This window comes from Callorhinchus milii, unplaced genomic scaffold (genome assembly GCF_018977255.1).
Source record: "Callorhinchus milii isolate IMCB2004 unplaced genomic scaffold, IMCB_Cmil_1.0 Scaffold4, whole genome shotgun sequence".
NCBI lineage: Eukaryota > Metazoa > Chordata > Chondrichthyes > Chimaeriformes > Callorhinchidae > Callorhinchus > Callorhinchus milii.
In genome coordinates, this window is record NW_024704745.1 from 20,667,731 (window position 1) to 20,956,088 (window position 288,358).

The window sequence follows — 288,358 nt, forward strand, 5'->3', positions numbered from 1 at the left end:
CTTGAGGCAGGCTTTAAAAGTGGGGAGGGAGGGGGTGAAAGCTGAGAGGGAGGGGGTGATTCAGAAACTTTTATATTTTGAATGTGTCATGACATTCAGAAAGTTATTACCAGCTAATAATTGTAGTTTTAAAGTAAATACACAACACATTTTTTCAACTAACTTTCTTACAGCAACTTTGAAAATCTGAGAGTTTTGAAAATCTCCCAATTTTGCCCGAACGTCCTTGAAAATACAATAGTCAAAAAATTCCACTCATGTTTCCCGGCATATCTTCAATTGGAAAAAATACTCTGTGACAAAAGCAATTCATGTCACAATTCATGCCTGGAACTAATAGTGACCGGGTAGGCATATTGCATATACTTTGTACTTCAGATTGGCGTGAATGCCTGGAATCACTTCATTGATGGGAAGGGTCATATGTTCTATACAGTGGTTTGTCTCCTTTCTGACTTGCTGGCATGTCTAGAGTTAAAGTGGCAGCTCTGAAGTAGCCACCCTCCAAGGGAATGTGAGTCATGTTTACCTATATAAGGAAACCTGTCAGACTGAGGCCAGCTTTGTTCATTTAACTAAGAGACATATACACACACACCCTGAAGAGTGGGAGTGAGCTGTAGGCTGGACAGAGCACAACTTCCTTAACAAGAGTTCCTGGAGTTCCCTTAATGCTGCGAGGACCACTGCAAGGCTGCAGAAGAGAGCAAGAAAGGAAGGCACACTATCCAAACCACCAGTTTAGCATTATTAGATTCCGGGGAACTACAGCATCTGACAAAATGGAGCGTCAGGTAAACTAGTTTGTGGGCAGCTGGCCAGGTTGAACTTACACTTAGAGTTCAAAAAGAGGTTGAAGACTCCGATTTCCTGTCTTTTCTCTTCCAATAATGCAAACCTTTGTTATATCTTTCCTTCTCCTTTATTCACTGTTGTTCACATTGTGTGTTATTTGAGGTGAAACCATTTGCTCTGCCAGACCATCTGAGGCTGTGTCTTGCGGGCTATCGAGTTGTAAATAAATGCCTGAGCTTGTAATTCTTAGCTTTGTTGCACAGCACTTTTGTAATTGTTGACAAATCCCAGATGCACGGGATAGCTCTTGGAAGATAAAGGAAAGAAAGCAGAGTTATTCTATCTGAGGCATAATCTCAGTAGTAAAGGGAGGGATGCTATCTTCAGGCTGTGAAGTGATCACTAATGGGAATGTGTTGATTCAAGGGAAAGGCACCTTGTCTGGACAGGTTCTCTTCTGCGTATTAGCAGACAGGTTTCGTGTCTCCATGCAATGGGGTTTTATGCAATTTGTGTGATCTGTTGACATTTAGTTTCCCATAATCTTAACTTGTTCGCAACCAAACTTCAGTTGAACCATTAATGATGTTTCCCGGTCCCGTGCATTCTAATACAAAGTGTTTCTCCCCAATCCATTGATAGGCAGAATGTGAAACCGTAAAAGCTAAAGTAAAAACTGAAGCATGCAAAGTCCTTGCAATTACAAATATATTTAGTGAAGGAAATAAGGAATGCTGACCTTTGAGAGTATCTGTTTTGCCCTGAAGGCCCTTTCTGGTTTTGTTCTGTTTGATTTTAATGATATAATAAAACCCATGAATGTGCTTTAAGGTAATTACGAATATGTGGATTGCACACTTTCCTTTGAAAGCTGTTGTCCTTCTTGAAAATGACCTAGTTATCTTTGCTCGTTTTGCCTTCTCTACGTCTGGCAGAATACTGGTAGCATAATGACAAACAGCTTTGAGTGGTTGCAAGGTGCAAAGGGTCATTTTCATGGTCAACCACGTTTGAACGGTCTGTTACTGAACTTAGCGCCTAATGCCTTGGCAGGAGACCTGATGAAAAGATGACTCATGCTTAAAAGATTAAAATTAAAATGACATCCTTAAAAGACTATTTCATTGTTATTTTAAGAAGAAAAGTGCCAAAATATTGTGCTGTAGTTTACAGGGCATGGGAAATCCATCCCAAATCGATGCTCCTGATTGACCAACCACATAAAACTGCTATATTTTATCTTCCCCTTCACACACGCACACACACTGGCTTCCCCCCTACACCAAGTTACTTATGATTGTAGCACTACAAATATCACAGTATTATTTGATTCAAATGTCAACTGTCTCTGTGAGCTGCTTACTGATTGTCATCTTGTAGACACTGCAAATGTAACTGTTTGGATAGCTCGAACATTAAATCATTCTTAATTCTTATTCTTAAATCAAAGGGAGTCAGACTACTTTCAAATTACACTGTCCTTCCAATCTCTGAGCTTTGCCGTGTGATGTTTCACTGAGCTGCGTGAATATGTGATGTGAAGCATTACAATTGTGATTTCTTTAACACAATTGTTATTACTGTGGGTACTGGCAATTGGGCTTTAGATCAAATTTCTCCATTCTCGCAAATCAGAGCTTTTTCTCCACCTTGGCAGAGAAGCCACGTTTTGAAAAGCTGATTAAAGGGAATGTCGGGTTAGAATTTATTCATTTGAATGAGACCAATCTTGCTAAAGTTATGACCGATTTTTAAAACAAATGATTCCCTGAGATTGCCCCCCTCACATGGCAGTGAGATATTGTGTGTATAGTCATGCTTCACAAGTCAGTGCTGCATTCAAACTGTAATTCATACGACTGGAACAACAAGTTCAATAACTAAATGTGCAGAAATCTGCCAGGGTGCATATCATACACAAACATTATTTACAGTAGGCTCCACTTCAAGTCAACTCTGATAGTTGTTGATGACAAATGAACAGTGTAATAGCAGACTATGCCACCGAGTGGCAGAGTGCTGCTTTGTGTCTACAATTCCCTGTGTAGTGAGGGTTGAACATTCTGAGCATTGACTATTACCAACCTCTGCCTAATACTTTCCAGGATTAGATGAGAAGAGTGTGTCCCTCAAGGGATAGAATGTGCATTCCTTTCAGGCACAGGGAAAGTCTAGGGTATATGTGGAACTATGAGTAGTTTGGTTGTTGATTCAAATTCTCTGAAGTATGCTAATGGGTTTCCACATGTATTTAAGACACCAAAATAAATCTCATCAGAGCAAAAGCCCAAATAGACAATAGAGACCATATGAAAGGATGACTCACCTTCCCACTTCACAACTGTTCTTTTACAACTTTTGGGTAAAGCAGGTTTCTCACTTGTCAGAAGGGAACGGGCATTAATCTGATTCTTTTGGTGATAGTTCTGTTTTTTTAGGCCATTCTTGTCTCCGGTGTTGTGTTCAGAGCCTGCAGGTGAGAGGCCAGGCATTCCCCCAGGGCTCTGCCAGTGCTGTTCCTCAATACAGTCGTGAGAAACAATATAAGGATGTTGTCTAACAACTTTGTGCTGCTGTACCGACAAACACTACCAGCCAACAGAAAAACAAACCCTCAAAGACATGAAAATGAAAGCCAAAGGAGGAGGTTTTCTGACACATCTCTCTTGATCCCACTGCACTACTGCTCAGAATTACTGGCAGGATTACAGCTGAGTGCTCAAATTCCAAAGAAGTTCATCTGCAGTCTAAACGCATCCATATGTTCTTAACACACTGGGCAGGAGCATAAGAACAGGAGGAGGCCATTCAGCTCATCGAGGCAGTTCCACCAAAGGAGATCTTTTAATCCCATTTCCCTGCCTTTTCACTTTATTCCCCAAATATCCTTGCTTCCTGCATTTGAAATGCCACTCAGATGTCCCAAAGTGCTTCAAAGGATTTAATGTTAAGTGGAGTGAGTGTTTTTTTGTAGCCCATGCAGCAGCCCAATTTCACACAGCAATGTCCCATAAACAACCATCAAATCAATGACCAATTTTTATTTGTGGGATTGCAAGCTAATATATATTAAGTATATATTTATAAGCATATAGTTAGCTCTATTTTGAACATAATTTGGACAGTACCATACCATCTATGTTTCTAGACAACTATTATGTTGCCTTGTCATTCCTTGCTTTGATTAAAAGTTCATTGCATTATTGCCAAGCGGCAAACTGATACTGTTGAAATGTCTATTTGTACTTATAACGTTTGTTATAAGTTTTAAGTTTATCTGTATTACACCTTTTAAAAAAAGCCTTGAAATGTTCCCAAAAGTGATCAGTTTGGAGCACGCCTTGCAAAGACTGTGCTCCAAGGGTTAACAATTACCTTGTACTGCACATTGGATTTTTCGTGGTCTTGTGCCATGCGAGCAAACTCTCTTTGAAGCTACAAAAATTACGAACACAGGTCAGAAGTTAACAGATTAAAACAGGATACCCAATTATATTACATAATGTGTAAAAATAATTGAACAGTGCTTGGCACAATATGTTATGTCAAATTTTAAGTGTTTCACAGCAATTTGCCTTTTTGAATAGCTCGGTCCTTCCTGTACTTTAAAACAGAGGCAGAGTACCTCCAGAACACACAACAAGCAAACACAATCTCAGACTGACCTTTTCCTATAAACTAAAGTCCATCAAAGTGCTTTGATGCTGAAACCATACGTGAACATTTTCAAGCTGGGCATTCTTTGCCATACACACTTACTTGAACAAAGTTGTAATTACAGCTTGTGTAAAATGTTTGTAGTTTTCCTGTTAACTCCAACTACTCTGGTCAATGTTAAATTTAAATAATTGTCCTTGCATTTGATGTTGGGCCATGTTGTCGAAATGTCTAAAGCACTTTACAGGATTTGCTGTAATTGTGTAATTTTGTTGGAAAACGCAGTAGCCAATTTGTGCACAGCGTCCTATGAAGAGAAAGACCAATTTGATCCGGAGGATCATTTGGCTAGGACTCTGGGAGAAACTCCTTTCTCTTTTCAAAAAGTGTTGGAGGATCTTTCATGTCCAAATAAACAGCACAGAGTAAAGGACAATATCTCTGATATGTAATCTCTCTCCCCCCCACCCACCCAACTCTGAGTTGGAGTGTCAAGCTGTACCTCGAATTCAAAGCTTGAACCCACAACCCTCTGACTCAAAGGTGAGCTGTCAATTCCTACATGAGTAACACTCGTAAGAACCCATCTTGCACAACAAAGAAACAAAGAGACTGATTAATGAGACCACAATAATCCTGATTGAATCACAGTTCATATTTTATTTTATTATAACTATTAAGTATTTGAAAGGATCCAGATGTGTCCAAACAGCAAGTACTGTTGATTTTTTTATTTTAAAAAAACAAGGCGAACAAACAGCTGTCTAAAATGAACAGATGTGACACACAAAGGACGGACTAATTTCTTATTGGTGACCATTTCCAGGCCCCTGTCATTTCTTTAAATCTGGATAGGTTTATGGCAGCTGATACAACAGTCCAGACATCCTGCTGTTCAACTTTCAACAACCCTATGTGCTGTTAAACACTGATTCGATTTATACCATACGTGATAGTAACATTTCCATTAAAAGCTTTTTTTATGTGAAAGCTTTTCATATTTTACCAGGATGACGTTACATGAGATTTTTGTTATTTTTTCCTTCAAAGATTTCAACTGGAGGCGAATGTTGAAACATAAATATTTGGAACCCAACTAAACAATACCTGATTTATATTGAATATATTGGAAATCCACTTTGATTCTTGTAATTTTTTTATGTTGAGGATATTACCTTTTGAATTACATGCACCTACCCCACTCCCATTTAGCTCTCAACCTGTGCCACCTGCCTCTAAAAGACTGGGATGGCAATTACAAAGCAGCACCATGGAGGATGAGGTGAGGCCTCTATACTCTTCAGTTTGTCAATTCTCCCTCTTTAGGAATTCGAAGCAGAGGTGAGGTGCTTCTCAGCAATACGTGGCTATGATAAGGGATCGGCCCTTACCTCTTCCCCAAACACTCTGTTTTCCAGTACATGACTGCCCTACCTTATTGAACCAGATGACGTTTAATGTAAGGCATAAGCTAAGCTTGATGAAGTAGCAAGTCAGCCTGCTCGAAAGAGATAAATCATATCCCACAGCTATTCATAATGTATCCTCTATAATTATATGGTCTAGCCTTTTGATTCCCTTGTGATTCTGCTTTGGAATTGCTGAATAGTTCTCCCATTGTAGTCTCTTGTGTATTATGTGACAGTATTAATCAACAATGGTGGCATCGTATTAGTCTCACACACTCTTCAATCTGTATTATTACAGGCCTATTTCCAGCTCCCATTAACATTGCTTTCATTTAGTTGAGGCTCTATTTTTGTAGCTGTACGTTTAAGTTGATATCTTAAAGGCAATTATTTTATTGATGTTTAATGTTACAATATCTGCTTCGTATTTCTGTTATTTTTGGAACCAAATTAGGGTTTTCAATTTTTAATTATACCCTGTTAAAATTCTGCAAGATCACAAAATGTGTAGTGGGTATTTATTTGTGTAATCCTGATAGAACACTACAATAACCTACAGAAATAAGGAGGAAAGAGAGCTTGCATTTGAAATTTAAAATATTTCCTGACTGTGCGGTCTCAACAGTAAACTTGAGTTTAATCTCCAAGCTTTCTTTCTTAGGTAAATAATGTTCCCATTCACTGATTCTCCCAAAGGGAGCCTGTGGCATCTCGGTGCAGACACATACCCCAAGCCATTGAGGGGTCTCCAGTCACCTCTTTCTGGTGCAGGAGACTTTCAATGACAATTAGAAGCAAAACCCTGGTTGATTTTCTTCTGTACCAAGGAAGTCAGTGCATGTGACTTTGTCGTACTGTTTTACACATACTCTGTGATCTTGACTGGGCAAATGAGATTTAGATCCCACGAAGAACATAAGTCTTGACCACCCATTTGAGGCTATTGTGTTTTTAGCATATACTGGAGAATGAAGCCAAATTGGAGTGATTCTAGACAGGGAACTGTGTCTCTCTCCACTGGTTTGCAAAATTTGCTAATCTGGATGCTGAAAGTTTATAATGGAGATTCCCATTTTTTATTTTTAAACTCATTCGGCTGTTGACTGTAAATTTATCAACGATCAGAGAATCAGACCATTGAGTATTACTTTCATATTTTATGTAAACAGTAAGTCTGCAGTACAGTATATTGTCTGTCTTGCACCAAATGGCTTTTGCATGCAAAAGCTCTTATTTAATGAATACGGTCCACTGTGGTCTTGTGATCTGCAGTCAAGTAACTTGCATTTCGCCAGTAAGGTCTAATAAATATTGTTGTTATGGCAGTAATCAGCGACCAGGCCTCCAGAATTTATTTAAGGAAACAGATTATAATAAATTACATTAGAATTTCTCTTTAAAATTATAAAGAACTTGCCTCAAGAAAAACAGCTCAGTCTTCTTCTGGTAACTACATTAAGTGTATGATGCACAGTGGATGTTGAATGTAAAATGTGAAATGGAATGTAACATTAGGAAAAATAATATGCATCAATATAAAATTTGATTGAACATTGAGTTAACGTATTGTCAGCGGTTGCAAGGGCTATTGCTATGTTTGGGTGTACAGATAAATAATCTAGTCGCATTTACTGTATTTTTACAACAACAACAACATGCATTTATATAGAGCCCTTCATTCAGGTTAGGTCTCTGAGTGATTAACTCTAAGGTAACATAGCAACACACAGCTCTCTTGGGTGTGGAAGGGAAGAAAAATCATCTAAGATTACAACTCTGGTTTGGTGTTTACTTATTCCTGCTGCAGTGTGCAACCATCGGGTGAGGAGAGGACACCACTTGGCTGTTCGGCTCCTTACATACCATGCCAACAAACATCCTCTCCAAAAAATGAATAGCAGGACTGCTACTGTTGGGAAGGACACAGATGAAGAGAAAAAAACAATCTCACAAATTTCCAAATGTATGTAGAGTAATATGTATGGAAAGTGTTAGTTAATTCATTGCTCATTGTGCCAAAACAATGAGGCAATAATAAACAGGCAAATATATTACAAATCCTGTAGCTCAGTGGTTAGAGCACTCGCTTTGCAAGCGAGAGACCTGAGTTCAATTCCAGGCAGGGCGAAACCTTGGGCAAGTTTCCTTACTCCACACGCCTAATAATAATCCCTCCAAAAAAAAACAAAAAACAATAATAAATTGGTCATTTTCAATCCATGACTGTTTGTGGGACATTGCTGTGCGCAATTGGCTGCCGCGTTTCGCCCACAAATATACAGTCAATTCACTTTACAGTATATTCTGTGAAGCGCTTTGGGACGTCCTCCCGACGTGAAAAGCGCTATATCAAATGCAAGGATTATTATTATTATTATAAATCACTTGAGTTCAGATCCCCAGATGTCATTCTCAAACTGTACAGTACTCTCATCAGACTGCACCTAACTTACTACACAAAGTTATGGTGTCCGTGACATAATAGAGCTGCCTAGCTCCGAGAGGCAGTACAGAACAGACCAACAAGGAAAATCTCCAGTAAGAGGAATAAACTCTATTAACTCTAATAATTAACTCTAATCACCAGCCCACCTCAGCGGGCTAACCATGGCACGCTGAACACTCCTGTCCGCTCTGAGTCTCAACGTGCGCACATTGGCTGCCGCAATTGACCCGAACTGTTTCCCCAAGATGTTCCCGACCCCTTCCCTCCACCATCGTCGATAAAGCCATCTCGGACCACCACTTCATCTCCCTCAACACCTCTGTACCCCTTCCCAACCCTCCACCATTACATACCGTCCATGGAAAAAAATTTCCTCCCTCTCCCTTTCCACTGCCCTGGAGTCATCTGAACTCCTACACCTCTGGCCCTCACTGACTGATCTCCCCTCCTCACTCTCCTTTCACCACAACTCTATCTCCTCCATTCTGGACTCCCTTGCCCCCCTCACCTCCTGAACTGCCTCATACTCCCATAAATCCCCCTGATACACCAGCCGTCTCCGTTCCCTCAAGGCACAAGTGTGAGCTGCCGAACGCGCCTGGACCAAATCCAAACTAACGGTCCATCAGCAGATTTGGCTTCACCACACCAAGATCTACCGCTGCACTCTTGCCTCCGCCAAATCCTCCTCCTACTCCAAGGTCATCTTGGAGGCAAAGGACAACCCCCAGCTTCTCTTTTCCACCACTAACTGTCTCCTCTGTCCACCTTCCCATGCCTCGCCTCCACCTTCTGGCTTCCCTCCTGTCCGATGTCATCAACCTCTCCCTGTCCACTGGTTCAGTTCCCACCTCCCTAAAAACGGCTGTCATCACCCCCATCCTGAAAAAACCTTCCCTGGATCCATCCCTCCTCTCCAGCTACCGCCCCATCTCTAACCTCCCATTCCTCTCCAAGGTCCTGGAATGAGTCGTCGCGTCCCAGCTCCACTCCTTTCTCTCTCACCATTCCCTCTTTGAACCACTCCAATTCGGCTTCCACGCTGCCCACAGCACGGAAACAGCCCTGGACAAAGTGACTAATGACACTCTGAACATCTGTGATCAGGGCTCCCTCTGCCTTCTTGTCTTCCTCGACCTCTCTGCCGCCTTCGACACTGTTGACCACTCCATCCTCATACATCGCCTCTCCGCTTTACTCAATCTTCACGGTTCTGCCCTTGCCCTTGCCTTGCCTATCTCTCTCACCATCTCCACTTTGTTGCCTCTAACGGTTTCTCCTCCAGCCCCTGCACTGTCACATCTGGCGTCCCCCAGGGCTCTGTCCTTGGCCCTCTCCTCTTTAATATCTACATGCTCCCCCTTGGTGACATCATCCGCAGACATGGGGTCAACTTCCACATGTATGTGGATGACACCCAACTCTATATTTCTGCCTCCACCTTCAACTCCAGGACCACTGCTTTCCTGACAGACTCCCTGTCGTACATCAAGTCCTGGATGATGGCAAATTTCCTAAATTTCCTGAGGCTCTCCTGATTGGCTCGCGCCAGCGCCTCTGCACCTCAGGCTCTGGCAGCATCAATCTCCATGGTTGCACACTACAACTCACCAAGCCAGTCAGCAACCCAGGTGTCTTGTTTGACCCTCAACTGTCTTTTCTCCCCCACATTCAAGCCATGACCCGCTCTGCCTTCCCTCACCTCCATAACATCGCGCGACTCTGCCACTACCTCACCCCTCAGGCCACTGAAACTCTTGTTCATGCCTTCATCACCTCCAGGCTCGACTATGCAAATGCCCTGCTTGTCGGCCTTCCCAACTCCTCCCTCCACAGGCTGCAGATAATCCAGAACTCTGCAGCCCGTGTCCTCTCCCGCACCAAACTCCACGACCTCATCTCCCCCACTCTCGCCTGACTCTGCTGGCTCCCTATCCTTCAGAGGATTCAGTTCAAGATCCTGGTCCTCACATACAAAGCCCTCCATGGCCTCGCCCCACCTTACCTCTGCGACCTCCTAATCCCCTACCAACCCGCCCGTTTCCTCCGCTCAGCCGGCTCCGACCTGCTCCATGTCCCCCGACCCACCCTCCCCATCATTGTCAGAAGAGCCTTCAGCCACTCTGCCCCCAACCTCTGGAATTCCATTCCCAGTCACTCCGCCTCGCCCCCTCCATAGCCTCCTTCAAGTCCCGCCTTAAGACCCTCCTCTTCAACCATGCGTCAGGTCTGAAATTCTGTACTCTGTCCAGCACCTTGAGACATCCTCCCAACATGAAAGGCGCTATACAAATGTAATCTTGTTGTTGATTAGAAAATCCAGGGCTCTTCAGTCTTGAAAAGAGAAATCTCAGAGCACCTTAGTAGGGGTATGTAAATGACACAGGTTTTGGGTTGCCAAGGGCAATTTCAAGACAGATACTGCAAAACATTTCTTTACCCAGAGGGTGATTAATGACTTGAATAGTTTGTGAGGAGAGGTTGGGTTGAGGCCAGAATGCCAAACTCAATAATAAAACAGTTTGATGCTATGATGGGATGTGTTATTATTCTGATGATGACGATTGTAGAAAGGGTAATCTGAAAGGATGAGATCAAATGGGGCGAAAGGCCCAGTTTATCCAAACCAGTCTTGTGATATGCTGGAGTGATTTCAATCTCATCTTGGGTTTTAGTTTATGGCCATAAACTTTAGCTCCAAGATTTATGATGTCATTTAAAACCAGTATCCAAATGTATTGCCTAGTAACATTGCGACTATCATTCTAACTAATACTTTTCACTCCTTCCCCCCAATATTTTTGTTGGATTCTCGTTTGGATAATTTTGCGTGAAATTATATGAGCGGGGAAAAAAACACAATTTTTTTTAGCTTGACTGCACCTGAATAGACAAACACAATCCTTAGTGTTTGCTTAAAAATAAAGCGCTGCAGGCCAAGAGTTGGATACTCTGGAGAGTATTCCAGAGCTTAGTAGTATAGTGGCGGAAAGTGCGGCCTCCAATGATGGGGCAGAGGGTGCGAGGGAAGAGCAGGAGGCCGGTGCCAGTCAAGCAGAGGCGCTGGGTGGTGGATTGAGTAGTGAGGAGGTTGGAGAGGTAGGGAGGTGCCAGAGAGTGAAGGGATTTGAACACGAGTGTGAGGATCTTGAAGTTGATCCTTTCGGTGATGAGGAGCCAGTGGAGCCTGGCCAGAACTGATGAGATGTGGGTACAGAGTTTGGTCCGGGTCAACAACAACAAATTACATTTGTATAGCGCCTTTCATGTCGGGAGGATTTTAAAAAAAGTACAGCTGGGTTTAGGGGGTTAAGGGAGGGGAGGGGAAGGGGGGTGGCCGATGGCATGGTCGAAGAGGTGGGTCTTGAGGCGGGACTTGAAGGAGGGTAAGGAGGGGGCGAGGCGGAGTGACTGGGGGATTTCCAGAGGTTGGGGGCAGAGTGGCTGAAGGCTCTCTCGCCAATGGTGGGGCGGGTGGGTCGGGGGACGTGGAGCAGGCCAGAGCTGGCTGAGCGGAGGGAACGGGTAGGTTGGTAGGGGGTTAGTGTGTGGGCGGCAGAGTTTTGAATGAGCTGGATCTTTTGAATAGTGGAGCTGGGGAGACGAGGAATGCGCTTGTGTAATCCTGGAGGGAGATGAAAAACGCATGCATGAGGGTTTTGTCTGCATTTGGGGTAAGGTAGGATCGGAGATGGGCAATGTGGCGGAGGTGGAAGAAGGTGGTCCTGGTCAGGGACCAGATGTGGATGAGGAAGGACAGCTTAGATTACACACTGGTTCGGTGAGCGTGAGGGAGAGCCCAGGGAGGTTGAGGAGTTCAGATTCGCAGGAATGAAGACATTGACGGGATCCAAGGAGTACGGCTTCTGTCTTGTCCACATTCAACTGCAGGAAGTTTGCACTCATCCAGGCCTTCATGTCTGCGAGACAAGCTGATGGAACATTGGTACTGGAGAAGGCAAAGTAAATTTGTCATCCGCTTACATGTGGAAGTTTACCCCGTGTCTGCGGATGACATCGCCCAGAGGGAGCACGTAATGAGGAAAAAAAGAGGGCCAAGCATGGAGCCCTGGGGTGCCACACAGGTGACCAGGCTGGGGTGGGAGGAGAAACCATTTGCCGAGATGAAATGGAGGTAGTTGGTTAAGTAGGATGTGAACCATGCGAATGCAGTCCCACGAAGGTAGATGAGGGAGGATAGGCGGTGGAGGAGGATGGTGTGGTCGACTCTATCGATTGTGGCAGGGAGATCCAGAGGTTCAAGGTGGCAGAGGGAGCCTTGGTCACAGATAGAGAGGACGTCGTTTCTGACTTTGTCATTACTGTACTATGATTGATGGTAGTTGGACATTTTCAAATCAATCAATCAGCTAATTAAATTTTGAATTTACATCTTAAAAATGGACAGCCACAAGATTTGTTTCTATAAAAAAGTAACATTTTCTCAAATATTAATTTGTAACCAAAATGACACACACTTCTGGCATTTCTCTCTTTAGCTGCAAGCAAAAAATGTTGGCCAAACGTAATTTTTTCATGAAGACAAGGCCTTTAATGCCAGCACGATTTGAATAAAATGGCCCTAGTCGATTGCTATGATTTAGATGGTAAAATAAAAACGAGGATTGAAAGCAAATTTTCTAAGAGCAGATAAAGGTAGCTGAATGATATTTTAGGAGTATTGAGCTAATGTATTTGCTCTGTCAGAACTCCTCTGAATTTACGTGTTAAGCCAGAAAACCTGCATTCTCCCTGTGGTGTAACTGATTTTGGCTATCGATCGCCTGGGTGTGACCCCAGTAGATGCATTTTTTCCTGACTAAAACCAGCTGTGCTGTTAGGTTGCCGTGGGGAGGGGAAAAAAGGAATCGAATATCTCGTGCTCTGCACTGCCAGGATAACTGGTTGTAAATGTACTGTTGAGAAAATGAGTTTTGCTAAAAAAAATTGCGTCTGTCCATTGTTAAGATATAAATTGAAAACTTAATTTGCTGATTAATTGAATTGAAAATGTCCAACTGCTGTCAATCAGAGTACAGTAACAAACCTGAAATATGAGAACAAACTATGAGGGATAGTTCGTGCCAAAGTTAGCAGCCTGATACGTAGCTGTTTTCTGGACACATGTTCCAGAGTGCTGCTGAGACTGTCACTGGGCTTGAATTTGCCAAGATTATAAAGTATTCCTCCTTTGGATGAGAAATTCATCTGCCTGTTCAGGTGGACGTTAAAGATCCCACAGCACTATTTGAAAAGAGAAGGGAGTTTCTCCCTGTGTCCTGACCAACAAATTCCCCAAATAAAATTGGTCACTCAACTCCAGGGCTGTTTGTGGAATATTGCCATGTGCAAGATGACTGCTGGGTTTCGCCCTTAAAATACATAGTCAATCCATTTTACTGTATAACTTGCGAAGCGCTTTGAGACGTCTCCACGAATGATAAGGTACTATATCAAATGCAAGTATTATTATTATATATCAACAGCAAAGGTTTCAACCCTACAAAGGTTTTCACCATTATAATGACATCAATTTCGCTCTCATAAAAATGTACTGAGTGCTTCCACAAATGCTCAGTTGGTAAAGCCATTGCTAGAGTGGAACTGAACCATACTGACCCGGAAGGTCATTGTGTTGAGTTAGCTGATCAGGTGCTATTGTCTTCTATGCATGTGGATAGGGAGGCAAAATTTAGTCAAGGTCCCATCTTCTGTTGAAATCCAGTGACCCCTGGAAAATATGTGTGTGAGTAAATGTGGGCTTGCCATAGCTAAATAGCCTGCCGACTTTCGCTGTTTACACTCACCCATAAAGAATGGCCAATTGGCGACTGGTGCTTGTGGAACCGTTCCTCATTGTAAATCTGTGCCTTCAGGCCAGGAGGAAGGAGAAATAGAAAAAGGATGTGATGTGTTGGCATTATTTGCATTGCAAAGACATAGTTTGTATTACAGTAGTACACGGTTCAGATGTGTCAGATGTGTCCTCTGACATAGGGGCTCTCCTTGGTCCCCTCTTCTTCAGTATCTTTCTTTAAATGCATGAAATCAACCAACCTCAGGAAGTCTAATTAGCTTAATACAACTTGGCATGATATAGGGCTTTTCACGTCTTTAGATGTCTCAAAGCGTTCACAGAATATGTTGTAAAGTGAATTGACTGTACATTTGTGGGAAATGTCCCACAAACAGTCGTGAATTGAAAATGAACAATTTATTATTGTTTGTTTGGAGGGATATTATTAGGCGTGTGGAGTCCTGCCTGGAATTGAACAGTGTCTGCTTGCAAGCGAGTGCTTCCACTGGCTAGGCCAAAATTCAAGTTTCCTTCTGCTATTGTTCCTCCCCATATAAATTGTTCATTTTCAATTCACGATTATTTTTGGCACTCTTGGAATTCTCCTTTTGCCCATTGTAATAATTACTTTAAACTGAGCAGGAAGCGCTTTGGACATTTAGAAGACGTGAAAGCTATTAGACTTCCTCATGCAAGGATTATTATTATTATTATCTATGCACTCCCTCTTGGTGAATTCATCCGCAGACATGGGTCAACTTCCACATGTATGCGGATGACATCCAACTCTATCTCTCTGCCTCCACCTTTGACTCCAGGGCCACTGCTGTCCTGACAGAATGTCTGTCAGACATCAAGTCCTGGATGAGAGCTAACTTTCTAAAGTTGAACATCAACAAGACCGAGGCTCTCCTGATTGGCTCTCGTCAACAACTCCACACCACAGGCACTAACAGCATCACCATCCGAAGATACACACTCCACCTCGCAGAGCCAGTCCAAAGACAAGCCAGTGTCTTGTTTGACCCTCAACTGTCCTTTCTACCCCACATCCATTCCCTAACTGCTCTGCCTTCCCCCACCTCCACCACATGGCCCGGCTCCACCACTGTCTCACACCACTGTCCGCCAAGACCCTCATGCATGCATTCGTAACATACAGGCTCGACTACACAAACTCCCTGCTTGTCGGCCTCCCCAACTCCTCCCTCCAGAGGCTGCAGATCATCCAGAACTTTGTGGAGTCCTGTAGCTCAGTGGTCAGAGCACTCGCTTTGCAAGCGAGAGACCTGAGTTCAATTCCAGGCAGGGCGAAACCTTGGGCAAGTTTCCTTACTCCACATGCCTAATAATAATCCCTCCAAAAACCAAAAACAATAATAAATTGGTCATTTTCAATCTACGACTGTTTGTGGGACATTGCTGTGCGCAATTGGCTGCCGCGTTCGCCCTCAAATATACAGTCAATTCACTTTACAGTATATTCTGTGAAGCGCTTTGGGACGTCCTCTCGACGTGAAAAGCGCTATATCAAATGCAAGGATTATTATTATTATTATTATAACTCTGCAGCCCGTGTCTTCTCCCGCACTAGGCTCTGTGACCCTATCACCCCCATCCGCGCCCGACTCCACTGGCTTCCCATCACACAGAGGATACAGTTCAAGACCCTGGTCCTCACTTTTAAAGCCTTCCATGGCCTTGCTCCCCACTACCTCTGCGATCTCCTGACCCCTACCAACCTGCCTGCTCACTCCGCTCAGCGGGCTCCGGCCTACTTTATGTGCCCTGCCTCGTCCGCTCCACCATTGGCGGGCAGGCCTTCGCCTACCCTGATCCCACCCCCTGGAACTCCATCCCGCATTCCCTCTACCTCACCCCCTCTCTTGCCTCCTTCAACACTTGTCTCAAGACCCTCCTCTACGACCGTGCCTTCGGGCACCCTCCTTTCCTCTCCTGCCCTCCACCTCCCCAATCACGACCCCGAGCTTAGGTCCGAAACACTGATTGTCCAGCGCCTTGGGATACCTCCCGAACGACGCTATACAAATGTAATTTTGTTTGTTTGTTTGTTGTAATTCTGCTAATCGCATCTCCGTGATGACTCCAGGAAGATTATTAGTCCAGGCTTTTCTTCCTCCCACAGAGTGGCAGTGATTCCCATTGAAAGGGGCATTTCACAATTCTGAAGTGCCTGACAAAACTTGCTGTTTTTATACACAGACGTTGAGCAACGTTATGTGATGGCAATTATTTTTGCCACCAGCATTTTTTTTAATTTGTAGAAAAATCAAAATTCAGCAACAGCTCATTAAAATATTTGCAAATCTTAGCCGAGATTCTTTTTTGGCAGAAATGTTAGACCAGGGATAAAGTGCAACAGGAAAGCAGAATCAGCTCTTAATTTAATTTAAAGAGGCACTCCCCTCAAAGAAAGTGTTTATTATTGGAGGAGTCAGAAGAGTCCAGTGTAATTTTCATTGCATGGCGTCCCATTATAATGATGTGTTTCCACATGATCCTGTGCTGCTGGGAAGAGGACAAGAAGGACAGTTATGCAGAGAAGCAAGCCAGTGTTGAATACCATTCGTTAAAAACTCTCCGATTTTGCTGAATTATTTTGGGTGTGTGTCTTCCGAGTGAGATGTTAGACCTCATTCAAGGCTGCCCGATTCCAAGTTCAGGTTAAAGATCCCGTGACATTGTTCACTAAAAAGAGAAAGGAGTTTCTCCCGGTGTAAAGCACTTTTTAAAGAAGACCGAGTGAGACTGGAAAAGAGATCTTGAGGCAAGCAGTAACATTACTGGCATCTCACCATCTGATAACAACAACAACTACTACCATTTATATAGTGCTCCTCACGTGGGATAGTGTTCCAGAGCGATCATGATAAAGTTCCTCATGAGGCAAGCGAGCTTTCCAGCAGGGAATCTCCTGTACCTTACACTGACTTCTTAATCCTCAGCTCTAACCAGAAATCGATCGCCTTATAGAAGAGGTTTCTCAAGTCAAAGTGACATTTGTGGGTTCCTCTGTTGAAACAGCAGTTTACATTGTAAAGAGGTTTTCCTGGCAACGAGGCACCAGTAATGCTACCACTTTCTTGAGAAGTGTTTTCTCAACCAAACATTGTCTATTCGACATCCTGTGGGGTATGCTCGTGTCTGGTACGGTGTTTAGGCTGACACAGCACCAATTGGAGCAGGTCAAATTACACATTAGCAAAGCTCAGCTTGGTTGTGGTTTGCAAAATGCAGTCAGTTTGTGGCACGCTGCTACATTCTGCAGAACCTTCTGCAGGACAAATCCCAATTTGCAATCACGAAGGCATCCATTCATCTGCCTATTCTGAAACTAACTCTGTCTCTTGTCTGCAACTATTTCCAATGTGGTACCAAAAGGTTTCACTTAATCGAAGTCCACATAAGTTTCCCCAAGGCTTTTACCAGAATAGATGTAAAACTGCTGCTGAGATCCAGCTGCAGAACAAAACAGCTATTGTCCTACACGAGGTTGCCAAAATAATCAGACTTGTAAGATGAGAGTCACAATAGGGTCCAAACAAGCATAAAATACAAAATGCACCAGAGCCACTGAAGAGCTCTTGTTAAATATGTCAATTCTGATATTTTTTTATCAGAAATTTTAGTTTCCTGAAGAAAATCACTTAATTAATAATCATTGACTTGCAATCCACAGAGGATATTCCACAGATACCACAAGAATGAAGTTTGAATGGTTTATAAACATCAGGAGATCCTGTGATGTAATTATTGACTTCAAAATACTTATTTCTTATCCTTTTCAAAATACAACTTCATTTCAAAAATAGGCAGGCTGGTGTATAGAATGAAGATAGTATAATCATAATAATATATCAACCATGGAATAAGTAAACCAATTTTATTTGGGCAATTGTTGGCTAGGACACCAGCAGAAACTCTCTTCTCTTTTTGGATAGTGCCGTGCTCTTTGTTTAATCTCAAAGAAGAGACCTCGTTTTAACGTTTCATCCAAACGATTGGCATCTCCCACCATGCAACACCCCCACCACTTCCTTGGAGTGTTAGCATAGACTATATGAGTGGTTCAAGTCCACCCCAAAGTAGGACTTCAACCACAACTTTCTTACTCTGACATGAATGCGACCAACTGAGCCAGGCTGACATGATGTTCCTGAGAGGATAATAAAGTGGTCCCCAAGACTTTTTTAATTAAGAATTTTCGCCCACAAAAAACACGTAAACACTGTGAAGAGCTTTGAGATGTCTCGAAGATGTGATAAGACGCTATATCAAATGCAAGGATTAATATTATTTATTTTAATGAGGTTTAGCTCTGATATCTGCTTGGTTGAACAGCCTATCAAATTCGCTGTCAGGGTCTCGCACGTGAAGGAGCACACTTGAATGAGATACCAGAGATCCATAGAACAGACCTTAGCATGAGTTAGCAGCTTCAGAAGAAAAGGGAGAAAAACTGTGTGCAGAAATATGAGATAGAAGCTGAAGACATTTAATGTCAAGATTTACAGCATATTGCTGCTTCCATGGTAAAAAGAGAGTTTCCCTGAGGCCTCACTGGTTATGCTCCACATGGCTGAGTAACTTGCCAGCACTCTTTGCCTGAATTCCCACACACAGAATGTCATTTATTTGGGTGAGGTACAATCTAGTGCCAGTGGATCAGTTCCCAGGTCTGAGTCACCACTTCTGAAAAAGGAGGAAGAAACATATGTATTGAGACATTCTGGCATTTCGCTCTTAATCCAAACCATGTCCTACTTAATGATAGCAAATCAACAATTATCCTTGACCCAGGTTTCCACAGACAGTGTAGCAGTCATCAGCCCTTACTTTCAATAATACACTTCCACTTATCATACATTGCAAGGCATAACAAACAGTGAAAAACATTTTTTGGCGATCATTGGAGTGAAAATTGTGATGTGTTAATTGAAACCTACAGTGTTAAATAACACATGTTGAAGAAAGTGACCTTATGATAGTCAATACACCAACTAGTTCCTGAATGTGCAGGAGATGGACTCCACCATTCCCTCTTTGTATATTAGGTTCCCTGCTTACATTGAACTTTGTTAAACCGGACGTTTCACCCAATGTGAAAGGTGCTAAACAAATTTGTTGTTGTTGTTGTTAGCCTCATACCACCTTATTTGTTATCTTCCTTGAACATCCTTCTTAAAAACCCTCCTCTTTGACTGTGCCATCTTGCTTGGTGTGTTTTGCCATCTGTGTGAAGCACTTTAAGATGTTCAGGAAGGCTCTACATTAGTGCAAGTTATTGTTTAATTAAACTGTCGCTAGCTGAAAGACCGATGATGGCTTAACATAACATAACATGTAGGAGCAGGAGTAGGCCATTTGGCCCTTCGAGCCTGCCCCGCCATTCAATCATGGCTGATCTTTTAATCTAAATCCAGCTAATAACCTAACCCTGCCTTATCCCCATATCCCTTAATCCCTTTTTGCAATAAGAAATATATCTATCTCAGTCTTGAATATGTTCAAGGATTGAGCGTCAACAGCCCTTTGGGGTAAATAATAATAATAATCCTTGCATTTGATATAGCGCTTTTCACATCAGGAGGACGTCCTAAAGCGCTTCACAGAACACACTGTAAAGTGAATTGACTCTATATTTGTGGGCGAACGCAGCAGCCAATTGCGCACAGCAATGTCCCACAAACAGTCGTAGATTGAAAATGACCAATTTATTATTGTTTTTTTGTTTTGGAGGGATTATTATTAGGCGTGTGGAGTAAGGAAACTTGCCCAAGGTTTCGCCCTGACTGGAATTGAGCTCAGGTCTCTTGCTTGCAAAGCGAGTGCTCTAACCATTGAGCTACAGGACTCCACAAAAGCTAGTTCCATACATTCACCACCCTTTGAGTGAAGAATTTCTTCCTCAACTCAGTGCGAAAGGGCTGGCCTCTGATTTTAAGGTTGTGAACCCTGGTTTTAGTTTCTCCAACCAGGGGAAACAATCTCCCACTATCTACTCTATCATGCACTTTGATGATTTTATAGGTTTCTATAAGATCCCCTCTAATTCTTCTATATTCTAGAGAATATAGGCCCAAATTGGTCAGCCTATCCTCATAACTCATCCCCTTCATCCCTGGTACTAACCTAGTAAATCTACGCTGCACCCCCTCCAAGGCAAGTACATCCTTCCTTAAATAAGGAGACCAAAACTGCACACAGTATTCCAGGTGTGGTCTCACCAGGGCCCTATACAGTTGCAGCAAGACTTCCCTACTCTTATACTCTAATCCTTTCACAATGAATGTTAACATACCGTTCGCCTTCCTAATTGTTTGCTGCACCTGCAGACTAACTTTCTGTGATTGGTGTACAAGGACACCCAAGTCCCTCTGGACGCTAACACATTCCAATCTCTCCCCTTTTAAAAAATAACCCGCTCTACTGTTTTTGCTACCTAGGTGGATGACTTCGCACTTCCCTACATTATACTTCATCTGCCACCTACCTGCCCAATCACCTAACCTATCTATGTCTCGCTGCATTTTTTTAATGTCGTCCTCTGTGTTGACACTTCCTCCTAGTTTTGTGTCATCCGCAAATTCAGATATATTAACTTCGATGTCCTCATCTAGATCGTTGATGTAGATGGTGAATAGCTGAGGCCCAAGGACTGATCCTTGTGGCACTCCACTAGTCACAACCCGCCAATCTGAAAAGGACCCGTTTATCCCTACTATTTATTTCCTACCCGTTAACCATTCCCCAATCCACATTAATATGCTCCCCCCAATTCCATGGGCCCTTATATTTTGGACTAACCTTTTATGCGGCACCTTATCGAATGCCTTCTGGAAGTCCAAATAGACCACATCCACTAATTCACACTTATCTAGTTTACCCGAAAAGTAAACTTTTCCGCTTCTGGGAGCAGGAGTGGAATAAAGAATTTGGCCAATTCCAGTACATTCAGGAACTAGTTAATATGCTAATTATCAATGGGTTGCTTTTTTTTCAATGTAATGTTATTTAGCGCCAATGGTGTTAACACATCACACATTGCAATTTTCACCTCCTGATCTCTTAACAACAACAAGATTACATTTGTATAGCGCCTTTCACGTCGGGAGGACATCCCAAGGTGCTGGACAGTGTACAGCATTTCAGACCTGAGCTGGGGTCAGGGAGGAGAAGGGAGGGGAGGGGAATGGCATGGTTGAAGAGGAGGGTTTTGAGGCGGAACTTGAAGGAGTCTAAGGAGGGGGTGAGGCGGAGTGATTGGGGATGGAGTTCCAGAGGTTGGGGGCAGAGTGGCTGAAGGCTCTCCCGCAAATGGTGGGGCAGGTGGGTCGGGGGACGTGGAGCAGGCTGGAGCCGGCTGAGCGGAGGGAGCGGATGGGTTAGTAGGGGGTTAGGAGGTCACAGAGATAGGGTGGGGCGAGACCATTGAAGGCTTTGTAGGTGAGGACCAGCATTTTGAACTGGATCCTCTGAAGGATAGGGAGCCAATGGAGTCGGACGACAATGGGGAAGATGGGGTCATGGAGTTTGGTGCGGGAGAGGACACGGGCTGCAGAGTTCTGGATTATCTGCAGCCTGTGGAGGGAGGAGTTGGGAAGGCCGACAAGCAGGGCGTTTGCATAATCGAGCCTGGAGGTGATGAAGGCATGAACAAGAGTTTCAGTGGCCTGAGGGGTGAGTTAGTTGTGGAGTCGGGCGATGATAAGGAGATGAGGGAAGGCAGAGGTTCATGGCTTGGAGGTGTGGAAGAAAAGACAGTTAAGAGTCGAACAAGACACCTAGGTTCCTGACTGGCTTGGTGAGTTGTAGTGTGTAACCATGGAGGTTGATGCTGCCAGAGCCTGAGGATCTGAAGCGCTGACGCGAGTCAATCAGGAGAGCCTCAGTTTTATTCACATTCAACTGTAGGAAATTTGCTCTTATCCAGGACTTGATGTCCGACAGGCAGTCTGTCAGGACAGCAGTGGTCCTGGAATTGAGAGTGGACGCAGAAAGATAGAATTGGGTGTCATCCGCATACATATGGAAGTTAAAACCTACTAGCACAGTTTAGTACAACTTCAAAGTTGTTTGCTGTTCAAAAGCCATAACATATGATTTAGTACTTGTAATTAGAGCAGGTATGTGTGGGCAAGAAAGAATTTAAACTGTACCACTTGTAATACTTTGAAAAGTTTTTTTCTTTATCTGTATTTATAACTAGACAGTGACCAGGTTAATGGGAGGAAGTCTTCAACAGGCATTGAGTAAGGATAACTTTATTTTGAGAGCATTGTCTCTCAGCTCGCCTGTACAGAAACCACAGGAGGGAAATCAATTGAGAAATACTCTTAATGAAGGGAAGGTGAATACTTCAGGCTCCTGTTCTTAAACTTACAGCAGAATGTCTGGCTCAGATCAAGTGCTTCCAGGTACAAGTATTTCAGCCACAAATACACAGTCACTACACTTTACAGTATATCCTGTGAAGCACTTTGAGACATCTCATTGACGTTATAAGGTGTTAAATCGAATGCAAGAATTATTATTATCACACTTGGATCTGGAGATGTTAAACCAAGGTCCCGTTTCACAAGAACACAAGATTGGTCGGGATGAAGAAGAGCGTTGGCCCATTGGAACTCATTCCTCCACAGCACCCACCCTACTTCATCAAGCTGCTTTTTAAATGAATCTAGTGAATCCTGTTTCCAGGTAATTATATAAAAGAAGAGCATTGCCCTGTCAATATTCCTTCCTCAAAAAACACATTTATATTTATTTCAATGCTGTTTATGGGTCACTGATAACACTGCCACGTTTGCCTATATAATTGCAGTCACAGCACTTCAGGAAGTAATTCATTGTGTCAAGCACTTTAAGATGTTTTGACATGATAAAATCCACTTTATCAAATCAAGGATTGCTATTGTTTTCATAACGGTGCTACAATAACCACTCCTTGGATCTTATTACTGTACTCCTAAACATTTTCGATCTTATCCTGTATATTTGTAATGAAATTGGAGGCAGTAAACTGACCATCTTACTGTAAACATCAAGCCGAATGCTAGTTATTAGACATGAGATGAGATTATATTACATTTCAGATTAAAGTTTACAAAACGTAACCCTTTGGAAAGATGAGAGTTTATTACAATAAAATGCGGTGGGCATTTCACTTGAGACTAGTGAAACCAGGCTTCCTGTGTATAATCCTATTTCTGATTGTTGAATATATACAATTTACAAAATAAAACAGATTGAATGTATCACATTGATATTCCCCTGATCATTTTAAATGTAATTGGATGTGATCCTGAAAGAAAATGCTGATCAGGAGTTGTAGACAAACTCATCTGAATCTACAGCAGTGATTATGAGAAGTTAAGAAGCTTAGCCTTCCCCAAATTTTATTTTTTAAAAAGTGGTACCTTTAAAATGATAACAAATATTTTAATTGCATCGCTCAAAAGTGGGCATGATCCATGTCAGGGTCAGACAGCGCAGGACCCTATCCTGGGTGTCGCCACAAGCACCAGGTTGAAGCAGTGAATTCCTGAAGGATGCCTCTGTATGCTGACGTTTTCTTTCCACGCTAGAAGTAATCATGTCACACTGCCCATATTCTGCTCTGTTTCAATTGACAATCACAACAAAGTCCCAAACCTTTTTGAGGCTAACTTTGAAAGACTTTGGGACATTAGACTCCTATCCACCCCACCATTGGCGGGCAGGTTTTCAGCCAATCTGTTGCTGTTCTTTGGAACTTCAATCCGCAGTCCTTCCACCTGACTTTCTCCCTCACCCTGTTCAAGGCTCTTCTCAAAATGGAACCTTTTGACCATTTTTTAATCATCTTTACCCTCACCCCCCCCTTCGGCTCTCACCCCAGCTCGGTAGATACCCACTTGATGTGAAAAGCACTATATAAATGTAAATTGTATTGTATTTTAACTTCAGTTGATTATTAGTCCCTATTTTGCAAACAATCTTAATGCTGTTTGTTCCTGGGTTAGTGATGTTGGGAGAAATGTTAAATGCGAAATCAGTGTTTTCTTCAAACATTATGTCTATTTACTTCTGTCTACAATTTTGCTAAAACTTGAAAATGATGGAATTTGGGCCCCAGTGATCCCTAACCCTGATGTCGGAAGAATTCCTCCTGCTGCACCTGGGGATTCCTTACATTCAAAGTAGCCATCCCCATGGTCATCATTAGATTTAAGTGCCTTAATTTCAGTTTCTGGCCTGGGCCCAGCCCATACTTCTACTCCTGAGACTAAGGTAAAATGACTTGTTTTCTACATGTTGGGGTGGAAAAAAATAATGATTTGCAATGGGAGACACAGTAACTAATGTTGATTAATGGTAACCAAGATTTGCCCGAGTCACTTTACATCTGACTCGGGCAAATCTTGCTATCGACAGGGCATGGATGCATTGAAGATTTTGCCCAGTTTGCTTGCCCTGATTGTTTTGGGCAAAATGTAAGCTCATGCCTTGAGTTTCATTATTGTCATTGGATCTTAGATTAGTCATTAGGTGAAGAGTTGTAAGTACATGATATTGTACATAAAAAATATGGAAAAGGGATGAATAACCACAAGGAAAGGGCAGCTGAAGGCAACATTAGAATTTAAACTTAACGTTCAAAATTAATGTTAGGAAAGCATTTCCCAAAGAATTCACTGTGCTGAGAAGATAAAGGAGGATCTATTTCATTTTTCTGGTGAATCGTATGTTTACCTTTGAGAAGGAATGATTTCTCATTTCAACCACCAGCTCAATAATACTAATCCTTGCATTTGAAATAGAGCCTTATTACGTCTTCGAGATATCTCAAAGAGCTTCACAGCTTCACAGAATATACTGTGAAGTGAATTGTCTGTATATTTTGTGGACGAAATGTAGTAGTCAATTCCCCTCCACAAGGCCCTCCCAGGTCATGTACAACTCTATTAGTTATACAGTTGACTCATTTGGCAGTATGCTCACCTCTGAATCAGAGACTCGTGGGTTCAATCTCTGTTGCGACCTGAACTCATTGTCTAGGATGCTGCTGTAGTGCAGTACTGAGAAGAGAGCACTGCTTTGTTGGCCTTGACATTCTTCGGATGAGTCACTAAACTGAGGTTCAGCCTGTCTGTTCTTCAGGTGCATGCAAACAATCCCACAACATTGTTTGAAAAGGGTAAATTTCTACTGATTACCTTGCCAAGAATCCACCAGATTAATCCATCACTTACCACATGGCTGTCTGTAGGATTGTGCTGATGAAAATGCCTGCCACATTTGCCTACAAAAAGTTGCTCCACTTGACAGTAATTACTTGTGAAGTGCTTTAAGTCATTCTGACATGATAAGACATGATAAAAATGCAAGTACTTTTTTCTCGAGTAAAACTCAACTCTGACCCAACAAATATATCAGGCCCATATCTTAGAAGAGCACCTCCCTCTGCAATACTGATATTATCCACACCAGCCATCCTGTGACTGTGAGCCTGTGTCAATTACAAACGATTGAGACCTACCCAAACTTATTTCCCATTACAGAAAAGGTTACAGCCAGCGGAAAGGGCTCAACATTCCTTCAGTCTGAGTTAGGTTTCAGCCAGGTTGCCGAGGTGAAATGTCAGTGCACAAAGGCACTCACCGTCCACTTACCATTTTATATTGAAACGGCCTTGCCCTGACAAAATAATATTAATAACAATCCTTGCATTTGATATATCACCTTCTTAAGTCATCGAGATGACTCAAAGCACTTCACAGAATATACTGTAAAGTGAATTGACTGTATTTTGTGGGTGAAACATAGCAGCCAATTGTACACAGCAGTGTCCCACAAAGAGTTGTGGATTGAGTGACCAATTATTTTTATATATTTATTTTTGAAGGGATTGTTACCTCTGGAAAGCAATCCACCAATTGACTAAAAAACAGGTTCCTACTTAATGTTAGGTAAACTGAGGCATTTGGAGTAAGGTAACTTGCCTAAGGTTTTGCCCTGCCTGAGAATCGAACCCAGGTCCTCTTGCTTGCGAGACGAGTGCTCTAACCAATACCCTACAGGACTCTGCATATCATTTGCATTATGAAAGAGGTGGGAGGCTGAATAGTAAATTTATATGTATTCACTGGCAGCTTGGTTTTGCCATCTATTGTTTGTCCCTGATGTCAGTAACGTTGGATAAGCAATTCTAATAGCTGTGGCTTGACCAAACGCAGTTCATTCTTCTACCCTATTGTTCAGAAACAAGTTTCTCTCTGACTGATATAAAAGCGAACAAAACAGCAATTGTTCCACGCCTAACAAGTGATAAAAGATATATTTATAACAGGTGCATGATTCAGAATGGGTGGAATATATATTACTGTAGTCTTGGCAGTTGGATTTCATTGATCAATTTTCAGCCTTTTTTTGTCTGAAGAATAGAATTAGAGGTCAACAGTTCGGGCACTGGTCTCTTGGGAAGAGGGATATATTAATGAAAAAAATTCCTACTGAGAATCTCACTGATTTAAGGTGGTGCTTTGAGTAGTTACAGCACATATGTTGGATACACGAGGCTTAATCAGGGAGGAACAGCTGGATTCCATTCTCACGAGAAGTGTGCATGGCAGGTTAGGGTTTTGTATGAGATTATGGAACGTCATAAGGACCGGGGGGAAACCCACATACATTAAGTTTATCAATTTCCATATTGATTTCAAGCTAATGCTTCATGAAACTATGGGAACACATCATCAAATCTCAGATTTTGGATGTGTATTCTAACCCTGAGGTCTGTGAGGATGTTGGGAGACAATCCCTCTCAAAAGGGGGTAAGGCAAGGTTGTCCATATCACTCACCTTATTCAATGTATTCATCAATGATGTATTGGATAGCATCAAGAGGGACAGACTTGGTGCATCTGTTCCAAGCCTTTGCATAATTACTGAGAATGAAGGGGAAGTGAGTTTTTACTGGCCTATTTTGTTAGTGTTTTATCTCTCTGCTGAAGACCTTTCTTTTTGACTGCACCTTTGGTCTCCTTCCCACCCTCCCCCTGGCTCGGTCCGGGATCCTAAACTGTAAAGCGCTCTGAGACGCCGTCCGGCGTGGAGGGAGCTATATAAATCCAAGTTGTTGTTGAGTAAATCAAAGAGAGAGAAAAAGTTGCAGGTTTAAGACAGAATTTCTAAAACTCTGCTATTTGCTCAGTGCTTTCAGGTGTTTAGGAATAGCAAAATATCCTAAAGGGTGTACGTTAGTCCATTGGCCCCAAAATACAGCTACGTTTGCTATGGTCCAGGCTTCTCTCAATGAAGTCAGTGTCAAAAGGCTCAGTGATCATTTGGGAGGAAGTGTGCTAAAAGTGTGGGGGAGGGAGCCTGAGAAACTGCATGAAAAGGAACACTATTCTACAGATAGTGGGGAGGCAGCTCAAAGTCCAGTCTGGAGAAAAAAGTAGATTTTTCCATAAAGAAATTGCAATATTTATTTTGCTAATCTGCTCTGTCTTTGAAGCAGATACAGTTGATTTTTTGTGTAGATTAAGCTTGATTCAGTGCAAGGCCAATGTTTAGCATCTCATATGTATTTTAACTGTATGTTTTCGTTTAATTTACATGGTGGAAATTAAAACTTCTATTATCATAACAGGTGAATCCCCTAGAAAAAAATGGTGTAAAAACTCTTCTGCCTATTACGTGGAATTGTAATCTATCAATGCTTATGTCACAAAGGGATGTAATGGCCTCTATCTACCATATGATCATGTGTTGCAGCTCAAAACACTTGGAACCTAGATTTGAGTCAGGTAATCCTTATCCTCTCAACCCTTGCTTCCACAATTTACCATACATTGTATCCCTTATAAAGCTTACATTCTTATAACTCACTCCCAGATAGCTAATATTTATTTTTCAGTTCTTTTAAGTTTCCTCCTACTTGCATGTAACGCTCCCCGTCTGAGTCTGTAGACAGAAATTTTATTCCAAGCCCTTTGCCAATGTTACTCTTCAACTTGACACGAAGGGAGGAAATGTGTTACATGATCTCTTCCTACTTTGAGTCAGTGATTGCCATTGTGATTGAGAGCTCACCCAATGTGGGGGCCTTTGTGCCTCTCAAAGAGCTGTACTTATTTTGTGGTAATAGTAACTATCTTGTGGAATGTTTTCCTGCCTCTTCAGGATGATCCCATTAAGGTAATTTTAACACATTTCTGTTCACTGTACGGGTGGTGAAATTCCTTTTGCCACTAAGTGTGCATTCAGAACGGGATTTTCCCAATGCAAACGTGCAACATCAAAGTTGCTAGCCTCCATAGAAAAATTCCTTTTGTTCTGAAATGTCACTAATTTCATCACAGTTCATCCCTAGAGGTGTGGGAGGAAAAATACTTATGATCTAATACTCCCCCAAAATTTCAAATATCTCTCATTTTGATGGTAAAATGCAGCTTTCTTAAGTGAAGTATTGTACCATTGTATCAGGTATCCGAATCAGGACAACCCCTTTGAATAGTCATTGTTTCTGTCTTCCCCTGCCCATGATGGTCTTAAATGTATATCTCTCAGTGAAACAATGTAAGAGTACAACTGAAATGTCCAATGCCAGTCAGTATTGTAACCTTCCAAATTCACTTCAGAACAGAGGGGTTCTGTGATGACTTAATGGATAAATAGGACCACCCAGGTTCAGCTAACTCAGTATACATCCCAATGTATGCTGAGTTAGCTGATCTTCGTCCAAATTATTAGAATCACCCATGGCACCTTTGAACGAGGGAGAAGAGAAATCAGCCAGGATTCTGCTCTAGATGCCTGAAATGTCGTGGAGTCCTGTAGCTCAGTGGTTAGAGCACTCGCTCTGCAAGCGAGAGACCTGAGTTCAATTCCAGGCAGGGTGAAACCTTGGGCAACTTTCCTTACTCCACACAGAGCCTAATAATAATCCCTCCAAAAAACCCAAAACAATAATAAATTGGTCATTTTCAATCTGTTTGTGGGACATTGCTGTGCGCAATTGGCTGCCGCGTTCGCCCACAAATATACAGTCAATTCACTTTACAATGTGTTCTGTGAAGCGCTTTGGGACGTCCTCCCGACGTGAAAAGCGCTATATCAAATGCAAGGATTATTATTATTATTATTATTTCTCATGATCTTAACCTAAAACTCAAGGCCTCAAAAATTAACATTGGACACAATTTTGTAAAGTGTTTTAATTCGGTCTTAATTTGGAAGCTGTTTTTCTGTAGTTCTAATGATGATGATGATAATAATAATACATTTGGCATAGCGCCTTTCAGGTCGGGAGGACATCTCAAATTGTTTCACAGGATATACTGTAACATGGAATGACTGTTTTTGTGGGAATGGCCTTGGTCTTTTGTAGGCATAAACTAAGACCATGAGAAATGTTGGGGCCTCTGATCATGATCTAATGATCCCAGCTACAAGGAGCATACATGTTGATGTTTGGTGAATGCATGGTTGCACTTGGTGGTCACGTTGCCACACTCGAATGCAGTGCTGACACTCACTGTGCAGGTTCATGCCTGAAGATCGGCCGCTAGAGTGAGGTACCTAAGGGCATCTATGGAATGGTACGTATCAGTGCCTTCAGGAGAAGAAGAAGACAGGAAGGCAGAAAATTGGCAAACAAGTTTTAACTAAAATACAATAATAGGATTCCGAAAAGACGCTGCAGCAAGGTTCATACTTACACACACTATTAAGAGGATGTTTTCTAGTATTTTGGTACTTTTACTTTCAGTACATGAAAATAGAATGCATTTAGGTTGCACGGAGGACTCTTGTAGAATAATTTATCCAGCTTCATTGTCCCTATGGTTTATATTTACTGCACGTCCCTGGGAGAGTAGAGGGGATTGAGAAAGTATCCAGGCACAAACTATTCATTGTCGCTCCCTCTGTATGTGTGACTGAATGGCTATTTATTCTGTGTGTATGTAGATGGCTGGGCAATGTAGACAGGCTCCCTATAGCTGGAGTTAGCATGGAGATGGGTTCATGTATAGGGTTTTGTTAGTGTTTTTTAATGCAAAGATAAAAGTTGTATTGTGTGATTATTCTCATGGAATTACAGTATATTTTGTATATGTATAAAATAACTGACGTGTTGTATTGTATTCTTGGGCTGAATAGTGAGAAACACTGACGTAATGTTGTTACAGTGCCTACTTGTTAAAGGATTTCTGATCAGATAGAAATGCAGGTTTCTGTCGTTCTGTGCTGTACTGTTTTTCTGCAGCTCCTCAAATGCTCAACAGATAAACATAATTTCTGTTTGCAGTTCAGGAATCCTAAGCAACTTGTTTATTAATCCAAGTAGCTTGGGAGACTGCAGATGCTTCCAAGACTAATTGTAAAAGAAAATCATAAACACATGGAGCGTAAACTCTCCGACTGCAATATTCCCCTACGAAAACAACCAATTGCTGGAGGATCATTGCGGAAAGAGACAATATTGTGACTTAATTAGATTACAGGTATGTGCTTGTTTAATGTCCTTTCTGTTCAAAAAGCAAGGAAATGTCAGTTTTGTGACTGATTAGGAAGCATTATTAATTATTGTTTGTCTGTGCCGATATCAGGAGGAGAGAGATGACTCTGCAAAGGTATTTCAGATGCAGTTCTCCTGATGCACACTCTGCATGTCAGAAGTCTGTGGGTTCTCTTTATAGCAGGAGAGGTACAAGATTAGGACAGAAACAGTGTTGGTTGAATGCTTGGATGGGAAGGGAGGTGGGGTAGGGGCTGATGCAGCTTAACTCTACTGTAAGCATCACGAAAGGTGAAAGTATGGTGAGAATTATTCCAAATTGACAGTCCATGACCATTTAAAGATGGTGCAGTGAAATACTTCAAAGCTCAATCTCACTCCTTTGTCGGCCCCAGTGCAATTCAGCAAAGCTTCCTGTAAGTTCTGCTTGCCTGTCATTTTGATGCTAATTGTCATCTGAATTTGTTATAGATCCTTTTGAATTCTACCTCTTTTGTGTACGTTTCTTTTGCAGAATACTGCTTGAAAGTAGGGGTTCAACGAATGACAACAGGGGCAAATAGCACCATTTAGTGCAAGTACAACAAAGGTTAATGCTTAAAGTATGTTTGTGCAAGTAAATAAGTAACTGAAACTTCACAACTTTTATGAGGCTTGCGGTCTTGGCAAGTTAGTAATATATTCTTAATAGACAAGTAGTTAACCTGGTGATAATGTTATAGATTTTGAATGGGTAATATTATTCTATATCTGGTAATGATACTGCAGTATACATGATGGTTTACTTTAAGTAAGTAAAGTGGGTTAATTATGTATCTAAACTGGATTGTGTTTTGGTTCTCTGACAGACAAAGGGTTAATATTGGTATTGTGAAGCAGAGGACAGCCCTGCAAGCCATACCACCCACAACCAGCCACCAGACACTTCATAAAGACTTGTTTATCATTCATAATGGGTCAGGAAATTGAAGTTTGATAAGGCAACATAAAGAGACAGATATCTCAATCAGGCAGTTATTCTCATATCCTCACTACATTTCAATGTGACCAAGCCTGCTTTACTATTAGATCTTAATTCTACTATTCATTCAACCAGTACACGGCTTTTTGTCTCACAATGTCCAGAAGTCAGTCGCTGGACTAAATTGGAGAATTCTCCATTGATACTGCCAGAGGGGTTGTTGATCCCTCATAACAGTGATCAAATTGGTGCTGACAATCTTCTGTCAGGATTGCAGTGTTTTGCTGTTATGAACGTATTGATTAATTAATCCACCTGAACTGAGTCTTCTATCTATGTATATATTCCATGCCTCCATTATAATAAGTAAAACTCACATACGTCGTATCAGTCGAGAGCATAACATTTAATATGACAATGCAAAGTCCTAAATGCTTAACCAGTTCTCCTTTTACTAAATGAGTTATCTGACACAGTTTTTACTACTTTTACTGTAGCCTGATTAACATATCCACTGGGGTGGAGGATAATTCCTCTAATCTCACTGGATATTTGCTCAATTCAAACTTAAACCCTCTCATTTGGAAGTGCTTGGCCTCTATTGGCAGCTGTCCAAAGTGGAATAGATTGGAATCAGGAGTTCACTGTGTGCGTGCAGAGCCATGTTTCGTCACTAAGCACTAGGTGGTGAAACATGGATATGGAGATTTTATTCAGCAACACGTTGTGATTGTGTATGGTATTTCAGAATGATCAAATAACATGCTGCCACAGCATTAAGCATTAAGAATCTGTGATATTACACCTAGCACCTCCCAGGCCTTCTCCCCCTTACAATCAGGGATACTGCCAGTTGCTGATCTTGCAGTGGTTATCGCTAGGTAGTGTTGAAGAAATAGGATAACTCAATCTTTTTGAATTTGAGTGGAAATGCATTAACTGCAATTACCTTTGAACTGCTTTCAGGTATTTTGTTGTATTTGGGTGCTATAAGCATGCAAGTTCTTTCTTTCGAAGGCAACAAATCTCTCTATGCCCATTATGTCTGTCCTCAGAATAGGATGCAATTTACCATCTCAGTCATGAGCAGCAAGGCTTGAATATGGCCCTGAGCAGGAAGACATTTCAAAGTAGACATAACGAACAAGGAAGCTACAGATAAGTGCGTAATGAAGAGATATATGGTCAATATGTCTGAATTATGGCCTTCTGATCATTCACCTAATCTGTTCAACTAGTATTGAACCCTCAGCTGAGTTCTATTTCAGAGTACAAAGAGCCACTCGGTTAGAATTCAAATTGAGGAAGAATTTTGCCCATCCTGGCCAAAACAGCAGCTTAATGATTAATTATACCCTTTAATTTAATAATTTGACGAACCTCCTCATCACGTCATCAAGGCATCTCAAAGTGCTTTACAGAATTTTACTGGATAAACCCTCTGGGTAAACCTCAAATAAGAATGATTTCCAAAAAAGATCCTTTCAAGTTTTATTCTGATCTGTTGCCCAGCATTGGTGCTCTGTGGACATGGTGGTTATCAGTAGCAGTAGCCCAATCAGAAGAGTTGAGAGATCATCATAACAGAATATCTGCCTCTAAAGCACTGATTTGCAGCTGCCATTTACATTCAGTGCATTTGTAACACAGTAGCTTGGACACCGTGTGCATAATAGTGCACATACCTGTAATCTAATCCATGATACAGGTATTTCCAAACCGGATTTGTTGCGTTAATAGAATTTTTATGGAAATAGTATTTTCTGAAGTCTCTTTGCATCTAGCTTCAGTTAGCACCCTTGGACGATATTCCATGGATTATCTCCACGTGCAGCAGCTGCCCCACTGGACTCACAAGCATAATGTAACAGGAAACATTACCTTTCCCCCAGCAATTGTTATAAGATGATATCATTATGTATAAATGCAGACAGATGTGACTTTAATTCAGTAAATATAAAGGCAAAAAGCATTTAGTTTGACAAGAACCATGTCTAATCAACAGCTGATGCAGGTTACTAGGAAGGATTGTAAAAGCCAGGACACTTGACTTTTAAGCAGCTTGACGCTGCAAAGAGAAGTTAGAGTGGGTAATCTGGAAAGGAAGAACAAAGTGGGCATAACAGCCTTCTTCATCTGTACCTCCCATGTGATTTCTTAGGCAATATTTTGAGAAATCAATCACAATGACAGAGACAATAATAAATTTCTGAAGTATTTTTGAAGCATTACTTTGTTTAGAAATATTGCTTCCTTTTCTTCTATATCCTCACCCCCCTTGGCTGCCACATGCAGCTCGAGTGCTCATCCAGCATTATCAAATGCTTTGAGATGTCCTCTTGACGTCAACAACAACAAGATTACATTTGTATAGCGCCTTTCACGTTGGGAGGACGTCCCAAGGCGTTGGACAGTTTACAGCATATCAGACCTGAGCTGGGGTCAGTGGGGTAGAAGGGAGGGAAGGGGGAGTGGCTGATGGCATGGTCTTGAGGCGGGGATGAAGCAGAGTGATTGGGGGATGGAATTCTTAGATGTTGGGGGCAGAGTGGCTGAAGGCTCTCCTGCCAATGATGGGGCGGGTGGGTTGGGGGACGTGGAGCAGGCCAGAGCCAGCTGAGCGGAGGGAGCGGGTGGGTTGGTAGGGGGTTAGGAGGTCGCAGAGGTAGGGTGGGGCGAGGCCATTGCGGACTTTGTAGGTGAGGACCAGGATCTTGAACTGGATCCTCTGAAGGATAGGGAGCCAATGGAGTCGGGCGAGAATGGGGGAGATGGGGGTCACGTGAAAGGTGCTATGTAAGTGTATTGTGTTGTATATGCACCTTCCAACATCCAACAGGTCCAAATTACACAGCGGACAGTAATCGTATGCAGCAATTTCCCACAACTTCCTCTCAAAGATTTTGCCATCAAATGTACTTGCTTGAAAGAAAGGTTCACCAGGCTAGGAAACAGAATCGAGTGTAACGATACTATTGGTGACATTGCAAGTTAATACCAAACATAAAATCAAACATTCAAAATCCTGTATTTCAGAATGTTACTTTGCAGTTGATGTCTGTTCAGCGAACACTGGCATTCTTCTTGTTGCCCACCCACCCTATCTGCCCCATCATCATTGGGCAGGCTTTTAGCCTTTCTGCCCCTGCTCTCTGGAACTCCAACCTGGAATTCATCTGACTTCTCTCACTCCTCTCCTTCAAGGCACATCTCAAAACGTACCTCTTTGACCGTGCTTTCCCACCCCCACCCCTCTCGATTTCCACCCCCAGCTCGGATGCCCACACAGCATTGTCAAGAAAACCAATGTGAAAGACACAATACAAGTATAAATTGTGTTGCAATTATATTGTTATAAAAATGTTTTTCTGTCGCAACGTAGTGGGTGGCATTATTGGTGAATTTCCAGAACATGTCTAAACCAAGTCTCCCTGAAAACGCCTTACTCGGCCTGGAATCATCCTGTCCTAATTCATTTGGAAGCTAGCTTTGAGTCAGTCAGTTTAAAACAGACTGAACAGATATAGCAGATGGTACAGATGGCAATATCTCTTTTCGTGTTTCACAATTTATTGTTTTTTAAAGGATAATGCAAACGAAAAACACTAAGATGCCCATAGCTCTTGACATATGGCACCATGACAATATAAATACTTTACTGTGATTTCACTCATATAAATGGTATATTTTTAAACAATTAAACCCATGAAGTGGTTTGCCATCTCTTTGGGGGTTAAGAAAATATATTTTTCTCTGTTTCTGCCTCTCTATAAAGCATATTGAAAGCTCTGTTCAGTAATAATTGCTGACAGCCGAGGTTAATTAAAGGAATCAAAACGCAAAATACAATTTGTGTTGCTAATTATAGGAATGCTATGCAGTATATTAAATATATGCATATAGTAACAGCATATAATAAACGTGAATTGTTTTATTGGAAAAAATCAGTTTGGAGGTAAAATAATGGGTTATGCAAACGGCCACATTTTGGCGAGGGGAATCAAAGGATAATGAAATTAAGTGATTTATGCAAATTATATTCAATTGAAAGTTTGGAGACCAGTACAATTAAGTATGATAGTTTTAGCCGGTTAAGCGTCAGCTGCTATACCAATCCTAAACAAACTTAATGATAGATATTATAGGAACTCCCATGTATAGCTTCTTTAAGTTGTGTGTACTGTATATTTGTGCTTTGCACATAAGAACATTTATTGAAAGCAATTTCAGCATTTGGCAATTTAGAATAAATGTATTGTATGCTGATATAGGAGTGATGGTAAACCTAGCATTCTATAAATGTTGGGATTTTCCCAGCAATTGCCATCTTGAACCACAGTGATAAACAAATGGATAGTTATTGAATCGGAAATCGATTGACACCAACCAGATCTTGTTCTATAACAGAACAATTAGGATATTGGTGGATATTTAAGAGGAAAATAAATTATCGATTTATATAGATTATTTTTTTTAAAAAACTATCTATTACATAAGGTTACAGAACCAGCCCAACTTGATACATATTCCATTCATAATCAAGGAAAAAGGAATTTATTTGACACCTCCTCGGTGCCAGTTTAACGGCAAACTGGATTAAACTCAACCAAGGTTGATATTTCATTTTTGGTATAATGTTAAATGCACCATTATTAAACACAACCAAATGTTAATTTAATTTGGAAAATCTAGCCTCAAGTCCATCCAAATCCCAAATAAGATCTGTGTATCTTGAATGAATCGGTCAAAGTTTCATTAACAGAACTGTTATTTTATAGCTAGCTTCATTAAAGCATCTTGCGTATTCATATTAGTTCTTAGACTTGAGCTGGTTGTGTTTCATGACCCCTGTTCATGGTTGAGGGGAGCAAAGAGCCCAGTCTCCATGAGGGCCCTTGAGAACTAAGAGTCTGGTTGTAGTCAATTAATTTCAATTGAATGTAAAAATACTGTACTCACTTTGGAATTTCCCTGCAGTGAATATATTAGTGAAATCAATTTAAAAACATGTTAATTAAAATGAGTAAAATACTGAAGTGTTCACAAATCTTATGAACTTTTAAAGGAAGGTAGCAGATTATAATAATATAATAATCCTTGCATTTGATATAGCTCTTTTCGCGTCTTCTAGACGTCTTAAAGAGCTTCACAGAATATACTGTGAAGTGAATTGACTGTATATTTGTGGGTGAAAAGCAGCAGCCAATTGCACACAGCAGTGTCCCACAAACTGTTGTGGATTGAGTGACCAAATTATTATTACTATTATTATTATTTTCTTGAGAGATTATTATCAGGCATGTTGAGTAAGGAAACTTGCCTAAGGTTTTGCCCTGCTGGGAATCAAATCCAGGTCTCTCACTTACTGAACTACAGGACTCCTGACCACTGAACTACAAGACTTCGGATTGCATCTGCATTTAATGCCAATCCAAAAATTAGGCACAGCAACTCTAAGTTTCAATCACCCCACCTATTGCCTCTGATACATTCCCAGATCTTGTTGTCTCCTGGAGGTTTGTATCTTAACTTCTTTACCCATCCTCTGGATGCAACGTTAAACAGAAGTCTCATCTATCTGTTCAGGTGAATATTGAAGATCACATGACATTATTCAAAAAGGCGAGTGTTTCTCTCGGTGTCCTGGCCAAAAATCCCCTAAATAAAATTGGTCATTCATTTAATTGCTGTTTGTGGAACATTGCTGTGTCTGCAAATTGGCTGCAGCATTTGCCTACAAAATATAGTCAGTACACTTTTTCAGTATATTCTGTAAAGCACTTTGAGATGTGCTCTTGTTGTAAATTGTGCTATATTGGTGCAAGGATTGTTGTTAATAATGTAGCTATTGATATATTCTTCAATAGTGTTCCCAAACAGATATTTATCCAGTTGTATACAAGACCTGAGCTCATTGTCGAGGTTAATTCTCCAGCACAATCCTGGGGGAATGTTGCAATGTCAGTGATGCAGGGTCAGATATTATACTGGACATCTAACCTGCACCACTACAGATGAGATATCAAACCAAGATCTCCTCTCTCTGTTCTTCAGGTGGATATTTAAAGGTTTCATGACACTATTCAAAAATGAAAATAGTTTATTTCAATACTCTAACCAAAATGCTTCAAATTAATTGTTCGTTCTGCTCGTGCTATTTATATATTCTTGTTGTGTGCAAAATAGTGTTTGCCTACCTAAATAATCACAACATTTGCTAATAATTATTGTAATGTACATTGAGATGTTTTAACAGAAGGCACTATACAAATCCAAGTTCTTTCTTTGTAATTTACTTACTTATGACTTGTGGTCAAATTCCTTCAAGAGGCAACTCACACCCACACCACTTAATAGGTAGTAGAAATGCCCTTGAGGAGGTAAACAGAAGTATGAGTGACTCAATTATACAATGTTTAAGCTAAATACAGTAGAATGCAGACATAAACAATGCACACTGTTACTGAGAGGATTGTTGCTGAGTTCTCATTCTGAGGTACCAGCTGATTAGCTGGTCTTTGACCTTCTTGCAGAGTATTTAGACTGTGTTGAGGAGACCACCAAAGTTGTGATTCTTGAGTCAGCTAAATTGCCCAGTGTAGGCCAAGCATATATAATCCAGGTAGTAGCAAAATGGATCATAGCAGTTTGGAAGGGCTTAATGTGATTTCATTCTAATGGTCTTCATATCCAATCAGGGCCGTTATCACAATACACGTTCAACCTAAATGCTAATAACTGCGGTTATTCTAATTGATCATTTCAAAAGATGACACGTCTCTCTTAGACATTTTTAAGACTCATTGTCAAAATTATCACTTGAAAGTCAACAATGCTTAGCATTTATTCTGCAGTCAGATTTATTTCTATTGTAGTGCTCTTTCACAATGGACAACATTGAGATTTCTTCTGCTCTGTTCACTATGTGCGAATCTTTTGATTTCCCATTTTAACCGCGCATTAAAGACTGACAATATGCAGTCAATAACCCCCGTTTGACATTACAGCATAAGAATCCACAGTGGATCCATGACACAGTGATTAAATGAGATGCCTTAGGGAATCCAAGTAGAGATAAGTTGCTGAAAGTACATTAAATTGATCTGCGAGAATTCTGCGACTGGTAGCATTTCCCGTGAGTTGATGTGAAGTCAACAGTTTCCTTATTAAGGAATCGTATTTGAATCGTGGAGTCCTGTAGCTCAGTGGTTAGAGCACTCGCTTTGCAAGTGAGAGACCTGAGTTCAATTCCAGGCAGGGCGAAACCTTGGGCAAGTTTCCTTACTCCACACAGAGCCTAATAATAATCCCTCCAAAAAACCAAAAACAATAATTAAATTGGTCATTTTCAATCTACGACTGTTTGTGGGACATTGCTGTGCGCAATTGGCTGCCGCGTTCGCCCACAAATATACAGTCAATTCACTTTACAGTGTGTTCTGTGAAGCGCTTTGGGACGTCCTCCTGACGTGAAAAGCGCTATATCAAATGCAAGGATTATTATTATTATATTGATATTGCCAGAAATGCTTTCAAAGTCAACACATTGTAGTGACTGAGTTGTTTTCATAGAGGTCTGTTCCAAGGAACAGTTTATCTGAAGTGATATTGCATGTGATGTATCAGTGGTTACTAAAGTAATAGCATATAATATGTTTTTAACAGCACAGAGTGCTTGCAACGCTATAACCTAATCTACAAGATCAGGTGACATTGTAAACCATTTTCCCTATTTCTATCTTGATTCAATTGGTCCCTTGTAATAACTCCCAAGTGTCCACTCTTCTCTATTTAATTTAAGATTAAAATAATAATATTGATGCTGTATTAACAACAACAAAATTACATTTATAGAGCGTCTTTCACATTGGGAGGACGTCGCAAAGCGCTGAACAGTTAGGTGTCAGGGCCCGAGCATGGGGGAGGGGTGGTGTAGGGGTGAGGAAGGTGGAGATGTAGGAGGGAGACCAAAGGCATGGTCGAAGAGAAGAGTCTTGAGACCGGACTTGAAGGAGGAAAGGGAGGAAGCGAGATGACGAGACTGTGGGATGGAGTTCCAGAGTGTGGGGACAGAGAGGCTGAAAGCCTGGCCACCGATGGTAGGGCGGGTTGGGCGGGAGACTTGGAGCAGGCCGGAGCCCGATGAACGGAGGTAGTGGGCAGGCTCATAGGGAGTCAGCAGGTCAGAGAGGTAGGAGGGGGCCAAGGCCATGGATGGCCTTAAAGGTGAGGTCGAGGATCTTGAACTCGATTCTCTAGGGGATGGGGAGCCAGTGGAGTCGGGTGAGGGTGGGAGTGATAGGGTCATGGAGCCTGGTGTGTGAAAGTACACGAGCTGCAGAGTTTTGGATGATCTGCAGCTTGTGAATGGAAGAGTTGGGAAGGCCGATGAGGAGGGAGTTCCCGTAATCAAACCTTGATATGACGAATGCATGGGTTACGGTTTCGGCAGCCTGAGGGGTGAGGCAGTGGTGGAGTCTGGCAGTGTTGCGGAGGTGGTGGTAGGCAGTGCTGGTCATGGAGTGGATGTGGGGGAGAAAGGACAGTTCAGGGTCAAACAGGATACCCAGGTTCCTGACTGGCTTAGTGAGGTTGAGTGTGCAGCCGTGGAGGCTGATGCGGCCAGCACCTGAGGTGCGGAGGCGCTGGCGCGAGCCAATCAGGAGACCCTCGATCTTGCTGACGTTGAGTTGGAGAAAGTTGGTACTCGTCCAGAACTTGATGTCGGACAGGCAGTCTGTCAGAACGCCAGTACTCCTGGAGTTCAGGGTGGAAGCAGAGAGGTAGAGTTGGGTGTCATCCGCATACATGTGGAAATTTACCCTATGTTTGCGGATGACGTCACCAAGCGGGAGTATGTAGAGGGTGAAGAGGAGGGGACTGAGGACAGAGCCCTGAAATACACCACACAAGATAGTGCGGGGGCTGGAGAAGAAGCCGTTTTCCGCAATGAAGTGGAGATGTTGTGAAAGGTAGGACCTGAACCAGTCAAGGACAGAGCCTTGAAGGTTGAGGTGGGAGGAGAGGTGGTGGAGGAGGATTGAGTGGTCCACGGTGTCAAAGGCGGTGGAGAGTTTGAGGAGGACGAAGGAATTCTGGTCACACATGGTCAGGATGTCATTTGTGATCTTGACCAGAGCAGTGAAACCCAATTGGAGGGGTTCATGGTGGGAGGGAGAGGAGAGGAAAGAGCGAAGCTGGGAGGCAACGGCTCTCTCAAGGACCTTGGATAGGAAGGGGAGATTTGAAATGGGCCGGTAGCTGGATAGCTGTGATGGGTCGAGGGAAGGTTTCTTCAAGGTGGGGGTAATAGTGGCTGTTTTAAGGGGGGAAGGAACAGTGCCAGATGACAGGAAGAGGTTAATGATGTCGGTGAGTAGTGGGGCAAGGAGGTGGAGCTGGGATTTAAGGAGAGGGGTAGGGATGGGGTTCAGGGAACAGGTGGTGGATTTCAGGGAGGTTACCATGTTGAAGACAGAGGAGGGGGTAATAGGTTCAAATGTGTGAAAGGAGGGATGGATAACTGTCCGATGGGTAATTATGTGGGGTGGGGGTAGGGAGGGGTTGGAAGTTAGGAGGACAGTGGCAGCTGAGTGGATTCCCTCAATTTTAAGGAAATATTTTAATAAGAGGTCTTCAGATATTAAGTATTCACTTGCTTTAAAATAGCTTATTTTATATAATCATATTTGAATACAAATTGACAATTATAGCTCTGCATATTGTGGCTTTAAGTGATAGATAATATGGTCAAATAAAATGCTGTTAATCTTGATGTTTACAATGCTTCTGGGGAAGAAGAGCAAAATCTGATGAATGTAGCAGCACTTTATTCTTGATTGTGAAGACTGAGTTTCAGTTCAGGTTAATCTGATTTGGCTTTAAATTCTCGGAGCATCTAAAGGCTCTACTGCTGTCTGCTAAATGTAGCACACCTTTTTTATAATTTATAGCTGCTGTATCTTAATTTAATGTTCCAATATATTCCAGAAAAGCACCACAATTCTTTTGGGCTGGCTGGGAATGGATCCAAGTCTTTTTAATAGCTTTGGAGAATGTCATAAACTGCAAAGCAAAGTTTGAGTAGTTTGTGAATGTCACTCAAACCTCAAGCAAGCATGTGCTGTCAGTATATGCAGTCTTCGACTCTAGTGTACTAGTGATTTTCTCCATTTTAGTTATGCTCTTGCAGATGTATCGTCTATTATTGCTTTTTCATTACATCCCCTGAATTTTAACATGTGACAGGAAGACTGGTGAGGGAGATTGTTTGCAAGATTATGATTCTAGGCCAGATAGGTAATAGACTGACTGAAAGAATGTTTTACCTATAAATAATATGTGTGATATAAATAGATCTGTACATGATGATAGTGTAAGTAGCTTAATAGTTAGAATGAGAAAGCTCAAATGTTTTGGTCCTGCCTAAGAATAATTGGGAAATGATTGCTTTTAATCTTCCAAAATACAAGATATGTAACCCTAGTGTAATAAATCCATCACTGAAGATAGAAACATAAAAAATAACCTAGAAATTGTTGAAAATCCACAGAAGTCAATTATCGCCTGAAAGAGAATAATAGATTAACATTTCAAGCATGACCCTTCATCACAACTGAATGTTTGCCTTTTAAGTCTAAGGATTGATTTCACTTCACAGAAGGGGGTTTTGCAAATCATTTCTTTTAGCTTGTTTGATGCAAAGCACAGAGGTTAAATTTGCATTGAAGATTATTGGAGATCATTTGAGTTTACTAGCTCCAGTGAAGTTTGCTATCTACAGTTATAACTGGTTTTCCCACGCTTAACTTGGAATGGAAATTTCACTGGATCTACCAGACAATCAAGATGACAGATACTTTGTCATACGTTTTTATGGTGAAAGTGACACATTGTCCAAAATTCCGCCGAGACTTAACCTGTAAAATCATTTGGTCTCAAAATTTAAGATTGCACTGAATTATGAAAACTCGTACATTCAGTTTATATTTGGAATCTTTTTTAAGAACTGTGGTAAAATAGCTTCCAAATGAAGAATGAATTCCATCTATATATAATAATAAATAAATAATCCTTGCATTTGATTTAGCGCCTTATCACATTTTCTAGACGCCTCAAAGCGCTTCACAGAATTTACTGTAAAGTGAATTGACTGTATATTTTATGGGTGAAACGTGGCAGCCAATTGCAACAGGAATGTCCCACAAGCAGTTGTAGGTTGAGTGATCAAATTATTATTATTTTAATTTTTTTGGAATGGATTATTATGCCTGGAAAAGCGATCCGCCAATCGACTAACAACTGAGTTCCTACTTACCGCTAGGCAAACAGGCATGTGGAGTAAGGAAATTTGCCCAACGTTTTGCCCTGCCCAGGAATCGAACCCTTGTACTCTCGCATGCGAGATGAGTGCTCTAACCATGAAGCTACAAAACATCACACTTTAACATCCAAACTGTCTGTTTAGATGCATGTTAAAGATCCCTTAGCTCTATTCAAAAGAGAATCCAGATTGTCATTCACATCATGGCTGTGCTTGGGACTTTGCTGGCGAAAATTGTTGCTGTATTTGCCACAAACACATTACCACACTTCCTGGTAATTAGCTGTGAAATGCTTTGAGGCTTTTCATGTGTAGGAAGGGATCAATCACATTAACAGCAGCATACTCCTTCCAGATAGAACCTTCTTCCAAGGCTTACAGTGTGTATCTGGCTGTGGTCTGAGAAGGGTGGCAAGCACTCATACACTTTACCTCTAGCTGCGTTGCTTGTCTTGCTGCCTGGGGAAAGTTGCTGTTAATGGCTATCCATCCAGTGAGAGATCAAACCCACTCATTATTAGCTGACTGATGAATAACATATGACTTTTCTCCTTGAGGGAGAGGCATGCAAGTCCCGGCAATACCTACACATAAAGGGTGGTCCTAGGTGGACAGACAATGGTGAATGTTTCAGTGCCTCCAAACGTAATGTGTGCTTTGGGATCCCCAATGTCTTTACTTGTTCTAATCCACTACTGAGCTCTCCAGGGTAGTGGGGTATGTGCTACACTGGGGAGGGAATGTGCTAATTATTGCAAGAAAAACATTTTGAAATGTCACGCGTTTCCGTGAGATCGCAATAGCTGTAACAGGAGAATCTTAAAAAAACAAGGGGTTTCTCTGTATGTTAAACTGCTGGCTGACTATAAATGAAACTACAACACCAACAAACAATAAAATGACATTTGGATAGCGCCTTTTACGTCAAGAGGACATCCCAAGGTGCTGGACAATCAGTGTTTCGTACCCGAGCTGGGGTTTGGGATCGGTGAGGGTGGAGGGCAGGGGTGGAGGGTGATTGAAAGCATGCTTGAAGAGGAGGGTCTTGAGATGGGTCTTGAAGGAGGCAAGGGAGGAGGTAAGGTGGAGGGATTGTGGGATGGAGTTGCAGAGGATGGGGGCAGAGTGGCTGAAGGCTCACCCCCAATGGTGGGGTGGGCAAGGTGAAGCAGACTGGAGCCTGCTGAGCGGAGAGATCAGGCAGGTTGATATGGGGTTAGGAGGACACAGAGGTAGGGGGTAGCAAGGCCATGGAGGGTTTTGAAGGTGAGGACCAGGATCTTGAACTGTATCCTCTATGTGATGGGAAGCCAGTAGAGTCGGTCAAGGATGGGGGTGATAGGGTTACAGAGCCTGGTGTCAGAAAAGACACGGGATGCAGAGTTCTGGATAATCTGCAGCCAATGTTTGGGAGACCGACAAGTAGGGAGTCTGCAGAGTCAAGCCTTGATGTTATGAATGTGTGTATGAGGGTTTCGGTGGCCTGCGGTGTGAGACATTGGCGGAGCCAGGCGATGTTGCGGAGGTGGGGGACAGCAGAGCGGTTAATGGCACGGATGTGGCATAGAAAGGATAGTTGAGGGTCAGGGTTCCAGACTGGCTCAGTGAGGTGGAGTGTGAAGAAACATTCAACTGAAGAAAGTTAGTTCGCGTCCAGGACTTGATGTCTGACAGACATTCTTTCAGGACAGCAGTGGTCCTGGAGTGAAGGGTGGAGGCAGAGAGATGGAGTTTGGTGTCATCTGCAAACAAGTTGACCCTGTGTCTGCCGATGATGTCACCAAGAGGGAGCATATAGATATTGAAGAGGAGGGGACCAAGAACAGAGCCCTGAGGAACGCCGCACAAGACAGTGTGGGGGCTAGAGGAAACACTGTTTGTGGAGATGGTGTGAGAGGTAGGATCTGAACCATTCAAGGACAGTATCATGAAGGTTGAGGTGAGAGCAGAGGTGGTGGAAGAGGATAGCGTGGTCAATGGTATCAAAGGCAGCAGAGAGATCAAGGAGGATGAGGAGGCACTGGGAGCCCTGTTCGCAGATGGAGAAAATGTCATTTGTCACTTTGACCAAAGCTGTGTCTGTGCTGTGGGCAGCATGGACACCCGATTGGAGGGGTTCGTGAAGGAAGTGGTGAGAGAGGAAGTAGCGAAGCTGGGAAGCAATGACTCATTCCAGGACCTTGGAAAGAAAAGAGAGGTTGGAGATGGGGAGGTAGTTTGAGAACAGGGAGGGTTTTTTGAGGATAGGGATGAGGACGGCCATTTTAAAGGTGTGGGAATGGTGCGAGTGGACAGGGAGAGGGGCAAGGAGGTGGAGCTTTGAGTTAAGGAGAGGGGTAGGGATGGGGTCGAGGGAGCAGGTGGTCGGTTTCATGTTGGTTATAGTGGTGGTGAGAGGGGAGTGGGAGACAGGTTCGAAGGTGTGGAGGAAAGAATGGGTAGGGGCCAGGGTGTGAGGGAGAGATGGTGAGGGGGATAATAGATGGAATGGCAGAGGCAGCTGAGCAGATCTCCTGGAGTTTGGTTTCGAGGAAGTCCAGCATTGCCTCGCAGTTGGCATTGGAGGAGAGGATAGGCGAGGCATGAGAGGGTGGGCGGAGAAGATGGTTGGTGATGGAGAAGAGGAGCCTGGGGTTGTCCTTGGCCTCCAAGATTGTCTTGGAGTAGAATGACGATTTAGCTGAGGCAAGGATGGAGCTGTAAGATTTGATAAGGTCTAGCCAGATCTGCCGATGGACCGTTAAGTTGGATTTGAGCCAGGTGCGCTCAGCAGCATGCAACGGTGTCTTAAGGGAGTGGAGGTGGCTGGTGTACCATACAAACTAGTGAGTATTAAAGTTTTGCTTCAAAATTCAAAATGATTTCACATGCAAAAATTGCATTGTTATCATATATGTGGGTAGATACATAATTATCAACCTGTTTTGCAGTATTGGGAGTTAAATGTGCATTTAGCTATTAGCCCAACCTACATGTAGATCCCATTAACCTGTAAAAAAAATCTTCGATTTTGATTAATGTAAAACAATTTTACAATTAACTTTTCAGAGTCTAGTTGAGGGATTCATTCTATGTTGAGATAAACCCTAATATGACAAACTCCTCTTCTGCTTCCTATGATTTTGCAGCAAAGATTGACTGTAAATGTCACTTGTTGTGAGCTATTGGCTTTTTTAATTCTCTGCCTGTTCTCATTCGAGGGGAAGGGAAGATGTATTATTGGAAATGGTTATTGAAACAAAAATGTTTTTTCCTTTGAACTCTAAATGAATAATACAGATGTTCCATCTAAATGAATTGTGGAAGTGTTGCAGGTTTCTTCCTGCTGCTTCCAGACAGGATTATGCTTTGACATGCATTGGCTGGGATCCATCATCAGCGGAAATCATTGAGTTCTCCCTAACCTTAGGATGAATGATTGGCCGTTTCTCAAGCAAGGCCAGAATTCTCTTGGAATTTCCAGGATTGTCCCACAATTCTTGGTCTGAAGCCACAACATTCCCAGCATCTCAGTGATCATGAACATAGCTTTTTTTTTCAATAATGCTGGTTTTGTTAAAGATGGTATCTCCAAATTAAATCTCTGAAGTCATCTACACTGCTACTAAAATATTCTTCAGTTGCTGAAGTGATCTTCAGGTTAATATATTTGCAATTATGTCTTCCATCTTCTGACTGACAAGTTAATGCTAACTAAACAAAATAAGTTCCACATTTCAAATGGAGGCATGGGTGAGCCTGAAAAAACACTCCATGTTATTTATGGAGGGTAATTAACAATCAGAACAGGAAGGGTATTTGAGGGCAGAACACTGGACTCATTTAAGAAGCAGATTGATGTTGGAAAAATAGGTGCGTGTTCTGCAAGGATCAGATGAAATGAGATGGGAATGACCTTCTTAATCTGAACTTCTCTTGTAGTTGTCAGTATTTAGTCATTCACCCTTTCCCCAAACCCCAGCACATTTGTACATTGAGTATCTCAAGGCAATGAATGAATGAATCAACACCCAGTTGGACTTTCTACCTCCCCAAGCAGCTTGTACTACCTTTGTGATGGAGCGACGGCATAGAATTTCAGTCATAAAATGCAGAATGCACCAACAATCTTATGACCCAGAGGCTAGAGTGCCATCAAGTGAGCTAAGCTGATATGAGTTATCCGGCAGCGACTCGCAGACTTGCCTAGATACAGTTGATAGACTCTTTCACCAATCATTCTCATTGCTCTCTGAGTTAGACTGCACATTCAGTATTAATAATAATAATAATCCTTAATCCTAATTTGATATAGCGCCTTATCACTTTTTGAGACGTCTCAAAGCGCTTTGTAGAATATACTGTAAAGTGAAATGACTATATTTTGTGGGCAAAATTCAGCAGCCAATTATGCACAGCAGTGTCCCATAAACAGTCAATTATGTCTTCCATCTTCTGACTGACAAGTTAATGCTGAATAAACAAAATACATTCCACATTTCAAATGGAGGAACGGTTGATTGACCAAATTATTTTAAAATTTATTTTGAAGGAATTATTATCCCCGGAAAAGCGATCCGCCAATCAACTGACAACCGGGTTCCTAGGAGGCTTGTGGAGTAAGGAAACTTGCCCAATGTTTCGACCTGCCGGGAATCGAACCCAGGTCCTCTCGCTTGCAATGCGAGTGCTCTAATCACTGAGCTACAGGACTCCATTATTCAGTATTGCTGAATTTTGAACAGACTACAAGGAAAAAGGTTAAGATTGCCTTGACTTGTCTTGTTTAGGATGGACAGAAGAAACATTCATGCTAGAAGACCATGCTGGATCCAAATCCAGGCCCTAGAGATGAGGGATGGTAGTAGAACCTTCCCTAATTGAAAATATATATATATTAAAAATTAGTACTTTTTAAAAATAGTAGAATACACGTGTGGAACTTTCAATAATTTGATTGAAAAATTCTTAAGCATGTTGATGGGTTTCCATGTGTGTTGGACAACTGGCTGATCAAAAAACAAAATGGAATATCACTGCATGTGAGCTTGAGTATAGTTTACTAATGAATTTCATGTTACTAGGTTAATCCAATGGAGATACAGTACTTACTATTCCTCGCCTGGTCCAGATATATTCTTAACATAATCAGAAACTGCTCTAAGTGAAACAATCTGTTCACTAGTCCACTGTGTTTATCTAAAAGCTCTCCTTACTAAGCAGCTGGAATGAAAACCAATGTTTGAATGTTACTTCTGTCATTACGTTGATTGTTACACTGCCTTACTCGATTCAGTCTGTTTCCCTTGTACTCCCTCTGCACAGAATTGACCCAAATGCAATTTTCATGCTATCCACAAAGCATTCCTTGTAATTTATTCCATACTCACGTAGGATATGAATGCTGAATTAATGGTGGTTTCACAGCGGGTCACATCAGCCTCATATCCTGCAAGTGTCAAGGGTCGGGAACAGAATTACTGTGTGTGTGTGTGTTAGTTATCAATAAAACATTTTCTTATTATAAGTATATCCCATTAGTGGAAAACAAAAATATTTGTAATTTGATGTCCAGACCTTGTCGGCATTTTCCATTTGTATATCTTTTTTGATTAATTTGTTCATTAAAAAAATCCATTTTTATTTTACTCTCGTTGATATTGACAGGAATGTGACTGACCTTGCACTGCAAGCGGTTAAGCTAGATAGTTCCATTATGCCAGGTGTGACGCTGCTGTAAGCTATCATCTTTTAAATTCATGATTGATAAGATTAGTGAACAAATGGATCAGCCACTGGAAGACACCAAGGGAAACACCACAGCTAATCCTTCAGCTAAAAAGCTGTTGACTTTTAGCTCATTTCGATTAATGAAGCATGAAAATTATGCTTCATTGAAATCTTAATAGGGTGTGCAGTAAAACTCAACAAGCTACTGAACGACCCAAATTAATGGCATGACTGTTGACACATGAATCCTGAGTTGCTGAATATGGACACTGCCTATTGAACATCATTATGTATTGAAGATTGGTTTTTTTTTCAAGTACTTGGATATGTTTCAGGAATTTGTTTCCCCTACTATGCTCACTATTAAGAATCTACAGAACACTGAGCTAGTCAAGATTGTCTTGAATGCCCTGCATGGCTTTCTCAACAGATAATCTATAGGAATTTTAATGAATACTCTGGTCAACAGTATCACCCATGGTAGACGATAGACAAGTCTTTGTTCTGAATAAATCATAAAAGATCCCATTGCAAAATCCAAAAAGAGAAGGAAACTTCTCCCCATGTTCTGGCCAACAATCCTCCAGAAAAAAATGATCATTCACTTCACGGTTGTTCATGCAACATTGCTGTGTGCAACCTACACTTTACAGTAAACTCTGTGAAACTCTTATGTACTCCTAACTTGAAAGGTACTATACCAAATGTAAATATGCAAATGCAATATAACTGATGAAGGTAAGCAGATAGTTATACCAGTAGTGCTAAGATTTATTTAATGGATTATCTGATGAAATGAATATTAGTGAGGACAAAATAACAAATATATTTTAATGAACCAGTTAATGTAAATCGAAAAGGTATAATAATGGAGAGTTCTGACAAGGTCAGAACTAATCACAAATATGTATGTGTTGTAAATATGATGACTATAACAAAGAAAAACTTTCACTGCAGATACCTAACACACAATAACAAGCAGACAGTGGATTTAGTAGATTGCCCCAAACATCAAATGATCTATATTAAATAAATCTTATCATTATTTTTGTGACCCTTTACTGTCCAGCACCTTGGGGCACTGTCCTGATGTGAAGAACACGATAAATGCAATTTGTTGTTGTTGTGACATCATTTTATTAAAAAAAATAATCTCTGTTAATCCCTGGTGCTAATTGTCACATTCAAGGCAAGCATCTAATTATGATAGACAAAATGTAAGTAATTGTGGAACCCTGTAGTACTGTGTTTGGAGCACTCGCCTTGCAAGCGAGAGGACCCTGGTTCGATTCCCTGGTAGGGCGAAACCTGAGGCAAGTTTCTTTACTCCACATGCCTCTGTTTACCTAGCAGTAAACAGGAAACTGGTTGTTAGTCAATCTCTTTATGGAGGTAATAATCTCTTTTAAAAAAAATAATAATTTGGTCACTCAATCCACAACTGTTGTGGGATACTGCTGTGCACAATTGGCTGCCACATTTCTCTCACAAAATATATGGTCAGTTCACATTGCAGTGTATTCTCTGAAATGCTTTGAGACATCTCAACGATGTGATAAGGTGCTATATCAAATGATTATAATTCAAAGCACACAGAATTTCACACTTTGAAGAATCATAAACATAATTTTCTGCTCTATTATTCAAAACTGATTTCATGTCATTATTCGAAAAAAGGAGTTTCTCCCAATTTGCTGTTCCTCTGAATAAATTGGCCATTTAATCCTTAGATGTTGGTCACCCCTTGCTTTGTTTTAAGATAATTAACAATTGTGCATAGGGGGAGATCAGGAGGATGTTTTGTGTGCAGAGTTGTTTGGGTGTGGAATGCCATTGTCAGGTATGGTGATGGAGGCAGATTTCATATTAGTTTTGAAGAAGGAGCTAGATAGATAGCTAAAAAGGAGTAATTTGCAGTGTATGGGGAAAAGGCAGGATTATTGAATGGATTATTATTCTCAAGGAGCTGGAGTAGGCACAACTGTTATTTCTATGCTGTGAGGTTCTATGGTTCTATTTATTAAAAGAATGTACCCAACCTAATCAGCCATCACATTTTAATGCTTGTAATGTAATCTGTTAAAGGTTTTCAATCCTGCAGCTGACTGAGCTGCAACATGCCTAGCGTTTCCAAATGTGGGTTTGGGTTCTTATACAGTAGCACAGAGACTAATAAAGTACAGTACAAACATGTTGCTTTATATGAGGGCTTTATTAAAGGAAAAACTGCACAGTGGTAACCAGTAGTGACTACATGTTAAGTAACTAACACATTACCATTATGCACTCAGGGTTATTCATGAACCGTTTGTAGAGAACTGCTGTTTGTATCTGCGCTAGCAGTCTGAAAAGAGGCCCAGAAACAAGAGCAGCAGGTCTGCGGGGTGGGGGGGGGACACAGTTGAAGGGGATGGGACAGTGCCATAAGTGGTTCTAGGGCTGTATTATGAGCATCACTATTTGCTCAATTAAATTACAGTGTTTCCAGTACCTTTCCCCCAAGATTGTGAGGAGATCACTGTGTATTGTGTAGTTGGACAATGTCGCCAGTGACAGAGTACAGCTGTCTCAAGAAAAAAGAACAGAGACGTGAACATCAGGAAATAAACCTTGTCACTTAGCTGAAGGGAGAAATTTATGCTGATCAGGATCAGTGTGACCCTGCATACTGAGCATTCACGTGAGTTTATCCTATCCAACTGGAATGAGTGTGAGAGCCAAGGATACTTCAGCTGAGATAAGACCAGATAGAAGTATGATTATAGCATAGAGGAACATAATTAAAGTATAAGCATCCTTAGCATCCTCAGCCTTACTCACATGTGTGACCCTGCATACTGAGCATTCACGTGAGTTTATCCTATCCAACTGGAATGAGTGTGAGAGCCAAGAATGCTTTAAAGTATTGTTTTTATGTTACTAGTGACCGTTGTCTTTATTCTCAGCTGGAAACTCATTTGACATCTTAGTTAGTTTATAACGCATTGGAGCTTTAAATGGAATAATTTCTGCCTTAAATAATGTTAAAAAGAAACATTTTGTTTCAATACTGAACTTTCTTTTGGACGAAGGATATGAGGTAAAGAGGTTATTTGATGTGCTCTGGCGCCCTCTCACAGAATATTGTCACCTCTTATTTAACAAGTATTCTTTATGATTCCCTTGTTAACTGAGAAAGCTTATAAAATTGGTTATGTCAAAAATCCTTCACTGCGAAACATCCCAACAGTGCTAGAAGATGAAGCACTTCTCTGGTCTGATCGTTCCAGTTCTGACGAGAGTTCACAGGTGAGATGTTAACCTGTCTTTTTCATTCAAATACAGAATGACCTGCTGTGCATTTCAAACACTTGCTGTTTTCATTTCAGATTAACAGCGTTTGAGGTATTGTTTTATCTCTGTTCCAGGAGAGATTTGGTTAACTATTACATATACTAGAACAGGACAGGAAATCTTTAGATATCAAGTTTCTCTTTAAGATGATTTTTAGTATTACATTAAAAATAATCTTTGCATTTGAAATATGTGGGTGTGATTAATACTTTCTTTGATTATATTTGATTCCTTTATAGTTAAAACAGTGGTATTTAACTGTGCCTTTTGTGAAATATTTTCATTTAGCTTCTGATTTAAAACCTGTATTGAAGCATATTTTGCAATCTGAGGCTGCCCAGAACCACACATTCCCATAAAGGCTACTTCCCAAGCTCCCGTTGACAGCTCACTCAATAATCCACCGCAGTCTACATTTTAGCGATAGTCATGAACCTTCCGGATTCAATACCCGAGCCTCATCCAGTCTGTGCTGAAATAGCTGATCCCAACCAAGGCTGGCAGTATAAGTGCTACAGGATGAAATAGCCTTTACAGTTGCAAAGATCACAAAATACACAGTCAATTTACTTAACAGTATATTCTGTGAAGCACTTTGAGATGTCTCAAAGACGTGATAAGGTGCCATATTAGAAGCAAGAATTATTATTGTTATTATCAATTTATGACATACATTAGAATGTTCTTCTTTACCAGGGTAATGACCTTAGAGTCCCATAGCGTAGTGGTTAGCATGCTCGCAAGTGAGAGGACCCCGGTTTGATTCTTGGGCGGGGCTAAACCTTAGGTAAGTTTCCTTACTTCGCATGCCTCTTTTTACCTAGCAGTAAGTAGGAATCCAATTATTAGTCGATTAGCGGATCGCTTTCCAGGGAAATAATCACTCCAAAAAAATAATAATCAGCTTGATTTTGGTATTTTTTTCAGATAATACCTGAGAGTTGAATTTTTGTTTGAGATAATGTTGCCCTGAGTAGTCTTCAAAGGCCACGAGTGCTTTCTGCAAAGTAAGCAGTTCCACAAGATATATGATATTCCCTCTTCTATTGTGACCAACAACACTGGTCTATTTGAAAATCCAGATGTGCTTCACATCCATTCAGGAAACATCCATGATAAATGCTAATTCTAGCATATCATGACAAAAAGCAGTTCCTAGCAGAGTACTGGTTCATAAAAAAAAGCCACTAATATTTGATGGTGTGGGTTCTGGTAATGGGGCCTGAGCATAACGGGAGCAATTTGAAAAGGTCTACAAGAGGCTAATAGCGGAAAAAGCCTTATATTTCTATAGCACTTATCAAAACGTCTCAAAACACTTCACGGTAATTACTGTCAAGTGTAGTAATTGTTTTTGTAGGAAAACGTGGCAGTCGTTTTTGCACAGCAATGTCCCACAAAAAGCCATGAGATTGAATGACCAGTTAGCTACTGAGACCTATAAAGGTAATTGTGGTTAGCAGGCTGAAAGCCCGAATGCAGAGGTGTAGCCTGAAACAACACCACCATCAGGAATTTGTTGCAGTAGAAAGTATATTCATCTTTTTGGGGGGAGAGGGAACATCAATGGAACTATGACACACCACATTGTCTCTTTCACTAGTCTCAAGCTCTGGCTGTCTCCCATTGAGTTAAGAAAAGAGCTGCCACTATAACTTTTCCTTTTGTTTTGACAGACATAACAAAAAGTGCTCAAACAGGTGTTAAAGGTTTGCAGAACCTACTTCGATTTCGCCAAAGAATAGTGGGCCTCTATAGAAACTTCAAGAGTGCTGGTTTAGGTTACAATCTATCCTATGTCATACTTCATTTTACAGTAATTGTTCAACTTGTGGCATTTTGCTGGTTAGGGTAGTGTTTGTATTGGGCAAATATTTGAACCCATTTTTTATAACTGGGAACGTTGTCAAGGCATTATGTTGCACTTGCAAGCAGGCCACGATTCTCTCCACATAAAACAATCCCCTGTGTTGAGGAATCTGTTCAGGTCACTCAGCATATTGATAAGATGCATTTGGGTGACCTCTAGCAGGAGCGGATTTTTCAGCTAATTTGAACCAGGCAATAGGTCAAGAAATCAAGGTCAGCCTCTGCAAACGAGTGAAAGCTTGGGCTGAAAAGCTGATTGGCATGTTCTTTGGCAGTATTTCAGTTTCTAAAGGTGTCACCTGCTATAAAGTGCAAGTATATTTGCACAGCTCAGTTACTTTAGATGCTTCAAACCCATCACTTTTGAGTTCTCATTGCTTTTAGTCAATCCCAAACTACACAGAAATCCAAGAGTCTTTCTTAGCACACATGAAAATTGCATTATAGTACATGGATACTAAATTTACATATTTGCTGAGGGCCACCCACATATTAAGCAGAACAAATGGGGAGTATTTAACAAGGGAAAAATCTCTGTAACTTCTGTTTACTTAACCAGCCCATATGTGCAGCCTGGGATTCAAGAATCTTTTAACCCCCCGATGGATGTAATGAAGACCCTTTTAGCTGACCATTCAAAGTATATTACTGTTGGAGCAGAAATAAAAAGTCTATGTTGTGAAGTAGGAATTTATACTGTGCAACTATGGAGTCCTGTAGTTCAGTGGTTACAACAACAACAACAAAAAAACTACATTTGTATAGCGCCTCAAGTCGGGAGGATGTCCCAAGGCGCTGGACAGACAGAGTTACGGACCCGAGCTCGAGGTGGGGGAGGGTGGAGGGCGGGGGAAACAGGGAGATCGAAAGCACAGTCGAAGAGGTGGGTCTTGAAGGTGGCGGGGGAGGGGGCGAGATGGAGAGACTGCGGGATGGAGTTCCAGAGGGAGGGGGCAGAGGGGTGGAAGGCCCGCCTGCCAATAGTGAGGCGAGCAAGGCGGGGGACGTGAAGCAGGCCGGAGCCCGCTGAGCGGAGGGAGCGGACAGGATGGTAGGCGGTTAGGAGGTCACAGAGGGAGAGGGGAGCAAGACCATAATAATAATAATAATAATAATAATCCTTGCATTTGATATAGCGCTTTTCACGTCAGGAGGACGTCCCAAAGCGCTTCACAGAACACACTGTAAAGTGAATTGACTGTATATTTGTGGGCGAATGCAGCAGCCAATTGCGCACAGCAATGTCCCACAAATAGTCGTAGATTGAAAATGACCAATTTATTATTGCTTTTGGTTTTGGAGGGATTATTGTTAGGCGTGTGGAGTAAGGAAACTTGCCCAAGGTTTCGCCCTGCCTGGAATTGAACTCAGGTCTCTCGCTTGCAAAGCGAGTGCTCGGGAGAGCTACAGGACTCCACGTGGCACAGATGTGGGTTAGAAAGTATAGTTGAGATAGGTTAGAGCACACGCCTCGCAAACGAGAGACGTGGGTTTGATTCCCGGCAGGGCGAATCCTTAGGCAAGTTTCCTTATTCCAACGCCTCTGTTTATTGAAGAGTAAGTAGGAACTCGGTTGTTAGTCAATTGGCAGGTCGCTTTTCTGGGGGTAATAATTCCTGCAAAAAAAATAATAAATTGGTCACCTTAATCCGCGACTGATTGAAGGACACTACTATGTGCAATTGGCTGTTGCATTTCGCCCACAAAATACACATTCAATTCATTTTACAGTATATTCTGTGAAGCGCTTTGAGACGTCTCGAAGACGTGATAAGGCCCAATATCAAATGTAAGGATTATTATTATTATCATGTGTAATAGCACCATGACTGAAGAGAAGATACTGTGGAAATCAATGAATCCACCAGGCACACAGAAAGTCATTCAACCTGGACAGAACAACTGTATTTAGAGTAGCATTTATTAAGGCAGGAATGTCTCAATGTTACTTTGTGGAGTTTACTTTTTGTTTTGAAAGCCTATTTGATTCTAAAAAAAAATTTCAAAGGAAAGCATATTCGAGTATTTATGGAATTGAATGTATGATAAGAAAACTGAAAAAAACTTTGTATAGAACAGTACATATTGCAAATAAGTTAACAGAGTGCAGTGTCATGGTTTAACTTATATCCCTTTTTAAGTAGTACCTTGGCTGTTTGAGTGGTTGAGTAATTGGAGCCAGACTGACTGGAGTTTTTGAGATCAGTTTAATAGTATGTCTGCAGTTCCTATTGAAGCATACAGAAGGAGCTAGCTTCTCTGGTATGTATGAAATAAGTTGTGGCATGATTTTTTCAGTAGAACTAATCAAATGTTCAGCAACTAGAAGATTTAAAATATGGGGTTTGGCTTCACATAAAAATGTTACATTCTACACTAGGAATGACCCATATCAATTTTTAGTCTAATCCTGCTTCTGTTTAGTAATTCAAGACAGTACTATCATTTCAGTTTGTTTAAGGGATTCTGTTTGTAAAGAAGCATTGTTTTGCATGTTTCTTATTTCTTCAATATGTCACTCAATGGCAAATAGATTTAAATGTTGTCACATACATGACTTTTAATCAGTTGTAATTAATATATTCCAGCCTCTACTTTCAGGGAGAAAATTCTGAACACTATTTTACTATGTATACCTTTTTAAATTATTTAAAGAGCTTATTAATTTAGTGCCTTGTAGTTAATTCTTTGATGAGCTTAGCAAAGTTAGTTTTCAGTTTGATATTCAGTAATATTTGGAAAAATCATGCATTTCGGATTGGCTTTAAAATAACTTTATTTTGTGCCCAAAGTTGGGGATATCAATGCAGCATAATGGAAGACTTGTTGCATTTCGTACCCTAGAACAACAACAACAAAATTAAATTTGTATAGCACCTTTCATGTCAGGAGGATGTCCCAAGGTGCTGGAGAATCAGTGTTTTGGACCCGAGCTGGGGTTCGGGATCGGGGAGGGTGGAGAATGAGGGTGATCGAAGGTACGGTCGAAGAGGAGGGTCTTGAGATTGTCTTGAAGGAGTCAAGGGAGGGGGCAAGGCAGATTGACTGAGGGGCTCGGTGGCCTGCAGCATGAGACAGTAGTAGAGCCGGGCGATGTTATGGAGGTGGGGAAGGCAGAGCAGGTCAAGGCACACATATGGGGTAGGAAGAATAGTTGAGGGTCAAACAAGATACCAAGGTTCTGGACAACAACAACTTGCATTTATATAGCGCCCCTCACACAGGGTAGCGTCCTAGAGCACATGATCAGTAGCTTCCCTAGCGTCAGTAATAAAGACTGTCAGATCAGGAACACAACAGTCAGTTGCAGAGTAAAAGATCCATTAACTGCAATATTGTAAGAGTGCACACTACTCACTGTATTAGATTGAATTCTAATTGTTTTTGAGACAATAAAAAGAGTTTATTGCTGCAAATTTGGTAAATTAGTAATAAAGGGCATAAACTAAGGATTGTCACTAGAAGAACTAAGAGAGAGTTTCGTTTTTTTTACACAGAAGGTTATTTTGCCATAAGTGGTTTAACAACATTTTGAAGGTGGCTGGATTAATATTTAAAAGAATTCATGAAAAGAGCAATGAATTGGGATTAGGACTGTAGTGAAGGAACTGGTTGCAGGGTAGGCTTGATGGGCTGAATTTTCTTAACTGTAAATTCTTGGCATCCTGTTGTTTCTCTAGCAGCGCCAATATAGTGCCAAAGTATTTGTGCTGCAGAGTTGCTTTGACTAGGAATTGAATTGATACTGTCCAAAATCCACAAGCTAAGGATGCTTACAGCTGGCAATGGGAGACTTTCATTCTGCAATTTTCAATTGGATTGATAGCCAGGGCCAAGAGTTGGAATGACAATTTGCTAACCTACCCTACAACCATGTTTCATTGTATGTTGATTTATGAAGAATATATGTCTGTAATGTTCTGAATTATAGCAAAATAATGGAGTAAAATATGATATATCAATGCTGTTATGAAACATAGGACATTTCACCCCAATAAGTGCAAAATAACATCACTATAATCAAAATACAGTCAATACACCTTACCATAAATTTCAATGCTGTGATGGGGTGCTATGGCAAATGCAAGGATTATTATTATTATGATATTATTAATAATGTTTAACCATCTCTTTCAATTTGACATAAAATGTCACCTGTGCGAGCTGCACACTGGTAGATCCCAAGGTGCTTTCATTTTTTCAATATTGGAGGCACCTATGTGTAATGTTTGGAGCATGAAGATTTCCTTTAAGTAGCGTGATATCAAGATGAAGAACATTAATGTTGTTATTAAAAAAAAGTTATTACTATTTTCCACCCACATTCAATTATGGGAAAAAGGGAATTTAAAGCATTTCAAATAATAATTTTCAAGTGGGATCATTGTCGTTTCAGGGAGGAATGTAAATTGAACACTTTGCTGTCATTTTTCCAACAGGCTGATATTTCTGTCCCAAGTTAGAAACAAAGGCAAACCTTTGCTTGCTGATTTTCAGGTGTGCTAGTGCCCCTTTTGAGAACTCAGAGGTTATGAAACAAAATGCAAATGCAAAGGAATAAACATGGGGAATAGATGTAATATCACCCTGATTGCGACACAGCAGAGGTTAGAAGTTCCCTGCCAACCTACATAGTTAATTTAAGATAGTGCCATTCAGGAGAGCTCTTCATCCATTCAGTGACCGGAATTTCCTTTTGCTATTTCGGACTAGAAGAGGGAGAAAAATTGGTGCAGAAAGTTGGCGGGAAGGAGTGGGGGAATGGATTGTTTGGATTTGTGCTTTGATATTGTGATTCTATATTGTTTGAGTAGTTGGTGACAGAACCACAGATGGGGAAATATGGTGAAGTTTTCACCCAAGAGACGTTAAAAAGCAAATAGATGGAAAGGCATTCATCTAGAAATGCTAATGGAGTTGTTGACAGGTGTAGTTAGAAAGCGCTGCCAGAAAGGCATCAGTTGTCAGGGTGGGTTCTACACTGATACTCCTGCATAGTTGAGTTATAGGGAAACCAGATGGTTTTTGCTATTGTGATAGAGTAGAAAAACTGGACCGTTTCCAACACAAAATTCCATCGAAAAAGTTATGTTTTTTAATTGTGCCTTCACACTTTATGAGGTTGATGGATCTTGGCATTGCCCTATCACTAGTTTTTTTTAGTTAAGTAAAGGTGTCAAGGGTTATGGGGCAAAGGCAGGTAATTGAAGTTAAGGTACAGATCAGCCATGATCTAATAGAATGGCGGAACAGGTTCGAGGGGCTGAATTTCCTTCTCCTGTTCCTATGTTTGACAGACGAGAGATAATCTAAACTTTTAGATGGAGTTTGGAGAAACCTGCTCCCTCCCATAGAATCATAGATTCATAGAATGTTACAGCACAGAAGGAGGCAATTTGGCCCATCGTGCCTGTCCTGGCTCTTTGGAAGAGCTCCCCAATCATTCCCATTCCCTGCTCTTTCCCATATCCTTGCAAATTTTTCCTTTACAGGTATCTATCCATGGAAGTTGTTATTGAATCTGTTTCCATCATTCTTCAGGTAGTGTACTCCAGATTGTAAGAACTCTGTGTGTAAATAAAAAAAATGTAAAAATTCTCCTCATCTCCCCCTGGTTCTTTTGCTGATTATCTTGAATCTATGTTCCCTGGTTACAGACCCACATGCCAGTGGAAACAGTTTCACCCTATCATAATTTTTAACAACAACAACAACAAGATTCCATTTATTGAGCGCCTTTCACGTCGGGAGGACGTCCCAAGGCGCTGTACAGTTGGGTCAGGACCCGAGCAAGGAGGAAATGGTCAGGGTGAGGGGAGGGAAGGGAGGGAGCGAGGAGGGGGTAGAGAGTCGAGAGGGGAGCTGAAGGCACGGTCAAAGAGAAAGGTCTTGAGACCAGCCTTGAAGGAGGAAAGGGAGGAAGCAAGGCGAAGGCACTGGGGGATAGAGTTCCAGAGCCTAGGGGCTGAGAGGCTGAAGGCCCGGCCACCGATGGTAGGGCGGTTGGGGCGGGGGATGTGGAGCAGACCGGAGCCAGAGGAACGGAGGGTACGGGCAGGTAGGTAGGGGGATAGTAGGTCGGAGAGGTAGGAGGGAGCAAGGCCGTGAATGGCCTTGTAGGTGAGGGTGAGGATCTTGAATTCGATCCTCTGGGGGATGGGGAGCCAGTGGAGGTGAGCGAGGGTGGGAGTGATGTGGTCCCGAAGCCTGGTGTGGGACAGTACACGAGCTGCAGAGTTCTGAATGACCTGCAGCTTGTGGAGGGAGGTGCCGGGAAGGCCGGCGAGGAGAGAGTTCCTCTATTACAGCTCCCCTTAACCTTCTCTGCTCTAAGGAGAACAATCCCAGTTTCTCTTGTATCTCCACATAACTGAAGTCCCTCATCTCTAATATCATTCTGGTAAATCTCCTCTGCACCTACTCCAAGGCCTTGGCATCCTTCCTAAAGAATGGTACCCAGAATTGGACACAATGCTCCAGCTGAGGCCTAACCAGTGACAATAAAGGTTTTGTACTCTATGCCTCTATTTATGAAGTCAAGGTTCCTGTGGCTCAGTGGTTAGAGCACTCGCGTTGCAAGCAAGAGACCTGGGTTCAATTCGCAGCAGGGCAAAACCTTGCAAGTTTCCTTGCCCCACATGCCTGATAATTAATAATCCCTTAAAAAGAAGAAAACAATAATAAATTGGGTCACTCAATCCATGACTGTTTGTGGGACACTGCTGTGCGCAATCAGCGGCTGTGTTTTGCCCACAAAATATATAGTCAATTCACTTTACAGTATATTCTGTGAAGCTCTTTCAGACGTCTAGAAGACATGAAAAACACTTATTATTATTATCCCATATGCTTTAACAGCTCTATCAACCTGTCCCGCCACCTTCAAGAACCTGTGTCTGTGAACCCCCAGGTCTCTTTGCTCCTGTACCCCCATTAAAACTGTACCATTTATTGTATATTGCCTCTTCTCATTCTTTCACCCAAAATGCATCACCTCAAACTTCTCTGCATCACTCTTAATCTGCCATGTGTCTACCATTTCACCAGTCTGTCTATGTCCGCCTGCAATCTGCTACTATCTTCCACACTGTTTATTATATTCCCAAGTTCTGTGTCATCTGCAAACTTTAAAATCTTGCTCTCTATATCCAAGTCCAAGTCATATATATATATATATATATATAGACTTGTTCTGCCAAGAAAAAGAATAATTCAGTGCTCTGGAAATGTGATCTTGCTGTACTGAGACATTATTATCTCACCAATACCTTGAAACTGATGGGGCTGTAATTTCCCCGAGAACAGATTTTTTTTTGCCATTGTATTGGTTTTGTTTTTTTCAAACAAAATCAATTATATTCCATGCTCATCAAAGTCAGGGCTGTCAGTTCTACTGGGAATGGGACTATTTTTCATTATGCAATCTGATACCAGCACCAGATATCCTTTGCTCAGTTTAGATGTACTAGAGAACTGCTCTTAAATAGAGCTCACAATGTGCCTTTACTTTGCTGCCAGGATATTCCCCTCTGCAGCCTTTTGACACTTCCATGCCTCACATAATTTATTTTCCTGCCTTCTATCAATCAGATTGCTCAATTAATACATATTATGGTTGAAGTACAAGCAGTTTTATTGCTGAATTATTACACATTATTGAATTACTGTCAGTTTTGTACTGCAGGTTTGGATCCAGTTAGACTACTATCCAGGTTTGTTTTGTATAGAATCATTTTCCTATTGAGAAACTGTAGTATAACAGGTTAGAGAATGAATCCATCAGTGACATGGTCAGGTACACCTAAGCGATCTATTTTCCTCCGTTTTCCCCAGTGTTTTTCTCCTGCAGGTAACGACTTGTTGAGGTACAGTTTCAGATGTGCAGACTGCAGAGACTGTATCTCACCAAAGAGGCCTTTATGATCCTAGGAAGTGGGGCCTGGTTTACGAGGTGAATGACTCTCCTCCAGGAAAGGAGGAGAAAAAATAACATTGTCAGGGAACAAATGCTTGTGAGAGAATAACAGCATCTGGTGACAGCCATTATCTTTGGCACAACAGTCCTACCCTCCTGTTGGCAAAACTCTCTGTAGTACAAATAGGTTATGTGACCAATAGAACTACATTCTGGCAGCTAGTCTGACCATAAACAAGGGAACAGAGATCAAATGCTTTATGATTGGAGAAACTGACATAAAACACATTCCATTGTTTCTCAAGGCCGAAACAGTGAAAGTTGAGATCTTAGATGTTAAGTGTAAGTGGAGTGATTTCACTGTAACTAGAGAAAGATGCATTCAATTCCAGGGCCCATGAACTGCAAGAATTACTTGGCTGTAAGTGGCTTTCTACTGTACTCCTTGTTCCCGTTCACATCTCTCAGACTCATTGCACCAATTCTGACCTGTGAGTGCTTGTGCATCATATTCCTCCCTGCAGTCGGTGATAACAAATCTATGTGTTTGGGTTTGGAGAATGAAAATTTAGAATTTGAGTGAGGCAGGCAAAATTCCAGATATGTCAGAAACATTTATCTGTGATACCCATGACCATCAAGATCTGGATTTTCTTGCAAAGCACAATCCTGGCTTGTGTTCATTTAGACGTCTGGAACCTGACCCACAGTGCAAGGTTGATCTGTGGGACCCATGTGTTTGTAGAAGATGGATTGAGATTACGTTACAATCAAATGAAAACAAGTAGTAAGAGGTTTTCTGTTTGGTGGAAACTCCAGTGTGAACTCTCTTCTTTCAGTAGAAATCCCTTTGCTGCTGATAAGAGTAGATTCATGTAAAAAAATGCATTTAACATTTGCGATATCTTTCTTTGAGTGTGCTTTTAAAAGAAAGTTTAACATTTGCTTTCCTATCCAGCATTCCCCAACCTTGCTCTCCTGAGACGTTGACGCATAATAGACTAGAGTTTTATAGCCATAAACAGTGGTACCAGCCGGGGTATTACAACTAACCTCAATTTTGTTGGGTTAGGGAAGAAATCAGCCAGGTCCCCTTAATCATTATCCAGAGGTCCCTCTGCTGGAGGGTACCTATATGTGTGGACGTTGGGTGAAGACAGGATCAACCATTATAATAGTTGGGTGGTGGGGGGAGCAGGGGCACATCCGTGGATCTATCTATTATGTGACAGCCTTATGTTCAGTTTTCAGCGCTGAAAAGATATGCTTCAGTTGAAATGAGGTATCCGACCAGGTGGGGGGATTAATTGGTTCTGCTAGTTTAATTTAACAGTACCTCGACACACACTCTAGGATCCACAATCTTCGTCTCTTGCCAAGATGTGTTTAATAATCTTTGGGATTTAGCATAACTCAGGTTACAGTTTTCACTCTATCTTGAACAACAATGGGAAGACAGTAGGTTTCGTATTTTGGAGGAAGGTGGGTAATGAGCATTCTTCATCCAAACCGTATTTTATGAGTTTATTCCTCGATGAAGAATTTCATTAGAATTCCTATGGACCCACAAGAGCTCCGCTCTACATTATGCCAGAGCAGTGTATGAGTTGGTATCGACATGTGCGTGTGGTTACCAGAAGGAGTCTCTATATGAACATTTAGGATTCTTTTTTTTTCTTTGCCAACTAGGTGCCTGATATAAACTGAAAACATTCTCCAAGCCAAAATATAGAGAATTCCACTTACTCAGGGCTTCTTTTGTCTGGTAATGGAGTCTTCATTCTCTCCTCAATGGACCAATCCTGTAAATTATGTACAGATTAATAATAGTAATAATAATAATAATTTGGTCATTCAATCTACAACCATTTGTAGGGACACTGCTGTGTGCAATTGGCTGCCGCGTTTTGCCCACAAATATACAGTCAATTCATGTCACAGTATATTCTATGAAGCGCTTTGAGATGTCTAGAAGACTTGAAAAACACTATCAAATGCAAGGATTATTATTATTATCACAAGTTGGCAAGAACCAGGATTTGGGGATCCCAGAGCGTGCTTTGAGGTACTTCTTGAGTTTAACCAGCAGCCCACAGAACCAATCCACCATCTGGTCAGACTCTTAATTTCAGCTACAGAATATTTTATTCAGTGTGTTTGGTCATTACTAGCAATAATTTCCAGGAAGCCTTGTTTTCAGCTGGGAGAGAAACAGTTCATTTGGATGTGCTTGCTGAGGCAAATGGTAAGAAAACAGCTGTATGCGGAGTGAGAGAGACCGAGCCATTGGCACAGGGAAACATTTTAATGTGGCTCAGCTGCCAGTTTGCTTAAAGTTATTTGGAGTGATCCATCACAAGGCTTCCCAAGAGAGTGTGTGGTTCTCTGTTTGTCTGTGGGCATGTTACAGATTGTATGGGGAGAATGAGTTGAATAGAAGCTTTGAAATTTGAGAATGATGCTGCAACCAGAATGCCAACAGCATTCAACACACTTGAACCCGCGGAGTGGTACTGATCAAAGGGGGCAGTGTAGAATAAGAATTGTTTAAATTGTCCTCCCAACAAACAGGAACCTTAGGAAAGCAACTGCTCACCAATCCTGATAAATTTTGACTTGATTTTTCGAGACAACCTATCATGTTTCCATCTAATAAGCAAGAGGAGGCATTTTCATGCACATACAGGTTTGAATTCCTGTTAGAGCTGAGTTAGTGCATCTGGCGCGGGGCAGAAGTAAGGGTCCTGCAATTGTTATAAAGAATCCTCATTAGCTCGGGCTTTGGCTAGTGATCACTATCCAGTAAACTCTAGAGTAGTGTGTGTGAGAGTGCGTGTGGCATTTGTTGAGGATAAAATCAGATTAGGCTGTAGTGCCCCGACTGTTGGGTAGCCTGCTAAATCTTTTGCCCACAAAATATGCAGTCAATTACTTTAAAGTATATTCTGTGAAGTGCTTTGAGAAGTCGCGAAGATGTGATAAGGCATTCTATCAAATGCAAGAATTATTTATTGTTATTACTTCCGCCTGAAGTAGTATTTCACACATGAAGAATGACAACTTGGGCAAGGTACCCTTGGAGAAATAGCCCCTTCAGGAGAAATGTGGTCAAAGGCATTCGATAGTTAGCACTGACCTTGGTGGTGGGTGGTTGTGGTGGGTAGGTGGGGGGAACCAATGGCCATATTCCCACTGATAACATCACGTATCAGATTTTTCTTCCTTGTAACTGAATATGTCATGCTAGCACAATAAGAGAACTTTTATAAAGTTGGAGATAAGGCAAATAAGATCTGACGTTAGAGTGCTCATTACTAGATCTGAATTACTAAATTAAATCAAGTATTCCCTTCCTTGCTCTGACATCCCTCATTATGAGCACAGACATTCATTAAAAAGCAATTGTGTGTATATGTTAACATGCTGCTCCAAAGTGCCATTTTAAATTAGGTTATAAAATCAAATAAATTGTTTGGTGCAGAAAAAAAATGCAGAGCAAAACGATAGTTAATTTCTCAAGCAGGATTATAAACTCAGTGGATTGATTTTTAAAAAATTGGTTTACATGGGTTTTGGTATATAAAGGATTGTAATTTCTGGGCTAGGTTGAAAAAGTCATTTTTTTTAATTGAAACCACTTAGCATGGGGATGTCAATGAGCATTGTAACAAGTTTCCAAAGGGGAAATTGCAGTACTGGGTTCAATGGCACAGCAAACATAAATAAGCAACTGTGACTGAGCATCCTCACATAGCAGTCACCTATCTGCCTGATCAAAGGAAGCCAAGAGGAACCACCATTGTCATTTCTGACTGAAACTCTGTCTCAATGTGCTTCTGGCCCCAGGTTACGCTCTAGCAATCAACACGAATTCTTATCAATGTCCTGTCTTTATTGCGTCTTTCACACTTCTGGTTAGTGTCAGGAGTGGAGTCTGAGAAGGGAGAGTTCTCAAAACAAGGGAGAGTGGGAAAAACACGAGGGTAGGCAGACTGGGACGGGGATATTTTGGAGACTCTGCTGTAGGAACTGGGAGAAAGAGAGTCAAGATCTTTCAAAGGACAGCAGTGAACAATGAGCCATGAACAAGGAAGATGTACTGCAAAATCTACCAGATCAGTGGAAAAACACTGACTGATTCAATCTTGATAATTACAAGAGTCTCGGAACTAAACAGGAACTGTGACTCAATCATGTAGCATTAATATCGTTGGCGCAGGTGCCGAGCTGAACAAAACAGTCGGGTTGAACTTGTCCACGCTCAGGACTGAGTTTGTGATAGGCTGCAAATCCAGGCAGCATTACACGGGGCACCTTTGGAGACACTTAATTATATCACCGAATGTGCTCTGCATAACACGAAGGTGGTAACTTATATTGACACCTTTTACATCGGGGGAATGTCTCAAAGCACTTTACAAGGATAAAGTGGGAGTCCAAGCTGCAAAAGAGATGGGGTGGGGGGGTAGATGGGAAAGACAGTCAAAGAGAAGATCTTTAAAGCAGCAGCCTTGAGCGCAGATTTTAACCTGTTTGTTTTTTTTATCTTTGTTGCACAACAGATGCTCATAAATTCTTCCATGTGTACTGGCTTGGAGACCTGGGTCTAAAGCAACAGTTGCTTGTTGCTGGTTACTTTTGCTCATGCTGGGTGTGTACATAGGGGTCTATTCTCCAGGTCCGCATTTTATTTATTTAAAAAAAGTTCCCAGATATGTGTATAGAACAGAACATAAACCAAAAGGAGTACTTTTAAGCAGACTTTCAGGAGCGTGACTGATCACAATCAGTGAAGGATACTTACTTTTCAGCTGCTGTTCAGATGCTCCTGCAGATGAGGGGAATCACACTTCCTGGCTGTTTTGTGTGTATAACACATAATATTGATCCTAATCCTTACTCCCTTACATGTGGGATGAATATATATATTTAACACCTTAATTGTGAGTATGAATAGTTTCACTGGAGATATGAATTAAAGCATGCCGCCTGCTATAGCATATCCTGTGAAACTCTTTGGGATATCTTCCTGATGTGGACAGGGAGAGGTTTGTGATGATCCTCACAGACATCATAAACCTCTATTTGTCCAGTGGTACTGTTCCCACCCCATCAAAAACTGCCGTCATCACTCCTATCCTTAAAAACCCTCCCTGGACTCATCTCTACAACAACAGCAACAAGATTACATTTGTATAGCGCCTTTCACGTCAGGAGGACATCCCAAGGCGCTGGACACTGTACAGCATTTCAGACCCTAGCTGGGGGGGGGGGAAGGGAGGGGAGGGGAAGGGGGATGACTAATGGCATGGTCGAAGAGGAGGGTTTTGAGGCGGGACTTGAAGGAGGCTAAGGAGGGGGCAAGGTGGAGTGAATGGGGGATGGAATTCCAGAGGTTGGGGGCAGAGGGGCTGAAGGCTCTCCCACCAATGGTGGGGCGGATGGGTCGGGGGACGTGGAGCAGGCCAGAGCCGGCTGAGCGGAGGGAGTTGGCAGGTTGGTAGTGGGTTAGGAGGTCACAGAGGTAGGGTGGGGCAAGACCATTGAGGGCTTTGTAGGTTTGAACCAGGATTTTGAACTGGATCCTCTGAAGGATAGGGAGCCAATGGAGTCGGGCGAGAATGGGGAAGATGAGGTCGTGGAGTTTGGTGCGGGAGAGGACACGGGCTGCAGAGTTCTGGATTATCTGCAGCCTGTGGAGGGAGGAGTTGGGAAGGCCGACAAGCAGGGCATTTGCATAGTCGAGCTTGGAGGTGATGAAGGCATGAACAAGAGTTTCAGTGGCCTGAGCGGTGAGGTTGTGGTGGAGTCGGGCGATGTTACGGAGGTGATGGAAGGCAGAGCGGATCATGGCTTGGATGTCGGGAAGAAGACAGTTGAGGGTCGAACAAGACACCTGGGTTGCTGACAGGCTTGGTGAGTTGTAGTGTGCAACCATGGAAGTTGATGCTGTCAGAGCCTGAGGTGCTGAGGCACTGGCGCGAGCTAATCGGGAGGGCCTCAGTCTTGTTCACATTCAACTGTAGGAAATTTGCCCTCATCCAGGACTTGATGTCCGATAGGCAGTCTGTCAGGGCAGCAGTGGTCCTGGAGTTGAGGGTGGAGGCAGAAAGGTAGAGTTGGATGTCATCTGCATACATATGGAAGTTGACCCCATATCTGCGGATGATGTCACCAAGGGGAAGCATGTAGATACGAAAGAGGAGAGGGCCAAGGACAGAGCCCTGGGGGACCCCAGAGTTGACAGTGCGGGGGCTGGAGAAAAAACCGTTAAAGGCAACAAAGTGGAGACAGTGAGAGAGATAGGATTCGATCCAGGCAAGGGCCGGTCCGTGAAGATTAAGTAAAGAGGAGAGGCGAGGTATGAGGATGGAGTGGTCGACAATGTCAAAGGCACTCTACTCCCAAACTACCGCCCCATCTCCAACCTCCCTTTCCTCTCCAAGGTCCTGGAAAGAGTTGTTGCTTCCCAGCTTCGTTTCTTCCTCTCCCACCATTCCCTTCACGAACCCCTCCAATCGGGTTTCCGTGCCGCCCACAAGGGCCAACAAGAGAAACAGCCCTGGTCAAAGTGACAAATGACATTCTGTCCATCTGCAACCAGGGCTCCCTCTGCCTCCTCGTCCTCCTTGACATCTTTGCTGCCTTCGACACTGTCGACCACTCCATCCTCATCCCCCACCTCTCCTCTCACCTCAACCTTCACGGCTCTGTCCTTGATCGGTTCAGATCGTACCTCTCACACCGCCTCCACTTCATCTCCACAACAGTTTCTCCTCTAGCCCCCGCACCATCTTGTGCAGCGTGCCTCAGGGCTCTGTCCTTGGTCTCTTCCTTTTCAATATCTATATGCTCCCTCTTGGTGACATCGTCTGCAGACATGGGGACAACTTCCACATCAACAACAACAAGATTCCATTTATAAAGCGCCTTTCACGTCAGGAGGACGTCCCAAGGCGCTGCACAGTTGGGTCATGACCCGAGCAGGGGGGAAATGGTCAGGGTGAGGGGAGGGAAGGGAGGGAGCGAGGAGGGGGAAATGGTCAGGGTAAGGGGAGGGAAGGGAGGGAGCGAGGAGGGGGAAGAGAGTCGAGAGGGGAGCTGAAGGCTCGGTCAAAGAGAAAGGTTTTGAGACCGGCCTTGAAGGAGGAAAGGGAGGAAGCAAGGCGAAGACACTGGGGGATGGAGTTCCAGAGCCTGGGGCTGAGAGGCTGAAGGCCCGACCACCGATGGTAGGGCGGTTGGGGCGGGGGATGTGGAGCAGACCGGAGCCAGAGGAACGGAGGGTACGGGCAGGTAGGTAGGGGATAGTAGGTCGGAGAGGTAGGAGGGAGCAAGGCCGTGAATGGCCTTGTAGGTGAGGATGAGGATCTTGAAATCAATCCTCTGGGGGATGGGGAGCCAGTGGAGGCGAGCGAGGGTGGGAGTGATGTGTTCCCGAAGCCTGGTGCGGGACAGTACACGAGCTGCAGAGTTCTGAATGACATGCAGCTTGTGGAGGGAGGTGGTGGGAAGGCCGGCGAGGAGAGAGTTCCCATAGTCCAGCCTTGAGGTGACAAAGGCGTGGACCAGAGTTTCAGCAGCGTGAGGGGTGAGGTAATGCCACATGTATGCGGATGACACCAAACTCTACTTCTCTGCCTCCACCCTTGACTCCAGGACCACTGTTGTCCTGACAGAATGTCTGTCAGACATCAAGTCCTGGATGAAAGCTAACTTTCTACAATTGAACATCAATAAGACTGAGTAGCTCCCATCAGCCCCTCCACACCTCAGGCACTAACACCATCCATGGTTGTACACTTCACCTTGCTAAGCCAGTCCAGAACCTTGGGGTCTTGTTTGACCCTCAAACTATCCTTTCTACACCACATGTGCACCATGACCCGCTCTGCCTTCCTCCTCTTCTGCAACATCGCCCAGCTCCGCCACTGTCTCACACCACAGGCTGCTGAAACCCTTATACACCCCTTCATTACATCGAGGCTCGACTATGCAAACTCATTGCTTGTCGGCCTCCCCATTTCCTCCCTCCATAGGCTACAGATCATCCAGAGCTCTGCAGCCCTTGTCCTGTCCCACACGAGGTTCTGTAACCCTATCACCCCCATCCTCGTCCAATTCCACTGGCTTCCCATCACACAGAGGATATAGTTCAAGATCCTGGTCCTCATCTTCAAAGCCCTCCATGGTCTTGCTCTCCCACCTAACTTTGCGACCTCCTAACCCCCTAACATCCTGCTCGCTCCCTCCGCTCAGAGCGCTGCGGCCTGCTTCATGTCCCTCACCTCACTCGCCCCACTATTGGCAGGCGGACCTTCTGCTACTCTACTCCGACCCTCTGTAACTCCATCCTGCAGTCCCTCCACCTCACCCCCTCCCTTGCCATCTTCAAGACCCACCTCAAGACCCTCCTCTTCGACCATGCTTTCGATCTCCCTGCTTCCCCCCCTGCCCTCCACCCTTCCCGATCCCAACCCCCAGCTCGGGTCTGAAACTCTGTTTGTCCAGCACTTGGGATGTCCTCCCGACGTGAAAGGCGCTATACAAATGTAATTTTGTTGTTGTTGATGTGAAAGGCTCTATACTAAATGCAAGGATTACTATTACTATCATAAATTAATATTGGGCTTTTAATTGGAATTTTTCAAACAATTAGAAGAGAAGTTCTGTAATCACAGAGGAAACTTTACGACTCCTTCATGCTATATATTTAATCCTGAAGGTAACATCTCTCAGAAAATAACTTGTTAATGCACTGCGAAATCCCTCAGCCCTGTGTTCAAGATTTGTAGCCACCCTAGAGAACATCAAATCTGACAACCACGGCTCAAAATTTGAATAAAATAGTTCATAATACAACGACTCTCCTGAAAGCAGAGTTATCTATCCCTCAGAGTGTGCTGACAGTAGGTGATCTTTGAATCCAAGTTAGGACTCGCTCACATTGAGTTATTTTTAGTTTTAGTTATAAATTGAGATGTGTTCCTTGCGTAGTTCACACGTTATTTTCATTAAAATGTTTGACTCCACCAAAGTCGAAGTGAACATTCCGCACAGTTACAGCCTCTTGGACCTTACTCAATTTTGGCTCCGCACTTCCAACTTCTGGCTCAGTTCTCAGTTTCTTGGCTTTCACTCAACTCCAGCCACAAGCTGGAATTCACCACTTGTTTCCAGCCCCAGGATTCCCATGTATCGGATTTTTTTTGTAAGTTTGACCCAAAAGTAAGGACACACTTTACTTAAGACACTTTACTGAGCATTAAAGTTTCTGAATGTTTTACCCGTCCAAATAAGCTGACTCATCATGAGGTATAACTCCACGTGTACTGTCTGCTGTGAGGTACTTGAATCTCATAAGCATCTTTCATGTGTGAGCCTAGAGTATGAGAGGCAACTTGCTCTTTTGTCTACGCAGTGAATCAGAGCTGACGCTGATCCTCCCCACCCATTCATGTCCACACATATGATGTTATACAACAACAACTTGGCTTTATGGATGTTTAAGTAGAGAAGTGTCTCAGACACACACCTTCCAGGAGGCAACACTGGAAAGCAAACAGGTACAGGAGCCTTGGATTTTTCTATTCCCTAACCTAACCAATGGATATTCAGGTCAATTGTAACTCCCTGACTATATCCCTGGGTGACAACTGCTTGCAGCAAAGATCTTTTACAATGTATCTAGATCATTTTCACATTGAGTCATGGCTTTCTCAACTGAACCTTCATGAGAGCATTGTGACAATTTGAATTATACCAGATGTAGATGATTTTGTACTTGGTTTAGTCTATCCCTTTCAAAAATAGTGATCAAATATCTTATCCAGTCCCACTGCTGTTGAACAGATCCTATTATCATTTCCATACCATTATGAGGTTAATGGGACCTTCCCTCTCAAATATGTACACACGCAGACTCCATCCATCCTGCATATAAATCTAATTGTTCTTTCCTCCCTTGGTTCATATTGTGCTTTGCAGCACCATTATCCATCTTTGCATGACCTGGAAAGGGGTGGGGGGAGAGAGGAGAATTTGTCTGTTGAAGTCAATGGTGCATGACCCGCTCTAGGGACCCTATGTACCTTAGTTCTGTAAGGAGCAGTGTTCCTTTCCCACTGGAGCACTTCATACCAGAATGACCAGCTTTATCAAGTGCGTCTCTATTTTAATTGACTGCAGACTGCCTGGTCATGCATCTCTGATTCACTCTTATCTGTAATAAATATTGCATTAGCTTAGTTATCATGCCTCTACTTGAGGGCTGTGACATTAATTTTTTTAGCAATGTTTTGCTGTTTGCAAAATGTAAGCAACCTTTTTAAATTAAAGATTGACAAACCATGAATCAACTTCATCTGAAATTCCCTCCACTGTATCACCCCACCCTAACTGCTATCTCCTGCAACCCTCCTGATCCAACCATTCTCTTCAATCTGCGAACATCAGCCTGCTTCATGTCCCCCACTCTATTCACTCCATCCTCCAACTCATCCTTCCCCATTTCCAAAGCCCACCTCAAGACTTGCCTCTTGTTTTCTGCCATCTTTTACCCACCCATCGCTCTTTGCAGCTCTCCCCACTCCCTAGCCGGGTACCCAGCCACCTGCAAAAGGGCTTTGAGATGTCCTCCCGATGTGAAAGGTGCGATATAAATGCAAATTGTATTGTGTTGAAATCAAGTCAAGGGTGAAGATTCCAAGAAACCTGATTCAAAGTGATTCTCCCACCTCTGGGTAGGGAGGTTGTGAGTTTGAACGCTACATTGGATGAGCTGACACTGCAATAGAAGACTGAGCAGTGCCATATCATTAGAGATGCCTATCCTTCGAATGAGATGGTAAACTGAGGACCTCTCTGCCTAATTTTGTGGCTCAAGACAGATTCCAGCAATCCCATTATATTATTTTGAAGAACAAAGCGTTCTCCTGGCCAATATCCTTGGCACAATATTTTTGTCCAAATTCACCACAAAGAATTCATCTCACTGCTGTTATTTTGAACGTGTTGTTGCAAATTAGCGACATGCAAAGCAAGTAGAACTATTTATTATTACACCTGAAACGTTGTTCGGCAAACTGCCTGCTTGTTGTGAGCACATGTGCTATGTGCAAGGAGTGCTGCAGATGTCACCTCCTTCACAAAATGATATCAGTGGCACTTCCTGCTCATAGTATGCATGCACAGGAAGTGATATCAGCAACACTTCTGTGCATAGTCCGTCTTCACACAAATCCCAGGAAATGACATTAGCTCTAACATGTTTTTTTTAGTGCGGGAAACCAGTTAGTCAAGCCGTTTCAACTCCATTGAGCCCAAAGCCTGGCTTGAATCTTGTCCTTTAAACAAGGCTTGTGCTTGAAGGCCCGGGCCTGCCATTGCTGGCTTACTTTATTTCTTCTGTCAATCGTATGTGAACTGTCTTTTCAGTGAGCTGTCATGGAATGACTCATGTACTATAGAGGGAAAAACTTAAGCAGAGTCCAGTGGACGTCTGTTAATTATATGAGTGAGTGCACACATCTTTGATCAAACGATCCATGAAGCGGCAGGACTTAAGTTAGGTCACAGATGCTATGGGGACAGATCTGAGAAAATCGGAAAAGTTGCAGAAAGACAGACAGCTTGTTTTGTTAACAGGAACTATAGAATTGTGCTTTGAACACGTTCAAAATCTCATTTCCTGTGAACTATTTTATAATTTTCTGACTGGCAAGGTATCCACTTGCTACCTTTTTTTAATGTATTATTCCAACAACTTAATTAATAATGAATGATTTAATTGCAAAGACACTTTTGGAGTTGGTTCAGATGTTTACATTGTAGTTGAGTGACTACCAACAGCTCTGCTGAAATGTTTTGTACATATGATTGGCAGGTAAAAAACAGTCACCATTGACTTAGCAGTGCCCCATAGGACCCTGGTTACAAGACAAGGTTCATGGCACAGTTTATGGTCAATTCTGGATTTGATTTTAGTATCAAGTCATCAAACTTGCATTCTGAAGGGCCCTGAAGGCATTTTTCTAAATTGCAACAAATGTCTTAAAATATATGAACAGAAATTCTAGAACTCAACATGTTAAAAAGGATACTTTGGGCTGGATAGGTTGAGTGGTTGGCAGAAGGAGCTGGAGCCAAGATGATAAATTTTGCTTTATAGTCTTACTGAAATTTACATTTGCTAAGTTTCTTTCCTGCAATTTAGTGTCTCAGTGTATACAAGCCTGATTTAAAATTTAGGACAGATGCCAGGAAGTATCTCTTTACACAGAGGATAATCCCATTTAACAAACTGCTTGATTCTGTAATGGAAAAACAGCAGAGTTTTTACTCTGCGATTGAGTTAAGTGCTCTGAAACACTACCCTGAATGGAGGGCACTATTTAAGTGCAAATTGTTGATGTTCTGAAAAGATGAAATGAAATAGGTCAAAGGGCTTTCTTCATCTGTACCATATTGTCCCCAAAGATACAACAAAAATGATTATGTTATATGTTTCTATTCTGTATTTCTTTGTACTTTACAATAAATGTAAACTGTCCTAAAGTTAACCATTAAAACAAGATATCTTAAAGGAATTAACTGTACAGTACTTCCTATTTATCTATCTTACAGTAAATCTGTACCTCTGAGATATCTACTTGAAAAGATTTGTAACTGTTTCTTAGGTCATTGGAAATCTGCTAGTCATCCTAAAGACATAACTCATTAGGATGTCTAAAATGTCACTATACTGCATTACTGTGCAACATTTTGCTCAAGGTCCATTGAGGAGAAAGACAGATAACATGGACTAGTTATCTATTAAAGCATGTTGGATACATGCATCTTTATTGGACTGATTATTCCTTTTCTGGGTCAGAATGAGACTTTTGCATTTCAGAAAGTGCAGTCTCTCTTTGATTGGGAGCTTTGGGTTAGCCAGGTACATTCTGTTCCCATAGCTTTTTTTAAACACCCGGCAAATTGAGGACGGGTCTCAAAACCCTCCTCTTCGACGGCGACCTTCCTACCCTTGGGACCTCCTCCCGACATGAAAGGCTCTATACAAATGTAATTTTGTATTGTATTGTTTTTATCCATTGGCTGAACTTAATGAAAGAGAACAGTTGTGCCAGTATTCGAGGAACCAACAGTCAAACCCGACACAATAAGACCAATCACCACTGAAGGCAGTTCAAGCACAACTACTGTGATGAAGTGAGGGGCAAGGGTAAACCCGCAGTCAGATATTGACAAGATGAATTTTCTGTGACATACATATAATTATGATAGGAATACAGCTTTCCTTCTTCTGTGAGGAAGACCCTGATCACTTGTTTGCTAAGTGAATTCTGTATTACTAGGTTCCCCTTTGCATGTCCTCTTTGTCAAATAGCTACATTCCATAATAACCCTTTCATTCCGTACAGCATCTTACCATGTTATCGAAACATCTCAAAGCACTTCCCAGGATTTACTGTAATGTGTAGTGACAGAGTATTTCAAGTAAACACAGCAGCCAATTTGCAAACAAAAATATACTACAAACAGCCTAGAAGTGAGTGTCTGTTTATGTCTGGAGGGTTGTTTGCCAGGACACTGGGAGCAACTCTCTTCTCTTTTTGAGTAATGTCATGGCATCTTTCTGTTTGGGGAAGTATTCAAAGGATGCTGTTTTATTTATTAATCTCTCTTATGGTTGTAAGAGTCCCTGCAGCTTTGTTTAGGTAAGGCTTTACAATAATGCTGACCACCAATAGAATAATAATAATCCTTACATTTGATATTGCACCTTTCACTTTAGGAGGGCATCTGAAAGTGCTTCACATTATAGATTATGAATTAAAGTGACTGCATTTTTCTAAGTAGTGCAGAGGTTATTATTTACAATAAAAAGGCATGGCAGAATCATTTTCCTTAAACTCGTATGAAGGATAAGAGTAACCTCCAGGGAAGAATGTCTTTTTTATTTTTTTTAAAAAAGGCCTGTGATACATGTGTGATCCCTAGGGATTGGTTATTAGCTTTATGCAACCCATCTTAAACAGGTTAGTAAGAGATAAAGCCTTTGAAGGTAAACCATTGTTTCCCTGCTTAATGCACTGCTGATTCATCACTGTGTCTAATACACCAAAGATACTATATTAAATTGAGGCTTTCTTATATATGACCTCAATTTTCATTGCTTGATTATAAGTGTCTGTGGTCACAGAATGCATTGTTGATGAGAATTCAATGGGGAGAGAAGGAGTTGGTGAAGTCAGAACCTTTATTGTCTATGTGAGGACTCATCCATCAACCTGTCACCTTAGGTTTTAATCCCGTGGCCTCTGGTAAATGAAATAACATGTCTTGACTTGAATTGGAAACTACTCGGCTTTCTCAGTCTCTGCATAGCATTGTCCGTAATGTTGTGGTTCTACCAAGAGCTCCAGTGGCATTAGGTGTTAAAACAAAGTGAGATTAAAAAACAGGAGTTTGATGTGTGGGTTACTTCATTAAATGAGGTAATTGGGGATGACAAACAGTATTGTCAGAACACTATTTTGCTTCCCAAAACAGCGCTGTTAAAGTGTATTTTGCCCCCCTCCCCCCAAGCAGATTGCCAGGTTGTGTGCCGAGTAGTTTGATTGCTACTCTCACGAACCAGATAGGCTCATGTTTTCAAAACCTCTCTGAGGACTGGTACAGTGGCCTCATTCCAACCAAAACTCAGGAGATTCCCGTCTGCTGAAATCATTTGGTGGTGCTCTCTCCCTCTCTGTCACACAAATAATCCCCAGAGAGCAAAAGAGAGAGAAAGAAAGAAAAGAGATTAGGAGGACCCAGAGACACAGTGTAATGAGAAAGAGGGACTAAACACAGAACTATAGCGTTCAGTGTCTAACAGTGTGACAGCAGATTGTTCTGTCCCTTTACTTGTGGGTTACTGGACCATCGTTCTTTGTCCTCCTCAGATTTAAAGCCGGTAAGATATTTGTCTGAAAGGTCACTTGCTGATACAAACTCCAATCACTTTTATTGTCTCAGTTCTCTGAAAGGAAATGAATTGGAGGTACAAGCAGCCTTGGTCATTGTCTCTCATTTGTTCAGCTGTGTGTGTGTGAGAGTGGTAAGCAGGGAATGTTTACTGTAAAGATGCTGCTTTTTCAGAAGGGTTACTGAGATTTCACTATCTAGAAAACATATCTTTTTATCAGGGGGTGGGGGGATAGAGAGAGAGAAATAACTTGAATATTGAAACATGAAACAGAAAGTAAATGAAGGGCTTACTTAGTGGTTTAAATGCTGAGTGTGTAGTTTGCTGGAGAAGAGACAAAAGTGGTTGTTATTATGGAAACCACAAAAGAGGAGACATTTCATTTGTGTAAAATGATTATCACTGCACTTTTAAAGGCGGTGGTTACATTTTGTGAGTTTTGGACTATTTTTGTTTTCTTTGATTTAAAACCATGATGATAATAATAATAATCCTTGCATTTGATATACCCCCTTATCATGCCGTTGAGTTGCCTCAAAGCACTTCACAGGATATATGTAAAGAGTTGTGACTGTGTATTTTGTGGGCAAATGTAATCTGGTTAAAAACAGATAATATCACATTCGAGAAGATAATGCCCTGACTAGTCATCATTTGAAACCTAAACATGTTCCACAATAACCAATAGTAGTTAACATTAAATAATTGTAATACTTTAACACTTTAATACATGCAAATAATCCATTAAATTGAATGTATTTAATACTGCACTACTGTTTTCCAAGGGTCTTTTACACAATGACTGAAATATATTTTCCAGCTATGGTGACTGTTTCTTATGTCATTGGAAAACTGCTAGTCAGCCTAAAGACATAACTCTTTAGGATGTCTAAAATGTCACTGTACTGCATTACTGTATGACACTTTGTTACAGCTCAAGGCCCAGTAAGGAGGAAGACAGATAACATGGACTAATTATCTATTGAAGCACGTTGGATATTTGCATCTTTATTGGACTGATTATTCCTTTTCTGGGTCAGAACGAGACTTTTGCATTTCAGAAAGTGCAGTCTCTCCTTGATTGGGAGCTTTGGGTTAGCCAGGCACATTCCGTTCCCCCAGCTTTTTTTAAACACCCGGCAAATTGAGGAATGTGGCAAACCAAACTGCAACAGCAGCAACATCAGCTTCTGCCCATTTCAAGGTACTTTACAGAGGGGATGTGGATCACTGAGTAAAATGGGAGGTTAGTGTGGGGGAGTAAGAGTTTATTGATATCACAGTCAAGAGCTAACTTTCTGGGAGGGTTTTAAAGGCAGTGAGATAATGCAAGGCAAAGGAATTATGAGAGAGAGTTCAAGAGACTGAGGTTCCGTGCCTGATTGTGGAGGGATGGGGAGTGGGGTGAGGCACATGCAGAAAACCTGAGTTGGAGTAGCAGACGATATAAGAGCCCTGCAGCTCGTGTCCTCTCCCGCACCAGGCTTCGTGACCCCATCACCCCCATCCTCGCCCAGCTCCAAAGGCTCCCCATCCCCCAGAGGATAGAATTAAAAATCCTTGTACTCGCCTTCAAGGCCCTCCACGGAATTGCCCCTCCTTACTTTGCGACCTGTTGACCCCACATCAACCTGTCCGTTCCCTCCACTTAGCCCGCCCCACCATTGGCGGTCGGGCCTTCAGGCTTTCTGCCCCCACCCTGTGGAACTCCATCCCACATTGCCTTTGCCCTCGTTCCCTCCCTTACCTCCTTCAAAGTGCATCTCAAAACCCTCCTCTTCAACTGAGCCTTAGGCCACCCTCCCTGCCCTCCCCGCCCTCTATCCTGCTTGATCCCAACCCCCAGCTCGGGTTCAAATCCCTGACTATCCAGCGCTTTGAGACATCCTCCCGACCTGAAAGGCACTATACCAATGTAATTTTGTATTGTTTTGTAAGACGGAGAGTTGGGCCAGCAAGAAAATGAAGGAATTTGAAGGTCAGGATGAATTCAGTCAACAATATGTGAACAGCACTGTGTGGGCAGCACAAGAGTACTGATGCACCCAAACATCACATTGTTTCAAGATGTTATTTCACCTGTTTGATTTTGTGCCATGTGGTGACAATGTGGATCTCACTGCCAGAAACTGGTTAAACTCTACCTTTCCTCCTCTACCCTCAACTCTACGACCACCGATGTCCTGACAGCCTGCCTGTCCGACATCGAGTCCTGGACGAGAGATAACTTTCTCCAGCTCAACGTCCGCAAGTCTGAGGCCCTCCTGATTGGCTCGCGTCAGCGCCTCCGCACCTCAGGCGCTGACAGCATCAGCATCCAAGGCTGCACTCTCCACCTCTCAAAGCCAGTCAGGAACCTCGGGGTTCTGTTCGACCCTGAGCTGTCCTTTCTCCCCCATATCCGCGCCACAACTGGCACCGCCTTCCATCACCTCCGGAATGTCGCCAGACTACGGCACTACCTCACCCCTCACGCTGCTGAAACTCTGGTCCACGCCTTTATCACCTCAAGGCTGGACTATGGGAACTCTCTCCTCGCCGGCCTTCCCGGCACCTCCCTCCACAAGCTGCAGGTCATTCAGAACTCTGCAGCTCGTGTACTGTCCCGCACCAGGCTTCGGGACCACATCACTCCCACCCTCGCTCGCCTCCACTGGCTCCCCGTCCCCCAGAGGATCGAATTCAAGATCCTCATCCTCACCTACAAGGCCATTCACGGCCTTGCTCCCTCCTACCTCTCCGACCTACTATCCCCCTACCTACCCGCCCGTACCCTCCGTTCCTCTGGCTCCGGTCTGCTCCATATCCCCCGCCCCAACCGCCCTACCATCGGTGGCCGGGCCTTCAGCCTCTCAGCCCCCAGGCTCTGGAACTCCATCCCCCAGTGCCTTCGCCGCTTCCTCCCTTTCCTCCTTCATGGCCGGTCTCAAGACCTTTCTCTTTGACCGTGCCTTCAGCTCCCCTCTCGACTCTCTACCCCCTCCTCGCTCCCTCCCTTCCCTCCCCTCACCCTTACCATTTCCCCCAATGCTCGGGTCCTGACCCAACTGTACAGCGCCTTGGGACGTCCTCCCGACGTGAAAGGCGCTCAATAAATGGAATCTTGTTGTTGTTGTTGTTGTTAAAGCAGAAAACATCAATGCATTTAAGAGGAAGCTCAATGCATGTATAGGGGAGAAGGGAATATACCAGTTTGGGAGGGGAAAGGGAGTAAGGATGGATAGATACCCATGTGGAGAATAAACCCAAGTATGGGCCAGTTAGGCTGAATGGTGTGTTTCTGAATATAAACTGAATATCATTTCTAATACTGATTTGTCCTATCTAATTGATAAATAAGGATAGAAAAGTGGTATGAGGAAAAGGCGTAGAATTTAGATTAATAGACCCGTTATGATTTTACAAACTGACAGAAGAGGCTCGATGGGCTGAATGGCCTTTATCTTTGACATTTAAATAACAATGAAGTGTTAACTTTGGAACATGCTACAGAATGCTAGAAAACTGTGGATTTGCTCATGGTTAGTTGTAGATTTGCTCGCTTCCAGGATTGGTCCCTAACAGTGGCCTCTGTGTTATTCTCTTATGTAAAGAAGAGAAGACATGCATACATGACTGGAACTGCTCTTTATTAATATAATAATCTTATTGAGTGATTCAGACAGCTATTACAGCCCTCAGCAATCTTAATTGTTCAAGCAATTTCCTCTTATGGGTATAAAGCATTTTTCCATGTAACATTTTACTTCCATTTGGGAACACTAAGAGAAATTCCCATTAAAACCTTGCATGAATTATTGTTGCTACAAAATGATGACAGGAATGAATTCATGGAGGATAATAGCTGTCGGGCAGTAAGTTAAGAGGCAGTAATTCAGATGCTAAGGTTTGAGCAAGAGCAAAGCTTGAATCAGTTACAAATGTCAGCAGAACTGTGAAATTGAATAATTACCTTAAATGCACCACACATTCTATTAACTTTTCTTTACAGGAGATATATATTGAGATATATATATATTGAGATATATATATATATATTGCTTAGTTTATTTTATTTTTACTATGTGGTGTCATCATGTACTATGTGTGATACGGGGATAGGGTGCCTGTCAGGGAAAAGAATGACAAGGTTAAAATATTCTACAATCTGAAAATACAGTATAAAAGCATCTTACGACATTCTGTACCTTTCCTCCAGTTCTTACTTGCCATCATCTTGGTATTGTGGAGTCCTGTAGCTCAGTGGTTAGAGCACTCGCTTTGCAAGTGAGAGACCTGAGTTCAATTCCAGGCAGGGCGAAACCTTGGGCAAGTTTCCTTACTCCACACGCCTAATAATAATCCCTCCAAAAAAAACAAAAAAACAAAAACAATAATTAAATTGGTCATTTTCAATCTACGACTGTTTGTGGGACATTGCTGTGCGCAATTGGCTGCCGCGTTCGCCCACAAATATACAGTCAATTCACTTTACAGTGTGTTCTGTGAAGCGCTTTGGGACGTCCTCCCGACGTGAAAAGCGCTATATCAAATGCAAGGATTATTATTATTATTATTATTATTGAGATTCTATTTACATAGGTTATTGGGAACGGTGTAAAGATTTGAAAGAACGGTATAAATGTCAGACTTTGGGATTGTGATTGTGATTCTTTCCCCATTTTTCAAGCAAATTTGTTACTGAATTTTGGATTGAATGGCGCAATTTCAACCTCAATGTGTGACTGTGCAAAAGTCATCACATTGCTAAGTTGATGAAAACAAATGTTTCTCAAAATTCCAAGTGAGAAATCAGAGCAGAAACGGAATATGCTGTCAATAATTTAATGTAACTTAGACCTGTAAATTGATGTGATCCTTGTGGACCTCTTAAAGCAATTCTATTGCATTATCTCTTGCTTCTCTGGGCGAAGAATTCAAGTGAAGTTCTGAAGTGTGTTTATATGAATACTGAGGGGGCCACAGCATGGCAGATTCATTTCTCTTTGGCTGGAGTAATCTACTTACACAGCAACAGAAGGCAAACCATGGGGGAGAAATTCTGCCTGGGTCTAGACTTAGANTTTTTTTGTTAAGATTTTAGAGCGTGCAAGGTTTGGATGTTTCTTGAGTTTTACTTGTGAAATAGGTTTTCAGTGGACTCCATGCCACTCATTTAGGCTCATGAGGAAATGGTTCAAATTACTGAGTAGAGAAGATTGAGAAGTAATATGCCAGAGGTGTTTAAGATAACGAAGGGGTTTCAGAGGATAAATGATGAGGGACTTTTATTCACTGCTAGATGATTTGATAGGTGATTTGAGCACAAGAGGACATGATTTTCAGATTATAATTAGAAGCGTGAAAGGGAGAAGTTAGAAAGAATGTTGCTTCCCAGAGAGTGATCAGAGTATGCCAAGTTTCAGAGCTGATCGATTAGGTCATCTAAAAGTAAAATTAGATAAATACATGCAAAAGAAGGGTATTAGGGAGGATGGGGAAAGACGAGGGAATTGGGATTAGGACAGATGGCTTCATTGGAGGAGCAAAACCAACAGTAATAGAAAGGGTCAAATGGCATCTTACTACGTCATAGATTTATAATAGACAAAGGTCAACAACTGAGACTTCAGAATATCTGTCTGTGCCCAGCTTTATTTTCTTACCCTTGGTGGTTGCTTTCCTCAGCTTGGTTCAACACCAGCACAGGAACGCTTAAGTTTTACAGAGTACTGTAGTTGATTATATCTAGAGTTACACTATTTCACTTTAATCACAGTCTCTACTGGATATTTATCCGGCTCCTTTTTAAAAACTATAACTCTGCCCTGATTACTTACTTAGTATTTTCACTGCTCAGTGTTAAGATAAGTAATGCCAACCAGGAGGACCTCCCACTTGTGTTGTTATCTGTTATCAGTAGTAGTATTAGCTAGGTAGTAATAATAATAATCCTTGCATTTGATATTGCACCTTATCACACTGTCTTATCAAACGCCTTATCAAGCAGTCTGGGAAGCTACCACGGGTGAAGGGCACTATGTAAATGGAAGTTGTTGTTGTTGTCGAGACGTCTCAAAGTGCTTCACAGAATATATTGTAAAGTGTGTATTGTATGAGCGAAACGTAGCTACTGCAATGTCCCACAAACAGCCATGGAGTGAGTGACCAATTTTTTATTCGGGGTATTGTTGGTCACGACATCAGGAGCAAACTCCCTTCTCAATTTGAATAATGCCATCTTTAACGTCCAATTGAACAGACAGACAGAACCTTGGTTTAACATCTCATCCGAATGACAGTACCTCAACAATGCAACACATCTCCATCGCTGCATTGGAGTGTCAGCTTAGATGATGTGATTCCAAGTCTCGTTGTGCGCCTTGAACTCATAACTTTATGACTCAGAGGCAAGAGTGCTACACTGAGCCAGGCTGACACTCACACTGGTTGAAGGGGAGCTACAATTGAGTTCAGCTGCCCTGGTTTAGGGAGGGGTAAAGTCAATCTGCTCTTGCACAAAGATGTTTTAGTAAGGTCAGCATCAGCTGTGACTTCTTCCATCATCCCACAGTTGACCAGTTTGATGGCACTATGTAGGCAAACACACAAAGATCACTTGACCGAGGAATAGAGGGCAGGTCAAAATAATTTCCTGCTCTTGTCATGAAGCAGAATGTAGTCCAGCAAGAGTCAGCACCACATTCTCCAACAGAGAAACTGAAACCATTTGGAGAGGAAAGCGAGAGCTAGCTCAGCTCTGTCTGTTTATTTTAAATAAATGTTAATGATCACAAAGTTTTGTTGATGGGGGGAGAAAGAGTGGAGAAGTCCAGCTGGTAAGGTAACATTTTAAAATGATGCATTATGTGTTAATGAAGGGTCACGCCACACTGTTAACATTTTCACAAGAGGGCAGTGCAGCTCTGGCAAGGGATTGAATTCTGCTCATGCTTGACAAAGTAAAACATCCATGGAATAATATTTTTTTAAAAGAAAAATCAATCACCATTGGTACTGGTGGGAATATTCTGTTTGCAAGCAGTTGGGGAAGAGATCACACTCTCATGTAAATGATATTGAAAATGTTGGAACATCCCTGAGGAAACAGTTTGAAATTCACATCACAGAATTCCTCCTTGACTAATTTATTTCATAATTAAAAACTGCTCCTCCCAGCTGGGGGCTTAGCAGGTGAACGACATGGACAGGAAAAGGGTCTGGTCCTTGTGTGGGTTACACTAGCACAATTAGAATGAATTTCAGTGCTATTGTATGTCCAATTTTTTTTCACAAAAGCCCTGCATGATGAGATGACTTGAAGGAAATGGGCAAGAACATCCACGTTACTCAGCGTTGCAAGGTTCTGTACAGCTTATGCTGCAAACTAGCTCTGACGGAGAATGACAGGCCTCAATTCTGATGATATATCCTGCAAAATGAGAAAGGATAGAGATAGAGGCACTTTTGCGCTTGCCATCAATTCTATGAAACCCAATTTAACACAAATGTTTCAATCCCATATTCACTGAATTGGCTTTCTCAATTTTATTTGTGTTTGAATGTTTTTTAATTTCTTCCCAAAAAAGGAGAAAAAAAGTGTTTACAAACCAGAAGTTTCCACAAAAGGCCTGAAACTTTCTACAATTGGTCAGATAGCAAAATACTGGCCTTCAGATGAGTTTGGGTCGCATTTGGGATTGCGATATGTTACAATGTTTTGTTTCACAAATCCTGCAATTTCAGTTGGAAACCCTAAGTCATTATAAGCGCAGCAAATTCTAATTTGTGAATAATGCATTTTTGAAGTCCAATATTTGTATCATTAGAAATTTGCTCAGTTTAGAATTTTTTTTACAGAAGTAATAATAATCTTTACATTTTATATAGCACCTTATCCCATCGTAAACATCGCAAAACACTTCACAGGATGTGTTTGTACAGGAGGCTTTTATAATCATTGTAGAACACTAAGGTTAATTTCAATTCATGGACCATGGTTCAACAATCTCATATATTAAAAAAAATGTTTCTTTGCATCTCCTGATCTCTGCTTCTCAATTCATATCTCCACCGTTCTGTCAATTTTCTCTGTGAAGCGCTTTGAGAACATCTCAAAGACATGATAAAGCACTATATCAAATGCAAGAATTATTATTAATGTTACAATTCTTGCACTTTAAATCTCCCTTTCTCTTCACTTTCCCTCTTTCTTCCTTTTCCACCATCTCCCTGTGCTTGCAAATTTTCCCATTCTACTCCTAAGGCCCCAAATTCCAAGACCTTTCTTCAATCCCGTCTTAATTTGGTAGCCATTTTTCCGCCATTCACAAAAATAGATCTGTTTCCACACTAAACTGGAATTGTAAAATATTTCTGGATTCTGCACAGTTTTAAGACAAAATGTCCTAACAGGCTAAGCCTAGGTGGAATATTATGATGTTATGCTTTGTTACTCACATCTTTATTCGTGTCTCACTTTCCAGTTAGCTTGAAATTGCACTGTCAGAGCTTAGATCACTGAACCTTCAGAGAGAAAGCTGAAAGTAAAGCAGCTCTGTGCAGGGGATGGTAAGCCGACAGGGTTAAGTGGCCCTCAGCTGGGAACCAACAACAGATGCACGGTTGGACAAATTTACATTCGATAACATAAATCAAAGGACGGAAAAACAATTGATATAGACTCAATGGGCATTTTAATGATCTGAATTTCCAGGAGGCTACAGCGATTGCCAAGTGTAAAAGCAGTTAAAACTGTATCTGTGTTAGAGAGGGAGAAAAAAGAGAGAAAAAGAGACTTTCAAATCGTTTGCCCTGGTTGATTTGACTAATTGGTTTAAGTAGCATAGTTAATTAAAATCCATAAAAGCCAACATGCACCTGAGACATGACCACAACACAATTCCCACCTACTTAACTGATCGGTTTTGTAAAACATCACATTTCTGATGACACAACAGATTCTCCTACACAATATAAAGATTTGCAGTGTGTCCTAACAGAGAGCTTGACAGAAGCAATGGGAGCACAAACAAATTGCAGGAGAATTTTGCAATGGGCAACCTTTCTGAACAAGACAGGGAAGGAAGATGTACTATGCCCCTGGGTTTCTTCACAGTCTGTGAAGAAAGCAAGCACAGGATTCCCATCTGCTGTGGCTTTCCTCACAGGAAGATAATACTTTGTGCACAGAGTCTTTGAACTAAATAACCAGAATGGGTTCTATAAAATATTAACAAGAACTTAGGAAAAATAACACAAAAGTCCATTGCTAAAGCTCACCCATAATCTTCTTATACTCAGTACGAGTCTAGCAAATTAATAATGTATAATTGGCCTTTTTCCATCTCCTCAAATGGTTACATGTTCCGTGCTGGAAGCAGCTGTTTTGCAAATAATTATCCTCTGAATAAATTGTGTGCTTTGTGACATTAAAAGGGAGTCTTTCCTTTGTATGCACAATGTTCTTCACTAAAGTGGAGTCCCGTAGTTTAGTGGTTAGAGCACTTGCCTCGCAAGTGGGAGGACCTGGGTTTGATTCCTAGCAGGGTGAAATGTTCGGCAAGTTTCATTACACCACACACCTCTGTTTATTTAGCAATAAGTAGGAACCTGTTTTTTAGTTGATTGTCAGATCACTTTTCTGTGGCCAATAATCCCTCAAAAAAATAATAAATTGGTCACTCAATCCACGATTGTTAGTGGGACACTGCTGTGCACAATCGTCTGCCGCGTTTCGCCCCCAAATATACAGTCAATTCGCTTTACGTTATATTTTGAGAAGCGTTTTGAGATGTCTAGAAGACGTTGAAAGGTGCAAAACAAATGCAAGGATTATTATTGTTATAAAGTATTTGTTTCCCTCTCCCCTCCCCCGGCCGTACACTAAGAGCAGCAGAGTAGCTAAACATCAGGGGAAGTTATCCCTCCTTCGTGTTATCTCCCCTAAAGATCATTCGCTGTGAGAAGGTAAGTGTTGATTACTGTTGAGTTCTCAATCACTTCCTACAGGTGAGGGACACACAAGGAATATATCAATGCGGGGTGGGGATAGGGTCTCCCTGATCCACATGGGTGGAAAAGTCTTGAATTAGTACGCTTTGCTCTCAGCTTCAAAGCATACAGAGCATGAGTAGTCCATGGATAACTGGAAAGAAAATAAATGAACTGATTCTTTCCCAGAAATGTATTTTTGTGTGTATCATCTGATGCTAGTTGGTGGTACTCTCACCGCTGAGTTAGAAGGTCGTGGGTTTGAGCATCATGGCGGGACTTTGAACTCACATAGTCTAAGATGACATTGCTATGCAGTGCTGGGAGTGTGTTGTATTGTTGGAGGTTCTGTTCTTCAGTGAGTCATTAAACCAAGGCCCCGTTTGCATGTTCAGCTGGATGTTGAAGATACCATGGCACTATTTGGAACGGGAAAAGGATTCCTCCCAGTATCTTGGCCAACAATCTCCCACATAAATTTGGTCATTCACCTCATGGCTGTTTGTGGGACATTGTTGTGGACAAATATTCTGCCGCATTCACCTACAAAATACATGGTCACTATACTTTCCAGTACATCCTGTGAAGTGCTTTGAAACATCCTCCAAATGTGAGAGCTATATAAAATGTAAGGATTATTTTTTATTATTTCCTCCTCCCTAAAAAAAATCTCCCCGTTTCCACTGCTTGTAATTGTTTTTCATTTTTCAATTCAAAATCACTTTAGTTAGTGACATTTTGACAAAGTGTCTGGAATTTCTCTTTAATACGTTGTAATATGCCTTGTGATGTGTTCTTCATACAGAGCAGCAACCTATTCATCTTCCGCCTGGCAGAGTTACTTGGACACTGGCCTCCCATTGTTTGCAAATGGAAGAAAAGATACACATGGGATCCTCATTACCTTGCCAGCATTTATAAAATATAAAGTGGCTAAAATGTGGGATGGGATTATAACAAGTACAAAAAAGCAGCTGTGTTGTGTCTTGAGAATTCGGATTGAACATTACCTGAGTTAAGGAGAACAATTTCTTTCCACCAGACCACTCAGAATTGAATCGCTGCCATGATTAAATTTATTGCATTGAGTAAATCCTTATTCAGTTTTGATTCTTAGCCAACTAGCACTGATTTTTAACTTAAAATATTTACTTTTAAAACATTGTTAGGCTACAACCTGGCAGAGAAGCATGAAAGCAGAACTTGTTGTGCCGATTCAATTCTGAATGGACTTGAGATAAAAATCATTTTCAGGGAGTTGGTGGTGGGGGTTCAGTTCCAAACCTGTCATTAAAGACGGGTTTTTCAAAAGACACAAAACAACTGCCTAACCCTAGTCTTGAAAATAAAACAGAAGCCAATCACAGACTCACTGAGTGCCTGCAGTTCAGATCCAGGAGCTGAGTTATTTAGTGCATGGTTGTATTGCACCACAGTCAAGATCATAGTCGAAGCACTCTGAGATCCCACCCAGCATGGAGGGCGCTATATAAATGAAAGTTCTTGTTGTTGATCAAGGCGCCTGCCACTTAAAATAACAGGCTGAGTAAAAGAAAAAAACACGGGCTCAGAATACAAAATCCTATTGTTCAAATAGAACTATGAGAATGCTTTGAATGTTAACATATTGGTGGAGCGCTGTGTCACCCCCAGAGATGTTTCGGACAAACCCATAGGAACGACGAGTAGGAGCCACTCGATAACATTGTGGAGGTCGTTGAGGTGGTCATAATCCTGATCACGTTTTGAAACCTATTCAAAAACCATGCCATTGTAAAGATCACAGGAAACTCCATCGCTGGTTTTCTTACCAGTTTGAAAGAAAGGTGCGGGAGAAGAGAACTTCATTATATAAATTGTGAAATGATGGAGTTGGGTGAAAGCAGGATGTAGGGGGTAATGTTTGCGGCATTTCATAACCTAGTGTTAAATTAACACAAAAATATCAGGTTTCCCTTGTGCCATTGTACCATTTGGGGATTTAAAAGCATCATTTCAAAATTGCAGGACAGGAAGATGAGTCAATAAGGTTGTTTTTCTGTCTCTTCAGCTGAAAATCTACCATTAACGGTAGGTGAGAGGGAGCTGTGGAGGTAAGGTTTCAAGATGGTCTGTGGAAGCTAGTGGCCTCGGGGTAGTGTAGTGAGGTGCACTTGATCAGTGGGTTAGTTTATTGTCAGTGTAATATAAAGAATCATGTTACCAGCAAGAAATAATGTGTTCCCTTTGTTCATTAACATGAGGAACGCATCATGAAATGCCGCAAGCTTCACTACAACTTCGAATAAAACCAAAAGATAGAAACTGAAACAATAATTTAAAACACTCAAGAATTGTTTTATAACAGAGATTAGAAAGAACTATTTTTCTTCAAAGATTGATAAATCTCTTGATTTATTGGCTGTTTTGGGGACATTGCTATGTGCAACTTGGCTGCTGTATTTGCTTGCAAAATATAGTCACCGCACTTTACAAGAAATCCTGTGAAGCACTTTGAGACGTCCTCGTTACCTGAAAGGTCCTATATTAAAAGCATTTATTATAAATGTTGCCTGCAAGTGAAACAAAAATATTAAGGAGATTAAAAATTAAGCTAGATCAATATTGAGTAAAAAAGGTTAGTGAAAGGATGAGCCTTGGTGGGAAAGTAACCATTTTTCATTGCGGTTTCTTATGTTTGAATTTGTTTGGTTTATATATGCTGAAGTGCATTGTGCGTGCTTTAAAATTTCTCTAATTAACTCACTTTAGTTTCTGTTGCCTGCCTCTGGCAGCTGGGAACTCTTAGAGAGATGAATTGGATTTTGGATGTTTTCCACCTGACTCTCTGCATGGTTATAAATTAGTCATGGCTGTTGACAGGGTCCGTTAATGGTCACCATTCACCCTGCTGAAGAAAACAAGAGTTACCAAGTAAACCATAGAACATAGTGAGCGAAGTGACAATATAACGGATGTTAAAAACAGAGGTCAAACCATTTGCTTCCACATTGCAATGCCTTGAAAACATTTTATGTTTTAATGCGTGTTTTCTTTTCATTCAAGGGAGCTGTAGCAGCATGCGTTTTTTTTAATAGTGATCTCCATTCTCCTGTTCCATAATGACCTGGGATTGTGTGATTTTGTCAATTTATTATTATGGGAGGAGGGGGGAATGGGGGAGAATGTAAATTGTAATTCACTCAATAAATTAAAATCAATTTTGCATGAGCACTGAGGTTCATTGACACTATGCTCCTGGCAGTAACCAGGGGTATTCCATCCGCCAGTAAAGGTCATTTTAATTGTGACCTTTGTGAGCTGCAGAGGAAACAAGTGCACAGATGCAACCATGCATCATTGAGAATTCACTGTAAAACTAAACTGAAAAGGGCAAATACTTAATTGCATTATTTCCCTGAATGAAACTACAAGTTTAATAGTCAATCAAGCATCGGTAAGCCAAAATTTGAGATGCGTGCTACAGAAATAGCAAAATATATTGAATCACTAAGTGATGTGCATGTAATACCATCCAGTCAAATGTCCCTTTATAATGTAGAACTGCTTCAGCTCCAAAGATCTCTGTAAGCCTGAAGGCTTTGATGCTGTGGACAGTGTTCTGCTTAAACCAATTCTACAATTCCACAGCACCTGCAGCAACAGAAACACAACTCTTTTGGCTTTGTTTGGAAGGAGAGGTGGTCAGTTTGGTTTCCTCCTGCACCGTCTCCCTCACCTCTGCAGAAGGATATACATATATAATTTGGAACTTTGGAGGAACTGGAAAGGAAAGCAATAACTATTGCAGGTGTGTGTGTGTGGTGTGTAAGAAAGAATGTGAGAGAGAGAGACTGAGTGCAAGAGAGAAGGGGGAGGGGAGAAATCGGGAGGGAAGGAATGGGGATTAGGACCAGAGGTGAGGAAAGGATCACCTATGAGATGAGAATCCTGTTGCCCAAGAGTACAAGGAGAGTCTCCCTGAATATGGCAGCAATTTCTACATTTTCGACAAAATTTGGCTTTATAGAGAGCGAAGAGTTATTGAATAATAAATAAATATTTGGCACAAAAGTGGAAGCATCACTTCTTGGAGGCTACGTTAGCAATAGAAGAAATGTTAAAATTTCACTCAAACATTGTGATATCATACGTCTAATACGTCTTAAAGAAATTATGATATTTTTGGTTTTCTTTGGATAATAGGATTGCATTTATCCACTGAGTCATCCCAGAGTTTTGTTCTTTCTAGGGGTGAGCAGAGTAATTGCAGACCCTTCCTTATCTCCAAGCTTAGAACTGGTTAAAACTACATTTTCTCACAAAGTATTTTGGAACATGCCCAAAGAAAGTAGGTATCTGATATTTTGACCTATTGATGAACATGCTGCAGAGGCAATCATCCAGTGAAGACAGAAGAATCTGTATCAAAGCAGCATCCTCTGATCCTAATTTGAACTTTCTGGATGTTATCAGATATCAGAGTTAATGTGAAACAGAAGCCCAACCACATTCCACCCAATTTGGGATACCATTTATCTTATTTTATGGTAATTTGAACAACAGAATCAATTTAGGGTCGAATCCCAGGAATTATTTCGTATTGGCAAGGATCTTTAAGAAGCAGGAAGAAAATAAGCCTGGTGTCATGAAAAAGGCAATTTACTGCACAGTGCTTGCTAAGTGAGGAAGACAGAAACAGTAAAGCATCCCAGAAATTAATTAAGGGGGTGATGGACTCATGGAGCTTGATGTGGGAGAGACTATGGGATGTAAATTTTAGAAGGTCCGTTGCTTGTGTGGAGGGAGAAGGTGGGGAGTCTAGCAAACCAGACCCTTGAATAATAGAGCCCAGTGATGAAAGCAGAGATGAGGATCTCAGCAGCCTGAAGGATAGGTTGTGCTGGAAATGGATGATGTTGTAGAGGTGAGAGATGGCAGAGCTGGTGAGCGCACAGATGTAGGGTTTGAAGGCTAGTTGGAGGTCAAACAAGGTTCTGCACTGTCTTCTGCACTGAGGTGGTGGATGGCACAAACATCCCTCAAGAAAATAAAGCAATAATAAATTGGTCACTTCAATCCTTGACTGTTTGTGGGACACTGCTGTGCGCAATTGGCTGCCGTGTTTCGCCCACAAATATACAGTTAATTCACTTTACAGTATATTCTGTGAAGCACTTTGAAAAGTGCTACAACAACAACTTGGATTTATATAGCGCCCTCCACGCTGGACGGCGTCTCAGAGCGCTTTACAGTAACGGATCCTGGGACCTAGCCAGGTGGAGGGGGAGGAAGGTGGCCGGTTGAAAAGAAGGTCTTCAGCAGAGTCCTGAAATTGGGAAAGGAAGGAGCGAGGTGAAGGGAGTGAGGAAGGGAGTTCCAGAGCCTCGGGGCATAGTGGCTGAAGGCACGGCCGCTGAGGGTGGAGCGGAGGACTCAGGGGACAAGGAGGAGGCCAGACCCGGAGGAACGAAGGCAACGGGTACTGTTTTGAGGAGAGAGGTCAGAGAGGTAAGGGGTGCAGAGGAGTGCAGGGACTTGAATACAAGCGTGAGGATCTTGAAATCGATTGCTATATCAAAGGCAAGGATTATTAGTATTATTTTTATGCCAGTCAATGTGGTCAGCATCTGACAGGCAGTGGGAAAGCTTCCCAGGTAGTGGTTTCAATGACAAGCTTTGGGGGATTGATTGGAAGAAATGTAATCAAGATTTTGTTTTTGGTCTGCTGGGTATCTGACACATGAGGAAAGAGGATCCACGACAAACTGAAAGTTCCATATATGCTATATATATATATATACCGTGAAATCCCCACGCATAAAAGACACACATATATATGTGTGCGTGTGTCTTTTATGCATGGGAATTTCCCTGTGTCTGGAATTGAATGCACTCTTTCTGGAAGGAGCACCTTGCTTATCCAAGTCCCAGCCTCCACATCTGTTATTTCCCTTTCAGACAGTGACAAAGCATATGTATGATCTGTGACATCGCCAGGTCCCTTACCCAGTGACATCACCACATTGTAACGCCGTTGATTTGCATGGAAGAAAACCTGGGACTGATGATTCATATAAATACATGGTTCAATGCCAAAATGAGTGCACAAAAGTGGTATGAAATTCTTCAGTTACAAACTGAAGAATTACAGATTCAAAAATTACAAAAGTTACAGCTTTTCTAATTGAGAGAACAAGTCATTACCTTTGATGTGCTTTGTAGAATTCCTGTTTATTCGGCACCTTTGGAGTTAAATGTACTAAAGTCTAGTGCAATGTTTTACTCCCCAGAAGGTATTTGTAGACAGGAAAGTGTCCCAAGCTATTGTTCCCAGACTTGCTACTCAATTAAGAAGATGTTATTACAGATAACACTAAGGTGTGAACCTGTGAATGTCTTAAGCACATACTCTTTCCTGGGCCTTTGAATTACTACTTACTTAAAAATCCAGGTGTTTTTCAATACATTGCTTTTCTCTCAACTACTGCTTCCTGAATAATAATTGGCAACATCATCTTGGAGTTTCTCTAACTTGCCCCTCCCTCCCATCTTCAAAACCTAACAGACATGTGGAAAACCATCACCGTGCTGAAAACTATTCAAATCAGACTAAGACTTCAATGTAGTCATGCCACTTAGGCATGGAAATTTCTCTTTGTCTGGCTTGAATAGAATGTACACTCTCTTTCTGGAGGGACACATCGTCCTTACCTAATTCAGGTCTAGGTCAGCAGGAGCCAAGGCTTGGGGAACACAAGAGTGTGTGTTGAGGTACTGTTGGAGTTTAACAAGCTAAAACTGCATAGCTTGCTTTTTATTACAAGCACTATCTTAAGATTGTTGCTGCTTGTCCAGCCCATCTAAGACCACCATACTGATTAGGCTTTGACTCGCGGGGTTAACAGGGCCCTTGTGGGATTAGTCACGCTCCAGTGAATGGTCTGCTCCTCCAAGACTTGCTGCCTGGCATCAGCAGTGTCTTGGAGTAATGCAGACCTACTGGCTCATGAACGAGACAACCAAGACCAATTTCGATATTCTATTGGATAATAAGTACCAGTAACTCCCAGCGAGACTCTTGGTGAATAACACAACTCAGCATGAAATGCATGAGAGCTTTGCCACCATCCTGCTGCCCACAGAACGAACATATATTGTTACCTATTAAGCGATGGCTGTGAAATTGGAAGTCCAGAGCTTCAGTGACAGCTACTCACTCTTTGCATAGCAATCAAAATAGGCACCTAGTCCTACCTATATGACAGATGTCAGATGACAAAATGGAGCAGCTGTATCCTAGCCTCAGAGTTTACTCATCAGCCATTTGATAAATATCAGACAGTGGGATCCACCAGCAATAGATGAGACTTGATCCTGAATTTGACTGTGTGAGTAGCTTAGAGTAGAGGCCATTATTCATTCATTATAGATAGGCCAATGATGGTAGGAGAGTTATTACCTCAGATCTGTTGTAAAAAAGCCAGCTGCACACACAGGCAGGAAGTTAAAAACATCTGATTGCACCTATACAAATACTGACCTCAGTCAAATTCCAACCTCTCCCCTCACTATGACATCACCTGCCCTTCTGTGTAGATGTGCGGAACGTTGAGACTATTGCAGACTGGTAATCTTGTAGATATTACAACAATATTGTGCCTCAAACCATGTCATTACACCTTTCTGTTTGTAAGCACCTGGTAAAGTGGCATCCCACTTGTTTTTGATTCCCCTTCACTTTGGAGAAGTGCAATTAGTTTGCATTATGCAAACAGCAATTAGCAGGGATCCTGTCTCTGTTCAGTGCACTAATTAATGTCATCAGTGAGGAGCAGAGAATCAATCATTCTGGAGAACACTTCAATGAGGTCCAGGATATGATGCTTCTTTTAGGCTTGGTTTATATTGTGCTTCCCTCTACACAATAAGTGATCCTATAGTGGTGCCACTTACACTTGAGTAGTCCTCCCTACCCAGCCCATTAGTAGAAAATCTCTGTGTCTTCAGGATTTCCTTCCGCGCAGGAGATAGTGCTATTAATTTTTTTCATTTGATACAGGGCCTATAACATCAGAAGTTTGCAAAGTCCTTCACAGGTATTTGTTGCAAAATGTATATTTGTAGGTGAATGTGGCAACCAATTTGCACAGAAATGTCTCACAAACAGCCATGAAGTAAATGATCAATTGATTTGGGGGTTTGTTAGCCAGGAGCACCTGGAAAGACACCCTTTTCCTTTTGAATAATGTTATGGGATTTTTAAGGTCCATTTCTAGATATATTCGGGACCTGCAATATGCAGATGCATAATGTCATGGGAACAAAGAAAAACAAGAATAGGAGGCCATTCAGTCCATTGAATTGTTTATTTGATTTAGGCAGATCTTGTAATTCCAATATCCCACCTTTTCACTTTTCTCATTGCTCTATTATCTATTACAAGAATCTCTATTTCTCCTTTAAATATTCCTATTGATTCAACCTCTACAGGATTCTGGGGAGAAGCATTCCATATGTTCACAATCTTCACTGTATGCATGAAGAAATGGTTCATAACTGTCATCATGTTCCACACCCACCCACACACAAACATCATTGAACTTGAGGCGTGATGACATTGTCCATTTGAGTACATTTGAGATTTGTTCCCATTTGCCTGCTATCTGAATAATGGCAGCAAGCAGACATCTGTGGTTTCTGAGTAGTTTGGGCTGACTATTTGACTGCCAATGGATTGCAGCCAAGCCTGATCCTGTCTGCACCCCTTGCAGCACGAGTTTCTGAATAATAATAATAATAATAATAATCCTTGCATTTGATATAGCGCTTTTCACGTCGGGAGGACGTCCCAAAGCGCTTCACAGAATATACTGTAAAGTGAATTGACTGTATATTTGTGGGCGAACGCGGCAGCCAATTGCGCACAGCAATGTCCCACAAACAGTCGTAGATTGAAAATGACCAATTTATTATTGTTTTGGGTTTTGGAGGATTATTATTAGGCGTGTGGAGTAAGGAAACTTGCCCAAGGTTTCGCCCTGCCTGGAATTGAACTCAGGTCTCTCGCTTGCAAAGCGAGTGCTCTAACCACTGAGCTACAGGACTCCACAGAATAGTTATCAGGCATGAATACCTGGGCTGATTTCCTCTCCTAGCTCAGGGACATTGAGGTTACTTATATCACCTGCCTGGTTGAGATCAACTAACTCAACACAGACCTGTGATGTTCATGTGTGCAAGGCATAATGCTGCATAAGTAGTGTACTCCCATGAACTGGAGAATGGATGAGCTTGTGATTAATGTCATGCTTCACATAAAATCAGTAAAATTACCCACTCTCTCTGGAGACACTGAGGGGCTTGTCCATAATTGTAATCCTTTTCTCACTTCATTTACAAGTCCATACGTCGAAGTTACATGCAGATAGATGTTAGATACCCTTATGTAAGTCTACTGCTCCCTCCCTCACCACACTACTTATAGATTTTACTATTTTCTATCAAATGTAGTTTAATTATCCCCAGCAATCTCCGAATATACTGAGAAGGAAATTTTCAAACTACTTCTGTTTTCTAACATGTTTGTAGTCTATATTTTAGAGATCATTTGGTATTTATGTTTAGGTATCCAGAGCAGGGAAAGCTTCTTGGGAGTCCTGTAGCTCAGTGGTTAGAGCACTCGCCTTGTAAGCAAGACATCTGGGTTCAATTCCAGGCAGGGCGAAACCTTGGGCAAGTTTCCTTACTCCACATGCCTAATAATAATCCCTCCAAAACCAAAAACAATAATAAATTGGTCATTTTCAATCTACGACTGTTTGTGGGACATTGCTGTACGCAATTGGCTGCCGAGTTTCGCCCACAAATATACAGTCAATTCACTTTACAGTCTATTCTGTAAAGCGCTTTGAGACGTCGAGAAGACGTGAAAAGCGCTATATCAAATGCAAGGATTATTATTATTATTCTATATCTAGCACAGACAGTCAGTTTTGTCACATCCAGCTCAGCCATCTGGATACGCTCAAAAATGTCCTCAGATAAAAATAACAATGTTCATTATTCTAACAAAATTAGAGCAATGCCATTGCAGTGTTTTCACAGCTACGTATCCCAGGCAATTGACTGGCATCCGTCTTAAGATCTGGAACTGTAGGAGTGAGGCAGAGCTAACATTAAGGCGAGTGTAAACTTGGTCCCTTATGATATTTTGTCCACAGACATAATATCAGTAGAAATTTCAACTGAATAGAATTCAACAATCTTTTCGAGCTAATCTCGGTTTGGGTATGGTTTGAAAAGTGTATTTCTATTCTACTTCTATTCAGAAAGGTAACAGCATTCCAGTTCTTGTAATGTAAATATATATAGAATACATGTGGACGTAATCTGCATTCATCGTTCCTTTTATCTGTCCACTATCTGATCTCCTGTGTATTTTGTTTTCGCAGGAGAGATTCATAGATAAATATTCCTCTTCACGTGGTCTTGCACAGTGCAGGATAATTCATTTTTCAGATTTTGCTTCCCAAATCAAATCCCAAACCAATCGATCTGATGGCTGTGGAAGATAATTAATAATAATCCTTGCATTTGACATAATGCCTTATCACGTCTTCAAGATGTCTCAAAGTGTTTCACAGATTATTCTGTAAAGTGAATTGACTGTATATTTTGTGGGCTAAACGCGGCAGCCAATTAATGGTTTAAGCGCCTAAAACATAGGGGCTCCAAAGCATTTGTGGAAATATCACAAGCAAAGTACAGTATCACAAGCGGTGTAAAAAGCTTCCTATTCCCATGTGCTGGATTAGCTGCAGCTCTGTCTGCAGCAGTTTGAGTGGATCTCTTCCCATTTAAATAGTTCAAATTGGCAGAGTTTAATCCTTTTCTCCCCTTTCACCTCCATTTCACTGTTGTCTCTGCCTGCAGTGCTTCATTTTGAACCTGATCTGCGATTGCAAACAGAAATTACATTTGTCCTGAGATGCCCTGCATTCTGACCTTCATTTGTTTTTGTAAATTGCCTGAATTGTGCATTTTGAATTAGCTCTGATCTAATCCAGAGCCCCCTGAAGAGTAGGTCTCAAGCTGGTGCTATTCTGGATGCAGGACATTTTAATGTGCCAGCAACGACCCACTGCAAACGAATCCTCCTCATAACAGATGACAGATTGCTCTCCTCTTGAATTATATCATAACACCTATTGCTTCCCATACACAGAAGCCCCCACCCCTGTGCAGCATCTCTTCTCTCAGTTAAACAAGTCGTGACACTCAGCATTGCTCATTTGGCAGTATCACTGCCTGAGGTAACAATATATATATTGCTTTTTACATAGGAGAATGTCTTAAAGGACTTTAAAGAGACAATATTGGAGTCCAAGCAGGGTGGGACGGGGTAAACTATGGGGCAGGGCGTAAGATGCAGGTGCCTGAAGATGCAATAAGTTTTTAGATGGGTTTTTGCAAGCAGGGAGGGTGAGTGTGAGGCAGAGAGGTTTAGGGAGAAAGTTACAGAGAGCAGGAGCAAAGTAGCTGAAAACTTTCAATGGCAGGGCAGAGAAGTTGAAGCAGGTGCGAGTTAGCAGAGTGAGGGATTGGCCAGGGGTAGAGAACAGCAGGATCTCAAAGTGGTAGCCAATACAGCCATGAAACATCCCAGATTTAATCTGTGGACTGTTCTGAGTCAGATCTCTGTTGGGGTGACAGTAAGGATGCTACAGATAACCTTAGCGTTATTGAGTTGGTGAAGAAAATAATCAGGAGGATTTCTGCCACTAATCACTTTCAATTAAAGCATCCATATGCAGCATATGGACATTGGCTGAGGACTGGGCTTGGTTCGTAATACCTTCTACAGTCAAATAAGCTGCCAACATTTGATTTCTGGGCTCACACATCAAGCATAGCTACTTAAGCGAGGGAACTATATGCCAAGCGTGAGTGAATGCCTCCAGGCAAGGAGCAGAGTAACATGGAACCACGTGTGAGCAGTAATTAAAAAATATATATTTACATGTGCAGGAGTATTTCATGTGCACAACTAAATGGACATGTAATCCAATTTGTGTGCGTACACGTTTGTAAGCACATGCACTAAAAAAGTAAATAGAAGGAAAAAAAGGCTTCACTTTTCCAGCAGTTTTGTTTGAGATCTGAGTCCAGATTTGGTCACAAAAGCGCAGCATAAAGCAGGCAATTAACTTGTTTCCTCCATTAATTGTATTGGTCTTTTTTGCTGAAAGAGTCAGATAGCAAGAAAAGACTACTTGTCTCATTTCTGTGTTCAACCAGACAAAGCAGGACTGGAATTCAACCTCAGCGCCATCATAATTAACCACACTTGAAGCATAAATGCTGAGTGTGCTGGCATTAAAGAGAAGTTACAGACTTCAGATAACTTTATATACAGAATCCTGTACAGATGGTTAGACTCCAGTAATACCCTAACCCACATTCTGGGGTCACCAAGCCTTGACTGCTGCTAACCTGGACCTAATGTTGATGGTAAACCTGGAAGCTTCTTAAAATATACGCCTGGCACAAATACATTGTATTCTTCCATCTGCCCTTCTGCCCTGTTAAAAATAAAATGCTTCTGCTTTACATGAGTAGCAACAACAACAACTTGCATTTATATAGCGCCCTTCAACCAGGATAGAGTTGTGGAGCGCTTGCAGGAAATTTGCGCTCATCCAGGCCTTGATGTCTGTCAAACAAGCTGACAGGATGTCAGTGGACTGGGAATTGCAGGTGGAGGAGGATAAGTAGATTTGGGCGTCATCCGCATACATGTGGAAGTTGACCCCATGTCTGCAGATGACATTGCTGAGAGGGAGCATGTAGATGAGAAAAAGAATGGGGCCAAGAATGGAGAATTGGGAAACCCCAGAGGTGATCAGACGGGGGCGGGAGGAGAAACCATTTACTAGATGATTAAGATTGTTGACAGGTTTGGTTCTCGATGCTACATTGGACTGTTTATACATACAGCAGTTTCTCCAGAGTCTACACAGTTGTATAGTGCCCAGCGGCCACTGGTGATGGGAGTTGACTTGTTCACACTACAGTGAGATGTCAGCACCTGTGACAGCGTCTGAACAACTTGGGACGCCAGGTAACCTTGCAGGCCGGCAGTTGTTTTTGAGATTTGAGGTTAATGTTATGGTTGCGCACCTTTTCTCTTTGGATTTGCGAGTCACAACAGCATTGCTGGACATGCAAGTGTGGGCAGACAGTCAGATTCAGCGCCCTGATCGGAACAACATTGGGGACCAGCTCACCACGGAGGTAGTGAAGGTTGCCAATTTGCCCAGCTCACTTGTGTTCTCTTGCCTACAGAGGCATTTACCATCATAAATCATCCTTCCTTCTGAGCCAACAGCACTCAAGTGAGCAGGGTAAATATGGTCCAGCTGCCAATGTGTTCTTGTCAGTGACAGTACTTCAATAAAAATACAGAATGGGATGCAACTTGGCAAAAATGAATAAGGGAGACCAGAAACGTAGACTTTTGCCACAATCACCTTCTGCATAAGATATAAGGACTTTAGCAATATTACTGGCAAGGTACCTGGAGAAAAGGTCTTCCCTGAGGTAGCCAGAGGTTGCAGTGATACAACACCACCACCTTGCCAAAATAAAACAAAACGCACAAGATGTTTTCTCCCTCTGTCCCGATTGTGTTCCCATGCTGTGGAGCGGTAGCATTGTGTCCCAATGTAAACAAGGCAAGTTTACACCGCACCCACAACTTGGGGCGATCTTTAACAAGGTAAAATTCAACCATTTAGAAACGACTTAAATCCTACTTCGTGTGATTCAACCCGAATCAGAATGCGATGGTGGTGCTGATGGTTGTGAGCTGCAATTCAGCTGAGACGTGCGTTGATCTCGTTTTCCCAGTGCTGGATTGTGTGGAATGTCGGCTTCTTTGGGAAGCCCCCTCCTGTGACCAAAGATGCAACCACTTGCTCGGAAATTGAGCCCAAGTATTGGCGCAAGAAACACCCCCAGCTCACTACATGTCATGACTGGACAACTGGTTCCGCTCGAAAGTTCAAAATTCACGTGGCTTTGCTCCAGAGTTTATCGTGATGTGCAGTTTTGACCCTTTAGGATTCAGGGTGGTGGGGTGGGGGGGTCATGTCATTTTTTTAAAAAAAACAACTACTTCCCAGCTCAAGAAAAGAGAAAAAGGGAACTGCGGGTTAGCATCTACACTCCCTCTTCAGCTCGTCTGAGCCTTTGATCTCAGCTGTGCTTTATCCTGAAATACCTATGAAAGCCTTTTCCCTGATCCCCATGTTGACAGCATCATACATGTTAACCTCCTCCCCTCGCTGCTGATTGGCGAGGCTGCTGCCACAGCAGACATCGCTCGCTGCAGTTGATCAGAGCCTTTGGATTTCAAAGAAGGGAAGCGGACAGTGATGTCCCTCTTCCTTGACTTCTTCTGATAGACCAGTAGGAAAGGTCGTAGCAATCAGTTATGGAGAGGTTCCCCAGTGGAGAGTTGAACCACCGAGTGTGAGAACTGGAGAGACTTCCAGTGGTGGTGGTGGTGGTGGTGGTGGAGTGCCATTCAGGCTGTGTGTGAATGGCTGTGGCCCCTTGTGGCTAAGTTTTGCACATTGAATGCAGACTTTTTCATGCTTTGTGGATGATGGAATTCTAAAGATGAAGCAGGTAAGAACGACTGCACTGGTGCCACAACTTTCTGTCTCTTTCTTCCAAGTGTTTTGCACTTTTTTAAAAAAAATATATATATATTTTCTGTCCCTTCCCCTTTGGCGATTGGAAAGGACTCTCTGGATGGTGAGTGAGTGAGTGAGTGAGTGCAGCAAGTGAATGAATGGGAGTCACTGGGTCTCAGGCGATGTCAGTTAATTAGTGACCAGCCATTACCCAGTAGGAAGTCTGGCAAGTTTTTTTTTTGGGGGGTGGGGGGGGTGTCGTCTGGCTTCTTTGATCACTTGTGTGGCAAATAGACACGCGGTGTTGCCCTGGAAACTCGTACTGTAGGTTGGTGGGAACTGAAAGGGATTCTCCTGAGCAGACAAAGAACAGTTTGTTAGCAGAGTTGGTTTGGAAGGATGGAAACGGTGGCAATTGCACCGATGCACAGAGCTTGCAAGGTAGTAAGGTGTGTGTGTGTGGGGGGGGGTCAATTACCTGAACTCATTCCTGACTCCCATTACAATTCATACCTTTAACTTAAGGCAGTGATGTGAGTTTCCAGATTTCTGGCTAAGGTTTTCTCCAGAGTTGCATGACTTACACCCAACCTCCACCACACACAAACACACACAAACACATTACAGATCCTGTTTGGAGAATGGATCACATTCTCATTTGAAATGAAAACGAGAAGTTTGTGTGCAAACCATAACCATAACCTCCAGTGAAAACTGGCAGTGCTATTGCCATCAGTACAACCCCCCCCACCCCAGCCCACCAGCCCACCCCCCAGCCCCAAATCCGTCCACCCCTGCAGCTTAGTGACGGTGATCCTATTCCAAACTTTTTGCAAGTTTGGATTCAGCTCCTGGAGATCTGTAGAAACTCCGAAGTCGTTGGTGCTGATCGTGACTTGCTATTGTGAGGCGTTGCTTTTTTGTTTGTTTGATGTGGACACGAGCAGTGAATGCAAACCCCAACGTGGCTCAAGTCTGTCTGGAAAGTTGGTTGCAATGCGGCTCGAGTTTCTTTGATCCGAGATAACTATTTCAGTGGAGAATCCAACTCGTGGATTGTTTGATAAGTCGGCTCCAAACATCATTCGGAAACTTAACTGACTGGTGCTGCGAAATTCAATGCGAGGGGGGGGGATGGAGGTGAATTGTGGAGGGTTGGAACTGATTCTTCCAATTGGATTTACGTTGCTGGAAGCAGATGTGTTTTTTCTCGTGCGGTGTAAAACCACTGCGTTTGAACTGTGTTACATATATGTATATATATATATATGTTTTTGTTTGGGTCGCACCTAATTGTCTCCCGTTTGGGGCTCACTCCAGTCCCCGTGCGGTCTGGTCTGTGTGTGTGTGATTCACTCCGTATCCTGCAGAGGTCAGACAGTGAGTGAATGAATGAAAGCTGTGAGTGAAGCCAAGATCTCTTCCCCTGGCTCCCAGCCTCCAGACAGCCAGGCTCACACACCACAGCACAGCACACACACACACACACACACACACACACACACAACAAGCGGCTCAGCTTATCTCTCTCTGAGTTTGTTATTGTAAGGGGCAAAGGGAAAAACTCACAGGAAGAGTTTTAGTGCCTTTGCAGATTGTTGTTTGCAACAACATGACATCTGGCTTATCACGTTGCTGCAAACTTAAAATGTGTTAAGATACCTCCCAAGTGTTTATCCACGCGCAGAAAAATGCCTTTCCTCCTACAGGGAGGGAGGTATTCCAGGCTAATGCTTAAATAAAGTTCTGGATTGGAGTATTGGTCAGCATTCACGATTGGTGGGATTCGGATCAATTCCCTTGTTTCAGATCGCTTTGACATGGGAAAGGAGGTCCTGCTGTAATATAAATGTTTATACAAATACATGCAAAGAGAAATGCCGCAAACAGGTCCTGGGGCCAGTTATCTTTCAGAGACAAGGCAACTGGTCAGGTTGCTGAGACGATTTGTGTTGCTCAGCTCTGTCTCCAGCCCCTTCAATGCCTCTTGTGTGACAGCACATCCTTTGTGATCACTGGCAGTTCTTCCCTTCACCCCATTGACCCACTGGATGCTGCCCTGCAAAAGGAGGGAGATGTCATGCCTTTTAAGGTTGTTTCGGATTCAAATGCTACGTTTTCAGGATTCCCAAATCCACCTCTGCACATGCCAAGGAGGGGGAGAATAGATATAACTTTCCAAACTTTTCAGAGCTGCTGCTGCTGCTGCTGCTGTTGCCAAGACTTGCTGTGGTGAGTCGAGGCTTTCTGCAGGGATCTTGCTATTCCATTCAGGGGCATGTGCTGGGATAGAATTCAACTCGCATTTCAATGCTCAAAACTTAGAGGTGCCAGGCAATGGGAATCACAGAGCCAAGTGCTCTCTACCCCCTCCTTTTGAATTGAATCTGGCCTACAAGTAAATACTGAGGGGCATTTGGGGCAAGCTTTGCAGAGCAACATTGGCAGTAAACAGAGACAGCCAGTACAGGATATCTTTTAGAAATCCACACAATCCTCCTGCTTTGGGCTTAAACCTTACTCACTGTGACCCCATGTCCCACATGCAGACTGCACCTTCACAACTTTTAGCAACAATTTGTGAAATCTTTTTTTTTTAAATGTTTGGGACGTCCTCCCGACATGAAAAGCGCTATATCAAATGCAAGGATTATTATTATTAAGTAGCGATCTTTCCATTCCTGCTCTCCTGCAGGTGATTTTGGGTGGGCAGGTTGTTTAACCATGCAAGGCAGGCAACACAGTCCATGTCTACACATGCAGACATTCAGAAGGGATCATAGGATAGATTACGATAAGGAAATGTTACAAGTTTCCTTAACAAGATTTCAGAAACTGATTGATTTATGCCTCCTACTGTTTAAAGAACTTCAATAATAGCATAAAGGTTTAAGATAGTTTAATACCGACCGGTGTGCTGGTGAGTTCTTTTCATCTGTATGAAAACTCAGTAGGAAGAGTGAAGAAAACAAAGCAAAATGGTTTATAGTGAAACATCAGTAATAGGAAGCAGGCACAAAGTGATCCCTCCAGCTGAGGCACCTGTGCCTTTCATGTGATTGATCAAACTGAGGATGCTCTGCGGAGGACCTCTGTAAAATGAAAATACAGTATTTCAAAACCCACAGGTCACATTGAAGCAGAAGTACACTTTCCCATTCAAATAAGCACATCTTGTTATTTAATAATTATTTTCTTCAGCATTTTATTGATACTGAAGTCTATGGTTCTTTTCAAACTCCAAATATACTAATCTACATTTTGCTCCTCACAGTGCTGACGTCCAAACTCATTGCAGCATCTCCTATTCCAATGCATTTTGTCCTAGGTCTGCCAAACTGTGGAACCTTTTACCGCTCTGTCTTCCCTTGCTTTTACAAACTACAGACGTTTTAAATTCAAGCCTTGGCTTCATCTAACCATTACCCTTGATTTATCTATATCATCTTGGCTCCTATTCTTTCCAATCCTGTGGCATTGGCCCTTTACCCAGGCTTCCCATAACTAATAAGAAAGCCCAGTTGGAAGGCTCTATATATGATGAGGTAACTCATTGTTCATTTGCCTAAGGATCCAGTTAACTTTGCAATGGTCTGTTTTAAATGCAGAAAACTGATGCTATTTTCATTTAATGAGGACCAGCATAGCAAAAATTTTTTATTAACATACATAATTACTTTAAATTGTAGCTTCAAGGACTTTGGAGACATATTTTCCATTCTGTTTTTTGTGTACAAAATAGTAAGCAAAAAAAATCCTACTGCTGACTTGCACACTACCGTACACAGACACAAGCAAATGAATGATGTGGATATGGAGCAATGATGTCCGTTTATCCTGCAGTGCGAAGCTTGGGTGGGTGCAGAAAAGCTACTGCAATTCTAAGAATTAACTCGGTCCACAGATAGTATCTCCTGTGATATTTTCAAAATAAATTCTCCACTTTCCTATGTTGGCAGAAACTGAGTCAGACGTAAAGTCCAGACTTTTCTGTTGCTTTGACATATAGATCTGAAATGGATCTATACATTTCTTGCTTGCAAAATACGTTTGGTGGCTGCTTAGACTGTAAATGCTGCTGTACTCTTGTGACAATGGAGCAAATGCCTTGTTCTCACTCTAGTTCCTGAGGGATACAATTAGCTGTTCAACTATGGAGTGAAATGAGCAATGTAAAACCTCTTCGCCTGGAGTAACATCAATATGCCTAGAATCATGGAGATTTACAGCACTGAAGAAAGCCAATGGTACCATTGTGTCTGTGCTATCTCTTTTAAGAGCAATCATTTCAGTCCCATTTAGTTGCCCTTTACACCTTCACCATTTTTACCCTTCATTTCCCGAATGCATTGATTCATACTGTTGCATGGTTCCACAAATGCTTGTCGACTTCCAGCACCTTGTACAAGTGGCCATTTGGTGAGTCAAAGCAGTGAGTGCTGACAAGCTATGTGACTGCACGGGGGTTATCAGAGCCAAGCCAGATCCTATTCTCACATCCAACAACAAATTGCATTTATATAGCGCCCTTCATGTCAAGTAGGGTCTTGGAGCACTTAACAGTGGTAAAGCCTGATGCCAAGGTGGGAGAAGGAGATGAGTGTAAGGAAGGTCTTCAGTCATGATCTGGGGAAGGAGGGAGCAAGGCTGAGGAATTGAGGGAGAGCGTTCCTAAGTTTCTAGGTCAATTGGCTGGAAGCACATCCGCTTATGGTAGATGGGACAAAGCAGGAAGCTGGAGCCAGCCAGTCGGAGGAGGTGGGTGGTGGATATGGAAGTAAGCAACAGCTATACAGGTGTACTTCCAGCAGGAATATTGGTCCTCAACAGGAACCAGCAGATTTCTATCCCAAAGACACTTTAGCACCCTTGCTGAGATCAGCTAAATAAGCACAGATTGGATCAGGTCCTTCCAGGTCTGTATGGCTTACTGTCACAGTAAGCGGTGACTCTGCATATTCAATCATCAGAGATTTTTTTTTCGAAGTTCAAGCCATGGGACATTGCTTTAGCCTTCACCTGCATTCAGGATTTGTGTACTGCATTCATGACACACAGCACTACAACTGAGATCAGGACACAAAGAGAATACTCAAGCAGCTACTTCTGAAAAGACAGCAAAGGTTAGAGTGTGAGTGGGGAGAACACAAGCAAGCAGTTTGTGGTTTGAGAACCAACAGAAGGTTCAATAACAACAACAAAATTACATTTATAAAGTGTCTTTCACGTTGGGAGGACGTCCCAATAAGAATAAACGATGAGAGCAGCAGCTGCACATTGCATTGAAAATACTATACAATTAATTATTTAGTCTGGGGTGTCTTGCCACGAGCATGGGTATGGCAAGTGCTTTTTTATAGAGAGGACAGTGTGATTGGATACTCTGATCCTGAAATGGGTGTTTCTTTAGGAACCTAGCAATTAGGAGCAGTATTAGGCCATTCCTGCCCCTTGAGCCTGCCCCGCCATTCAGTAAGATCATGGCCTATCTTCTAACCTAACTCCATCTGCCCACCTTATCCCCATATGCCTTAATCCCTCTGTTCAAGGACTGAGCATCTTTGATCCCGAGTTGGCTATAATATAATTCAATAGAATACAAAAGTACATTTGTATAGCGTCTTTCACGTTCGAAGGACGTCCCAAGGCGCCAAACAGTCAGGGATTTGGATATGTTGTACTGGATCAACATATCTCAAAAGGTCTCAAAGAAGTGAGAATATCTTGAGAAATTCTATGAGAAGTGGATGACTTGAAAAAAGAACCTGGAAGTGATGTGAAAATAAATGATTTAATTGTATTGAATGGCTTTGATAATCGTCTTAGCATAGATTAAAATATATTAGTTATTTAGTTTGAATTGTACATAAAGTAATAATTTCTGCAGGAATAGGTCATCAGCCCATCCAGTCTAATCACCCAATCACCCAGGAGATTCCTTCAATGTACAGTATCCATTTCTAAATCTAAATAGCTTTATCTGCTGACTTAACAGGAACTTGTCTAGATTCTGCCTTTGTTATTTTAATATCTCAACAGTAGATACAATTATTGTCTGGATTTGACCTTGCGAATCCATGTATATGAACCTTCAATTTTTCCCTCATTCCCCTCTTCCATTGCCACACACCAACTCTGGTTCAGAGCTTAATATTTTCATTCCAGTCTCCACTTTCCCTCACGTTGCCTCATGAGTCATGATCTCCTCCATCCCCACAAAAAACCTCCTTTGGTTTGAAGAATTTTGTGTTCTTCAAAGCATGTAGTGGCCACTATGCCCCAAAACTCTGGAACACTCTTTTTCTATCCCTCCTCCTTGCCTCTTCATTCCTCTGTTTACCTAGCAGTAAGTAGGAACCCGGTTATTAGTCAATTGGCAGATCACTTTTGCAGAGGTAATAATTCATTTTTTTAAAAATAATAATAATAAATTGGTCACTTCGTCTGATTGTTTGGGGGACACTGCTTGCGCAATTGGCTGCCACGTTTCCCCCATAAAATACAGTCAATTCACTTTACAGTAAACTCTGTGAAGCGCTTTGAGACGTATCGAAGACGTGATAAAGTGCTATATCAAATGCAAAGATTACTATTATATCCTCAGGTCGTGCCTGAAGACCTTCCTCTTTGACAGTTGTTATGGTCAACTCTACCCTCCCCACCCACACAGCTCAGGTTGTGCTCCACCACTGTCAAGCGCTCTGAGACGCTACCCTGCGTGAGGGGCACTATATAAATGCAAGTTACTGTTATAGTACACACCTGTGACTGGGGGGAGGAGGGGAGGTTACTTGCAGTGGGTGGCACAATACATGTTTAGTAACACCTTCAGGAACCTGTACTCATGTCAACAGTACCAAACAGGTTCAAGGAGCAGACAGCATTCAAACTTGCAGTCACCAAGCAATGTCTTTGTAATGTTCATGCATTGGAGCTGAACACCGTCAGCCAATGTATCTTTTGCTTGACATCATTCTCTATATCTAGCAAAGTTTTGCTTTCTAAAGACAAATTATTTTCAAATGTACTCAGACCTCTGGCTGAATACAATACTCTTCTGTTACGTCTCTCTAGCAAATGACTATCTTCTTTTGTATTTTAATGTCCCTGTGGTTTTATTGCTTGATATTGTGATGATTATGAGTGAAACATATGGAAGACATAAAACATTAATTATTGATGCCTAATCGAAAAGGTTCACATTTCAGACTGAAGCTTGTTCCAAAAACCAAAGAGGTTGAAGGACAATTTACTCACAGTAACCTCCCGAACTATAAGGTGTTATTCATGCTGTACATCAACAGGGGGACTACCAGAAATCTCTTCACAAATACGTAAAAACAGAACTGATATGCCTCTGGAGGAAGCCAGTCTTTCATTTTGGCTTGTTTCTAACTGATATCTCCATCTGTTCATGGCTACAAGGCAACATGTCTCTCAGTGTTGGCAGTCTGTGTTTTTAGAAATGCTATGGGAGACGTGCTTCCTGTGAATATGTGAAACTGAAGTAGTGTAGAAAACTATGACTATTACTTGTTTACTGGAACGTCTTGAATCTGAAGCATCCTCGATGTACTCTTTTTATGCCTGTGCTACAAATTCACTTCTGCTATGAGTTTCAAACCAAATCACAGTCATAGACCCAGGATGAAAGGAATAAAATTATTTGCCATGGCCACAAAGCAGGATATTCACCTTAACCTAATATCAACAGCCAATTCAAATCTCCTAGCAGTTATGCTTTAATCCTTTTTACTGTAAAAACTGACTGCAGCTCTCAATACAGACCAGAGGGCAAGGAAGAAAATCACATCTCAACTAAATTGATCTATACAGAATGGAAAATATAAGAAGTGCTTCCAATTGGTTTGGGTAAGACATTCCAAACTCTTGGAGGATAATGATTGAAAAGGAAGAAAGTTTGAGGTTAAAGTGTTGCATATTTTTCTGAAATCTTTCCATAAAATTGTGACTTAAATTGTGACTTGCGTTAGCCTAACCAGCTAAAACCGCATAGCTTGTCAAAATATTACTTTAATTATTATTGTATTATAATTTTTATTATTTTGCAGGGTGACACCTTAGGCAAGTTTCCTTAGTCCACCCACATGCCTCTGTTTACCTTGCAGTAAGCAGGAACCCGATTGTTAGTCGATTAGCAGATCGTTTTCCAGGGGTAATAATCCCTTCAAAAACAATAAACAAACAAATAAATAATTTGGTCACTCAACACACGACTCTTTGTGAGTAATTGGCAGCTGCGTTTTACCCACAAAATATACAGTCACTACATTTTACAATCTATCCTGTGAAACATTTTGAGATGTCTTGAAAACGAGATAAAGATCAAATGCAAGTATTATTATTTTAGTAGTTCAGCTTTCAGTAAAGCTATTGATATTTGTTTCTCTTTTCTACTGTATCATGGTGATGGGTCATTGTCAACATGCGAGACAAAAGGTTAAAAAATGGGTCAAGAGATTTCCATGGTTTCCCTGGACGTCTAAGGATTAAAGGCTAATTTTAAGTCAAAGTAAGTCAAATGTTTAGCGTGAAGCTTGTTTTCAGTGTAGTTGTAATAGAATTAAGTGATATTCAGAGAGTTAACGAAATTATTTGGTAAATTCAGCGGAAATTTGTGTACAAAATACAATCATGAAAGTTTACATTAAATCCTATGAAACTTTGAGACTTTGACGTGAAAGTCAAAGTGTTATATCAAAGTCCCTATATCAAGCATAAATGCAAGGATTAAGTGCTTCGAAGACTGATTTCTTTCATTAATGTACTAGCTTTTCTGTATATTTTCTTGGTTTCTGTGGCACAGAATCAAAGCAACTAAAGCACAGAAGGATGACATTTGGCACATCAGACTTGTAGTGAATACATTAGCCTGATTTACTTGCATATTTGCTACACAAACATTTATTGTAATGCTTTTTATTAGACTTAATTTGCTGTGTCATTAGTCTCTATTGAGTGCAAATAAATTGGGAATAAAGTGCCCGATCATAATCAAATATTACAAAGAGAATGATGTGAACTAATGTTGTAATTATGTATTGCTGGCTTAAATATGACAATGTTTGAACAGAAGTTCAAAGTGTTCATTCTGTTCATTACTTACAACTTCATCCAAACAATTAAACGTGTTGATTAGTACAATAAATCCATCATTCTGTAGTAGTGGCCTCACTAGGTTTGCATTGCATTTGCGCACTTGTTGTCCTATTTCAGACGTCCGTCTGTTCCTCCCTCCCCGCCTCCAAGGTGGGCATTTGTAATGAGAGAGTATTCTGTTTTTGAACCCCAAATGTAGCAGTTTCATTGTAACCCATATTGCAGGACAGAACTGTTTTGGAGGAATTCCCTAACTGCTTTCCCACTTTTTTTCATTCCAACTGATATCCAGCTTTAGATTGAGGATAGGTCATCAATATTCCAGTACTGTAATGGAATGTGACGGTGATTTCTGTTAGTTTTCCTTGAAGTGCCCTAAATGTTAGAGGAGGCAGCATTTTCTTCCTCTCCATTCTGTTTGATTCTTAAACCAATAAGTCAGTTGTCTGACTACAAGAAGTCCTGTTCGAAGCTCTTCCATTCAGGCAGAGACAGGAAGGACCACAGCCTGTTTTCAATATTATAGTCGCTGCTTGTTTCTCCCATTCAGCTCAGCTGATAAGGAAGATTAGAATTGGAGAATATTTGGCAACTATTTAATGTATCACAGTGGGCTGGGTGTAAAACAAGTTAATTTAAAATTAGTTCTTAATAAAAGAATCCAGACGTATTTCACACAAACTTGCAAGAACATCCCTCTGACCCAATTTACTTTGGTTAGAAATTGGTATGGTGTAGTTGACCTACCGTTTGAAGTCACGGTTTTTTAGATGTTTCTACTTCCTGCGTTACTTCCCAGTACTTGACTTTTGATTATTACTTGATAATTGTTCAGTGATTCCAAGACAGCCGTGAACTGTTCAGAATGCCAAGGTGGATACCTGATCTCAGTACAAAAAATTTCAAAAAATCCAAAAGAGGTAAATGAAATAATTCCCATGAACTTTACAGTGCACTGGGAGGAAGCTGTCTAGCTAAGCACTACTTATCCAAACCAACCTTTGTGTACAATCAGATACTTGAAAATACAGTGTCCAGTCAACTGTTTTACAGAAATGTCAGTGTTTTACTTTTTATTACAGAACTTCTCTGTATTACAATAAATCGTTGTTTCACAGACTCTAATCTGAGATCTATAGCTAGTTCATTTTATGATAGCGTCTGAGCTAAATAAAGAAATGCAAGGTAAGCGAGGCATTGCACGTATCCAAACCGAGGTGTTCCCCAATCAGTTCAGATAAATTATGTAACTTTGTTAATAATAATAATCCTTGCATTTGATATAGTGCCTTTCACATTGTTGAGTCATCTCAAAGCGTGCCACTGTATATACTATAAAGTGATTTTGATTGTGTGCTTCGTGGGTGATCTTCTTTACCCCATAGATGTGAAGATTAAACAGACGACCCCTAAAGGCCACAGATGGAGATGACTAAGATGGTCAGTTAGCACCAGGTGTATATAAAAGTCCTGTTTGGCTCTCTCTCAGTTCTAACCTATTGGTTCCTGGCAGACAGGAGATGAATCTCTTCAGGCAAAAAACCCTCCAGTAACCACTTTAAATCCAAAACAGCCCAGGAACAGTTTGAATACTCTCTGCCATGGTTTTCTGTAGTTTATATTCCCTTGGGTCATGTGTTTACAGGTATTTTTTTAAACGACTATGAGAAAGAACACATTTCTTTACTGGCTAATATTGTTTGATCTGCAGAACAAAAACAGACTGTTATGGTTGACCACTGAACTCTAACATGATGTGACATTGAGCATTGGTCCTCTATAAATCTAGTCTGTTCTCTATAGATCAATCACTATAGCTATTCATTCCTATTCAGTCTGCATGCTATTGGTTGCCTGGATTATACTTCTTGCCAACTTGTGCAGTCATCTTTTGCAGTATTTCTATTCCAAATCGCAGCAAGGTACAAGCATGAATGATGCCTGCCATCAAAAGTCAAGTCATTGCAAGAAACAGGGCAGCAGAAAATATTTCTCACAAGTTCTGTACAAAGCAATGCACACTTTTCACTGGTCAAGTCATATCACCGGGTCATAATATAACAATCCTTGCATTTGATTATTATTATCCCTGAAAAGCAGTCTGCCAATCGATTATCAACTGGGTTCCTACTTACTGCTAGGTAAACAGAGGCATGTGGAGTAAGGAAACTTGCCGAGCATTTCACCCTGCTGGGAATAGAACCCGGGTCTCTCACTTGCCGGGTGAGTGCTCTTCACCACTAAACAACAAGACTCCACTAATCAAAGTGGGCCATTCGGCCCAACAAGTCTGTGCCACTCATCATGTCATTGTAAGGGCTTAGTGGTTAGAGCACTCGCCTCACAAGAGAGAGACCTGGGAACTATTTCCGGCAAGGCCAAACGTTGGGCAAGTTTCCTTACTCCAGACACCTCTGTTTACCTAGCAGTAAGTAGGAACCCGGATGATGGTTAATTGGCAGATCACTTTTCCAGGAATATCAATTCCCCCCAAAAATCATTCAGTCCACAACTGTTTGTGGAACACTGCTGTGTGCAATTGGCTGCTGCAATTTCCCCACAAATATACAGTCAATTCACTTTACAGTATATTCTGTGAAGCGCTTTGAGATGTCTCGAAGATTTGAAAAGCCCTGTATCAAATGCAAGATTCATTATTATTATTATTCCCCACTCTCATGTACAGTACCTCTATTCCCTTCTTGATAATTTTCTTCAACCTGAAATTATTACCATACTATATGTTTGAGAGATGAATGATAATGAGTAAACTCCTACCTTGAACTGGGGAAGATGAACAATGTCCTACAGATTGCAATTCTCTTCCACTTTCTAAATAGAATTGTGCTCCAAAGTACCAATGGCAACAGGCTTGTGCAGATGGGCAGCTTGTGAACTTGTGAATGAGTAATGATGGTTTCTTTCAATCATACTCTCTCCAGCACAAGTTAACATAAGTTTAACATAGAATTGAATTCTCTTATGAATTGGGAGTTGAGGAGTCTTGCAGATAAAAATATCGAGGTGAAGGTTATGCTGTGCACATCCCACAAAAGCTATGAAGTGACTATTATATATGTATATAATGTGAATGTATATACACAGGCTAGGCTGTGAACTACCTAATGATGTGCAGTTGTAAATAAGCTTGATCAGCAATTCCCATGAGATTAAAGCAATGTTTGCATCACGATGTGCTAGATCATATAGATTAATGATACTTGAAAATGATTAGAAGTAAAACAGTTATATGATGAATAGGCTCAGAAGGCACCTGAGCCAAGTTTTCTCAACATAGCGAGCTTTGACATACACACGCATATATATATATTAAGCAAAATTAATTTTCTTCAACAACCACTTATACTACAAAAGGCTATAAGACTGTGACTGGATCTCACTTTACTGAAAAATGTATCCTTCATACCAGTTCCTGTATTCCTGCTCCTCTACTATTATTCTGGATGCCACCTCATGGATATCTTTTAAAAATATGACGCATGTTCTGACTCCAATTGTACAGCAGGAAAGACCTAAAACACATATAAGTATACAAGAATTGATAATTAAATGATCGTTCATCACTCTATGATACCTCTCAATTGATTTTTTTCACCAAATGGATGTCAGTTTTCCCTCTCACACCTTTTCACTACAAAAAATCGCACCCTGTCACTACTGTATATGAGTGTAAAATTATGGATAAGTTACAGAATGGTGAAAGATCCAGAGATAGTCAGTACCTTGGGCTCATTGAATGCAAAATCAATAATCTATTAATTTTTGTTGTGGCTTTTAATGTTGATTTTTCTTGTAAAGCTCTTAACATCTAACTGGCTGCCAGACCAGACAGTGGTGCTTTCAGATGCATTCATGCCAATGAGATGAACTTCACCCGATAGAACAATGAGAATGTCTGCAATTTCTCATGAACTGCAATTGCCAATTTTTTTTCCATCAACCAGTAAAGTGACCCTTTTGTTCAGCCCGTGCACTGTTCCTTTCAAATGTTACCACCAGTGGCTGTGATTAGAGACTCAGGTCGTGAGCTAATAGACAGCAGGTCTAAATTAAAAGTCTCATTCATGTGTTAATCACTTTACAGGACAATCATTGGGGTTGGGAGGGGTTGGAGAGGATATACCTTAATATCATTTCATTGGACATTCTTTTCATTTTACAGTTATAAAACAAATGACTTAAAAGAGTAAACTTTTAATACAAAAGAATAATTATAATTGGTGGTTTCTGGAGGCTGGCCATTTTTGAATACCAGTAACCAAGGAAACTGAGGCTGCAATTCCTGATAGCTCTGACATTCCTGTCTGTATATCATACAAGAGCGTGAAAGGATCATGATTACCTGACATGGAGACTGGAGAGGATTCAAGATAGGACTGTCACACCTAAGTAGCTGTGTTGAAGAAAAACTGGTGCAGTTCTTTTTTTAAAAAATCTGAAGTGTTTTAGGATGAATAAACATTTCTTTTAATAAAATAATCCATGACACTGGACATTCATCCCTGCAGCCTGGGTTTGAAAGCAGTCCAGATCATTGAAATGAAAGTCACCTCCGGTTGGGAAAATGCTGTGTTTTCAAGCCAGTTTCTAACATGACCTAAGAGTGACACTCGATGACTAGAATAGGAAAGTGGGCCTTTTTCCAGCACCGTCATCTATCAGCTTTTATTGTGCAAAATTCATGGAAAAAACAATAAATAATAAAACAGAATGCAGCTATCATGCCTTCATGTTAAATTTAAATCCAGTTTGAACTAGGGTTATGNTTTTTTCCTGTGTGATCTATGACCTGTTTGTGCTCTGGTATGTGGCACACCCCTTCATTAATGTCTTAGCCTTGGTAGTCGTAAAATAATGCATCACATCATGGCAACAATTTAACTTCATTTAAAAACAACTATAGTTTGGGATTCAGTAGGTCAGTATAAATTAAATTCTGCAGTAACAGAGTACTTTTCTTTCTGACTTGCCTTCATTACAAGTGACATATTCTTCATATGGAGCCTAAACCAGTGAGGCAATTCATATATGGAGAGATAAACCTGATCTTTTCTCACCTGACACTCACACACAAGCACAATTCAACAAGGGTTACTGGACAGAGATCAGGAGTGCATAAACTGGCTGATTTTCTCTTCATTATCCCAGGGGCATTGTGACCAATTGTGAAATTCCAGCTGGTAGTCAGGTTGCGATCAATTAGCTCAGCACAGACCTGGGATTGACCGCAGGTATCATAGTGTGCCACTAGGCTTATGGGAAGAACAAAATAAGGTAGTCTATCACATGCTGTTCACTAATCCTATTGAAGTTTTTTTTCTGGTTTATAATAAGAATTTCCCATTGTAAGAACCGACAGATTGGTAATTAACTTCATGGCTCTTTGTGGTTTCACATTGTGTGCAAATTGGCTGCTGCATTTACCTCCAAATGCACGGTCACTACACTTGGCAGCTCTAAGTTCCCTAAGAAGCGATTTGATTCTATAAATGCTATATCATAAGCAAGGATTATTATAAGTATTATTATAAGTGACCAACATATGTTGGACCCAGACATCCTACACACTCTCTAGGACTTACAGAGTTCCACAGCATGAGTGAAAATTACTCTTAGAATCAAATTAAGAGTGAAAATTGTATGATTCCACTCTTACCCTCTTTATTTCTCCCTTCCCACGCAGATATCTTTACAATGGCAACAAAAACAGGCAGGTGCTATTAATGAGCAATTTTATTTGACACTGATCCTCCTTCCGTGTGTAAATGAGTCTAGTCTGCAATTTGCTTATAAATATGCAGTAGCTCCACTTCAGGGTTAATCCTGTGAAGCTCTTTGAGATATCCTCCCACTGTGAAAAGGCAGTCTTGCCCATAAAATATACGGTCAATTCACTTTACAGTATATTCTGTGAAGTGATTTGAGACTTCTCGAAGTGTGATAATGCAAGGATTATTATTATTATACCAAATGCAAGGAGAAACTCTTGCCACAGTATTTTGCTGTACATTCAAACACCAGCTTATTGACAAAGTGACATCTCTAGCCTTTTCACAGATGATGAAATCTATGCTTTATTGAGGGCTTTCATGGTCCTAATGAATAAAATCATCTTATTTGTTTGGGGTGTATGACCCAAACAAAACAGTGGGACATTCTTCACATAGAGATAGCAAGGCTTAAAACTTTGGGGTTGATGCATGGAATTCTGATTTCAAGGGTACATTCATGCCTTCAAACGCCTCTCTGTGATGATGGACGTGACTTTGATAAGCGCAGGCTGAGTGCTCCAGCTAGTGAAGGAATGGAGTTGAGCTCAGGAAACGTTCTGTAATTTGTCATTCACTTATAACATCTAGCAAGAAAAAGTACACTTAGGCTGCAGTTAGGACTTGCATACTTCAGAACATTTCAGCTGTCAATTACCCACTGTCAGCAACCTCCCAACACTCACTGATAAGGCTCATTCCTACCTACCTACCAACCATTGGACAAGGTACCAGAGGCCAACCTACGCCTGAGAAATTGTACTATTGTGGAAAAGAAAAGAAATCCACTTTTTTCGGGGGGAGGGGAGCCAAAATGCTAAGGAATAAATAGTCAGTCTCCAAGAGACAAATACACCAGGAAAATATTATCTTGTCCTGGGTTGGTAGGATGGCGATTTTTACAATGATAATAGTTTATTTTATCCAGCGCCTTGGGACGTCCTCCCGATGTGAAAGGTGCTATACAAATGTAATTTTGTTGTTATTATTTTGAAAGGATTGTTTCTCCACCTTTCAGTTTTGAAAATACAACTTAAACTTCTTGCAGTTGAAGAGCTACTTTCTTGGAAAGAATTTATGTTTACAAACACTTGGATTGTGTAAGGTAAACCAGAATGTAAACATAAATAGAGTAAGCATCAGTGAGTTGAATCATTGTTGAAACATATTTTGATTTTCATCAAGTGTTAAGAGAGAAAGATTTGGAGTTAATGCTTACCACTTCTGTTCCCTGTGCTATGTTCAGGGAAGGAGGAAATGCTGAAAAGGATGTACAGAACCGAGACAATTCACTTGCGTCATTGATGTGGAACTAAGGGAAAAGTAGATCAGGATTTATGTCAGTAATAACCTTCTGTCTTGCTAAGTTGTGTATTTATAATGATGTTCAGAAGGACAGTATGTCAAAGTCTGAATGGTTCGTCAACCAATTCAATTCAAATATTCCTGTTCATATTTGTAGAAAGAATGGATCTTAAAAGGTTTAATGGTACATGTAGCAGTTTATTGCTATGTTGCATACGTTGTTGATTAAAACTGAAGGAAATTAATAATTGTCCTGTGTAGGGAGGATTAAATTAATCAGTGCTTCAATTCCTGATCCTTGCTAGATGGTGCCACATATGGACATTGAGTGGGTAATGATCGGGCTGGGCTGTGAGTTGAGTTTAAATGCACAGAAAGTAACAGTTTAACAACAAAGCTTGATGCAATGTTGCTTTTCCAGGAACTCTCTGCCTGTGACCAAACTGACCACTCCCTAAAATAAAAATCCGTATCTCATTACAAAGAGCATTTGAAGTAGCCAGCAATCACTGAGGAAACCTTGCAGCAACATTCTTTCTGTTTGTTTTCTGCCAATATTCTGCTCCTGGTTTCCTCTCTCCTGAAACTTCTAATTCCTTTTCCCATCTCTTTGAGGATTGATTCAACAGGTACCTGTCAACCTCCAGCACATCACCCAAGTGGCCATTATTTATGTGTGAACCTTGGTGGTGAGTGTTCTCGAGCTTTTCAGCTGTAGGGGACAACTGAACTTAATCTTTTTTCACCCAACTTTTAAACATATGGAGCTTCCAGCAAGGGTCTCTGACAGTGTCAGGAGCAGGAACACTCTGGCTGATTCAATCCCCCCCAAGCCAGGGTTAGTGATTCCACTTGCAGGTTCAAGCTCAGCAGTGATCCTCCACAGGTGAATAGCATAATGACTTTCATTGTTTTGGCTCGCACATGTAGCATAGGTGAGATATGTGGGGTGACTGACGTGCGTGCAGTCACCCCAGGTACTTTTGTTAAAACAAAAGGAGAGGACATTTTTGAAACAAAATCTGTATATATTGTGCATTTTGTGTGTCAGTCTGGCTCAGTCGGTAGCACTCTCGGCTCTAAGTCCCACATTGGGGCTTAGAACTCATAGAGTCTTAAATGAAACACAAATGGAATGCTGGCGGTTGTTGGAGGTGACGATCATTAGACGAAACATTAAACCGAGGCCCCTTCTGCCTGTCCAGGAGGACTTTAAAGATTCCATGACTATATCGTAAAAGGGAGTTTCTTCTGGTGTCGTGGCCAATCATAATAATAATGAACCTTGCATTTGATATAGCGCCTTATCAAGTCGTCGAGACGCCTCAAAGCGCTTCACAGAATATACTGTAAAGTGAATTGACTGTGTATTTTGTGGGTGAAATAATCCCAGGAATAAGATTGGTCATTCACTTCATGTTTGTTTGTGGAACATTGCTCATGCAAATTGGCTGCCTTATTCACCTACAAAATACACAGTGACTGCACTTTATAGTACATCCTGTGAAACATTTAGTTTAATGTCTCAACCGAAGGACAGCATCTCTGACAATGCAGTGCTTCCCAGCACTGTCATCTTAAGATCAAAGTTCAAAGTCCTGGTGTGGCATTTGAACTGATTCAGAATTGAGAATGCCACCAACTGAGCAAAACTGACACCCAATGTTCAGCAACTTGTTCTTCAGTTCCATTTCACAATGTAGAATGATTGAGTGTTTGTGCAAACAAGATTTGGAAACTGATTCATAAAATAAGCAGCGTTATGAACAACCATGTACAGATATTGAGATGTAAGCATCATCTTTAAATAAGATTTGTACCTGAAGTAGAGAATAACGGATACCTGGCAGTAATCTGTGAGTTCAGAGGTGGCAAAACTTGACAGATCACAACCATGTGAACTGCTGAGATCAAATGCACTTTTGAAAGCATTCCAGAAACTTTTACTTTTATGAAAGTTTTGATTTTAAGGGGAGGCAGACATTTATTCTGTTTTTCGCTCAACTGGGAAGGAATGCTGAGAAGCAGTGTGGATAAAAATACCAAACCCCAGTTTACTCGATGTCTTTAATGACAAATACATAGCCAGTATGCTTTAATATTGTGCTTATACATTGTACAACACTTAATTTATTATATATTCATCAGTTCGAATTGGGCACACTGCTACTTCAAGCAGTATTCACCCTGTTCTCCAGCTCAGAATACGTATCCCAGGCTTAAATTTAAAACAAAATAACCTCCAGTTGTATCACTGACTAATTTTCACAGTTCATATGTAACCTGATCACTATTACCCACTAAATACACAGTCATTACACTTAACAACAAAATCCTGGGAAGCTTTGTGAGATGTTTCTAGGACGTGATAGAATGCTATATTTCTTATTATTGTTGCACTCATTTGAAATGCTAGCAATCAAAATCCTGGATTGTAGCTGTACAAAACATCAGACCCAAACTAATATCTTGAGATTCGAATGACCGGGTCTGTTTGTGTAGGTAATCAGTTAAACAGTTTTCAGTATGCATCAGTATACCTTCTAAACTCACACCCTGACCTATGTGGAGTCCTGTAGCTCAGTGGTTGGAGCACTCGCCTTGCAAGCGAGACACCTGGGTTCAATTCCTGACAGGGCGAAACCTTGGGCAAGTTTCCTTACTCCACGCGCCTGATAATAATCCCTCCAAAACAAAACAGTAATAAATTGGTCATTTTCAATCCACGACTGTTTGTGGGACACTGCTATGTGCAATTGGCTGCCGGGTTTTGCCCACAAATATACGGTCAATTCACTTTACAGCATATTCTGTGAAGCGCTTTGAGACATCGAGAAGATGTGAATGCAAGGATTATTATTATTGTTATTATTTGGAAAATTGGGAAAACATATACTCAGTCTTCATCATGGGAACTGGCAACAAAAAAGGATTAATATGTCAGGCAATAAAACACAATTTGAACATTGTAAGGTGGAAGATCATGATGTTCCATCTGTATTCGGATGAATGCTGTTGTTTAGAGGTGAAATTTGATGGATAGATTGGACAGCCACACCTGGGCATAACACTTTCAGAAACAAATACAGCTTTCAAAAGTATCTTATCCTTTTCACTGGATATTCTCTCAAGAAATGGTAACCCCAGTGTTGACATCAGTGTTGTAAGGAAGGCACAACAGAACCGTGAGCCGTTTCTTTAGCCATAATAATCTATGATAAAATAATTTGCACTGTTGCTTTTTTTAAAAAAAAACATCTTTCGGGCAAGAGTGCTCTTGATGGGGAAAATGTACACTCCCAAGAACTAGTTTTGTTGAGAAAGCATTTAACAGGAAGTAAAGTGGAGAGCTGAGCAACAAACTAACTTTGCAGTAAAACATGGCCTGAGTTGGTCTATTTTGCCTTTATGTTTAAATCAACCAAGTGGACTGGTTCAGAACCAGGGGGACTGGGGTGGGTATTCCTCACTGCTCAGTAAGTTTCCTAACTTTTGGTGTATTGTGATTAGTTCATTTTAGTGGCAGAGGGGGTCTTCATTAAAAATGTCATGATTTCAAATAAAGATGGATCAGTTGTTTAGGAGAAGGTCCTGGGGTTCCCATTGGTTTTACTCAGCCCTTCACCTTTTGATGAATAAGTACCACGTCTAAAACATGATATCCTTGAGCTGATCTCTTCCTTTCGCTGCTTTCTTGCTTGATTTGGCCCTTCAGCATTTCTTTCATAACCTTCTTGACCAGCTCTTCATCCATAACAAGTTCATTTTTAAAATTCCTTTGTGCTTCCACTGTTTAAAATTCAGTCAATAGCTTTCAGTGAGTGAAAAATTAACTTCTCTTTGTGGGGGAAAAAAAATGAACCAGTTGCCAGACGGCAAGTAATTTGGGAAACAATCTTTTTCTGGAACGCCCGAATACATTTTATGCTCTTTCAAAGTTTATCGTTAAAAGTTGTTCACTACGAGGGGTGTTTGATGTGCCATCAATCCAGGCGACTTGTTTACATTCTTTTAGTGCACACTGAGATCCTGGCACAGGCACTTTGTATACACGAGCAACATTGATCTCTGCACTCTGCTATTTCCTGGCAGTTACAGAACTGAGCAGCGGTAAACCGTGTTTGCAAACAGGGTGAGTCCCTCAGATCCTATGTGAAATGTACCAGAATCTCCCCACAAGTGATTGAATTGCAGTTAAACTGGGATTTGTGATGAGTCATGTGCTTCCAACTATTAACCATGAAAGTGTAGAATGCACTTCATGGGACATTACTGCTTTTAACGTTTCAGATTTTGTTTGGTTTCTGCCCGGCTGTGTGTAGACCTGGAGCCCTGTTGAGATTATAGCAGCTTTCTCTGAAATGAATGAAGAAATTGTGATGGCTTTTAAAGAGGGAGTCTCACCAGCCATAACCTGCTTAGCGAATAAACCATAAGATAGATCTGGGTCAGATTTAACATTCCTTTATTTACCATTTCTCCTTTTGGACTGTCTTAGGTTTAAAAGGTGAGTGCTAGTAAAACAGGGAATGTGCTTCTGAGCCTGCTTCTGAGTGTGACTGTTGAATTACAAAAGGTAGAGAATCAATCATAATCCATGGTCCTTCAATGAACCTGTCAATTTGAAATGTGTTTCTTAATTTATTCCCTGTCAGCCTCATCACTGCTCCCTGCTTTAGCTTCACATTAGCTGTAATATAACTTCACCTGCTAAGAAAACAACTTTACAGATTTTAACCTTCACCCATCTTGAAGCTTAGGACACCCAAAAGTTACAATTATCTAATAGTTTCAAATGTTTGATTTTAAAAAGGCATACTGTTCTTGAGCTTGCCTCTTTAACTGTTTTTGTGGGTCACAACAGATAGGAATATGGCTCAGAATAATGTGAAATTTTACAACAGATTCAATGCACCATTTATCATAATAAATCAGTTCAGAAATGGGAGACATTAAGTCAGTAATTGTTGACTGGTTTCAGGTCTGACCACCCCTCCGGCTTCAGCACAAAGGTTGAGCCCAAAAATCTCCTCGCTTGTCTCATGGAGAATGGCATATTTGAGCATCTAAAAATAGGATCTAGACTTAACTGAGCCAATATCTTATAAAGCAGCACACAGCTGCTCCCTGTGAGATAGAATGTTCAGCCATTCTCTGGAACTCCATCCTGGAGTCTCTACACCTACTCCCTCCCTCACCTGGTTCAAGGTCCATCTCAACACCCACCTCTTTGATCACTTTTTTAGTCATCTTTCCATCCACGCCCCTCACGGCTCCAACACCCAGCTCTGGTGCGAAGCCAGGATTAGTAAGCACCTTGGGACATCTTCCCGACATGAAAGGCGCTATATACAAACATAATTTTGTTGTTGTTGCATATAAATGTACGTTTGTACTATAGCAGAAAGTATTTTGCCCTGTTCTTGTTCGGTGCCAATCCCATATGGTGGTTTAATACTCTTCACAAACTCCTATGGAGCAAACTAACATACTAAAGGAATTGGGAGGTTGGTCACACCCACCAGCTTGGAAATAGATCAAACTAACTGCTGTGGGGAGTTGATTATTATAATAATCACTGTATTTGAATATAGTACCATTCATGTTGGTAGGCTGTCTCAAAGTTTCAATGATTTAGTGCAGTGTGTGCCTGGTTATTTTATAGACAAATTATAAAATCTAATTAAAAATTTGCTCTGGAAGAATAAAAGTACAGTATTATGAAATTTCAGGAAGAATATCTTTTAAATAAATTAGGTTCACTGCTCCACCAATTAACTCATTAATAAGCCAAAAGGGGAAAATTAATGTGGATTTTGTGAATCCAAATGTTACAATTTGAAGGTCTTGGTATTCTTCTCCGGATGGGTTCAGGGGAATGTGAAACATAACAATGTTTTAAGGACAGATAAAACAGTAGGAATCATAGTAAGTTTACAGAACAGAAGGCTGGTTAGCCAACTGTGTCTGTTCTGGTTCCAGCTCTCCCACTGGAACTATGTAATCAAACCGCATTCCTCTCGTACACTCTAATACAGTTTCTTCATTTATCCAGTTCCCTTTTCAATGATATGATATTGGCTTCAGGAACCCTAGGACCTGGTTAGAGTTCAAGCTGAGCAAAAGTGATGTCTGAAATCGTATCATATCACAGAGTATTATTCAGAAGCACCATTACAATTGTGGGTTGTTTTACCCCCAATTTCTGCTAATAAATATTTGATTTTGTGAGTGAAGGTAATTTGACTCAAAATCTAAAATTTCACTCAAATTTCAATTTTAAAAACAAAATTTGCTGATTGTTTTGGTGTCCATGATGGTCCAAGCACATTAATAATAATAATCCTTGCATTTGATATAGCACTTTTCACGTCTTCTAGACATCTCAAAGCACTTCACAGAATAGACTGTAAAGTGAATTAACTGTATAATTGTGGGTGAAATGCGGCAGCCAATTGCGCACAGCAGTGTCCCACAAATAGTCGTGGATTGAAATGACCAATTTTTTTTGAGGGATTATTTTCAGGTGTGTGGAGTAAGGAAACTTGCCCAAGGTTTCACTCTGCCGGGAATCGAACCCAGGTCTCTCGCTTGCAAAGCGACGGCTCTAACCATGGTGAGCTATAGGACTCCTACATTCCAAAATTCTTCTCACTGCACAACTTTATGGGTCAAAACTGTCTGTAACAGCCCTTAATTATTCATCAGTTTTAAATCATTGCATTTGTAATTTGAGACTGAGTCCAGCGCCCCATGCTGCCTGTTTATTCATTTGTACAGCTTTACATGCTTGAGAAGCTATGAAAACAGCAATAGTTCCTGCTTGCACCTTACTTGCAATACAGCTGCCAGTGACACGGAACAAGAGAATAAAATTGAAGACTGCAGGGAATTTTGTAAAGTTTTATACTCCGCTAAAATCTAAGAGCCTGAGAAACTGAACAGAATGGGGCCAGATTGAGTGGTGGAATCCTAGCCTGAAAATTCCTATTCTACAGTACAAGAGTAAAACTACTGCCTCCTGGTTTAGCCTTACATTCATTCCCCAAGCGATCACACTGTTCTCTGTGCAATTGTTCTGGTGACTTGTTTCAAAAACAGTTTTTTTCTGTTATGGTAAGAACAGCAGAGATTTGCAGATTGTGATCTAAATGAGTGAGAGTAGTTGGGGGAGCTGAAGGAAACGTGTGGGTAACAGACATATATCCAGTGTTTGGATGTTTCTCTGAAACCTGACCCTAGTCACTTTCTCAATGCCTGTAATTAAAAGCAGTCCTGGCCCTTTGAGTTTTGTGAGCCAAGTAATGTGAACGGACCTTAGTCTGAACGTTGATGTCTGTGGCAGATCAACAATGCGTGACAGGGATGTTCTGATTAGTTAGTTATTGCTGGCAGCAATGTGATTTTCAATTGCCAGCCAAGCTATATTGATTTCTGTTAGGGCAGAGAACATGTCTGTACCAGTCTAACATCTGACAATCTCACCAGAGACTCCAGCAAAACAAACTGGCAAGACTCTCCCAACCTCCAGAGCATGACCTGATCTGAGGTACCTCTTAACGCCTCCTACAGTGACCCTTTCCTTGGGTTCCATCTGCATGGTGCTATCTTCCTCTCGTTACTTTCCACAGCCTCCAGGCCAAGCAACGTGGCCAGAGGGAAAGAATTAAACTGAAATACAATACAAATAGAGAATAGAGAGGAGAAAGGATAAGTGAGAAGCCAGGAGAACAATGATAAACAGAAGGGTAGGAGAGATAAATAAATGAATTGAAAGGGTGTGATAGTGAGAAAGAGAGAGAGGATGTTAAGTACTACAGTGGCTGAGCTTTGCGTATTCAGCACATACCAGATTCAACCTGAAAATGTGCTGGTGTGCATGGCATGAAATTGCACAGATGTTGGCCTTTATGGTGGTATGTTAGCGCTGGTTGTCATGGATAGATATAGACCCAACAGTGAGCACTGTGTCGTCTTGGGAAGAGATTCTATCCTGTGGGATTAATAATTGCAAAATAAATCCAGAGGCTTGTGAAGTGATAGCTCACAGATGAAAAACAGGTAATTGGGCTTTCAGGTGCTGTCCTGATTGCTGACATGCAGTTTGCTTAAGCCTGATTGTGGGAATGAGAGAAATTCTGGCTGCCTCATGTCAGAAGCATTGGAATCACAACACCGGCATCCTGGGGAGGGTTTATTACATTACACTTTAGGCCATTTCTCCCTGTTTAGTGCTTGAAACAAGAATTCCAGAGTTCTGACTGCCAGAAGTGATTGTTTCAATGCTCTGATAAAGAACTTGATCCTCAGTGTTTATTCGTTCAACTTAAGCTGAAATGAGAGACAGAAAGTGGAGATTTAGCTTGAGGGATAAAGGCAAAGCAGTGGATTACTGTGGAGTTTACCACTACCTCCCCCCCTTCCACACTCGAACGGAGGTAGTTTAGGTGGAGCTGGCTTTCCTGCAATTGTAGGGCTTTGTAAATCAGATTTTCCTGTTGGGTTTCAGTTACTGGCTTCAGTTTGTAGTGAATGGGCTCCGCTTACTCAGCTGCAAGTTTCTGCTTCTCAGTTTTGTGACGGTAACCTAGCTTGCAGATATGTCCCGGCACTTCAAATCCAAGTGGAATCCATCGGTAGGTATCAAATGGCTTTTGTGTACATAGGTTATTGTGTTGAATGCTGCAAGTTCACCATGCAGTCATGCAGTTGGTATAGCAACTAGAATACTTTATTAAACCGTGCTAAAAAATTATAGGGGTGGGCAGTAGCAGAAACAATGTTGTTATTCTGTAGAAAATGCTGTTCAAGATATCAGATTGTGTTTATTTTGTGTTACATTGTGTCTCTTAAAGTTGGGTTAGTATCTGCAGTAATTTTCCATCTCCCTAAATTTCACAAAGTCAAAGGCCAAAAAAAACCTCAGTGAAAATATTAATGAACGTAAAAAAGTTGAAGGGTTTCCTAGTTTCTTGCCTTTTATTTTGCGAGCTGGCTCATTTCTTTCTGGCAAGCAACCAGTGAGTCATGGAGACCAGAACATGTCAATGCCCCACAGAGACCATAATATAAAATAGTAATTGCAGTCAAAATACAGCCTTATTATGTTGTCAAGATATAGGAACACAGGAACAGGAGTAGCGGTTAGCCCTTCGAATCTGTTCCACCATTTAATTAGATCATGGCTCATCTGTACCTCAACTAATCCTTACAATTCCAATTTCCCGCTTTCTCCCCATATCCCTCGATACCCTGACCTACCAAAAATCTAACAACCTCATTCTTGAAGGTGTGAATGGAACCAGCATCCACGGCCTTTTGTGGGAGAGAATTCCAGATTCCTACCACCCTTTGAGTGAAAAAATGCTTCCTGATTTCACTCTTAAATGGCCTGGTTCTAATTTTAAGCCTATGCCATCATTTGAGACATCTCAAAACGTTTCACAGGATATACTGTAAAGTGATGTGACTTGTGTGTATTTTGTGGGTGAAAGCAATAGCCAATTTGCACACAGTAATGTCCCAAAAACATCCATGGAGTGAGTGACCAATTTTATCTGGGGTCTGTAAATGTCACATTTGATTCTTCACCTCTTTATTATTTTGGGATGCTTAAGTGCACATATAGTGATGGTATTAGCAGTTGAAAGATGAGGGTTTAAAAAAATCTGGCAAACTGTCAACAATGATTATCTTGCTAGGCATTCCTGCTTTGGTGAATATATTCTTTATTAAATTTGTCAATATTCCTTCATTTTCACACTTGTGATTCTTGATAGTACTAAGAGTGCTCACAATTTTTCTTAGTATTTTGTGTTCACTTCTTTGAAGGTCTAAAGTGATTCTGGGGTCTGTAATGTATGTGGCAATTTTTAGTGGGATTCCTTAATAAAGATACCAGAGAGCAATCACGTCAGTCAGCATGAGTTCCTTTCCATTCTGAGACAATCTCCTTTTGGAGCTGTGTTCCCACAGGTCAGAGTGAAGTGCATGATATGCTTCTAGTTCCAAAGTGTATCTTTGTGACTTTCAATTGATGAATCATGTTAGAAATTATCACAGTAATCAATTCATTTTAGTTTACATATTGTTGGGTGTACAATTCCACCTGGGTGTAGATTTATACTATTTATATAGCATTTTAGAATATCCAGAATTTGGCAAATTGTTGAACTCAGTCTGAACTTTGAAGTTGGTTTGCTCAGCTTTTTAAAAATATTTATAGAAAACTGGATTCAAAATTAAGGCAGTAATTACAAATTTCCCAAATTCAGGATGCTTTGAAATGCTGCATTAATAGATCACATCCAGCCTTAGGGGGAAATTCTCCCCATATCAATTTGTTGTCTGTAAATACAAATGTCTGACTGATGGATAGACTGCTGCCTGTTAACACTCCTATTAATAATAATCCTTACATTTGATATAGCGCCTTTCATGTCAGAAGGATGAATCAAACCACTTCACATGATTTGCTGCAAAGTGTAATGACTGTTTATTTTGTACCCTAATGCGGCAACCTAGTTGCGCACAGCAATGCATGATGCGAATGACCAATTTTATCGGAAGGATTGTTTGACAGGATGTGGGAGAAACCTTCTCCTTTCAAATAGTGCCATGACATCTTTAACATCCATCTGAGCAGGCAGACAGGACTTTGGTTTAACATGTCATCCAAAAGATTGTATCTCCACCGGTGATCCCTCAGCAATGTATTGGAGTGTCAGCCGAGATTATTGGTTCTGATGTGGGGCTTGATACTACAGCCTTTAAACTCAGACGTGGGACTGTTACCAACTGAGCCAGGCTGACATCTTCATTCCAGTTTTGAATGGAAGGTTAATACTTTGTAATACAGTTCTTTCCCAAGGGCTTTGTTTTTTTATCTCTTGGTCCAGATCTTGCAGAAGTCATTTGCACTTTCTTCACCTGAATGTGGAAACTGATCAAATAGACTTGTTCCTAATATGGCTGCTCTTTGCAGAGCTGGGGAAGCAATTCCAAAATGCTGCATTGTCTTGCATTACTCGTATAAAGTCATCTGTTTTCCAAAATTGTAGCTTCAAGTGGAAGTACCTAATCCTTTTGCGTTTGAGCATTATTCATTTGTGATCCTTTATAGTGAGTTATTTGACTGCGGGGAAAACATAACTGACGCTAATCCTATTCTCACTTGATGCCCACATTCTCTTATCTTCAACCTGGGGCTTCGGATTAGTGATCAGGAGGGAGAACAATGGCTTGTTTTCCCTTCTCTAATGAGAGAGAACAAATTGCATTGCTACCCTCCTGATGGAAGCAACTCAGCGCAGAATCTGCACCTTCTGCTATATATGGCTCGTCTACTCATTAGCACGATATGTCGAACCCTGTCTAGTTTGAATACTCTGTCTAGTTTGAAGCATGGTGATGGATTTCTGCATGTATCAGACACCTGGCTGACCCCAAAACAATAAAATATTTGGCTTTCTAAAATTGAAACATTCGAGAAAAATTGGAGCAAGCCAATGTTTTTAAGCATTAGAGCATAATGTGCAATGTGGGTGTCAGTTACTGAGTCATACAGTCCAGGAAAGTCGAGACTCTGATAGACTCTGCACTGTGTAAGTTATACTAGTCAGAATAGCAATACAGGCACTAAAAAAATGGCCACAGCACTCATGGGCGAGGAGAGAAATATCAGCCAGGGTTTGTGATCATTGTCTAGTGACCCTAATGATAAGTTCTATTGGACCAGAGGAGAAGATGATCAGGTGTGATTGAGATAACATCGGTGGTCACATAGCCTGATGTTACTCACTTACTTACTTACTCCCTCTCTGGGCTCACACATGAAGATTAACCACTTGGTTTAGGTACTGAACAATCATATACACCTGTGGAGCAGCTCCTGTTGGAGGGTATTTTTTTAACGAAGGCTCCTTGCTCCTTTAAGCTATTCAAGGATCAGAATCTGAAATAGGCTTTGATTTGCCTGATTTAGAAGTTCTAATGGCAGTGTATCTTCAGAAAATGTAGTTTGTTTTCATCTTGACCTTTGAAACTATTTTGCTGTCATAGTGAGTGTTGGTGTTAGTTGAACATCTCCTGCAGGGAGGATCTAAGCAAACTGTAATGTTTAAATCTATCAGTTATTGGCTGTCGTTTGTAACAGAGAGGCTGTTAATGGCTTCTGTCAGTTTGAATAAAGACACAGGATTGAGAAATAAGATACCAACACTGCATTGCCATAAATATTATGCTAGCGACAATTTACAATGCTATTGTCATTCGTTTGAACAGATGGTCTATGGATATACTGTCTAAATGGTCTTCAATAGTAAGCCTCTCCATATGGAATTTATCCCATGAGGGAGGGGACTAAATAGGAAGTGAATTGGAGCAATCTCAATCACAGGATAAATTCTGTCACTGACTTGCCATGTGTTCTATATCATAACACAGTCACTACACTGTGCAGTAAAATCATATGAAGCTATTTGAGACATCCCCTGATGGGAAAGATGTTATACCAAATGTAAGGATTATTATTACAGTGTAAAAATGTTGGTTAAAAATCTGAGTATACAACAGTTAGATTTTAATCTATGCAAAGTGCAGTGAAATGCCATCCATTTCTTAATATGAAATCTGAAAATAAATCTCTTCAGAAAGGATTTTGTCAGCTTTCTTGATAATCCCCTGAATTGGAAATGTATGGATAATCTTGATAACAATACACACTGTATCATAGTGTATTGCAATAGTTTGTTTGCTTTCTGCATTACAATAGAATTCCCCCAAAAAATACCCCATTATGACAGTTTTACAGTATATCCTGTGAAGCTCTTTGAGACATTTTTGTGATGTGAAAAGCTCTATATAAAACGTAAGAAATTGAATTTAATTATATACTATATATGTTCTTAATGGGACCATTTATAAACACATGTAAATTTGTCAAATAAAGTAAACTGTTTGGAGTTCTGCAACAAATTGGTTAGAGCACTCGCTTCACAAGCGAGAGGACCCGGGTTTGATTCCCGGGCAAGGCGAAACATCAGGCAAGGTTCCTTACACCACACGTTTGTTGTTTACTAGCAGTAAGTAGGAACCTGGTTGATTGGCAGATCGCTTTTCTGAGGGTAATAATTGCTTCAAACTTAAAAAAAAATTTGTTCACTCAATCCACGAATGTTTGTGGGACACTGCTGTGCGCAATTGGCTGCAGTGTTCCACAGAACAAAATAAACAGTCAATTAACGTTTCAGTATATTCTATGAAGCACTTTGAGATGTATATGGGACGTCCTCCTGACGTGAAAGGTGCTTTACCAATGTAATTTTGTATTGTATCAACCACATGATAAGGCGCTATATCAAATGCAAGGATTATTATTATTTTAGAAAATGAGTGCAAAGCTAAGTGCATAACATGTGAGGAGAACCATTACACCGACAGAGAAAAGATGTGTTACGCGTGGAAAATTGGGATCACATGTTCTCTTAGAGCTTCTTCTAAATTTTCCACTGGTTAATTGCCATGTGAAGTTACACATGCCGCCCTTGGTTAAATGAGCAGGCAGGTGATATGCTCCAGGCCTGCTTAGCTGTGACATGAGGCAGATAAAAGTTAGTAGCTTATGTGGAAATCCACATTGAGTTGATTAAATCATGGCATTTACTTAATGTAGTCATGGTTCAAAGTAAACCATGCAAGGTTGCATAGAAAGAGTGTAAAGCCCATTTCCAGGCATATTTAAAATCTGACTTCAAGTTAGTACATTTTACCTGGTAATGATTAGTAGGGAAGTTTGTGGCCCATGTTGTGCTTTCAGCCACTAAGCCCTGAAACCTTTGAAATCTCTCCCTCAATCCCTCTGCCTTGTTCCCTCTTTCCCTTCCTCTTTAACCGTTCTTATGATCACCTCTTCCTTTCCCCCCCACCCCAGTGTAACCTCACTCTGAGGCAATGTAACTCTGGAGCTTCAACGAGTCAGAGTAACACACTTCCTATTATCAGCAGTTACGACTTGCAACTTTGAGTCTTGTTTAGTGAACCCTGGCAGCGAATGTCACATTTTAGTCCCAAGTGAGTCGTGATAAGGCACTATACCAAATGCAAGGATTACTATTATTACATACCATATTTGTACGTGAAAATGGTGGCTCTTTGCAGTTTCAAATTTCCCTCGATAAAAGTCTTGGTGGCAGTGCTCATGACACCAAAGCACTCCACTGTAAATTAATGTCTGGTCAGAGCGATTGAGTTGTAAGAGACCTTCATTCACTGGGCTTGTTAATGACTGTAAACGTCTCACTAATGACCATTTGGGAAAGTCAGGGGTTCCTGCAGCTGAAGGGGCTCTCACAGAGCATCGGGTGTGCAGCTGTGCCTCCAAAGCTGCCTCCAGTGATGGGTAACAAGGCCCTACTACATCACAGAGCGGAGAAGTGTAACAGTTTGTGAGCATGGCTTTTGCTTCTGCTTCACTGACCTGTCGGTTCGCGGCAGATGATGGCCCTTAACATGAGCAAAGGCAGGGGAACTGTGCAGCCGACTTGGACGCTGCAGATTATATCTTCCAATTAGCCCGCAAATATATCTTAACATTTTGATTCTCAACTTGATCAAAAATCTGTTTTTTGTAGTGATGGGGTTCCAGCACCGAGACTTAATTTAAGCTGTATTTAATTTAAAGTATTTTTGATGGTCCTGGAGTGTATGTGAACTGGAAATTGCCAACTGTAAAGAATCGCTGTTAAGTGTAAGTCGGCAACCTCCCTTAGATGAGCCCCCTGTCGTCTAATCGAATGTTATGTTGTCTTTCCAGATAGCTGATCAGCTTCCCTGGATTTTGCTGACGACACAGGATTTCTTTGCCTGAAGATGGAAACACTGGAGTCGGAACTGACCTGCCCTATCTGTCTGGAGCTGTTCGAAGACCCACTGCTTCTGCCTTGCGCACACAGCCTCTGTTTCAGCTGTGCACACCGAATCCTGGTTTCCCACTGTGCATCTAATGAGTCCGTAGAATCAATCACAGCCTTCCAGTGTCCGACGTGTAGGTATGTCATCACCCTCAACCATCGTGGTCTAGAAGGGCTGAAACGCAACGTCACTCTACAGAACATTATTGATAGGTTTCAGAAGGCTTCAGTAAGTGGACCAAATTCTCCGAGTGAAAGTCGCAGAGAACGGGCCTTTGACAGTAACACCATGACGTCAACTGAGAAGGTCCAGTGTCAGTTTTGCGAGCAGGATCCACCGCGGGAAGCTGTGAAGACTTGTGTGACTTGTGAAGTCTCGTACTGTGACGAGTGTCTTAAAGCAACGCATCCCAACAAGAAGCCGTTCACCGGGCATCGGCTGATCGAGCCCATCCCGGACTCGCACCTCCGGGGCTTGATGTGTCTGGAGCACGAGAATGAGAAAGTGAATATGTACTGTGTTACAGACGAGCAGTTAATCTGTGCCCTGTGCAAGTTGGTGGGGCGGCATCGGGACCACCAAGTGGCAGCATTAGGTGATCGCTTTGAAAAAATAAAGGTAGGCTTTTATGATATTTTCACTGTATGTGTGCGTGTGTGTGTGTGCATGTGCACACGAGCGAGTGTACGGGTCCGTAAGTCCTTACAAACTGGAGCAAATAATTGCTGCGTTAAGGCCAACACAATTTTCCACATCAAAGTTGAGTTCAAGTGGAAAAGGATATTCAAAGTGATTTGGATTATGTTTAACATAGGAACCTGTTTTAATGGAAAAAAACACATCTAGTCACAGTGTCATGATTGGAGTTTTTTTTTTCAAGTGCCGCTTGATGAAGTGATTCCGTTCACTTAGTCTAATTATTCATCACAGATTAAAATAATAGCCAGTATTTTTTTTACTGAAATTCCAAGTTTTATACCAAGATATTGCATATTGCACATACAGGCTGGGAATTATTATCCTTTTTTTAAAAAGCACTGTTGCATGACTGGTTATGGTACAAATATATTCTTTGGGAGAAGGGAGTGAATATTATACGTATTGTAAATCTGTGATTTCTCAGGGATAATATTTTTATATAATCACCTCTATCTTTTCACTTTGTTTGATCTCATTTCTGTTTTTTTTTCATCAACTAATTTTTATGAAAACAAATCCACAGAAAATATGAAAATAGGAAATGCCCAAATAAAACCAACAACAACTTGCATTTATATAGAACCCCTCACGCGGGTTAGCGTCCCAGAGCACAAGAAACATCTTAATACAAAACACTGCCACACTTTATAATACCATAAGGCAATCCTTTCTTTGCTTGGCAGCCTAGTGTCACCCCTTTAACTGTAGTTTGGTGTCTTTACCACTTTAAAACAACAGAGAACATAACCTGTATATAGCTTATGTAGCATACATATACAATGTCTGTATGATATAGTGGATCCTAAAAGATTGTCTACTATTAGGCAGTTTATGAAGATGCCTGTGATCTGTTCAGGCCGGGGATCTTTTGAATCAGTAAAATCGGCTGGGAGAAGCCTGCAGTCTGCAGCCTGCAAAATGTTCAGTGCAACAGTGGTCAGAGAGAATGAGTGCATTGCTGTAACTATCAGGCATTGTCTTTTCCCCCAGTTTTTACCAACAGTCTTAATAAAAGCTCTGCTCTTTTAAAATTTAGACGGCAGCATTCTGGATTGTATGATACACATTTGATTTCCGTGTGTGGGGGTTATAATTTGATGCATGTGTAATGATAGCACAAGCTTGGTGTACTGAAGATAACAGATACCACCACGCAGCTGTGTTGGGGCAGTATCGGGGTCAATATAACATCATTAAAAAAATGAGGGAGAAAACAATTTTTTTCTTCTTTCTTTATAATTTTTATTTCGCCCTCTGCCTCCTCTCCTGAGACTGACTCGCTTGGGTAAGCGGTTTCACAGGCACCAGTGGCTATCTGGTGCCTCTTTCAAATGATCATTCTTCCTTCATGTGCGAGTCCAGACAGTGAGTCCAGACAGTACATGCCGGCAGGCTGTTTGACTGTGGAACTACAGCCAAGCCTAACCCTGTTCTCACTGGACCTGAGCGGAGAAGTACTTTCCAGGATGGGTCATTGGATCTGACCTGGGCCAATAGAAAATTGCAGAAATATTTGCCAGAAATTGTGGGGTGTTTGGCGCATTTGCGAGAAATTGCGGAGAGATTTGGTAAGTTTTGCGGAAAATTCCGGAGGGTTGATTGGCGCTGTTGAGAGACGCATTTTGTGGAATGACCTGAATCAATACTATAGGTATATATTTCCTGAACATGTAATTATGTTTAAAATACTAAAACAATTGAATTTGAATAGTACAGCACCAACCAAGAATTCGTCGCAGGAGCTCAGTTTAGGCTGCGAGACCCGGGTGAAGCTGATTTCCTGCTTGCACCGTTCCGTGATCCCAACACTCGCCGTGCATGTGCGACCGGAGTCGCTCAGCCCGCAGTAGCTGCGTCGAACTAAGAGCATGAGAGTCCCGGGGCCTAGCATACTGTGTACAGGGATTATTTGTAGCGTGTTTCTAGTGGAGGAGGGCACTTGTAGCAGATTCCACGGAAAAAGTGTGGCCGCACGTTTCTATCGGCCCAGACTACGACCAGGAGCCCACATACTTACTGATCAGCTACCCAGCCCAGGAACACCCAGTACAATTGTAGAATCCTTGCCCTGGCAGAGATTATACTCTGTGTGTTTGGATTATGAACCCAGTTATTACAGTACTTCCATAAATTAATGAGAGGGAAGGAATCTTACCCACCTTGATGGGAAACTTCTTGATCACTCATAAATTTACTGACCTCAATAAGCAAGTACAGTCTATTGTCCAGTGTTGGACATCGGTTGAGAAAATCCCATTGCTAGGTTGCGCAGCTAAGGCAGGAAATTTACCAACGATCAGAGAATCAATCGCACCTCAGTGAATTCTTCTGAACTCATTCTGTTGTGCGTGTGTTTCTCTACTGTTGCTGAAGATGTTTATAACAGTAGCTTGTTCAGTGATCAGAATTTGTACTGTGCGATTGGATCTCAGTTTTGTGCGATAGCTCTTGCTGCTTTCTTTGTACCAGTGGATTACAGATATTTCACGACACACACCGTCTGTTGTGATATTTAAAACTCACACTGACCATGGGTTCATCGACTGTACAACCACTGGTGCTGTGAGAAACCATAGGGTCCAAATATCACATCCTCAAAACAGTGGGATCCAGCAATCCTCCAATATCAATTTACACTATGATACTTCTAATATTATTCCAACACAAAATCATGTTATGAAACTGAGGACCTTAAAATAAAAGAGTGGGAGTAATGCTGCATTTGCAATTTCTTATATACGTTGACTTTAAATTTTTTTTGCCCTTAAAGGGACATTAGGGTCTAACTTGAAAATTTTTTTGTAAGTCTTTATAATGGGATTATATTTTTAGTTCTCAGTCGAAGTTAAACTCCATTTTGTGAAGGGATTAGGGAACTGTTGAGAAGCACCTGTTTGGCTGGTGGGGGATATATATATTACAGTGACAACAATTGAGTTAAAACTCGCTGTACTTCTGTGTGTGACACACGGCTCTTCTTTCCCCTTCCATTCCTTAAAACACTTTGTGAAGAGAGTAAGCTATCCTGTCAGGGCACAGTCTACACATTGTGTAATTATGTTACTATAACAAACCGGAATTGTATTTGTCACTGCAGTGAATCTTGGGTTGTTTGTACAATTGAGCTTGCACTATAAGGTGAAATTCCTAGAGCTGTTCAGTGCTCTCATTTTGGTGCTGAGCACTTACAATAGGGAAAATCAAGTAGGTTGGTATGAACTTGAACTATGAAGTTCAACGATAGCACTGATGTGTCTGAACTGACACACACACATCCACACAGCAGTGAGGCTGCTCCATGTACATGGGAACAAAGACGAAAGCAGCATATTTGCACCATTACGTTTAAATATAGGTCACCAAGCAAAGAGATATTCTGAGGTCAATCCAGGGTTACGCTCATTACAATTGCTATGACAACACATGGGATGATGGGCAGCCAAAGCCTTCTACTGAGCTTTGCAGTAATGTTGGGAAGGTGATGGATTGAATAGTACTTTTAGCTGCACTGTATTTTAGTGGAGTTTGCAACTATCACTGTTATGCCAATAAGCCTGCCACCACTTGAAAGGTTGCAATACACAGAGATAGAGCTAGGTAACGGCCTTCTTATCTTAAGCACCAAAGCTTCAAAACCATTTCACATATTTGCATCAATTGGGAGGTCAGAGAGAATCTTACCTTCTGTCTCCCAGCTGACAGCACGACAACGAATTTCTGCCATCTGAATCACTCCCTGCCTAAAGTAAGACCACCTCAGGGCTCGGTCTCCTACAAGGATTGATTTGAAGGTGGCACATTGTAAGTTGATGGCAGATTAACTGCAGAATGACCCCAGCACAACATCTCCAGCCCTAACGTTAATACATCTTCAAGCTTCATATTCTGTCAGGTGCAACAGACAAAATATGACCAGACCAGAATATGATTTCTTAGATCATAACAAGAGACCTACCATGCTGGAGGTATTGAGAGAGATACAGAACAAGAAGGGAGGAGGTTTAAAAAAAAAAGAGAAATTGGAAAGTAAAGCCAGCAAGAGAAACTGGCAGTAAGAAACTGGAAAAAATACAGGCTGATGGACACTGTTCAAGATTTAGCATTTTCATTTTCCTAGTGATCTACATATTCACAAATCTCCAGCTCCAGAAATACAAAACCAGTCGTTTTGTTATTGTTTCTTGTTTGTGTATTGCAGTTGTTTGGTGTTTGGTTTCTATACCTAGCTTATATTGTTTCCATTGGATACATTCTGCTTACAGTGCTGAAGAAAACATACAAATGGCTCACAATCAAAATTCATTTTGTTTGTACTTTTGTACTATTAGAATATATTAGAATATACAGCACAGAAACAGGCCATTTGACCCAACTGGTCTATGCTGGTGTTTATGCTCCACATGAGCCTCCTCCTGCCCTTCTTCAGCTAAGCCTTCAAGCATAACTTTATATTCTTTTCTCCCTGATGTACCTATCTAGCTTCCCCTTAAATACATCTATGCTATGGGTATTTAAATTAATTTTGATTAGTTAAGGATTTCAAAGATTTTATGCTACTTTAAACAAATCGTTAATGTGATGAGAACCACCACATTTTCACTCTTTCTCTCTCTTGATCATTTTCTCTCTGCTCTTGCTCATACTGCTTCTCTTTCACTGTATGTGTTTGCCTCCTTGCATCTGCCTCTGATTCTGTCTATCTGTCTGCATCTCCCTATCGTTATTTATGTTTCTGGCTGTCTTTCCCTGTTTCTGTTGCTCTTTCAAGTGAGTCATTTACAGTTTTACAGAATAAAGAAAGATACAAATTGCAGATGATTTGTTTCTGCATACCTATACCCTGACTGTCCATATGCTTCACTCAGACATTTGCAAAACCATTCTTAAAACAATGAGCAACTTTGAATCTAATCTATTTGAGCAAAAGTGACAGAAAACTCCACTCCCTAACATTGAACTCCCTCGATTTGAAAAACTCAAAATTACTAAAAAAAAGCCTCAAGTTTACCTCAGTTTGGCATTTTCTAAAAAGCACTGCAAGATTCAAGTTCAAATGTAAAATTCAGCTTAAAATTATACCAGACCCAGAGAATGAAGCAGAGCGTAACTGAAAAATAAATGCTGAAAGATGGCCACAAAAAGTGCTGAGCCTGAAGAAGGAGGTTATGTAATCCCCATGTCAGGACCTGGAGTTATTTTTCACCAAGTTTCCCTCTGGTGTATGTCATGCGTTACGTGGCCTATGTCACAAGAATCACAACTGCAGTTTTTCCACTAAATACCTTTTTCTATCAAGACCGCTACATAAAGATAGAATTGGTTCTGGAGCCAACCAGATATGGATGAGTTAATAGAAAAGGTAACTAAAACTTGCTTTGACCAAATGTAAGGAACAGTATTTAATTTTTTATCTTATTTACGGCATTTCTTTGGGTTTTTCGTTGGTGGAACTCAGATACCAAGATTACATCGTCTCAGATATAGATCTTTTTTGTGAACATATTGCCCTTTGGCAAATTTACTAGTTTTGTTAAGCTTTATGATGGTTTAGGTCTCAAGAGATGATTCCAGCTATATATTCTTACCGATGTCTTAAAATCTGTGACCCTTCAGGAATGAATAGCAAGTTGCAAAATGTTACTAATGCACAAAGATTATTGCATGTATCACTTAAGTGATCATTGGCAGCGCAAATGGCTGCATTATAGCACTCACCAACATAATATAATCTTGAAAATAAAACTGCAGCTGCTGAACTGCCTGATCTCTGAGATTCTGTTTCTTGGCTTTTAAGCCTTTCTTTCTTATGAGTTTAAAATGGGGTCTTATACTTTATCGCTGTGGGTTATGTGATTGGTCATTTTGTAAATCTCACAACAACAGCAGCAGCTTGTATTTATATAGTGCCCTTCACAACGATAACATTTCGGAGTGCTGCACAGTGGCAGGGTTAAGTCACCACATGAGCAGTCAAAGAGATCAATCTTCGGGTGGGATTTAAAGATAGATAAAAGTAGGGCACAATGGAATATTTGCCAACTTAAATCTGTTCCGTGCTGTATTAATACAAATCATATTTGAGATCCTATTATGTACAAGTTTCATCGAATTGCATTTGAACATTTCTATTGTATGATTGTCAAACAGAGCTTTTCAAGCATGCGTGGCTCAATGTCACACCAGAAAATCTGTTAAGGAAATGAACCATTGAAGAAACTCAAAATAACTTGCTTTACCATTGGACTCTTCCAGTGCATTAGAAATAATTAATATTTTGTTCTCAGTTCCCATTGCCAGTATTCAATTTTGAATAGATCTTCTGTAATCTGTGTGACATTAATGAGAATGTGGAGGCCAATAAAGTGGATTATTCTTACTTTTTCTGCATGAAGTATTACTGATATTTTAAAAATGTCATTGTGTTACTATAGAGGTGTTAATTTTTGGGGAGAACTCATTCATTTTTGTAATGCTTACAGCATTAGATTTTAGATTTTGATAACAGTGAATTATTTTCTGCTTTCGATGTGGTCATTAAAAGATCCCTGGGCCCTTTTTGAAAAGAGAAGAGAGTTTCTCCCAGGATCCTGGCCAACAAACCCCCAAATAAAATTGGTCACTCATTCCATGGCTGATTGTGGAACATTGCTGTGTGCAAATTGGCTGCCACAATCACCTACAAAATACATACAGTCATACCAATTTACAGTTATTTGGCTTTGAGACGTCTCAATGATGTGATAAGGCACTATATCAAATGCAAGGGTTATTCTTCTGTTACCAGGAACGCAAATAACCCATAGTTTTATTTCCTAGAAAGTAATAAGAAATAAATGTATAATTTGCAGAGACCTGTATTGAGGATGAGGGAAGCTGAACTATGTAAGGAAACTGAACTCATTATTAAAATATTTTCAATCAGACTAACAGCAATCTTGAAAAATTTAATGTTGTCTCCGGATTGTCCATGTCTACAGCTTTTTCGCAAGAGGAAAAAAGCACTTTTAAGCATTCTCCTCTCACCCAAATGTAATTTGTAAGAGATTGCTTGCATAATGTATGTATAAACTGTACATTGGAGCATTAACTTCTTGAGGGAAGTGTTGTGATAATTATAGATAGTCCCTTGTGTACAATTTTCTGTGAAAATACAAGTGCCATCTTTCATTTCCGCTTTCTTCAATTGAACTCTCAGACAGTTGTTACCTAAGAATCATTTTAAGTCTCTCTTTTGAAAGATTCTACTTTGTTGTTGCATGAAATGTGTCTCCTACAATGCACCTCAATTGAGACTCTAATTGCTACTTCATGAAAGTCAACTAACTGCCTTCAAAGTAAGAATTGTGCTGTCTTAAAGTATAGTTCAAAGCAGCAATACTGAATTTGAAAACCAAGGGTGATAAGGCAGAGGTGTTAATATTTTCTGTGTGTGTGGGTGAATATATCATTTCACACTGTCTGTGTTATGTACAAATACAGACAGTGTACAGATGTACAATCTGCATGTGTATGGGGTTAGGCGGAAGGGAGGGAGAAGAAAGGGGAAGATATCCTATTCCTGCTGAGATTAGTTTTAAAGATCCTCTCTTCTTCATTGTGAAAACTGAGACCAATATAATACAGCCCTCCCCTCCGTCTTTATATTAAGATGGAAAATCCAAAGGTTACGGTACTTTGTTCCTTCAGTCTGCCAACTGTAGGTATTTACTCTTGTGGAGGCTAACGTATTGTACAAAGGATGTAGCAAGGTAGTAAGTCCATCACTTATGTCCCTGTATCGCACTTTGTAAAGAAATAAAGCCGATCAGGTAGGACATGGGAGAGAAAGCACAGCCATGTCAGACTGGTACTGATAGAGCCTCTTCTCTACGGTTATTATATGGATTGATGGATTGATGTCTTTTGGTAAAATAAGTGTAGGTTTAAAATGTAATATTTCTTAAAGGGATTCCTTAAATAAGGAATCCGAATCCCACAAATGGCGAGTGCTGATAACTGCGAATACGTCATACCAGGCCGTGGGAAATCCACTCCCAACACAATCTGCTTCTGGAGCGGAGTTCCCACGGGTCAGCAGGATTTCTAACTGAATTGCTTAATAAGGAATCCTATTTAAAATCTCGCATATTGGTCTCCAAAATATAATTATGCGAGTTGTTAGAGATGCAATTACTACCTAGGAAATTCCAGCGTTAGAAATCTTAGCTCTTGAAATAGTGGTCATTTATACATTCATGATTTGGCCACAATACAACAAAGCAAGTCTGTACAGTGGGTCTGACTGAAGTGCCCTATACTATACTGCACCTTCTATGGATGTGACAGCAGTTGATTGTTTCCATTGTAGGCTCCTGGTCAAGCTGTGTTAATTGCTATGCTCTGCGCACAAAGCAATCCCAATTATTAGCACAATCTCTGTTTTCCCCCATCACCCGACACACAAAAGGTGCCATCACACACTAAATCCATCTGTTCCAGGGCCACCATGAATGAAATCTGGTCACTGACACATTGCAAATGTGGTGAGTGCACTGGCCCAGGAGCTGCTGTGCAGAGGCACAGTTTTGTTAAATGCATACAGCAATAATTCATTCCTGAGGCTGTGTGGAAAGATTTGCTTCATAAATAAAGATTCTCCTGCTTTGAAACACTTCCAATGATTTCTACTGTGTGTGGGGAGCCAAATGCAAACATGTAATCACCAGCCATCATTTTCTTAAAAGCAATTTCTGAGACAGGATTCTCTTTGTTTGTTTTCATGACAATTAACTGAAAACACTGAAGGGTCCGCTTCCTAAAGTTGCCAGTTTTCTTCCCACAGTTTTCACTGTGAGGCCAAAACCTAAACTAATATTACAACAATAAGGTTATGTAAATGTTGGGAGCAGCTTTGTTACTGTATCATTAACCTTACCAAGCTCAACAACCTAAAACAAAATATTTTCTTTAACAAAACCATTTAAATACATCTATTTGCTTTATATTCTTTGCCCCATTCTCTTCTCATCATTCTTTCATTGTTTCCTGCCCTGAGACATCAATGGGTTAAAAATTCCGTTCAACATTACATGCAACACGTTTGGTAGTGTCAGCCACCATTGGAATTTCTCATTAAAGTCACCAAAGGTACTACACATAATGCTGAATGGATTATTTGCCCCTGATGAGCAACTTATTCCTGATGCCTGTCCACCACATTGACCAATACTGGTTACCAAAGTGCTTCCAGGTACCATTTTCCTTCTCAACTCGTGGGAAGGCATTTAGGTTTTTCTTGATAACCTCATTCATTTGGATTTGCCTAATTCAGAACTCACCTTAAGGGAACCACGAGGAAATCTTTGGCTTGAAATTCCACTTGGTATTCGCGGCTTAGACTATCTTGCCGTTTAAAATTCAAGATCATTGTAGAATTGTGCGAAAAAATCTTAAATTTAGCCTTAATTTGAAAGCCATTTATTTAAACGGCTCCCCAACTCCTCCCGCCATAGACTGCAGATCATCCAGAACTCTACAGCCCATGTCCTCTCCGGCATTAGGCTCCGTGACCCTATCACCCCCATCCTCACCCGACTCCACTGGCTTCCCATCACACAGAGGATATAGTTCAAAATCCTGGTCCTCACCTTCAAAGCCCTCCATGGCCTTGCTTCCCCTGACATCTGCAACCTCCTAACTCCCTCCGCTCACGTCCCCTGCCTCGCCGGCCCCACCATTGGCAGGGGGCCTTCTGCCATTCTGCCCCACCCTCTGGAACTCCATCCCGTAGTACCTCCACCTCGACCCTCCCTTGCCTCTTTCAAGACTCATCTCAAGACCCTCCTCTTTGACTGTGCTTTCGATCACCCTGCTTTCCCCCCTGCCCTCCACAGTCCCCATTCTCGACCCCCAGCTTGGGTCCGAAACATTGACTGTCCAGTTCCTTGGGACATCTCCCAACATAAAATATACAATTGTGCTTTTGTTGTTGTTGTTTCAGCATCTGAAGCAACTTTGAACACTTGAGGTTTAAAACAGACATGCAATTTCTATTGTCTATGTCATCTTGGAGTTAAAAGGAAGCATAAAACAAAGTCAGGTAATTTTTGAATTGCTATGATTTGAGCATGCCATCTTTATATTGGTGTGAAAATTGTAGGGAAGCTATTACTAGTTGGTTTAATGATGGAAGTGAAAGTCCTGCCTTGTTACTCATAGAAATCATAATACCTAAAAGTACATATTTTCTCACTGAACAGTGCTGCTATTCCATTAGCATTTAAGACTTTTTAATGGATAACTTGCATGCAGGGTTTATCAAAAAGAAAAATTAGGACCTTTTACATTTAGAAACCTTATATTCTTGTGCTTCTACCTCTAACTCCTGTTCTGAACTTGGAAACCATCCAAGTTCAGAACAAATGTATAGTTTGTACTGTTGCATGTCAGGATTAATATGAATTCAAAAGCTAATTTCTGAGGGAGAAAAATTCAGCCTTTTCTGAAAGATTGGCTCTTGAAGACAAATTGAGAATTAACATCCATCCTGTCAAGTTACAGAGGAAAGCGGCAGCACTGATTATTTTTAAAAGAAAATGATGTGGGCAGTAGTTAGGGGTTAAATTCAGTACCTTCCAAAGCTACATTGACCCTTGCACCCAGCCAGTGTCTACTTCGTAAATTTAAACTCAACCTCAGGCAGTGCACACAGCGGGCTGTCTCCACCATGTAAACTGAAGGAACAGAGCTATCAACATGAAAGCACAAGTGAAGAGAGAATGGAAGAATTATTCAAACATGCCACAACCGTTGCTTTGGAGAAATCTGAAATTTAGTTCCTGACTAATACAGTGTGATAGCCAGCGAGGTTCCAACAACTGTTTTATTGATATACCCTTATGGAAAGATTGAGAAAAATATATTCATGGAGACTGAGGTTTAAACTAGAGCCTCATTCAGTGTTAGGAATTCTAAGACTTTGAAATGAAAGCCTCCAGACTTACAATCTTATATTGTATTTGGAAGAAGAGACATGAAAGTTTTATTCATATCATGTTGCAAATTTACATCAGAACCTCTCTCCGGTGCTATAATTTCAGTATGTAAACTGTTGAAGACTGCGTATCAAAATGACTCTTCTACACTTGCTTCCTCTTTTACTTTATGGGTATGTTACCCTCTCGATGCCCCAACATTTCTTCCCCTGTGCCTAGGAGGCCTGTGACTAACTACCACCAATGGAAAGTGACAGACAGCTTTGATTCAGTTGTATTGGAAATTGTCCACATATGTCGAATGCCATCCTGTCTCATGCCCCCTCCCCCCACCGTATGATCAATCTGCCCACCAATGGTGGGTGAGCTTTCAACTTCATGAATAACTTCCATACCCACTTTTAAATACCGCCTTGAGGCTTAGCTCTTCGACTGCACTTTCAGTCATCTCTCCCCCACCCCCACCCCGACAGTGACAGTTGTATGTAATGTTTTGAGATATTCTCTCAATGTGAAAGGCATTTCATAACTGTAACTAGCGTCATATTAGAAAACTCCAGAGGAAGCCAGTGGAGATAAGTTGAGTAAATGAATTAAAGATGGAATTAGATAGCTATTTGGTGAAAGAAATTAAACATTTGACAGATGGAGAGTGTATGATTTTTGTTCTTTAGGATCAGGCAGATGGAATTCAATAGATTTTTTTTCCCCCATACCTGAACATTCCTCTGGACAAGGTTGATGAAAAGCAGATTATTTGGCTTACACCATATAAGGCATCGGTTTAAAATGAAAAAGCCTTGAGCATACCTAGAGATTAGAGGATATGTGGAACAGACTCTCAACAAAGCAAATTATGCTGTTTCAATGAATTCCTCCTAAAAGAACTGGATAAGTATCTGCTTTGGAACCCTACTTCAGCATGTAAGGAATAGTGTATCTAATGCAGAACCAACACTCAGTGAATTTCCTAAACATCATCCTACTGTCTCAAGATTGTAACTTGAGAAGAGCTATAGCTGTTCAGTAGACCTCTGAATGCAAGTGGATCCTAATGTACCCTTATACAAAATTACAATACAATAGTCCAAACTGATGCTCCAAGCAGGGGTGGGAACATGTTGCATTGTCGGAGATGCCATTCTTTGGTTAAACCACGGTCCTGTCTAACTGTTCAGATGGATGTAAAAGATCCCATGGCACAATTCGAAACGAAAAAGGGAGTTTCTCCTGGTATCCTGGCCAACAAACCCTCAAATAGAAATTGGTCATTCAGTTCATGGCTGTTGGTGGGACACATTTTGGGGTGCTCTCCTGATGTGAAAGGAGCGATGCCAAATGCCAGGATTATTATTATTATGAACAACAACAACTTGCATTTATGTAGTGCCTGCCATGAGGTTAGCATCTCAGAGTGCTTAACAGTGGCGGAACTTGACGCCGAGCCAGGGAAAGAGTGAGAGGTGACTGTAGGCTCGGTCAAAGAAGAAGATCTTCAGTTATGATCTGAAGACAGGCAAGGAGGGAGCAAGTTGATATAAATGCAAGTTGTTGTTCAGGTTATCCCATTACCCACAAAGAGAGTCATTCCACTTTACCGTAGATCCTGTGAAGCAATTTGAGATGTCCTCCTGCCCTGAAAGGCACTATATCAAATATAAGGATTATCATTGTCATTATATGAAGTGCAGAATTGTGGTTTGCTTTAAGTTTTAGTTGAATAGATTAGCTACCTGGCATGTAATTAACCAGTATTTTTCTTACCACATTTTGCTTTGAGTTAATGAAGTGATTTTGCATTAATAGCACAACTCCCTTTCACAAGTGACTGCATTGGCAATGTTGGTCCACAGTAATATTTCAGTCGATACTACTATGAATTGAAAATTATAATATGTATGTAGGGCCCTGGCCTGTGAAAATAATTGTTTTGCTCCAGTAAACAACTCATTGGAAAATACAGTGCTTACAAAGTTATTTGATTTCCGAAATCTATTTGCAGAATGCGGAAAAGGCATTGTAACACAATACAATTTACATTTATATAGTGCCTTTCACATCAGGAGAACTCTTCAAAGTGCTTAACACAGCCGAATGGGCACCTGGTTGGTGGTATTTTTGCATGTCAGTAAAAAGCCATTATATTGGCAGTACTTTGTTATTACTTATTGCTAAAAGGGAAAAACAGCAGTGGAAAAGGAAGATTGACATCTTGTTTAATGCAGCCACCTCAGGGTTAATCTAGATATTTTGGTGGTTTGCTCTTTAGGGGGGGGAAAGGGAAAAGGATACAGAGAAACTTTGCAAAAAAGGACAAATATTAAACATGTTAGACATGATCTCTGGTGTGTAATTTGTCTGCAGTCTTGAGAGAAGGGATTGTCTGGATAGGCTAAATTAATGATGCTCATTTCATCCTTATGTTTTTAATTGTGGGCTGGATTGGAATGTTTTACCACAAAACTCTACCCCTGCCTGAATACTATGTAAAGGCAGAGCTGTACAACTGCCTGCCTTATAGGATGACTCAACTTGACATGTAACACTCTTGACAATGGATCAGAAAATTGTGGGTTCAAGCCGCATGTCAGGACTTTGAGCTCACAAAGTTTTGTTTTGAGTTGACATTCCGCTCAGCTGACAGAGCACTGCATTGTCAGAGGTGATGTCCTTCCAATGAAATATTAAACTGAGATCTTGTTTGCCTGTTCAGGTAAACATTAAAGATCCCTTGACACTATTTAAGAAGAGAAGGTATCCTGGCCAACAGTCAAGATCAGATAAAATTGGTCATTCACTTCAAGACTGTTTGTGGGACATTGCTGGGTGCAAATTGGCGGTCACATTTTCCTACAAATACACAGTCACTACCCTAGTTCAGAGAAGATTCTGGTTTGAGATGTTTCGGTGTGATACAGTGTTAAATCAAATGCAAGGATTATTTATCATTGTTTTATTAATAAAGAGAATTCAGTGAGGTTATTAGAGTTAGTCATTTGAAGAAACCTAGAAGACCAGACAAGGGCAATAGTTCTGCCACTTTATTTACCATTATACACAGTCACTTGTGCTGACAATGTAGCAATCAGTGGGGAAAAGCTTGTAGCTGGTTTAAACCAACTGCTTTTGGAAAATTCTGAGCCAAAATGCTTTAAAAGGGTCTTTTGTGGTTTTGCTATAAGTTAATTAAAATGTTTTTATATTCTTTAGCCCACACATTTTATTGACATTTTAGAGAAAGCTAAACTATTTTTATGCTTGATTCTTCCAAAAATTTCAAGTCTGGAACTGTAACCATTTCCTTGTGATTGCTCCAATATGTTCCGGTTGATGTGGCTCTTATTTGAAAGACTCAGCTGTCTGCTTCTTTCCTCCTGAGCAGTAACTGTATGATTGCAGAAGTACTGACTGTTAGATATCGGCAGGATTCTCAGTCCACCTCATTCCCTACTTGACTCTCTAGACTCCTAAGCAAGTAATGAGCTGTCATCCAGACAAGCAGTAGGGAAATGCATGGAAAGGCTTCAGCATCAAGAAGAATCATCACTGGGAAATTAGAATCTTTTGGGATCAATAAATGGTCAGCCCTCATTACTTTCCTGACGTGAAAGGCGCTATACAAATGTAATCTTGTTGTTGTTGTATAGTGGAATCTGCTACATGTGGCAGCAGGAATATGAGCCACTGATAGAAATGAGGATAACCACAATTGAAGCCATTCCCAGTGTCTTCATTTTTCTGCATGAGGGCTTCACTAGGGTGCATTAGTGAAATAAATAGAAGGGTTGCTTACACATGAAACGATGAAAAATTCATAGAGGCAGTGAAGCGTGTACCCATGTGCAAGTCCTTTTTCTTATGTTTTAATTGCAATTGACAACCATTGTATTTCTACGCAGTGGATTTGCGTCACATTGAAAAGGAAGGAAGAATATATTTTAACCATGTTGCAAGTTTCCTCAAAGGAAGGGAGTGTGGAAGACTGTTAGTGGCTCTTTAGGATCCAAAGAGAAATACCAATACCAACACCATTCCCGATAAGATGCAAGTGAAACATAGAAAGTGATTTGGAGTCGTGGGAACTGATTTGCAGAGTTGCAACACATCACTCAACAGCCATTTATAGACATGATGTTTTAAAGGTGACTGTAGTTCATGATCATGACTGCTGTAGAAATGATTTCGAGAGAAGCATAAATCTAAAAGTGACTAAAATCTAAAAGTTACTGTTATATCCTATTTTGTTTCATTGTAACCTTGAATCTAAATCAGAGGTGCTGCTCATTTAGTTCAAGATGGGATTGATTTTTGAGTGGGTTATCTGGAAATAATAGTACCATGGGATCTTTAATATCTCATCCGAAAGATGGCACCTCTTACAATTTAGCACTCCCCCAGCACTGTAGTAGTGTCAGGCTGGACTGTTAGTTCAAAGTCCTATGTCTCAGGGGCGAGAGCACAATCAACTGAGCTGACACCCTGTATAACATACTTATACAATACAGAATTACATTTGTAAGGCGCCCTACACATCAGGAGGATGTCCCAAGGCGCTGAATTATGACATACTGTATGAAGTACACCCAAAGGTTCATCTCGATGGTTTGGGGAATAAATTGTGCATTGTACAAGAATACAGTGGTTGAGTGATGGGACTTTCAGTGATAAGTTTTCCTGTGGCATCTCAGTAGGACTAATACAGAAAGTTTGGAAACACTATTGGACAGGTTTGATAGTAGATAGCATCCAGATATTTGTTGCATGTTTATGTCTTGAGGGACAGGTTTGCTTCAGCTTATCCATCATCCATGAGAAAATCATCTATTGCGAACAATAGAAGCATGCATCAACTCTTTCTGTTACCATGTTTCTAATTTTGAAAGAAGACAAAATACCACTTAAAATCAGCAGTCCCATCAATGTTATAAATTACAGACATGATGTTACAGCATTAGGCTGATCTATTATTTTTATCTTTGTTTTAATAAGATCCACCTTTCAAAATGGCATGTTTTACAACAGTTAAAGTGTCACCCAGGTGGTTGATGGTATATTTAGAGCAAAGCTTGTCTCAAAGCATCCTATTAAGGGGTAGGTGCCCCTTTAAGTTTTCATAGCATGAAGTTGCCAGCTTGTGCAACACTAAAAATGTTCGCGTGCATTTCTTTGGAAGTGGGCAGTTCCTTCCATTGTAGGTTCAGGAGGTTATGAAAATATCCGAATGGCATAGCTGTGGGAATTATTTCCATTCAATTGCTGAACCATGCAGGTGGGAGATGTCTCCTTCCAAGATAAAGTATCTTTCTGAGGATGTCTGTTGTGGGAATTAGTTACAAAGTAACATCCTCTCATGTTAAAAAATCTTAAAGAAACACCATCATCTTAATGGGATGCTTTGGGGAGCCTCTGTCTAAAAACAATTACAATGTGCACCATTTTTAAATATTTATATTGGGTTTTGTTATTATTAATAATAAGTTAATAATAAACCTTGCATTCGATATGGTGCCTTTCACATAGGAGAATGTCTCAAAATGCTTTGCAGTATTTATGGTAAAGTGCAGTAACTGTATTTTGGAGGCAAAATACTAAGATAAATATATCAGTACAATATCATGCCTCCAACTATATCATTATGATCAACAACAACAACTTGCATTTATATAGCGCCCTTTGCCGGGTAGCGTCTCAGGGCACTACAAAGTGGTGGAGTCTTGACAACAAACTAGAGGAGGGGGAGTGACCGTAAGCACGATCAAAAAGGAAGGTCTTTTTATTCAGGATTTGAAGGTGGGGAGGGAGGGGCAAGGCAGAGGGATTGAGGAAGTGAGTTCTAGAGTTTCGGGGCGTAGTGGCTGAAGGTACGGCCACCGATGGTGGAACGGATGGCACGAGGGACAAATAGGAGGCCGGAACCAGCTGAGCTCAGTAGGACTAATACAGAAAATGTGAGCAGCACAGTGCATGGCTCAGTGCTAGACTCTGTGGTAGGTTAAAGAGATAGCTGTTATTTCTAGGCATTCAGTCCTTATCCATTGATCTCATAATTGGAATAGTTAATTGCTTAAATTAAAGTTGCATTTTCAAATCTAAGTAAGCAGGATTACTGCTGCCATACCTCTGATATGTTTATATCCTTGCTATGTTGCCAAACATTTTTTTATGGTACCTGATGGAGAAGAAGCTTAATACACATTTCTATGAGAAAGAAAGTGACAGCAATATGCACTGCATCAGTAATCCTTGCATTTGATAAAGCACCTAAAACATAAAAATTCCCCTTCCCAGCCCACAAGCATTGAGACCATTTATAGTGCCTGTTGAACCACTTTAGCAGATAGAGGATCGAACTTTCCAGGTCTGTGAGGTATAGTTTTACATTGGGCAGTGCCTTTACCAATGGAGAACAACAACTTTTTTCAAGTGCTTCCTAGAGTTCAGTATTTAAACATGCCAACAACTCTATCTCTGAAATTTCCATGTCTATGTGGGATGCATGGAAATCTCAGCTTGGTTTGGATACTCTTAAGCATGGTGATGTGTTTACGCATTTGTCAGACACCCGCCTAACCAAAAAAATCTATAAACTGAAATAGCCCATCAATCTGAAAACCTGTTAAATGGTATTTGTGTTAAGTGTAGAAATTGGGCTATTCAGCTAATAAGAACAAACTTAATATATTTTACCTTTGTACAATGGGACAATTAACTGAAGAAAATAAATTCTTGGTAGCACTACACAGTAGAGTAGATGAAGTCTTGCTTGTGTGTGAAATACCAATTATTCTTTTATGTTTCATATGTTACTGATGGCTCTTCTGGCAGAGGCAACACAATTGGAGAGTTTTTCTATGCAGTCGAGCGTGGAAAGTTTCTTCCAATATAACAGCTTGGCTTCATTCTGCGTAATATCCCTTTAAAATGTCATGTAAAATTAGTTGAAAGGGGAACTTTTCATTGTACTGTAATACCTAAAAGAGGCATATTTAGTATGGTGTATGGTAAGCGACTAATAGCACAGACCATAACAGACTGGACCTGGCATCTAACTGTCTGTATGGCTCAGCTATTCAGTGGATAAACTTGTTGAGTCATTGGCGGAGCAATCCACTCAGATTAAGCTTCGCCTACATTTGTTTCAAAGCCATTGTAGTCAAGAAAACACCAGGTAGCAAGTGAACAGATTAGAATAATAGCTATTCTGGTAATTATTCAAGACAGGTTGACAAAGAAGAAAACATTGACATTGTGACGAGGTAGCTAGTGAGAAACGGGGTGCTTTGAAGGAGGTGTTATTGTTGGATAAAGAAGTGATAACAATGGAGTCTACAGTATTGTGTTAATGGAATGTCTACTTACAATAACTCCTGCTTTTCTGTGACCTTACCTGTCAGGGATCACACAATATATAAAAATGATCAGCTTCTTCTTTTGATGCAAATTGTAGGTTATTGGTTGTCCATTTAGTTTACATAATGGCTGTATGTGTTTATTTTTAAACAACATTATATTTGTATAGCGCCTTTCACATCGGTAGGACGTCCCAGGGCGCTGGACAATCTGTGTTATGTATTAGGCGCAGGTTGGCAAAAGCCAAGGCTTGGGGACCCCAGAATGTACGTTGGGGTAACTGTGGAGTCTAACCAGCTAAAACTGCATAGCTTGCCATTGATATTGCTTTTCCACTGCTTGTCCAGTTAGGACCACTCTACCTATTAGCGCTTTGACTTGCAGGGTTAACAGGAGCTGAGTTGGATTACCCCCTGCCCTCAGTGACTCGTCTACCCTTCCAGGTGCTCAGATGAGCCAGGTTGGCTGTGCTGTCATCAGCAGTGCTCTGGAATACTGCGGACTCACCAGACTCAGGAATCAGACCACCAAAACCACCACAGAGGGCTGGTTCGATTCCGACATTCCATTGCCAGGTTTGTCACCTTGGAGCCAGTTCAGCTCCAAGGAGACCCCGCTTACCTCTCCCCCACTTAACCTGTTCACTGGTCTGAACCTTATAACATAGTATTCCAGGGAATACTTATAACTAAACAGTATTCCAGGGAAGATTTATTATATATTTCCATTAGTGCAATCAGAAGCATTGGCTTTCTGTCAAATATTTAGGGGTGAAACACTCACAGTTCAAGAGAGAATTGTTCTGCTCACTCTTCCTTCACCTTGCTCTTTCACATGGAGTAAAGACTAGATGGTTGTGATTGAATATTAAGGCTGTAACCTAATCAAGGAGTTACGTAACATCATAAGACTGAAGGTTTTATGTTTTTTATGTAAGTCCCTTATGTAAGAATAGAACCATAAAAAATCACAGCACAAAAGGTCCATTCATCCTATCATTTCTGTGCTGGCTCTTTTAAGAATAATCATTTCAATCCCATGTCCAGGCCCTTACCGTATACCCTGCAGTTCTAGTTTCTCTATAATCCATAATTTTTTTTTTTTTTAAATGTGTGTATATATGTATAGTATATCTAAATAATATATATATTGTTGGAACTTTGAACTTATGTCTGGACTGACACTACAGTATATAATATATATTATATATATATATATATAGTTAACTATGTTCAGAGATTACATCTGATTTTTTATCTCAGAGTGAGAAATTTAGCATTTATTGAACTTCAATGTGAAATGCCAGGGAGGGAGGGAAGTTTAAAGCACAATGAAACTTTCTATCCCACTGTCAAGTTGATGCTATAAAAAGTAAAAGGATATCCAGGTACCAATCTAATCCTCAGTTATAAACCACTGAAACTTTGCTCTTGTGGTTACATGACATTTGGTAGAATTAATTTACAACAAGAATCTGTTTTCTAATAACGTTTCAATTAAATTAGATCAATGTAGAATTGAAATTAGATTGAATACTGTGAGATTCTATGATTGTGCAGAATAATCATGTTACATGATTCACATGTAGCAGTTAACGTACAGTAGGACTGATTAAAAATCAGGTTTGGGCTGTTAATGGCAAATGATTTATTTCTATGATCTTGAGCCTGATGTTGTTACTTGATACCTTGTGCCATCGATTGTCAACCTTGCTCAGCTGAGAATATTCTCAGGTTATAAATTCAAGCCCCGCATTGGGACTTTGATCTTATCTCTGGGCTGACACTTAGTGCTGTGCTGGGGGTGTGCTACGTTGTTGGAGGTGCCTCCTTTAGATGGGACTTAAATCAAAGTTCCGGCTGCTTTTTCAGGTAGACGTTAAAGATCCCATGGCACTACTCAAAAAGAGACAGGATTTTCTCCTGGTGTCTCCCAAATAAAATTGTTCATTCTATAAAGGCTGTTTGTGAGACATTGTTGTGTGCAACTTGGCTGCCACGTTCGTCTACCAAATACACAGTCATTGCATTCATAGTAAATCCTTGACGTGCTTTGAAATGGGAGACTATATTAAATGCAAGGATTATTATTGTTATTTTTATAATGAATAGCTTTCATTTTGTCTTTTGTAACCAGTATTATCATGAAACCCTTTTTTATACTTGCATTAACCAATCTAGCTTTATTCAGCCCTTTCTAAAAACGTATGTTAAACCCTTTAAGTTAAGGCTTTATTTAGTTTGTTTGCATTGTTTATCAGTGAGAGTCAGTATGAGTGCTGAATGTCAGCATGTGAATGGACTGCAAGCATTCACACCATATAGTTCAAGAAGAGAAGGCTGTAAATTTTGTTTTGAGGCATTTTGCTGTACGAATATTGGCTGCCACATTTGCCCACAAAATACACAGTCACTGGACTGTGTATCCTATGACAGGCTCTAAGACGTCCTCCTGACATGAAAGGTGCTATACCAAATTAAAGATTATTTTTATAATAGCTTTTCCACACACAGCTGCACATTTCCAAGCAGTAAGAGGGAAGAAGAATTCTTATCACTAAATATTCCCATTGTAAGCACACATGCTGCAGAAAACAACGAAAGATTAGTGATCTGATAGTTCTTTTCCGACGCCTATTAATCATATAGCACAACCTGTTATTTGATTCCAGAATATGATTTATGACTCATGCAGTCGCTGTATCTTTCAGTCTATTTTGAAACAAGTTATATAAATTCAGTTTTGAAAGTTTATCGACATGATCAAGTGTCACTCAACATAATGTCATTTTGCCTCAAAGCCTGTTTTACATTCAACCCTGATAAGGTGATGGAAATTTCCTTTCTTAAGAACAAAAGAAATGCTAGGCGAAGAAAGATAAAGGTCCATCTAGTTCGCCTTCCACCTTCCTGGTGGTCACATGCATCATGGAGTCCTGTAGCTCAGTGGTTAGAGCACTCGCTTTGCAAGTGAGAGACCTGAGTTCAATTCCAGGCGAAACTTTGGGCAAGTTTCCTTACTCCACACACCTAATAATAATCCCTCCAAAAAAAACAATAATAAAATTGGTCATTTTCAATCTACGACTGTTTGTGGGACATTGCTGTGCGCAATTGGCTGCCGCGTTCGCCCACAAATATACAGTCAATTCACTTTACAGTGTGTTCTGTGAAGCGCTTTGGGACGTCCTCCCAACGTGAAAAGCGCTATATCAAATGCAAGGATTATTATTATATGTCCCAAACTACCTATGTACTATATCCCATAATGTTATTTGCTAAAAGGAAACTATCTAATCTGTGATTGAAAAAATCAACACTTCCTGCTTCAACTGTCTCCCGAGGGAGCCTGTTCCACAGGTTCACTATTCGCTCACTGAAATAGTGTTTGCGTAGATTTGTTCTGGATTTACCCGCCTTCAATCGCAGGCTGTGTCCTCTGGTTTTACGATTCTGGACAAGGTGAAACAGCCTGTCATGTCTTCTCCAGACTCTTTGTGAACTGACCTTTGGAGTGTATCAATTTAGTTACTTGTATGTACATTCTGGCAGTGGAAAACATGTCAGAAATTTTGAATTACCGCATTGTTCCAAGGTCATTTTTTTTCCTGAACATTTTGATTCACTTGTCCAATTATACAAGGTATGAAGAAAATTGAATACAAAAGGAACCCAAACCATTAGATGCTTGTATTTAATACTATCATTACACTCACTTATTACAGTGCAGGGTTTTCAATCACTCTATAATAATAATAATCCTTGCATTTGATATACCGCTTTTCACGTCTTCTAGACGTCCCAAAGCGCTTCACAGAAAATGGTTTTAGCAATTTCTATCAATGAAAAAAACTAATCATTGGAATCAAATAAACAAGTTAGTTAGGATTTTTTTTTAAAAAATTATAAAAATAACTAAATTAACCATTGTTGTTGAAGTTATCAAATTTTGAGTTCCGAAAGTTTTGATATATTTTTTAAATGATTCAATTAAACATGGATGTGGGGTCAACTACGGATGGTTCTGTAATCCTTTTCATTGGTTGTTACTTAGATAAGTAAATCGGCCCCATACATCTAATTTAATACATAATGAGTACATAATTGAACCCACAGACTACATGTACATTGCTTACACAATGAAATCTCAAAAGCAGTTGCAATTGCAAAAGGAAGCTGGAAAGATATTTAGCTATGATTGCGGGCACCTTAGGTTAAAACTAACATGATGCAGGAAATATAAAATGAAATTGTACAGTTCAAATAGCATTACACGTTAAACACCAGGGATCATGTTTCCTAAATTTAACAAACAGAACACATTGCTTATTAGTGCACATCAACAGATCGACACATAGCTGGCTGGATGGAGCAGTATGACTCCTGGATTTGCTTCACTGAAAGACGCATATTCTCTGAAGCGTAGCATCCCATAATTACATTTCATATGAACATCTAGAGAAAGTCGGGTTGAAAAGTGCTGCTCAGGTAAGGGATAACACAAGCTATCCATTTCTTTCATGAATAATCTATGTATCATCAACTGCTTTTGCTCAGAGTCTGTTCTAATTATCCATTACACTTTGGAGGAAAAAAAATCTATTTTCAAGTCCCATTTCAAAGATCTTCAATTCCCCATAGTTTCCAACCCAACTACAGTCCTGCTACAGTAATTTGCCATTGATTTTATGAGTTTTAACTTGGTCTAAAAGTCTCACGGGTGGAATTTTATTGAATGTCTTCTGAAAATCAAAGTATATTCCAGTACCAATGTTAGCTCTCCTGCACTATTTTACATATACAGTGTGTTTTAGAATTCTGTCCTGTATGGGATGAATGGTTTAGCAAACATCTCAGGGATTAAAGCTTCTATTAAACAGCAGCTATTTTTCTAGTGGACCTCTGTTTTGAATAACTTCCAAGTTGTTTTAGAGTGTTCTAACATTGCAGAGCAGTGGTACTGTTAGTTTGTTGATGTGGTTAGTATATGGGTGAGCGACTATTTTGAGGAAATTAGACCTATTGATGCAAATTGATGGATTTTTTTGTTATTGCCAAGTTTCTTTCCTCCTCTTCTGAAAGCAATAACTCTTTTGTCAGGGTATGATTCCACGAATACAAGACCCTATTTCATGTGTGAACCTGGAGTCTCGGCAGCCTATTCAACCATGGGGGTGGGTGGTCGTGTGGTAGTGGATTCCTGTAGCATAGTGGTTAGAGCATTCGCCTCGTAAACAATAGGACCAGGGTTCAATTCCTAGGCAAGGCAAAACCTAAGGCAAGTTTCCTTAATCCAAGTGCATCTGTTTACCTAGTTGTTAGTTGATTGGCGTATCACTTTCCAGGGGTAATAATCCCTTCAAAGATAAGAATCATAATAAGGTCTCAATCTGAGATTGTTTGTGGGATGCTGCTGTGTGCAATTGGCTGCCGCATTTTGCCCACAAAATATATAATAAATTCACTTTACATTATATTCTGTGAAGCGCTTTGAGATGGCTCAACAATATGATAAGGCACAAATAGTCCTGAGTGATTGATCAACTTATCAAGAGGATTGTTGGTCAGAAAATCCTTTTGAAGAGTGTCATGAAGAACACGTATTTCATCTGAAGTATAGCATCAGACAATCCTCCAGGATTCCACTGGAGTGTCAGTCAAGACTCGTTTTTACCTAGGAAGAGTGGCCCCGGCTGGTAGTGATGCTCTGTGTGATGTCTTCATAAGCCTGAATAACATTGCCAGTTTAGTACATAGTAAAGTGAAGTAGGTTTTGGTACCAGTAAGTACAGTCTGAGTAAGGCTTGAGTGAGATTACAGATTTGGTGCTGAATATAACATTGAATTGACACTACCCAAACTGGTTTCATTCAGGACCTTTCCAGCCACTAGATTTGTGCATTTCCACTGTAGAGGTTGGAATTTTTGCAATAATAATAATCCTTGCATTTGATATAGTGCCTTATCACATCGTTGAGCCATCTCAAAGCACTTCACAGAATATACTGTAAAGTGGATTGACTGTGTATTTTGTGAGCAAAATGCGGCAGCAAATATATAGCTTCTTGTCCAATATTTCCATTCAATTTTTGTACTTGGTAGAGACAAGATGTTTTGTATCTATTTAAAAACACCTCAGTAAAGTAACTCACAGCCCAAACGAGTTTCAGATTACAACAGCCGTCTTGTCAAAAGCAAGACAGAATCCTTATACAGTTTAAGATCCTCAAATCGATGCTTTAAATGAGTATTCTGCGGTTTTGCAATAGTGTGATAACCTAAACCAATCAAACCCTTTATATTGATTCAACACTAACCTAATTCAATGTAATGGACTGTTCTTTTCTAACAATAAATCCTCCATCTCTTCATTATACGTTAATCTTGTTTCCTTGTTGAATGCCTTGCTTCTGCACATCAAACATTTTAATTTCTTATCCTGATCTCATTACCAGTTAAATGTTCTGAATCCAGCAAACCATTTGATTGGAAGTTGCTGAGATTTGTAGGAATTACCAGGTACAGAATCACAAACCATTGCAGACAACTTTGTGAAATGAAGCACATTTGAACATACACCTATTTTCCTAATGAGCCTGAATCTTTATACAGCATTGCCCTTCTACCCCAGGACTCCACTTTTACAGTGGAGGTGTTATTTCTGTTGTTACCTGTATCCTATTCCCAGTCAAATGGCTCAATATACTGATGATTCCTTTTGAGTAAAAATATTTAAAAAACAGAACTATACAAAATTTACAGCATAGTCCATTGTGTCTATTTTACCTCATATGGGGGATAGAGAGTCGAGAGGGGAGCTGAAGGCACGGTCAAAGAGAAAGGTCTTGAGACCGGCCTTGAAGGAGGAAAGGGAGGAGGCGGCGAAGGCACTGGGGGATAGAGTTCCAGAGCCTCGGGGCTGAGAGGCTGAAGGCCCGGCCACCGATGGTAGGGAGGTTGGGGTGGGGGATGTGGAGTAGACCGGAGCCAGAGGAACGGAGGGTACAGGCAGGTAGGTAGGGGGATAATAGGTCAGAGAGATAGGAGGGAGCAAGGCCGTGAATGGCCTTGTAGGTGAGGATGAGGATTCATTCAGCTGTGCTGAAGTTAGCCAGAAAAAATGATAACCTCACCACTTTTCTTTCCAATAGTTAACCAGAAATAGAAATTATCTTTAAAAAGGTTGAGGGACAAGACAGGAAGTTGTGACTAGGATTCATGGAAGCATTTAACAGGAAGATATGTAATTTAAAATTTTCTGGAAGATTCAGCCTTTTCTGACTTCTATCGATCTTCTTGTTCAGTGTCAAATATATGTAACCTATCTTACTTGCAAGGAGAATCTAATAAGATTTATACTAATCGGAGCATCCAGGCCCTCAGCTTCTGACAGTCAGAACACAGAAAGTTATCAGTACCTAAGGTTTGCAATCATTTCTTGTTACGTTTTCAATTATAAGAAAAATTATTTAAAAATGGATATTTTTCAATGACCTGATCAGACCATTTTGAGACGTCTTGAAGATGTGATAAGGAGCTATATCAAATTCAAGGATTATTATTAGCATTTATTACCCTTCTCCTCCCAAAGTGATGCAAATGTTGAACAAATGTGCTTTTATTAGCATGGGTGATAATTGTGCCATTGACTGCCAGATTTTTCATTCCATTTGGGTGGCTGTGAAATAGAACTGAAACCCAGATGAGATTTTAACACTTAGACCGACTGAGAAATACTTGCTCACTTTGCTCCATTGTTAAATGCTCATTCAAACTGGTATCAAAAGAAAAAAGTTAAATTGTGTATAAAATAAAAGCAACATTTATTACTCATGTGACTTTAAGATACCAGCAGCAGATGGCTGAATATGCAAATATTCACACTGGTTTTTGATGGTGTAGAAAAGAGGTGGTTACAATTTAATAATAATATAATAATCCTTGCATTTGATATAGCGCTTTTCACGTCGGGAGGATGTCCCAAAGCGCTTCACAGAACACACTGTAAAGTGAATTGACTGTATATTTGTGGGCGAACGCGGCAGCCAATTGCGCACAGCAATGTCCCACAAACAGTCGTAGATTGAAAATGACCAATTTAATTATTGTTTTTAGTTTTGGAGGGATTATTATTAGGCGTGTGGAGTAAGGAAACTTGCCCAAGGTTTCGCCCTGCCTGGAATTGAACTCAGGTCTCTCGCTTGCAAAGCGAGTGCTCTAACCACTGAGCTACAGGACTCCACAATTGGATTTGTGAGTTCTCTGCTTTAGTAGTGCTGAAGAGAGGCCTTTTATAACAATAACTTGCATTTATATAGCGCCCCTCATGCAGGGTACCGTCCCAGAGCGCTTTTATTTCTCCGAACTTTCCTACAGGGATAAATAATCAGAAAAATCTGGGCATTTATATATTCTTTTCCTGTGACCTCCTCTCCTCTCACTCATGTCACACCTAGTGGCTAACTCAAAACTGACCTTCAAACCAGGTCACTTAGCTAGAGGAAGTGCTGTGCTCCATAGAGATAAGATTGGAAGAAACAAGTAAGGAATAAAATGAGAAGTTTCCTTTTAGAATGAAAAGTGATGGTAAAAGCTGTTATGAAAAGAACATTTTGTTGAATTTGCAGGAAACCCGTGACATGAGAAGTAGCATTTTAAAGTCAGACACTGTGCATCTGAATGTTCGGGGAGACCATTTCATCAGCGAGCTCTTGAATGCAGATATTAGGACACAATAAACGCATCACTGAACCCAGACTACATAGTGCAGCCACGTCAAACAACGGAAGGAGTTCATTACATTCATGTTGCAACTGATCACAGAGCCATCAATACAAGAAAATGTAAATAAAGATATGGTTAGTCTTAAAATATTCATTATATTCCAGCACTGCAATACGCTCATAAATATTTTCAGACGATGAATATTTGTAGTTATAAGTGGAAACGGAAGCAGCAAGGTTCCAGCATTTAGTATCATAGTGAAATGAAAAAAAAGTCCTGGGAGATAGGAATATGCTTAGTGTATACAGTTTTTCGGTTTCCGTTAACTAAACATAGAGATTCTTAAAGATTGAATAACAATTTAGGATTTAGTCTTTGTATCACAATAGCTCTGCAGTACCCTCATATGATAATCTTTGTGTAAGTGACCTTGCAGAGCTCCTGGGTATCAAGAGAGGTATTGTACAGCTCTGAACCCATAGCTCATCAAACAGAGAAATCCCAGCTGTCTTACCAAAGGACAAGCAGTTAATGCAAGTCAGGCATTTCTCAGAGAAAGAGGGCAAGTTGGAAGCTGAGTCAATCACTCTTAGAGTAGGTCGCTTGACCATCTCCACAAAGATACAGGGGTGTACCTAAAGAAAGGGAGAAAATTACAATAACTGACAAGGTGAGAAAATAAGATGTGCAAATCATTCGTGTGGGAAAAAAGACTACCTGTGACTGCAATGCACATGATATTATGGGCGAACATGGTATTCTCTGCCACAAATCCTTAATTGAAGCAGATTCAGTAAACCTTTTAAAGGGATTTAGGTAGGCGCTTGGGCTGGATTCACACATGGCTCCTTAAGTTGAAACGGCAGTGCAGACGTCCCTCAGTACAAGTTCCATATAGATAACAAGAAATCCATTAAGATGCTCTGGTTTTCAAAGGCACAGTATAAATAGTCTACATGGGGGTGAGTAGTTAGCTGCTGAAAATTCTGTAATGATAACTTGACCTTCATAATCCTCTCATTACTTCTCTCAGTCCCCAGAGATTTTTTAATTCCCTTCAACTGCTCTGAATCACGTATTCCTGTATTTATCAACTAACCAATTATCTCAGTTGCATGAAGACATTTAATTACAGGGAATACAGCAATGAATTAATAACAACACATGCTTTCACACTTTCATAGTTGCACTATAAGGATAACTCTATGTCAATGTCAGTATTGAAATAAATGTTGACTCCAGTGATTTTCTTTTAGTGCTATATGAAGAGTCTTGATGAACTCTCAAGGCATGCAAACTTCCTTCACAACCCACTCACTGTTAGTTCTTGCAGTTATGCTATGTTAGTTATGCTGTTTTAGTCGCAGTGCTTTCTACTTGTCGTCTGGAAAAAAAGAGGCAAGAAGTTCAGATCACAACATGTGGTCAAACTTGTGGTATTTCTTAACAGGATTAGGACTTCTTAATAAGGAGTCCTGATAGCATTCCCATCAGATTGGAGTTCCCATGGGTGAGCATGATATAGCGTTACTGGAATGAGTGTGTTCCCATTTCCCAGTTGCACGATTCTGACTCCTTATTGAGGATTCACATTAACAAATATTGCAACACTGTATTTTGCAATATATTAGTAATAGAATTAATTCAGATTTTGTAAAAAAAATATAGAGAAGGTGAAGGGCTCATAGTGTTGGACATCACTAAGGCTGGGAAGAGTAAAAGAGTACAAGATGCATCATATACAAGAGAGTATGGAATAAAGGAATATGAAAGGAGGTTATGCAGAGATTAGAAGAGTGGAGGCTCGTGTGGAGTATAAGCACCAATACAGACTAATTGGGTTAATGGCTCATTTCAGTACTGTAGATTTTATATATTTAATGCTATATATATAAAATCAAGACATCATGGGTACATTCTAATAGGAAGTATAAACTGAGGCACTGATTTCAGGACCTGGCAAAGAATAGGAGCCAGTGCAACAGCTCTTCATTTCAACACGGCAAGGATGCAGAGAAGAACATTGTGTTGAACGATGCGTGTGAGGAAACAAAGGAGAAAAACACAAAAGGGCAATGATCATAGGTGTAATAAAACAACAACAATAAAGGTTGCAATATAGAGAGAATATAAAAGATTACTGTCTAGTCTGAGGTTATAAAAGGTGTTGATTGTAATCTCAGCAAAGATTTTTTTAAATATTACCATGTCCAACTTTTTTTTTCTAGACCCCACTGGTACATCTATCTTTGTTCCTGGCCCCCAGCCTTTTCATACTAGAGTTGCATATATTATCCTCCGCTATCTCACACAAGTGGCCATTATTCATTTGTGAGTTTTGGCAATAAAGAGATCAAATCTGTACTAAATAATTAAGTTTACCAGAATGAATACAGTGAATGTAGGAGGAAAACACGATTAGATTTTTAATTTTATTTAACACAATTAGTTGCATATTGGGAACATCATTCAGGGTTTTGCATAAGATATTCATTTAACATTAGAAAGTGGGTGTGAAACTTGTGAACATTTTAAGCTTGTTTGATGCAAATATTGTTTTCCAATCTTTTGCAGTTTTCTCCTGAAAGGAGTGACTCATGCCGAGGATACAGTTGCATGGACTGTCAGCCTCTGACGGGTCCCCCTGTGTGCGCCTATTTTGCATCACAATTTTACAAAACTGGACCTTTCTAACTCATGATACAATACAAATATACATTTATGCATCGCCTTTCATGTTGAGAGGACATGCCAAAGCTTTTAACAGTACTATGTTTACACTTAACATGCATTATTTATGAAGGGAAAATCTAAATGAACCCAATGCAAATACCTACTACATGTCAGCAAATGCAAAATTGGAAAAAAGCAAATCTTTTAGCTTCCTAGATGTGTGTCAGGCTTCAGTGTCAGTGGAATCCCACTTAATTCTAAATTTATGAAAAGGTGAATAGCTGATGTGGGAGGGAAGCATACAATTACTGTGGGTTATATGCCACTTCATGTGCGTGCGAGCAACAGAGAGAGAGAGCACGAAAGGTGATGCACAATCTGCCATTATTAGTGTATATATAGGCATGGGTCATGTTGATACAGAGACCTAAGCAATAATTCAGATGTGAATTAACATCAATTCTGACAGATGAATTGTATTTGCGATAACACATTACAAAAACAAAATCAGGATTATCTAAGACTGCTGTTCCTTTAGTAGATAAGAGTAAAATAGTGTACTGTGATATTGCCTGGACTTTAAAGATGCTATTTATGTGAGATTGATGAGTTAAATCAGTTTCAGGCTAACTAGCATGCTAAAATTGGATGCTGAATTGGTTAGCTCTTTTCAAAGAGCCAGCACAGACACGATGGGCCGAATGGCCTCCTTCGGTGCTGCATAATTCTGTGCTTCTGTGATACATTATAGGCAGTGCGAACAGCTTGAGACCCAGATCCAAACATTGTGACAGAGATGGGGTAGGTGGTTCACACCTGCATACAGGTTGATAAATGAATGCATCGCCAGGTTGCTTTTTAAACATTAACATGTGTTCAGTAACAGGTCACCCACTTTTCATCCTTTGATTATCGGTTTTCCTCTCATAAAAGGAATCCAATGGGATAGTGGTTTGCGTTCCCGCCTCGCAAGCGAGAGAGCCAGGGTTTAATTCCCTGGCAGGGCAAAACATTAGGCAAGTTTCCTTACTTCATATGCTCTGTTTACTTGGCAGTTAGTAGGAATCCAGTTGTTAACCAATTGACGGATCACTTTATCACTTTCCAGGGGTAATAGTCCCTCAATCCACGACATCCTCCCAAAGTGAAATGCGCTCTATAAATGCAATCATGTTGTTGTTGTTGACTGTTTGTGGGACACAGCTGTGTACAATTGTCTGCCGCGTTTCGCCCACAAATACACAGTCAATTCACTTTACAATATATTCTGTGAAGCTCTTTGAGATGTCTTAACGATGTGCTATGTCAAATGTAAGGATGCAGGATGAGAATGATAGTTCCAATTTGCGATTTTGGCCTAAATATCCAGACGCATCACAAGAAGACCAGCTCAGTGATCCTTGATTGCTTCATGTTTGGATTTGCCAGGCAATTGCCTCTATACAGTGAGTGTTGAAGTGGTAGGTGTTAAGATTTAATTTAATTACTTCTTCACACAACTTTGAGGATTGCAATGTTAAAAACAGAAATCCTAGAAGGAAGGTTCTCATCTAAAAGCCAGCTTGTTCCAAACTTAAGCGATGTAACAGACACACTTCAAAAAACTGAGCTGTAGATTCTCAATTTATCCCATTCCCTGAATTTGTGTCGCCACATTTATGTCTATTAAAGGACTCATGTTATTGGTAGCTACAAAATATTGTTTGCAAATCGAGTTGGAGTCTAGAATGTGATGGGTGTGTTGAATTTCGGATATTTTTTAATGTATTCCTTGTGCTAATTAAAACAAGGAAAACCTACAAATGTGACCCTTAATTATTGCAATAATATGGCATAAAGTGTCCTCACTTACCTCAGTAAGGAGTGCTCTGCTCCGGTCTCTGATCTACTGTGTGAGCTCCTGAAGGTCAACTTCTGCCAGCGCAAATCAAACCCCGTACATTGTTTACACTCCTACCATAGAGTTAGACTGGCAATCTCACAAACTAGTCAAGGAATTCACTTGCCTCCTTCAAGACCCATCTCAAAACCCTCCTCTTCAACCATGCCTTCAGTACCTACTACCCCTACCCTCCTGTCCTCTACCCTTCCTGATCCCTACCACCAGCCCGGGTGTGGATCCCTGACTGTCCAGCGCCTTGAGACGTCCTTCTGACGAGAAAGGTGCTATACAAATGTAATCTGTTGTTCTTGTGGGAATGCCAGTCTATCTTTATGTTAGGATAGTAAAGATTGGGATTTCTCTAACACACAGGAAAACATCATACTGACCTGGGAACTTTAGGCTTGATGTGATCTACTTGCATTCTATTTACTGAATTACTCTGTTAAATTTAGGATTTGCATTGTTTGGGCAGACGTGAGCTGAATCTTTAAGAATGAGAAGCACATTTATACAGAAATTTCACTATAGACTGTCCAAACAATTGTCAGCAAATAAATACCATCCCCCTCAGTGCCAGCACCTTGTTTTTTAAAAAAATTGTAAGGCCTTTTGAAGGGAACATGTCTGTAGGAAGTCATTTGTTTCTTTCACCAGTTCTTTTTGTGAAACAAAGGCTGCTTAAAGTGCAAACCTCAGAGATTGGAGCAATCTGACAAAACTAGTCTGGGTTTCCTTGATCAAAATGGGAACTACTTATAATAATCCTTGCATTTGATACAGCGCCTTTTATGATATCAAGATGTCTCAAAGTGCTTCACAGAATATACCATAAAGTGAGGTGACTGCATAACATAACATAACATGCAGGAGTAGGCCATTTGGCCCTTCGAGCCTGCCCCGACATTCAATCATGGCTGATCTTCTAATCTAACTGCAGCTAATAACATAACCCTGCCTTATCCCCATATCTCTTAATCCCTTTTGCAATAAGAAATCTATCTCAGTCTTGAATATGTTCAAGGACTGAGCGTCAACAGCCCTTTGGGATAGCGAGTTCAATACATTCACCACCCTTTGAGTGAAGAAGTTCTTCCTCAACTTAGTGCAAAAGGGCTGGCCTCTGATTTTAAGGTTGTGACCCCTGGTTTTAGTTTCTCCAACCAGGGAAACAATCTCCCACTATCTACTCTATTATGCCCTTCGATGATCTTATAGGTTTCTATAAGATCCCCTCTAATTCTTCTGTATTCTAGAGAATATAGGTCCAAATTGATCAACCTATCCTCGTAACTCATCCCCTTCATCCCTGGTACTAACCTAGTAAATTTACGCTGCACCTCCTCCAAGGCAAGTACATCCTTCCTTAAATAAGGAGACCAAAACTGCACACAGTATTCCAGGTGTGGTCTCACCAGGGCCCTATACAGTTGCAGCAAGACCTCCCTACTCTTATACGCTAATCCTTTCATAATGAATGCTAACATACTGTTAGCCTTCCTACTTGCTTGCTGCACCTGAATATTTTGTGGGCGAAGCTACTTCAAAAGAAAGAGACAAAATCTACTCAAACAATGGTGATTTATCAAGCTGTTTACATTAGAAGCATGACTATTGACCAGGAATTATTGGAGACAGCCTCTGACTCTCCCCCTCCCCCCCACCTTTCTCATAAAGCCGGTGCGTTTGACTCCTGGCTCTTGGCTATTTGCTAAATCCCTGGCACACCATAGTTAGGAAATCCTAAATTTGATCTGTATGTTATTACAAAGCCAATGCTGCCCATTAATTGGCTCATGAAGAGCATCCATTGTTGTAACCAATCTCTAAACCAAAAGATTTTCATTAGCATGCAGATGGGCTGAACAGTGTAGTGCCTTTATTAATTATAATGGGAGAAATGATATTATCAGCCAATTCCACCAAAGAGTCTGTGTGGAATGCCTACTGTAATTTCAGCACAGCTAAGTGATGAATACTGTCGTCTTGCTTGGCAACTGACAAACTCACCCCATCTCTTACTCAGTGACCATTGCTCCTGTGTGCGTGGGTGTTTCTCGGGATCTGTATATATATATATATATATAAAGAACATTTAAAGCCTGCATATTCTGCATAAGTTCAACATATCAGCACAGAAGTTTCACACACTATTATTCTGCCCGTGGAATCCACTTCCAATTTCTTCCTTGTTGCAGAGTGAACCATCCCTTACTGTATCAAGGTTACTGAAGTGTGCATTAGGCTGTGGGAAATCTCTGACTTGCTTGCTGACATTTCAGTAACATTTCTCCCAAGTCTTTCTGTGCCTCCAGAAAACACCAGGGTCAAATATGCAAGCCCTCTGACCTCCTTACAGCCACATTCTTTTATGTTTGTTAGCGTGTAGAAGCATTATACTCACTTTAATTTAAATTCTTTCCCTGTACAATTCTGCACTGAATTACCTTCTCAACAACTACAGGCATCATGTAAAACACATTGTGACATGTCGTAAATACAAATTTCTTGCTTAATGACCCAGACACTATAAATGATCAGAGTTCTTAAGCCGGTTACCTTTCAGATCCACTCGGTAATATAACGTTCAGGAGAAATTACAACACTTTTCTGTTTATTTGCTTCTTTAATCAGACCAATTCTGTTTTAAAGCACATGAAAGCTCGTGTTTTCCCATAGGATTCAGATGATTCCTGTGAATCATTTAAAGTGACATTACACATTGAATACTATCTTGTGCTATTTACTGTGTGTTCCAACTGAAAAATCCCATTGTATAATGTATTTTTAGCAACCATCATAAGATAGACCCCACATTTACTCCCTGTGGTAAACTCCATTCCTCGCTCCCCATCTCGCCACAAAATTACATTCATTCATCATGGAAATAGACTGATTTAAGAAATGAAGTTTAAATTCTCATTTAATTATTGTATGCAGAATGTTCTTTCTATAAAAATCTGCTCCAAATTCTTTGAAATGATTGTAGCCCAGTGTGATGCTACATTATGAATTCCTGCAGAGCATGCGTGGGTGGAAATGAAATGAGTAATCTCCAGAGTCCAAATACCAGTTTGTGGGTTTTTTAGGTTGAAATGGAACAAAAGAGTGTGTTTCTGTTGAATTGTGTCCAACTGCTTGAGAAACACAGTAAGTGCATCCAACATTGAAGTCAGATACAGTGGTTCATTAGCTTGAGTGATGACCAGAGACGAGCGGAACCTTTTTTATTGAAACGGATAAGGTTGAGGGGAGAGTTAAGAGAGGTCTTTAAAAATATGAAAGATTTTGATAGCGAAGATAGGGAGAAAATATTTCCACTGATCATAGAGTCAGTGACTATAAGGCATCAGTATAAGATAGGGAGCAAAGGGGAGCTTAAGGAGTTTTTTTTTTACACAGACAGTTTTTAGGATGTGCAATGTTCTACCAGATATGGTGAACAAGGAAGAATCCATTTCAGCTTTTAAGAGCGAACTACATAGAGATTTAAAAAGTAATTAATTGCAGAGGTAATAGGAAACCATAGGTAAATGGGACTGGCTGGATTGCTCTTTCAAAGAGCCAGTGCATACAATGGTCTGAAAGGCCTTGTTTTGTACTGTAAATGTCTTCAGTTATATATATATTGAGGCTGACTGGAACGTAAATAAGATCTAATCTTAACCCATTCCCCTCTTAACACTGATATGAGTATTTCTCCATTTGCCTTTTGAATACTTCTCCAATCTCTAACCCTAACCCTAACCCTAACCCTTCTTCAATAATGCAATTGTAATACATAAATAATAAGTAAATAAATAATACACTGCAAAGTGGAGTGACTGTGTATTTTATAGATGAATCAAGCAGTTAATTTGTGCACAACATTGTTCTACAAACAGCCTTGAAGTAAATGACCAGTCTTATTTAGGCCAAGACAGGATTGAAATGCTTAATACTTGTGGGTGTAACCATTGTTGAGAGCAAAAAGCATTCAGTGTGTTTTTGAAATTTAATCATTGCACATTTCATGTAAAAAAATCTGTTAAGAAATAGTGCAGATTAGATAAATGATAGCGTCTAAAAGCACTCTTGAGACCCAACTGGCCACTGGCAAACACACGTAAATGGAAGTTTTCCAGACATTCCCCTCTATGGCATCCAGAAGTGGGAGCCTTTGACTGTAGTTAGATCTTGGGTCCAAGGCGAAGTATCATGTACTTGTGTGATGTTGCCCTAAGGCAAAATTGTTCATATCGCAGTTGTTTTTGTTGGCAGACATGCAGCAGTGTGTTATGAGATGCCAATAAAGAAAAATTATTTGGGTGCAAATCACTATAAAAGTGGCTAATTTTTATATGGTCAATGTTCTTTTGAGGTTGACTCTAAGACACTTTGTTGGGCAGAGCAGAAGAAGCTTTACTCTGTATGGCACTGTGCTGGAACTGGCCAGGAATTGTTTGGAATGATGCCTGAAATGGGAAAACATTTTATTTCTTAAAGACTAAAATCGCTCACTTTAATAAGCCCAGAATTCACAGAAATGGAAAAAAAATGGTGTGGAAAAAAAAGGAGTAAAATTCAGGTCATGACATTTGCAACAAAGTCAAAGCTGTGATTTACGATAGCTGTTAATAAGAAAGTAGGTTCTGAAAAATCAACAGCAAAGCTAGCATAACCAACTTGAATAGGAAAAATGAATGGGGTTGAATTAGTATAATATGTAATGGTTATTTTATCATCAACAAGTCATATTACAGCTGGATTGATGGCTCATTGTGTTTATTTTGTGCGTAGTTCAGCCATGCAGATGATGCAAACACCAATGCTGAGCCAGTTGATCCATTAGGGTGGGAGAAAGGCAATGCATTCGGCCTCAGTGGCAGAGGGAAAAAATAGCTTCCTGAACTTGATTGCTATCCATGACAACTTCTTGAGATGCATGGATATCAGATGGGATTTGCTATAATTCCACTCCGGGGTCAATTAGGTGGGAAACTAGACAGTATCTGGGAACAGTGAAAAATGAGTTGCGCACCTCCAGGAGACTATGGGAGAGGATCGGAAAGGAATCTGTTTTGTTCACTTACCAGAGACTCTGATCTGGTGCCTGGTCTCTTGAAGATAATTTATTTTTATCGTAGTGTGAAGATCTCTCTGCATTGCTTTGGACCTGAAAGGATAGTGAGTTATGTGAAGGAACTGCATTTTGAATTATATAAATGATTGTGGAATGTGACTTTTCAAAAGGATACAAAAGGACCCTGGAATTTGTTCCCTGAACCATTCACATGCTTGCATGCCTTGTACTGTGCGATGACTGGTGGGGGGGATCCCAAATGGATGCAGTCAATGTAAAACTGCTTCTGCTTTTACCTGTCAGAATTAATGAGCGGGAATTTGGATTCACGACTGATAATCCTTTAGCAGATGATAGACTGAGAATTTCAGTCCACTGTGTGTTAGAAGTCCAGATCAACAAGATATTGCGAGTACAGATGTAACTGTTTAATGCCATGAATACTTTCCTGAAGGAAGGACAAAAACGGTTTCCAATTTTGCTTTTTTTTTGTCTATGCCTAAGATGAATATAAAGCCCTTCACAAAGGTAAGTTGTTCTTATTCATTCTTTCCCCCTTTTCTCGATCCGTTCATTTTACCCTTTCTTTCCTTCCTCGCATCCTTCACCTGCCTTATTGACGTGCCTTTCTTATTGGCTCCACAAAGCCTGTCAAATGCAGAGAGTGCTATAGATTGGGATTGTTTCCCATTTATTAGTGCATCTGATCATCCATGGTACTCCAGGTTTGATTGAGCTACACATGGCCAGATCAGTGGTTAAGGTCTTAAAAAGCATAGTTGGAGAAAGAATAAGATGTAATTTGCTCAATGGAAGCATCAAATTGGCCAAAGCTACCTTTGTGCTACTGTATTAAGTACCTTTGAATGTTTTTTTTAATATCTTGAACATTTAAATGGTAAAAAAATAAGCTATAATAAGCTCTTTCCTCCTCTTCATTCATTCTCTCTCTCCTCCATTTCTTTTCTATTCTTTCTGTGTCTCTCACTCTGCCACACTTTCTCTGTATTGGTTTCTTCATAAAGGCACCATCATCATGAAAGAGTGTTCAGGAAAGCTTAATGCTTGTATTTGGGTGGAGGAACACACTGGCAATCCCTCCATACTCCTCTCAGATGCAATCGATTTACATTGTCAACATTTTACACCTGCATATAAGACTTTTTTTACCAAACACTGATTCATGTGAATGTGCTTCTCTAATCAGTTTGTTACTTCATGCTTTCCTTTCCTTCATCCTTTCATTGGATCTCCTCTCCCACCCCCATCCTTTCTGGTAGGTTCAGTTTTGATTGGGTAGCGCTGTCAAAGAAGGTTGGACAGGTTTGTGCTTCTCTCTCTTTCTCTCTCTCTCTCGTTGAGACAATTGAGAGGGGACCTAAAAGAGATGCTTCTAGTTTATGAAAGGATTCAATAAGTTGATGTTGGCAGTTTCCATTTGTTGGTGAGTCCAAAATGAGGGGCACAAATGTAAGGTACCCAGAAGTAGATCTAATAGGGAGTTTAGAGGAAGGTCTTTACACAAGAGGGTAGTGAGTAAGTGAAACTCACTACTGGAAACTAGTTGAAGCCAAAAGCATCAACATATGTAACCGGGAACTTGATTTAAACAAGAGGAAGAAGGGAATAGAGGGGTATAGGAGAAGAGATTAGAATGGTGAAGGCTTATTTGGAGTATAAACACCAGCACGGACAAGTTGGGCTGAACAGACTATTTCTGTGTGTTTTGATTCTGTGTAATTCTATGTATGCAGGACTCTGCAAACTGAGAGCCATCATATATACATTGGTAAAATATTGTCACATTTATATTGGTTGAGGAACCTGCTGGTGTTGTGGATTCGCTTTGCTTACACTCATTGTCAGAACTGATATCACTGGTGGCTCCACAGAAACAAATTGCACCTGCGCTAAAGTGTGAATTAAGGTGTTATATTCTGCTAGTGGACAAAATGGACACAATATTGAATACTATTTCCTTGCCGTGTGCAGGTGGGTTGAAGATTCATTCCTCTTGCAGATGGGAACAAGTGGGACAAAACTGGGGTATTTCTGAGCTCATTCTGATTCTTATTGATAGGGAAGGACTGATACAGAAATTATAATAAGAATAATAATCCTTGCATTTAATATAGAGCTTCATCACATCGAGACAACTCAAAGCGCTTCACAGAATATACTGTAAAGTGAATTCACTGTATATTTTGAGGGCGAAACGCAGCAGCCAATTATGCACAGCAGTGTCCCACAAACAAGCGTGGATTGAGTGACCACATTTTTTTAAAAAGGATTATTACCCCTGGAAAAGCGATCTGCCAATCGACTAGCAACCTGGTTCCTACTTATTGCTAGGTAAACAGAGGCGTGTGGAGTAAGGAAACTTGCCTAATATTTCACCCTTCTGGGAAATGAACCCAGGTCGTATCACTTGCGAAACGAGTGCTCTAACCAATAGGCTACAGTCCTGTAGCTCAGTGGTTAGAGCACTCGCTTTGCAAGCAAGAGACCTGAGTTAAATTCCAGGCAGAGGGCGAAACCTTGGGCAAGTTTCCTTACTCCACACAGAGCCTAATAATAATCCCTCCAAAACAAAACAATAATAAATTGGTCATTTTCAATCCACGACTGTTTGTGGGATATTGCTGTGCGCAATTGGCTGCCGCTTTTGCCCACAAATATACAGTCAATTCACTTTACAGTCTATTCTGTGAAGCGCTTTGGGACGTCTAGAAGGCGTGAAAAGCGCTATATCAAATGCAAGGATTATTATTATTATTACAGGATCTCCATTCCCCGCTGCCACTGAGTGACTCCTCTCCCTCCCTCCGCTCCCCCCCAACCTTGAAAAGTGCATGCGTGTAGATAAGGAAGGAGGAAAAGAACATATTTGGGTGCAATATAATCTGAGCCAGCCTCACACAGAGAACTGCTATCTCCATGAGCTGCCACAAGGTATCCATTAAACACTGTATATCAATGACCAACTGGTGACTATCCTCGGTGGGGTGGGGGGGGAAGGGGGGTAAATGGGGACTCCTTGGAGCTGAGATGGTGAAAAATTTGACCTTTTAAATGCCAGGTTTGGGACCAGAACAATTTCTAATATTGGGAGAATTGTTTATCTTTAGCTGCCACCTTTGTTTTGAATTGTTAACCAATTTTGAATGCCGGCTGCTGAAATTGGTTTAAAAATTACTTTAAGGCCTGCATCTGCCAAAGAAGTCCTAAACATATGATTTCTGTGGCCCGACGAAAGCTTCCTGATTGCTTGTGATCGGGGACATTTTTCATTAAAGCCGCAGAGGCTGTCCAATGTGAACAAAATATTCAGGGCAAATAAGAGCATTTGCTGTAGCCCTGGAGTGGATCACAACAATGAAACAAAATAAAAAATAAACTACTATTTTGCTTTTAAACCATAGCCGGCCATCCAGTATTGGAAAGAGAAATAGATCAATGTTTCCAGCACGATCCTTTGGAGTGTGTTCTTATCAAAGAATGTGCTTGAAATGTGAGGCTCTTATTTTTGTTGGCTTTCACTGTGGTTTTCCAGCATTTGTGCTTTTGCTTTTAATGATACAGGCATTGTCTAACAAACCAGGATCAGGGCTGTAATTTGGTCAGGATAACTTTGGGGGAAAATTACGGATTACGGTCAAAATATCAAATATCACGGAGAGCTGTAGGTCCTAAACAAAGGTATATTGGCCCGTGAAACTGGTGTAATATATTTTTGTCGTTCACAAGCCATTCCCAGTTAGCCACTCGGTCTCATTCTACATATATGCATGTACATTATATGAACATACAATTCAAATTTACATTTATATAGCAGACTTCATGTCAGTAGGATGTGCTGTGTACATTTATTCTCTTCACCTCTCTCCTATCCACAAAAGTAGCTATAGTGCAGCCTCCAGGCATTGTTTACAACAAGTCAGCTTTACAAATGACATTCACACTGACTGGTATAAATAAGTAAATAATCCTTGCAGTTTGTAAAATGCCTTTCATGTCAGGAGGGCATGAAAACACTCAAAGCACTTCACATGATTTTATTGTACAGTGGAGTGACTGTACATTGTAGGCAAAATAATAGTTAATTTGCATTCAAAGAATCTCCCACAAATTTTATGTGGAAAATGGCCAATTTTATCTGGGCAAGATTTGCCTGCCCACTCAGGAGCTAGCTGTGACCAATCCAAGATGTGGATTGGGACATGTGGAGTCAGGTAAATAAAAAAAAGGTTTTATAATTGGCTTCCCTCCCTTCTCCCCCTGCAAGGAAAAAATCTTGACACCTCTTATTCCTTGCATTATCAGCAATTTGTGATGTAGCTGATAGGACTTTGCACCCTAAAGTTATCACTTGATATGTGGACGCAGAAGGTAATGTATAGGCGCTGCTGACTGAAGCAAAAGTGGCATGCTTTATTTGCCAAATGAGTGTTACAGAATCTCTGCTCTGGTGGAACAGGGGCATTGGGGCAGCCATGGAACCAAAACAATAATTTGCATCAAATTCAAAATGTTATCACAGTCTGGTGACAATAGGCATTTGATATACTCAGTTCTACAGTGTATTCCATTTACAAGCAGAGATGGATTTAAACTGCGCAATTCACCCTCCCCCTCCAAATCCACTGGACAAATCTTTTGAGAGCAGTATTTTTTGTATCTTTAATCAGGCTTAGTTTATAAAAGCTTTAAACATCAAATCTCTGCACATTCCTTGCAGATTTCAGGCTTCAAATGAAATTTGAGCATCAATGTCCAAGCAGCTGTCAGCTTCTGAACTGCAGTACAAACTGGTGTTTGTAGGATTCATTGATTTAGGTCTCTAAATGAACTATGATGAACAGTGGGAAGAACATCCTGGAGATAATGGGGTGACAAATATGGTGTTTCAAAATAGATTTTATGTGATAATTATCACATTGAATCTGTTACAAAACCATGCATTTTTCATCCCAATGCATCTAGGTTGAGTTATAATTGACAGTTTAGATAAGACTTTTTACTTCCTCCTCATGTCATATGTACATCAGAACAGTAACACCCAATGAATTTAATATTTTAACTCTTTCTTCTCTTGCCTTTCCAATTTGTTTTTCTGTTTGTTTCTGAGGCTTTCTCTCTCTTCCACTCCCCCCCACCACCCACTCCTCTCAAAGTACATCATTCTCGATGCGTATATCTCTCGTTTGTCCTTCCCTGCATCTTTGTTGCTTGGACAGGACAGAGCAGTTTGTGAGAATATATATACAGAATGGGGCAATATAAGTTTGAAATTGACAGGCTTTGGTACTTTGTCACATTATCCCTACATTAACCCCCTCTGTTTCTGTAGTTTCTATTTTGCATTCCCTTTATCAGCAATGTCTGTAGTTAATCTAGCTGCCATAGAGAACTAAATATTGTAGTGAAACAATCAGTTGTATAGTTTGAATGAAACTAAAATCTAGGACTAAATTTCTTTTTAATGTTTTTGTGTATTTCTTCAGTTCCATAATGTATTGTCCATTGTTAGAAATGCTGCACGTAAACATTTTCTTTTGAATCATGTAGGGATGATTGACATACAGAAATGTATGAAATTGTATTTGCCTGCTGCATGTCTGTTATGTTTGATTCTACATTGAGAACTGGGAAATGTAAGGATACATACAGTAACAAATTGCACTAGCAGAAATCCTGAAGGCGCATTAACTGGATATATCAGGGTATTATCCGCCAAAACATCACACTGAAGAATAACCACTTCATTATTTAAGAACTATCCGTATGGCAAAAGTATTCCCTGAGCCTGGAAACAAATTTGCTTGTCGTTTTTTTTCATCCGGTGGAAATGCAAATGTTTTCTTGGAAAGTAGGGCAACGCGGCTAGTAATAGGCCTGTTAATGGAGCCTCGCTAAGCTAACTTCATGACGTGTCTGTCGCATGTTAATATCAATTTAATCATATCAAATGTGTCAGAAGGAACAAATCCTTGGAGAATTGTGATAACAATATCAATATCACAAGATTGAAATTTTTGTTTTCCTACTTTCTTTTAATAATAATAATAATAATCCTTGCATTTGATATAGCGCTTTTCACGTCAGGAGGACGTCCCAAAGCGCTTCACAGAACACACTGTAAAGTGAATTGACTGTATATTTGTGGGCGAACGCGGCAGCCAATTGCGCACAGCAACGTCCCACAAACAGTCGTAGATTGAAAATGACCAATTTTATTATTGTTTTTGGTTTTTTGGAGGGATTATTATTAGGCGTGTGGAGTAAGGAAACTTGCCCAAGGTTTCATCCTGCCTGGAATTGAAATCAGGTCTCTCACTTGCAAAGTCAGTGCTCTAACCACTGAGCTGCAGGACTCCAATAAGAATACTGTAGGGTGATGTTATCATTATCACATTATCAATAAATGCAGCCAATGAAGTTAGTCGATAACTAAAGACTGACTGTAGCTTTTCAGGTTTTGTTTTTGATAGGTAGGATGCCCCCACCTCCCGAAAGCCAAAACTCCCTAAACTACAATCAGCCTTTAGTTGTTGACCCAGAAAAACGTATAACTCAACAATGCTTACACAATGTCCAGTGAGACTAAATAGTTGTCCGTATTGTAGACTACACACCACCAATAAACTTAAGGCTAAAAATTACAATTAATAATTTAGTAATATTAATATGTAATATTAATAAGTGCACCTTGTGGCATGAACAAATAGAATCTGCCACTGTATATCTGCTCCTGGGTGATAGCTTGTGTTGGAAAATACACCACAATTTCAGCTTCAGCAACACATGAGCTGTACACTGAAGCTGGGATTTGAGAATCAGTCAGCTTGTGCCAGCCTGTCCTCATTTCCCGCTAGACTACACATGCAAAGGATTGCTATTCAATTATACTTTCAAAGTACTGAAGATGATGACTTCTTTGATAAAGCAGCTGGTCGGATTTCTCTGTTAATACCTAAGGCTGGCTACAGATAGGATGAAGTATAACACAAAGCATGTGTTATGGTGGTCTCCTCAGTCCAGTGGAGGATTGACCAGTGCTTCACACAATTAGATGCAGTCGGAAGTCCACTTCATTATGTGATGTAGATAAGCCCAGTAATCCCACCAGGAGCTCTGAAGCCATGGCCACAGTGTGACAGATCTTCCACCCCACCCCCACATAAGGATTTTCAAAGTGTGTCTGTGATGGTATGACCTCTGACACAGTGGGCATTTTTGAGAAGGCTGCTCCTGATCCAGGAACTTTAACTCGCCCCCCGCTGCTCCCTCCCCCCAAAAAAACCTGTGTGCTAACAGTAACCCAAACATTTTTAAATTGATTTGTAAAAGATTGGAATTCTATTTTCATTGCACGTTTGATTTTCCAATTAGAATCACAATGAAGAAACGGAACTGTGACAGCTGAGAGTCTGAAGGTTAAAAGTGTAACTTGTACCTTGTCTCTTCTTCAAACAGCAAAGTCTGGAGACGAACCTGGCCAACCTAATTAAGAGGAATAATGAGCTGGAAACACTAATGGGCCGATTAATCCAGACCTGCCAGCATGTCGAGGTGAGTGTTCGCTGGATAAATGTCATCCCCATTGACACACAAAAAAGCAAGCCTCAAGGATTCAGTGCTACTCTCCACTCAGCACCAGAATAACAGCTGGATTATTTAGAAGTGCCAGAAAAGTACATTTTAAAGCCATTTTGATCTTGGGTCATATAATGCTGTGCTTGATTTTGTGGTGTTGAATCATATCAGGTTTTACTGAATTTCTCATATCGTGCACAGAAATTGGTATATTTTGAAGTGTTAAGTTTAAGTTTCAATTTTATTTTTTTTTGGTGGGGAGGGAGAGGTGGGAAGGGTCAGCCAGGTTTCTTGACATGCAGAAACCCATCACCATGCTTAATGGTCTCCAAACCAAACTATTGAGAGTTGCACATTAATTTCAAGTTGTTTTGTGATCATTGTTTTCTGGTGTCACCTGCTATATCCATTTCAATGTTCACCATGTTTTGTTTAATCAAAAGAGTTTGTGCAATAGGATATTGGAATCTAATATCTAGCAATTCTTACCAGTAACTGGCATTGCACCATGTGGACATGTGGAGACTCCAGTAAAGGAAGTAGATTATATTATGGTTTACATGGATCGATATGATTCACTTCTGCTTACCACTGTTAATACAATAATGAATTTGGCTTATTAGCTTCCTGTTCTAAAGTAAAATGGCCAACGTGTATATCATTAGGGTCACTATCAATATCATTTCCTGTTTTGCATACGTGTAGCAAACTAAGTTATGGTGGTGGTGACTTGATGAGTCAGAATTTGGTGAATGTTTCTTTTGCTGCGGGAACCAGCCAGCATGCAGTTAACCATGGACAGTCAAACCCACTATTGGGCAGGGATCCACTGTATATCCAGTGGTTAGGAAGTGGAGTAGGCTTATAAAAAGATTGGAACAGATTAAAAGTGGCCCACACTCACTGCTTAAGTGGACTCTCCAGCTGCTCTCTGAGAAAATTGTCTGCAGTAATATGGACCATGTGCTGAGAAAACACTTACATATCAGAACTTGCTGGCTACATTGGTTATATAAAAAAAGAGAGGCTCAACTGCCCGCTGCTTCAGTCGGCATTAATTCACTGCCTCCAAGCAAATTTGAAACCCAAACTTAACCGCCCTTCTCCCTCCATCTATCTTTCTCTCAATGACTGTCTTCCTCACATTAACCCTGTCTCCCTGTCTACCTTTCACTCTCAGACTAATTCTGTCTACCTCTCAGCCTCCAGCACAGGAAGGCATCTGGGAATTACAACAACAATAACAAAATTACATTTGTAAAGCTCCTTTCACGTCAGGAGGACGTCCCAAGGCACTGGACAGTCAGAGTTTCGGACCCAAGCTGGGAGGTCGGGATTGGGGAGGTTGGAGGGTGGGGGATGGGGGAAGCAGGGAGATCAAAAGCACGGTCAAAGAGGAGCGTCTTGAAGGAGGCAAAGGAGGGTGCGAGGCTGAGGGACTGCAGGATGGAGTTCCTAGGGTGAGGGCAGAGTGGCAGAAGGTCTGTCTGCAGAAGGAAGCATGTGAAGCTGTAAGGGTACAGGTTCGCAATTCTCCTGTGTTAAAAGTGAAGCTGTGCTCAAGTGAGAGCTTAATAACAAGGTTTCTTTGCACTCTGACACATTATAATAACAATAATAAAAATAATAACATTTCAGTCAAGTTGCTTAATTTTCTCAGTGCTTTTAATTTTCACTTCCCTTCTGAAAGAGAAAGACCTTAATATAGGAGCAGTTCAGCTCAGACTCCATCCAGCAACTCATGACAAAATAGCAGGGACAGGCAGGAACACTTGTAGACTATGATTCCGACCACTCTGCCTCCGTTCCTAGAGCAGCGCTGACTGAAACAAGGAGGATACCAATAGAGGGGGAAAAGAAGGAAATAGGAAAAATGCTGTTATTAATACCAGATGTAAATTTGATTCCTAAACCACATCCTGAAACAAAATGATACAATGACCTGACTCCAGCTCTTTCAAATACAGATAACTTTAGGAGATTGTGTTCTGATCATCACAAAACTGTAGTTTACGCCAGGTATTCTGGCTGAGGTTTTGGTCATCTTTCCCCTCCCCATCCTCAGCTTGGGTGCCAAACCATTATTGTTAACCGCCTTGGGATGTCCTCCCGATGTGAAAGGTGCTACATAAATGTAAATTTGCAATTTGTATTCATTATGAGTTCTGTTTAATTACGGAGTGTGCATATTTTGTGCAAATTGTTCAGGCTCAGTTGGCAGCCCTCTCGCCTCTGAATCGGAAAGTTGTGGGTTCAAACTCCACTTTGGAATTTTAAACTCACAGTCCAGGGTGGCGTTTCAATCCAGTGCCTGGGGCTGCGCTGCATTGTCAGGGCTGCTGTCTTTTGGATGAGATGTTAAACCAAGGTCCTAGCCGCCAGTTCAGACGAACATTAAAGATCACAATAGCATTGTTCGAAAGAGAAGGGAATTTTTTCTAGTGTACTGGCCAACAATACTCCAGAAAAATTTGATTAATTTCATAGCTGTCTGTGGGAGACTGCTGTATGCAAATGGCTGTGCATTTGCCTAAAAAAACAGTTATTATACAGTAAATCCTGCAAAGCACTTTGAGACCTGATAAGGTCTACATCAAATTCAAGAATTAATAATATTATTGTTTCAAAATACAATTAGTTTTAATTATATGCAGAGGATCCAGTGGAAGAAGCATGCCTTGATGCATTAATATCTACAACAACAACAAGATTACATTTATAGATATATTAATATCTATTAATAAAGAAACATTTATTTTGCAAAATATACTGAAAACCTCAGGGCATGCAAATATTCCTTGCAGTGAAAACATTCCCCCTGTTTCAATATGATGACATGAAACATTTGGGAGTTTAGTTGAATGATTGCAATTTGTGATACGAGTCTATTGTGGATATACCACCCACCGCTATGGTTTTAGTTCAGTTGCTTATAATTCTTTCATGCCGTCAGGGCTCAGCATTCAATTTCATTGACTGCTTGAAATGGGACTGAAGCTGTTTCTTTTTGGAGCTTGCTAATTTTTGTTCAATACTGTCCATGATTTATCATTTAGGAACAATTAGTGAGGCATTGTGGTGAGGCACGAGAGTAAGGAACTGCAGATAAGACTGCGCAGCAATAAAGACACAAAATCCTAAAAGTGCTGGAGTTTCGATTATCCATCATATATCACTTATAAGGAACCTATTTTAAGGCACAATTTCTGGGGTCTTTAAAATTTCTACCATTTTGTAATAGGAAGCAATCAAGAGCAGCTGCTGGTTAGTGTCTCCGCACCCTGACGCTACCCATTATATGACTACTAACATCACTATGCATGTGCGCAGAAAGTCTACGGATGCCACCTGGGTGACAATCCATCTCTGGAATTTCTATGTGTAGGTGGGATGCATGGAATTCAGTTTCGTTTAGATTCTCTTAAGCCTGGTGATGGGTTTCCGCACATGTCAGACACCGACTGGTCTGATCGTCTAATTCTTAAATTCTTAAATACAGGTTTGAATTTGAAGCTGTTTTTCTGTACGTTTCTTTTAAGAACTACAGAAAACCGGCTTCAAAGTTAAGACTGAATGCAACAATTTGCTAAAATTCTGAACGCTCTGAAATGCAAAGAAAATGAGAGTATATCTGGACCCAGGTGGAATTTCTCCCCCACTGTTTGTAGGAATCACTCGCTCCACAGCTGGCCTCACAGACATTTCTACCACAAAATTGGCTTCTTAATACACATGAACAGCATGACCATCTCCTAATTGGCTGCGACAATTTTACTGCTTTCACACTGACCATCGGGATTGCCGGGTGGCTCGTCCAATTCGTCAGCATGACTTCAGGCAGATATTGTTTGACTAGCTTCAAACTCATTTTTCCCCCCCAAATCGAATGCCACAGCCCTGGATTACCGAGTACCTCCAGCGGATGTCAGAATTAACACCAGCTGACAAAGAGCTTTGATTCACAATTACTTAAAGGCGTGGAGAATTTGTTGTGAATTATGGGTACATTATTACCACAGGGACAAATGTGTCAAAATGAACCATAGAGGATGATTCTCCACCTCGGGCCCTTGGAGAATTCTGTTAACTGCAGAGAGGAAGAACTGGATTGTTCTTCATTGTGTTATTTTTGGACCAGAAGATGAGTATCAATGCCAGTGCTTCAGAATCTACTCCCATGAAACTGCACAGAGCAACATATTTCTCTGTTGTTGGGATAGGGGCATGGGAGAAGGGATGTTTTTGTTGGATCAGAAATCTGACCACCCCATCAATGGTGTGGAAATGATTAGTTATATTCAAACAGGCTTTTTAATTTTTTTGTGTATGTGAGGTAGGAGTTTGTTTTAAAGTGTTATGGAATTAATAAATGTCAACGTTTGTTTTTTTCCACCTGCGTGGTTTCTGTCAGGACTCCGAGACCCTACCCTGAATGAGGGGCACTGTATAAATGCAAGTTGTTGTTCTTGTTATGATGTTTGACTCTGGATGTAAATGTATCTTGTACAAGGAACTCCACGTACATTGTGCTGGCTTAAAAGAACTCTGGCTGACCCGAGATTGTCTTGGAGACAGATAAGGGGTTCCCTGTTTGGATTTGGTGCACTTTATATTCACATGTACTTTTTCTGGTATTTTTACTCTGTGGGTTTCCCACTTTTTTCCCACTTTTTGACCCCATAAGCTGATCTACTCTTTTAACCTGTCAAAGCCTTTCTCAGCTGAGTTTCCATAAATGGAAATAAATGCAGTACTCTTGTTTGTTGACAGGCAAACGCAACACGACAGGAGGTCAAACTAACAGAAGAATGTGATCAGCTGATTGAAATCATCCAGCAAAGACGGCTACTCATTGGCACTAAAATCAAGGAAGGAAAGGCAAGTGTGACAAATCCGAGATTCTACATTTTATTTTTTATTTCAAAAATGGATATTTGTTACGAGCATGTTCCGGTTAGAGATGAACTGGACAGGTAACCCTTAACCTTCATAACGAACTCCATAAAGGTGTGACTTAAGCCTGGCTTTCCAGCCTGAGCTGCTCTAGGTACACCTGAGATGGTGTGAAGAACAAGAATCTTGGGTTTATTGAGGATCGTGTAATGGAATGGAAAGGTGCCATATTTTTTGTAATTGTTTTTTTACTTTGATTCTTTGATCTGGTACTGATTTTAGGTTACTAATATTCCAAAAAGGAGTTGTAGTTACTTAAGGAAGAGTGTTTGCTGCAGCAGTGAGACTTTTATTGGGAAAAGCCAGTTCAGTCCTTGGTGCAGAGAAAGCATAGTTGGAGGAGGATACTGCATTCTTGTTGCTTCAGAACAATTACTGAGGTTGGGAAAGTACCACATCACTTCAAAAATACTGTAATTCATTTAAGTTGGACATTGTTTGCGTGTACATTTTCTAATACTTTGATGTTGATGCAAAGATACGCTCGAGCAATGTCCGTGGTTAAAGGAAGCCAGCTATGATTGCTGGTGAGGCTGCCAATGGAAGCCAGAATTTACAACAAAAACTTTACATTTATATAGTGCCTTTCACCTCTGGAGGACTTCTCAAAGTGCTTTTCATAACCGATTGCAAAAAGTGCCGAAAAGCATGGATGAAAAGAAAGGCCTTAAGGCAGGCTTTAAAGGTGGACAGGGATGGAGTGAGGCAAAGGGGCTCTTGGATGGAATTCTAGAGAGGATAATTGAAAGCTCATCCACTGATCCCAGGCAGGTTGGGAGGGGGACATGAAACAGGCTGTGCTTGGTTTGTTATTTCTGATTTCGGAGCATAGGTAGTCTTTAAAGGGCTCGGGAAGTGGAAACAGCATCCCAAATCCAGAATAGAGTCCAGGATCAATTTGCACAGAGCAAGCTGCCTGTCAGACTTTGAGAGAGGAAGTTGTTGACTTTTGGCATTATCCTGCAAAACTGCTTGGAAGGAGTGAACTCTCTGCTGAGGGCAAAGGTTACAGTGTGTTGACTGGCAAGATAGAGGCCCAAGACAATTGGGACCTCGAAGACAGGTAATAGGGGCTATTGATGAGCACACAACAAAAAAAACAGTTAAAGACTAATTGTACAGCTTACTAAAGGAGCCCTGTAGCTCAGTGGTTAGAGCATTTGCCTCGCAAGTGAGAGCACCTGGCTTTGTTTCCCGGGCAGGGCAAAACCTTCGGCAAGTTTCCTTACTCCACGCCTCTGTTTACCTAGCAGTAAGTAGGAACGCAGTTAGTCGTTTGGCAAATAATTCCTTCAAAAAAAATAATAATAATCACAATTTGATCACTCAATCCACGACTGTTTGTGGGACCCTGCTGTGAGCAATTAGCTGCCACGTTTCACCTACAAAATATAGTCAATTCACTTTAATGTATATTCTGTGAAGTGTTTTGAAACGTCTCGAAGATATGATAACGTGCTATTTCAAATGCAAGAGTGAAATTTTGACTATTCAACAGGAAATTATCCTGTTAAGTAAATATAACTGATAGCAGATCTCATGTTGTCCTCAGCTCATGAATGGACATAACCAATTCTTAACAATATCCCTGGGTAGCTATCACCGAGTGTCAAGTCCAGGATGACTGAAACCATGTGTACTGTCCTATCATCACCCCAGCTCAGATCAACAACTTCAGCTCAGACCAGAGATGAAAAGGCTGTCCTTCTCTACACAACTCAGTGGCAAACAATGCATTTGCTCATTGAGCCACCAGTGGACTGCAATTGTTGTTCTGCTGAACGTACATTACTGTACTTTGCACGCACACTGGCTCACAGTAATTATGCAAAATGGCTCACAGTAATTTTGCTCTCTCCTCCTCATCCCCTCTGATAGCTCTGAGTTTGTTAATTAACACACGGCTGAACAGATATCTGATTCCTTCTCAAATCTGTGGGCACAGCCCTACCTCCACCATCTCCCTGTGTCATCTTTTCCATATATCTGTATTCGCATTTTCTTAAGCATCATTAAAGCCATTTTGAACTATTTTGGCTGGAAAAATAGCTGCTTTTTGTTTAGAATCAATAGATACAATAGTGATTTTCTCCCTAATTTGATTTATAAAAAAACAATTTACTTTCGGTAAACAACTCGCAGCTTCAGTGTCATATATCTTAGATGTAGTCTGCTTATCAGATTTTTTTTTCAAAAGTCTATTTTCAAATATTATACAAAATCTGGTAGATCACAAATGACTAAAACAACTTGCACAAAGGTAAGTGTCCCCAGCCTATTCAACGTAATAATATCACAGTGAGCTAGCTGCAAATGTGACCCCAATATCTGACTGAATGTTCCTGTTGTGTCAATCTGCATCAGTGCTTTATTCTTTTATCCTTATTGGGCAATCCGACCCTAAGAATTCCCTCAGCAGGAACCACTCAGCTTTATTTTCTGATCTACCTCCTGTTCTTTTTCCCTCATATTTTGATCCTCATCCTCATTTAGCCCTTTCCTTATAATTATATGATGATGAGTCTTTAGCCAGTTTTTGTGTGTGTACATAGCTCCATTTGGCAACTGTAGCTGTAGCGCCACCTAATCTGCTGCTTCCATCTGGTTAGGTTTGTACATTTTGCATAATTACTGTATTGATTTTGGCTTCCCTATTCTTATTGTCAGACGAATCTCACTTTGAAGAGTAAACTGCTTTACTGATCCAATGCACACAGATTTTTAAATTCATGCACTTCTTTACATTTCAGTTCCAGCAACAAGTCTTTAACAGTGACAATGTGCTGCTTGCAATGATATTTTAATGGAGAGATGTTGCTATGTGCAACACAGTTATTCATAATGTTCAACTCTTAACACTGAATACCAATGGAATGGTATCTATCTGTCGAGATAAATCAACCTGCCTGAAACTAAAAATGGAAAACTAACAGGAAAAAAAATTAAAACTGGTGATGTGTGTGTTTTAGTTCTGAATTTAAGGGACGATTTATTTTCCTGTCACAATTTCCACTCAATACTTAACTAAGTGGCTATTGGTCCTGTGTAACTGTCGGTAGGCCATTCAACTGTGAGGGCATTGCAACTACGCCCAGTTCTGTCTTCACCCAATAATCAGATAAATGGTTTACTACAGAGGTCAATGGGTAGCATTCAGCAGTGGATATCCTCGACCAAGGGTGCTAAAGCCAGAGAGTGCTAGGCGAGCAGAGAAGGTTGGTGCCATTGGACAGAAAAAGCTTCAGGAATTTCCTGTTTCAGATTGTTTCCTGTTTCTGACTTCTGTGAATAAACATGTTGTTTTCATTTAAAAGTTGAGATGGAATCTAAATGTTTCTATTATCCCAGAACCAACCTCACTCAAGACCATTTATGATTATTATTATTATGTTTTAAAAATTCTTGCATTTCTTAAATCTCAAAATATCTCAAACTTTTCTGTAAAGTGGAGTGCTGTGTATTTGTAAGTAAGTGCAGCAGCCAATTTGCGCATAGCAATGTCAATCAAACAGCCACAAAGTGATTGACCTTTTTTCTATCTGGGGAATTGTAGGCTATGATATCAGCAGAAACTCCCTTGTCTTTAAAATAGTACCATGGAATCTATTTAATAACAAGAAATTCTCAGTTTGCCTGATTTAATTTGTTAAGATTAACAGATTTCTATAGTCATGGCAACTAACACCATGTATGAATAAGTAAAGACAAGTCAATATGGATTCCTTATGGCACCCTTCATTTTCTACAGTTGGTAAACTTACATGCAGAGACATGGGTATGACTTCATCAGGATTGCCTTGGAGCTGAAGTATCAACAGTCAGAGGGGATTCCATCCGTTTAAGCTTTTTTCATTCCGTTGATTGTGTGGTTGCAGTTTTGAGGCATGTTGGAAGATCTGATAAATTCACTGTCTTAGAATGGTGATGATGGCACCTAATGTGTTCAGATCAAAACTGGAAAGTTTAACATAACATCCTTGAGTTTCAGTGTTCGATAGGTACGCATTAATGTATCCTTTTTATCCACAAATTTAGTGGTGGGGGGGGAAGGGGGTAAGACCTTGGAATGTATTTATGGTGTCAAAAGATTGGGGTGTGGATTTTTAACAAAAACATTGGGAAAATTTGGTTAAAATTTTTTTTTCCACCTCTCTCAGTTTCCTTCAGTCTATATGTCAATCTCTGATTTTCTATCTCTTTCTATGATTTCTCAATCTCTTAACCCTACACTGACCAAAAGTAAGTATTGCAGACATCTTCTCACACCTTTAAAAGATTCACTTGGGTGCAAAGATGCACGCGAGATTAGTATACCCGCTTGCATTACATATTGGTGCAGAATGTATGCTTTTCAGATTTTATCTATAATGTGTACTACCACTTTTATCCTCCTGGTTTTACACTGCACAGGCTGTTAATCATAACTGAATATTTCTTTTATGTACATTGGAAAAAACGTGAATCTGCACGTAAGGTAATGAATATATTGGGATGTAGTTTATATTTCCTTGCTCGGGCAAACACTACTGATATGATTTTGCTATTGACACAATTACACTAAAACTAATATGGGCTCATTGTTATAACAAGGAGTATCCTTGTTGCTAAGGTATCGTTGTACATCCAAGGTGCAAAATGTCAGCTGTTTCTTTTAAGTTTTTAACATTTATAACATACAAAAGGGCAAAATAGCATTGAATACACACTTTCTTGTTTCTGTAAGTTTGATTATGTTCATGCACTCTACTCTTCAACCAAGGCAAAGCACTTTATATTATTGTAACAGACACCTGTAGCCAGCAAAACCATACCCTCTGTTTGAAATGGATGGAAGTGACAAGTTTTTTGTTTTTATATGCTATAGTTTTCCAATGCAAGAACTGTAATACAAACTTATATAAGCAAAATACAGTCCAAGATGAAATTCCTGTCACTGTTGTGTTTACGCAACAATTTTGCTATAATACCCTAAAGGTAACATAATGTGACATACACAATGTGTGACATCCTTTGGCTTGTCGTTGCATTTGCTAGAGATTTGCATTTTGTTTTTTGTAAAATGTCAAAACCTATTACATATCATTTCTATAAAGGATGTTACGCACGATAGCATGGCAAGCTGCCACATTGATGAATAGGCTTTAAAAACAGATGCGTTGATGACAATTATAGCAATAATTTGTGCCGCAACAGTGCCACAAGCGTGCAAGGCATGTTAAATATGAGGAACTAACCATGCAACACTTTGTTTCCTCTTATTGATCCAGGCAGAATATATGGCTGAGGGGTACCTAATCCCAAAGTCAACCAAACATTGGAGTTCACAGAGAGCTTTGTGATGCAAATTTTTTTTTGTATGTCATGCCACCTCACAAGATCTTAGCTCCAACCCAAAGTCTCCTTGGAGCCAGTCTTGCAAGTCGACATGACAGTAGAGAGGTTTCTCTACAAAAAACATAGTTTATGTCACAAGGCACTTTAGCTGACAGCCAAGCACGAGTAACACTATCACTTTCAAGATGAGTAGTTTTTCAACCCTGAGTTAACATCACTTACTTGCCCCATATGGAATGTTTCACCTTCAGTGCAGTCGTCACTGTTCAATAGGTTTTCAAGATGACAATTGAAGAGCCTCTTGAATAATTTTTTCAAAATATTAGCCAATCCCTTTATGCTACTTTTACTATTTGGTCCTATCTTTTGTTCTGTCATTTTGCCCGTCTTTATAAATCCCAATAATGCTGCAAATGTTTTCACACTCAAAGAATATTTCACCTTGGAAGACTACAGCACAGACATTCTACTGAAACCCATGCCATTTGCTCATTAACTAGATTTAGCAGCCAAATATTTAGCTCAAATACTGTATAATGAATTTACTTAATGCTTCCATCTAGAGGACTTAAAAGTTGTTTTGAATAGCATTGAATTGAGATTATTCTGTCAGTCAGTTAGCAGCCAGTTTCCTGAGCTCACACCATGGACATGACTAATTTTGCTGTTGTACGCTTTGTATAATGACTTCTCTATTCTTATCCAATTTTCAAGCTTGCTCATGTAATAGGAATGGGAGGAAGGATATACGATTTGCGTGTAAGAATTGTACTAGAGTAAAGATTAATCAAAGAGATGGACAGCCAAGATTTGCTTTGCAAATTGTGTGGTAGAAATAATTTGACCAATTCACAAACTGACGTGTGGTCAAGAAGATAGAATAATAATTTAGTTTACAGCATGTTTCACACCTGGAGGATGTCTCACAGCACTTCACAGGATATATTATAAAGTTTAGTGACTGTATTTTTGTAAGCCAACACAGCAAGCAATTTGTGCACAGAAATGTCCCACAAGCAGCCATGAAATGCATGGATGCTTGTATCATGGTTGCACAAATGCCATAAGTGATTCAACAGAATAATTTAGGGCAAGCAATGTAGTACTTTAAAAATAGTTCTGAAATTTGTTGTTCTGTGTTAATTGTTGCTACAAATGGGATGCACAGTTCACCATCTTTACAATGCAAATCTAACCTGTACCATACATATTCTTGTCAAGTAATGCTAATTTACTTAATCTTTCAAAGATCCTTCTGAATCATATTTGTGTTTTCATCACAGCTTTTATAGCCTTCCAATGAAAGAAAGTGTTTTATAACCAAAATTCCTCGATGGATCAGTTGGCTCAACTGCCCAGTATAGAGATCAGGAAAGTCTTGAGTGAGTTAGCTTGCGTGGAGAGTCCTGGACCAGAAAGAGAGAAATCAATCAGGGTTACTACTTGTCAATTGCTTAAGTTCAGGGACACCAGCTGGAAAATGCAAGTTTGTGGATGTTGGGTGAGAAAAGAAGCGGATTTGATTGAAATGTTCCTGATAGACATATCGGCTGCCACCATCATTTGCCTCACACATGGCTACCTGAGGAACCACCTTTAATAGAGGAGAAGAGACTAAAAACTTAAGGGGACCTGTGTTTGTAAAAACAATTTGGAGTGCTTTGATGTTCTGTGATGAATGTACTTTGCTCTCAATTAAGGTGGTGAGATTAAGAAAACTGGCACAGCAAATAGCTAATTGCAAGCAATGCATTGAAAGATCTGGATCTCTCATCACTCAAGCAGAACACACTCTGAAAGAGAACGATCACGCTCGCTTCCTACAGACCGCTAAAAATATCACTGAAAGGTAAGGTGAATCTTGAAACTGTTGTGCGGCTTCAAATGACACTGATAGCTACAGGCTCTTAAGAGGATCGGAACAGCTAATTCCTTCTATGATAGAATCTTGTTCCAACGCTATTCATTGTAGAACAATTTATTATAATGTGGGTTCTCTTATCATGCACCTGAGAAGTGAGCTGGCCAGCTACAAGTATACACAGTTCAAGTAAAGGTGTTGGACAACTTTCACAACCCTGTTATAACAGGGATCCATTGTATTCCTGCACTGCCTCCTGCAAAGAAATCATAATAATAATTCTTGCATTTGATATAGAGCTTTATCACGTCTTTGAGACATCTCAAAGCACTTCACAGAATATACTGTAAAGTGAATTGACTGTATTTTGTGGGGGAAACGCGGCAGCCAATTGCGCACAGCAGTGTCCCACAAGCAGTCGTAGATTGAGTGACCAAATTATTATTATTATTTGAAGGGAATATTACCCCCAGAAAAGCGATCCGCCAATTGATTAACAACCGGGTTCCTACTTACTGCTAGGTAAACAGAGGCGTGTGGAGTAAGGAAACTTGCCTAACATTTCGTCCTGCCCGGGAATCAAACCAGATCCTCTCGCTTGTGAAGTGAGTGCTCTAACCACTGAGCTACAGGACTCCCAACTAGATTGTCTTTGACAATGTGCACCAATTATGATATTTTGAACTTGTAACATACACAGGCCTGAAATTTCACCTAATCTCGCTCTGTAAGACACTTTATCTTAAAACTTAACATAGCACAGAATTCTGGAAAATTCCTAAATTGGGAAGCTGTTTTACTACTTGTTTTCCACAGATTCCCTGATAAGAATTTTCCTCAATTCTGGGCAATCTTAAATCTTGAGCCAAAATTGTCTTATAGCTGAAACTAGTCAGAATTTCAGACCTGTGCACTCGACAGGTTTAGAATGCCATTGTTGGTGCACACTTACAGCATCAGGAGTTTTTTGCTGTGAATTTTCTGTCACAGACAGAAGTCAAAATTGTAACCTTTGTAAAATTTGCAAAGGTTACAGAAATCCTAATATTTCTTCCAATTATGTCACAGCCATCTTTGGTTTTGTCGAGCAGACATTTCTATCCCTACAGTCCTATTCATAGCAAAATAGGAATGTGCTGGACCAGCAAGGATTATTTCTGTCCACCTGGCCCAATGTAAAAATGTTTTAGAAAATAATTCTAAAATAACAAATAATCCTACACTCTTCCGGCGCTGACACCCTTCAGTTGAGTTTTCCTTCAACTAAACTCCCACTTGAGTTTGCCGATACCTTTTGCTTCCATCACCAACCGGAGTCGACTGTTCTACATATTCCCAGTGTTTATTGTTAATTATCGTTAGGTTAACAAAGGCTAGGATTTCTTTTGGCAGAAAGCATTGGCATTGCAGTGTGATAAATGTCTGAATATCTGAAATGAGCTCAGTCAGCCAAGCTGTCACAGCTCCTTATCCGGGGTCTCATCAATAATGGGTGTGACAGCTTGGATTTGAATGCACAATAGCTGCACAATAGAAATGAAAAATATTCTGTTTGTGCTTTGCTTCAGATAGCAATGAGTATCTCAGCATTTTCTAAAAAGGAATAAAAAGGGCTCTCGAATTGATTGAATCTTTGAGACTTTACTTTCTACTTTAATCAGCTCTCGTATCCATAAACATATTGGACTGGTTCTACCATATCAAATCACTTAAGTACGAAAGGAAAATTCTATGAGGAAAAATAATGCAGGCGTATTTCAGAATGCTGAAGGAAAAACATAATTTATAGCTCTGAGCAATGCATGGATTTTGTTAATTTCATGGGTTTCCTATAGCAACAGAAATGCAGAAGTCCTCCCACTAAGGAAATACTGTGACAGTGTGTACTTATTGTTTCTTCTTACATTATATTCTCCGCCTCTCCCGAAGACATTTGACTATTATTTTCTTTCACCCGAGACGCTGTTCCATGAGTGTGGAATGTGGCTGTGGAACTGTACCTCACTCAAGACATATGTCAGTCTTCACAATCAGTGTGGGCTGTTAAATCACATGCATCTCCAACAAGTGTCAGCAACTGGAGCAGGAACTCTGTCTGGTTCAGAGTCTAAACAGCATGAAATCATTTCAAAAAATTGCATTTGATAATCTTTACATTCTGCTCTCTGGGGCTCCATCCCTGAGACCCTCCTAAATGGAGGGAGTCCTGTAGCTCAGTGGTTAGAGCACTCGCTTTGCAAGTGAGAGACCTGAGTTCAATTCCAGGCAGAGGGCGAAACCTTGGGCAAGTTTCCTTACTCCACACAGAGCCTAATAATAATCCCTCCAAAAACAAAAACAATAATAAATTGGTCATTTTCAATCTACGACTGTTTGTGGGACATTGCTGTGCGCAATTGGCTGCCGCGTTGCCCACAAATATACAGTCAATTCACTTTACAGTGTGTTCTGTGAAGCGCTTTGGGACGTCCTCCTGACGTGAAAAGCGCTATATCAAATGCAAGGATTATTATTATTATTATTATTATTAAATCACCCCAATCCTCTCTACTTTCAAAGTCTGTATCAAGATGCATCTTTTTTGACTGCTTTCGGTCATGTTCCCCCTATCCACTCTTTTCAGAAGCAAATGTGACATCAGTATTGAAGAGAAGGGTCAAACCAAGTAACCTATAACAAGAACAACTTGCATATATGAGCCTTGCACACAGAAACTAGTCAGTTTAACATCAGTAGTTGGAAAATTAATGGAATCCATCATCAAAAACAAAATAAAGATAAATACAGAGTCAGCATGGTTTTGTTAAAGATAGGTAGTATCTAATCATCAAAGAGAGTGTGACCAAATCACAGAGTTGGTGCATGGATAAAGATCTGCAATTGCCGTTGACATGAATTGGATTCAGAAAGCACTTGATCAGGTCCCACATAAGACATTACTAGCTACAGTCAAGTGCATGAAATCAAAAACAACTTAATGTTGGTAGGCAGAGTTGAATCAAAATGATTCGTTCTCTGATTTATAGATAGTGGCAGGTGGTGTTCCAGGTTTCAACGCTAGGGCCGTAGATTTTCACATCATTAATGGTCTGCTTTAGCAATAGAAGGGAGTATGTCCAAGCTTGCTGATGATACTAAGATGGAAGATAGGGTGATTTGTGAAGAGAGCAGAGAATTCTAAGCGCACGTAGATAAGTTAGGAAAATGGGCAGAACTATGACTGACACTATTCCAGAGTAACTAAGTAAAAGGTACAACAATTTAGACTTGAAAATAAAAGATGGGAATACATTCAAGATGGGAACCATTGTGGTGGGGATAAGGATTTAGATTCCAAGTATCTGAATTATTAGTTGCAAAAACATTCAAAATCCTTAATGGGATGTTGGGCTTTATCACAGATATAGAATACTAGCTGTGCTTGTTAGCTGTACCAGATATTGAATACTACCTGTAGATTGACACCACAGACAGACACACTTACTTATCCTTGAAAGATTTGATTTTCGCTTCGGCATCTTTATAATGATAAATGGATAATTTATAATCACTGGGACGCCCTCCCGACATGAAAGGAGCTTTACAAAATGTAATTTTGTTTCTGTGGCTGAGCTTTGCCTGTGTTCTTTATTTTGTTCCCCCCACCGTTTGGTTACGTGCGTGATCTGTGACGCACGATGCCACATTACCACCTTGACTTGTTGGTCAACACATGTAACTGCAGCGAAAAACGCAAAACTGGAATACATTTTAGGTCATAACTCATGAACGATATGAGATACTTGAAAACAAATATGCCCACGTCACTCCCAGTGGCAAGACGTTTTCGATGAGGTAAAAAGCATAGCTCTATGTCAATTGGTTATTGAGATCCTTCTTGAAGACAGAAGACAGGCAGGCAGGCAGACACAGACAGGCAAGCAGGCAGAGTCATTTTATTACACAAGGAAATTCTACTCAGCATAAGTCAGACCTAAAGAGTATCGTGCTCAGTCTTGGCACTCTATCTGAGAACGGATGTTGAAGAAAGTCCAGAAATGATTCACTAGGATGATATCTGAGATGAAAGGTACAAGAGATGATAAGATATTGGGATAACATGAGTTACATTCTCAAAATCTCAAGACTTTAAGGGATATTCTGATTAAAGTGTTGAAGATAATGAAATGAGTTGACTTTGCAGATAGGGAAAGAATCTTCCCTCCACTAAGGGATACAGACCAAGCGACCTCTTAAAATAATGCTTAAAAAATGAAATTCCAAAAATATTTTTTCAGACAATTGTTTGTGGGAATGAACCCAGAAAACTGAAAATGCAGAATCAGTTAAAGTATTTCAAAGCAAAGTAATTGATATTTGGGAAGTAGCATTATTAAATGGTATGAAGAAAAAGTGCGGAAATGGGATTAAAAATTTGAAGGACTTTCATGATCCAATAAAAGCGCTCTGAGACGCCGTCCAGCTTTGAGGGCGCTATATAAATCCAAGTTGTTGTTGTTGTAAAATGGGTTGACCGCTTGTAATGGGTTTCTCTTGGCAAATATAATTTGTGGGTTTAGCTCACTGCTTATTCTAAAGAGCATTCTGTGATATACATGAAAAATAGCTGGTAAAATGAAAAATAAAACAAATACAATATTTAATTCATGAAAGAGCAGAATATAGTAAATAACTCATCAGTACCTAGTGTATCCAACCACATGAATATTAATTTCAAAATCATACATTTCTAATCACCTAGATAAAACTGTGGATTCTGAACCTTTTGTACTATATTTATTCCGTAACTCAAATTGCAAATTGGAACACACTGATATTGAAAGCACTGCAGTTCACCAAAGAGAACATAAATATGACTCAAGAAGCCACATAATATGAATTAAGTTATGATTAAATGAGAAATTGAGAAATTACTTTTGCTTGAGTGGGAGGACAATAACAACAGGTATGTGACAACAATCCTTAGGCAAAAGAAAGTCTAGAAAGAAAAGTTTTAAATATTGTGAAATTGTTTTACATCTTTGCCAAAATCCTTAATATTTCTATGAATTAGGTTTGTTAATAAATAGGTTCCTAGGTGATGTGTATATGATCATTAAGCATATTCCAGTGTGGCTGAGCAATGTGGAATTCATTCAGGTAGAATTCTCTGAATGATCCTTGATATTTGCTTACAGCAGGACTAGTTCTGCATTATTGGATGGAGTGGAACACTACATAGAGTTAATAGATATTTGATGGAAATTTTTTCTAGGAATAATATACAATAACTTTGGACTTTTTTCTCTCTCTGCAGAGTGTCTATGGCCACTGCATCTTCTCAAGTGCTTATTCCAGAAATCAATTTGAATGATACATTTGATACATTCGCATTAGATTTCTCACGTGAAAAGAAGATGCTGGAAAACCTTGATTATCTCACAGGTAAGTTCTATGACAAGATACTGCTTTAGCTTTACTTTTAGATCCAGTACAACATTTAACACAATGGGAGTTTCTGAACTCACATTATCAGAAATCTCTGTAGTTTAACTTGTGAACACGTAAAAAAAAAATTCCGATACCAGATACCTCTGCTTGCCAGCCTTTTCCCAGACTTTGGCAGCTTGGAAAAAACTGTCCGAATCTCTCATTCCAACAATCACAAACTAGAAGTCGTAATTAGCACAATGAGTATGGTTTGCACATAATGTATTTTACATTCTGTTTTTTTTAAACAAACAGCCCAGGTGTATTGTTTGAGAAAAAGCTAATTTTGTTAGTTTTGTGGTTTTGTGAGAATGACTCTCGTGCAAGGTATTGGTTAAAAAAAACTTATCAACTTAAAGAAGTCTACATTTGGTTCCTGCCACTCAATCAATCTCTGTAAACAAATGTGAAGTTTTTGCCTGGTTTGTGTTTCCTTGTAGCACCGAATCCACCTGCTATCAGAGAAGAGCTGTGTACAGCATCACATGACACGATCACGGTTCACTGGACGTCGGATGATGAATTCAGCGTAGGGTCGTATGAACTACAATATGCTATTTTCACAGGACTCGCCAATGTAGTTAGTAAGTCAATTATGATTTCTGTTTATTTTTGTTTGACTATTTCAAAAATAAATTCATATGCCCAACATTCCCGGGTTGACTAATTTTACCGCATTTTACCAAATAAATGTATTGATCAAGGTTCTTAAGAAAGAACTTTGTTGTAGTATCTTATTACATTGAAATACTTCCAAAGCACTTCATGAGTATTTGCTATTAGGAATTGCATTCACTGTTTATGCCAGCCGTATATTGCAGCAAGGTTCCACATACACCATGAGGTGACTAATCTGGAAGATTCTTGCTCAGGAGAAACTCCTTTTTATTTAATAGTTTCATGAGATCTTCAACATCCATCTAAAAAATAGAAGATGGGACCTTGGTTTAATATCTTATCTCCAACTGGTGAAACCATTGTTCAGTGGGAAGGGACGTGTGTCCAAGCTGTGGGCAGGAAAGATGGTGTCATTGCTCTCATGCAATTCATGCTGAGCTGCATTGCTCACCAGGAAGCTCACAAGGAGCTCTTGGTAGCTGGCTTTCACTTAGCGCACACTGAGATCTCCAAGCCTTGGCTCTTGTCAATCTGCGCCGAATACTTCTTGGAATTAGGTAAGGAGAATACATCCATCCAGGGAAAGAGTGCACATTTCATTCCAATAAACATCTCTGGAATTTCCATGTGTAGATGGGATGCATCTTGGATACTCTTAAGTGTGGTGATGGGTTCCCGCATGTGTCAGATACCCAGCTGATGAAAAAAAAGCAACTACTCCTGCCAAAAAGCTGTCTAGGGCTTTACATAATTTATAGCTCCAATCATGCTGATGCCAATTCTTTAATGCGCTTAAAAAGTAGTATTCACTGTACTGTGCAATGTTATTTTGACAGTTTGAGATACTTCTCACTGAAACGTGTGGAAAAATTCCTGCTTCTCAAAAAAAATCCTAACATGAGAGCAGATGAAGGCACTAGGCAAAAGATGATTTGATGCTTGAGGCTAAGTGTAACACTAACTTTGTTTATATAAACAGAGTGTTGTCTGATGGCATTTTAGCTCATTGAAGCATAAACTATTTGGAGTTACGCAATCTTGTTACCAGTTAGTGAAAAGTACTTTGGAAATTATTCAACAAGTTATTTGCAGTGTTAGCAGTGTTGAATGTACAAAGGAGGAGACAGATTCCAATTCAATAGATGTACATCTGGCTCTACTTTTGAAGATTGTGAACTATAGAAAGAGTTAAGATGCAGCATTCCTAATATGCCAATGAGCAGGGCACTGCTTGGTGCAGCACTGCCTTATAATTTGTCTATATGGATGGAAGGTTGCAGGTTCTGTGTCTTGTCTACGCTCATAAGCTGATCTCAGCCATGGTGGGGATTGGAGAGACACAATTGATGTCAATGGCCCTGGGTTAGGGAGGACAAAATCATTTGCCGCAGACAGCCATTACGATTGTGAGCATTTTACTAAACAAACTGTTGAAACGTGCTCAATTTTATGAAGCAAGCAGCCATGGGGATTGTGAGCAATAAATTATTGAAACTTGTTCTTTTTAAAATCCCCCCCAAACACAAATTTTGGGCCAGTTTAATGAAACGATACTTAGAAGTTGAAGGTGAGATTAACTGAACAGTATTTCTTATGAACTAATGTAGCAGGTGTGCAGTTGTCTTTTGTTTGAATGTACAATAATTCTTTAAATTCTCCACTTGATGCGTGACTTGTTTTTGGATTTGCAGGTTTGTGTAGCTCAGCCGACAGCTGGATGATTGTTCCTAACATCAAACAGAACCATTACACAGTCCACGGGTTGCAGAGTGGCACCAAATACATCTTTATTGTTAAGGCCATAAATCAGGCCGGCAGCCGCAGCAGTGAACCCTCCCGGCTAAAGACAAACAGTGAGTGTCTGCGGGTCTCGGAAAGTCTCCAGTTCTAGCTTTGGAAAGGTTGCAAAATATGCTGCCAACAACAGTAGCAACGGTGAAGGGTTTGTGTGAAATTCCATTGGTGATGGTCTTTCACATCTATTTTGGCTTTATTTCATACTCCAGTACAGCACATCCTGTTTACAGATTAAAGGTTGGCATTGTATACATACAGTGTTGCAAGCCTCACCTCTCATTGAGCTTTCAGGGTGGTCAATAATTTAGTGTTAATGCATCAGTGCAATTGATCCCCTTTTCCATAAAGATCAGGTTCGATAAGGTTAATGTAAATAACGTGTTACCACTTGTTGAGGAGTCCGTAACCAAGGGACACAACTGTAAGATAGCAATTTGGGGATCTAACAGAGAATTTAGGAGGAACCACTCCACACAGAGGATGATGAGAATGTGAAACTCACTGACCAAAGTAGTGGTTGAAGCAGATGGAGTAGATGCATTTAAGAGGAAGTTAAACACATGAGGGAGTAGGGAATAAGGGGGAAGTAAGGATGGATGGAGCTTCATGCGGAATATAAACTCTGACATGGGCCAAATGGCTCACTTCCCTATTGTTCAATCTATGTAAGTCCTAGACTAGGTGGAAATTCCAGAGTGATACAATCTAGCACTTGTTTTTTTTCCACTGACCGAATTGGGGGAGATAACATTCCCTTCAGTTCAAAGGATATAAGGGGCTGCACTAAAATAATCTGCCCTAACGTTAGGATGTTTGGGAATTTCATTCTGTGAGGGTGAACAAATCTTTTACATAGGACACAGTTGTCTCTGTTTGTGAAGCTTGAAGATTGGTTGAAGTTTGTCTGTGAACAGAAGAAGGCCACATTTGGATAGGGAAGGTGTGGATGAATAATCTAAAGTTCACCCTCTCTGCTGTTATGTGCTTTGGTGGATCCATAGTATTTTTGCTGTGTTACGTGGACTGAAGTCTATCATAAAGTAGGTTTTGCATGCTGGATAGCTGGATGGGATTTTCTTCCATGTTTTCTGAGGTTTACAGCATATATGAATCACTGTCGCAAAGGAAAATTCTACTTGCAATAAAGATCCAGAGAAGCCCACAAAAGATTCACAGTTTTGCTTCACCTCAGTGTCCTTCACTCTTATCACACTGTGAAATCAAGAGCACTTAGACTATCTCTTAAAATGCCACATTTGATTCTCATTTGCTCTGTGATTTACGACTTCAGTGGAAGGAACTGTGATGTCGACCAATCTGAGGTTCAGTTAATTTGCCTGGCTAAAGTGGAGCTCATAATGTATTTTGCATAAAATTAATAAAATAAAATAATCCCGCAGAATTTAGCTCCTCATTCACCTCCAATATGTCTAACAAGAATAATGGGCCCAAGTTTGATGGTTGTCAGAATGGGCCCTTTAAAGCAGAATTAAGCTTATACTTTGTTTTATTACTGTTTGCTTTTATTTGTCGTTCTTTGCTACACAGCTCAACCACAACCTTGTAGAAGTAAGTTATCACTTCAAGGAGTTAAATGTGCTGAACTCACTTGACCACCAATGGAGTCCTGTTCCTATAGTTAAGAGCATTTTCCTCTCATTTGAGAGAACCTAGTTTCGATCCCTGTGCAGGACGAATCCTTAGACACGTTTCCTTACATCACACATCTCTGTTTACCTAGCAGTAAGTAGGAATCAGGTAGTTAATTGATTGGTGGATCACTTTCCAGGTATAATAAACCTTCAAAAAAAAATAATTTGGTCACTTAAACCCAACTGTTGTAGGACACTGCTGTGAACAATTGAATGCTACATCTCACCCACAAAATTCAATTCACTTTACAGTATATTCTGTAAAACGCTTTGAGACTCCTCAATGACATGATAAGATGCCATATCAAAGTGTAGCGTCTATCCACCTTAAGCTGCTTCTCCCCTGTCAAACCTTCACAACTCCACCAAATAGTAGGTTAAAAGGAGCTGCAATGCTAAACTGTACTTAAACTTCCATGCTAAATTGACAGAAGACTGGAGCATGGGTCCAAAGCAAACACTCAAAAATCACCATCAATGTTCTAAGTATAATCGTCTTCCCATTTTAGGTAACAAACTCCTAAGATTTTAGATGACAAACTCCCATTGTGCCGAACAAATATAGAGCAGCTCTCACAAAGGAAGTTCCAAATGTGCCCTTAAAACATCATCCTCTGCAAAATGTATGTGCTGCATTCACTTATGGAATGTCGCTCATGCATTTTGAATGGGCTCTTTCATTCTCACTGTGCTTGACTTTACTCAGTGCAAAGCCAGAAAAAGTATTTTCTCTCATATAAACGTAGAAACAAGAACTATGCTTCTGGATATCACCTTCCTTATGTGCTATTCATCACTTTTTAAGCTGATTCCACCCTTGGTTTCCACATGGATGTTCAGGCTATATCACTGCTCTTTTTAGAACATAACAATTTACTAGGCGAAAGAAGACAAAGGTCTGCTAGCCTGGTAGTCGCTTGACATTTTGTGTCCCAAACTATATACTGTATCCCGAGATATTATTTTCAAGCAGAAATCGATCTAATTTTTCTTGAAACAAACAACATTTTCTATTTCCACCATCTCGCTAGGGAGCCTCTTCCATAAGTTTACTACTCACTCACTGAAGTAGAGTTTCCACAGATTTGTCCTGAATTTACCCCTCTTCAATTGCCGGCCGTGTACAAGATAAAACAGCTTATCATGGTCTATATTAGCTATTCCCTTCAGAATCTTAAAGACCATAATCATATCACCCCGAACCTTCNTTTTTCTCCAGTGTGAACATGCCTAATTTATCTAATCACTCCTCATAGTCGAGTCCCTCCATCCCCTCAATCATTTTGGTTGCCCTCCTCTGTATCCTCTCAATTGCTGCAATATCTTTTTTATATTGCGGTGGCACACAGTATTCCAAGTGCGGTCGCACCAATGATTTATAAAGTGGCAAGATTACCCCACTATTTCGGCTCAATATTACCTTTTTCATACACCCCAGCATCTGGTTTGCCTTACTCACTAGTACCGAGCACTGTTGTGATAGATTCAATTTATTGTCAATCAGAACCCACAGGAGGCAACTTACCAATCGATTTTCTGGGTCTGGTTTGCGAAGAATTCTGTCTGAACTGAATAGTCGAATAATGCAGGACATTTATGCTCTACTGCCCACTCACTACTCAATACATCTGCCATTCCTACACACCTACACAGCATTGCATTGAACATGACTGTAACAATATTAATTAAATGCCCTGTTATACATAGCTACAGTTCCTAATTCGACTTGCCTAAGACCTCTATTGTGAGAGGAAGTTGCTTTATATCATTAAAATTGAAAAAAAACTATTTCCCATGAGCTAATGGCAATTAATTTGCAGGCTCCCCCTACATTTATTTTTTCTCATAGATAGGAAAGTAAATGGTTTTCAAAAGAGGTTTATCATTTGTGCTCAGCATCCATTCTCAATTAAAAATGCACTACTGAGTCCATATCTGTCTTTGGTTGTTACTTTCACATTTGCTTTGTGCATTTGTGCTGAGCAAGAGATGGTAGTGCTAAGGAATAGATTTTGCACCCAGAAGCAATGTTAAGCACTTTGAAATCAGCGTGAGTCAGCTGCAATGCATTGGTCCCACTTCATTAATTTGGCAGTCTGGCAACATCCAACTAGAGGGAAAATACTCTCCTATGACATACTGATGATAATCCTTGCATTTGATATAACACCTTATAACATCAACATCTCAAAGCACAGGTAATTATTTTCAAGTTTAGTATTTGTAGGTAAACACCAACTTGCATTCACATAGTGCCCATCACACTGAGTAGTATCTTGAGCGTTGAACACTAAGTATGACCATGTGATGTTGATCTTGCATTGATCGAGTGATATATCCTAATGCATATACAATTTGATGACATAACCAGCAGATAGAAGAGAAAATACTTCTCAAGTCCAATGCAGTTATTTGCTGAATTATCACACAACTGTTTTTCTCTCTTTACAATTCCTAGGCCAGCCATTTAAACTGGACCCCAAATCCGCCCACAGGAAACTGAAGGTGTCTCATGACAACCTAAGTGTTGAGCGGGATGAAACTGCCTCGAAGAAAAGTCACACTCCAGAGCGCTTCACCAGCCAGGGGAGCTATGGCATAGCTGGCAACGTGTATATCGACAGTGGCCGCCATTACTGGGAGATCCTCATTGCGGGAAGCACATGGTAAGATCAAGAAACCTATTACACTTGTCTTTCTGGCACAAAATTACAGTACAATTTGTCCAATTTAATCGTTCAAGGGAAAGGCTATAATAGCCAAATTGGACAGTTTACAAAAGCAAGAAGCATGTCAATATTTACAGTACTATAGTTATTTCAAAGAAAAAGGAAGTATCAAGGCTATTAGTACCAAAATCATCTCCAATTAAAGGAAACATTAAATTTCCTTTACATTATTTAACAAGAAACATTAGTATTTAACATGAGCAATTAACTGTACTGACGCTAATATTAATTGATATTTGTATTAAAGCTAGTTAAAAAGTAACACAGGGGTCTAATTTTCAGTATTTCTAAAAAGGATTCTTTCTTCTGGTAACCAGCAGAACATGACAACAAACATCCCACGGTCTGCTCTGACCTGATCTACATGTGATCCTGTGGCTGAACATGAATTCTTTTTTAATGAACGCCATTAAGAAACACCGCAAATTAAACTGAGTTGTGTTTTTTTTAAAAAAAAACCTCTAGGGTTGACTGTCCCATTTGGCACTGTGAGCTGGTGTAGATTTTCAACATTTGCTAGCACTTAAATATCAGTCTTTTCCATTGTGAATTATTGCACTGATTTTTCTGCATAAGGAAACGGGCACAAGTTCACTCACAGAGCTTTCAGTCTCTCCCAACTATGTTCTCCCACCTTTCGGTTGCTTATTCAGGTGAAGTTTATCTACAATACATTGTGAATACATTTACATTTTTCGAGTGCCTTTCACATCGGGAGGACATCTAAAGCACTTCAGAGAAAATCTTAGCTCAGCTACTGTGCCAACATTTTCCCAAATTTTCAATTTGAAAATCGGTGTATAAATGCTGGTTTAGGCCTATTGACCATTGGGCCCATTAGTAATTGAAAGTATGTCAATGCCGACCCATGGAAACTCTACAATGTGATCTCTTCACAAAATTTCCCAGCGGGAATTCTATCAGAATTCATGTTAGAAACTTACCACATTTTCAACCACAATTTTCTAAATGTAACATTGAGAGTGATCTACACCGGGTAAACTAAGTTAATTTAATTTGTAGTCAGATGCTTTCAAGATGCAACACATTCAATAGACTATTGCTTGAACATGCTCTGCATGACTAGAACATGCTCTAGTCAGAAGGTTGTGGGTTAAAGCTCCATGTTGGGATTTTGATCCTATAATCTAGGTGGCATAATCTGGTGATTGACAAACACTCCAGTGCAATGCTGAGAAATATTGCAGTTCTGCATTGTCAGAAGTGTTTCCTTTGCATGAGCTGTTAAAGGAAGGTAACCATCTTCCTATTCTAGTGGACATTAACAATCCCATGATGTTATTCAAAAAGTGAAGGGAAGATCTCCTAGCCAACAATTCACTTCATGGTTGTTTATAATAATAATAATAATAATCCTTGCATTTGATATAGCGCTTTTCACGTCAGGAGGACGTCCCAAAGCGCTTCACAGAACACACTGTAAAGTGAATTGACTGTATATTTGTGGGCGAACGCGGCAGCCAATTGCGCACAGCAATGTCCCACAAACAGTCGTAGATTGAAAATGACCAATTTATTATTGTTTTTGGTTTTGAAGGGATTATTATTAGGCGTGTGGAGTAAGGAAACTTGCCCAAGGTTTCGCCCTCTGCCTGGAATTGAACTCAGGTCTCTCACTTGCAAAGCGAGTGCTCTAACCACTGAGCTACAGGACTCCACAATGTTTGTAGGACATTGCTGTTGGCAAATTGGCTGCTGTCTTTGTCTACAACATACAGTCACTTTACAGTAAATCCTGTGAAGCACTTTGAGTCATTTTGACAATGTGATAAAGAGCTACATCAAATGCAAGAATTATTATTATCATAAGTTATGTATACATCCACTGTACTAGTTAGTTGATCGTAAAATGCACTATGTTTATGAAAATTTTGGCAAACTTGTTCTTTCACGGAATGAATCTGAAATACAATGAAAATCCAGGGCATTGCTGACATCATTGCAGTTGTCCAGAGACTTTATAAAATGCAAAAATGGAAAATGCTGTTAAAATTACTGAAACCAGCTGAATAAATATACAGTTTGTGTTTTTCTGCAATTTTGACTTGGAGTAGATTTGAATTTTGTTTTCTCTTTACTATAACATTTAAAGTGCATCAGCAGCTTTAACCGCTCCATTAAGATAGAACTGATGCATTGTCGGACAACTTAAAATATTGCCTTATTGCATTCTTTAAAATCCACCGTGCCTAAGGTTATTTGTAAGAGATGTTACCCTCATAATCTTATAATCAGAGTAAGAACCAAAGAGCTATATGTCATAAGACAGCTGTATAAGCTCTATCCAATCCAGTAAAGCGCTCTGAGACACCGTCCGGTGTGGAGGGCGCTATATAAATCCAAGTTGTTGTTGTATACATATATTTCTTCCCTTTTCTTACGAGCATTCTGCACAGACATCCACTGGCCATCCTAAATAAATTTCATTTCAATTTCTTGAGTCGTGTTGCATATTTAGACAATCTGTCAGCCTGGCTCAGTTGGTAGCATTCTCGCCTCTCAGTCAGGCGGTTGTAGGTTTAAGAGAGTGTCAGAGTATATTGAATCTGAGGTGCCGTACTTCAGGTGAGACATTAAACCGAGGTCCCATCTGTTTGATCAGATAGTTGTTAAAGATTCAACACACACCTCGAAAAAAGAATGGAGTTTACTCGGTGTCCTGGCCAACAATCCCCCAAATAAAATTGATCATTAATTTCATGGCTGCTTGTGGGACTTTGCTGTTTGCAATTAAACTGATACATCTTGCCTACAATTACACTGTCAGTGCATTTCTCAACAACCACACCAACAACTTAGATTTATATAGCACCATCCATGCCGGACAGAGTCTCAGTAAACCTGCTGAATGAAGCATTTTGGGATGTCTCCTGATGTGAAGGTGCTTTTCAAAGAATGCAAGAATTATTAATGGGGTTGAAATCGTTGCTGTAACTGTAGTGTTTGTTTTGTGTCTGAAATTTCACAAGTAACCGTTGAATTTAATTAAAAAAAAGATTGGTCACAATTCCTCCTGGGAAAGGAGGGAATCAACTAGTCAACTTTCCATTCATTGATCTTGTTGGAAATGCTGTACTATGCAATTAACTTGTTGGAAAATGTTGTTAGATTTGGGAGAAAAAGATCGCGGTGCGATACTTACCATGGATGAATAATTTATCTCCACTCACTGTGAAGCTTCACATATGAAAAAGTGACCACATGACCATGATACCAGTGAGTGTTTTGTTCCATGGAACTGTAAAATACAGGAGGCAATTAGATTCAGGGCAGGAGGGAGAAATCAGCACCATTGAACACACCCATTAATCTAGGGTCCTTTGGCTGTTGTTTTTGTTAGTTTCCTTCCCTTCTACAGCTGATTTGTTCCCCTGATGATTTGACTAAACTAAATTAAACATTTTTAAACTAGGGCTTCTATTATATCATTATTTTACCCACCAAATATACAGTTAATTCACTTTACAGTTTATTCTGTGAAGCGCTTTGAGACATCTCAGAGATGTGTTAAGGCGTTATAAGGGGGAGGGCGTGAACAAAGTACTTGTCTGAATTTTTTTGCCACCCACTGAATCAACACCCCCATTTGCAGGACAACCCTGAGTCCTTTCAGGGAGCCAGAGCCCCACTCGTACCAAACATATTAAAGTCTAAATCAGCTAGTTTTCCAATGAGCATTTTATCACACTCTCCAAGGCTCCAATGTGTGGAATTTTGTTTCCTGTTTCCACACTTTAGTTGTCTCAGAGGCCAGCTGGATCTTTAAAAATATTATTACAGTTTAATTGCAGACTGTTTCCTGCCATTTTTCCAGCTGGCCTTTGTTTTATCAATCCCCCCCCTCTCCCACTTTTGATTTCCAGCAAATTTCCACTAATTCCCAATCCACAAAAGAGCCAAGATTGATATCTTCAATATGGTGTTATGCTGCTCTGCATTCCACTTCACAGTTACTCATTATAGGAACACACACAGAGGAGCCTGGTGGTATGGTTCAATGCAGTGGCAGGCAATACCTTTCAAATAGGAACTTCTCAAGGAGATTATCAAGCTGCTTTAAGGAGCTTGAAAAGTGCCTTGCATTTAGCCTCACACTTGTGATAACTGCAACTATTAAAATAAAGAAAAACTCTGATGGCTCCCTGCATAGCATCTCACCAATGATCTGTGATCCTCCTTGATATTTCAGGAGAATTTTAAGGAACATTAGCAGTGTATGTTGCTGCAGAACAGTGGAATCTGCCTCTGATCCCATCGTTCGCTCCTACAAGTTTCTGATCTCATCTGTATCTGTCCAGATTGCCAAAAAGATACTACCTCTCTCGCTACAAAATATACATCACAATGCTTGCTACAAAATATCAGAATGCTTGCTACAAAATAGATACACACAGCTTGTTATAAACTTAATTCCACACAACCCACTGCAAAATAGATACCACACAGTTTCCTACAAAATAGATACACACAGTTCCCTACAAAATAGATACCACACAGCTAGTTTCAAAATATATACCACACAGCTCACTACAAAATAGATACCACAGGATGAGAGAGAAAATGAAGTGAAGTGCAGTTATTTTTGAGTGCCAATGGCAAGGAGTTGGGAACAATGACTGATGGCCTAGAGGATTAGCTAACACAGTGACAAAGAAAACCTTCCTTTTACAATACAAATTATATTTACATTTTACATTTACATAGTGCCTTTCACTTGAGGAGGATATGTAAAGCACATTGTTTAAAGTAAAAAATAAGTTTTTCTATTCACCTGATACTAATTTTCTCTGTTCCCTCTTTACCTTTTTAACATTACTTTCTTATTACAATAATATACTATTTTCTGATTAATTTGTATCTTTATCATCTAGTTTTGTTTTAATATTTAAGAATTATTTGTTTCTCTCTACCTTCTCAGTCCCACTTTTAAGTGTTTTTGTCTGCGGTAATCCAAAGGTTTCACTTAAATGGCATTGTTTTATTTGAAATATATTACTTTCTTTAAAAAAAACTGCAGTACAACAACAACAACAACAACCATGCAGGATAGCGCTCAGAGCACTTCCAACACTTTGCTGCATACTGTTCTTCTGAAAGAGTAGTGAGCAGCAAGGACTGGTGGAAGCCAAGGTTAAACACAGGTTTCATCTTTCAGTAGCCAGTTTGACAAATGAAGCAAAATTGATGGTTCTGGTCAGGACCTGTGGGTTTCTAAAATATTTCGCACTTTGAAATCATGTTCTTTTTAAATAATTAATGGCAGGTGCATTTTTCAGATGGATACTCCAGAATAAGTGCAGGGTTTGGCATTACCCTGGAGTAATCCTTTTAGGCTGTAAATAGAATATTGTACGTGCGGGAAGAAGGAGCGGATTTAATTTGACAGTAGTACTCATCACATTGTCAGTTGTCTCATTCAAAATTTTGTCCCTCGCAAGTTATCAGGTGGACTCACTCGTTTAAGTACACAGAATATTATATTAAGTATCATTCAACACAAAATTGACGTATTTACTCAGAGGGACCACAGGATAACTGTTGTGAGAATGACAATATATGGCAGCTTGCATAAATCAGAGTTTTATCTAACCATGCTTCACCTGACCTGGACATGATGTAATATGGAAAATCTTCCATGATGACTGTGCTGTGAAGTAGTGTAGCTCAGTGGTAAGAGCATTCGACTTGCAAGCGGGAGGACCTGGGTTCTATTCACGGCAAGACGAAATGTTGGCAAGTTTCCTTACTCCACATGCCTCTGTTTACCAAGCAGTAAGTAGGAACCTGGTTGTTAGTCAATTGGTGGATTGTTTTTCCAGGGGTAATAATTCCTTCAAAAATAATAATAATAATAATAAATTGTTCACTTCAATCCAATTCGCCCTCCTCTTGGAGGCACCTTTAGTCCTTTTTCCTTCTAGTATTCTGCATCTTTACGAGTGCCAGTCACTTTCCAATACCCATTAAGATTCCTATGTGAGTGAGTGCCAACAGGCATCACAGTAGAATATAGTCTGTCCCCGACAGACATCCACATGAGTGCACCTGCCAGTTGCAGTCTCTGTATGGTTGTCAGGAGCAGGAACCCTGGTTGATTTTCACCTCCTTTACCCAGGGGCTCTGAGATCCATTGTAGCACCAGATCAAGATGGATTTCTAGTAGAAAATGTTTTATTTAATACAAAGTATTAAGAATTTTCCTACAATAGAATGATGAGGTGAATAATCAAGGGAAAATCTAATGTCATATAATAGGTTTGGTCTTGCAAAAAATAGCAATTAGCATCAACTTTTAAGCTGAGGTAGTTAATGGTCAATAGATACTGATCAAGTTGCCTTTGAGACTAATTCTTGTTATTCCTGGATGCAGAGATTCATTTGGTGCAGCCGAACAATTCAGTAGCTCATTTGAAAAATAAGAGATCACTTTTAAAGAAATGTCATAATTCATTACAGATGAAGATGATCTGAAAGTCCATCTTCAATTGCAGTTGCTTTATGGTTAGGATGCTCTAAAGTGCACCCTGCATGCAGACTACCTAATACAGCACATTCACATTAGCTCTTTTTTACACCTGATCATGTTTGTGTATGGTATATGTATTCTGTTGCAAACTCTTTTTGTATCAAGCAAGTGTTTTCCCAGTAAGATATGGAAATGCCAGTCAATTGGGGATCAATCAATCACTCTATCACAAGTTAATCTGTGAAAATTGGCTATAGACCTGAGTTCAATTCCAGGCAGGGCGAAACCTTGGGCAAGTTTCCTTACTCCACACACCTAATAATAATCCCTCCAAAACAAAAAACAATAATAAAATGATCATTTTCAATCTACGACTGTTTGTGGGACATTGCTGTGTGCAATTGGCTGCCGCGTTCGCCCACAAATATACAGTCAATTCACTTTACAGTATATTCTGTGAAGCGCTTTGAGACGTCTAAAAGACGTGAAAAGCGCTATACCAAATGCAAGGATTATTATTTTATTATTATTATAAATCTGCGATCATTGTACTTTGTTCTGTCTGTACGTTTCCGCAGAGTGAGACTCAGAAGGTAAAATCTTTCCCATTTCTCAACAGGTATGCGATTGGGGTTGCCTACAAGTCAGCCCCAAAACACGAGTGGATTGGGAAGAATACCTTCTCTTGGGTGTTTTGCCGGTGTAATAATAGTTGGGTGGCAAGGCACAACAGCAAGGAGATCCCAGTGGAGCCCTCGCCACACCTCAGGCGGCTGGGCATTTTGCTGGACTACGATAATGGATCTTTAGCCTTCTACGATGCGGTTAACTCTCAGCACCTGTACACCTTTGACATTACATTTGTTCAACCAGTGTGCCCCACATTCACTGTATGGAATAAAGCTCTCACCGTTTTAACAGGTTTGCCAATACCAGATCATCTGGACTCCACAGAGCATAATGAGTAAGGAAGGAATGAGACTAGGGCTCCTATCTTAATGTGAGAGCACATCACATAGTTGACTGGAACTGCCTTACTCAATCAGCTTTCATCTCATTATCCTATCTGAGCTGGAACTAAAACACATATGTGCTTTTCTCCCCACCCAAGTTAACGTGCAAACAATGGCTTTAACGTTCCTTTACTTTGTACTTAATCTCGTATAGTGAAATTTATAAATTATTTATATAAAAATAATTTTTGGGGGACTAAAATTGTAGAACTCTCTTGCTATTGCACATTTGTTGTTTATGTTGTATTTATGCATTGGTGATTTGTTGGGAACTTTGTGATAGAAAACATTTTTAAAAAATGAGAAATGTGGAGGGAAATGATAGAATTGGCAACAGGATTGTTAAACGATTTTTATATTGCATAACAACTGGTATTAGAGAGCTACCTGGTACATTGGTATATCATTCTCCTTAAACTGGGATGTGCACCCAATCCGAACTGAGTTGAGAGAATTCCCATGTGGATTCTGTCTGTTTGGCACGAAGGAGACGCCATCCCATCCTTTCAAAATACAGAAACTGCAATCAAATCTTGTACATACATAGCATAGTGTGTGCATGTGTATATGGAGGGTGGAATGAAACTTATTATCTACTGAGTTATAAGACTGCTCTCTCTTCTGCAAGATCTGGAGTTACAGATCCAGTATAGATATAGGTTGAAAGCCTCTTGTCTTTAATAGTTGGTATGGGCCATCCCAGGAAATAAGCGTAGGCATTCTTGATGTTAATGCACAAATACTTCAATTTAGCAGTAGTTGACACAAGCATATTAGCTTTCAGGCAATAGGGACAACCAATGTGAGAAATGGAAATGTTATACAAGTGCAGTTGAGGGAGAGGTCACATTACTAAGGTTTTGTAGTGGCTGTGTAGATTTTAAGGTAATGTATGAGGAACTTTACATTAAATCTGAACCATGTAGACTTATCCTGGTCCGATGCTGTCACTGAGAACAAAGTAGACAGATAAAATGTTGCACTGTGTTGGATCACGAGTTCAGGCACAACATGCTTTTAAACGCTAAAAGATATAGGCATGAAATGAATAAGATCCCTCTTTAAGAAATAATACTTTCATCCATGTCATATCACTTTATTGAAAGGTTGTACAAAAACACTCCAAAACTGTAACTTGATACAGTTGACATGCAATGGATAATCTTCATTACTACCATACCTTTACCACTTATAACAGCAGTTTGCTGAATGCTATAGCTTGCAAACAAAGAGTTAACAATGATATGATTTAAAGGGAAGTTGTCTCTTTGAGGTCGTGATCAGTTTTAAAATCATGTTTTCATATGTATTTCTACCTTTAGAAATTTACATGTCATGTATTTTGCTTTTCATTTAGCAGTTTTTTTTTCAAACCAGCCCTTTAGAACTAGAATTGAAACACTGCATTAAGTACTGTAGTAATCATAACAGAATTGAAATATTGCTCCTCTGTTCTGGCCAGTCTATTTCAATATTAACAGCTGAGAAACCTGTGACCATTCCTGTTCAGCAAGGCTGTCTAACATGGGCATGAGCCTAGGTGTAGCACAAAGGTACTAAATTCAAGGATTTGAGGACAACTGTGTGAAGAACTGGGATGACACACAGTTTCTTGTGAAGTTCTTCGTGGCAGAGATGCATTATTGTCAGTTGCACAATAAGAAATCTTTGAAACCTGCATGTTTGGTGTTGAATAGCGGTTGCAAGTTTTCAAACAACATTCGCAAGATCTATTCTTTGATGGAAGAGAACAGAAGAGCAGGTCGGACGGGAAAAAATAAACAGTCGCCTGGAGTCCAAAACTGGAATGCTTTGCAAACTGCTGTTAAAATTACAAAAGAAAAGACAAAAAGTATCTGGTTACAACTCCTGCATGAAACTGAAGAGGTACAGCACCTGGGATCTAATATGGGTGCACAAGGACACTCTGTGCCATGCTCAGATGTAAATACCAGCTGCAGAAACCGTCTACAGCCCAATGGGAAATACAATCCAACAACAAGCTGCACAACAATGACTCCCATTGAACTATGGCAGTACTTTTAAATGCATATTATCTTCGGATTACACAAATCGGATCCCTAATGGAAAACAGCCAGTTAACTACATAGCAGGAGCCTCTGATTAGAGTTGGGACTCTAAAATTAACCTTTCAGTACGAGCCAGTGGATCCTTCCTGTGGACTCTTAAATATCAGTGTGTTCAGTAACTAAATCCATTTTGGGGCATTTGCAGATTGCTCAGCAACTTCAAGCCAGCTCCTCTTCATCTCAATTTATCAGCACGAACACAGTGGCTGAAATAACAATTGTGCGTGTTGATATCGACAGCCCACTATTATTGATTTTTCTGTTCCTATTTGTTTTGGATTAATCAATCTGTTTCTTTTTTTATTTTGCAGTGCTGAATTCAATGGCTGATTCAGGAATAAAGAAACATTCACTTCAAACAAAATGTTGTTCTGTGCTGTAACCTGATTATACTTTGCTTATGTTTTATTAAACTAAGCACAATAACATTAGAGGCCATTAAGTGACTATGTTAAGGTGACAGGATATCATTGAAAAGTATCAGTGAGTAACATTTCCCTCACAAATCATTTTTATGTCCATCTAAAGATTAGCTATGGAGATCTTGTTTGGGGGCTACAGGGCCAATATATTTATCAGGGTACTGTAGTAGGAGTGAAATACCTGTCAGAAAGCAAAATACATCCACACTAATGTAAGGAAAGACTGTTGCACAAAATGTACATGTGAAGCTTACATAGCACACAGGCTGTGTCAACTGCAGTTGTCATTGTACAAAGTGCCTCGGGTAAATTAATGTTTGTAATTTGGGGGGAAATTTAACAATCTCTCTTAACACATGTAATCTAATGTGAAACTTCACAAGTTTACGCCTGCTTTTTGTCAGGCCTTCGGGCAATCCAAGGTATACTGAGCTGAGTTTTCCTGCCTGCTGTTTGATAATTCTGGTTGTCTTTCTCTATGATTTAAGATGCTGTTGCAAGACTGTTCAATTAAATTGGGTGCTCAGCCATGCAGTGCAATGTTTTAGTGCCCCCGAATAACCATTTACTTGGATGTTAAATGCCAGCTTCGGGGTTGTGGGAGGGGGATGGCCTGGATCGTTGACCTTTACATTTTGTGGAAGAAACCACATATCAAATGTAAATAGGCTGCTCCTTGCCTTGCACCAGCTCTGCCCTTGCTTCAGATCACTCCAGCAGAAGGACCAGAATACTCCAAAGAGAATAACCCTCATTGCGATTATTTTAAAATATTTAATTAAAAAAGTTATAATGGGGATATAAGGACAAGTATTTGTCATTCAACATGCTGATCTTATCTTAGAATCCTATTCTATCAAAAAAAGATCACTGATTACTATTAAATATTTAATTACTCATAAGGTATATTATTACAAGTGTGAGGATGTTTTAAAACTTGTCAGGGGATTGTTTAAAATGGCACTCATACAATTATAGAAAGGTTATAGCGCAGAGGAAGTAGGCTGTTCAGTCCATACACTGGAGTTATCTACTTCAATTCTCTCCTACTACTAAGGTGTTTTGCTCATTTTCCCTTCATCATACATGTCTGGCTTGTGATCAGTGGCAGATATTTTGCCTGGCAAATACAGGGAACTCCGGTGAGCTCTTTGAGGCCAGACAAGAAATATCCCATAGTGTGGTTACATAATGTAATACCCATAATAATAATAATAATCCTTCAATTTGGTACAGGGCCTCATCACTTTGGAAGGATGTCTCAAAGCGTATCTCAGGAATTGTTGTGAAATGGAGTCACTGTGTATTTGTAGAAGGCCATTTTATATTAAATACAAGGATTATCATTAGGAGAATGAGATTAATTAGATTCATTCTTTTCAAAAGGGAGACTAAATAGTCATTGGCAATAGGGGAATGATATTCCAAAATATACAAATTATGGAATGAAATTAATATGGCAAATAAATGTTTATTACACACATTTCTTTCCACATTTTTTTAAACTATAGAATGTTTCAATCCTACGACAGTAAACTTGTTTTTCGCAAAATTAATTTACACTTCAAAAATAGGACTTTTCAGATTTTATAATCATTCTGTCTGTACCAAGATGTACAGATGAAGAAATTAAGGTTTAGTTAAGACAAAGTTTCACACTTTACTCAACAAAGTGATAACTTTCAGTTTGTTGGGAGAATTTCAGGCAATAAATGGTTTGTGAACTGATTAAATGCTAAGCTTCACTGGAGCGATTTATTGCCAGCATCAATCCTGGCAAATGGAACTTCTAAAGATCCAGGCAATGGGTACAATAACATGGAGCATGTGATACAATTATTGTGTTGTTATTAGGTAATGACAAACAAGACATAAATCAATTTAACAGTATATCAAAATGATATGAGCAGAGGACAATTACACTGTTAAATCGTAACAATAATCCTCGAATTTGATACAGCAGCAGATATTAAATGCTCTGCTGCTGAATTTACACTGTGTGCCCATCAGTGTTGAGACTCTTGCCATGGTGGGCTGAGTGAGCCAATTCCTTTTCTGCTGTCACTGGCCTCTGCTACCACAACGGGCGGCTGAATAGCCCACCATGACTGTTTATCTCTCTGCTTGGGTATGGAATGTGTGACTTCAAGTACAATTCCCTGGTATTTTAAGCACCCTGGTAAATGGTTTATTGGGGACGATAAACAATTGTATCTCGAAGCACCAAACACCCTGTTTTTCATATCCTGTGCGTGTATCTCTTAAATTCCTGGGATTGCAATGCAGATTTTATCAGTATTCTGAAAATGAATGTTGCCCAGTTTAAAACTGCACAGTTAAGCAAATCAAGTGAACGTAAATTGTTATTTTACAGCCTAAAACTAGGTAGATTTTCAAGCCTTCCAATGAGCAATAGAGGTGATAAAGAGAGCAAAGCATTTTTGGAGGGTCAGCCACGTGTCTGACACATGCGGAAACCCATCACCATGCTTAACAGTATCCAAACCAAGCTGAGAATTCAAGATCCTCATCCTCACCTACAAGTGCATTCACACCTTGCTCCCTCCTACTTCTCCGACCTACTATCCCCCTACTTACCTGCCCGTACACTCCATTCCTCTGGCTCCGGTCTGCTCCACACCCCCCACCCTAACCGCCCTACCATCGGTGGCCGGGCCTTCAGCCTCTCAGCCCCTAGGCTCTGGAACTCCATCCCCCAGTGCCTTCGCCTTGATTCCTCCCTTTCCTCCTTCAAGGCTGGTCTCAAGATCTTTCTCTTCAACCGTGCCTTCACCTCCCTCTCGACTCTCTAACCCCTCCTCGCTCCCTCCCTTCCCTCCCCTCACCCTGACCATTTCCCCCCTGCTCGGTGTTAAACCCAGATTGCGATGTGCGATTGTTCTTAAAGACCTGAAAACTCAACACGGAGTCAGTGTGGTATACATTCAAAAAGCTTTATTTCATATGTATATGAGGTGCAAAGCGGTAGCAACAACTCTCCCAAGGTACTGCTCCCCACACTGCACACCAGAGAAAAACAACATCTGACCTTTATACATGTTCCATTTTCCCATAATTGGATGTCTGTTTCTTTCATAAAAAGAGATATGGGTCCCGGGTTCCTTAGCACAATAACATATACATTGATAGTTGCGAAACCAAAACAAAGCTGAGCTTACACCAAATGCGAAAACATGTTTTGTCTCATTGCCTTTGCTTATTCTGTAACTTTTGCGATTGCCCAAAGATGTTACATTCCCACACTTTCCACACTCCTCCCTTTTATCCCTGGGATAACTCACCATCCCTCAGTAACAGGGCACCAGGTAGGCTCCCTAGGATGAACTATCGATTTCCAAGAAGGAATCCGTGAAAGTAGCATGAAAACTTTCCATCTCATAACTTAGCTCATCACATGAGGGGGTGGGAGTGAGGTGGTAGTTAACTCGGACTGAATGCATAGCCATCATTGATTTCGCAGTCATTCGACAACACTGGGTGCAACATATGACAAAAACAAAGACTAACAAAATAACTAAACTTATTTCTAACAAAATTCTGACTATACTTCCTAACCAACCCACTCCCATATTCTGCAACCAATTACTCAGCTAATCCAATAGTCCTCTGCCCGAATGAATAATGATATTACCCGCATCCTGCCCCGTTAGTTAATCTCTTTGGTGATATTTGAAATTTTCCCAGAAAATTCATCTATCGTTATACAACATTCAGGTCCAATAACCTTACACACTCCTTCCGTCGCAGCCAAGACATAGTCAAGGGCCATGCGGTTCTGTAGTGTGTAAAGGCGAATCTCGGACATTTCCTTTCCAATAAGGGCCAACGCTGCGGATGTTTCGGCGGCCAAGGAAGAGACAGCCTGAGACAGGATAGCAATCTGATCAAGGGTACACATCACCCCGTAAAAGGGAAGAAGGGCCCCAAGAAAGCGATTCCACTGGGTCTGGGCATGCGTATGAAAGGGATCAGCCCTGCGAGAGCGATGGATATGGCGGGGAAGAGACGGATTGGAAATGTTCAACACCTGTGGGCCTGGGGCAGATGGCAGGGTTTCAGTCAAACGGATCATGGGAAAATAATGAGCAAGGGCACATCTTCCTTTAAAGTTTGCCGGAAGGTAAGCATAAAGAGTAGAATTGCAAATCCAATAAAAATTCTTATGAATCGGGGATAGGGCGCAACGCTGAGTAATTGAATACATCAGCATCCGGTGAACCCGTAAAGGTAGAGCGACCCGACAATTCCCGAAACTGGATGATGGAACATCCACCGCCATGTACGGGTAGGTGGTATTGCAGAAATGAGAACCCAAAAACCCAAGTGACTCAGTCCCAGTAAGAGATTCAACGCAGAATGCGAATCCTGTATAGACTGTAGTGGCCACACCAATTTTAGGTGGCTTTCCGCAGTCACGATTACACATTCGCGGTCTCCAGGTTTGGTGACCACACTGCAATTCTTGCAACTGAGGATTTAAAGGAGGGCAAGTAAGTTTGCGTTATTTGTAGGTAGAAAAGTGAACAAATTTCACATTCCGACAACGGGAACGCCATCATGGGATACCCCATGTGGACCGACGGAGGGGATAACCCACACACATGATGCTGGGTTGCAGTTTTGTGCTGGCTCACAGTCAGGAGCATCTGAATGTAAACATTGTGCAACTGAAAAGGAGGGAAAGTAATTTTAGGCAGAGAATTACCAAAAATTCCTCTGCGTAGGGGAACAACTGGATTTTTAGAAGAGCTAAGAGCTGGGCGTCAACTCGGTGGTAGCTCGGTATAAATCCTAGTTGCCGTCTCATTGAAATCTAGACTCATATACACAAATTGAGAAGCTTTGGGGAATCGCGAAAGCATATTCCAAAATGAACAAGAATTATTAAACTTACATGCATATAAACCAGTACAATAACACATTATCATGAGATTGTTAGTAAGGGTGCAGCGAATGGAACTCCGGGAACAATTAAGAGTGCGTATAGAGGTGGAAGATATAGGTTAGAAAAGGATGCAATACAAAATGGGAGGAGAAAGCTCGCTCCTCTAGAGGTAAATTAGTGTAACATATGGCAGAAGAACAGCGCACAGGCTCACTCGCATTGTACATTATGACATGGTCTCTGTGAAAACACAGCAAGAGCTGGTGATCACCTACTTTCGAAGCAAAACAGCAAACATGGCTTAAAAATGAAAACAAAAACAAACACAGAATAAGACACTTCATAGTCACACAAAGTCTGTTCAGAGAAGCGCGGGAAGTGTTAATTTCACAGTTCTTCACTTTGGTCGGAGTCCACTGTGGCTTGTTTGCAGTGACTGGCATGTATCCACGTAGATCTTTCGCGAACCTTTACAGCGGTATGAGTCACCAACAGGACTTGAAATGGTCGCTCCCAACGTGGGCTTAGTCTGTGTTTACGCTTGAAAGTCTTAATGTATACGAATTCACCCGGTTGAAACTTGTGGCATTGATCAGATGCCGGAGGTTGTTGGAGCGCTCGAACCTGTGAATGAAGACTAGACAGGGTTTTAGTCAATGCTATAATAATAATAATAATAATAATAATCCTTGCATTTGATATAGCGCTTTTCACGTCGGGAGGACGTCCCAAAGCGCTTCACAGAACACACTGTAAAGTGAATTGACTATATTTGTGGGCGAACGCGGCAGCCAATTGCGCACAGCAATGTCCCACAAACAGTCGTAGATTGAAAATTACCAATTTTTATTATTGTTTTTGGTTTTTTGGAGGAATTATTATTAGGCATGCGGAGTAAGGAAACTTGCCCAAGGTTTCGCCCTCTGCCTGGAATTGAACTCAGGTCTCTCACTTGCAAAGCGAGTGCTCTAACCACTGAGCTACAGGACTCCACAATACAGGACTATACAATATTCCATCATTCCTTCCTCGAGTGCATGTCCATCAGGCAATGACTGTATGCATGCAGAAAAGATCATAGGCATACTTCTTCCAAAAATGACCTCGTGAGGAGTTAACGTATTTTTAGCATTTGAATGATTTCTCATTTACAATAGAGCTAGTGGCAGCACAGAAACCCAATTTAATTTTGTCTGCTCGGACAATTTTGATAATTTCAATTTTAATGTTCCATTTGCCCTTTCTACGGCCCCCGCAGATTGGGGATGATACGCGCAATGTAAATGCTGCTTGATTTGCAACATTTTGCATATATCTTTTATTACCGCAGCAATAAAGTGAGGACCATTATCGGAGGAAAGGCGTGATGGAATACCAAATCGAGGAAGGATGTCTCTTAATAATACTTTGGCAGTAGTTGTGGCATCATTCTTCCTACAGGGAAAAGCCTCTATCCATCTGGAAAACATATCAATGATTACCAATACATACTGATATCCTTCAGCCTTTGGTAGCTGAATAAAATCCATTTGCAGGTGTTCGAAAGGACCTTGAGGGGGAGGATGAGACGCCGGAGTCACATCCTCAGCCTTACCTGGATTAAATATCTGACATGTAACACAATGCTTTACAACCTGCTGGAGGAAGGGGGTTAAACCTGGGGCAAACCACAAATTTGTTATCCAATTATACATGGATTGTGTTCCTTCATAACTAAAGTTATGTAATACATGTGCCATCCATGGGAACATTTTTCGTGGCAGAACCACCTTTAACTCATTTGAGACCCAAATTCCCAGATCATTAATAAAACAATCTAGACGGGCCCATTTTTGTTTTTCCTCCAGAGGGGCCTCATACTGAATCCGAAAGATCTCATCCCGCATTGTATCAGTTACAGAGGGGTACTCGACAGCTTGTTGTAATATCAACATTTTCGCTGGTTTATTTAAAGCAGCATGTCTAGCAGCTGCGTCTGCATAAGCGTTACCTTTAGAAATTGGGTCAGCTTGGTTTGTGTGGGCTGCACACTTTATCACTGCAATTGCCCTTGGTAGCAATAATGCGGCAAGGAGATTAACTATAAGTTCTCGATGTTTAATAGGAGACCCACTGGAGGTGAGAAACCCTCGATTCTTCCAAAGTTGACCAAAATCATGACACACCCCAAATGCGTAGCGAGAGTCAGTAAACACATTAATCACTTTTCCTTCTGCTAACTCACATGCTCGTTTTAAGGCGGTTAGTTCTGCAGCCTGCGCAGATGTGGTGGAGGGTAATGAGTCGCTTTCTATGACAGCAGCAGCTGACACTATAGCATATCCTGCACAGGGCTGACCACACTCGTTCCTGCATGCTGATCCATCCACAAACCACTCACACTCTGCATTATGTAAGGGACTCTCCTTCAAATCTAATCGCGGTTTTGTCTCTAGGTTTATAACCTCTAGGCAATCATGGGATTCTCCCTCGTACAAGAGTTGCCGGGTTCAAAACAGTGCAACGCTTGATAGTCAAATTTGGATTGGATAACAGACCCACCTCGTATTTGCTACTTCTGGCACTCGGTAAATGTTGCGTCGCATGACGGAGCAGGCATGATTCAACTGAGTGTGGAACATGCACAACAAGGGGATGATTAAGCGTTAATCCCTCATCTTGCATAACCGCATAGTAAGTGGCAGCTACCGCCTTCAGGCACCCTGGCAGAGCACTAGCAACCGGATCCAGCTTTGTGGTAAAATATGAAACCGGTCGCTGCCCACCCCCGTGCTCTTGAGTGAGAACCGCTTGCGTGAATCCTCCAACCTCATGCACAAACAAGTTAAATACCTTCTCATAATTAGGAATGCCTAAAGCGGGGGCACTTTGCAAAGCTGTTTTGAGCTGGTCAAAGGCTTGTTCTGCCTCCGTTGTCCACACCAGAGGCTCCACTGTGATAGTGGGCTTAGTCATCTCCGTCAATGGCTTGGATAACTGGGCATAATCACTAATCCACTGTCTACAGTAGTTGGCCATCCCCAAAAAGTGTTTCATTTGTCTGATCGTGATTGGTTTAGGAATTTTCCTAATACCCTCTATCCTATTGGGGGATAGCTGATGGGTATCCTGACACAAGTCATGTCCCAGATAATGGACCTGTGGTCTTACAAGTTGCAATTTATCCCTAGCCACTTCATGTCCCTTCACAACCAATTGTTGTAATAAGTATTTAGTGTCTTTTTCGCAATCTTCCACAGAGGGACTGGCAATCAGTAGATCGTCCACATACTGGATCAGGGTAGACTTCCCTGGGAATTGTAAATCCTGCAAGTCATTCCACAAAGTTTGGGAAAAGATAGTGGGGCTCTCACAGTACCCCTGGGGTAATCTAGTCCAAGTATATTGTTCACCCTTATATGTAAAGGCAAACAAGTAATAGGACTCTGGGTGGATGGGAACTGAAAAGAACGCAGAGCACAAGTCTACAATAGAATAACAAACTGAATCAGCAGGAATGGCTGTTAATATAGTCGCAGGATTAGGCACCACAGGGCAGCACTGGATTACTACATTATTAATAGCTCTCAAATCTTGCACAAAACGCCATCGCTTCCCATCCGATTTGAGTACTGGCAGGATGGGGGTGTTACAAGGACTACGGTATTTTATGATGATTCCCTGATCTAACAGGCTTTCTACAACTGATCGTATTCCCTCCTCAGCCTCCTGTTTCAGGGGATACTGTGCTTGATAGGGAAGGGGTTTTTCTGGGTGAACCTGAACCTTAAAGGGGGGCGCCGTTAGTATTTTCCCCACATCATTTGGGTGTAACGTCCATAGAGCAGAATCTATGTCTTTTAACCACTTAGGCTTTGCTGCCAAAACAGGCAGGATGTGGTGAGACAAAGTGTGGCGAGAAAATTCAAATATCGAGAACAGCGAGAGCAGACCGACGCACAGCTTATAAACCCATAGGCACGGGTCGTACAACATGTCGGGGCGAAGCTCAGTAAAATTTGTAGACCAATTTGCCCTTCTAACCATAGTTCCTAAGTCTTTTGGGCTGTATCCCTCAACTTCCTGCAATGTCACATGAGGGTCAGAGATCTCACTTTTAAAGTAAGGCTGCTCGTCTGTTTCCAGAGTGCATGCAGCCGCAATACCCTCTGGCCCTAAATAGAGGGAGTGAACCTGTAAAGTGGAAGCAATTCTCACACGGTCTTCGAACCGAGTTATATCTACTTTTTACGTACAAAGCTGTACAATGTAAAGGGGAAGTACGTGCAGACAACGTATGCTCCAAGTAATAGCATTCAAGGAGCAAGTTCGTTTTATAAAGCAGCATGACATGAATTAATACTTCAGGATTTAACAATGTCCAACGGAAATAGCCTGGGGATTGTAACTTTGGGGAACTGGGAGAAACAAGGGAGCACAGTCTCAGGTATTCATGCTCAGGCGTCAGCAAGGTGATTCCATCTGGGGCACACATAATGATTATTCCCATTTTACACAGCAAATCCCATCCACACAAATTGATCGGCAATTCACTGTTTACTAGGAACTGGTGGTAACCCTCAATCGTACTTTCCCCTATGTCTCCCCTCACCTCAAATGGATGGGTCGTAACCATCTCTACAGGCTTTCCTGATACGCCAACAACCGCTACAGTCCCGCCTTGCTGAACAGAGTTAGAATGAGTCAAAGCTGAATAAGTGGCCCCAGTATCGACAAGCAATGTCTTTACCTCCCCATCTACAGTTAAGCGAATACAGGCATATCCGGGATATCCGAGTGTTTAGAAAAGCCACGGGATTGGGGAGTCAATGGGGCCGCTAAACTTCATTGTGGTGAAAACTCTTCCGATATCGCAAGCATCTGGCGCGCTGGGGCTTGGTACTGAGACTGTGACTGTTGGAAACCCTGAGGTGCATAGACAATTTTACCTTGCGGATAGAACTGGACCTGGGATCCCTGGCACCTATTAGGGCAATCTCGGGACCAATGTCCATATGCTCCACAGGTGAAGCAATTCTGATTAGGACCTCCAGGCTGGGACGGAGGAGGAGGAGGGCAATTCAGCCTATAGTTTGGTTGACTATATCCGTGATTGTACCCTGAATTATAGCCTCCTCTCCATCTGCCGTAACCTCCTCTACCCCGACCTCGTCCTCGCGTTCTTCGCCTCTGAAAACCTCTTATCTGTGTATTCATACCTCCTGGGCAAACCCATGTCCCAGGAGAGGCGGTGGCTTGCACTAGGGTGGAACTTAAGGCAGGGGTGGTAGGCACAGGTGCAGTAGTAGCGACGGGTAATTGTGCGTCTGTAGCCAACATAGGGCTCAGCCCCTGTGCTGCCGATACCAACCCACCAGCAATGGTAGAGACTGCCGTCTCAAAAGCCGCTTTAGTCCCTTTTTCCCTTTTCGCCTCAAGCTGCTTGTAACAATGCTTTAATGTTGGCATTAAATCTATCATGACCTTGCCTTCCCACCCGATACATAAGAACTTGAACATGCCTTGCAATTCTTTCTCAAGACCTGCCACAAGCGCTGCCACAAAGGGCGACTGGTTGGCAGTCACATTCTCAATTCCCGAATAGCGCGAGAAAATTTTCGTAAACCTCTCAACATAATCCTCGAGAGACTCTCCTTTCTTCTGAGTACAGTCGCTAATTTTAGCCCAATCAGAGGTTTGGGGGTACAAATAGCGCAAGATTTGTATAATAGCTGTGAACATTTGTGGAGGGGCTGGCCCTGAGTTATCTCCGACAAGGTTATTACACCGATGCCTAATTTCTCTTAGCATGTGGTGTCCCTTGGAAGGGGGCAACCATGCTTCCAAAAACACGATCCAATCGGGCACAGTAGGATTATGACACAAACGCATAATAGTCAATGCCCTTTCAGCCTTGGCAAAATCTACATCTGGGAGGGGGGTTCGCAAAATCAAATCTTTTAGTTCAGTGGCTGTCCATGGGCGGTAAATTTCGCGCATAGGGAACATTAATGGTCCACTGTCGCTCACGGATTCTGTCGGTAAGGAGCCGTCAGTAGGCGAGGAATATGGTGGTGGAGCAGAGGGATAGGGGTCAGGAATGGGACAGGATGCATAGGGAGTGCTTGTCAGCGGACCCAGATTAATGGGAGCAAACGTGTCCGATCTTCCCATGGAGGACAGAGGTGAATTGAATGAGCCCGGTGAGGGGGTAGCCGATATGGTTGACAGTCCTCCTATACTCTCTCTCTATGTCGACATCGAAGAAGCTGGGAACACAGCCGAACTACTTGGAGGTGTCCGTATATTTGTGGGGGAACCCGTCAAAGTAGAGGCAGAGGCTACATTGGGATATTGGCATACACCGGTTGCTGCAAGAGCTGCTGCTATTGTCAACTCCTCATCCTCATTATAACCCGTCAAAGGGACAGTTTCCTCAGCTTCCTCTCTTTCCTTTTCTGCCTTATTTCTTAGCTGCTGAGCCACCATTACCTTTGCTGCTGAGTTTTGTCGACTTGCCAAAACACTCTGCGCCTGTCGTTTCTCACTTTCAGTAATCCACAACTTAAGTGCTTCTATTTGCGGGGTCATATTATGCTTTCTGCAGACACAATTACTGCACCCACCTTGCTCAGATTTGGCATGGACCGTTGCCTGAAGAGCAGCAATACGGTCTTTATTAAAGGATCCGTCTGGAGGCCAAGAAAAAAGTTGGCCCTTAGTTAATTTAGTCCAGGTCCGTAAATAACGAACACTGTGCTGGCCAAAATGACTTTCCATATAGGCAGCTGGGGTGCCCTTATCTCCCTTCTGAGTCGAGCTAAATGTTTGTCCCATGACGATTGTTACTAACGAAGTAAATGGCCTGCCCACCACACTTTAAATACACACAAGTATCTAAATGACTTAAACTTCAACGGCCGACTTCTTATACATACAAGATCTTAACTTATCAAGACATCTAACTTATCAATTACCACTTATAATATTAGGGACTCAAACCCTTAGTTTATCAACCTTAATATTAAACAACTTTAATATTAAACAACCTTATTAGGGACTCAAACCCGTAGTCGACTTAAACAACCGATCGGAGTTATAACTTTATCTGTGTTGGGCAGAAACACCAGCAGCCGACTTCCCAGAAGACGTCTTATCCATATACTATACCTTATAGTACTAAACCGCCTGGAATCATTTAGGTCTAACAAATCGCAATTTTGCACCTTAAATCGAAGAGGTCGGGAACCCTCGACAACCACGTCTCAACAACGTATCGTACACAAACAATGGTAAGGATGCTCACCTGTGCGCGATGTTTGTGCTGATAAAATGCAGAGCCATGGAAAGCCGACGGAGAAACCCAGTCTTTTGATCTCGGTGGAACCTCCAAATTGTTAAACCCAGATTGCGATGTGCGATTGCTCTTAAAGACCTGAAAACTCAACACGGAGTCAGTGCGGTATACATTCAAAAAGCTTTATTTCATATATGTATGAGGTGCAGAGCGGTAGCAACAACTCTCCCAAGGTACTGCTCCCCACACTGCACACCAGAGAAAAACAACATCTGACCTTTATACATGTTCCATTTTCCCATAATTGGATGTCTGTTTCTTTCATAAAAAGAGATATGGGTCCCGGGTTCCTTAGCACAATAACATATACATTGATAGTTGCGAAACCAAAACAAAGCTGAGCTTACACCAAATGCGAAAACATGTTTTGTCTCATTGCCTTTGCTTATTCTGTAACTTTTGCGATTGCCCAAAGATGTTACATTCCCACACTTTCCACACTCGGGTCCCGACCCAACTGTCCAGCGTCTTGGGACGTCCTCCCGACGTGAAAGACGCTCTATAAATGCAATTTTGTTGTTGTTGAGATATCCATGCATCCCACACATGGAAAATCCCAGAGATGAATTGTTGGAATGCAATGCGCCCTGTCTCACTGGAGGGACCCATCTGCTTACCTAATCCCTGAAAGTAGTAGCAAAGCAGAAAAGTGAAATGCAACAGTACACACACACCCTCTCATGGATCTGCTTCTCTCTGGTATAATTAATAATAATAATAATAATAATCCTTGCATTTATCTTTGCATCTTCAAGACGTCTCAAAGCGTTTCACAGAATATACTGTAAAGTGAATTGACTGTATATTTTTGTGGGTGAAACATGGCAGCCAATTGGACAGCAGTGTCCCACAAACAGTCGTGGTTTGAAGTGAACAATTTATTATTATTTTTGAAGGAATTATTACCCCCGGAAAAGCAATCCGCCAATCGACCAACAACCAACTTACTGCTAGGTAATCAGAGGTGTGTGGAGTAAGGAAACTTGTCCCACATTTCGTCTTGACAGGAATGGAACCCAGGGCTGTCACTTGCAAGGCAAGTGCTCTAACCACTGAGCTACAGAATTACCTTGCCAGCATTTGAAAGGAGGCTTCAGCATACACGTTTTAAATTTTTCATATAAAGACATCTCAGAAAAGATGCCTACTCTGAACTTTCAGGCAGTGTATGTGGCAAGGCTCATTTCATATGGAATTTTATACAGTGATCACAAGAACGGTCTGGATAAAGAATGCTCTTGGCCTAACCAATGTCATCACTCCAGAACACACACCTATCGTCCCCTCGTCAGTGCACCAAACTGCTTTTTAATTGAGTTTGGTGCCCTGGCCTCCTACACATTTCTTGGCAACCTGTTCCAATCCTTGATTATGTTTTGGGTAAAGAAAAACTTCCTGTTATCTGTCCTGAACTTTCAGGAAGTCCTCCCTAATGTGAAAACCGCTATATAAATGCAATTTGTTGTTGCTATTGTTGTTGTTGAAATTGCCCATTACAACTCTAAACCTATGACTTCTTTTACTGTCTTGATATATCCTAAAGTACTGATCTGGGTTTACTTTTTCAATCCCATTTAAAATTCTGAACACCTCTACGAGGGCCCTACTGACTCTTAAGACTGAAGAGCCTTAGCTTGTCGAATTGTTGTTCATAGCACAAACTTGTCTAATCATTGCTCATAGTTCGTTATGCTGAGATATAATGTATGAAAATCTCGGCCAGAATTCCTTAATAAGGGAACCTAATTCTTTCTAGGAACCGGAAATGAGTAATTTATTTTCAGGAACTCTTCTCTGAGAGTAAATCACTTTGAAATAGCTTTCCTGTAAGTCAGTGTGATGTACTTTCAGTTTTCTTTCTAAGAAATCATTTAATATGTATATATATATGTTTTATCCTCTGCTCCTGAAAGCATTGACTCATACTTGGGAATGCATACATAAAGACCAATAACCCTCTGGTACTGACAAATAGACACAGTGCTGCTAATTGTTTCCTAAACATAACTTAAATTAATAGGTCATTTCAATAATGATGCAACTTTATTATTGTATATTTTCCAATATTTTCTTCTTAGGTTACTAAGATGCTCTCATCTCTAGCCAGTAAAAGGAAAGCCCATCCAAATACCATCAATGTAAAGGTTACCCTACTCAATAAAATGTTGTGGTCAATAATAAACTGTACAGAATAACTATATTCATTGGTTTAGAGCGCTCGAACATGATTAAATATCCGTTGATCCTCCAAGGTTCCAGGCACTCTAAGATCAATTGTTAATTTTCAACTGAGGTTTCAGTTCCTGTTACGTGCTGAATGGAGAGTGCACTCGCAAATTCATTTTAAATGGCCAAACTGTCTACCCAACTTAAAACTCCAATTTTCCTTTGATAACTCTTCATTTGCAATGTAGAGCTAACTAGGTGCTAAGGGGCATGGCTCAGCGGTAAAGCACCACAAGACAGCCTCCTTTGCAAACTAATGTCAATGGGTGTCAAGCATAAGACAAAGACATGGATGATTAACTAGCTAAAGGGAAGGAAGCAAAGGGAATGTTGTCTGAATGCATTTAAGTTAGAACCATTCCACCTCTCAAATAGGGGTGATTTGCATCCCATCACTGAAACCAACTTAAGCACAAATTTGAGTGATGTAAATGTATTGTGTCAAACCCATTGCACCTTTCCCTGGATCCTCCAGATGGCTTACAGTTTACAGATCAACAGTAAAAACGTCAAAAGTGTTCAAATAATCAAGAGCAGTGTAGTCCATTAAACAGTAACAATCTATTGCAGAAGATTAGAATCTCTGGATTTTTCTCATTAAAAAGGACATTGACAGGTTACTAAAGCACATTGTTTATTTTGCTTCAATTCTTAACAAAGTGGTTGAAATATTTAACAGCAAATCCCAAAAGGTCAGCTTGACAATTTCCTGTTGGGAAAAAGGAGAAGGGCATTCTGGTGAAAGGAAAGAATGCGTCGTTCTCTGGCTCCATCAAATGAATGTTCAGGTCTCCTCAGCATTTCTGTCCATATTAACCCCATTGAGTGTTGGGTGAAGCAATGTTCTGCACCAACTTAAAGCTATCATTTATTTGAAGTGGAGGTGGACACATCACCAAATGTAAGAGGGAGCAAGACTGTAAGAGAGTAAGACTGGATTTAATGTTTCCCTTTTTACTTTATTCTGTTCATTTCCATTGTCAGGCTAACATTGCTGCGCTTCCTGCATAGATGACACATCCAATCACTCCTTTAAATGTACTAAATGGATAGGATACTGAAAGGAATACTGCACAATACTCAACATACGACAAGTCATTTGTAGACCTCTCTGGGGTACAATAAAATGCACCTGCTAATCTGTCAAGACATTGGAAGTCTCGCTTAAGCATGCCAAAGATGCATTCAGCTGCATCATAAAGAGATTTATGTGTTTCATTATATCCCTGTTCAGAATCATCCTGTGGATTAAATAGGGGCAGTTAACAACTATATTCCTAGGCTTCAGTCACTGTCACCAACAGGCAACACTGTGGTCTATCATTTTCTTTCACAAACATTTGGACTGCAGATAACTGCGGGAATCAGGCCGTCATGCATGGAATCCAGGTGATTGCCACTTTTGGCTTTATAACCCTCATGGATATTCATGAAAAAAATCCTTTCCTACTGAGTTCTGCAAAGCCGTTATATGCATGGATTTCTGTATCGATATATATGTGCAGCGAGCAGAATCCAGTACTCTTGGAAACTCACCAATAGCACCAATTTAGTTGCATTACCAATTCTTATTGCTTGGGTTTTCAGAAATGTATGTATTGTACTAACAAAGCTTGGGTGAGCAAAGCCTGTGTTACCTACTACATGTAATTTACCCTGACTTCCATGTTGAATAGAATATAATTCCCAGAGGAAGCCTGGAAGCAGCCAACTGCTACTATTACCTTTGAGTTTTTCAATAAAGCCAAGCCAATTATGATCTGAATATACACTCTGTCACTCTGGCAACAGTCAATGAGAATTTATCTGCTTAACTCTCCTCATTCCCCCGACCTTCATCCCCACTTTTTATGCAGTGAGCCTTAAAACGCAGCATTTGCAAACTGTAAGTGGTTGCACTAATTGTGACTTTTGGTTTGTAGTGAAATTGGGGGAATGAAATATGTGAAAATAAACTGGAATCCCAAATGGTAGCAAAGGCCAGTTTACAATCAGACCTTTTTGTTGGACATATTGGGGTTTATTAATGCTTCTAATTTTTAAATGCTGATTTTAGACCTGAATAACAGCTCAAAATAAACAATGTGCAATTTGCTGCCGCGTTTTTCCCACAAAATACAGTCAATTCACTTAACAATATATCCTGTGAAGCGCTTTGAGACCTTGAAGATGTGATAAGTCGCTATATCAAATGCAAGGTATTATTTATAGTTATGTATCCCCTCCAATAAGCATGCCTGCAATCAGTGGTGAGACTGCTCCTGAGAGTTGATCCTGTCAATCACATTAGTATGACCTGGTGCCCTGTCCTTCAGTTATGGATAAATTATTCCTAAGTATCTCATAGCTTTGGTACTGCTTTGCATGAGATAGTAATTCTTACCAAATATCAATCCACATTGTAACATGAAGTCCATTCCGCAGCCTAATAAATGTTGTTTCCTATTCAGCTCCAGTGATAATAAACCCTATCATTATGATCAATGGTGGAAACTTGAAGTTCTTGAGAGCTGGTTGGAAAGAAAACTAATGTCTGTCTCACTTTGAGATAAAGGGGACAATTTTCCTCCTGCCAGTTATACTTCCACATGAGAAGGATAGGAGAAATATTGGATTTTCAGGGGTATGCATTTTGTCACAATTTTCATCTAACCATGTAACAAAATTGTTGAACTTCATTAAGTGTCTGAATTAATTAAGTTAAGAAAGAATCTCCAGGATGTTCTCTGTCTCTGAGGCTTTCTGAACATGGGGACATTTAATTGCGGTCTGAACAGTTAGCAATCTGACATCTTTCATATAATGCTGTTGAAATGGGACTGTGCATTTTAGGGAAGGCCAATATGTTGCACAGGTAGCTGCCATTGTATTATCGTAGGAGGATGGGGATGAAAGGAAGGTTAGTGACCACAAGTGGAAGATTCTTCCCCCAGTGTATCTACATGCCCAGACTGCCCTATTTGAAGCTCACTAGCTTGGCAGTGATTTTATGCATTAATCATAGGAATTATCGATGTCACCATCACTGAAATGAGAAGCAGTGAACCGCCAAACTTCAGGCTAAATTATATGAAAATGTTATGAATAAGCCTTCAGGACTGGAAGAACTTTAGCAGAATATTTTACATGTGCATCACAGAAAACCTTTATATTTTTGTATGTTTCTTCAGTGCAAATATCTAGCAAAAGATTTGATTCACTGAACCTTACTACAGGCCTTGAATGATCTCTACAATTATCTCTTGTTAGGTAATGCAAACTCTCGACTGTCCAGCACCTTGGGACGTCCTTCCGACATGAAAGGCGCTATATAAGTACAATTTGTTGTTGCTGCTGTTGTTGAAGGAGAATGAAATGCAGGAAGGATTTTAAAGGAAGTAGATAAAAACTGACAAAATCTTGAAAAATTAGAACAAAACATCTATTGCCGTGAAAAATTGCCAACAATCTTTGAAGGAATGAGTGATGAAGCACCCAGAGAGATGCACGCATGCATGTGCATGCTTCGCCCACAAAATACGTAGTCAATCCACTTTTACAATATATTCTGTGAACCGCTTAGAGATATCTCAACAAAGTGATAAGTTGCTACATCAAATACAAGGATTATTATTATGTCAAATATATCATAATTCTTCCATTTGATATAGCCTCTTCGGGAGGAGCTCTCATAGCACTCCACAGAACTTACTGTAAAATGCAGTGACTGTATTTTTTGGCAAATGTAGCAGCCAAATTGAACACAGCAAAGCCTCACACACAACTATTGGTGGCCAAGACACCAGGAGAAACCTCCCTTCTCTTTTTGAGTTGTACCATTGGAGTTTTAACATCCACCTGAACAGGCAGATGGCATCTTGGTTTAACGTCTCAGGGACAGGATGCCACCTCTGACAATGGTAGCTCTACCTCAGCATTGTATAGGAGTGCAGCCTAGATTAAGTGAGTTAAAAATCTCAATATGGGGCTTGAACCCACAATCTTCTGACTTTCAGGTTGGGAGGAAGTCCCAAGGCACTGGACAATCAGTGTTTCTGATTGATGAATAGCAAATCAATTTGAAATTTACATTGGGAGGGAGTATAATTCAGGATAATTGAGAGAAACTTCTCCTTTTCTTTGTTTATAAATAAAAACACAAGAATAAGCTCTTTGGATTGGTTCCCTGATTCTGTATCTTGTTTCTAGTATATTTAGGTAGACAATATATGTACAGTGTATAGGAAAGCACAAAGATACAGGATGAGACAAGACAGCACAAAAATACAGGAATAGGCTGGTCGGCTGGGAGCTCCAAGATAAGGTCTTTATGATGCAAAAGCATTGCATTTTGCTGGCAGGTGTTCAGTCTTTTCCAATTGCAGTTCATTATCAAGGGTTCATCGAGCATTTGATTTGCACATATGCTTGAGTGCATTAAGAAAGTAGTGGAAAAGGAACAGGCCCACTGGTAACTGCCAGAGGTAAGCTGGTGAATGTGTAGTCAAGTATATTTGTCGAATGAAATAAGCACAGTGAAGACCTCAAAAAGTAATATATTTTCTGTTGAGAAACAGGAATTTCTATACAAACTTCCCTCTGCAGCTTTTGCACTAGGATTGTTAAATGATTTGCCTAACGTCCTCAGCTAAAAGTGATGAATGACTCCACAAATGAGTCATTTTCTTGTTAGGTGAGTTATCCTGAAAATCAAATAGTCTTTACCGAAGTGAGAAAGCTTGTCTTAAAGGAATGCCCTGCCTGAAAGGGTGGTGGATGCAGAATTGATAACAATTTTCAAGAAGTGGATAGATATTTGGGGAGGATAAAGTTACAAGGCTATGGGGAGAGAGAGTGTGGGAGTGGGATTAATTTGGATAGCTTTTCAAGAGGTGGTACAGGCACGATCAGCCGAAGGGCCCCTTCTGTGCTGTATAATTCAATGATTCTATGATTCTATGATAAAGGGTGGTTGGTGAGTTTTGGGGAGGCAAAGTGCATTCGTGCAATGGTCACTCCCCAAACTGTCAGACTTCGCTGACGGTCTTTGGGTTGAATACACATCAAAGCAAACACGAGCTACTTCAGCAATGCTGTGATTTGGAAAGCTATTTAAGCAGATTCCAGCAGCAGACACGTTGGAAGAGAATATTACCATCGGATCTACAGGACTAACACTGCCCAATTCTCCCACAAGATACAAACAAGCGCATCATTTTACAGCATATCCTGAAAAGCACTTTGAGACTCACAACACCGTGATACGTCACTATATCAAATGCTACGTCAAATTATTATTATGATTATACAACCATTTTCAAATGATGTTTATTCTCCTCCCGACGTGAAAAGCGCTATATCAAATGCAAGGATTATTATTATTATTATTCTTTGGTCCTCAATAGTTTGGATCCTGGGTCCTCCTTCATCGTGGGTCATGGTGACATATGAAAACGTGCACATAATGGACAGTGTTTTTTCTGGATGATCCATTGAACTGCATCCATTTTATGAATTTGGCCAATGACCCAACTGCTCATTGGAGCTGAATCCTGCAACCCACTCAAGGGATTGCCTGGAGAAAACAAAGTTATCTCTTTCGTATTTCATTTGTCCTAGTTCATTTGGTATGTTTTAGACTCCACTATTGGAAGTGAAATTCCACTAACTGGCAAATCTAGCATGTTTGACATGCATTTATAACGGAATCTGTGCCTAAACCTGATAATGTATCGGGCACAATGTTTTGCCAGGCACGAATATTGCTTGAGGGCAGCTGCAGTGTTGATGCCAGAGGTAACAGCAGCACAGAAATGCAAAGGAGCACGGTCTCAGAAACTCTCTGATAAAATAAATTCAAAAGTGACAAATGTAAAATATTGTACATCTGTCTAAAAATATGTGTAGTCATTATTAAATAGGATTTAATATGTGGTAATTTAAAACTGTAATTCCTTAATAAACAGTATGAGTAGCAATTACGAGTTATGTGGATCATGATGGCTCACAGGCACTTTGCTCCAGAAATAGATTCTGCTGGAGTGGAGTTCCCATAATTCATTATGAAGTACTTTCAGTTGCCTTGTTAGAGAATCCTGTTAGATGTTGCTGCATATTAGACTCCAGTGAATAGGAGGGAGACCTAGACATTGACTTGGGATTGACCTGACCATTGACCTTTGATGGTAGACTCCTCACTTTCAATTTGGGGACAATGTGGTTGCAAATGTGATACCAGCAACCCAGAAATTGTTAATGGGCCCAGTGTTTTGCTTTTCACGACACTGAAAAAAGCCTGCAAACTGGGAAAGCAGCGCAGAGGCTAAAAAAAAGCAAATGTTGCCAACTTTTTTGCCAACTATGATCTTATTGTCAATTATTTTTAGAGAATTCTGTAGCAAATCCCACAATTTCATTCACAAACCAGAATTTGTCATTCACTCAACTGAACCTTTGGAATTTAGTTTATTGGGATTGAGATTGCAGTGTTGCCCTGGTTTGATATGACCAACATCCGGTTAACAGCAGGATGCAATATTTATGAATCCTTTACTAATCCTAACACGATTTCTGCATGCTAGACTTCAAACATGCTAAAATGAAAAGAAGTGAAATGAGAAAACGTATCTTCAAAGTGGTCTCAAGTTCCAGCGCAATTCACTTTGAGATCATCACCAGGGTCTTCACAGCAATTTGTCGCAAATTCCTTTGAAAATAGCAAAACAAAATGGATTGTCAGATCTACAAGAACATGTTGGGTATAATATGAGAAATAATGCAGTTCTGGAGTGTTATTTAAAGGAGCTCCATTTTACTGGAATCAGCATAAATTTGAATCACAGTCTAATTGTGCAATTTTAATTCAAAATATTCTTTAACATTTAAAGCTTTAACAGCTTTAAACCGCCTTGGGTTACACCCAATTCTGTCTTAACCTTTTTCATCATGTGTTTGGGCAAGGGCAAGTTAACGCTTTTGCTTATGTCTCCAGAGGAGCTTTTTTTACTGTGCGACAGGTCCTGTGATTTTCATGGACATGGCTGTACAGGTACAAAGGTGAAAGAATATGCCAGCACATTAGGTTTCCCTCTTTTGTGTTTCAATTGATATGTTACTGTTTGGTAACAGATGATAACATAGCGGTGGGAATTAGCTCGCTGCCATTGTCTGGCAGCACAACTGGAATGCAAATACAAACAAACATGGATTATAAGAAATATGTGCCCTGAAGTGTTTTCCAAGACAGCAAGACAGCAACTCTTAACAGTTTGGGGAAGCGTCAAAAATCTCCCCTTGTGTTGTGTTTGATGCCATAGCTTGGACTCATTGTGGCCTTGTAGCACACTTCAGAATAAAGCCTTCAATTCTCTATTTTGCAATTTCTATAAATCATTGTCCATTTCTAATATGCATTGTAATGAGGTGTTCAGTTCCAAAATATAAATGCAAATAATATTCACACATTTGGAAAAGAAAAGTTAAAAGATATTTGACTTCCATATCTTTTGAAATTCAGCTACCCAGATAATGATCCTACCAAGCTTAGATGAAATGAAATCATTAAAACTGCACACTTTAGCAATGGAAAGTAAATTTTCCTTGTGAGAAAGATTTCAACATTGAATTCTAACAATAATAATCCTTGCATCTGATATAGCACTTTGCATTGACAAAATGTCTCAAAGTGCTTCACAGAATTTAGTCTAAAGTTTAGTGATTATGAATATGAAGCTGAATGAAGCAACCAGTTCACACAGAGCCAAGAGCCAGCTTCTTCAACAAACAGGAAAATATGAAGTAATAGCAGAGAGGACATTTTTCCTGTTTCACACTTTAATCTCTGTCAGGGATAAATTCCATCTGGGTCTAGATTTACTCTGTTGACAGAACGTGTAAGTTTATGAAGAATTTAGCAAATTGTTAAATTCAGTTTTTACTTTGAAGCACATTTTCTGTAGTTCTTAAAACATTAAAGACTGTATTTAAGAACTTGACAACATCTAAGTCACTCTGAAATGCCACATCAATACAGTAAATCTAAACCCCGGTGCAATTCTTCCCCATATTTGTGACTGCTCAGGTTGCTGTCTCACAGTTGCTACCAGAGAAAATGCCTGTAACAAATACATTTCCTTTCAGTACTGCTTACTTCAGGTAAATGCATCTTTAATGCCATGAAATGCTGTATCACTTAACATCCAAAAGTTCTAAATTTATAGTGACATATAACATCGTGAATCAATAACTATGTCTAGTTACAATGTATTACTGAGTAGAATTTCCAAATAGTCAACTGCAGATTATTTCTCTGTTAACCTTTAGTGAGCTCATCTCATTCATTATTCCTCTTTCATCAAGGCCAGTGCCAACATCAGCACTCTGAGGAAGAAGATTAAATTCAACAAGCTGTCTCTTTTTGACATATCAGCTACATCTCTCCTCAACTGTGTTCGCACTATGCCTTCAATCCTGGTTCTCTCCCCAACTGCCCCTTGAACCTAATTTTACTTCCCATTTAATTGCCTTTTCTTGGTAACTTATTCCATGTTGGTTATTCTTTGTATAAAAAGATTCCTCCTGACTACCCTCCTTACTCCTTAGGTCCTCAATTTTAGCTTACATCCTGTGAAATTTGAACTCTTCCCTTAAGTGTACAATTGCCTGCATTCATAATGTAAATATTATTTATGGAGGGTTACTCTGTGCCACCCTCTAAATTTCTCTAACATTTTAAACTAAGTAAATCAAATGTTACCACTGAACTATTCGCTTCCCTTCTATACCAGCTTTTATAATGGTTTTCCACTGAATGAGAAAGCCATCTATCGAGTTTGTTATGGTTTTGTTGAAGCCCATTAGTGAGGAATCAGTAATAGTGCGCATTGGGAAAGGAGTTCCAACTTTGGCCTGTTTGCTTCGGGTTAAACCTGGCTATAGTGAATGTAAACAAATGGGAAAAGCCATGAACTATTATAACACAGAGGGAGATTGTACGGTTATGTGGCCCTGAGCACACACAGAGGGATTAGCGGATACCATGAATTGAGCAATTTGGATACTGTTTTCTTGCAAACAATCTCCATTTAGCATAATAAGTAGCACCAGCTGTTTCTTCTATCATCATCATTTGTCTATGCGTATCTGGATTACCTTACTGCACTGCCAGTCTTTAACATTCGTACATTTCTTCCACATAAGACCTGCTTCCTTAGTCCAGCATATTCTATTTGATGCCTAAGATTCTCCTTTTAACATTGTGTAATTTCTGTGACCAGCAATTTCACTTCCTTCTCACTGAAACATTCTTTTCTCACCCTGTCCTTACTTTTTTTCACTTCTAGTGTGCGCTTAGATTGTGTCTACCTTTCATTAGAAAGACTATTAATATCATCATAGCGAGCTTTGTTTGTTGATTCTTATTAGTTATTTAGAACATTAGGCACCTGTAATTTTCCCAATTGTCTGCTGGAGAATAGCTACAAACCTCTAATATTAAACAACATATACAAAGGCACACAATTTGGCCAGTATTTACTTGCTATTTACTATAGTAAACTCCTGATAACTCATCACTCCAAGAGAAAAGTGCTCAGTGACAAGTTATCTGACCAGGATATTGACAGCATGATGACTTAAATGGTAGTGACAAGTTCAGCCAACATTGAGTTATCAGGAGTTAACTGTATTTATACTCGCGCACAATGGGGGGTAACTTGCAATCTATGTTTAGAAATTCTTTAGATATTGAATACGAACAACCAGATGTGGTGACCGGATGTGGAGGCAGACCCCTTGCCTGACACTACTCTTGATGCAGATGTCCACAAAAGCTCTCATGCTCCACTTCTATCTCACAAAGGATACAACAACAACAACAAAGGATGGTTTCTGAATGGTGCCAGTGGGATAGTGGCTTTGTGTTTATTAAAAGCTGTGATCCAGACACTCACCAGTGGAAAGCTGTGATTCATGAGCCAGAAGGCCCAAACAGTCTGTGCTGGTGTTTATATTCAACAACAGCCTCCACCCGTCCAATCCCTTTTCCCTTTCCCCTCTATTCCCTTCTCATTCTTGTGTGCTATTTCAGGATATTGATATCTTAGGAATTTCTAAATTTAGGCTATAATCTTGACCCCAAGAAACTGGGACCCAAGTTAATTCATTACCAATTACCCACACTTTTCAGTGATGTCTGTAGATGGACTGAGTGCAGGTGTTCCTTCCTAACTAACTGTGATGAAAGCTCAGTGTCACATGCTTGTGATTAGATTGCTGACAATATTGACATTGACCAGACCATGTTCCAGATTAAAAGTATGAGGCTTTGCTGAACTGCTTTGAAAGAAAAGCAATAATAAGTTTAACTGCTTAAGGAAAAGTGTTTGTACTGTTACAGTCATTGTATTTACGGGTATTACAGGTTGCATTACTTAATAATGTACTTGATGTTACACAGGTCTGTTCTGATATAATTTAGAAACAAACCTCTTATGACTGAGTTTAAATGTTTTCTTAAGTGAGATGAATGTAATATCTCTGTAATAGAGCCAGAGGCAAATGGTTGTTAAAATGATTAAAGGTAGAGACTTTCTCATATGTTTGGAATTTATCAGGAAATAGCCATAGGGCCTATAGCATAGGCAATGAGGGTAGAAAAGCTCATTGCATTAGACTGGATATAAATCATTGTGTGGTCTCCTCCTGTGCTTTATCATTCTGTTGTTCTGTTCACTCCTCCCTGCCCCAATGCTTTTCAAAGTAATTTTATCGAACAATCTTTCTACTCTTGTCTGAACATCTTTATATTCATCCTTATATTCATCCTCTAATCCTTTTCCTTTTCCATCTCACCTAAAGTGGTTGGCTCACAGGGGCTATATCTAAAACTTGTGTGAGTGAGATGGTGAATGTTGTCAGGTTACTAGACTGTGGTGAGCATCACAGATGTAGTTGGGAGCTGATTGTCAACAGTAACTCCTATTCTTCCTAATACCATGGCTGAAAACAGTCAGCTAAACACAGAACAGGGTTTGAACCTCAAAACTGGCTCAATTACACATCGGGTAATGTGGGCAAAACGTGGCAGCCAATCGCACACAGGGTCCCACAAACAGTCGTGCATTGAGTGACCAATTTATTATTAGTTTTTCTTTGAAGGAATTATTACTCCTAGAAAAATTATCTGCCAATCGACTAATGACCGGGTTCCTACTTACTGTTAAGCAAACAGAAGCATATGGAGTATGGAAACTTGCCCAATGTTTCGCCCTGCTGGGAATCAAATCCAGGTCTCTCGCTTGCGAGTGCTCTAACCATGGATGAAAATATACACAAGATTTGTGCAAGTTGAGGAGAACTAGTACAGGACTTGGTTTGAATGAGCAGATTAATGTAGGAATTCCCTGTAATTGAATTACATTTTTTAAACTTGACGGTCATTTCATTAATTAGTGCATCAGGACTTCCTGTTCATTGGACAGAGAATCAAAATTCCTGGCAGAAATAAAAAGCCACAATACAATTTTTATAATGAAATATGAGATGTAAATTTCCCACCTCCCATTTTAAAAATGATCTTTTCGTGTAAAAAAGAGGGTTTGGTAAAGATGACTTCATTTTATAAAAACAGGAGGAAGTATCAAGCTATCAAGATCATACAGCCACCTTGACGTTTCTCCTGTTCATTGAAGGAGACCTAAGAAAATTAATGGGGCAGTCAAATAGATTCTGCCTGAAGTGTAGGATCAGGATCTGATGGACATCTGCAGGTTGTCTACTGGGGCCATAATATTGCTGTCAGAGTCAGCAAATGCACAGCCAACTTGTCACAACAAGCAATGCATGTGCAGTCTGTGCATGGTCACCTTTTATTGGAATCATTTCCAACAGCATTGCTTGTGGGCACTGGGATGATTGGTGATGAGGAAGAGCTCTATTAGCATGGGTAACAGTGCTGAGATGAAGGATCTGTGTGTTAACAGCTAGATTGTTTGGTTACAAAGCTGTTCTTTCAGTTAATTGTCGCAGCTTGGCCAGCATGCCCTTCAAATAGGATTTTTCTAGTGTAATAAGCTTTTGTCAGAATCATTGCAAATAGCGGCAAGAGGAGTTCCTCACGCTTTGTTTATCATTCCCCCTTGGCACATAAGCTCTTGTCTCAGGCTATTAGAGTGACTGAGAGACTGGCGATCTACCTTGTAGAATGTAAGATCCATTCTGTCCCACTCTCTTATGTACTTTTGATATTTTCAATTGATGAAACAGGATGGGCTGTCAAAAAGATAAAAGAAAAATGCAATAAGTTTAACTTTAGAAAGACCAAGTACCCTACAAAGACAGTATCATTTTACACATCCAGCACTGCAGGCTCTGACTTCATATTGAATGTATTAAAAACAGGATACTGGCATAGATATTTGGTTTGGAAAATTAAGTTCTCTATCAATTACCCCCTTTTGGTATTAGTTTGCTTTACTCTTTTATTTGGAAGTTACTTAGTCTGTGGTTATGAGACATTGTGTTTCTTTGTTCTATCTGGAGTATTAAATCTCTACGTGGGGATGAAACAGGGGAGGAAGGGAAAGAGGGATCGAGAGGTAGTGCATACATTGCTTGTCAGTTTGGAGAACTAAAGTGCAGGTTAACAGAAGTTAAGGTATTGAAGTACTACTGGAATTAAAAGCCATGAAACTTATCATTAGTACACTACTAAGCTTCTTGCTGCTTGTCTCGCAAGGCCTTTGGATCATTGGCTTTCAGGTTAATAGTAGCTGAGCAGGAAGAATCCTTTCTCCCAGTGGCATGCCTACCACTCTGAAGTACAATTGATAAGCTACGTTAATTCGTGATACATCAACTGTGCCCTAGAGTACTGCAGACCTGCCTGGTTCAGGTGTTGGATCATAGATTCTAACTCAGAGAATTGATTTCCGCTTCGCCAGCACTGTCACCCCTGGTTATTACTCCACTCTAGAGAGATCCTGCTTATCACCCGCTCCAAGGGGACAGTTACACATTTGTGGATTTCTGCAATTACAGTATATAGAGTCCAATGCAGTACCAGGGAGCATTGCATTGCCAGACATACCAATAAACCAAGGCCACCTGACTGTTCAGAAGGACGTTAAAGATTCCATGACATTATTCAAAAAGAGAAGGGAGTTTCCTCTCGTGTCCTGGTTAACAATCTCCTAGAAAATAAATTCTTCCACTCCTGCCTGTTTGTGGGACATTATTTGTGGTGCAAATTAGCTGTCACATTTGGCTACACATACACAGTCACTACACTTAACAGTAATTACTGAAAAGCACTTTGTGACATTTCTATCCTTTAGTTGTGATATCAAATGCAAGGATATATTTATTTTATTTATAGCTTTGATTGACTCTACAGAAGTGGTAGTGATTAAGGTGGGTGGTGAGGGGGTGGGGGTGGGGGGAGAAATACACCAGAGATATCTACTACAGATAAGCAACATTTGGCTTGCATAGGAACATAGGAATTAGGAGCAGGAGTAGGCCATTCAGCCCCTCAAGCCTGCCCCGCCATTCAATAAGATCATGGCTGATCATCTAACATAACTCCATCTGCCCGCCTTATCCCCATATCCCTTAATCCCTCTATCCTTTAGCAATCTTTCAAACTCAGTCTTGAATATAATAATAATAATCTTTGCATTTGATATAACGCTTTTCATGTCTTCTAGATGTCTCAAAGCACTTCACAGAATATGCTGCAAAGTGAATTGACCATATATTTGTGGGTGAAACCTGCAGCCAATTGCGCACAGCAGTGTCCCACAAACAGTCGTGGATTGAAAATGACCAATTTATTATTGTTTTTTTTTTGGATTTTTTTTATTATTAGGCGTGTGGAGTAAGGAAACTTGCCCAAGGTTTCGCCCTGCCTGGAATTGAACTCAGGTCTCTCGCTTGCAAAGCGAGTGCTCTAACCACTGAGCTGCAGGACTACGTTCAAGGACTGAGCATCCACAGCCTTCTGGGCTAGAGAATTCCATAAATTCACTACCCTCTGAGTGAAGAAGTGTATCCTCAACTCTGTTTAAAAGGGCTGTCCCTTAATCTTAAAATTGTGACTCCTAGTTCTAGATTCTCCTACCAGGGGAAACAGTCTTGCACTGTCTACTCTGTCAAGCCCATTGCAGAGATAACAGGAAGAATTCCCTGCCCCAGTAACTGGTTTGCCCTTCCTGATGAACCACGTTGGCTGGTCTATTATCAGCAATGCCCTGGAACATTGCAGACCCATTTGACTCAGGAACTGGACTACAGTTGTAGTGAGATATAAAATAGGCTATACTATAGGGTAAGGTAAATTGTAATGTGATAACTTAATAAGGAATCGGAGTGGACACCCCTCCTAGTAACCATAACTCTGACTCAGAGGAACACTGCTCCGAAAGTGGAGAGGACTTTCCCCCAGCTCAGCATAATGCACATCTGGATTCCTTTCAAAAGAATTATGTTAAAAATTGCCACATATTAATCCCTGTTATTTTTTAGCTTCCTACTTTCTGTATATTTTTTTCCTTTCAAACATATTCACTTCCCAAATTATATTGTCAAACATCTCATAACAAAACTACAGGGCGAGATGGGGATAGATCTTGAGATGGTACAACAGTATCTGGAACTTGGTGGTTCTAAGGGAATCAATTTTCGTTCTTTTATTCTCAAATGACTATCATGTGGGCCGCATTATCCAAATTTTAAAAAAAGAGGATTACTCAGTTTGTTTTATCTTTGTGGTAGATTGACCCAGATTTGCAACAGCCTGTGCCAGAGATGACTCCTTCATAGTCTCGACAAGGCCCTTTCACAGAGATCAAAGAAGATTATTTTGTACAAGGTTTTCATTGCACTCTCAATTGTACTGTATTATTGTTGGTGTTAGCTAACTTTAGATTTTGAAAGACAAATAAATTGCTATTTGAATTTCACAGAACCTGCACAGTCAATTGTATAGTATATCAATTAAATAACTTCTCAGTGTTAGTTGCTATTCATCACTAAACAAATATCCCTCAGATCCAAGGAATTCCAGTTTGAATGGGCTTGCCAATTCTTTTTATTAGATTTTAGCCCATAAACTGCGATGCTGATATCAAGACTTATTTAAAGTCATAAACCTACTCAGATGCCAGGAGTAACTTCATCAATGAAATATGATGGTGGCCTGAGGGAGGATTGTGTCCTTTGATGTATTAATTATTCCTAGTCTTAATTAAAATATTAAAATATTATTTTAAAAACGTGGGTAGTCCTTGCCTTAATTTATTATCTGGTCACCTGTGCCCCTTACAGTAAATCTGTGAAGTGCTGAGCGATGTCCTGACGTCATGAAGTGTAAGGATTATATTATTATTCTGCGTTGCTCCTCTTTCCTATTCTTCTGGATTCTGTTGCAAAATTGACAACTCTGAACCTCCAGCGTGGCATCTGATACCAACTTAACTTATCAATAGGCACGGCCCACTGGTAGTTAGGATGTAATAAGAGTAATAAGGTCTACTGATAAAAGGTTTTGAAAAATTACCTACTGATAAAAGGTTTTGAAAAAAGCAGATCTGGAATCTCATTCGACACTAATCTTTGGCCAGGTGTCATGAATCTCCTTTGACATTCATGCACTTCCAGAAAGGCAGTTCTGGCCATTGATAAGGTTCAATATTTACAGGTCCTTTTGTGAATATTGCAAATTTTGCAAACCCTATTTTATGGTTTGGTAGTTTCACTCACAGTAGTTTTGGTTTGTCATTTTTAGGTAAGTATTATTTCTATCAAAAAGAATGTCAGTGATGGGAATGGACCATTTTCTAATCTGTGCCAATGATTATACACCACATGAACCTCCTAATCCCCTCTCCCTATCACATATCCCTCTTTTCCCTTCTCCCTCATGTATGCATCAAGTTACCTTTTAAATGCATTGATCTTGAGCAGCAAGCAAAAAACTATTTATGTCTGCCTTAAAGAATCCTTTCACAATGTTAAACAATTCTATCGGGTCCGCTATTAATCGTCTCATCTCCAAAGATAAAAGTATTAACCCATTTAGTCTTTTTTGGAAACTGATGGTATGCACTCTTCTTACTTATAACATCCATGATCAACATCAAGTACTTCCCAATCAGAGGTATCACTGACTAGCTGCAGTGTACTGAAGCTTCCTGTACTGAACAATAACCCAATCTCAGAAGAACAATCTGATGGCACCAGCTAACCAGCTATGAAGTTAACATTTCCTCACCTCACACCCTTGTGGATGCTCTGAATGAAACTGCCAATTAGTGCTGAATTGAAGTCTTTTTTTTGGTGTGCAACTACTCCCTGGGTATTGGATTGAGTCTGCTAAACTCATTACAATTAGCACACTTTCAGGTAGGGAATTACAAAGAGAAGCTTCCATCCATCAGTCTGGGTCATATTCAAAACCCAGGTCCCAGAGGTGAAAGAACAATATGCTTAAACACGTGGTACCCAACACTGCACAGTAGCATCTTTTTAATGCCATCTGGAGACCAAGTTTCAGTTGTTTTCTTCAAACATGACCTATTTGACATGCACAATAACAATGGATCGAATGTACCCTTGGTGGAACAATGACAAAAGAGCAGAATATAAAATTATGCCATTATAATTTATCATGCTCCTCTTTTAGCCTTTGTATATCTTTCAGTTTTTATTCAAATCTTTTAAAACAATAATAAAACAAAGATATATCACTAAATAATAGCCTTTGAATTATGTTTGCTCAAAAGCAATGTATTAGAATAGTTCTTCATGGAAAATATAGGTGTTCCTTTCTTTTTTGCAACAGCCACAATCTGCAAATTCTAATACGATGAAAGGTACATTGAGGTCAGAGAAAGAGGCACACAACTAACATTGTTTAGGTGGTGATAACATCAATTGACTTGTTCTTTTTAACTGGGTAGTTACAATAAATGAAGCTGGTTTTAAGTGAATATTTAAAAAATTATGTAAAATGGATTTTAGCAAATTAATCTCCAATTAAATCATAAATGAAAAAAATGTATTGAGTGTATTTAGTAATATATAAAACAGAAGCAGTCTTGTGAAAGTTTGACTGTCTGTATTGTCTCTTTCTGTTTGTTAAATCCTCCACCTATTATAGTTTATTTAGGAGATATCTGCATCACCAACTCTTTTGCTCGTCATAAATGCATGTTTTGCTAGTAAACACTGGTATCAATGTCAAGAAAATGAAGGCCAATGTCATTGGCAATTATTCTGCCCCTGACACTTCATGCACATTCACTGGTGTGGGTAAACACTCTTCTGCTCCATTACGTTTCACAAATGCGTCCCTGTGGGGTTACGCATAACTCACAAAAATTTTAAAAATAACTTTCATGACACTAAAGATGCAAAATTAAATTATACTTCTAAAATGTTATCGGAGTTGTTTATAGGCACATTGGGATAAATTTGCAGAACTCATCGAATGAAGTAGAATAACTTTTAGCCTGTATTTACCCATTGGACCATAAAGAAAATACAGAAGATATAAATGTATTGTATAGAAATAGATAATCTATACATGAAAAATGGACCTATTGGAGCACAAAGAGGATAATAAGTTCTATTCCATTGTCTTCATTCATTGATTGTGCAAGTACATAAGGATGTTTCTAAGCAGGATTTTCTGGCTTGTAAATCTGAAAGCTGGTAAACAAGACTTTATTATGGAAATCAGATAAGAGATTAATGGAGTTAACTGAATCTCCTGGGTTTTACACATTTCTATCAGATTAATGCAATGTTAAGAGGTCAGATGCAAAAACCAAATAACTGATGTGCAGTTATTAATAGAATATCAACTGTTTTTTGGTGGAACAATGAAAGAAAATCAGAAAATAAAATATTACTTTTATAATTTATCACGCTCATCTTAACATTTTTGCAAGCATTTCAGTATTTATTGGAGCCTTTTAGAAACAATAAAAAAAATAATCCATTAAATAATGGCCATTATATTTTATTTGCTATAAAGCAATATTTCTGACGTTGCTTTAGTTGAGTTGCAAAATATGCTTTTTACATCAAACAGGCAAATAGGATTATGAAAGGTCAATGACCTACAAAAAATACTTAGGCGTTTATACAAAACAAGGCTGAATCTCACCATGCCTGGTCCAATAATTGAGTTTGATAGCTATGAAATGTAAAGCTAAATAATTTTAGATAATTAATTTCAACACAAGATTATACAGTAAGGTTCAAAATAGACGGAGTACAGTTGCCTGCTTTTAGTACTATACATTCAGTGCTGTAAAGATGATTGATGATAGTGGTTCAGTGAATTGCATGATGGTGCATAACAAAAGCAGATATAAAAAAGATTAATCTTAGACACTTATTTATACATACAACAGGCACAATGATAAGACCATGTTATCTGTCTGTGCAAGATTAGATTAGGATTGTCTAAGCATTGTGAAATAAAATTGCTGACATTTAGATCAAAGGAAATGTTAATAAATGAAAATTACATCAAGTTATAAGAGTTGTGTACTGCAGGATGAGGGTATCCTTCAAACAAAGACATAATGCAAAATATTTCTCCTTCTGATAAGTTTTGATAAGCAATACTGAAAGATTGAGTTAACCGTGAACATATAAATGAGAAAATAATTTTCTCATCAATATGACACGTCTTCATATAATCTCTACCTATAAATGAAGCATTATACATTACCACCATTTTTATTTTGTAAATATTAAATGCCTCTGCCCTCAATAAAATGGAAGGCTAAAAAAATCCTATTTCATGTGTATAATGCAGGTATCCTTTCCTATGTATAGTACTGATAATGGTGAATAGTAGAGGTGTATAATACTGGTAATCCTAGATAATAATGTTAATGGTGTGTAAAACCAGTAATGGTGTATAGTACTGGTAATACTGTATAATATTGTATCACACTGGTAATGGTGTAGAATGTTAATTTTGGTGGATAATAATATTGGATGATAATAATAATCCTCGCATTTGGTATATCGCCTTATCAAGTCAGAAGATCGTCTCAAACCGTCACTAACTGAGCCAAGCTGACACACTAGTGATAATATTGGTAATGGTGTACAATGCATGCTTCTTTTCCAATTGGGAGTTTATCACTCTTTTGAAAACAGGGTGATGACAACAACAACAACAACAACAGCAAGATTACATTCGTATAGCGTCTTTCACGTCGGGAGGACATCCCAAGGGGCTGGACAGTGTACAGCATTTCAGACCCGAGCTGGGGTCAGGGGGGAGAAGGGAGGGGAGGGGAAGGGGGGCGACCAATGGCATGGTCGAAGAGGAGGGTTTTGAGGCGGGACTTGACGGAGGCTAAGGAGGGGGTGAGCGGATTGATTGGGGGATGGAGTTCCAGAGGTTGGAGGCAGAGTGGCTGAAGGCTCTCCCACCAATGGTGGGGCGGGTGGGTCGGGGGACATGGAGTAGGCCGGAGCCGGCTGAGCGGAGGGAGCGTACGGGTTGGTAGGGGGTTAGGAGGTCACAGAGATAGGGTGGGGCGAGACCACTGATGGCTTTGTAGGTGAGGACCAGGATGGCATCCTTTTGTGAGAATGAACTACCCAATGCAATCAACTGTGCTTCCACAGTGTAGTTGATGCAACATGATGATGAAAATGGAGGTATTATAACCCAATGTTTGGGTATAATAATAATAATAATCCTTGCATTTGATATAGCGCTTTTCACGTCGGGAGACGTCCCAAAGCGCTTCACAGAACACACTGTAAAGTGAATTGACTGTATGTTTGTGGGCGAACGCGGCAGCCAATTGCGCACAGCAATGTCCCACAAACAGTCGTAGATTGAAAATGACCAATTTATTATTGTTTTTTTTTTGGAAGGATTATTATTAGGTGTGTGGCGTAAGGAAACTTGCCCAAGTTTCGCCCTGCCTGGAATTGAACTCAGGTCTCTCGCTTGCAAAGCGAGTGCTCCAACTACTGAGCTACAGGACTCCACTATATTGAGGAAGTATTATACGCACTTCAACAGACCTCAAGAATGTCACAACAAGCCAGCTACTCATTCTGGTGAGAACACCTGCTCCTGCAAATGCCTAGTATCAAGGGCATTTGCATCTACTTGCAGCTTGCCAGCACACTTGTCGGACCATGAGATTCACTATCAAGTTAACCAGGGAATTCAAATTATCCGGAGACCAAGATTTAGCAAACGCTCAATTACTGTTGTTTGCAAAAAATGCAAATTGTTGTTGTTTGCACTTCAGATGACTTTCAACAAATAGTATTGACCAGCTCTGCCTGCTCACAGAGTGGTTTGTGACTTCATTTTTTTCAAGCAGAGGATTAGAGAGGTCAAACCAGTCCTAGTAACAGATCTGATGATCTTCTACTCGTCCCTAGAGGTTACCTGTTCGATAGGCTAGCCTTTCACTTGAGCCTCTCAGCAGCCTGATAGTGTATATGACAAATTCTGTTTCTGACAAATATAAATAATAACAATAATTTTTCCATTTAATAAAGCACCTTTCATATCGAGAGGATGTGAAAATGTGACGATGTGTCAAGTGCTTCACAGGATTGATTATATTGGCTGCGTATTTTGTAGAAAGGATATGTATTTATATAGCATTTTATATCTTGGAATGTCTCAAATTACTTCAAAATAAATTAATCATGTATTGTGACCGTTTTCAAAGGAAAAACAGCCACCGACCTTCAGATGATATGTGGAACTAAGGTTTTGTGTGCCTGTGGATATTAAAGACCCCTGATTTAAACAGTTCTTACAGGTAACACTTAGAATCAAGTACCTTGAATAATCCTCGGACGGATGTGTGAGTCAGGAATTCCACCAGCGTCTAGGTTAACTCTATTTTTAAATTTCAGTCTCTAGAATTTGATAAATATTCTGTAGCTCTTAAATACATTCTTTAACTTTGAAACCAGTTGTTTGTAAGTTATTTTAAGAATTTACCAAATTCTGCATGCTCTACAATAATCATAAATAATAATCTTTGCATTATATATAACGCCTTTCACATTGGGAGGACATCTCAAATAGCTTCACAGAATATACCGTAAAGTGGAGTGACTGTGTTTTGTGGACTAATAGTTAATGTTAACAAGGTTAAGAAAGGTTAAGAAATAGAGTAAATAGAGTAGAAATAGAGTAAATCTAAACCTTGGTGAAATTTATTACGTATGTTCAAAGATGTTGAAGATACTTAATTCCAAGTGTTACCTGCAATAATTTTTTAAACCATACCTGGAATATAGGCCAACTCCCCCACCATTGTGGTCTTGCCAAACTGGGTACCAATGAAGCTTTGTTGGACCTTTGTTTAAGAAGATTGAACTAATATATTTTGTCCATGCTTTTCAAATATTACAACCAGTTTAATCAAAATTATTCTATGTTTGCTTAATGCATATAGAATAAAATATCTTTTTTATAGAAATTGTGTGCAGTGGTTGTTGATAAATTCATATGCAGCACTTCTCTCAGCTCTTGTGATCTTGTGAAGTGTTACCTATTGCATTGTAGCTTTTAACAAAATAATTTAACCAAAATAATAAATAAGGAAACATATGATATGGGTTTGTGGCTCTCCCATAAACATTCTTTAGGGGCTCATATGATACTATTGTCCTGGGAACCTTACTGTGTCAATCCAATTCTCCCGACAGCATAGCTATACATGATGACTTCAACATCAAACAGTCACAATAATGTTTGTGGCCTGAAATGTCACCTTTTCTAAGCCTGCAGGACTATTTTGTCCTAAAACCTAAGATCAAGTAAAGAAGTGAAAGGTTTTTAAAATCAGACTCGATTCAAAAGCGGGTTCTTTTAAGAACTATGGAATATTGCTTCCAAATTAAGGCGAATTTGAGAATTTTTCGTAAGTGCACATTATTACATTTTAAAACAAAATGGTCTTACAGAATGAGACTAAGTGGAATTTTGAGCACCTGGTGCAATCCCCTAACCATTGAGTTTTACATAGTGATAATTCATTTACAGGTCGATTGTAAAGTACTATACCAAAGTCAATATCATGTTTTATTAAAGTACTGTATGTATTCATTTTGTTGCCTTGTCACTTTATGCTTGATTTCTTTTTAAAATCAGTTTAAACATTGTAAGAAATGAACATGAACTTTAAAGTAATTAATCAAATTTTCTCAGTTTTATGGTTTCTCAAGATTCATATTGATCTCTTTTAGTGTATTATGGAACCTTATTAAATTGATAGCCTTTCATCTACTTCAGGACAAGGACATACATTATATTCATAAAATAAATTTAACTCCAGACCCATGGGCAAAATAAATGAATAAAAAGCATTGAATTTAGACATAGAGTGTCAATTCAGAAAAGATAATGTACATCAGGTAAAGCCATTGCTCAATGAGAAATCTGAACTTTTCAGATCGGGTAAGTCCTCGATTCAATCAGTTGTTTCTGAGTTGGCTGAACTCAATTCTGACGTGGGACAAACATCGAGTTTGCGGATGTCGGCCTGGTTCTAACTCAAGAGGTGAGAGTGCTACCAACTGGCACTGAAATTGACTTTCACCTCTGGACGGGAGTTTCAACTCATATTCTTGGTTGACGCTATACTGCACTGCTGTCATTCTTTGAATAAAGCATTAAACTAAAGTGCTGTCTGCATGTTAAGGTGGGTGTTAAAGATCTCATGGTAATATGCAAAACCAAAAAAGGAGTTTCTTCTGATGTCTTGACCAACAATCCCCTAGATAAATGCGTTCATGGCTGTTTGAGGATATTACTGTGTGCAAATTGGCTGCCGCATTTGCCAACAAATAACCAGCTACTACACATTACAGTAAATCCTGTGAAGCTCTTTGAGGTGTTTTTTCGATAGTGTGATTTTGTGCTATATCAAATGCAAGGATTATTATTATTATTATTATAGTTATAATTATTATTATTATTATTATTATTATTATGTGGTATCCACAATGGAGTAGCAATGTGGATACCACAATTGGTCTTATTGACTCCAAGATAGAGAGGCAACACATCACTTGGTCTTTGTATTAAGATCATTGTCTGAAAATTTAGTGTGGAATTTTGGAAAACAGTCGTCCATTCAGTCTTATTTGAAGCCAAATTTTCTCGGTTCTTTTTAAGCTGATTTCCACTGTACTTCTCATATTTCTGATGATCAATGCCCCAAACCTGAGGTGATTAAAGCACCAATACTCTTGCTTGAGGAAACCAAATATTTGTTGTATGATTACTCATGTTCTCTCGTGGATTTGATTTTACTTGACATTGTATTGGCATCTGTTTTTTGCATAATAGGATCATGTGTCATGGATTTTAGCCATAGACCCAAATTCTCCAATAAGCAGTATAGGTGAATATTAACTTGAACATTGCAATTTGCCATCATGTACAAAACCACAGACAGAGACAATTAGCAGAAGAGGAAAGAGTCATTTGTAGATCCAGGTATTTGATGTGAGATCCCCTTTGTACATTATAAATCACCTGAAGATTGGGTCAAAGACTGCATCTGTGGTTTAAGTCCTCTATCCGATTAACTGCTTGAGATCTGCACTCCACTTACCTGGAGTCAATTACACCCAAGACCTTGGAGAAACCAGCTGTGGACTGCAATTGTTGTTATTTCTGCAATTGTTAACAGATCCGAGGAAATGAAGGAGGCTGTGATCCATGGAACAGTGTACTGGGCAACTCCTGAATGCGGGTGGATGATGGTTAATACCCTGCAGGGGATTGAAATGATTTTGTGCTAAAACAATTCAGGGTCACCATGACTTTCACAGTGACAGGGTTTTTTAATCATAAAGAACATCCTCAATCCTTGTTGCCTCAATTTGACAGTCTTCAGTAATTGTCTCCCTGGAGAGATTCAAACTGTTAGGCATTTGTTCTCCATCAGTCTCAGATTCTCTCTTGTAAAATATTGTCCTCTCTTGAGAATAACCTATTGGTTTGCCCTAACCTCCAATTGATCCTGATAAAAAAAAATGATGGAAGCCATGATTACAAGCATGACTGTTCTCTAACTGAGTTTTACATTCTCGCTGTCTATATGACACCAATGTTTTTTCTAGCTTCAACGTGGCTTACTTCCACATCCATGCCATGACCCGCTCTGCCTTACCCCACCTCCGCAACATCTCCCGGCTTCGCCACCGCTTCTCCCCTCTAGCCGTCGAAACCCTCAGCCACACATTTATTACATCTAGGCTCGATGATGCCAACTCCCTGCTTATTGGCCTTCCCAACTTTTCCTCCACAGGCTGTAGATCATCCAGAACTCTGCAGCTCGTATCCTCTCCTGCACTAGGCTCCATGAACCTATTACCCCCACCCTGACTTGGCTCCACTGGCTCCCGATCCCTCAGAGGATAGAGTTCAAAATCCTGATCCTCGTCTTCAAAGCATTCCATGGCCTTGCTCCTTCCCACCTCTGTGACCTGCTAACGCCATATCAGCCTGACCGCTCCCTTCACTCAGCAGGCTGTGGCCTGATCCACATCGTCCACCTGGCCAGCTCCACCCACCAACTGCGGTCAGGCCTGCAGCCTATCTGACCCGATCCTTTGGAACTCCATCCCACAGTCCCTTTGCCTCACTGCCTCCATCAAGGCATGTCTCAAGTCCCTCTTCTTCGACCATGCCTTCGGCCACCCCCATACACCTACCCTTCCTGCCCTCCACCCCTCCTGATCTCAACTCCCTGTTCGGGTCCAAATCTCTGACTGTCCAGCGCCTTGGAACATCTTCCCAATGCGAAGGGCCAGTAATTTGTTGTTGTTCAGGATGTTAACCTTCCTTGTTGCCTTCCATGGTTTATATAGCATGGTGTTACTTCACATGTTTACTTCACTGTCTAAATATTGTCATATATGATAGTAATCCTTGCATTTAATAGCGCTTTATCACATCTTGAGATGTCTGAAAGGGCTTCACAGGATTTTATTATGAAGTGCAGTGACTGTGAATTTGTAGGAGAATGCAGCAGCCAATTTGCGCACAGAGATGTCGACATGCACAAGCAGCCATGAAGTGAATGACCAATTTTATTTGAGGGACTGTTGGCCTGGCAGCTAGGTTTGCCATGTGGTTGTTTAACAATTAGTCAGAAAATCTCAACTGCAACTCACAAGTTCACCATGAACAAAATCATAAATGCTACATACCCTTCAATATGATTAATCTTTGGACCCTCAAAGTTGGACCGGGTTGAACCTGAATGCTGAAGAATATTGAATCAAAAGTTCAAGTGGTAAGAATGAACCAATTTATTTAAATAGTTCATGGGCTCTGCAAGCGACACTCTATGACACAGAATAATAAAACACATGACATAACATAAGTCACAAGAATTTGGGTGAAGAAAGCCTTTTGCCTCATCTGATCTCATCCAAACAGAATATCCACCTCAATGTTCTCCCATTGCAGCATCAAGCTGTTTTTAAAAAAATGAAGCTATATTTACCTCTGGACTTTCAACCTTCCTAGCATCTCTAATCAGAGTTCCAACATACATACAAGTTAAACTCAAAGCTGAATTCAAGTTAAAATATAAGCACTCCTTTCCCACCCTCCCAAACCCCCCACCCCCCAGCAAGGCATGAAGGCTGAGATGTCGGAAAACTGATATCAATTCACATCATAGAGGATATCTCCTTCCATACATCACTGTTCACTTGTTTCACTGTAGTCCTTGGTCCCAAAGGTGTGTTCGTCAAGGTGGCGAGACATCTATAATATAATAATAATAATCCTTGCATTTGATATAGTGCTTTTCCAGTCTTCTAAACATTTCAAAGCGCTTCACAGAATATACTGTAAAGTGAATTGATTGTATATTTGTGGACAAAACGCGGCAACCAATTGCACACAGCAGTGTCCCACAAACAGTGATGGATTGAGTGACCAAATTATTATTGGGTTTTTTCTGTAGCAGATGAACACAAAGGCATGAACATGAATTCCTTACCATCTGCTAGAACAACACAATTTGTTACAAACCAATTACAACTTGAGTTTCAATTGATCAGTAATGCCATTCAACATTCACTGAGACACCAAACTTACTTTTATACAAGACTTTGAATTTATAAACTGTTTTTCAGATAAAAAAAATTCTAAAGAGACTTACTGAAATGATGCTTTACCACAAATGTTGTTGAAGCTGAGTCCATAAAGAGCATTTAAAAGGTGATTGGATAAATATTTGATGAAAAATTATGCTAAACATATGGGAAATGGGATTACAGTGCATAGCAGCACGAGGATGGCTCATACCGGTAGAGATACAGTGGCCCTTACCATCTTTTTCTCAAGGCTGATGCTAAATGCCTGATTATTGCAATGGTTTTCTTGTCTGCAAGTGCACATTTCCCAGTTATGCTATCTATTTACTCTTCACTCAGTCATCACATTTTTACTCACTCTATATTCTCGTTTTAGCTTTCAACAATGTTGGTGTTTTTTTAAAAATCACAAGGGCTCAAAACATTGTAAAATGATACTAGCAGCCTTCAATTCCAAAATACCTTTCCTCTGCAAAGTCAAGTGTCCAACTTCATCCAGACCCAGTTGATCCCATGAGACAGTAACCTTACTTTTATATAAGACCACCTTCTGTGCTGTAAGAAAATCTCCTCCCCTCAACACACCAAGTTAAGGAATGACCTTCACTAGGCCAGCAATGAGAAGTATTAGCAAAGTGCACAAATTGTTTAGATTCCTCAAGATATTCTGTCCCTTGTATAATATACAGTATGCAGTAATATGTAAAAAAAAACTGTCTTTACTTCAGATTTCCAGAATTCATACATTTTGTTTGTTCCTCCATAATAACATTAACAGCACAGTGATGTATTTGAAAGCAAAACACGAAAGCTAATGCCACCCCCAAAAACTGTAGGGCAATGTATATACAGAAACATATAACCCTCAATCTTCTAATATTGTATATCAGTGAAAATTTCCATGGATATACTGTATTAATATTTCAGTGATACATGTGAACAATAATAATGAAATTGAAGAATTAAAACCAGCCTTGACAGATACATTGAATTTCCTGTGATTATCTGCTCCCACATATTGAAATTTAAATAATTAAATAGCCATCTATTTTTATGTCTGCAATGTTTTAAAAGCACATTGGAGGTCAACTAATGATATATTGCAACTTCTGAAAATTGGTTTCTTGAGATAGAATAGTACATCAGGCCATTATTCAGATGCAGTTTCACCTCTGGGACATGCATTTCAATACAGCTCAGACAGAAGGAAGCAAGGTTTCCTATCTCTGTAACGGCTGTTAGAATTCCCAAGTGAAATTAGTTCCATTAGTCCTAATAAAATTTCTTGTGGACATGAATCACATCGTAACAAATAGCCCAAATGTGTTGGCAATTTGCTTTTGTTCAGTTGTGTACGGGGTTACTTCTAAGAGCTAAACTTGGTTCAGAAGTTCGATTTGTATAGGTTTGAAGTTACTGCTAGAATATCCATACTTGGTTTCATGAAATCCTTGTTGTGTGTTTTGTCTAACAACTACTAGTGCATGCCAAGACAAAATATTAAATAAAAACCATTGTTATTAAAACTGTTCAGAAGAGAGCAGATGTGGCCTTGAAATAAGCCAGTGCTATGTTCAGAAACAGAGGAACATCAAACACAAAAGATTCCAGGCTTGTCCATCTCCTGTGGTATGAACATTATATCTATTCCTAGGCCGTGGGATTGCTTAAAAATGATGGGCCAGAGAGAATGAGTATTTTAAAATACATATTTTACATACATATTTTAAAATATCAGCTAAAAGTTGCCAGAGTCTAAAACAGGAACCAATTTCTAATTCATCTTGTTTATTACTCAGTACCTTCAATACAATTTTAAAAAAATGTAATTGGCAAAGTTCCTGTTGTTGCCACACTTCTGATGGCAATTTTGCACCAGAATAGTTCAGACAACACTTTCTGCACTTTGAGTAATATAAATTATACATCATACCCTCTGCGGCTAAAAGGATTATATAAATGGTTTCCACCTCTATAATTAAATATGTTACGTGGTGCCGTGATGATTTGAAAATTTGAAAATTTGTTTGGGCTTATTGAAATGAAAGTAATATTTTTGTATAAAAAAACCTTGCATTTGATATAGCACCTTGACAAGTCAGAACGCCTCAAACCGCTTCACAGTAATTACTATTAAGCGTAGTAACTGTGTACTTGTAGGCAAATCTCCAATAATGTCTCACACAGCTCCGGAAAGTTGCAGTCAAATTTGAAACACTCCACTCACTAACACAGCATGGCGAGTTATATTTCACCTCTGGTGAGCTGTCAAATGAAAGGGACTTTCTTGCTCTGTGTGCAACAGCATTGTCTCTTGTTGTCAATGATTTTATCTTACTTCCTTTCCATTGGAACTCTTCCATAAGTCTTAGCCATTCACTAATAAAAATCAAGGATTGCATTATTTTTCAGAATTGATTTCCTCAGGTTAGTGAGTAAAATGTGCATTCAATAAGTACTGCATCAAGAAACTTTTTAAATATTACTCGCAAAGATACAATCATCCAAAATTGTTGAAACAGCGATAAGAAGTTTAATAATAAAACTTCCATTATATATAGCAACTTATTATGTTGTTGAGAAGTTTCAAAGCGCTACACTGTAAAGTGTAGTGATTGTATATTTTGTGGGCACATGAGGCAGACAATTTGTGCACAGCAATGTCTAACAAACAGCGAGGAAATGAATGACTAATGTTATCTGGGGTGTTATTAACCAAGATGCCAGGAAAAACTCCCTTCTCTTTTCAGATAGTGCCATGGGATCTTCAATGTCCACCTGAACATGAGAGGTGCTTGTATAAATGCAAATTGTATTGTACAGGCAGGCAGTACCTGTATAAAACAATGACAAATCACAGTATGTTAAGATAATCAAATGGTAAACCATTAGGAATAATTCCAAATAATATTCTGAAGTGAAACATTTTAGGTGAATTTGCATTATAACTGCAACTGACCCCAGTTTTGATAATCTTGTATTCTTTTACTCAATATGAAAAAGTCTGTTCAATAATAAATCCATACATTTGATACAGATTTGATCAATGCCTTCTCACATTGAAACATCTCAAAGCAATTTACAGAGTTCTTTTTGTAATGTGTAGTGATTGTGTATTTGTAAACACAGCAGCCAATTTGTGCACAGTAGTTTCCCAAAGCTAAAATGCGATTTTTTTTTAATGGTGGTGGGTGGGGGGGTGGGGTGGCATTTCCAAATAATGCCACAAGAATAACCATCGGCTAGGCAGGACCTCAGCTTGGCATCTCTTCAAGGAGCCAGCACTGTTCAACAATACATTACTCCCCCAGCACTGCATAAAACACACCAATTTAGACCAAAGACTCACCTTTGGAGCTTGAACCCTCAATCCTCTTATTCAAAGGCAAAGGTTCTACCCACTAAATCAGGCTTTGCCTGTTGCACTGACTTCAATTGCCTTTGCAATTTAACATGTAGCATTACATGTGATTAAAAGCAGGTTTTAGCTAAGTGTACTTGCTGTGTACTGGGACTCCACATGCAACAAGATCTGGCTGGAGAAAAGGAAGAACTTGCATTTCTATAATGCCTTATTTTGTGGACCACTGGCACCAGTATTGGTGAAAGAGGGGGCTCTTCCATCAGGATGTCATTGAACATATTCAAGACTGAGATTGATTTTTAAAAACTAAAGGGATTAAGGGATATGGGGATAGGGCGGGGAACTGGAATTAGGTTAGAAGATCAGCCATGGTCTTATTAAATGGCGGGGCAGGCTTGAGGGGCCGAATGGCCTACTCCTGCTCCTATTTCTTATGTTTTTAATGTTGACAAGACAAAGGCTGGGGGGCAGGGGGGCGGGGGGGGGCAGGGGCTGGGGGGGGTCAGGGGGCTGGGAGGGGGTCAGGGGGCTGGGACAGGGGCTGGGAGGGGTCAGGGGCTGGGGGGGGGGCAGGGGGCTGGGGGGGGGCAGGGGGCTGGGGGGGGTCAGGGGGCTGGGGGGTCAGGGGGCTGGGGGGGCAGGGGGCTGGGGGGGGGGGGGCTGGGGGGGGCAGGGGGGCTGGGGGGGGGGGGGGCAGGGGGCTGGGGGGGCTGGGAGGGGGGCTGGGGGGGGGGGGGGGCGCTGTGGTGATGGTAATAGTGATGGTGAAGGTTCCGCACAAACAGCTTCAATTATCCTTCAGCTGTTTGCAGGAAATCCGCCTCCAGAGCAGCGCCTCCACACACACACACACCCCCCAGTGTCCGGGGGTCCCCCCCAGTGTCCGGGGGTCCCCCCCCCAGTGTCCGGGGGTCCCCCCCCCAGTGTCCGGGGTCCCCCCCCCAGTGTCCGGGGGTCCCCCCCCCCAGTGTCCGGGGGTCCCCCCCCCAGTGTCCGGGGGTCCCCCCCCCAGTGTCCGGGGGTCCCCCCCCCCAGTGTCCGGGGGTCCCCCCCCCAGTGTCCGGGGGTCCCCCCCCAGTGTCCGGGGGTCCCCCCCCCAGTGTCCGGGGTTCCCCCCCAGTGTCCGGGGGTCCCCCCCCAGTGTCCGGCAGTGGCGCTGCTCTCTCTGTGTTACCTTTTGGGGTTATCGCTGCGGAGAGGATTACAACAGCGTCTCTCTCACTCACAGCGCTGCACCGAGTGCAGGAGGCGGGGGGGCGGGGGGGGGCACCAGGCAATCCGCCCCGCCCCGCCCTCCCTGCCAATCACCCGCCCCGCCCCGCCCCGCCCTCCCAGCCAGTCACCCGCCCCGCCCCGCCCCGCCCTCCCTGCCAGTCACCCCATCCCTGGGCCGGTCCCTGCAAGGGCAAGGCGGGGGGGGGGGACCAGGCAATCCGCCCGGTCCCTGCAAGCGGCCCTGCCCGGTCCCTGCAAGGGCCGGTCCCTGCAAGGGCCGGTCCCTGCAAGGGCCGGTCCCTGCAAGGGCCGGTCCCTGCAAGGGCCGGTCCCTGCAAGGGCCGGTCCCTGCAAGGGCCGGTCCCTGCAAGGGCCGGTCCCTGCAAGGGCCGGTCCCTGCAAGGGCCGGTCCCTGCAAGGGCCGGTCCCTGCAAGGGCCGGTCCCTGCAAGGGCCGGTCCCTGCAAGGGCCGGTCCCTGCAAGGGCCGGTCCCTGCAAGGGCCGGTCCCTGCAAGGGCCGGTCCCTGCAAGGGCCGGTCCCTGCAAGGGCCGGTCCCTGCAAGGGCCGGTCCCTGCAAGGGCCGGTCCCTGCAAGGGCCGGTCCCTGCAAGGGCCGGTCCCTGCAAGGGCCGGTCCCTGCAAGGGCCGGTCCCTGCAAGGGCCGGTCCCTGCAAGGGCCGGTCCCTGCAAGGGCCGGTCCCTGCAAGGGCCGGTCCCTGCAAGGGCCGGTCCCTGCAAGGGCCGGTCCCTGCAAGGGCCGGTCCCTGCAAGGGCCGGTCCCTGCAAGGGCCGGTCCCTGCAAGGGCCGGTCCCTGCAAGGGCCGGTCCCTGCAAGGGCCGGTCCCTGCAAGGGCCGGTCCCTGCAAGGGCCGGTCCCTGCAAGGGCCGGTCCCTGCAAGGGCCGGTCCCTGCAAGGGCCGGTCCCTGCAAGGGCCGGTCCCTGCAAGGGCCGGTCCCTGCAAGGGCCGGTCCCTGCAAGGGCCGGTCCCTGCAAGGGCCGGTCCCTGCAAGGGCCGGTCCCTGCAAGGGCCGGTCCCTGCAAGGGCCGGTCCCTGCAAGGGCCGGTCCCTGCAAGGGCCGGTCCCTGCAAGGGCCGGTCCCTGCAAGGGCCGGTCCCTGCAAGGGCCGGTCCCTGCAAGGGCCGGTCCCTGCAAGGGCCGGTCCCTGCAAGGGCCGGTCCCTGCAAGGGCCGGTCCCTGCAAGGGCCGGTCCCTGCAAGGGCCGGTCCCTGCAAGGGCCGGTCCCTGCAAGGGCCGGTCCCTGCAAGGGCCGGTCCCTGCAAGGGCCGGTCCCTGCAAGGGCCGGTCCCTGCAAGGGCCGGTCCCTGCAAGGGCCGGTCCCTGCAAGGGCCGGTCCCTGCAAGGGCCGGTCCCTGCAAGGGCCGGTCCCTGCAAGGGCCGGTCCCTGCAAGGGCCGGTCCCTGCAAGGGCCGGTCCCTGCAAGGGCCGGTCCCTGCAAGGGCCGGTCCCTGCAAGGGCCGGTCCCTGCAAGGGCCGGTCCCTGCAAGGGCCGGTCCCTGCAAGGGCCGGTCCCTGCAAGGGCCGGTCCCTGCAAGGGCCGGTCCCTGCAAGGGCCGGTCCCTGCAAGGGCCGGTCCCTGCAAGGGCCGGTCCCTGCAAGTGCCGGTCCCTGCAAGGGCCGGTCCCTGCAAGGGCCGGTCCCTGCAAGGGCCGGTCCCTGCAAGGGCCGGTCCCTGCAAGGGCCGGTCCCTGCAAAGGCCGGTCCCTGCAAGGGCCGGTCCCTGCAAGGGCCGGTCCCTGCAAGGGCCGGTCCCTGCAAGGGCCGGTCCCTGCAAGGGCCGGTCCCTGCAAGGGCCGGTCCCTGCAAGGGCCGGTCCCTGCAAGGGCCGGTCCCTGCAAGGGCCGGTCCCTGCAAGGGCCGGTCCCTGCAAGGGCCGGTCCCTGCAAGGGCCGGTCCCTGCAAGGGCCGGTCCCTGCAAGGGCCGGTCCCTGCAAGGGCCGGTCCCTGCAAGGGCCGGTCCCTGCAAGGGCCGGTCCCTGCAAGGGCCGGTCCCTGCAAGGGCCGGTCCCTGCAAGGGCCGGTCCCTGCAAGGGCCGGTCCCTGCAAGGGCCGGTCCCTGCAAGGGCCGGTCCCTGCAAGGGCCGGTCCCTGCAAGGGCCGGTCCCTGCAAGGGCCGGTCCCTGCAAGGGCCGGTCCCTGCAAGGGCCGGTCCCTGCAAGGGCCGGTCCCTGCAAGGGCCGGTCCCTGCAAGGGCCGGTCCCTGCAAGGGCCGGTCCCTGCAAGGGCCGGTCCCTGCAAGGGCCGGTCCCTGCAAGGGCCGGTCCCTGCAAGGGCCGGTCCCTGCAAGGGCCGGTCCCTGCAAGGGCCGGTCCCTGCAAGGGCCGGTCCCTGCAAGGGCCGGTCCCTGCAAGGGCCGGTCCCTGCAAGGGCCGGTCCCTGCAAGGGCCGGTCCCTGCAAGGGCCGGTCCCTGCAAGGGCCCGTCCCTGCAAGGGCCGGTCCCTGCAAGGGCCGGTCCCTGCAAGGGCCGGTCCCTGCAAGGGCCCTGCAACCGGTCCCTGCAAGGGCCGGTCCCTGCAAGGGCCGGTCCCTGCAAGGGCCGGTCCCTGCAAGGGCCGGTCCCTGCAAGGGCCGGTCCCTGCAAGGGCCGGTCCCTGCAAGGGCCGGTCCCTGCAAGGGCCGGTCCCTGCAAGGGCCGGTCCCTGCAAGGGCCGGTCCCTGCAAGGGCCGGTCCTGCAAGGGCCGGTCCCTGCAAGGGCCGGTCCCTGCAAGGGCCGGTCCCTGCAAGGGCCGGTCCCTGCAAGGGCCGGTCCCTGCAAGGGCCGGTCCCTGCAAGGGCCGGTCCCTGCAAGGGCCGGTCCCTGCAAGGGCCGGTCCCTGCAAGGGCCGGTCCCTGCAAGGGCCGGTCCCTGCAAGGGCCGGTCCCTGCAAGGGCCGGTCCCTGCAAGGGCCGGTCCCTGCAAGGGCCGGTCCCTGCAAGGGCCGGTCCCTGCAAGGGCCGGTCCCTGCAAGGGCCGGTCCCTGCAAGGGCCGGTCCCTGCAAGGGCCGGTCCCTGCAAGGGCCGGTCCCTGCAAGGGCCGGTCCCTGCAAGGGCCGGTCCCTGCAAGGGCCGGTCCCTGCAAGGGCCGGTCCCTGCAAGGGCCGGTCCCTGCAAGGGCCGGTCCCTGCAAGGGCCGGTCCCTGCAAGGGCCGGTCCCTGCAAGGGCCGGTCCCTGCAAGGCCGGTCCCTGCAAGGGCCGGTCCCTGCAAGGGCCGGTCCCTGCAAGGGCCGGTCCCTGCAAGGGCCGGTCCCTGCAAGGGCCGGTCCCTGCAAGGGCCGGTCCCTGCAAGGGCCGGTCCCTGCAAGGGCCGGTCCCTGCAAGGGCCGGTCCCTGCAAGGGCCGGTCCCTGCAAGGGCCGTCCCTGCAAGGGCCGGTCCCTGCAAGGGCCGGTCCCTGCAAGGGCCGGTCCCTGCAAGGGCCGGTCCCTGCAAGGGCCGGTCCCTGCAAGGGCCGGTCCCTGCAAGGAATCTTGTCAGAATGTTTAATCCCATTTCGCATATCCTTTGATGACTCTACTATCTGTCCACAAATATCTGTGTCTCTTTTAAACATCCCTATTGATTCTGCCTCTCCAGCTTTCTGAGGCAGAGCATTCCATATATAGTATTCACAACACTCCATGTGAAGAAATGCTTCCTGACCTCAGTTCTAACTATCTTATTTCTCATTTTAAAATTAAGACCTTTGTAATATATCCACATACCAGAGAAAAGAGTCATCAATTATCTAATCTGTCAATTTCCTCCATTATTTTAAATAACTCAATCTAATGATTCATTAAACTCCTCTCCTCTAACGAATACAAGCTCAGTCTACCAAACCTCTTTCATAGCCCTGTCCCTTCATCCCAGGTATTAATCTAGTAAACCATTGCTGGACACCTTCCAAGACTAATATATCTTTCATAAGATCATGTGTCCAAACCTAAACACAATATTCCCAAATGAGGTCTAATAAACAGCTATGTTTCACCAGTGAAGTACCTCCTTACTTAGATATGCCAGACCTCTTGCTATAAACGTCCCAGTACATGTGAGACTGCACTATTGCTGTTCTTTGCGGACTTCGATGGATTAATACACAATGGGATCTAAAATACCATATTTGCATAACAGGCCCTCTGCATTCATTTCAATTTTCCATTTTGGGAACAGCAGACCGTGAAGTTTCTGATTGACAAAGACTGAATAGCAAATCAGCCAAAGTCCAAAAACATTTGCTTCTTACCAGTTCTTGCTATTTTATGGAGAATGACAAAAACAAATTATCCACATCATCTCTCTCACTATGTTGTATTTTATGCTATAAAATATCCAAATCTTAACTACAAGGTGGTAATTCTTGTAATAAGTTAATAAGAAACAGACATGGTGATAGTTAACACATCTAAAATCACATTGTTCACCTCAATGTATAACAATCTAAGAACAACTATGATATTTAGCTGGAGGTCTGAGTCACACCTTTAGATGATATCCTGTCACGAGCTAGAAATTTACGGCATTCATTTAAATTAACATAGACACAAAGTACCGTGCATATTCAGATCCAGCAGTCATAAATGAGTCTTAGATACTGCATTGATATCGGATGGTCTATAATGGCAGAATGTCGCTCCTGTTCCTTCAGGAGCACGCAATGCAGCACATTTACACACTGAGGCCTCAGAGTAGCCTTAGCTCACAATTTGTTTGACTTTGAAACAGACCTTCAGCTAATGTCTGAGAAATCAGAATTTTGTTAGTGATGTGGATAGGGCAAACTAGACAGTACCTTGTCCTTTTAGTAATGTTGGCACTCTGTAAAGTGTTGAGGGTGGTGTTGGGAGTAAAACTACATCCAAAATTAGCAATGCCGATTCTAATTTTAATAAAACCCACAGAGGACCTGTCTAAACCCAAAACCTGCCTACGTAGATATCACTGCTGTATTGCATCATGTTGGTGGGGGAAATCCATTGATCCCATCTGTATTGATTTAATACACTACATTTTTATACTTCTTGTAGTGTACCTTGAATCTTTTCATTTGATATAGCACCTTATCAAGTTGTTGAAACATTTCAAAACGCCTCACAGTGAAATGTAATTGCTGTTAATTTGTAGGCGAATGAGGCAGCTAATTTTTCACATTGCGATATTAACAGGAAATTGGGGGATATAAACTATCCCACTAATCTGGGAGATCTTAAGAACTACTAGATAACTGTGTTACTTGTGAGTTATTACATATGCCCCAACTGAAATAAATAGAGTTCTTCAATGTGTAATATTGCATTTCAGTCAGAAAGTAGTCTCCAATTTGTTTTGCTTGAATTCACATCCTTGCCTCTAGTTTTGAAAGCAGAAACATTCAAGTGTCAGAATGATTTTGGTAGCATGAAATAAATGAAATTTCTACCCTGCTGGCAATTTGTACAAATGGTTGTGGTCTCAATTCCCAATTTAGGCTTGTCCTCAGATAAAACTCATGCAATAGTTATTGAGACTATCGGGAATTATTTTTACATCACATCAAGAACCATACTTGATGGTTGGAGAAGTTAATTTCCTTGTTGTAAAGGTTAGCTGAGAACCCCATTGGGCCTGGCATGGGAACATCAGTTACAAAATCCAGTTCGCTGACAGAACATATCATTATTTTGTCTATTAACCAGATTTACCATGGAATTAATAAAATTAAATGTGAAATTTCAGCCATTAAAGTGGGAAAGAATAGAACGTGTAAAGTTTCATAGTTAATGATGCTAAGCTCTGGCCAGTTACCAAGAAAATGCAAGCAATTAGAATGTTTGTTTAGGCAGCGGCTTATTAATTACCCCCCGCAGCAAAACTGGAATTAACCTTTTGAGGATTGGGCTAAATCAAACATCAAATAAGATTATATTTTAGTTAAATCTGCAATAAAAACAGAAAAGCCTGGGAACATACAGCAGTCAATCAATGTCTGAAAGGGAACGATAAGTTAATGTTTCAGGTGCACGTCTTCATCAGAGCTGAAACCACTGGACTGAAGATCCTTAGTTTCCTAAAACGGAATCAAGCATCCCAGGTAAACACACACACATTTAGAAACATATCTCTGCATTTTAGATTCATTTCCCAGTGCAAATTTGTGCAAGTTATATGTGAAAAATGCAATAAACTGAGGAGTGTATTTGTCTTAACATTTTGTCTTTCAGCCATTTGCAAAACAAAATCCTGTGATTGTCTGTTTTAATATTATCTTATTTTGTTGGTTAACAAAGCAGTCAATTTGGTTTCTAGCCTCATTGAAGGACAGCATCTCTGACAATACCATCCACAAGTGTCACCTGTCAATTTAACCGCATGTCAACCTGCCCAGTGTTTGGCACTCTTGTTACTAAGTCTGGAGACGTGGGTTCAAGCCCCACTTAAGGACTTTTGAGTTTATAATCTAGGCTGACAATCCTATTTTTATTTGGTCAGCCAGTTGTCTGCTACATGTGGAAACCTATCACCATGCTTAAGAGGACCCAAATCAGACTGAGAGTTTCCCAAAGTGTACATCATCTACACATGGCAATTTCAATTTCCAGGCATATCGAAATCGGGGACGGGATTTGCATTCACAGCCAGTCAGCAGTTATCGAATGGGAGATGCAATGTTTCTTAATAAATTTGATGTGTTAAAGAAATGTTGCAAAGTTTACTCCATTATGTTCTAATTGAGCATTTTTTTTCTTTAACCAGTTAAGGAAGGGTAAGAAGAACTGAGTTGAGATGAAACACATCCCTGCATGCTCACACTGACAGACACTGGCAGCAGAATTGCATCTCGCTTGGGGCAGATCTTTTGCACATCCACACTCAGATTCCTGCTGTTTACGTCAGAAGAGACATGAACCTGATTGAAACATCTGTACCTTACATGAAGTCTGTTCATCTCCTACAAAAATCTTGTTGCGCTGGAAACAGAGTAAAGGAATGTACCATCAACTGCAAATCAGTGGTCAGGAAGAAGAAAAAGCATTGAACTCAATAACAAGCTGACATTTCCCAGTCGATAACATTTCAGCTTCATTTGGTGGAATCTAAAGTGATCTGAAGTGGATGCATTCAGCTGGAAAAAAAATAGCAGTGTTGTCTGAGGAAGAATATGTTTAGCCTTTGCTTTTGTGAAGTCACTTTATATGTGCAGTACATAGAAACTGGTTAATGAACCATCCACTCATGGCTGGTTGTAGGACCTCACTGTTGTAACTAATTGCCACATTTGGCTAGAAAAACAGTAACTGGACTTACCAATAATTACCTGAGAAGGGCTTTGAGCACCATTGCAGTCAACTGCCTGTGGCTCTATTTCTTTCCTTTGTATTCATCAAGGTGAAAAATGTTGTTGAGGATGGAAAATGTAAACACTTTTGGCATGGATCTACCTTACATTGATCACTAAAAATAGGGGTCTTCATCAATATGTTTATATATTGGAAAATATGAAATGAAAAGATTTATATTGTAAACTCTTGTAAGACAGAGCTGAATGTCAGCACCAAGCATTACCAGGTTAGATAAAGCACAGTCAAATGCAGAGCTAAGCTGCCACACCACACGATCTTGTAGCCTCTCTGAGTGAGACTCCCAAATGAGAAGACAATTTCCTCTATGTGTCAATTACACATATTTACAGACCAGCTGGACTGAAAAACTGAACTGTGTTAAGAGTTGTAAAGTTGTATTATGAAATGTTGAACTATACATATCATTTAAGACATTTCCAGTATCTCTGGTTAATTATTAGCTGCTCTTTTGTTCCATATACATACATTATCATTATGCTCAATAAATATTGACCTTGCTTATCAAACAAATTAAGTGTAACAGTTTCAGCAGTTCCCACTATTTATGCTATGAAACTAATATTATTAGAAAACCATGGGCTATAAAACCTCAACATCCAAGCTTGCAAACAATACTTTCTCTGCTTGCTTGCCAGTGAACTCTTAGGATGAAATTGGACTCATAGGCTGAGCCAATAGAAAAGTGCAGAAATATTTGCCAAAAATTGCAGGGAAATTGGCAAATTGCAGGGAGTGCTCTAACCAATAAGCTAAGATATTTATAAACCATGGTGAGTTAAGAGTTAACTAGTGAGAGGGAGGTTGATTGCATTTAATGGTATTTTGTCCGGCTACAAAATACACAGTCGTTGCACCTTACAGTAAAATCCTGTGAAGAGTTTTGAGATGTCCTCTCCACATGAAAGGTGCTATGTCAAATGTAAGAATTCTTATTATTATTTCAACGATTTAAACATGTGAGGTAAGGAATGTTGATAGGTTATGTACTTTGTAACACAAACCACAAAGCACATGTTCAACCTAAAGGCATGTCTATTAGCAAAGATGGAAAATGAAAAGGATCTGTGTTTCATTATTGCTACAAACTGCACCAGGCTTTTATTTTATTTTCAGGGAGATTGTTGCTAGTTCCTTACCCATGCATCCATGCACAAATGAAAACATAACATATAAGCCTTATAGAGCGATTTAAACTGGAATTAAGTGGGCAACTATTGTCATACAGAAGGGATTTGGACATGGCTATTTTATAAATTTAAAATATTTTCATATTTATAACATATATACAATGTATCGATACGGATATAGTCAAGAGAGATGTTTAAATGATCTAAAAAATCTTCAGAATTTAATGTATGTTTTATGAAATCCCATAATTACATACCATACAGTTATTAGTTATGACTAATGCAGTGTTTACACAGTATGGTTTGATATCAAATTGTGGTAATTTGACCAGAGATTCACCACCAAATGTGCAATATAAAAGAGCCTTAAGATAAAAGTGGCATGTAAGATTGCAATAGGCTTCTTTCAAAGCTCTTAACCAGTCCCATCATGAAAGGGTGACAATTTTTGTCCAATTTCTCAGTTAACATTTCTCTTTTACTACAGTTCACATTTGTAGGCCTCATGGCTGAAATTTTACTTTCAATCTTTTGAAATTATCAGCGTGTTTTCGAGTGCCACTTATATTCTGTTATACTTAAGAGAACTGTGAAGAAATGGGAAATCCAGAGGAGAAACAAGGAGAAATTGGGAAATGCAAAGGAAAAATATGAAGAAATGGAAAATCCAGAGGAGAAACAAGAAGAAATGGGAAATCCAGAGGAGAAACGAGAAGAAATGGGAAATCCAGAGGAGGAACGAGGAAAAATTGGGAAAAACAAGGAGAAATTGGGAAATCCAGAGGAAAAATATGAAGAAATGGGAAATCCAGAGGAGAAACAGCACAGAAGGAGGCCAATCGGCTTATCGTGCCCGTGGCGATTCTTGAAAGAGCTATACAAATTAATCCCACTCCCCCACTCTCCCCATAGTCTTGCAAATTTGTCCTTCCCAAATATTTATCCACTTCTCTCTTGAAAGTTGTTATTGATTCTGCTTCCACCACCTTTCTGGGCAGTGAATTACAGATCCAAACAAATAATCTATCCTTCTCCAGGTGCCTGCTGTAGGCATCCGTTATTTATTTTGCACCAAATTATTATTATGATTATTATTATATTATTATATATTCTGTGAAGGATTTTGAGATGTCCTATATCAAAGGTCCTATATCAAATGTAATGATTTTTATCATTAATAAAGAAAATTAGGAACGACACTGAGACAGGAAGAGAAATCAATTAGTGAATGAGAGAATATGTTGAAAGGAAAACCCTAGTGGTATAAGAGCTGGTCCTTTGCTTCATTGTTTTGTGGGTCATGAGACAAGGCAATATTTAGAGTATCATTAACCACTACAGAATATAGCCAAAAGCACATAACGTTAACATTGTTTCAAATCTTGATTTGTCCAGATATGAGACAAGTACCCTAAATAATGCTCTACATTATATTAGATCGCATTTATAGTCTATTGTGCACATCTCAACAGTCTCTTCTTTTGCTGATAAAATACCTGCCAAGCTGTTGTCTTCACTATGTTTACAAGGGTTTTAATCACTTACTTGTGTTTTGAAGTCACTTTAACTGCTATGGAAAGTCCTCTGAGGTCCTGAGAGTTCAAATGCACTTAAAGTCAAGTCTGTCGACCCCACCCCTCCTCCCCATGTGATGAATTGGAACAAGCATTTACGCTCAACTCTCATTCAACCATTCATTGCTGCAACAACAACAACAAGATTACATTTGTATAGCGCCTTTCACGTTGGGAGGACGTCCCAAGGCGCTGGACAGAGTACAGGATTTCAGGAAAGGACGGGTTGGTAGGGGGTTAGGGGGTCACAGAGGTAAAGGCAAGGCCATGGAGGGAGCCAATGGAGTTGAGCGAGAGTGGGGGAGATGGGGTTACGGAGTTTGGTGTGGGATAGGACACGGGCTGCAGAGTTCTGGATTATCTGCAGCCTGTGAAGGGAGGAGTTGGGAAGGCTGACAAGCAGGGCGTTTGCATAGTGGAGCCTGGAGGTGATGAAGGCATGAACAAGAGTTTCAACAGCCTGAAGGGTGAAGCAGTGGCGGGAGTCAGGCGATGTTACGGAGGTGAGGGAAGGCAGAGCGGGTCATGGCTTGAATGTGGGGGAGAAAAGACAGTTGAGGGTCGAATAAGACACCTGGGTTCCTGACTGGCTTGGTGAGTTGAAGTGTGCAGCCATGGAGGTTGATGCTGCCAGAGCCTGAGGTGCTGAGGTCTCAAGAACTTTCTCTTCAGCCATGCCTTCAGCTCCCCTCTCGACTCTCTACCCCCTCCTCGCTCCCTCCCTTCCCTCCCCTCACCCTGACCAGTTCCCCCCTGCTCGGGTCCCAACCCAACTGTCCAGCGCCTTGGGACGTCCTCCCGACGTGAAAGGTGCTCTATAACTGCAATCTTGTTGTTGTTGTTGAGGCGCTGCCACAAGCCAATCAAGAGGGCCTCAGTCTTGTCCACATTCAACTGTAGAAAATTTTCCCTCATCCAGGACTTGATGTCTGACAGACAGTCAGTCAGGACAGCAGTGGCCCTGGAGTTGAAGATGGAAGCAGAAAAATAGAGTTGGGTGTCATCCGCATGCATGTGGAAGTTGACCCCATGTCTACGGATGATGTCACCAAGGCGGAGCATGTAGATATTAAAGAGGAGAGGGCCAAGGATAGAGCCCTGGGGGGACACCAGACGTGACGGTCCGGGGGCTGGAGGAGAAACCATTAGAGGCAAGAAAGTGGAGATGGTGAGAGAGATAGGAATCGAACTAGGCAAGGGCAGGTCCGCGAAGATTGAGTAAAGCAGAGAGGCGGTGTATGAGGATGGAGTGGTCGACAGTGTCGAAGGCGGGAGAGAGGTCGAGGAGGACAAGGAGGCAGAGGGAGTCCTGGTCACAGATGTTCAGAATGTCAATAGTGACTTTGACCAGGGCTGTTTCTGTGCTGTGGGCAGCGCGGAAGCCGGATTGGAGGGGTTCACAGAGGGAATGGCTAGAAAGAAAGGAGCTGAGCTGGATTAGCTCATTAGGTAATCCTACAGCACATTAGGAGATTATAGCTTGTGAAATAAATTGTTTTACGTGAGCATGTTAGAGTAGTTAAAAATAAAGATATGGTCAAGTGGGTACAACCATGTTATTGGCACAATCATTTTGCTCTTCAGGTGATGCTATTTATTCACACCAGGCAGTGCAGATTTCAATCTCCAGTCACAGCCTATGAAGATGATGTGGAAATAAAGACCAGGTTTATCCCTAATAACATTACCTTTTAGCAAACTGATAATAATATTCATTGTATTTGATTGAAGGTCTATTAAACTAAAATATCAAACAGCACAGGCAAACCTGAACCCTGTTCAACATTTCATTCAAAGAAGCTCAAAGTCCCAACATAGGGCTTCAATCCACAACCTTCTGACCCAGAGATCAGAATGCTGCCAAATGAGCCAGCTTGTCATTTATAATGAAGTGGGATGCTATTTTTTTGTTGTGTGTGTGGTGCAATTGACGCTGGTCAGCAATAAACCAATGATTAATGTGAAGACAATTGTAGGCATGAAACACATTTAAAGATGATTCTGACATGTAAGTTTTGAGTGATTGTATGTAATGTAATGTGAATGGGATTTAACTCTGTACCTAACATTGGCAGATCTTCATTGGCTCCTGTGGGATAAAATGCTGACATTCCATCTAACAGGGAATTATTTTCCAAATGTAATGCATTGTTATGTCTCACAGTGCAGATCATTGCTAACTTGAGGAATGGCATGTATATGGTAAATCAACTATCCCCTCTGGCTAGCTGATAAATCACCCAACATTACACTTCAACTTGACATGTAAGACATTTGGATGTCAAGGAAAATGTTGTTGAAACTTATTATGAGTCATTCTTGTCTCTGTGAATGGAATATTGACCTTTTGATTCTTTTAAAATGATTGAATTATACACTGTTGTACCGAAACAAGCAATTTTGACCATCAAATTAACACTGATGTTTCTCTCCACATGAGCCCACCTCATCTAGTTCAACTCGTCTGAGAATCTAATTCAAACAATCTTAGCTATCCTAACATTTGCATAAATTCAGATAAATTGTTTTATCCTATCTGACTTTACAAGTGCATGCCACAGATCCTAAAAAAAAGTTCCCAAATTAAAACTGAACTTATAAGAATATTCTAAAATTGTGTATGATTTAAACTTAAAGACAATTTTCATGAGGCTAAGACCATAAAAATCATCAATCATCTGCTCACTCCCTATATAGCCTTTAATATTCCTCTTTCTCAGGCATCTATCTAAATCCCTTTTACAAGAATCCATGAGTTTGCCAAGTGGGAAGCTGAAAAAAATCTGAGGGTGTCAAGATGAATTATTGATCACTATGTCAAGAAGTCATACCCAGCTATACAGTGCTCTGGTCAAACCACACCTAGAGTACTGAATATAGTTCTGGTCACCATGACATAAGGGGGCTCCCCAGGCTCTAGGGGGCAATGCAGAAGACAACTACGGGATGATCCCCAGTGATAGAGGAATGAGCTATAAACAAAGATGAGACAAGCTGGAGCTCTTCATTCTCGAAGCGAAATACCCTAAAGGAGACTGAAAATGTAAACCTAGAACAATACATTTGGATGTGCCAAGTCAGCAGAATAAGAGGAAACAGTTTAGGGTTGCAAAGATCAATTTCGGGACTGATGCCCAGAACTACCCAGAGGATAATTAATAATGGCAAACTACGCGGTTTTAGCTGGTTAGACTCCAGCAGTAGCCTAATGCTTTCCCTCGGGTCCCAGAATTGTGGCACTTGCCAACCTGTGCCTAATACTCTCCAGAATTAGGTAAGCAGGATGCATCCCTCCAGGGAGAATGCGCATTCCATTTGCATGTATACGTGGGATGCATGGAACTCCCAGTTTGGTTTGGAAACTCTTAAGCATGGTGCTGGGTTTTTGCATGTGTCAGACACCTGGCTGACGAAATAACAGAGGCGTCCTGTACTTCTAGTTATTGGAAGGAATTTAAATCTGTGCAATTTGGATTTCTTATTAAGGAATTCTAATTAAAAAAATTAAATTGGAACCAATTAATGCTGGATTGGAAAGCAATGTTTCAGCTACTCTGAAAGCTTTTCATGCTGTTGGCAGTATGACAATAGATTTCTCACTCGTCACCGTTTTAAAACCAAAAGCTTACAACGATTTAAATGGAACATAATCCACAAAAACGATTTTCTCACGCTTTTTTGTAAATGACCAGAAACAATTCAGTGCTGTAACATTTTTTACAAATGCTGTCTAAGATTTTGCCTTTGAGGCGCAATCATTTTCGATCAAGGCTTTTGAGTTGCTGGAAAAAAGAAAAGTCATTTAATACTTAAAAGAACAAATACATCCTATACCCTCCAGGTTAAAGGTATTCAGCAGTGCAAAAAGCTATACTCTTTTCATTACATACAGTTTAAGCCAAACTCCTATTGCAAGTCATTTAAATTAACTGTATGTCAATGTAGAATGAGTGTAAGATGCACCAAGGAAGTACACTAAATAGAACTCGTGCATCACAACCCATAGAATACTGTTCATAGTGACCTTGACGGCCCCAATATGAAATTGAGAACTCTCATTCACCAAATATTTTAATCCTCTTTCATTAGTATTCAATCTTTCACAATCAGTGGGCTACTACATTTGGATGTGAGAGTGTGGTTTATTATGTTTCATGTGTAAATTTTGGCAACCTCAGCATTAAATGTCTTAAGTTTCGATATATTTAGATTCAAATTAAAACTCCCTCAGATAAGTATCACCTACCAGCGAAATTTTTTCATTTCCCACTCTAGCTACTATATTTTGTGGGTCTTTTGAATGAGATTGTCACTTGGGGTTAAAAGGAGTCCATATCTAACAGTCTTGATCGAGACAACCCAAACTAATTTCAGATGAGACCATGACCAGCAGAGAAATTCTTTCATCCTATCAGTCTGAGCTATATTCAAATCTGATAAATCTGATAAGTCTCAGTGCTGAAAGAAGTCCAGCTAAATCACTGTCCAGTCTCCCTCTCACCCACCCATACAGTCTTTGACGGAGACCAATTTTCACCACAATTAGGTGGTAGACTAGTTTCTCCTGAGCATCAAGTGGACAGTGTGCAATCCCACTGATGTATTATCTGTCTGTACTTTCTATTTTGAACATGTCAAACAATCAGCAGCAAGATCACAGTGATTGATAGTGCAAATAACCAGTTGGGTATGAGACTGAGAAATCAATCAAAATTGTAGTTCCAATCACTTTGAAAAGGACAGACCACCCACGTAAAGAGACATGGATATTCTTTTTTCAGGCTCTATTTTTCATGTTAAAATTAAGAGGAAATGAGAACGGAGAAAAGTGACACTATAAAATTCAGTGACATATTTTAAGCTAATTAAAGTCCAGATCCCAGATGCCTTCTCTTCTGACACAGCAATGTATTCCCTTCATCGATCTTCTCACCACTTTATTCATAAAGAAAAAGAACAACAATGCATCCTTCCATCATGCCATTAGTTAAAGACAAAAGAATAATTATTAATTATTAATCAGAATTTTTTTTATCTGCACAAGTTAAAGGACACCACAATTAATTTAAGAGAACATCTCTAAACCACGCTCAACTCTCAGATCACTATCTATAAGGCAATAATAATCCTTTCATTTGATATAGCACCCAATCATGTCTTCATGACGTTGCAGAGCGCTTCATAAAATATACTGTAAAGTAAATTGAGTGTATGTTTTGTGGGTGAAACGCAGGGGCCAATTGCGCATGGCAGGTGCGAGTGATTTGGGGGAAAAATTAAATACTTGGGTATCAACAATGTTGATAAGTGTTATTAACCATAGCAGGGTTCAGAGATCATCAATGAGCACATGTTTTGCACTTCAACCAGCTGAGCAGCGATGTGAGCCCATCCTGGAAGCTGCTGAAAGTCAAAAAATGTCAGAGTGTTCCTTTTATTACTGATCAATTGCCACCAAAAAAGGGTATTTATGGTGAAAGTTATTAAAGTTTTACTGGACCCATTAAATGATTAGCTAATGCCTTCAGATTCTTAAGTCTGGTGGTTTTATTCAGTGAATGGGATGTGTAGTTTAAGTATCAAACATCCAAGATGTGACAGTTTTATATAAACTGCAGAGTTTGCAACCATGACTGGCAAGCTATTAAATTCAGCCTGCTCTGCAATTGTTACAATTGCACATCTCAGTTGGTACCAATCAACAGAGACAGTCTTCTTGCTATTTTTGAGGTTAAACCAATTTGTAGATGAATACAAATCTACCATTTAGATAGGCTTCACAAATCGCTGGCAGGCTGAGGGAATATCAAACTTCCTGGGCCAGCCAATCTTTGAAGTTTTATATGTACATCTTGTACTGCAGAAAAAACCCTGTGATATTACAGTAATAATACTTGGATTATTATTCAATCCAAATAAAATTTGGATTTGATATAGTGCCTTATCATGTGGAAATGGCTTAAAGGGCTTCAGAGATTCTGTAAAGTCTGTATTTGTAGGTGAAAGAGGCAGCCAACGATGAAACGAATGCCCAGTTTTTTATCTTGAGGATTGCTGGCAGGAGAAACTCTCGTTCCAAATGGTGCCACGTGAAAGAACGCCCTTTTATTGTCTGTAAATCAGCGAATTTTTAAGCTAATTAAAGCCCAGATCCCAGGTGCCTTCTCTTCTGAGACACCAATGTACTCCCTTCATCAATCTTCTCATCACTGTATTCATAAAGAACAGAACAACAACGTGTCCTTCCATCATGTTGAAGACAAAAGAATAATTATTAATGTAATCACTTCCAGAACTCACTTCATTACACATGAGATCTTGCAATAGTTAATGAATGCTATTGTCAAGCCTATACTAGAAGATTTTATGAACATTACTATAACCTTGCGGTCTAAATTGCAACATTTATTATAATAATCCTCGCATTTGATTAAGCGCTCCCCACATGGGAGGACGTCTAAAAGCCTTTCAAAGGATTGACTGTAAAGTGTACTGATTGTATAATGACAATTTGCATACAATGTCTCACAAACAGCCCTAATGTGAAATGACCAATTTTATCTATGAGATGGTTGGCCAGGACATCTATGACGTGTGTAATAGTATTGTTTTCTCTCTGAGCTTCCAGTCTATTCTCAATTAATTAGCAAAGCACAAGAATCAGTTGTGGTAGATGGGTCAAAAATATACCAATTCCAAAAAAGAATTCCTTAAAAGAGATCTGCTTGTACTATTGGAGCAAATGGGTTACTCCAGTGGTAACCAGAAATATAATATAAACAATAATAATACTTGGATTTGAGGTAGCGCCTTATCATGTCTTTTAGCCATTTCAAAGCGCTTCACAGAATATACTGTGAAGTGAATTGACTGTATATTTTGTGGGCAAAACGCAGCAGCCAATTGCGCACAGCAGTGTCCCACAAACAGTCGTGGATTGAAGTGACCAATTTATTATTTTTTCAAGGAATTATTACCCCCGGAAAAGCGATACGCCAATCGACCAACATCTGGGTCCTACTTATGCTAGGTAAACAGAGGCGTGTGGAGTAAGGAAACTTGCACAACACTTCGCCCTGTCGAGAAACAAACCCAGGTCTCTCACTCTCTCACTTGCGAGGCGAGTGCTCTAACTACTGAGCTACAGGAGATATGCTGTGCAGGCCTGCAGGACTCCCATTCTTAAAGTAGATGATGTTGGAAGTCGGAATGAAATACTTCAGTTAGCAGAAGAAGTTCCTATTTGCATTAGGAGTAGTTATTGTATTTTAGACCCCAGTATCCCAATTTTAATCCTCTGTTATTTCCATCAATTCTAAGTTCAGTGCTGGATGGTGGGCAATGTTATGCACAATTTGTTTAATTATGTAAGATTGAACAGCTCCAGTTTAAGACAAAGGTTCCTGTCAGTTTGAAATAATGCATAATTTGCTGTAGCAATGGGAAGCGAGATTGCTGTTGTTTAGGAGACTCCTCCCTGTGCCAGGAAAGCACAAATGAGTCTGTGTTAACAGAGCAAGGCTGTAATTAGAAGTTGGAGACTGGAGGGATAAGTGATATCTGGGCAGCTCTAACACCTGCTTTCTGGAAAGGAACCAGAGTGTCAGTCTTTAGAAAAACGCTGCCACCTACTGGGATGAAAAATGTGATGTTTCATAACAGATTCAAATGTGATAATTCACCCAAAATTTGTTATAGGTTAGAACTTTAGTAGATAATAACTGACTGGTTTTGGATGTAAAGATCTCTGTCATTTCAGACAGGACCTGAAGTGGCTGAATAACCTCCCATCCCTCCTTCCTGGCTTGGCACAGTAGTTAGACCTAAGAATTTCACTTTTGCTTTTACTATTCCTATTTGCAGAGAGCAGCAATTCATGGCCATTTCACAGAAAACCAGCTCACCTCAGACTGAGTTAGGCCAGCAATCCATGAAACGACAGTTGAAAGATAGAAAGTTTACTGCACAAGAGACCACCCATCCTATTATACTGTGCTTTGTTACCTTGCCCCATGGAGTTATCTGCTTAAATTCTATTCTCTGGTCCTTTTCTCCTACCCTGTAATAGTATGTTTTCCTCAAGTATTTATATAATTTCTATTTTCTGAAAATAATGTTAAGGACTCAGCTTCAAATTGTCATTCATGATAAGGCAGTCTGCATTCTAACAATCAGATGTGATCGAGGCAGAATCCACAATAGCTGTGACGAGGGAAATAGACAAATATAAAAAGGCGTAGGAGAAAGGGCAAGGGTGTGGGATGAAATGAATAGCTCTTTCAGAGAGACAGCACAGGCATGCTGGCTAAAAGGCTTTCTGTAAAATTCTGCGATTCAAATAACTGTTATGATTAGCACCTTGGATTTATTTATTATATCAATATAGCATTAATTATTTTATTTTAGAGCATCCAGAAATTGACAATTTGTTCAATTCTGTCTTCACTTTGGGAGAACTTACAGAAAAACAGTTTCAATATTAACATATAATTTCAGAGAATCCAAAATTCGGCAAATTCTGAAATACATAGCCTTAGTTTTTAAGCTGTTTTTTTCCTATAAGGTCTATCCATGATAAGACAAAATTGCACAATTTTCTAAATTCTGGATGCTCTGAAATTGTACGTTAATAGAGCTGAAACGACTATTTGCTAGCCTGAACCTGCGCCCTCTTGTTCTGCTCCCTTGATATATTTGAAAGAATTGTTCTGACTTTACTTTCTCAATCCCATTTAAGATCCAAACACTTCGATAAGGTCCCATATGAGATATCTCCTTTCAAAACCTGACTATTCATTACTCAGAACTCATTCCTCTAACACTGGAGATCATCCTTCTCTGCACTGACTCTATGGCCTAGGAAGCTCCCTTATTCCCTTATTCAGTCTATCCACAACACTACATAGCTTGAGTACGATTTCTGAGGATCTGATTTGGCAATATAGCCCAGCATCCTGTTTGTTCCTCTTTAGGCATACTTTACACTTCCTACACACAATTTACCATATCAAAATTATTTATAGTTTTGAAGTTAGTTAATTTAAGTTAGTCATTAGTTAATTTTGGGTGAGGTGATTTACCAGCTGCTGGCTTGAAATTAATCTGGTATTTTGTTAAGCAGGGTAGAATCTCAGCTCTCTCGAACAGGAATAATTTGGGGTCCCAACCCTCCCTACTATAAAAACATGTCTCTGGTTAAGAATCCACAGAACCAGCAAACATATTCTCTAGAAATTGGGGGCAGGGAAACACAGTGGTGTCTCAACCATGGAGTTCAGGACAACTTTTCAGGCACGTTTTCTGTCCACATATTCTGTGTCAATTATCACATTCACCACACCCAATATAAATATATATGGGACAACCCTGCCATCTTTTCTATTCATCCAATCTTTCCTGGGTGTGCTGTACAAGTGTGTCAGCCTGGCTCAGTCAGTAGCACTCTCACCTCTGGTTCAAAAGATTGTGGGTTCAAGCCCCACATTGGAACTTTGAACTCATATAGTCTAGGCTGATACTACAGTGGTGTGCTGTTATTGTCAGAGGCACAGTGATTTAAATGAGATTTTAAACCAAGGTCCCGTCTGTCTGTTCAGATGGGCATTAAAGATTCCATGGCACTATTTGAAAAGAGAAGGGCATTTCTCTCAGTATGCTGAACCACAATCCCACCAATAAAAATATGATCTTTCACTTTATAGCTGTTTGTGGAACATTGCTTTGCAAAAATTGGCTGTCACGTTCACCTACAAACAAACAGATACTTTACAGTGTATCCTGTGAAGCACTTTGAGATGTCCTCTGAAAATGAAAAGCTCTATATCAAATGCAAGGTTATTAGGTTGGTCATGTCTCTGTGATTCCCATCAAACAGTAATTATTGGCTGCCACACGTTCTGTAATGTTAGTTTTAATGCTTCTGATATTTATGATTATACATCTAATTATAACCGATGCCTCTATAACCTCTGTGGCTGATGCCTGTTCTTGTTATCTCGGTCTTTCTTTGACCTTTTTTTTATATTGGTTTAATTTGTTTCCCTCATTTTCAGCCTGTCTATTTTCCCCTTTACCCTGAAGTTATCTACTAGAGCATTCCCCTCTCCACCACCAAATCTGATTTATATTAATCCCAATTACTGCTTTCATGTTTGTACTGACATTTTAGCTGCGCCATCTATGTGACTCATTTCTGATACACAACTTGTGAAGGTTAAAAAAAACTGAATGGATTTTGGCAGATATACCTCCACTTACCTCCCAACCAAAATTATTCACACTGATTTAGAAGATTTATGATTTGCCACTTTGTAAACCAGGGGTCTAATATCACTGTACATTAATTCTATGAAATGTATGAATGTAAAAAAAAATTGTCAACAGTAGTGTTAATAGCCTTGAAAAAGTCTGGTTTTGTCTCAAGCAGTGTGTACATGTTCAGTACCACTGTAGTGTCTGTATATAGTGGTTACTGGTTAACATTTGCCCTTTGGATTAGGCTGCTATACAGAACAAAAGGTACACTCCAATGGATCAAAATCATACACTCCCCGCCCCCCTTTAGAGGTAGATGGTGCATAATAAATTGGATTCACATGCTCCTTGTCATTGAAATGGATCGCCAGAATGTAAGCAATCTCCTGGTGTTTTTAAAAGAAATAATTCCATTTCAATAGATTACTCACCCTTTGCATTCCAGGTCACTACGTTTCAACATATGCATGAAAAATATGAAGCCCTATTTTCTGAATCTCAGTGATGTTAACACAGTGGCTTGCTGTTAATGGTGAAGTATTACAGCTTAATGCTAGGTGCTAATTCTACATCTTTTTTTCTTATGAGTTTTACTATAGAGTGAAATGATGGCAAATTGAAATGGCCAATTAAAGAACCCTAAATAATACTCCATTTACTATAGCACTTTATCACATTGAAATGCTTCAATGCACTTCACACAATGAGCTACTGTACTTTGAAGTGTTATGAGTGCAGTTATGCAGACAAACGTGGCAGCTAATCCGTGCCAACAACGTCCCACAAATAGCATTGAGATGAATGATTAAATGATTCATTAATTTTTTAACCATTTATTTGGGGTGGATTCCATCCACGTCAACCATGCTCTGGCTCTTGTTCAGTCGAATACCACCTGCTTATGAACCAAACTTAAAAAGGCATTTAATGAAGCTGAGACACTGAAATCTGCCTGAGTGAAACTAAACATGGGTGATCTCACCACAGCTGCAATTGTAATTGTTGCACAAGAGAAGAACAGGAGAACTAGGTAATGGAGAAGAGCTCTGGTGAGATTTAACTGCTGGGAAAGAGTACCAGGCACACCTCAATCATTCCAGAAATCCCCAGGGAATAGTGCATCTGCTATTCCATATCCTTATTGTTTATGTAGCCCAGAGCTCCTGGGAAGCTCTCAGCCTCCTTTGCACTTTTCAGAAAGTTTAACGTCAACAGAAAGTTTTATAATATTCATAGAAGTCTCTTCCTCTGTGTATTGAGTCATGGGGAACACAGAACAGAGCTCTGCGTGGCTCAGTTCCATTGACAGGGCTTTTTCCATTAATCAGTATTTTGTTGCTTTTTAATGGAGAAGTAAAGGCCTAAAGAGCAACAGAACAGAGAAGAAAACAAGTTACAAAAAAAATAATGAAATGAGTCATTCTCCCTGTAATGCAAAATGTTGAAAATAATTGATCAGCAAAATCTCTCATGCCCAATCAACTGTGTGGCTTCATCACAGGAGGTATGAAGCAGGAACAAGTACAAGTACACACAAAAAGAGCAAAATAGACTTTAAGAAGCAAGTACAGACATGAAAAGGACAGGCAAAACAAATGCAAATTCTAAGAAGAAAAAAATAAGCATAGAGCAGAACTGAAAATAGGAGCAACAAACTGAGTAACAACAAAAAACAGCACTTACAAGTTCATGTGCAACGTCTTATGCCCATATGCACAAGCTCAAGCCTAACAGAATTTGTTCCTGTAACAGACAGTCACAATCTGGATAGAAAAACATCCTGGATTCTGAAACATGCCAACTTCAGCTTCTTGGAGCATCATTTTTATTCAGCTTACAATTTACTTCCAGAGCAACAACAACAACTCGCATTTATATAGCACCCTTCACGAGGGGTAGGGTCTCAGAGCACCAAGTGCCCACACAACTATTGTTTTTATTCACAACAAGGTGTTCTTTGAATCTGTTGTGTTTGGCGGATCAACGTGCTCTGTTCACTAATGTTAGCAAAAATTCAGTTTCGAGTGAACAGGAACACAGAATTGTTTGTTAGCAGCAGAAAATTTGTGTCGACTATTCAGGTCTACTGTTCAAAACCAGCCTGGTTGTAATGGAGAACTGGAGTTCTCTTCTTCACAAGATCCCCCACACACCCATTACACCATCCTCACCAAGCTCAGGGTACACCATTATTTATCTCAAATTTCACCCAAGTCTCGGCCTTTAATTCCCTTTTTGTCTTTAACACATGAGATGTGCCAGAATTGTGGAAAGTTTTTCATTTCAACGTTTAATTTAGAAACTGGTTTCTTTTTAACAACTGCGACAATCTCTGGTTTCTAAATGTAGGCTGAATTTAATAATTTCCCCACAATTCTATGCAATTTCATATTTTAAGTCAAAACGGTCTTGAAAGGTAAGACAGTTGGATTTTCAGGTCCTATGTTTGTTAGCACTGTGTGAGGTCTGCAATAATGTGTGAGAGTCACGACACAAATGAAAGTTGTTGCTGTTGCAAAGAAAATGGACATTATCTTTAAGTAAAAGTACATAACAATCTCTTTCACCGGTCCCAAACCATCATGTTATTTATTCAAGGGGTATAAAGATTTATCAGAGGATCAGGGGAGTTTGCCCTCCTCTCATTACTCATCCCCTCCACCCCATGTGAATATTCAATATATTTGAACTAGGAATCCTGGTATTTTCCTTGGTTGAGTGCCAATCAATAGTGGTATGTCAATAAGACTTTGGGTCTATTGTGCTGTGTTCTTTAATGGGAATTCTTAATAAGGAATCCTGGTAGAATTCCTATCAACCGTGGGAAATCTGTAACTTAAAGTAAATCACACATCAGAATGGAGTTCCCATGGGTCAGCGTGGTGTATTCCTAGTTTGTGACAGAGTCTCCATTTGTCAAATTCAGATTCCTTATCTGGGCATTCCATTAAGTAATAAGACAAGCTAGAACCTATTTGACAAAACTTACATTGTTCCTGTTTTAATTATTAATAATCATAATAATAATAATGCTTCACAGGATTTATTATGAAGTAGAGTGAACTGAAGTGACTGTGTATTAGTAGGCCAACACGGCAGCCCAATTCCAAACAGCCACAGAATGAATGACCAATTTTATTTACGTATAATATCCTCAACCCCACTAACTTTGTAAATTCATCAGCCCAGTCTTTGGCAGCCACCATTGACAGCTGAGCCTTCAACAAGCAACCACGCTCTAAACTTCTGGAACTCTTTCCCTCTACCCCTTTGTCTTTAAATCCTGTCTTTAAATCCCCTTCTATTTTCCCCTCCCCTCTCCTTCCATGCTTAGTGTCTGATCCATCTTTGTAAGACATTATCTTAAATGAAGTCATTGTTGTTTATGATAAATACACCTTTTTTTTAAGTCAGCTGGGAGTCTGTCAAATGCGCAAACCCATTGCCGTGCTTAAGAGTGCCCAAAGCAAAACATGAACATTTCTCTTTGTCTATACTGGAGTGCACCCTGCTTAGCTAATTCTGGAAAGTATTAGGTGCAAATTGAAAAAACCAAACCCTGGAACCCCAGTGAGTCCATCGGGGTAAACAGGATTACAATTTGATAAGCAAAAATAAGTTGATGCAAAAATTAAAACATAAGTTGACGTGACATGGGTTGTTGTAGTTCAACTGTACGCAGTGCTATGCCTATGATTTTCAAATTTATGTTTTTGACATAAACAATGCATTAAAATGAAACCCCATAAGTAAATGAATGGTTACCCCCCTCCATTTCCTTTCCCCATCCGTTGTGACTACATTGGACTGATGCTGTTTGCTGTGTTACTGTGCTTTTTATATTGAGAGGTAACTGAGGATGAATTGTATGACAGACTGGCAGCCTGAAACTCAAACTCATGACCTTATTGTTAAGAATCAAGTGGTTCTAACGCATGAGTGAATTAGACCATCAACTACAGTACTAGATATTTAGCAGGTTATTAGTTCATCAATGAAACAAATTGTCATCGATATTGTATGAGGACACTGATATAGAGAGACAGGAGATAGCTTCTTTTCAGCTGTCATTGTTTATAGAGGTCTGATTGAATTCCTATTTATATGAGCAACTGAAGGTTGAACTGAACCTGAAATCTGCAAAATGTCCTCTGACTGAAGCAGTGTTACAAATTGGTCTTGACTTCAAGTCAAACTCACCTCTATGATAAGTATCATACTGGGACCAATTTGAAAGAAGTGGAGCCTGAACACTCACTGAAATCATGGACACATCTGCTCCGAACCATTTGTTCTGCCTGGCAGAAAGCAGTGTCACAATTTCTGACACTTAGATCTCATGAGCACAACAGGATATTCGCATGAAGAGCAGAGCTAAAATCTGCAAATCTCTACTTTCAAAAGTTAAACTCCAGCAGCTTTGCAATTTCCAGCTCTGCTGCCAATTGTACCTCCAGAGGTGAGAGGCCTAGAGACACTTGGAAGAAAATTATGTTTTCATTGTACTGCCTGTCAAGTACCATTAGCCTAACACTCTTTCCCCAGCAATTAAGCATACCATTTCCTGAAGCATGCTGCTCAGTTTTACTGGGTGAAATCGACCAGTAACCCAATGCATACTTTAAGGTTCCCAAACCTTAGCGCTTGCCAACCTGTGTCTAATATTTCCAGGGATTAAGTGTGCAAGGTGAATCCCTCGGGGAAGAGGGTGCACCCTTTATCCCAGACAAACAAAAATGTCCAAACAAATAATATTCTACAATTGCAGAACTCGATGGAACAAACTACCAAGAGGATCTGGGAGTTGTTTCCCAGTTTGAAATGGCCAGTCTGCTTATTTTGATTGCTGAAGTGCATCTATTTGGTCACCTGGCAATAGTATTTCAATTGCCTCCTTAATGGAACCTTACACACCAACGCAGCTCACTCTTGAGATGCTCACAATGAGAGTCTGGGTATCCCTATTAATAAAACAATTTAGGGTACTGGTGTTCATCACCAGTAGATCAGTAATAATGGTGGATAATCCCTTCTGCTCCTTATCGACTGGGTAGCACATCTCAGTCAAATCTCCCCGGTATGATGGCGTTTCCTCTTACACTGTTCCCTGATCATGCCCAGGTAACTCGCTGCAGCCTAAAGTAGTTCACCTCCTATTCTGCCTGCACTCTCTCCTCTGCCACCGCAATATACCCACTCAATGCTTCAGGGTGGTCCAACTGGCATCCACAGGACGATTTCATCCAGCCCCTCCCTCCTTCCCTCCATTTCATCTGGTTCACCCGCCCCCTTCACAACCCATAAATGTTATGCTCTGTTTCTGGAAGGGAACACAAAAATATTGCTTATGCGACTCAAGAACGTTTCTCATATAAGACATCCAGCCCGCAGCAGCCAAAAGGTTGAACCACACTGCCGGAAAACCCTTGCTCTTTGGCAGAGAACTCCCCTGTTCTATTAGCTTTCTCACTTCTATAATAACACTTCCAAATTGTTCAGTTTTTTAAGCTTGCCAACTCCAGGCATAATCAACACTTAAATACTCAACGTTTGATGTTCCTTCTTGGCTGCACAACATTGTGAATTCTTTGCTGATACTGCACTTGGACAGCTTAGCTTCAGTTTGACAGGCCATCAGGCATGGATGTGGTCCCATAGCCAAGCCTCACTTTCTTGCTCAGTGAATTCCCTTGTGATACAGGTAGTGCCTGAGGATGTGTAAGTGTCAGAACAGATCATGAGCTGCAAAGCTGAAGAATGGTAGTTTCTGTACTGGTATTGTTTTATTTGTTTGCAGATTGCAGAAAGTCAGAGTGTTGCAACTAATTATCATTGACATTTTATTCAAAAGTTATGGTTAGTTAATTAGATTATAATTTTCACTGAGTTTTTAAGCCCTCGTCAATTTGATCAGTGTTAATGTTGGGAAATGGACATTTTTTTTAATATTCTGGGAAACCAATATCAAGTGTTACCAGGCAAGTCAGGCTACAAAACACTCACATAGGGTAAAACTCTCACTGTGTTGCTTTGTTCACTTAATGTAAATGTATTGAATCAGGGCTGTCAGCTATTCTTTTTGCTCAGTTTAGCAAATATGGTTATAATTTGTATGTGTATGATTTGATTTTACATTTAAAATGTCATTTATTCATACTTTGACATTAGATTACATTTATGTTTAATGGCATAGAGACAGATTTGCTAAACCTAGTACACAGGACAGAATATCCCAGAGCTCACATCAGCTAATTCAACATAACGAGCAGAACAGACTCCATACAAAGTGCAAAATACTGCAGATGCTGGAAATCTGAAACAAAAACAGAAGTCGCTGGGAACACTCAGCAGGTCAGGCAGCATCTATGGGGAAAGAAAAGTGAGTCAACATTTCAGGTCCACGTTCTGACGAAGGGTCATGGACCGAAACGTTGACTCACTTTCCTTTCCCCATAGATGCTGCCTGACCTGCTGAGTATTCCCAGATTAAACTCCATGTTCCCTTAAACCCAGCTCAGGTACACATACCAGTGCACTACTGGGAATGACTGATTTTTTAATATTTGCTGGACATTCAATGTCTCTCTGATGGAGATTGATAATTTGTATGAATTATTTCTGTAGATTTACGCATACTTGGAATTTGGTGAAGATCTAAGTTTATTTCAGTTCACAGCTTTATAATTGACAGAATCAACAGCCTCGTTAATCTGGGTTGGATTTGAAGCCAGGTCAGAGAGAATAGTACAGTCTAATTTACACTGATACCTAAAAATAGAGATTTTTTTCATGATGCCTTTTTAATGGGATTTTGTGTGAAATCATCCAAGTGTGCTAAAGTACTGCACCACCAAATCTTTTTGTTCGAATTTTAAAAAAGAACTTGAAGATGAGACTCTCTTTAAGTGAAACATAAAACCAATCTGTGTCCACCCTAGATTTAATGCTCCAAGTGACAAATGTCACACATAGAGAGTTTAGTCAGTATTGATCATTAGGTGTATTGTACTTGGGAAAGGCTGTCAGCACATTAAAGCATTTATGCATACTCAGGCATATTTATTGTTTGTGGAATCTTGTCCTAGAGACTGAAAGGTAAACTCCCACTTCTTTCCTGATGATAAAAGGAACATGCAAGGTTTAGTGTACTGCATTCCTCCATATCTCGTTTAGTCATTTCAGCTGCAAGTTGTTGTGATGTCTATCATTAGAAGATCTGTGACAATTTAAAGCAATGGCATTTACCCAGAAGTTGACCTGTTTCTGATGTGTTTTATATCCAGACAAATGTTCCATATGCTTTAATCAGTTTCAGTAAAGGCAGGACAGATCTCTGTATCATTAGCATATAGATAGACTTCACAAATAATGTTCCCAGTAGTAATTCCCTGGATATCCACACTGGCATGAATTGTTATTAACAGAGGTTTGAGGAATAGAAGGGAACAAGGAGCAGCTTTATCTTATATCTCACTATAATGGGAATGTTTCTGAAAGTAGATGATTTATATAAACTGCACCAATCAGGTATGAAACCTACAATCAATCCATGGAAACACTCAAAATCAAAGCATCTCTGGATCTTCTTTGTGTGTTGCTATTCAGCAAAACTGAATATTTTCACAGCATTCAGAAACAATGAGACTGTTTAGTTAATGAAAACCCACCATCAAGTCGCTAAAACTGTCAAGTGCCACAAAACTGATCAATAATAATCCTTGCATTTCATATAGCACATTTTAAATAGCACCTTATAGATAGAGTGCCTATCCAGTATTGTCAAGCACTTTAAGCCCATCAAGCAAGATGCTAAATAAATGCAAATTGTATTGTGTAATCATGATGTTGAAACATATCAGTGCACTTCACAGGATTTACTGAGGGTATTGACGGTAGATAATGCAGGCAAAAGTGGCAAGCAATATCCCACAAACAGCTATGAAGTGAATGACCAATTTTATCTGACGAAACCTCAGATTAATATCTGAAGGATGACACTTTCAATAAGGCTGCTCTCCCCAAATACAGTCGTGGAATGTCAGACCAGCTAAATGTGCCAAAATGGGGCTCAAATTCACAAGCTCTGATTCAGCTAGCAAACTGTGCCAGGCTGACATCTAATTGTCATTGTGGTAATATCTCCAAATAATAATAATAATAATCCTTGCATTTGATATAGTGCCTTATCACATCTTTGGGATGTCTCAAAGCACTTCGCAGAATATACTGCAAGTGAATTGACTGTATATTTTGTGGGTGAAACCTGCCAGCCAATTGCACACAGCAGTGTCCCACAAACAGTCAAGGATTGAGTGACTAAATTTTCTTTGAAATTTTTTTTTCTTGAAGGGATTATTACCCCTGGAAAGGTGATCCATCAATCGACTAACATCCAGGTTCCTACATACTGCTGGGTAAACAGGTGTGTGGAATAAGGAAACTTGCCTAAGATTTTGCCCTGGCCGTGAGTCAAATCCAGGTCCTCTCACTTGCGAGGTAAATGCTCTTACCAATACACTACAGTACTCCAAATATGTGGTAGGGCTGCTAGGAACTATTTAAGAATCTTTGTGAAGAAGTGTCAGGGGTTAGGGAGGTAATGTCCCATACCAAATTCTGCTCCCCGATTACCCCAGTCCTTGCCAGACTGCACTGGCTGCCTGTCCCAGAGAGGATCGATTTCAAGATCCTCACTCTTGTCTCCAAATCCCTCCACTCCTTTGCACCCCCCTACCTCTCTGACCTCCTCTCTCCTCACATCAGTGCCCGTTGCCTTCGCTCCATCGGGTCTGGCCTCCTCCTTGCCCCCAAATCCTCCACTTCACCATCAGTGGACGTGCCTTCAGCCACTATGCCCCGAGGCTCTGGAACTCCCTTCCTCAGTCCCTTCACCTCGCCCCCTCTTTTCCTATTTTCAGGTCTCAGCTAAAGACCTTTCTTTTCGACCGCACCTTGGGTCACCTTCTTCCCCCTCCCCCTGGCTCAGTCTCGGGATCTGTTACTGTGAAGCGCTCTGAGACGCCGTCCAGCGTGGAGGGCGTTATATAAATCCAAGTTGTTGTTGTTGTTGTTGTAATGACAGTGCCTTGTTTCACACTGTCACAATAAAAGTATAGTGACTGTGTACTTTGTAATAATAATAATAATCCTTATATGTGGTCCAGTGCCTTTCACATTTGGAGGATATCCCAAAGCACTTGTGGTGTAAAGTGCAGTGTATGTTTTGTGAGCGATCATTGCAGCCAATATCACACAAACAGCCATGATGTGAATGACCAGTTTTATTTGGGAGAATGTTGGCCAGGAAACTGGGAGAAACTCCCTTCTCTTTTCGAATTGTGCCATGGGATCTTTAACGTCCACCTGAATAGGCAGATGAAATCTTGGATTATTGGATTAACATCTCAATCAAAGGACAGCACCTCCTCCAATTCAAAATGCTCCCAGCACTACATTGGAGTGTCATCTTAGACTATATGAGTTTCAAGGCCTAATATGGGGCTTGAACCCACAGAGGTAAGAGTACTACCAACTGAACCAGTCTGATGCACAAGGTGAAAGTGACAATCAATTTGCATTCAGCAATGTCCTACGAACAGCCATGAAATGAATAAACAATTTCGTCTGGGAGATTGTACAATACACAGAATCTAATATTTTCCCCAGTGTAATTAATTTTTATCACAACTCAGGAAAATTCTCAAGTCAAACCTAACTTATAAGCCTATTTCTGGATTTCTTAAAAGGCTTTAAATTTTATGGTAAAATAATCTTACGGTCTAAAATTCAGGGGAATTTCAGATTTATTGATGTTACAGTAAGGAGCAGATGGAATTTTACCCCTTACCAGTGCAATAAGCGAATGTCTGATCTATACCATGACCATGATTAGACATCATTTGAAATGAAATAAAAGCAAACTTTAAAAACGTGCAGGAAAATGTTTGTGCCACTCACGTGTTTGAAAAATGGGTTTTATAACAGGAAATAAATTGGAATTTGTTAAATAATATGCCTTTATTAAATTTTTATGCACTGATCTCTATACTTTTATGATGTTAAAGGTAAGATGGATACGGTTTCTCAAAGTTAGCAAAGGAAAGTTAAATACTATTTGCCCGGGGTGTGACATGCAGTTTAACTTTGTATCATATCAATTCATAAATATTCGGTTACTTGGATATATCTCAGTGAGCGAATAGTGAACCTATGGAACAGGCTCCCGAGGGAGATGGTTGAAGCAGGAAGTGTTGATTCTTTCAAACACAGATAGCTTTCTTTTAGGAAATAACATTATGGAATATAGTACATAGATAGTTTGGGACATATGTGCATGCGACCACCAAGAAAGTGGAAGGCGAACTAGATGGACCTTGGTCTTTTTCATCTAACATTTCTTATTTTCTTATGTTCTTATGATATGGTGCAGACTGTTTTTAATGTCAATGTGAGGGTCAATGAATCACAAAACTCGGTTCACCTACTGAATCCACAATCGCAATACTTTACAGTATATCCTGTGAAGCGCTTTCAGACATTCTCCCAAGGTGAAAGAGACAAACAGGAGCCAGATGAGGAATAAGTGACACAGCTTCACAAATATTTGTTAGGGGTGTGGACAGGGAGAATCAACTTCCGCACATCTAGATCATTCCTAATTAAATTTCTAAATTGAAATCTTATATTAGAGTGAATTAATAATCTCCTTTTATGGAGAGAGAGACTTACAAAACGTCACACTTTGCATTTATTTGACTGTTTATGAAAGCGAATTCAATTTAGTAATAATCCTTGTGTTTGATACAGCAACTTATCAAGTCGCCTTCTCAAAGCACTTCACAGAATATATTGTAAAGTGGATTAACTGTGTATTTTGTGGGCAAGTAAATACATACTCCTTCACAGTTTACCATGCACACAAAGTGGAAAACAAAACAACAGCCTAAGAGTAAAGAACAATTCTGTGGAATTAATATAATTTACTTGGTAAAGTCTCATCCGAGAGAAGACATGAAAGATGAACAGAGAGTTTGTTTCTCAGAAACCC

The 288,358-nt window shown here is 40.7% G+C and overlaps 1 protein-coding gene across 2 annotated transcripts; it reads left to right on the forward strand.

The window, feature by feature from the left end:
* The first annotated feature begins 753 nt into the window (after window positions 1-753).
* LOC103177517 (E3 ubiquitin-protein ligase Midline-1) lies at window positions 754-211,801 on the forward strand. Of its 2 annotated transcripts, none has more exons than XM_007891718.2 (10): window positions 754-794; window positions 132,393-133,108; window positions 177,329-177,424; window positions 182,219-182,326; window positions 189,436-189,584; window positions 194,893-195,020; window positions 195,506-195,649; window positions 197,375-197,536; window positions 201,591-201,798; window positions 208,968-211,801. In XM_007891718.2, exons 2-10 carry the CDS (start codon window positions 132,449-132,451, stop codon window positions 209,314-209,316), a joined length of 2,004 nt encoding a protein of 667 aa, XP_007889909.1. In that variant the 5' UTR covers window positions 754-794; window positions 132,393-132,448; the 3' UTR covers window positions 209,317-211,801. The 2 variants fall into 2 exon arrangements, with proteins under 2 accessions (XP_007889909.1, XP_007889908.1); XM_007891717.2 differs by lacking the exon at window positions 754-794 and adding an exon at window positions 101,231-101,358.
* The last annotated feature ends 76,557 nt before the right edge of the window (window positions 211,802-288,358 follow it).

Coding starts and splice junctions, on each gene's coding strand:
- LOC103177517 (XM_007891718.2), top strand. CDS start 132,449: ATGGAAACACTGGAGTCGGAACTGACCTGCCCTATCTGTCTGGAGCTG. Junction 195,650..197,374: donor AGGACTCGCCAATGTAGTTA/GTAAGTCAATTA, acceptor TTGGATTTGCAG/GTTTGTGTAGCTCAGCCGAC. Junction 197,537..201,590: donor CTCCCGGCTAAAGACAAACA/GTGAGTGTCTGC, acceptor TACAATTCCTAG/GCCAGCCATTTAAACTGGAC.